General features: G+C 44.3%; 4 protein-coding genes across 7 annotated transcripts; 2 read left to right on the plus strand and 2 right to left on the minus strand.

Annotated features, from left to right (window-relative positions):
* Positions 1-2,120: 2,120 nt before the first annotated feature.
* On the minus strand, positions 2,121-25,971 carry fis1 (fission, mitochondrial 1). Its single transcript, XM_063073975.1, has 5 exons — positions 25,892-25,971; positions 21,480-21,612; positions 20,752-20,828; positions 20,560-20,665; positions 2,121-2,472 (listed from the first exon to the last, which is right to left on the minus strand). The coding sequence occupies exons 1-5, from the start codon at positions 25,934-25,936 to the stop codon at positions 2,375-2,377; spliced, it is 459 nt and encodes a 152-aa protein (XP_062930045.1). The 5' UTR covers positions 25,937-25,971; the 3' UTR covers positions 2,121-2,374.
* Positions 25,972-37,509: 11,538 nt separating this feature from the next.
* On the plus strand, positions 37,510-147,008 carry LOC134360004 (cohesin subunit SA-2-like). Of its 4 annotated transcripts, none has more exons than XM_063073977.1 (37): positions 37,510-37,692; positions 39,166-39,338; positions 40,094-40,193; positions 45,363-45,488; positions 51,645-51,770; positions 59,708-59,845; positions 62,628-62,738; positions 64,049-64,145; positions 68,900-68,976; positions 74,683-74,887; positions 75,161-75,312; positions 76,234-76,307; positions 76,486-76,609; positions 80,096-80,194; positions 80,349-80,428; positions 83,138-83,245; positions 83,776-83,890; positions 98,221-98,338; positions 102,086-102,189; positions 102,675-102,767; positions 102,992-103,081; positions 103,948-104,151; positions 110,407-110,477; positions 116,790-116,877; positions 118,769-118,849; positions 123,115-123,207; positions 123,512-123,680; positions 124,078-124,202; positions 127,395-127,496; positions 132,367-132,512; positions 133,056-133,184; positions 133,401-133,600; positions 137,943-138,123; positions 141,157-141,264; positions 141,909-142,008; positions 145,971-146,045; positions 146,715-147,008. In XM_063073977.1, the coding sequence occupies exons 2-37, from the start codon at positions 39,175-39,177 to the stop codon at positions 146,721-146,723; spliced, it is 4,182 nt and encodes a 1,393-aa protein (XP_062930047.1). In that variant the 5' UTR covers positions 37,510-37,692; positions 39,166-39,174; the 3' UTR covers positions 146,724-147,008. The 4 variants fall into 4 exon arrangements, with proteins under 4 accessions (XP_062930047.1, XP_062930046.1, XP_062930049.1 ...); XM_063073976.1 differs by having other exon boundaries at positions 37,510-37,653; XM_063073979.1 differs by having other exon boundaries at positions 37,510-37,653; positions 145,974-146,045.
* A 768-nt stretch (positions 147,009-147,776) lies between these two features.
* Positions 147,777-176,572, minus strand: ap4m1 (adaptor related protein complex 4 subunit mu 1). Its single transcript, XM_063073980.1, has 15 exons — positions 176,475-176,572; positions 174,403-174,488; positions 172,171-172,277; positions 171,638-171,734; positions 168,453-168,563; positions 167,796-167,873; positions 167,263-167,325; positions 166,848-166,914; positions 162,319-162,372; positions 159,794-159,900; positions 159,440-159,531; positions 156,322-156,369; positions 150,966-151,016; positions 149,532-149,649; positions 147,777-149,279 (listed from the first exon to the last, which is right to left on the minus strand). The coding sequence occupies exons 1-15, from the start codon at positions 176,530-176,532 to the stop codon at positions 149,088-149,090; spliced, it is 1,329 nt and encodes a 442-aa protein (XP_062930050.1). The 5' UTR covers positions 176,533-176,572; the 3' UTR covers positions 147,777-149,087.
* Positions 176,573-188,214: 11,642 nt separating this feature from the next.
* On the plus strand, positions 188,215-215,551 carry mcm7 (minichromosome maintenance complex component 7). Its single transcript, XM_063073981.1, has 16 exons — positions 188,215-188,532; positions 189,859-189,938; positions 190,602-190,766; positions 191,241-191,365; positions 194,070-194,250; positions 195,153-195,290; positions 195,380-195,529; positions 199,585-199,699; positions 199,857-199,988; positions 200,668-200,751; positions 202,003-202,214; positions 204,881-205,062; positions 205,640-205,723; positions 205,811-205,979; positions 213,347-213,456; positions 215,166-215,551. Exons 1-16 carry the CDS (start codon positions 188,502-188,504, stop codon positions 215,371-215,373), a joined length of 2,166 nt encoding a protein of 721 aa, XP_062930051.1. The 5' UTR covers positions 188,215-188,501; the 3' UTR covers positions 215,374-215,551.
* The last annotated feature ends 38,281 nt before the right edge of the window (positions 215,552-253,832 follow it).

Genomic DNA, 253,832 nt, shown 5'->3' on the forward strand with positions numbered 1-253,832 from the left:
TGAGCACACTGATGATGGTGTGTTAGACTAAGTCGTCGCAGGTTGGGATGGTGCAGTGGTCCCCACCCTCCGGGCCGCCAACCTGATCCATTGCCGCGAAGAACACAGCGGTAGCTGGGAGGCACACAGCACATCTTTAATAAAAAAGCCGAACATGGGTGCCGCCTGGCAGGTAAATGTCGGCGCAGATCAGAGGCGATTGCCAATTGCATCGCCTCTAATCTGGGCCGACAATTACGTGCTAGGTGGCACCTAATTAATTAGCATGTTTATTTCGGCTTTTTTCTTAAAGATATGCTGTGTGCCTCCCGGCTACCGCTGCATTCTCCGCAAATCGGTACAGTATCTGTCTGGGGCCCAGGTGTTGGTGGTGGGACACGGGGGTGTCATCTCATCATCTATCAGGGCAGGCAGCTCATCTTCTCCTATGACTGCCCACCTCGATGTCAAAGGTCGAGGTTCGTCATCTGCTGTGGCTGATGTGGAAGGCTTGCTTGACTGCTGAGCCTCGCGCATTTCTCTATCATACAGTCGTTTGTAAACACTCAAACCATCCTGCAAATTATCTCCTAAACCTACGTACCCTTTCAAAATTAAAGTCGTACTTTATCATTGCAGCGAAAATCTCACGTAGTTGCTTCACTTTTGCTAACGCATTCGGTTTCGATTGTTATCCTTTCCTCTTCCAACTGCATCAGCTCTTCAGCTATCAGTTCTTAGTCATGGGATGCCAAAACCTCTTCAACATCATCTTCGTCAGCTTCCACAAGCCAATCTCACTTTGTCCTTACTTCGTTCACCACGATCGAAACGCTTAATTATGTCTAGTTTTACGCTAAATCTAACATCCTTACTCTTTCAGGCTTTTCTGACACCTTAGAACTCATCTTGCTAACCAGTGCTCAATGCAATGTGTTTAAGCAATGCCGTTCTGAATCTGGGGAGAGCGGCTGCTCGGGGCGCGCGCTGCCTTTTATTGCGCGCTGATTTTTTCACGCTCTGATATTTTATCGTGCGCTGCCTTTCTTCGTAACAGTGAAAACACCTTCTGAAAGCGAAAACAGGGTACTAATGTAGGTCTTTCGTAACAGTGAGGTTTCGTAAAGTGAACGTTCGAAAAGTGGGGGACACCTGTATACAAAATTATGATGTCTATAGATTGGGTAAACGTAAATAGCATTTTTTTAAACTAAGGTTGGATGAGACTAGAACTAGAGGTCTTGGATTAAGGGTGAAAAGTGAAATGTTTAAGAGGAACATGAGGGGGAACTTCTTCACTCAGAGCATGGAGAAAGTGTGGAATGAGCTGCTAGTGGAAATGGTAGTTGTGGGTCCAATTTCAACATCCAAGAGAAATTTGGGTAGGTATATGGATGGGAGGGGTATGGAGGGCTATGGACCGGGTGTAGTTCAATGGGATTAAGCAGATGGAGAGTCTGTTTCTTTGCTGTAGTGTTCTACAACTACGACTTTACATCTGTTGTTGAAAAGATGCTGGAATATCTAATTAAGGAAGAAAGAGCTAATGTAGCAACCAAAGCAAAATGGTTTTATAAAACACAAAAAAAATTGACAAATGTGCTGGGGTTCTTCAAGGATGCAGCAAGCAGTGTCAAAAGAGCAGAACATAGAGATGGACCGAATTTGGATTTCCAGATAGCAGTGCTCCTCTAACAAATGCATAGCATTACAGACAGATGCATAAGTAATGATCTTACAACACTTCAGAAAGCATACCAATGTGGACTCAAGAATAGTCATCACATACAGAAGCTCAGCCTCACCTTCTCCCCATAAATCTCCAAACTATTTCTCTACATCTCATTCATCTCACGACAATAACACCCTACTTATCCACCATACTCTAACTCCTCCGATTATTCCCAACTACACACTCCAGACTCCACAACTTGTTCCCCCCTCCTCACAAATTCACTGCACCACAAAATTCCACACACAAAACATCTCAGGGCAACAGATACTGCCCCTCACACAGGAATGTTTAATGGGGCAACGGGAGCTGCACATTGCCTCCTCCATATCCTGGGAGCATTTGAAGGGAGTGTGAAGAATGAGACTCTCTGAATTTCTGACATAGCGTGGCTCTGGCTGACACACAGTTAAATTGGCTGGTTTATTCAGTTTACAAAGTTGTTATTTATAACATTTACACCAGTGTTTTCCCAAAGGGATAACTGAACAATTGTTCCAAGAACAGTCACTGATACAATATTAGAAAGTAATTAAATATTTTACATTAAACAATGTTCAGTGTAAAGCATTGATGCAGAAAAATTAGTCAAGCCAAGGCTCAGTGTTAAAGAGAGGATCATTAAATTAAAGGAAGCACTTGCACCATCTTCAGGCACATAGGTCAGGATTTGCCCTTGCTCACAGCCAGTCCGATCAGTCCCGCCATTCCGGCCAGTCCAACGATTGCACCCCCAACGATTGCCATGCCAAGCAGGCCATCTGTGAAGAACAGTGGGAAGGTCAGGATGGTGAACAACACAGAGGAAGAGCTATTGAATGGAGAGGCACAGAAAGATCAGCGTGATGAGCAGCACTCCAGCCAGTGGCCAGAGGGGAAACTCCTGAGTTCAGTCTTGCAGAAGTTAGAGGGATCTCGTTCTATCCCATTCCTGTATGCAAGTTAAGAAGCTAGACTACAGAATGCAATGCCTTTCACTACAGGGTTTCTAAACAACAATGTGGGCTACTCACTCCATTGCCACTTTCTAAAATAAAGCTACATAGTAACTTGTTCTTAAGTATTTCATGGTGCTGAATCACCTGGTAACATTTATTTGATTGTACAACTTAAACCTGAGAATTTAAGCCCAACGGTATCACAAAACATCCTAGTTAGGTAAAGTGGTGTTTCTAGAGCAAACTGCATACAATTGCCATTTTCTACGATAAAATGATGTAGGAGCTTAAACTATTATGTATTTCATGGAGCTGAATTGTTTGGTAGCATTTATTTGATTGTGTAACTGAACCCTGAGAAGTTAAGCCCAATGGTATCACAAAACTTCTTCCAAACTGGTTAAATCCTCCCTTTGCTGAGGAACTTGTATAAGATGTTCACTTAGTGCCAGGCTCACATAATGGAGAGATAAAATAATACAACATGAAACAGTCCCTTCACCAAGTCTGCATCAAACACAGGTTTAAACTAATCCAATTTTATCCTCGCCACAGTCCTTTCAACTCCTCCCACATTTTCCCCTCTCCTGCAAACTAGGGGCAACTTACAGCAGCCAGTAAACCCACAATCTACACATCATTGGGACGTGGAAGGAAACTGCAGCACCTGGAGAAACACACTTGATCACAGCGAGAACATTCAAACTCCACACAGAAACACTGGAGGTCAGGGCTGAACCAGGATCTCTAACTTGACCAGCTGCATTACTGTCCTGTCCTATTACTGTCAGAGGTTACAAGAGCACTGTTCTTTCAGAAGCACATTAAGAACATGGTTTTGAAATTTATATATGGTACTATATATGGAGGAGGAGAAGATGGCGGCGCAACGGCAGTGCGCGCGGCCTCTCCGGTGATGAGTATCTGTTATCTGTCAAATAGGGGACCGTGCACAATCCTGATTTGGTGGAGACAGACGTGAGAGTACAGAGGAACATCTGGAAAACCTCTGAAATGCCCGCTTCGCTGTCACTGCTACTGGGTGATAACTGGAATCTCTGGAGCAGAAATCCTCGGCTTTGCGTGTTTCAGCGGCCGGGGCAAGGTCCAAGGCGCTCGGCAGAGGATGGCGCTTGGGAGGCTGTATCGGAGAGGCTGGTCGGAAGCTCGAAGTTTTCGGACGGATGGACTCAGTGTCGGCTGTGGTCGGGTGCTTCCAATGCATCGGCAAGTTGACGGCACCTGGAGGTTTATGGCAGGGAGTTTCTCCCTTTTGCCGCCTGCTATCGGGGACTCGGGGACTTTTGAGACTTTATTTACCATGCCCATGGTTTGTTCTTCAACAAATTATGGTATTGCTTTGAACTGTTGTAACTATATGTTATAACTATGTGGTTCTGTCAGTGTTAGTCTTTGGTTTATCGGTGATATCACTCCGTGTTTTAATGTATGTACGCATTTCTAAATGACAATAAAAGAGGACTGAGTGTTCTCATAATCTGATCTGACACGTTGCTGTCAGAGAGCAGAATGTGCAGTGGGTCCACCTATGGGAGATTGCTTTCTATACAATGCAGCATGGTGGGAGAGAGATGATAAAGTCATAAATGTACAATTTTAAAAAGGTGGGAAGAAGGCCTGAGGACATTTATTAGACAAGATTTGTTCACATTCAACACCAGATTCAGCAACCTTCAGACAAACTATACTGAAGGAATAAAGCAAGTACAACATGGCGAATATGATGCAGTACATTATTGAGATACAGAGGTGTATTGGTTAGTACAACACTGTACAGTACCAGCAACTTGGGTTCAATTCCTGCCACTGTCTGTAAAGGGTTTGTACATTCTCCATGTGACCGTGTGGTTTTCCTCCAGGTGCTCCAGTTTCCTCCCAGAGGTGTACTGGTTGGTGGACTAACTGGTCATTGTAAATTGTCCTGTGACTAGGCTAGGGTTAAAACCGGGGGTTGCTAGTCAGCACAGCTGTATCTCAATGAATACATAAATACAGAATAGACAGGAACTAGAGTGGAAGGAAACGGAAGTGTGCAGAAAAGAAATAGGTTTGGTGATCAGGATAAAATCATAACAAAAGGCAAGATGGTAATGGAGACACAAGAGATTGCAGATGGTAGTAGAGATGTGAAACTAGAATTAGCAAAGGATCACAGGTCAACTGGGCACCGACTTTACCACTAGATAAATACTTAAAAATGGCAGGAAGTATTAATGCTTAAAATAGAGCATTCAGCATAAACAAGGGTGAATTAACAGGGTATTATAACTTCTTATGTAGTTAGGAATAAACAGACCAGCTCATGCCTAAGAGGCTGTAAGTTAGAGAGTGTACACAATACACACCAGGTGGAACCAGATGTCCAAAAAAACTGTAACACCGGTCAGATCAAGAGTCAAGCAGCAGCTGGATTTATCACCAGCACTATGGTGTGACCTCCAAGAGGACCACAATCCTTGTCATGGTTTGAAAGCTTGCGTGCTTTAATGACCCAGACAGCTACGTTGGCTGGAGTCAGGGCTTTATCCTTTGGCTCTTGGTAGGGTCACCCATGCCAAACTGGTCTACAGGTAGAGGTCAGTCTAAGAGTGGTCCACCAGTTCTCCAGGTTCGGGGGTTCAGCTCAGGGCTAGCAACCCTGACTGGTAAAACTAAACTGTTATGGAGACAGCAATGAAGAATCCTTCTACATCTGAGTGTGATGGCATTCCTGAGCCTCCACCCGGGACTTGCATGACTGACAGCGGTGAAAACTGAGCTACTGACACGATGAACACTGCCAGAGATGGAGGACCTTCATTGCTGCCCTAAAGGCCACGGTATAACAGGCAGGAGAGACTATGGTGTGAACTTCTGTCATATATCGATTAGATTATGATGAGTTCAGAGAAATGCTCAAAAGAGAAAACCATTCAACAGTTACTAAGCTTCTAGCTTGGGCAAGGCCTTTCATTTGATGAGACAGACTGTGGATACACAGAGCATTGGGTGAAACAAAAACAGGTTCAAGAGGCTAAACAGGTTTCTACTCAATGGGTGCACATACATCAATAGAGCCTTTATAACCCTAGACTTCATTATCAATCAACGCTGGAACTATGTAAAGAACAAGTCTGCCCTCAGCTGGAGGATTGTGTGCAATGCTTAAAATACTGAACAGATTTATAGTAAAGGGTCCTTCCTGGCACATACTCATTAGCTCTCCTCGTATGCAGATGGAATAGAAAAACAGATTATTCTGGCCAAAATGACCAGCAGCAATTTGACTGAGCTGTTTCAAGGGTTTAAACACTGCAAAGAATGAGAAATTTTCTAGTGCTCATGTTTGTACAAAGTTTACAGCCTCAGGATATCCAAAAGCACTCTGAAGTGCAAATGACTAACAGTCTTAAGTACCAGCAAGCTCTCAAGAGCAGCAAACATTGTTGGGATCAAATAATCAGCTGAATCTTCTGCCCTATAACCACCCACTATTTGATCACATTTCCCAGTCAGTACTGGTGAGGTTCAAGCAGCACCTATCTACTTGCACCACAATCTCATATGGCAATTCCAATAGGCAGGAATACATGAAGCTGCAGAGTACAGGACTCTGCCCAATAAATCACAGGCACATCCCTCCCCACCATCAGGAGGAACCTCAAGGAGGCAACATCTAACAAAGGTCCACACTTTCTGGGCCAGGCAGGAGGTACAGAAGTCTGAAGTCTCTCGTCACCAGCTTCAAGATCAGCTACTTCCCTTCAACCATTCGGTTCTTAAATCAACCTGCAAAACTCCGATATCTAATTTAGTATAGCTACATTATGCACAACAATGCACATTTTGTCCTAATTCCATTCTTTTTTGTAACAATTGTTTATAATTACTGGGAGACGGCAGGAGAATGGGATAATGAATCAGCCATAATGGAATGGCAGAGCAGACGCTATTGGCTAAATGGCCTAATTCAGCTCTAATGTCTAATTCATGCTTATTTATGTCTTTCTTGTGAATGTTACTTATGTGATACTACATGCCTGTAATACTACTGTAAGTTTTCATTGCACTTGTACATATGACAATAAACCCAACTTTGATTCTGAAGTTTTGGTCATGATCTCTGAAATACTCTCTCACCAACACTTGCCCAGCTATATTTCCAAAATTTAGGTCCAGTACCACCCCTTCTCTAGGATCATCTACATATTGGATGTATGATAAAAACTTCAAGCCTTGAAACATTTCAAAACTTAGTATTCAGGACACTGAAGTCCCCACTACCTGAACCAAAGGCCACAGAACATAGGCAGAATTAGGCCACTCAGCCCACCAAGTGCTCCGCCACCCCATCATGGATGATTTATTGTCCCTCTCATGGCATTCTCCTGCCTTCTCCCCGCAACCTTTAACACCCTTAATAATCAAGAACCTACCAGCCTCCACTTTAAACCTACTCAATGACTTGGCCTCCACGCCTGCCCATGGCAATGAATTCCAGACACACCACGCTTTGGCTAAAGAAATTCATTCTCATCTATATGCTAAATGGACGTCCCTCTATTCTGAGACTGTGTTCTCCCATTCTAGACTCACCCATTATAGGAAACATCCTCTCCGCATCCACTATCTAAGCCATTCAATATTCAAAGCAACACTAACAAAAAGTCAGCAGGTCAGGCAGCTTCTGTGGAAATAAAGTCGGCATTTCAGGCCGAGACCTTCTTCAGGATGGAAACAGAATGGGGAAGACGCCAGAATAAAAAGGTAGAGGGAGGGGAAGGAGGCTAGCTAGTATGTGATAGGTGAAGCCAAGTGGGTGGGAAAGGTAAAGAGCTGGAGAAGAAGGAATCTGATAGGACAGGAGAGTGGACCATAGGAGAAAAGGAAAGAGAGGGATCCAGGTGGAAGTGATTGGCAGGTGAGAAGAGGTAAGAGGCCACAGTGGGGAAAAGAAGAGGGGAGGGGGGGATATTCACCAGAAGGAGAAACCAACATTCATGCCATCAGGTTGGAGGCTACCTGGGGAATACAAGGTGCTGCTCCTCCACCCTGAGGGTGGCCTCATCTTGGCACAAAAGAAGCCATGGATCAACAAGTCAGAATAGAAATGGGAATTAAAATGTTTGGCCACTGGGAATTTCTGTTATTGGTGGATGGAGCAAAGGTGCTCAATGAAGCACCTTTACGATGGGTCTCAACAATGTTCAGGAGGCCGCATCGGGAGCACTGAACACAACAGACAACCCCAGCAGATCTGCAAGTGAAGTGTTGCCTCACCTGGAAAGACTGTTCTGAGCCCCAAATGGAGGTGAGAGAGGAAGTGAATGGGTAGGAGTAACACTTGGGCCGCTTGCAGGGAAAAGTGCCGAGACGGAGGGACGAACGGACATGGGATACAAGGGAATCACGGAGGGAGAGATCCCTGCAGAAACTGGGGGGGGGGGGGGTAAAGATGTGTTTAGTGATAGGATCCTCCGGAGAGGATGATGTGTTGGATGTGGAGGTTCATGGGGTTGTAGGTAAGGACAAGAGGAACTCCATAACTGTTAAGTCGGAGGGAAGATCGGGTGAGTGCAAATATTTGGGAAATAGAGGAGATGTAGGTGAGGGCAGCGTCCACAATGGAGGAAGGGAAATCCCATTCTTTGAAGGAGGGGGACATCACTGATTTTTCAGAAAGGAAGGCCGCATCCCAGGAACAGATGCAGCGGAGGTAAAGGAACTGAAAAAAGGGAATAGCATTTTTACAGGAGACAGGGAGGGAAGAGGTATAGTCAAGATAATCATGGGAATTGGTAGGTTTATAAAATAAGTCAGTTGACAGTTTGTCTCCAGAGATGGAGACAGATAGAGAAAGGGGAGGGAGGTGTCAGAAATGGACCAGGTGAATTTAAGAGCAGGGTGGAAGTTGGAGACAAAGTTGATGAAATGATGAGCTAATCCTGGGTCCATGAAGCAGCACCAATGCACTCTTCTATATAGCAGAGGAAGAATTGAGGAATATTACCAGGGAAGGCTTCGAGCACGGACTGTTCTATGTAACCAACAACAAAAAAAAATCAGGCCTAGCCAGCATCCATGGCTACTTCTCAAGTCTAGAGATAGTGGGACAAGCCAAAGGAAAAATTGTTGAGGGTGAGGACCAGTTCAGCCAGATGGAAGAGGGTGTTGGTAGAAGGTAATTGGTTGGTTCTTTTGTTAAGATAGAAGCATAAAGGGACTGAACATCCATGACGAAAATGAGGCAGTCAACATCAGGGAATTGTAAGTTACTGAGGAGATCTAGAGCATGAGAAGTGTCGCAGATGTAGGTGGGAAGAGACTGAATCAAGGGGGATAGAATGGAATCAAGGTACAAGGACTCGAGTTAAATGGGACAGGAGCCGGCAGAGACAACAGGCCTACTCGGACAGTTGGATTTATGGATCTTGGGTAGGAGGTAGAAGCGGGCAGTGCGGGATGAGGGAACTATGAATTTGGTGGCAGTGGATGGGAGTTCTCGGAGTGGATGAGATCAGTGATGGTGTCGGAGACAGTTTTCTGATGGTCCGGAGTGAGGTCCTCTTCAAAAGTAGATGTGAGGAGGTGTCTGAGAGTTGCTGCCCGGCCTCAGCAAGGTAGAGGTTGGTGTGCCACACTGACCTCTATTCAATAGGTTTCAATGAGATTTCCCCCACCCCCATTCTTCTAAACTCCAATGAGTACAGGCCCAGAGCCATCAAATGCTCCTCGTACATTAAACCTTTCATTCCCAGAAACATTCTCAGGAACCTCCTCTGATATACTTCCAACTTCAACATGTAACTCTTTCAACATTCGATAGGTTACAATGAGATCTTCCCTCATTCTTCTAAATTCCCAGTGAGTACAGGCCCCGAGCCATCAAACCTGTTCAATCCTGGAATCATTTTCATGGACTTCCTTTGAACCCTCTTCAATGTCAACACATCTTTTCTTAGATAAGGGGCCACAATACTCCAAGTGTGGTCTGATCAATGTCGTATAAAGCCTCAGCATCACATCCTAGTTCTTATATTCAAGTTCTCTTGAAATGAATGCTAACATTGCATTTACCTTCCTCACCACAGACTTCCTTACTATTGCCTCAACCTGCAAGTTAACCTTTAGGGAATTCTGCACAAGGACTTCCTAGTCCCTTTGCACCTCTGATTTTTGAATTTTCTCCCTGTACAGAAAATATTCCTTCTACCAAAGTGCATGACCGTACACTTCCCTACACTATATTCTATCTGCCAATTCTTTGCCCATTCTTTCATCTGTCCAAGTCCTTCTGCAGACTCCCTGCTTCAACACTACTTCCCCTTCCACATATCTTCAAATTGTCTGTAAAATTGGCTAGAAAGCCATCAACTTTGTCATTCACATATAACTTGAAAAGAAGCAGGCTTAATACCAGCCTCTGCAGAACATTACTAGTAACTGTCAGCCTACTAGAAAAGGCCCCCCATTATTCCCGTTCTTTTACTACTGTCAGTTTATTTTCTATCCATACCAGTATCTTTCCTGTAATACCATGGGCTCTGATCTTGTTAGGCAGCCTCACGTATGGCATCTTTTCAACGGCCTTCTGAAAGTACAAGTAAACATCCACTGACTCTCCTTTGTCTATCCTGCCTGTTAGTTCCTCAAAGAATTCCAACAGATTCCTTAAGGAAACCGTGCTGACCTTGGCCTACTAAATCATGCGCCTTCAAGTACCCTGCAACCTCACCCTTAATAATGCAGTCCAACATCGTACCAACCACTTAAGTCAGGCTAAATGGCTTATAATTTCCTTTCCTCTGCCCTGTCCCTTTTTGAAGAGTAGGGTGACATTTGCAATGCCCTTTTCTCACTGTTACCATCAGGTAGGAGATATAGAAGCTAAAGGCACACACTCAGCGATTCAGGAACAGCTTCTTCCCCTCTGCATTCCAATTCCTCAAATGGACATTGAACCCGTGAACACTACCTCACATTTTCAGTATATATTATTTCTGGGTTTTTGCACAATTTTTAATCTATTCAGTATACACATACTGTAATTGATATACTTATCTTTTTCTTCTTCTATATTATGTATTGCATTGAACTGCTGCTGCTAAGTTAACAAATTTCACAACACATGCCGGTGATAATAAACCTGATTCTTTTTTTCCAGTCCTCCAGAAGCATGCTGGAATCTATTAATTCTTGAAAGATCATTACTAATGCCACCACAATCTCTTCAGCTACCTCTTTGAGAATCCTGGGGTGTAGCCCATCCGGTCCAAAGTTCAAAAAATTTCCAAGTGAATTTATTATCAAAGTACATATATGTCACGATATACAACCCTGAGAATCATCACTTCTGCCCTGACACACTCAAATTTCTAGCATATTGCTAGTGTCTTCCACAGTGAAGACTGACAAAAATTCTTATTAAATTCATCTGCCATTTCCTTATCCCACATTACTTCCTCTGCAGCTTCATTTTCCAGTGGTCCAATAACCATTTTTGCCTCTCTTTTACTCTTTATATATCTGAAAAAAGCTGTTGTTATCCTTTGATATTTTTAGCTAACTTACCTTCAGGAGAGCTATTCTTATGGATTTTTTTTAAGTTGCCTTCTGTTGGTTTTTGAAAGCTTCCCAAACCCACTATTTTTGGCTACATTATGTGCCCTCCCCTTTGCTTTTGTCATCCTTTAGAGGATGAGAGCATCCTCCATTCTTCACCTTTGGGGATGCATCTATCCAGTGCCTTCTGAATTGTCCCAGTAAGGCCAGCTGTTGCTGTTCTTCCATCATCTTGGGTAGTGTCCCCTTCCCATCAACTTTGGCCAGCTCCTCTCTCATGCAGAGCAAGGGTTCTACATCTTCCAACCTATGTCACCTATTTCTAAGGATTTGATTTAATTCTTTTACCAACAGAGCCACCTCAATTCCTCTGCCTTCCTTTCGATACATGATATCAATGCACATTAAGCTCCCCAACTATGATCTTTTCAACCATGACTCAGTGATACCCACCAATCTCTACTCTGCTACAAGATCATCTACCTTATTCAGTATACTGTGTGCATTCAAATGCAACACCTTAAGACCTAAATCTATCACCCCATATTACACTGACTCATCCTACTGACAATAATTTTGCCCCATCATCTGCCTGTTCTTCCTCACTACACACTGCATCAATTTATATACCGACAGCTCCATCCTTAAGCCTATCACTACGATTACCATCCCCCTGCCAAATTAGTTTAAATCCCCTCCAACAGCCCCAGCAAACCTACTTGCAAGGATATTGGTCCCCCTCTAGTTCAGGTGTAAGCCATCCTTTTTGTACAGGTCATACCTTCCCCAGAAGAGATCCCAATGATCTAGAAATTTGAAACCTGGCTCCCTGCACCACTTCTTCAGCCACTCATTCATCTGTACCATCATCCTATTCCTGTCCTGACTAGCACATGGTACTGGGAGTAATCCAGAGACTACTACCCTGGAGGTCCTCTTCTTCAGTCTCCTGACTAATTCATACTTATTGTGCATGACCTCTTCCCCCTTTCTACCCATGTCATTGGTGCCAATGTGCACCACGACCTCTGGCTGCTCACTCTCCCTCTTCAGAATCTTCTACAGCTGCTGAAACATCCTGGACCCTAGCAGCACAGCATCTTGGCTTCTTTCGTGGCCACAGAATCTGTTGTCCATCCACTGAACTATCAAGTCTCCTGTCACTATCAGTTTGCCTGACTTTATCCTTCCTCTGAGGCTGAGGCTGAGCCTCAGAGTCACCAGAGTTCCACTGGCCTGGCCTGCCTGCTCCTGTGCCCTGATAAGTCATTTTCAACTCCCCACCCCCCCCCCCCCACTAGCAGTATACTTATCGCTGAGGGGCATGGCCTCCAGGGAACCCTGCACAAGCTGCTTACTCCCCTTACTTCTCATGGTGGTCACCCATCTACTATCTGTGTGTGTGACCACCTCAGTAAAAGTCTTTCAGCTTCCCAGCTGGTCCTGAGTGCATCCAGCTCCAGCTCCGGTTCCTTGACCTTGTCAGTCAGGAGCTGAAGTTGGGTGCACTTTCTGCAACTATAGTCATCAAGGAGATTGTTATGCACCCCGAAATCCCACATTTCACAGAAGGAGCATTCTACTTCCTGAACTACCATCCTGCCTACACTTGTTATACCTTTAACTTCTCAAACTTAAGTTCAAGCCCGCAACCATTCTTGTCGAAGGCAGTTGAACTAAAGCTTGACCACTCTAAACACTGCCCACTCCAACAATGGTTTAAACCTCGCCCCTTTTTATTGGCCCTTGCTAAGTTACTTTTAACCCAAGCAACACTGGCTCTGCAAACAAGCCCTGACAGGTCCCACTCACTTCTGAAAACTGGTGCGCAAAGTCCACAAGGAAGTGAGTGGGACCTGTCAGTGATCTCTGGCTCCGTAGACAAGTCCCAACAGGCCACGGTCACTTTTTAAATCTGGTGCATAAAGTCCAAAAGGAACTACCTCCAACTCACTCCTTGATCTCGCACTCTGCAGACAAGTCCTGATAGGCTCTTTTCCTCTTACACCTATGATCTGTCTATATATCTTCTCCTGGTTGTTAGACCTGCAAAGTGACTGTCCTCCTTTCTGATCCACCTATGTAGCCTCACTTGAAAACCTTTCTATGAGATCTGTCCATTACTACAGGATTGGACTCCAAAGACACCTTTTTTAAAATCCCTCCCTACCCCGCTCCCATTATACCTGATGATTCTCTTTCCTGGAATCTTGAATTATTAACTCCAGGCACCTTTCAAAAACAACACCACCCACAAAATACTGGAGGAGTTCAGCAGAAATGTCACCTGTCCACCGCCCTTCATAGATGCCGCCTAACCTGCTGAGTTCCTCCTACGTTGTGTGTTGCTTCTTTCAAGCACACTTCTACGACAACAAAACACAAGGCAATGTTAACAGGATACAGCCAGAAACCTGAAATCCAGGAGCTCAGAGGTTGAAGTTTTTGAACACACTGTTGATGAAGGTTAAGGGTGTTGGGAAAGTAAGAAATGATTCTCTGATTCTGGGTAATAGCTGGTTAAAATTAGGTGCAAGCTTATGTATGCTCTGTTCTGTGAAAAGTTGGAGAGACTGTCCTTGACTGAAAAAAAAACCGCCTTCAGTGTTTTTTTTAAACAACTCACAGCTGTCCCTTTGAGGACGATCTGTGGGCTGTATTCACACATGCTGCATACATCATGTCTTATGAGTTCACATATTGATCTATGGTCCCACCTTGTGTCTATTCAAGTTTTACTGATAAGGCAAGAATTTGTCTGTATTTAAAACCCATGATTTAGTGTACTCTCTTATCCAATTAAGTTTGATCTGACTTGGCAGGAATACCCTGGTAACTAAGTGTTCTTTGTCTGTTAGTCCTATAAACTGTAGCATGCCTGCTTGTTAAATCAGAAGCTCCTTTGAGCCGCCAGAGAAACAGGTAGAAACTCTGTCTCTTTGATGTCCGGTTTCGAGTTTTCTCGCCGGCTGAGCACGAACAATAAAACAGTGAAAAGGTTAAAGTAAAGACTTGTGTGTGGTATGATAATTTGGTCTGGCAAAATTTAAGTTTACACTGTGACTATTGTCTTCGTCAACTGTTGCTTCTTTAATTTAATAAGTTGATTGTAGTTTTAACCAATACATCAGTACCCAGTGTCCTGAACTGTAGCTTCCCTTATACCACTGTTAACAAAGCCCTAAGTGGAATCTCATCCACTTGGTCCGCCTCTTGTCTCTTCCCTGGAACAGAAGGATAGAATTTTCCCCAGTCCTCGCCACCATCCACACGAGAAAGATCATTGCTTTGTCTCTGTTTGCCCTTTTTAACTGCTCCCATTCATTCAGTAACCAGAGAACTGCTTAACCCACAGTCACCCTGGTTTCACCTGATCTTTACAACGCCCCACTCCCTGCAGCTCTGAGTTTTCGCTGGACAACTGTCACATGCCTGGTGAACCTCCTTTAGATCAACTCCAGTATTAAGGCACAACCTACCCCAGCAGCTAGGACATTTTCAAAAGGAGGTGAATCCCAAGAAGTTGACAATAGACAATAGGTACGGGAGTAGGCCATTCAGCCCTTTGAGCCAGCACCATTATTCACTGTGATCATGGCTGATTATCCACAATCAGTACCCTTTTCCTGCCTTCTTCCCATATCCCTTCACACCGCTATCTTTAAGAGCTCTATCTAACTCTTTCTTGAAAGAATCCAGAGAATTGGCCTCCACTGCCTTGTGAGGCAGAGCATTCCACAGAATTACAATCCTCTGTGTGAAAAAGTTTTTCCTCAACTCCGTTCTAAATGGTCTACCCCTTATGCTTAAACTGTGGCCTCTGGTTCTGGACTCCCCCAACATCCGGAACATGTTTCCTGCCTCTAACGCGTCCTTTCTCTTAATAATCTTATATGTTTCAATCAGATCCCCTCTCATCCTTCTAAATTCCAGTGTATACAACCCCAGTCGCTCCACATATGACATTCCCGCCATCCCTGGAATTAACCTCGTGAACCTACGCCGCACTCCCTCAATAGCTAGAATGTCCTTCCTTAAATTTGGAGACCAAAACTGTACACAATATTCCAGGTGTGGTCTCACCAGGGCCCTGTACAATTGCAGAAGGACCTCTTCGCTCCTATACTCAATTCCCCTTGTTATGAAGGCCAGCATGCCATTAGCTTTCTTCACTGCCTGCTGTACCTGCGTGCTTACTTTCAGTGACTGATGAACAAGGACAACTAGATCTCATTGTACTTCCCCTTTTCCTAACTTGACACCATTCTGCCTTCCTGTTCTTGCCACCAAAGTGGATAACCTCACATTTATCCACATTAAACTGCATCTGCCATGCATCTGCCCACTCACCCAACCTGTCCAAGTCACCCTGCATTCTCATAACATCCTCCTCACATTTCACACTGCCACCCAGCTTTGTGTCATCTGCAAATTTGCTAATGTTACTTTTAATCCCTTCATCTAAATCATTAATGTATATTGTAAATAGCTGCGGTCCCAGCACCGAGCCTTGCGGTACCCCACTAGTCACTGCCTGCCATTCTGAAAAGGACCCATTAATCTCTACTCTTTGTTTCCTGTCTGCCAACCAATTTTTTTTATCCATGTCAGTACCCTACCCCCAATACCATTTGCCCTAATTTTGCCCACTAATCTCCTATGTGGGACCTTATCAAAGGCTTTCTGAAAGTCCAGGTACACCACATCCACTGGCTTTCCCATGTCCATTTTCATAGTTACATTCTCAAAAATTCCAGAAGATTAGTCAAGCATGATTTCCCCTTTGTAAATCCATGCTGACTCGGACCTATCCTGCCACTGCTATCCAAATATGCTGCTATTACATCTTTTATAATTGATTCCAGCATCTTCCCCACCACTGATATCAACACTAACTGGTCTATAATTGCCTGTTTTCTCTCTCCCTCCTTTCTTAAAAAGTGGGATAACATTAGCTACCCTCCAATCTGCAGGAACTGATCCTGAATCTATAGAACATTGGAAAATGATTACCAATGTGTCCACGATTTCTCGAGCCACCTTCTTAAGTACCCTGGGATGCAGAGCATCAGGCCCTGGGGATTTATCAACCTTCAGTCCCATCAGTTTACACAACACCATTTCGTGCCTGATGCGAATTTCCTCCAGTTCCTCTGTTACCCGAGGTACTCTGGCCACTATTACATCTGGGAGATTGTTTGTGTCTTCCCTAGTTAAGACAGATCCAAAGTACCTGTTCAGCTCCTCTGCCATTTCCTTGTTCCCCATAATAATTTCACCCATTTCTGTCTTCAAGGGCCATACTTTGGTCTTAACTAATTTTTCCCTCTTTACATACCTCACTATCTATCTTTTGCACTATTCATTAATTTTTATTGGAACATGATGTTTTTTTTTACATCTTGTACTACACAGCTGCTGTAAAACAACAAATTTTGTAATCTATGTCAGGGATAATAAACCTCATTCAGAATGGTGTGCAGTTCTCGAGATCTGGTTATGAGGGAAATACAATGGGATTAGTTGAAAGGGCTGGGTGATGGCAAGCACACTATGGCTAATGGGCCAGTTCCCATGCTGAAAGAGTTTGTGAGAAGGCTCAGCAAGAAACTAGATAATAAACAGAGAGAAAGTTACAGGAATACAAGGTCGCAACAACAAAGTGCACTGCTCTTCAAAAGAGCTACTGCAGGGCTGATGAGGCCAACTTCCTATGGTGTCCTGTAAGAACTTATTCTTTAAACTAGAATGGTTGGGGGGTGGGAATCAAATTAAAGAGGCTAGGCGTGAGGAGGTTAGTTCACAACAGAGGGATGGGAACCAGTGCAGAGAGACAGAGGGGTGTAAAGTGAGCGTAGAAGCAAAAAGTACTAAGGAGAAAAGTAAAAGTGGCAGGCCGACAAATCCAGGGCAAGCATTAAAAAGGGCCACTTTTCAACATAATTGTACAAGGGCTAAGAGAGTTGTAAAAGAGCGCCTGAAGGCTTTATGTGTCAATGCAAGGAGCATTCGTAATAAGGTGGATGAATTGAAAGTGCAGATTGTTATTAATGATTATGATATAGTTGGGATCACAGAGACATGGCTCCAGGGTGACCAGGGATGGGAGCTCAACGTTCAGGGATATTCAATATTCAGGAGGGATAGACATGAAGGAAGGGGAGGTGGGGTGGCGTTGCTGGTTAAAGAAGAGATTAACGCAATAGAAACGAAGGACATAAGCCGGGAAGATGTGGAATCGATATGGGTAGAGCTGCGTAACACTAAGGGGCAGAAGACGCTGGTGGGAGTTGTGTACAGGCCACCTAACAGTAGTAGTGAGGTCGGAGATGGTAGTAAACAGGAAATTAGAAATGTGTGCAATAAAGGAACAGCAGTTATAATGGGTAACTTCAATCTACATGTAGATTGGGTGAACCAAATTGGTAAAGGTGCTGAGGAAGAGGATATCTTGGAATGTATGCGGGATGGTTTTTTGAACCAACGTGTCGAGGAACCAACTAGAGAGCAGGCTATTCTGGACTGGGTTTTGAGCAATGAGGAAGGGTTAATTAGCGATCTTGTCGTGAGAGGCCCCTTGGGTAAGAGTGACCATAATATGGTGGAATTCTTCATTAATATGGAGAGTGAGATAGTTAATTCAGAAACAAAGGTTCTGAACTTAAAGAGGGGTAACTTTGAAGGTATGAGACGTAAATTAGCTAAGATAGACTGGCAAATGACACTTAAAGGATTGACGGTGGATATGCAATGGCAAGCATTTAAAGGTTGCATGGATGAACTACAACAATTGTTCATCCCAGTTTGGCAAAAGAATAAATCAAGGAAGGTAGTGCACCCGTGGCTGACAAGAGAAATTAGGGATAGTATCAATTCCAAAGAAGTAGCATACAAATTAGCCAGAGAAAGTGGCTCACCTGAGGACTGGGAGAAATTCAGAGTTCAGCAGAGGAGGACAAAGGGCTTAATTAGGAAGGGGAAAAAACATTATGAGAGAAAACTGGCAGAGAACATAAAAACAGACTGTAAAAGCTTTTATAGATATGTAAAAAGGAAAAGACTGGTAAAGACAAATGTAGATCCCCTGCAGACAGAAACAGGTGAATTGATTATGGGGAGCAAGGACATGGCAGACCAATTGAATAATTACTTTGGTTCTGTCTTCACTAAGGAGGACATAAATAATCTTCCAGAAATAGTAAGGGACAGAGGGTCCAGTGAGATGGAGGAACTGAGTGAAATACATGTTAGTAGGGAAGTGGTGTTAGGTAAATTGAAGGGATTGAAGGCAGATAAATCCCCAGGGCCAGATGGCCTGCATCCAAGAGTGCTTAAGGAAGTAGCCCAAGAAATAGTGGATGCATTAGTGATAATTTTTCAAAACTCGTTAGATTCTGGACTAGTTCCTGAGGATTGGAGGGTGGCTAATGTAACCCCACTTTTTAAAAAAGGAGGGAGAGAGAAACCAGGGAATTATAGACCGGTTAGCCTAACGTCGGTGGTGGGGAAACTGCTGGAGTCAGTTATCAAGGATGTGATAACAGCACATTTGGAAAGCGGTGAAATGATCGGACAAAGTCAGCATGGATTTGTGAAAGGAAAATCATGTCTGACGAATCTCATAGAATTTTTTGAGGATGTAACTAGTAGAGTGGATAGGGGAGAACCAGTGGATGTGGTATATTTGGATTTTCAAAAGGCTTTTGACAAGGTCCCACACAGGAGATTAGTGTGCAAACTTAAAGCACACGGTATTGGGGGTAAGTTATTGGTGTGGGTGGAGCATTGGTTAGCAGACAGGAAGCAAAGAGTGGGAATAAACGGGACCTTTTCAGAATGGCAGGCTGTGACTAGTGGGGTACCGCAAGGCTCAGTGCTGGGACCCCAGTTGTTTACAATATATATTAATGACTTGGATGAGGGAATTAAATGCAGCATCTCCAAGTTTGCGGATGACACGAAGCTGGGCGGCAGTGTTAGCAGTGAGGAGGATGCTAAGAGGATGCAGGGTGACTTGGATAGGTTGGGTGAGTGGGCAAACTCATGGCAGATGCAATTTAATGTGGATAAATGTGAAGTTATCCACTTTGGTGGCAAAAATAGGAAAACAGATTATTATCTGAATGGTGGCCGATTAGGAAAAGGGGAGGTGCAACGAGACCTGGGTGTCATTATACACCAGTCATTGAAAGTGGGCATGCAGGTACAGCAGGCGGTGAAAAAGGCGAATGGTATGCTGCCATTTATAGCGAGAGGATTCGAGTACAGGAGCAGGGAGATACTACTGCAGTTGTACAAGGCCTTGGTGAGACCACACCTGGAGTATTGTGTGCAGTTTTGGTCCCCTAATCTGAGGAAAGACATCTTTGCCATAGAAGGAGTACAAAGAAGGTTCACCAGATTGATTCCTGGGATGGCAGGACTTTCATATGAAGAAAGACTGGATGAACTGGGCTTGTACTCGTTGGAATTTAGAAGATTGAGGGGGGATCTGATTGAAACGTATAAGATCCTAAAGGGATTGGACAGGCTAGATGCAGGAAGATTGTTCCCGATGTTGGGGAAGTCCAGAACGAGGGGTCACAGTTTGAGGATAGAGGGGAAGCCTTTTAGGACCGAGATTAGGAAAAACTTCTTCACACAGAGAGTGGTGAATCTGTGGAATTCTCTGCCACAGCAAACTGTTGAGGCCAGTTCATTGGCTATGTTTAAGAGGGAGTTAGATATGGCCCTTGTGGCTACAGGGGTCAGGGAGTATGGAGGGAAGGCTGGGGCGGGGTTCTGAGTTGGATGATCAGCCATGATCATAATAAATGGCGGTGCAGGCTCGAAGGGCCGAATGGCCTACTCCTGCACTTATTTTCTATGTTTCTATGTTTAAACTGACAACCACGTGAGGTGTGCCAGTCCTTGTAGGTCAAAGTCCATTTGAAATAGAAGGAAATACAATGTGTAGTGCAGAACCCAGGCAGATTCTAAAGGTATATCGATCTCATTTCTATGCATACCTTCAGTGTCACAACACTGCAGTTGTACTGGGCAGATGACCACAGTATAGTCCAAGAGATGGGTTTCAAAGGAGAGTAGAGTACAAAGTTAGAAAATAAGAGTACAAAATCAGAGACTGAAGGAAGGATTTCCAGAATTCAGAGCCTTGGTATTTGGAGGCAACGGAGCAATTACACTCAAACAGGATTGGAAGATCAGAAATTGAGAAACCCATATATCTGATTTATGAGGCCATGGTGCAAAATACTGAGATGGACGCAAAAACAAAGAAAATTGAGACAGCTTATATTGTGTGGCAGGCTCCCAGTTTATGGACTCCCTCAGCATTCCACATCTCACCTCTCTGCATCTTTTTGTTGATGAGTTTTTCCAACTCCAGGCACTGTTGGTTGTGTGGCTCATTTTTCAACATTGAGCGAATGAATTTCAGAGCTTTCTCGTATTCCTGAAAGACAGAACAGTTTTCTCACACTTTAGAAACACAAGGCACATCCAGTCAAAGCTAGAAGCTAATGAGCTGTAGACATTCACCTTCAACCGATAATTCCCAACGGCCAGGTAGAAAATGTAATCTCTCTGCTCCTCTTTGGATGAATCAGGATACAACTCTGAATAGAAAAAGAGGGGAAAACAGTGTGAGAGAAAGACAATGGGAGAGAAGACAGCAACTGAAAGTTAACTGAGGACCCACAAATTCACATACTACTCTCGCCAAAAGTGGTCAAAGTCTTCCCCAAGCAGAGAGCCTGACCTGGAACTACCTTACTTTCTGAACACTATCATCGTGTAAGCAGGGTCTGAGAATTGAACCTCTGCCTCATCCCCTACCCTCAGAAGTGCAAATGCTCTCCTTCATTAACAACTTTTCACGTGCCACATCTCAAATGCCATCATGGCACAGATAATGTGAATGGTCAGTCTGTTTGCCAGGGGATGGAGTCCAAAACTAGATGACATATGTTAAGGTGAGAGAGGGAATACTTAAAGGGGACCCAAGAAGCACGTTTATCACATAGAGGGCGGTATATATGGAACAATCTACCAGTGGAAGTGATAGAGGCAGATAGCATTACAACAATTAAATGATATTTGGACACGTACATAGATAAGAAACCTTTGGAGGAATGTGGGCCAAATGCAGGTAAATAGGACTAGCAGTTTCAATGGCCTGTTCTGTGCTGTATTATGCCTTGACCCTAAGTTAGCCCTGCCACCTGAACAAGTCAGTGGGACAGAAGTGTGTTCATGGTGTGGCTCACCCTCCAAAATGGCAACTCCTTTAACGACGTCACTAGAGTATTTGCTCCGGATTAGGCACCAGGCATATTCAAACTGTGTGGCTCTGGAGAGCGAGCCCTGCCTCAATTCTGCATTGTACTTCTTCTCAAACTTCTGCAAAACAGGCAACACAAATGTGGTGATGGAGCAGTATCTACCACACGGTCAGTGTATCTACCTACTGCTGGATTCAGAACTGCCTCGCACTCTTCTCTCTAACACTGCAGCACGTCCCTCAATACCCCACAAACCTCAACCAATTTCCCACAACTCCATGTACTCTCCTGCTCACCACTCATGCAAAGGCACCAACCCAGCCCTGCTCCCACCCATCAATCCCCCTTCCAGCCCCACAATCACCCTACTCCCTACATCCCTCTGGGATCCACCCGTACACTCCTATCAACCAACTCCCAGCCTTCCTCTCTCCCATTCCCCCCTCTGCAGAGCCATTCTCCTGTTGCCACACAACCATGGGCATGCCCCCCGGCATACAGTGCCCAGGTGCTCCTGGCCCCCGCCATCCTACACTCAATCCTTAGGTGCCCCACGCACAATCCCCAAGCATCCCACCCATAGCAGCCCCACACACAATCCCCATGCATCTCCCCCCTCCCACCACTGCTCCCATGCAATCCCCAGGACCCCCCCCCCACACAACTCCTCCATGTAAAATATTAATAACTTCTGGTCTTTTATCCCGAGTTTAATATAATGTTTTCTTCCGTCCCACCTCTAATTTGTGCTATACCAATCTGCCATGAAAGTAACAAATTTTAATTTATCAACAATCAACAAATCCTTTGTTATAAAATCATATACTTTATATATTGACTTAAATCTATCAGAATTGTGGATATAATGTGTCCTATTGACATTGTCTTCTCTACTTTCCGAAGAGCTTTTGCATATGATGTGCCCATTTCTTCCCAAACATCCTGCACTTCCACAGCTTTCTTATTCACAGGACACCATGCCTAAACAGTGTTATGTTCCCCTCAACAAACACTACATTTTGGCCTACTGTATTCTCCACAATTACCATAATCATGTTCTCCACCACACCTGCAACACCATTTTTTACCCCTACATACGGCTGCTACATGGCCAAACTTTGGGCATCAAGAACATCTCAAATGGAGTGGCACATAGACTCGAAATATATAACTCATATAACCTAAATTAACCCAATCTAGTAACTTTTTATCATCAAATTTAATCAACACCAATAAGTTACAGTACTGTGCAAAAGTCTTAGGCACCATAAATTTGTATATAAATTTTATATTCAGATGTTTACCTTTTCTCTTCTGAATTGGTGTCAGCAGAAAAGCCCAAATTTTAGATTTCCAAACACTCATTTTCCAAAAACATTAAATGTTTGAGAATTCTTTGTATTTTTTTAAAGAAACATTAAATTATAGATCACTTTTCAAATAAAATCTTGATTACTTCGTAGGTATATAGCCAAGTGCATGATTAAAAAAAAGATAACAAAGAGGATGCTAATGATCAATGACATAATGAGCTGAATGAACTAAACTAATTAACTGAAACAGAAACGGACGTAGAAGGGATCAAACTGGGCAAAGGACAAGCAAATTAAAAAGGTGAGGCTGTGGCAGATGTGACAGTTTAACCTTCAAAGTCATCAAATCAAAGCAACAAATCAAAGCAACAAGACACAAGTAATCATCCTGTGTCAGCAAGGTCTCCCCCAGCAGAAATTTTGCAGTAGCAGGAGGTTCAAGTGTGCTATCCAAGCTCTTTTAAAGAAACATAAAGAAAAGGGCAAGGTTGAACACCAGAAATGCAGCGGTCGGCCACAGAAACTGAGTGCAGAAGAGATACTTCAAGCTGAAGTCCCTTCTAAATTGGAAGCCGTCCAGCATTGCTATCAGCTCTGAACTCTCTGAAACCACTGGAACCCAAGTACACCCCTCTACAGTTTGGAGAAGTCCTGTCAGAAGCAGTCTTCATGGAAGAGTTGCTGCCAAAAAGCCATTCATCCATGCTGGAAACAAAGCCAAGAGACTCACCAACACACAAAAACACAAGGACTGAGGTGCTGAACAATGGCAGCAAGTGCTGTGGACTGATGAGTGAAAATTTGAAATTTTTGACTCCAAGAGGAGGTAGTTTGTCTGTAGAAAGAGCTAGAAGAGTGCTACATGGCATGAGTGTCTGTAGCCAACAGCGAAGCAGGCGGGGCGGGGTTCACTGCTGGTTTGGGCTGCGAATGAAACCAGTGATCTCGTCAGAATTAATGGAATCCTCAATGCTCAGAAGTACAACCAGATTCTCATCCATCACAGAATACATCAGGGAGGTGTCTGATCAGTACAAACTTTATTCTGCAGGACAGTAATGCCAAACACATGGCCAAGGTCATAAAGAACTATCTCCAGCGGGAAAAAAAACAAAGAGATCTGCACAATATTAGATTAGATTAGATTCAACTTTATTGTCATTGTGCAGAGTACAGATACAACGCCAATGAAATGCAGTTAGCATCTGACCAGAAATGCAAAGAATAGTGTTATTTACAAAATAACTGCGAATAAAAAGTAAGTGCTACAGCACACAAATATAAAAGTACTGAGACAGTACAATATGGGTGCAATACTGCTTAGCGCTGTGATGTGAGGTTCAGCAGGGTCACAGCCTCGGGGAAGAAGCTCTTCCTGTGCCTGCTGGTGTGGGAGCGGAGGCTCCTGTAGTGCCTACTGGATGGGAGGAGAGTAAAAAGTCCATGGTTAAGGTGAGATGCATCCTTGATAGTGCTTTTAGCCCTGCCCAGGCAGCGTTTATAGTAGATGTTCTCATGGTGGGCAAATGGGTGCCGATAATCCACTGGGCAGTTTTCACCACACGCTGGAGTGCTTTGCGGTCCGATACGGGACAATTGCCATACCACACTGAGATGCTGTTGGTGAGTATGCTCTCAATGGTACAGCGGTCAGTATCCTGGGACAGAGGTGAGCTTTTCTCATGCTCCGCAGGAAATAAATGGTGCTGTTGCACCTTTTTGATCAGGATGGAGGAGTTCAGGGACCAGGTGAGATCCTCGGAAATGTGGACACCAAGGAATTTGAAGGTTGATACATGCTCCAGTACAGCTCCATAGATGTAGATGGGGATGTGAGTGTAGCTCCTAGCATGCCTGAAGTCCACAATGATCTCCTTGGTCTTCTGGGTGTTAAGGGCCAGGATGTTGTCGGCACACCACGCGGCCAGGTGCTGGACCTCGTCCCTGTATGGCCTCCACAGAGCCCCGATCTCAATATTATTGAAGCTATCTGAGATTACCTGGAAAGTCAGAAACAAGCCAGACAGCCAAAGTCTGCAGAAGAACTGTAAGTTCTCCAGGATGTTTGGAACAACCTTACAGCTGATTTTCTTATAAAACTGCACAGCAGTGTACCCAAGAGAATTGATGCAGTTTTAAAGGAAAAGTGTCACACCAAATATTGATTTGGTTTAGTTCTTTTTACTGTTTACTGCTCTTTATGTTTTTTTTTGATATTTAGAAACTTTTCATTATTTTTGAAAGCATTTTTGCTTAACAGAATTTTTTAAGTGCCAAAAACTTTTGCACAGTACTGCATCTGCTCTTACTCCACCACAAAACCTTTTTAAACGTTTAGCATCTGTAACTTCTCCACCAGCTAAATTATTTTAACCTTGTCCATGGATACATCTAGGCACTCCTGTAATTACTCCCCCAAAGCCACTATCATTCAATACATTAAACAACAGGAATTCTGCAGATGCTGGAAATTCAAGCAACACACATCAAAGTTGCTGGTGAACGCAGCAGGCCAGGCAGCATCTATAGGAAGAGGCGCAGTCGATGTTTCAGGCCGAGACCCTTCGTCAGGACTAACTATTTGGTATTACTTTCATTCCTTCCATAGCTTTTAAATCTAAAATTTTCTCACGTCTTTACAAAGCACTAAAAGAGCCCCATCTCTTACAGAATCTTGCGCGAACTATATCTAACGTTTTACTTAAATTCTTGATCAATTTGGATCACTATCAGAAACAGATCTACATTCAAACCTCAGTAATATCTTAAACTCTTCCTTCTTTTATTTAAAATATGTCTAGTGCCTTCATCACTCAACTCGCCGCTTATTTTTTTCGTTTCCCAGAAACTTGCCATTCGCCTTCCTCCGTACAACTCCTATGACCCAACACTATCTCCCGTTAACTACCCCCGTCTGTTTCTTGGCATCTCCACCCCCTTCCTGTCTGAGTGTACCTCCCAACAACAAGCTCAGTCAACAACTCCAGCGGACAGTAAAAATCTTTTCTTTTCCCTCACCCTCCGCCTATTTTCGTCCGCTCCCTCTCCCTCTCCTTCCTCCTCTCCCCCTCCCCGCTCTTTTACCAGCAGGTCATCCGACGACACGGTCTCGTTCACAATCGCCTCCATTGTTCCGGAAGTTTACTGTTACGTCAGTCACCGCCCTTCGTACGCATGCGTGTTGTTGCTGGATCCTCCGAAGGTTCAGCAGGCAGCAGGGCCCCGCCATGTTTGTTGCTGGCAGCCGTTGCCCGTCAAGGCGGGGCTCAAGACGGTGAATAACTAGTTAGTGATCATTGAGAGTAATAAGTGAATCACCGGTGAGAGTGGTCAGCGAGTGACTGTTGAGAATGATCAAAGCGTTTGAACAGGGTGGATGGAATTACAACGAAATCAGCCATAGTCCACCCCCTTCCTGTCTGAGAGTAACAGACGGGTGGAACAGAGGCTGATCCTTGTCCCTCGGTTTATGTCGAGACTCAGACAACGTACCGGAACATGGTTAAATGTTACAAATGGGAATGCACTCACAAATAAACGACAAGCACGTAATTATTTACTTTTACTGTTACATTTATAAAATGTGCACGTACTCATTGGTAAATAAATAGAGACACACAGTTGCACAGCACCGAGAAAGCCCTTAATTTCATATGTGTGCATGCGAAACAAGAAGCATACTCAAGCTACTCTCAGCACCTGGCTCGGTTTCCTGTAAACGCTTCATCCACGTACTAAGAATATACCTAATAAATCTGCCTTGACCAATTCCATACCACATACTCTGTGTGGGGGTGGGGGAGTCACCCCTCAGGTTATTACTTAACCTTCACCTCTCCGTCCTCTGGAGGTAGTGATACTTGTAAAGGGACAGAACGATCTCGGAGTACAGTTACTATTGATAATTTGGGAGATCAGATCAGGACATGGTCGGGTCCTGGGGAGTGTCATAGAACAGAGGGGCCCAGAGGTGCATACTTCTCTGAAAGCAAGGTCACAAATAGGATTCTGAAGAAGGCATTTGGCAGACTGGTCTTGTCAGGCCGTTGAGTATAGAAGTTGGAAAGTCTTGGTACAGTTATGTAAGAAATTGGCAAGGCTGAATTTGGAGTACAGTACACGGATTTAGGCACCCTGTTGTGGAAACCTGAAAGATTTACCAGGATGTTACCTGGACTTGGGCAACCTCAGTCACAAGGAGCGGTTGTGTACACTAGGACCTAGTTCCCCAGAATGTAGGAGATTGAGAGTGTCCTGACAGAGGTACAGTATACAAGATCATGAGGGACGCAGATGGGTCAAAGCGCACAGTCCCTCTCCCAGGGAGCGGGTGCTGAAAACAAGAAAGCAGACATTTCAGATCAGAGACTAGAGATTTAAAGGGGACACAACGGCAGCTTCTTCACACAAAAAGTGGTGTGTATTTAGAATGAGCTCCAGAAATAGCAGTTAAAAGCCATGTACTTATCAGGACATGGTCGGGTCCTGGGGAGTGTCATAGAACAGAGGGGCCGAGAGGTGCATACTTCTCTGAAAGCGAGGTCACAAATAGGATAAGTACATGGATAAGGAGAGTTTTAGAGAGCTGTGGGCAGAATGGACAAGCTCAGTGGGCAACACAGTCTGCATGGATGAGCAGGGCCAAAGGATCTGTTAACAGGCTGTATGACTCCCTTAGAACATAACTTCCCAACTTCTATACTTATTTGCCTGACCGGTGAAGGCCTGTGTGTCAAATGTCTTCTTCACTACCTTACCTACCACAATCAGAATCAGGTTTAATATCACCGGCATATGTTGTGAAATCTGCTACTTTATGGCAGCCGTACAATGAAATACATGAAAAACAAATATGGGGGGGAAATGAGTTGCATTATATATAATAGTTAAATTAAATAAGTAGTGCAAAAAACTACTTATTTAACTTAACTATTATATATAACGCAACTTGAAATATAAAAGTGGTGCGGTAGTGTTTGTGGGTTCAATGTCCATTCAGAAATCAGATGGCAGGGGGGAAGAAGCTGTTCCTGAATCACTGAGTGTGTGCTTTTAGGCTCCTGTACCTCTTTCCCAAGGGTAAAAGTGTGAAGAGGGCATACCCTGGGCAGTGGGGATCCTTACTGATGGACACCTCCTTCCTAAGGCACCAGTCCTCTCCTCGAAGATGTCTTGGATACAGTAGAGGCTGATACCCATGATGGAGCTGACTTATTTTACAAGTTTCTGCAACTTATTTCGATCTTGTGAAGTAGCCCCCCCCCCAGTACCAGAAGGTGTTGCAGCCACTCATAATGCTCTCCATAGTACATTCATAGAAGTTTTCAAGAGTTTTAGTTGACAAACCAAATCTCCTCAAACTCCTAATGAAATATAGCTGTTGTCTTGCCTTCTTTATAGGGGCATAGGATGTATGGGGTGTCAGGGAGGGGTAGCACCTCTGGTGGGGGAACATGTCGCGTCCTTTTCAAGGTGGTTAGTCCACCTTTGGTCCCCACCTGGCACTCAGCTCTCATCTGTGGCTCCCCGTAGCTGTTTGCATGCGACAGCGGCCACACCCCGGGCAACGGCTCCAACAAGCCGGCTAAACCAGGTGAGGGTAGCCGACTGGTTTCAAACTCTTGGTGAGATAGGAAGTTGTCTATCCCAGCATGTGAAGGCAGACTCTGGCGGATTGAGCGGACGAGACCAATGGAAGGTCCAACTGTCAAGAAGGCGGTCTCTGCAAGCGTCATGGAACTTGTAGAGCACGACAAGACACAGAAGACGTCCCGGTCATCCACTGCACCTAGTCCCATCTCCAGCCATCTAGACTCTGTCTTGCCACTGGATCCAGATGGGAATTGGGAAGAGAGAGTGAGGCTGACGCTGCGCAACTCTCCCTCACTTAAATCCAAATCACGCGCTAGTCTCGACACCATCTTAATGGTGTCGAGGTCCTCATCGACGTCAATGATGGACGAACAACAATAGGGGCATCAATATGCAATATGTTGCATCCTCAGAAATATTGACACCCAGGATCTTGAAATTACTCACAAGCAGAGAAAATCTGCAAATGTCACGCTTTACAATTTTGTCTACCTTTTACGTTGTAACTCATCTTGTCGAATGAAATTTTGCCCTATCAACAGTCAGTCCTCACTGCACATTGCCTCTGTTTGTAAATCTCCCTCCTATATGCTGATTCACCACCACCCTTGATTCAGCCTACAACAGTGAACTTCAGCAAATTTAAATATGGTAAACAGAGCAGGGGGCTATGCACACAGCCTTAGGTGCACCTGTGCTGAGGGGATGATAGTATTGAATGCTGGGCCATAGTCAATGACGAGCGTCGTGATGTATGCATCTTCAGAATCAGGTTTAATATCACTAGCATATATTGTGAAACTTGTTAACCTTACAGCAGCAGTACAATGAAATGCATGATTAATAAATATAGAGAGAAAACACTGAATTACAGTAAGTATATGTGTATGTATATATGTGTGTGTGTGTGTGTGTGTGTGTGTGTAGTGCAAAAAATAACAAATAAAAATGCAGTGAGGTAGTGTTCATGGGTTCAATGTCCATTCGGAAATCAGATGACAGAGGGGAAGAAGCTGTTCCTGAATCACTGAGTGTGTGTCTTCAGGCTTCTGTACCTCCTACCTGATGGTAACAATGAGAAGAGAGCATGTCCTGGGTCAGGGGTAGGCAACCTAAAGCACAAATGATTTTCTAGCATGTGTTATTCATTAATTTGAAGCAAAACGTAACTAGATGTATGTAAATGGATAATTCCCATATTTCAAGTTTCTTATGGCATTTATCTGGCCCACCGTCCGCTCATTAATACGCGATCTGGCCCACAGAGGCAAAAAGGTTGCCGACCCCTGTCCTGGGTGATAAGGATCTCTCGTGATGGAGGCCACCTTCCTAAGGCTCCCTGAAGATGTCTTGGATACTACACTGTTCAGATGTTCTAGGGTTGACTGGAGAGTCCATACTGTTGACCTGGTGTGACTCGGACAGTTTCAAGTTGCTTCTCAGGTGGGAGTTGATATGTTTCATCATCAACCTCTCAAAGCACTTCATCACAGTGGATGTCAGTAACTGGAATGGTCTTACCCGTAGCTGCTGAAACATAGTCTTTCTCCATGGATTGTCACCTTGTCGCGGTGGAGAAGCTTGTGTGGTCCTGAGATCCCGAGAGCAATGCCATCTGGAGCTATGCTCCTGGTAGGATCACCCATGGTGGTAAGGTCGAGGGTGAGGTCCCTGACAAAGAACAATCCAACCAAGACCTCAACGGTGGAACAAGCAGATTAAGTTACTTCAAACTCAACAGTTGTGAAGGTGAATGAAGGCTGCAACAAATCCATCAGCTCCAATCGTCGTGGTTTCCGTGCCATTGGAATCAGTTGATTGATTTGTGAAGTATCATGTGCTTCTTGGAGTGCAACATCAAGTACACGTTAAACAAATACACACACTGGCGTTTCTGCTCTGTGGGCCACTTCTTCAGAATGAAGACCATCATCCTCGACCTTGAGGGATAGCCACGACGATGATGGAAGATAGTCATGGAGGCAGGTTACCACATTTTTCCAAGAGAGCGATATACCTGAAGCCTGCTTGAACCAGGTGGGTATCTCAGACTGTGGAAGTAAGAGGTTAAAGATCTCAGGGAACACTCCAGCCAGTTGATTAGCACATGTCTTTAGTACTTGGCCAGGTATCCCGTCTGGGTCAGATGCTTTCTGTGGGTTCACCCTCCCAGAAGAATGCTCTCACATCGGCCTCAGAGGCTGAAATCACGAGCTCATCTGGACTTTGGGAGTCTGCAAATGTGCCTCTATGCTTTGATGGTCAAAGCAAGCATAAAAAGCATTGGGCTCATCTGGGAGTGAAGACCTGCGGTCACCTATGTTGCTTGGTTTCACTTTGTAGGAGGTGATAGCATTCAAGCCCTGCCGCAGCTGTCGAGCATCCTTCAAGTTTGGTCCAGATCTGGCCCTAGGGCTTCTGGGTGAGAAAGAATAAGATCATAAGACAAAGGAGCAGAAGTTGGCCATTCAGCCCATTGAGTATGCTCCGCCGTTTTATCATGAACTGATCCATTCTCCCATTTAATCCCACTCCCCCATCTTCCCACCATAACCTTTGATGCCCTGGCTACTCAGATACCTATCAATCTCTGCCTTAAATACACCCAATGACTTGGCTTCCACTGCCGCCCATGGCAACAAATTCCACAGATTCACCACCCTCTGGCTAAAAAAATTTCTTCGCATCTCTGTTCTGAATGGGCGTCCTTCAATCCTTAAGTCATGCCCTCTCGTACTAGACTCCCCCATCATGGGAAACGACTTTGCCACATCCACTCTGTCCATGCCATTCAACATTTGAAATGTTTCTATGAGGTCCCCCCGCATTCTTCTAAACTCCAAGGAATACAGTCCAAGAGCGGACAAACATTTCTCATATGTTAACCCTCTCATTCCCAGAATCATTCTAGTGAATTTTCTCTGTACCCTTTCCAAAATCAGCACATCCTTTCTTAAATGAGCCCAAAACTGCCCACAGTAGTCCAAGTGAGGTCTTACTAGCACCTTATAGAGCCTCAACATCACACCCCTGCTCCTATACTCTATTCCTCTAGAAATGAATGTCAACATTGCATTCGCCTTCTTCACCACCAACTCAACTTGGAGGTTAACCTTAAGGGTATCCTGCATGAGGACTCCCAAGTCCTGTTGCATCTCAGAACTTTGAATTCTCTCCCCATTTAAATAATAGTCTGCCCATTTATTTCTTCTGCCAAAGTGCATAACCATACACTTTCCAACATTGTATTTCAGCATGGAGTATATGAGGTGCTCGAGGAATATAAAGAATGTAAAAAGAATCTTAAGAAAGAAATTAGAAAAGCTAAAAGAAGATATAAGGTTTGGCAAGTGAGGCGAAAATAAATCCCAAGGGTTTCTACCATTATATTAATAGCAAAAGGATAGTGAGGGATAAAATTGGTCCCTTAGAGAATCAGAGTGGACAGCTATGTGTGGAGCCAAAAGAGATGGGGGAGATTCTGAACAATTTCTTTTCTTCGGTATTCACTAAGGAGAAGGATATTGAATTGGATAAGTTAAGGGAAACAGGTAGGGAAGTTATGAAAACTATGATGATTAAAGAAGAGGAAGTACTGGAGCTTTTAAGGAATATAAAAGTGGATAAGTCTCCGGGTCCTGAGAGGATATTCCCTAGGACCTTGAGGGAAGTTAGTGTGGAAATAGCAGGGGCTCTGACAGAAATATTTCAAATGTCATTAGAAACGGGGATGGTGCCGGAGGATTGGCGTATTGCTCATGTGGTTCCATTGTTTAAAAAGTGTTCTAAGAGTAAACCTAGCAATTATAGGTCTGTGAGTTTGATGTCAGTGGTGGGTAAATTGATGGAAAGTATTCTTAGGGATGGTATATATAATTATCTGGATAGACAGGGTCTGATTAGAGACAGTCAACGTGGATTTGTGCATGAAGGTCATGGTTGACAAATCTTATTGAATTTTTTGAAGAGGTTACTAGGAAAGTTGATGAGGGTAAAGTGGTGGATGTTGTCTATATGTACTTTGGTAAGGCCTTTGATAAGGTCTCACACGGAGGGTTGGTTAGGAAGGTTCAATCGATAGGTATTAGTATTGAAGTAATAAAATGGATTCAGCAGTGGCTGGATAGGAGATGCCAGAGAGTGGGGGTGGATAACTGTTTGTCAGATTGGAGGCCAGTGACTAGTGGTGTGCCTCAGGGATCTGCACTGCGTCCAATGTTATTTGTCATATACATTAATGATCTGGATGATGGGGTGGTAAATTGGATGAGTAAGTATGCAGATGATACTAAGATAGGTGGAGTTGTGGATAATGAAGTAGGTTTTCAAAGCTTGCAGAGAGATTTAGGCCGGTTAGAAGAGTGGGCTGAAAGATGGCAGATGGAGTTTAATGCTGATAAATCTGAGGTGCTACATTTTGGTAGGACTAATCAAAATAGGGCATACATAGTAAATGGTAGGGCATTGAAGAATGCAGTAGAACAGAGGGATTTAGGAATAATGGTGCATAGTTCCCTGAAGGTGGAATCTCATGTGGATAGGGTGGTGAAGAAAGCTTTTGGTATGCTGGCCTTTATATATCAGAGCATTGAGTATAGGAGTTGGGATGTAATGTTGAAATTGTACAAGGCATTGGTGAGGTCAAATTTGGAGTATTGTGTACAGTTTTGGTCACTGAATTATAGGAAAGATGTCATCAAAATAGAGAGAACAGAGAAGATTTATGAGAATGTTACCTGGGTTTCATCACCTAAGTTACAGAGAAAGGTTGAACAAGTTGGGTCTTTATTCTTTGGAGCGTAGAAGGTTGAGGGGGGACTTGATAGAGGTATTTAAAATTATGAGGGGGATAGATAGAGTTGACGTAGATAGGCTTTTTCCATTGAGAGTGGGAGAGACTCAAACAAGAGGACATGAGTTAAGAGTTAAAGGGCAAAAGTTTAGGGGTAACATGAGGGGGAATTTCTTTACTCAGAGAGTGGTAGCTGTGTGGAACGAGCTTCCAGCAGAAGTGGTTGAGGCAGGTTCAATGTTGTCGTTTAAGGTTAAATTGGACAGCTATATGGACAGGAAAGGAATGGAGGGTTATGGGCTGAGTGCAGGTCAGTGGGACTAGGTGAGAGTAATTGTTCAGCATGGACTAGAAGGCCCAAGATGGCCTGTTTCTGTGCTGTAATTGTTATATGGTTTATATGGTTATTTGCCACTTCTTTTCCCATTCTTCCAATCTATCCAAGTCTCTCTGCAGACTCTCTGTTTCCTCAGCACTACTGGCCCCTCCACCTATCTTTGTATTATCAGCAAATTTAGCCACAAAGCCATCTATTCCATAATCCAAATTGTTGATGTACAACGTAAAAAGAAGCGGCCCCAACACAGACCCCTGTGGAACACCACTGGTAAACTGGCAGCCAACCAGAATAGGATCTCTTTATTCCCACTCTCTGTTTCCTGCCAATCAGCCAATGCCCTATCCACGTACGTAACTTTCCTATAATTCCATGGGCTCTTATCTTGTTAAGCAGCCTCATGTGTGGCACCTTGTCAAAGGCCTTCTGAAAATCCAAATATACAACATCCACTACATCTCCCTTGTCCAGCCTCAAAAAATTGTAATAGGTTTGTCAGGCAGGATTTTCTTTTAAGGAAACCCGGCTGAGTTCTGCCTATCTCGTCATATGCCTCCAGGTACTCCATAACCTCATCCTTGACAATCAGCTCCAAAATGACAAGCACAAGAAAATCTGCAGATGCTGAATTCCAAAGCAACACACACAAAATGCTGGAGAAACTCAGCAGGCCAGGCAGCATCTGTGGAAAAGAGTCAAGGGTCGACATCTCGGGCTGAGGCCCTTCATCAGATTGAATTATTTTGTTGGGACACACTCATCCATGACTGTTTTTATAAAGTTCATGACCATGATGTGCATGTTCAGTTCCTCTGAGCAGCCCTTGAACAAGGCCCAGTCCACTGAGTCAAAACAATCCTGTAGCTGCTCCTCCATCTCCCACAACCACCTTTTCATTGTCCTTACCTCTAGAGTCTTGTTCTTTTGCCCTGAGTGTATGCAGATAGATGGTGGACAGCCAAACGACCAAATTTCCCAAAAATGCTGTCTAGGGACGTTAGACATTTCTAATCATAGTATGATAGTGGTCAAGTATGTTGGGACCCCCTTGTGCTGCAGGTGATATGTTGATTATAATGACAGAGAGATTTCTTCAAACAAGCCTGACTGAAGTTTCCAGTAATGATGTGAAAGGTGTTGGGTTTGTCTGTTTCTTGTTTGCTGATCATGGCATCAATATCTTGAGTGCTGCTTAACATCAGCCTTTGTAGTATGTAAATAGGAACATGGAGGAGAAATCTGTTGGTAAGTAGAATGGTCAGCACTTAATCATTCATTGTTCCAGTATTGGAGAACAAGAGTGCAACAAGATAACTACATCCCAGCACCACAAAGAGTTTATTTTGGAATACAGACCCCCATCTTTTGCCTTCTCAGAATCAGCAGTCTGGTCCATCTGGTGTATCGAGAAGCCCTCAGGTCCAGTCGATGTATCTGTTGTGTCTGCAATTAGCCATGTGTTTGTGAAACACAGAATGCAGCAATCCCTCATTACCCTCTGATACAGCCATCTTACCCATAGGTCCTCACTCTTGTTCTCCAGCAACTGTACATCTGCGACCAAGATACTAGGTAAAGGAAGTTTCCTACCCTGATGTTTTAATCTAGCTTGGAGTTCTCCCCTCCTCCTTCTCATCTGGCCATGGCAATGTACCTGCATTCTGAAGAGTTAAGTCCGCCGAGTTCTTCAGATGATTGTGAAATTGCAAGTTTGTTAAAACAGTTCAAAAGTACATTAATTAAAGGGAAATTACAGGCTGCAGATTGCTGTGAGAGTAGTTCAGAAGTATATTGAGAAGTTTTGCAAGCTGCCCACAAAGTGTTGCTGTTTTTCACCAGTGCCATCTTGAGCAATATAATTTATTGAACAAGTATAATATGAAAAAGGATTTATTTTTTCATATTATACGAGAGCTTCTGTTACGAGAGAGAGGGAGAGAGGGAGGGGGTGAGGGAGGGGTTGGGGAGGGGGAGAGGGAGGGAGGGGTGGGGGAGGTGGAGGAGAAGATGGAGAGACAGAAGGGAGGAGAGAGAGAAAGAGGGTGAAAGAGAGAGAGAAAGAGTATAAAAATAAAAGTAATTTGGCATGTCCTCATCAATTCATGCCATTTTTAAAATCAATAGACCATACAAAATATCTTACCTGGATGCATGACCACTTGTTATGGCAGCAGCTGTGTCCATGACTGAAAGAAGCTGTAGAGAATTGTGGACACAGCTCAGCACATTGTGCAAACGAGCCTCCGCCCATGTCTATACTTCTCGCTGCTTTAGTAAAGCTACTGGCATAATCTAAGACCCCATCCACCATGGATATTCTCACTTCCCCTCTCCCTATCAGGCCTGAAAGTACCTACCAGCAGGCTCAAGACAACTTCTACACCTTTGTTATGTCCATTAAATAGTTCCCTAGTACAATAAATTCTTCACCTCACAATCTAGCTTGTTATGATCTTGCACTGTATTGTTTACCCTCTCTGGAGCTATTACACTATTCTGATTTGTCATTGTCTATCTTAGTGTATTGTGGAATGATCTAACCTGTATGAACAGTATGCTTTTCACTGCTTTTCTCAGTAAGCTGCATATTAGACCTAAGACTGGCTTGGCATGAGGAGGCAGGAGTAGATGTTGTCTCTGATGGATTGTTTCTGTGATTGGAAGCCTGTGATCAGTGGTCTAACACAAAGATCAGTATGAGGACTATTACTATTAGCTGGATATGAATGTAGGCAGTTTGATTTGTAAGTTTGCAGATAACATGTTAATATTGAGGAGGTTAGTTATCCTCAGAGAAATAATATTGATCATTTGGTAAGATGGGCCGATGGAATACAATCCAGATAAATGTGAGGAGATAGCCTTTGGGAGGATGAATTCGATGTAAAGGACTCACACAATAAATGGAAGAAAAGTCCGAGGCAGTATTGGGGAACGGAGAGACTGGTGTATAAGACCAAGTGACAGAACAGGCAGGTGGAATAATGAAGAAGACATTGAGGATATCTGTTGGAACAACTTTATAAAGCTTTGTCAGGCCACAGCTGAAGTTCAGGCAGCCATGCTATAGGAAGGACAGGACTGCACTGGAAAGTGTATACAGTAGATACATCAGGATATTGCCAGGAATGGTGTGACTCAGTTATGAAGAGCGATTGGGTTTGTTTTTCTTACAGACTAGTGTGGGTGGAGTTTCTTTATATAGTATACACATTTATACTTTATACTTTATACTTTGTTGTCACCAAACAATTGGTACTAGAACGTACAATCATCGCAGCGATATTTGATTCTGCGCTTCCCGCTCCCTGGATTACAAATATTAAAAATAGTTAAAATTAGTAAATATTAAAAATTTAAATTATAGATCATAAATAGAAAATAGAAAAATGGGAAGTAAGGTAGTGCAAAAAAAAACAAGAGGCAGATCCGGATAATTGGAGGGTACCGCCCATTTATGAGGCTCACGGCCAGCAGGAAATCTTTTATTTTGGTAGAGGAACCTTTAAGTAGAGGGTTAAAGGGAAGAAGTTGTGAGGTGATCTGAGGAAGAACGTAGGTGTGGTTGGAATCTGGCTGCACTGCCTGAGGAGGAGATGCAGGTACATAATCCATCAATAGTTAGGAAGAATACAGATGAATACTTTGAATAACCGAGCTACAATGGGCTGGTTAAAAGTTAATTATAGATCGACGCTTGATGGTCAAGTCAGCGTGGACACAGCTGAGCTGTACGACCACTGGCTGTGGGGAAAGTTCAGAGTTTGGGGTGAGCAGGACAGTGGGCTGGGGTGCTGACGATTCAGCGTGTGTGTGTGGTACAGAAGTCATGGAACATACGACTTCTTTACCCAGAAGATGGAGGGGAGACAGGAGAGAGCATGTCTCTGTCCGGCACTGGGACCTGCTTGTCACTTAGCCCTTTGATTCCGCCGGCGGTGCCTGTTACAAACATGGCGCTGGGGAACACAACAGCAATACCTTGCCAGTCACAATGATGGCGGGATAAGCAATGGGCAGTTCGCCAGCTCGTTAACCACGCGATGACGTCACACGTTTTAGCGCCAGTTTTGGGCGCGCGGGAGAAACAGTTTGGAGCCGCGTCTGTGAGTAGGAGCGGGAGAGGTGAGTGACAGGGGAGGGGGAGGCAAGAGTAAGCATGAGGTGAGTGACGGAGCAGGTGGGGGGGTAATAAAATTAAGTAAATGTAAAATGGGGTGAGTAAATAAGGAGGAAAGGTGAGGGTGACGGGAGGGGTGGTGGGGTAGGTAGGGGTGAGTGGAGAGGGTGAGGTGACGGGGATGAGGGTGAAGGTGTGGGTGAGGAGAGGGGTTGAGGGTGGGTGAGGTGGATGACGGTGAAGGGGTAGGTGGGGAAGGGGAGGTTTGAGAGTGTGAGAGTTGAGGTGAGGGTGAAGGGGTTGAGGGTGGGTGAGGGGACGGGTTGAGGGCGAAGGGGAGGTTTGAGGGTGGGTGAGTGGTGAGGGTGAAGGGGTGGGTGAGGGTATTGGTGAAGGGGTGGATGTGGAGAAGGGGAGGTTTGAGGGTGGATGAGGGGAGGGGTTGAGGGTGTGAGAGTTGAGGTGAGCGGAGGGGAAGTGAATGTGAAAGGAACTTGAGGGAAGAGGGGTGTGAGGCAGTGAGAGTGAGTAGAGGAGTGGTAGTTGTGTGTGGGGATTGGGGAAGGGTGAGGAGGGGTGTTGGGTGGGCTGACCAGTGTGTAAGAGTTAGATAGGGGGAGGGTTTGAGGGAGGAGGGGTGGGAAGCGGAGTGATCATGAGAGAGGGAAGGGACTCCTGTGTGGTGAGGGGGGTGGTGCGGCTTGGCAAGAAGGAAGGACGGGGTAGAGTTGAGGGAATTGAGAGAGCGAATGAGGGAGTGGAGGGGAGGTAGTGAGTATGGGAGGAGGGAGGGGTGGGAGAAAGGGAGAGAGGAAGGAGGAGGTAGTAGAGTTGAGTGGGAAATGGTGAGTGATGGAGAGGTGTGAGGAGGGGTAGCAAGTTAAAATGAGGAAGGAGAGAGGTGGAGTGACATTGGAAGGGGAGAGTAGATGGAATTTAGGTGAAGTGTGAGAGTGGAGGGGAGCGCAGGTACGTGGAGAGAACAATTTGGGGGAGATTTCATGACAGATATGGGTGGGGTTGTGCAGGAGGCTGAGTGGGGAGGGGTGAATGGCAGAAGAGCTTGGTGGGGTAGGGAGAGGGTGCAAATCAGGTAATTGGTGAGGAAAGAGACAGGTGGGAGGGAGGTGTTAATGGGGAGAAATGTGTTGGTCTGTGGGATGGATGGGGTCTGAGATGTGTGGGGTGGCCAGATGGGACAGATGTAGGGGAGGGTTGAATAGGGAAGTTGCAACGGGAACAGTATAGTCAGGTGGCAGAATGGAGGAAGGCTAGTAATGAGAGAGAGAGTGACCAGGGAGGGTGGCAGTGAAGATGGGCTGTGGGGGAAGGAAGTGATGAGGTAAGAGTCTTATTGTGGGTGGAGGGAGGGTGAAGCCTGCTAAGAAGTGGAGGCAGGGCAGAGACTGAGAGCAGGTGCTCAGTCAGATGGAATGGGATGCTGATTTGTGTGGGGAGGTGGTTTGGAGCAATAGATCTTCAAGAACCATTTTGATTTCAGTCTATTTGGTTTACAGGTTGTAGTCATGCCGATACTAAGATCAAAAAAGGTTTCTCAGAGCTCTGAGAGCCTGCCATCCTCTTCTCCGGGTGTTCGTGGGAGACGAGCAGGATCACAGTATTCCAGCCCCACCTATTTCCGCGGAGAGCAAGTTGCTGAGCTGCTGGTTGGACAGGATGCTGACTCTGAGTATGCAGCCATTGTGGGAGGGCAAACCACCATCCTGCATACAAGAATTGTGATTTCTTAAATCATGCAGTATAGAAGCAGATCCTTTGGCTCGCCCTATTCATAATAGCTAATCAGACATCCCAGATCAGCATTTGGTCTGTAGCTTTGTTTGCTTGTGCTCTTACAGACCTATCTTAAAGTTGCCACCATTCAAATTCCATGCACCCTCTGGATGAAAAAGAATTTTTTGTGTATCCACTTCAAGCTTTTTGTTTTTTAAAGCCTTTGTCATAACTACCGTTTTATATTCTATGGCCTGGCTTATGCAGGCTGGCATTCTGCATGTTTTACTTACTACTTTTTTTTTACCTTGAGGGTTCTGTACAGTACCAATGTCCTTCTGTTCCTCAATACTCCTGAGGACCTTTAGTGCAACCTGATGCATTTTGAGAGTACTTGCTATGTTTCACTGAATCTTAGCTTCATTAGTACTTCCAAAATTCATCATGTTGCACTAAAAAGGATTGAATTCTGCCATTACTCTGTTTAACTTGCCGGTGAACCATTTCATCATTTCACTAATCAAATATCAAGAGGTAGGAAGTAGTTAGGTACAAGCATAGGTCAAACCTGGGAGGTTGTAAGAGCAAGGGGTCAGATCCTTGTGTGGGGAGAAGGAGGAGGTGCAGAGGACCAATTAGCAATAAGATACCCCACTCCCCATCAATGTCAGGAACTATTTCTATATCTAACATTTCCTTTCTTTCTCCCAGTGATATATCAAGTGAATCAGAGTCGGACACAGGGAGTGACTTTGAGGAGACGTTAAAGAAAGGGAAGAAGCAATTGCCTTCCATTACACAGCAGGCACCGGTAAGTGAACCAGGCCGGTCATTGTTTGTTTACAGAGTTTCAGCAAAGCCAAACCTGTTTCCATCTTTGAAAAAGTGACCATTGGACTGAAAGCAATTTTTTCTCACGAGCCAGGATATTGTGCAAGTTAAAGTACACTCCATTTTCATAAACGCACATGAGATGATAGTCTCTTTTATGCCATTTTGATCTCTCACACATGGCTGGTATTTATTTCATTTTCAATGTTATGGTCTCTGTCAAAAAACAGACATGGCTCAGGGCAGCAAGAATTACATCTGGCTGCACTTCAGTAAGTTAGCTAACTTAAAACTTTTCTCTGTGGTCCTCCCCTCAAACTGGATTTTGTTGCCATGCTTTTATGTGTAGCTTCATGTGTTCCCTTTTCTCCCCATCATAGCTAGTCCATTCCCCAGTTTTCATCTATCAATATCTCATCATGCAGTTCTTCTCTTTATCTTCAGAATTGCTTCATTCTTTCTACTTGTCCATTAGATCGCCTACTGCCCTTTCAACCACCTGCATGTTTAATTTGGCTATGTAAATTCAACACTTCCTCCCATTGCTGCTAAAATTGTAGATGTTCTGTGCCTAGAGGAGATGCTAATAAGTGATCAAAGTCTTGGTCACGTTGGGTTTTTCAGAAGCAGCGTGATTTAGGGACAAAACTCAAAGTTAGTATCTAATTCAGAGGAGGCATGCATGTCATTGGTGGATTATTGTCAGAGTGGTACAAATGCTTAAATCTTAAAGATTATAAATGGAGGTGGATGCAGATGCAAATGTATGTCGACGGTTGGGTCAGTAATGGAAGTGATGTGAATACATGAGAAAGGATTTTAAACTGGATGTTTTGGTGAAGTGAGAATCAGGTTTAATATAACAGGCATACGTCATGAAATTTGTACTAATTGTTGAGCCAATGTACTAATTCTTGCCACTATGAGTAATTATCCAACTAGACTAGATACTTTTGAGAAGATTTCATTGCCACTGTAGAAGGCAGATATGAAGCTAATGGAAGAAAAGCAGGAGATAATCAGTATGATTGAAAAGATGATGCGAGTGAATTATAAACAACAATTACTGGGTGTTTCTCATGAAAGTTAGAGGCAAAATAAATGGTAGTTTGAGGATTTCAACAATGTGGGTAATGTTGACATGGTAAGCTGTTTTAGTTTGTGCAGGTAGTAGAATAAAACTTGCTTTTGAAGAGGAATTTAATGAGCAGTGGGGACAGTAAGTTCATTGCTGAACTGTTATTTATGTGATTCAAGATTGTTTTATATCATTTCCTGTAGACAAGTAAGGAGAGAAAAGTAATTGTTGCTCCAGATCTGCTGAGCGCCAAAAAAAGCAAGATAAGGAAGACAATAAATATAGGTAAACAACAGGAATTCTGCAGATGCTGGAAATTCAAGCAACACACATCAAAGTTGCTGGTGAATACAGCAGGCCAGGCAGCATCTCTAGGAAGAGGTACAGTCGACATTTCAGGCCGAGACCCTTCGTCAGGACTAACTGAAGGAAGAGTGAGTAAGAGATTTGAAAGTTGGAGGGGGAGGGGGGGATCCAAAATGATAGGAGAAGACAGGAGGGGGAGGGATGGAGCTAAGAGCTGGACAGGTGATTGACAAAAGGGATAAGCGGCGAGAGGTAGAGTCAATAAAATGTGAGTACCTGGGATCCTCAGAAGGTCCAAATTGAGAGGCTCGGAAACGAATCCTAAAGCCAACTGGAGTAAGTTGGCGACGGAGGCACGTTCAAAGAAAGGATATATGGCTGTGATAGCGAGTCTGAGTCAAAATGTGGTCGAAAAGTTGAAGAGCCGAAGAAATTACAGATGGGGAGCAGTGAGAGATGGTTTCACTGAACTCCCGTCAAAGAGAGGATCTAAACTTCTTTGGTGTAGGTGTCACTGGAAGAGGCTTCACAGTAGTGAATTTAAAAACGCAAACAACAGGAATTCTGCAGATGCTGGAAATTCAAGCAACAGGAATTCTGCAGATGCTGGAAATTCAAGCAACAGGAACACTGTCCAGCTCTTGGCTCCATCCCTCCCCCTCCTGTCTTCTCCTATCATTTTGGATCTCCCCCCCCCCCAACTTTCAAATCTCTTGCTCACTCTTCCTTCAGTTAGTCCTGACGAAGGGTCTCGGCCTGAAACGTTGACTGTACCTCTTCATAAATATAGGTACATAGGATAGCTTGTATATGCCCATTAGAAGATGGTAGGCTGTACAAAAGGTGACTGACAGAAAATAATAAAGTAATTATGGAGTTTGGAGATGTTGATCAGTCTTACCACTTGGAGAAAGTAATTTTTGGTAGTCCTGGAGTGGATACCATGTAGCTTCCTCCCTCACGGGAGTGGAACAAACAGTCTTATGAGCTGTGTGTGTGGGATCCTTCTATGATGTTACTAGCCCTTTTCTGGCACCCTTCTGTATACATGTCCTTGATGGTGGGCAGGCTGGTGCCGGTGATGCATGGGCATTTTTGACAACCTGTTGTAGAGCCTGCCTGTCCACTGCAGTTCAGTTTCCATACCAAGCAGTAAAGCGGCTTGTTAGAATGCTCTCTACTGCATATCTACGTTTGTAGAATGATGTGAGTATGGATGTGCGAAGTCCACCTGTCTTCAGCCTCCTCAGAAAGAGGAAGCATTGGCAAGCTTTCTTGACTGTAGGATGCGTTCTGGGACTGAGAAGTTGTGTGTGATGTGTGTTCCCAGAAGTTTAGAAACTGCTCACGGTTTCCACTGCAGTGCTGCTGACATAGAGAGGGATGTGAGTGTTGCAAGTTCTCCTGAAGTTGATAAGCATCTCTTTTGTCTTGTTGAAATCAAGGAAGATACCTGCGTCTGCCGCTTCTTTGACTGAACTGTTTAGGCCAAGTTGCTGTCGTCAGATCTGGTGTCCGTAGAATCTCTTTCATTGACCACCACTATTTATTCTGCCGCTGACAGATTAAATATAATTTTGTTTTATGAGTTCCATGGTGTTGTATTCACGGAGCTTTGGACAACTGAAATCCATGACTAGAAACTTTGTAACACTATCTTAAGGTCTTAAAGTTAGCATCATTATTGGGAGCTGGAGTTCTCGCTGTGTCCCTGAAAGTTGCTGTCTTTAGGTGAGGTGATTGATCTGGTTTCCAAGGGTTGTCTTGAATCGTAAAACCATAGGGTTTTGCAATGTGCAACATTAATGCAAACGTAAATTGATACAATTTTGAATGGATTAAGGGTTTTTGAAAGACGTGGCATATTTTTTTAAGAATCAGGTTAGCTGCTTGGAATGACTGCTCATCCTTTTGCTAGCATACAGTGCAACAGTACAGCACAGGAACAGACCCTTTGGCCCACTATGCTGTCCTGAGTAATCAAATGCCCAGCTGAACTAATCCCTTCTGTTTACACAATGTCTATAATCCTCACATTTCCTGCACATGATAAGGCCTTTCCTGGTACAAATTTATTATGTCCAGGATGGCCAAGAGAAGGGATATAGAAAACCTGCAGCACAATACAGGCCCTTCGGCCTGAACATGTACTTAGAAATTACTGAGGGTTACCCATAGCCCTCTATTTTTCTAAGCCCCATGTACCTATCCAGGACCCTCTTAAAAGAGCCTATCGTATCCGCCTTCACCACCGTTGCCAGCTGTTAGGGCTTTTTTGGGGTTAGGACATAAAGCGAATATTGACTTCAGTGACTAACCATCAGATCTGAATATACATTGAAGATTAAATTTAAAATACAACTCTGAACAAGGAGTAGACAATGCAGATTTTAATTTGCCCTTTTTTGTTGCATTTGGGTGTCTATAGTATGGGTGCGAAGGAGGGAGGTGTGAAAGGTGTGAATTTCAAAGGAAGCATGGCAAATGTGGATACGAGGAATTCTGCAGATGCTGGAAATTCAAGCAACACACATCAAAGTTGCTGGTAAACGCAGCAGGCCAGGCAGCATCTCTAGGAAGAGGTACAGTTGACGTTTCGGGCCGAGACCCTTCGTCAGGACTAGACGAAGGGTCTCGGCCCGAAATGTCGACTGTACCTCTTCCTAGAGATGCTGCCTGGCCTGCTGCGTTCACCAGCAACTTTGATGTGTGTTGATTGCAAATGTGGATTTCTTTGAATTGTCCTGAAGTTTTCTTTGATTTTTAAAATGATGTGTCGGGCTGGGCCAGGCAGACCTTTTCCAGAAAGGGTCTCAACATGATTCCTGCTGTATCTTGTTTTGTTGAATAAAGAGGCTGCTTTGTATCTGAGTACTTTTCTCCAGTGACTTCAATTCATGCAACAACATTGCTTTAAAAAAAACCCTACTTCAATATATTTTAAATTTAGAAAATGAGAGTAAAATGTGAAATTTGTGGGGGCTGAGTACATTTTCACACTTCTAAGCTTTCACTTACTCATATTGTTAATGTGATCCGTGATGTTGTAAGGAAGATGGATTTTAAAATTGCATGTTCCATTCTTTCTCTTATTGATAAGTGATTTACTTTGAACTGATCCCTTTCTTCTCCTACAATGCCTCTCAGTACACAGTCATATATTTACCTTTGTATTGGAAACTTCAAGTTTTACTCAAACGCACTCTGACCTAGTGAAACTGACTTCCCAAATGAGGATCTTTTTTATTCCCGAGGGAATACTTGTCCATTTCCCTAATGATAAATTGAAAAGAATTATGAATGTCATCAAAATGCAATTAACAGCCATAGCCTCATTCTCTAAATTTAAATTGACATGTGTTTTCCCTAATTTATTGATAACTTTTGGAATCTACACTTTTGCAGCATTTCTGCCTCCATTAACTTGAATGAGTTTTTAAATTGTTTTGTTATTACTGACCCCTTTTTTATGCACTTCTCAAATCCATCTATAGATTTTTTCATTTCTCCTTGTTGTTTAGGACCAGAGGTGTAATTTTTTTCCTTAGTTTTTATTCCACATTTTAACTCGTATGATATCTTACTAATATTTGTAGCATGCCAATTTCTCTTGGCTGCAATTGTTCTTGCCAAAAAATTTCAACCTTAGTCATTTTTTATCTTGCTAATAATCTGATGATGTTGAATTGGAATTCCTGATGTAAATATTTATTAGAAAAAATGTTAAATGCTTAGCTTCTCTTTGTCACACTGATGTCTTTGCAGTCACCTAAGAGACCAAGGCAGGGAGCAACTGGGAAGAAATTAGTTGCGAAGAAATTAAAGTCTAACAGGCAGCGAAAAGTTAGCCCCGTGCCTCAGTCAGAAAATCTGCCAAAAAGTGCCCCACAGGTGAGTATTCAAAACATAGCAGTTGATGGCCTTTGAAAAATTAATCTTTCATAGTATCTGACAGAAATTGGGTATTTTGCATATGTAATTGCTGCTGTGGAAATGTAGCTGTAATTTCCATATGATTAAACTGATCAGCAATTTGATAACCACATTATCAAGAAAGTGAGCATGAAACAAAGTGCTGGAAGAACTCAGCAGGTCAAGCATCATCTATGGACGGAAACTGATGGCTTACATTTTGAGTAGAAATGCTGCCTCAGGGCTCTAGCAACAGGATTTATTCCTGACCTCTGGTGCTATGTATATGGAATTTGCATGTACTTCTGATGACAATATGCATTTTCTCTGGATGTTTTGGCTTCTTCCTGTTCTTTAAAGATGTGCTGGGTTAGTGGCCCCTTCTGATTCGTAGAATTAGTAGGGTGTGAATGACCATAAGACAAAGGAGCAGAAGTTGGCCATTCAGCCCATCGAGTCTGCTCCGCCATTTTATCATGAGTTGATCCATTCTCCCATTTAGTCCCACTGCCCCGCCTTCTCATCATAACCTTTGATGCCCTGGCTACTCAGATACCTATCAATCTCTGCCTTAAATACACCCAATGACTTGGCCTCCACTGCCGCCCATGGCAACAAGTTCCATAGATTCACCACTCTCTGGCGAAAAAAATTTCTTCGCATCTGTTCTGAATGGGCGCCCTTCAATCCTTAAGTCATGCCCTCTCGTACTAGACTCCCCCATCATGGGAAACAACTTTGCCACATCCACTCTGTCCATGCCTTTCAACATTTGAAATGTTTCTATGAGGTCTCCCCTCATTCTTCTAAACTCCAAGGAATACAGTCCAAGAGCAGACAAACGTTCCTCATATGTTAACCTGCTCATTCCTGGAATCATTCTAGTGAATCTTCTCTGTACCCTCTCCAACGTCAGCACATCCTTTCTTAAATAAGGAGACCAAAACTGCCCACAGCACTCCAAGTGAGGTCTCACCAGCGCCTTATAGAGCCTCAACATCACATCCCTGCTCCTATACTCTATTCCTCTAGAAATGAATGTGAACATTGCATTCTCCTTCTTCACCACCGACTCTACCTGGAGGTAAACCTTAAGGGTATCCTGTACGAGGACTCCCAAGTCCCGTTGCATCTCAGAACTTTGAATTCTCTTCCCATTTAAATAATAGTCTGCCCAATTATTTCTTCTGCCAAAGTGCATAACCATATACTTTCCAACACTGTATTTCATTTGCCACTTCTTTGCCCATTCTTCCAATCTATCCAAGTCTCCCTGCAGACTCGGTTTCCTCAGCACTCCCGGCCCCTCCACCTATCTTTGTATCGTCAGCAAACTTAGCCACAAAGCCATCTATTCCATAATCCAAATCGTTGATGTACAATGTAAAAAGAAGTGGCCCCAACACGGACCCCTATGGAACACCACTGGTAACTGGCAGCCAACCAAAATAGGATCCCTTTATTCCCACTCTGTTTCCTGCCAATCAGCCAACTCTGTATCCATGTATGTAACTTTCCTGTAATTCCAAGTAGCCTAGTGTGGCACCTTGTCAAAGGCCTTCTGAAAATCCAAATATACAACATCCACTGCATCTCCCTTGTCTAGCCTACTTGTAATTTCCTCAAAAAGTTGTAATAGGTTTGTCAGGCAGGATTTTCCTTTAAGGAATCCATGCTGAGTTCTGCCTATCTTGTCATATGCCTCCAGGTACTCTGTAACCTCATCCTTGACAATGGACTCCAACAACTTCCCAACCACCGATGTCAAGCCAACAGGCCTATAATTTCCTTTTTGCTTCCTTGCCCCCTTAAATAGCGGAGTGACATTTGCAATCTTCCAGTCCTCCGGAACCATGCCAGTATCTATTGAGTTTTGAAAGATCATCGCCAATGCCTCCGCAATCTCTACAGCTACTTCCTTTAGAACACGAGGGTGCATTCCATCTGGTCCGGGAGATTTATCTACCTTTAGACTATTCAGCTTCCTGAGTACTTTCTCTGTCGTAATTGTAACTGCGCACACTTCTCTTCCCTGCCACCCTTGAGTGTCCGGTATACTGCTGATGTCTTCCTCAGTGAAGACTGATGCAAAATACTCGTTCAGTTCCTCCGCCATCTCCTTATCTCCCATTACAATTTCTCCAGCATCATTTTCTATCGGTCCTATATCTACTCTCACCTGTCTTTTACTCTTTATATACTTGAAAAAGCTTTTAGTATCCTCTTTGATATTATTTGCTAGCTTCCTTTCATAGTTAATCATTTTCCTCTTAATGACCTTCTTAGTTTCCTTTTGTAAACTTTTAAAAACTTCCCAATCCTCTGTCTTCCCACTAATTTTTGCTTCCTTGTATGCCCTCTCCTTTGCTTTAACTTTGGCTTTGACTTCTCTTGTCAACCATGGTTGCATCCTTTTTCCATTTGAAAATTTCTTCTTTTTTGGAATATGCCTGTCTTGCACCTTCCTCACTTCTCGCATAAACTCCAGCCACTGCTCTGCCGTCCTTCCCGCCAGTGTCCCTTTCCAGTCAACTTCGGCCAGTTCCTCTCTCATGCCACTATAATTTCCTTTACTCCACTGAAATACCGACACATCAGAATTTGGCTTCTCTTTTTCAAATTTCACAGTGAACTCAATCATGTTATGATCACTGCCTTCTAAGGGTTCCTTCACCTCAATCTCTCTAATCACCTCTGGTTCATTACAACATACCCAATCCAGTATAGCTGATGCCCTAGTGGGCTCAACAGCAAGCTGTTCTAAAAAGCCATCTTGTAGGCATTCTACAAATTCTCTCTCTTGAGATCCAGTGCCGACCTGATTTTCCCAATCCACTCTCATGTTAAAATCCCCCACAATTATCATAACACTGCCCTTCTGACAAGCCTTTTCTATTTCCTGTTGTAATTTGTAGTCCACATCACTGCAGCTGTTTGGAGGCCTGTATATAACTGCCATCAGGGTCCTTTTACCACTGCGATTTCTTAGCTCAGCCCATAAAGATTCTGCACCTTCCGATCCTATATCACCTCTTTCTAATGATTTAATATCATTTCTTACCAATAAAGCCACGCCTCCCCCTCTGCCTACCTTCCTATCCTTCCGATACACCGTGTATCCTTGGATGTTCAGCTCCCAGAGACATGCCTCCTTTAGCCATGTCTCAGTGATGGCCACAATATCATACCTGCCAATCTGTAGCTGTACGACAAGATCATCCACCTTATTCCTTATGCTGCGTGCATTTTAAGTATAACACCTTAAGACCAGTATTTGTTACTTTTTGCTTTGATTTCACTGCAACTCATCCCAATGGCTACAAATTTGCCCCCTCACCTGCCTGTCTTTCCTGACATCTTTACTGCTCACTATCTTAGATTTATTTCTGTTTTCCCCTTCCTCCGCTCTATCATTCTGTTTCCCATCCGCCTGCCAAATTAGTTTAAACCCTCCCTAACAGCTCTATTAAACCTTCCTGCCAGGATATTGGTCCCCTTCGGGTTCAGGTGTAACCTGTCCATTTTGAACAGGTCATACTTCCCCCAAGAGGAAATCCCAATGATCCAAGAATCTGAAGCCCTGCCCCCTGCACCAGTTTCTCAGCCACGCATTCATCTACCTGATCCTACTATTCTTGCCCTTGCTAGCACGTGGCACAGGTAGCAATCCCCAGATAATAAAATGGATTTAGTCTCAGATGAGTAAGTGGACACTGCACTGTTACAGTGAAGCCCAAAGCAAGTTTGAGGAAAGTAACCTTTCTCCTCTGTCCCCCTTGTCTTTCCTCCTGATCCGCCTGGCTCCTGTCACTCTTTCCCCTCCACTATCCTCTTTATCTGCCCATCACTTACACACTCCTATTGGTTCTTCACCTGCCTCTTTTTTCATTTTTTATCAGATTACATCATCTTCAACACTTTGTTACACTAGTACCTATCACCTTCTAGCTTCTGACAGCATTCCTTCTCTCGCCCCTGCTCTGCCTATCCACTCTGTAACCTGCCAGCTCCGACTTCATTCCTTTCCTTTGCATTTTATACTAGCTATCTCCCTTTTGGTTCAGGTGAAGGGTTTTCCTGTTTTCCTCATTGATTTCCACCTATTATCCACCTGCCTTACTTCCTTTCCCTTCTACCGAAGCTGTTTGAACCCCCCCCCCCCCCCCGAAGTCCCTCTGGTAGTTTGCTGCTTTTTTTTTATATCTTAGGTTCATGTTTGTGGTCACCCTTTACCCTTCTATGCTCTGAGGATTACAGGCCCAAACTCATTTGGTGGGGCAACATTTTCATACCAGAAATTAGCCTGGATAATCTCCTTTGTACTGTCTCCAGTATCTTGTTGTAGGTGAGCAAAGCAGAACTGTATTCATACTGGCAGTATCTCAGGTGAAGCCTTATACCCAGCTACAAAACTACCCTGTTTTTAAATTCCACTGCCTTTGCAATGAAAACCAAAAAATACTCTCTGCCATGTTGGACCTGCCTGCTGAAATTTTGTAATCCACACATTGGAACTGCTAGGTACCTCTGTGTTCACTTCTTGTCTCTTCTCTGGTTTCAGATGGCACTGGTGAGACAGAGCAACGCTTCACTGGCAGTGAAAAAAAATCTACTAACCACTCTATTAATCACAATTTTTATGGACAATGATCCCTGCAATCAATAGCCTGTAACTTCCCTTTCAGAGTTGTGCTTTTGAACCTCCTGTAAGACCTAGGATTTTTGCAGTGTTCTGGGGGATCTGGTAAACTGACCCTGGGCCTGACAGTGAGGAATCAGCTGATATTTGACCATTGCTGCAGCAGACTGGGATAGAATCGAAACGGCAGGTCCAGATTGAAAAAGCTGGTTGCGGGTTAAGTGGAAGTGGCGGCCCATGCCAGAGATTAAGGAATGAGCCGATGTTTGGCTTTGCTGGAATGGACAGGGCAGAATCAAAGTGGCAAGGCCAGATTTAAAAGGTTGGGCTGTCGGGGCCGAAGGTGAAGAAGGGCTAAGCCTTTGTTCAGCTCACTGTTCTGCAAGGTTTACTTGTCGCGCTGAACTGAGGCTGTGGCCTGCAACTAACGTGCTCTTGAATGTGGACTCACTTTTGTTCTGAGTGTTACTTGTTTACTTTTTATTGTTTGCCCGATTTGTTCTCTTTTTTTCACACGTTAGATTTTTAACTGTTTTTAAATAGGTTCTATTGGGTTTCTTTGTTTTCGTGATTGTAAGAAGACAAATTTCAAGGTTGTATATGGTATACATACTTTGAACTTTGTACTTGGGATAATTTTCCATTAGATTTCTTAGCAAAGCATGATCTCACACTTCCACATGTTAAATTCAAGTTGCCAGTCTTTTGCCCACTCCTCGATCTATGTGTATCTGGTGCAGAATCAGAATATCCTTTTCACAATATATCTGTTTTTATATCATTGGCAAATTTGGAAGCCTTGCATTCTTCCAGATCATTAGTGCAAATAGTGAACAATTACAGACCAAAAACTAATACCCAATTCTGACAGTACTGGGAATTACCCCGGTTACCTCCATTTCCTTTGAAAGAACTCGGTTATTTCAACTCTGTTTATCGTGAGACAGAGTTTGTAATGTTCTGACACTCTCTGGTACCATGGGCTTTTAATTTGTGCAGTACCCTCTTATGTGGCATCTTGTGAAGTGCTTTCTAGACATCCAAGCGTACTACATTTACATATTCTCTTCTATCAGATCTCCCTGTTACATCATCAAAGACCAAGCGAATTTTCCTAAACTGATGTTGACGTTTTATTACATTCATCTTTCCTAAATGAGCTATTACCTTTGGTTAATGACTAATTTGATTGGGGGGGGTGGAGGTTGGAGCAAAAGGACTGACTGGTTTGCTCTGCAAAAAGCTGGCACAGACTTGATTGGCTGACATGTATTCTTAGCTGTAATAAGTGAGCAGTAATATATTACTGAGAGAAAAATGCTCACCTAACAGAACTATGGGAGCACATGCTTTAAGGGAATGGTGTGTCAGAGCTTTTGGAATGCAATTTTAGACAAAGAAATGTTAGTCTGCTGGTGATTATCACGTTCCTATGATAAATAACACTGCTCTGCTCTGTTAGTCTATGTAATCTCGTCTTCCTATTTTGTTGTCAGCTGTCTAGGAGACCAAGGCGAGTACTTGCAGAGTCTAACCAGTCAGTGGGAAAAGAAAATGTTGACCGTGATCAAGATGCCAGTAAGATGTCTGGGATCATCAAACTCCCAAAATCTGATACACAGGTAAGTATTGGAACCAACTGATAATTAGATCTAAACCATTCTGGTCAATATGTCATATAGGGATGTGGCCATTTCTAATCCAGGGTATTGATGTTCCTCACTGTCACTTATAAACCAGAGTAACTTCTGGCAGTACTATTGTTCTCATTCCTGGGTCATTAACATTGTTCCCTCTAAGCTATGCAGGTGCATGGCCACGGAGTAACTGAAAACTTCTGTGCACATAGCCTTTGTTGCCATGCAACTAGAATTTTCTTTTATATACTGTTTTAGTAAAGGGCCACGCAGTTTCCAAAAAAAATTCCTCCTCAGAGTAGAATTAAAAGCCAAATTTAAATGCTAAATTAATTATTTCTACCATCACAATGTCTTTACCTCTCCATTCTGCCTTTTTATGTATCTATATAAGAGCCTCTTGAACATTTCGGTGATATCTGTCTTCACTACTACCCAAGGCAGCACATTCCAGACACCCACCACATTTTTAAGAAATGTGCCATTCATCTTTGAACTTGTTCCTCTCACTTTAAATGTATACTGTCTAGTATTAGGCATTGCAATCTTGGATTAAAGTTTCAGACTATGCAATCCATGTCTCTCATCTTATAAACTTCTATCAGGCCTCCCCTCAGCCTTTGGTGCTCCAGAGAAAGCAATCCAAAGAGCAAATGCTAGCAGCATTTTGGTAAACCTCTTCTGTGCACCTTCCAAAACCTTAACATCTATTGCTCTACCTTCATCAATCACTTTCATTGCCTCCTTGGAGAACTCAAGTCAAATTAATAAGAAAGAACTTGTACCTAATTAGGCTGTAGCTCTTGGAATATTCATAAATCCTACTCTTAAGAATCCTCTCCAAAAGCTTCCCTACCACTGGCATGTTATGTACTGGTCTACAGTTTCTAAGAATATCTCTATTTTCCTACTTGAACAACGGAACAACAATAGGTACTTGCCTGTCCTCTAGGATTTGCCCATGGCTGGACAGGACACAAAGATCTTGGTCAAGACCACAGCAATCTCATTTCTTGTTTTTCAGTAACCTGGGGTACATCGAGTCAGGCCCAGGGAACTTATCCTCGTAGAACATATAACAATACAGCACAATACAGGCCCTTTAGCCCACAGCCCTCCATATTACTTTCAACTGTGTGTCTAAGAGTCTCTTAAATGTCCCTAATATATCTGCTTCTACCACCACTCCTGGCAGCATGTTGCTGTTTTAATTTTAAAAAAAACTATCTCTGGCATCATCCCTATAATTTTCTCCAATGACCTTAGAATTATACTCCCTTGTATTAGCCATTTCCACCCTGGTAAAAAGGGACCGTCCTTTTTTACCAGGGGAGTTTACCACTGGCTTTCTATACCTCTTATATACACCATATAATTTTCCTTAGCTCTAAAGAGAAATGCTCTAACTTGCTCCACCTTACTCCGTAGACCATGCTCTCTAATCCAGGTAGAATCCTCATAAATCAAGTCAAAGTGTAAAGTATTTGTTAGCGAAGTACATATGGCATTGTACATAACTCTGAGATTCATTTTCTTGTAGGCATACTCAATAAATCCATAATAGAATAATAACTAATAGAATCAATGAAAGACCACACCAAAAGAAGGAAATAATAACAAATAAATGGACATTAAATATAAAGAACATGAGGTGAAGAGTCCTTGAAAGTCAGTTCATAGGTTGTGGGAACATTTCAGAGATGGGCAAGGGAAGTTTTCCCCTTTAAAGAGCCTGATGGTTGAGGGGTAATAATTTTGTGAACCTGATGTGGGCCCTGAGACACCTGTACCTTTGTGATGGCAACAGTGAGAAGAGAGGATGACCTGGGAGGTGAGGGTTTCCCATGATGGATGTTGCTTTCCTGTGACAATGCTTCGCATGGATGTGCTCAGTGGTGGGGAGGGTGTTACATGATGGATGTAATGTAGGATTTTATTTGAAGGGCATTGGTGCTTCCATACCAGGCTATGATGCAGCCAGTAAATATCTCAACCACACAGCTATAGAAGTTTGTCAAAGCTTTAGGTGTCATGCCAAGTCATCACAAATTCCTAAGGATGTAGAGCTGCTGCTGCCGTGTTTTTTTTCCAAATTGCACTTGCATGCTGGCCCAAGGAAAGATCCTCTGAAATGCTAACACCAAGGAATTTAAAGTTGCTGACCCTCTCCATCTCTGATCCTCCAATGAGGACTGGCTCATGGACCTCTGGGTTCCTCCTCCTGAAGTCAACAATCAGCGAGGTCTTATTGAGATTGAGTAAGAGGTTGTTGCTGTGGCAGCACTCAGCCAAATGTTTCAATCTTCCTCTAATATGCTGATTTATCACCACCTTTGACTCAGCAGACAGCTGTGGTGTCATCAGGAATCTTGCATATGGCATGGAGCTGTGCTGAGCCACACAGTCATAAGGGTAAAGTGAGTGATACAAGGGGTGAAGCACACAGCCTCTTGGTGCACCTGTGCTGATGGAGATTGTGTTGGAGATTTACTGCTAATCCAAACAGGCTGGGGTCTGCAAGTGAGAAAATTGAGGATCCATTTGCGCAAGGAGGTATTGAGGCCAAGGCCTTGAAGTTACTAAGTAATTTTGAGGGGATGATGGTATTGAATGCTGAGCTGTAGTTGATACAGAACATCCTGATATTTTCACTTTTGCTGTCCAGATGTTCCAGGGTTCAGTATAGAGCCAATGACATGGCACCTGTTGCTCTGGTAGGTAAATTGAGAAGTGACTTGGATACACTCCAGACAGAAGTTAGTATGTTTTATCACCAACCTCAAAACACGTCATCGCTGGATGTAAGTGCTGCTTGGATGATAGTCATTGAGGCAGGTTATGATGTTGTTCTTGGGCACTGGTATAAGTGAAATTTGCTTGAAGCAGGTAGGTATCTCACACTGCAAAAACAAGAGGTTAAAGATCTCAATGAACTCTCCAGCCAAATGATCAGCACAAGTTTTAGTACTTGGCCAGTACCCCGTTTGGGCTGATGCTTTTTGTGGGTTCACCCTCCTGAAGGCTACTTGCACATTGGGCCCAGAGACTGAAATCAGAGGCTGTGGGAGTTTGTGATGATTCCTCTATGTTTTGACACTCATAGTGAGCATAGAAGGCATTTGGCTCATCTGGAAGCAAAGTCCTGTTGTTGCCTATGTCACTAGATTGTATGTTTTAGGAGGTATTAACATGCAAGCCATGACACAACTGTTGAGCATTCTTCATTGATTCAAGTTTAGTCTGGAATTGCTACTTTGCCTGTGAGATAGCTTTCTGGAGATAATTCCTAGATTCCCTGCAACTTTCTTGGTCATTTAACTTGAAAGCCTCTGACCTGGCCCTCAAGCAGATTGCGGATCTCATGGTTCATCCAGAGCGTCTGGTTGGGGAAGGCTCTGAATTATTTTGTTGAGCACACTCATCAACAACTATTTTAATAAAGTCTGTGACTAACATGGTGTATTCATTCAGATCCACAAATGAGTCCTTGAATATGGCCTCGTCCACCAACTTGAGGGAATTCCGTAGCCACTGCTCAGCCTCTTGCGACCATCTCTTTGTCCTTGTCTCTGGAACTTGCTCTTTAGCCTCAGCCTGTATGCAGGTAGGAGAAGGACAGCTAAGTGATCAAGTGGAGCAGTAGGCATTCCTTATCTTGGATAACAGTATGATCTCTGGTGCTACAGGCTATATGCAGATAGTAACTGGGCAGGGTTTTCTTCAAGCAAGCCTGGTTGAAGTTCCCAACCATGATTTGAAATGTTTTGGGATGGACTGTTTTTTGTTTGAAGACAACATTGTGCAGTATCTCAAGTGCTTAATTATAGTTGGCCATTGGTCAGGATTATGGAGGAGAACTCCCTAGACAAATAGAATGGATGGCATTTGACCATTAGGTGTTCATCGTGAAACATACATGACACCTTTTGCCTTTTCTGAATCAGCAGTTCAGTCTATCCCGTGAATCAAGAAGTCTTCGGATCTGATCATTGTATCTGGCATGCTGGGAGTAAGCCATGTCCAGACTAGAACACAGCAATTGCTCATTTCCCTCTGTAGCAATTTTGCCTTCAGAGCCTCAGTTTTTTTTTTTCTCTCCAGTAACTACATTTGCAGACAAGGTGCTTGGTAGAGTGGGTCTCATTACTGTGTTTCAGCCTGGTTTGGAGTCCGCCACCCCCAACCACTCATCAATTTGTATGGCAACTTTGAGGGATCTATGGATATGGACTCCAAGATCCCTCTGTTCTTCACAGAGCTAAGAATCCTGTCATTAACCCTGTACTTTGCCTTCTAGTTCAACCTTCCAAAGTGTATCACTTCACACTTTTCTGTGTTGAACTTGACCTGCCATTTCTCAGCCCAATTCTGTATCCTATTAATGTTCTGTTGTAACCTATAACAACTTTTTATACTACTTAACAACAACCTTTGTGTCATCTATAAACTCACTAACTCATCCTTCTACTTCTTCGTCCAAGTCATTTGTTGCCTTAACTCATCCAGTCGGGCCGAGGGAACTTAACCATCTTAACAATCTTCAGGAGACTGGACAGTACCTTTTTAAAATCTGAAATGCCCTAGTGCATTAGCATGCTTCACAGTGATCTCTCTATCCTCTATTCTCTAGTAAATGATGATGTAAAATACCCATTTAGGACCCCTCCCACATCCTCCATGTTCCCTCCTTGAGTGTTCCTACCCCCTCCCCCACCCCCACCCTCACCCTCACCCCTACCAGTTATCCACTTGCTCTTGTATGTATGTTTTCCTGCTAGAAAAGAACTTTACATGGTCCCTCCCTGGCATTCCTAATTCCCTTGAGTTACTTTCTGGCTTTATAATCCTCCATAGGGTTTTTATTATTTTAGCATGCTAAAACTTGTATTGCTTCCTTTTTTATTCTTGACTAAATTCACCACTTCTCACATAATTCCAGGGTCCTGTATTATGAGAGTATATCTGTCATGCCTTGGTTTTAAACAGCCTCCATTTGTCGGATGTGGACTTTTCCACAGCAGTTGCTCCTAATTCACTCCTCCTAATTCCTGCCTAATACTCTTGTAATTTGTCATGCCCCAATAATACTCTCCTGCAAGGTCCATAATTGTCCTTATTTGTAGTTATTTGAACATTTAAGAAGTTGAGATCACTTCTCTGACCTCTCCTCTCACTGAAATGTCAGCCCATGTTCATTTCCCAACACAAGGTCCTGTATGGCCCTCCTCTGGTTGACCTATCTACATACTGATTTAAGAAATCTCTTGGATGCATTCAATAAATTCTGCTCCATCTAAACCTCTTGAAGTAAAGAAGTCCAGGTCTATAGTGGGAAGGTTGTAGTCACCCACATGAACACCCTGTTGCTTTTGTACTCTCCCTAATCTGTTGGCATAATTGTTCCTCAGTGTCACAATAACTATCAGGGTGGGTGGTGTCATTTTGAAATGTAATCCCATCCAAGTGATTTATCTTTTTATGCTTGCATTCTATCCATATGGACTCAGTGGATGAGTCCCATCTGGGTACAGCTGTTATATTGTTCCTGCTATGTAACAGAGCCCACCCCACCCAACTTCTTTCTCTACCTTTTCTAAAAAATCAATGTGCTGAAAAATTAGGTATCCAGTCCTGTCTCGACCAAGTGTCTGTAATGGCCCAAACATTGAGCACACAATTTAGTTATCTGGGTGTAATTGGGTGGCAGGCACTCACCTGGTTGGAAGGACCTGTTACTATGCTGTATTTCTAAAAAGTAATTATAAAAAAAAAAATCCACATTCCAGGGAATGAAGTCTTAGCCTGCTCACGCTCTCCCTTTAACCATTCTTCTAAACTCCAAGAAATATGGACCCAATCTGATAGTCCAGAAGATCTAGGAGTAGAAATTAGGCCATTCAGCCCATCAAGGCTGCTGCTATTTGATCATGTCTGATTTATTTTCCCTCTCAACCTGATTCTCTTGCCTTATCCCTGTAACCTTTGACATCCTCACTAATCAAGAACCTATTAAACGCAGCTTCAAATATACCCAATGACTTGCCTCCATGGTTGCCAGTGGCAATGAATTCCACAGATTCATCACCCTCAGGCTGAAGAAGTTCCTCCTCATCTCTGCTCTGAAGTGCCATTCTATTCTGAGGCAGTGTCCTCTGGTCTCACAATTAGAAACATTCTCTCCATGTCCATTCTATCTAGGTCTTTCATTATTTGGACGCTTTCAATGAAATCCTCCCCTCATTCTTCTAAATTCTAGTGAGCATCAACAAATACCTCATATTAACCCTTTAATTCCTGGTATGAATCCCGTAAGACCTCCCGATCCACTCCAATGCCAGCACATCCTTTTTTGTGGTTCAAAACTGTTCACAATACTCCAAATGTGGTCTGACCAATGCCTTATAAGGTCTCAGTGTTACACTTTTTGACATCTAGTCCTTTTGAAATGAATGCTAATATTGCATTTGCCTTCCTTACAAATGACTCAATCTGCAAGTTAACCTTTAGAGAATATCCACTAGGACACCAAAGTCCCTTTGCACCTCTGGAACCATACCAGAATCTAGTGATTCTTGAAGGATCACAACTAATGCCTCTACAATCTCTTCAGCCACCTCTTTTTGGTCCCTCAGGTGTATTCCATATGATCCAGGTGAAAAATACTTAAGTTCATCAAACATTTCTTTGTCTGCCTCTCTGGCATAATTTTTCAGTGGCCCAATATCCACTGTTGCCACTCTTTCATTCTTTATATATCTGAAAAAAAACTTTGGGTATTTCCTCTTATTGACTAGCTTACCTTTACATTTCACCTTTTCTCTCCTGATTGCTTTTTAGTTGCCTTCTGTTGGTTTTTAAAAGCTTCCCACTAATTTTTACTATATAGTATGTCCTCTCTTGCTTTTATACTGTCTTTGACTTATCTTGTTAGTCATGATTGGAGTAGGGCTAATTTTTATGTTCCTACTATTAAACAGGATCTCACAAAGTTTGATTGAGAGAAGTTTTTAGCAGATAAAGTAAAGCCAGCAAGAGGATGGCTTTTGTAAGTGAGATAGGGAGAGTTCAGAGGCTGCATGCTGCTGCTTTAGTGAAGGGCGAGCTGACAGGATTAGGGACCCCTGGTTGATGAGGGATGATGAGGCAGGAAAAAGGAGGCATGTCGGGTATGGGCAGCTTGGATTGGGGAGTACAAGGGATGGAGGAATACCGAAGAAGGAACTCGGGATGGCAGAAATGAACATCCTTGGCAAATAAGGTAAAGGAGAATCCTAAAAGGACATCTGAAAGTATATTAAGAGAAAATTGTTTGCTAGGGAAAGAGTGTATCATCTACGTGTAGAGCCATGGAAGATGGATGAGATCTTAAATGAATACTTCTCATCAGTATGTATTGTGTAAAAGGTCATGGATGCTCAGCAAAAGAGGAGGCATTGGTGCTCTTGAGGCATATAAAGGTGGATAAATCTACAGGTCCTAACAAAATACATCCTTGGACATTGTGGGAAGTAGGGAAAGAAATTGCTGGGACTGTGATATTTGTATTATTGCAAAGTGATTAATGTGCCAGAAACGGAAGGCTGGTGAATCTAATATCAGTACTGGGTACTTTTTGAAGGGGATTCTGAGATGCAGGATCTATGTGTATCGAGAAAGGCAAGAACAATGACAGTGCAAAGTAGAACCGGCCACTATAGAACAGTTGTGGTGAATACCGTGGATATACTTACCGTAGAAGTTAGTCAAGGACACGCTGATAGTATTAGATGAAAAGGAATGGAATGGGGGGGGAGGTTTCTGAGCATTAAATCAATATAGACAAGTCAGACCATTTACCTTCCTCCTGTACAGTAATGCTTTGTGTTTCATTAAATCACTTGCAATACCCATTGTATCTTACCATCCTCACAACCTATTGGCAGCTTTCAAAAAGACCGAAACAAGTGTTGGCAGAAAGTAACCAGACAACAGGGAAAAAAAGTCGGCGGATGTGGCAGGATAGTGACCAAGAAGTCAGCGACCTGTCTGTGACAATTAAACAGCCTAAAGCTGCCTTACAGGTGAGTGCTGGATTGAGAGGTGATTCCTGGCATTTGGGAGTAGACTTCATTGGCTTGATTGTTACTGATTTATATATATTGCTTTTAATAACAAGATGGCATGCCATTTGAGAACTAGAGGAGTGGTTGGAGGCAGATAGTGGAAAGATTGAAGAATACATTGTGAAATGAGAAAGGGGCAGAGCTATACTAATAAGGGCTTTTATATGGGATGTTGTGGTGATGTCTATATTTTGATGGAAGTGTTCTGATAGCTGATACCTGTGAGGGGAAGAAATGTAAATGTATCTGGAAATTGAAAGTGTTATGCTGAGCAAAAAAAAAAATTAATAAACTATATAGAATCTTTTATTTGCAAGCTGATATTTGGAACTTAATAGATTCATGTTGTGGAGGCTGATGAGGATTAAGCAACAGTGGAAGCAATGAGGGCTGGGCCTGTGAGACAGTTTTTGAGAAGCTGAGACTGTCTCCATTGTACTGTAAAAGGTGATAAGGCAACAGGTAAAGTTTGGCAGCCTCAAAAGGGGGAAGGTGGTGTTAGCAGCAGAAAGAGAAGATTTGTGGTTTAGATGACTTTTTCATTTCTCAGTTCAGGTACAGAATATGAGTGAAATGCTGGAACTGCACAAAACACTGGTTTTGATCAGCACCCTGGTTCCGCTGGTTGAGCTATTGCCTCAAAGGTCAGAATTGAACCCAGATCACTGGACCTCTGGTGCTGTCTGTGGAGTTTGCACGTTCTCCCTGTGACTGGGTGGGTTTTCTGTGGGCATTGCAGATTTCTCCCATGTTCTAATGGCTGCTAGATTGCATCTAATGAATAGGAAATTGTCAAATTTATGGGGAATGATGGGTAAATGAGAATAAATCAGGAATAATGTTGGATTGGAGTAAATCAGTTCTTGAAAGACAGTTTTTGTGCTCTATGATTCTGTGCTGTTGCTTGAGGGATGTGACACCCTGAGAATATACAAAGGGAATTTGAAAGGACATTTTTCGAATTGGAGATTTTCAAGTATGCAGATAGATTGTGTGGACTGAGGACAGATATTGCAGGTGTGATACATTTAATCTAAGTTGAAGAACTAAGAGTTGTGATACAGCTGGTGCAGCTGCTATCTCAATTCCGGTGTCAGGAGGTTGGATCCTGTCCTCTGGTTCTTTGTGTGAGGATGTTGCATGTCCTGCCTTTTTCCTCTGACTTCCCTACAGGTACTTGGGCTTCCTCCTACATTCACCATGTGCTGATTGTTAGGTTAATTTGTCACTAAATATCCCCAAGTGTAGAGGTGCTGCAGTGTCTATGAAAAGTATTCACCACCCCTTGGAAGTTTTCATGTTTTATTGTTTTGCAACATTGAATCACAGTGGATTTAATTTGGCTTCTTTGACACTGATCAACAGAAAAAGACTTGTCAGAGTGAAAACAGATTTCTACAAAGTATTCCAAATTAATTACAAATGTAAAACACAATAATTGATTGCTTAAGTATTTACCTCTATCGTAAATCATCACTGGTGCAGCCAATTACATAATTGAATGGAGATCTGTTTTTGGAGACTAGTGTACAGTCAAGCTGTTATAATTTGATTGTAGGAAAAATACATTTGTATCTGGAAGGTCCAACTACCGGTGAGTCAGTATCCTGGCAAAAACTACACCATGAAGGCTCTATGGTCTGATAAAACCAAAATTGAGCTGTTTGACTATCAGCCTAAATGCTATGTTTGGCGTAAGCCAAACACCACACATCATCAAAAACACACCATCCCAACCGTGAAGCATGGTGGCGGCAGCAACACTCTCAGGGCCTGCTTCACTGCAGCAGGTCCAGGAAGGCTTATGAGGGTAGAGGATAAAATGAATGCAGCAAAATACAGAGAAAACTTGGAGGAAAACCTCATGCAGTCTGCAAGTGAACTGTGACTGGGAGAAGATGTGTATTCCAGCAGGACAATGACCCCAAGCATTAAGCCAAAGCTACACAGGAATGGCTTAAAAACAACAAATTTAATGTCCTGGAGTGGCAAGTCAGAGTCCAGACCCCTATCCAATTGAGAATATGTGGCTGAACTTGAAAAGGGCTGTTCACTCACAATTCATGTGTAATGTGACAGAGGTTGAGTAGTTTTGTAAAGAATGGGGAAAAACTATAGTGTCTGGATGTGCAAAGTTGAGAAGACCTATCCACGTAGACTCAAGGCTGTAATTGCTACCAAATGTGCATCTACTAAATACTGACTTGAAGAGGGTGAGTAATTATGCATTTAATTATTTGGTGTTTAATAATTGTAAAAAATTTAAACCAATTTGTATAAATTTGTTTTCACTTTGACACAAAAGAGTCTCTTTCTGTTGATCAGTGTCAGAAAAGCCAAATTAAATCCACCGTGATTCAATTTTGTAAAACAATAAAACATGAAAACTTCTGTGGGGAGCTGAATACTTTTTATAGGTACTGCATTTACAGAGGACAATTAACCTATAAATCAGCATAAGACGTATGAGGGGAGAATAAAGTAGGTTTAGTATTTGTAAGTGCTTGATCAGTTTGCATGATGGGCTTGCTGGGTCTGTTTTAGTGCTGTATGATCTAGAGAAGAAGAGAATTATCCATTCAAAACATATGTTGCAGGGTATATGAAACTCGCTGAGAAGAGCTTTAACCACATTTTAAAAATGTACCTGCTTCTGACCTAGGAGGCTATAAATTAAGTGTGGGATAAAGTAGATTATTTTCAACTAGCATTTTCAACTAAATGTTTATTGCATTTTCAGTCATCTAGGAAACCAACACAGTCATTAATGTTAAAAAGTTCCATTCAAAGACAACAAAAAGAAGTCAACAACTTATTCGAAGCAGTAAAGTTGGCAAAGAGTGCCATGCAGGTCAGTGCATGAAGTGGATTCCATCCCTTTTGTTTGTGGGAGTGGAAGGTATTGAAGTGAACCATCTGAACTTGGTTTCGTTGTGAGGAAATGTAGTGTGAGAAAAGATGGTTTCTTGGGGATGTGGAAGGGGGAAAAGATGGCACAGAAATCCTGTTAAGATACGTGTCAGCCAGCATTGAAAAGAAAGGTTCTTGAAGATGTGACTGGCAAGTGAGAATACCAACATTAAAGATAGAAAATGCTGGAAATGCCAGAAGCACTTGTGAAAAGAGAAACAAACCACATTTCAGGTCAAAGACCCTATGTGTTAAAACTGGAAATGTGAGAAAACAAATTGAAGTTACAGAGGGCGGGAGGGGATAGAGGAAATATTTGTTAATTTGAAACCAGACCAGAGAAGCCCCTTTGCACACATACATGTACGTGCACACACAGACAGACTCACACAACCCCAGGACAGCTACCTCTGGGCCTCCAACCTCTAGTCTCTGTCTCAGACTTGCAGACATCAGCCCTTGACTTCCGTACTCACTGACTTTGGTCTTCGACCTTTGACTTGAATTCTGGGCCTCAAAATCCGGACTTATGTGGGCTGTCTCACCAGGACTAACCAACCTGTGTGGTTGCCCCTAGTCCAGACTCTCAGACATCAGGCTCCAACATGTGGGCACACAGACCCAGGGACTTCAACCATTTGGCTTCCAGACTTATTGACTTTGGCTTTGAATTCTGGGTCCCGAACTCTGGATTTACATAGGCCTCTAAACCCACAACTCACCAACCTGGAGGGTCACCAATCTTTGTGTGTGCATGCATGGACCTCTGATCCTGTGATTTCTTGATCTTGTGGGTCATCAGCCTTTGTCCATGGGTCCTAATGACCTCCAACATTGACCACAGGGATTGCTGGTCTATATTTCAATGCTTGATGACCTGACATCCAACCATTGGGGAAACGCTGGCCTTCTACCACAGATCATTCCAATGTAAGCTCCGGTTCCTGGCCTGACTCTCCATTTACTGCCTCTTCTATCTTCCCCCTCATCCATGTCCCTAAATTCTAATCTGTCCCCAACTCCCCACGCTACCCCAAAACCAACCCTAAAAACCCCAAAAAAAACACAACCAAGTTTGGAGCCACGATGGTACAACACAGCAGTGAAATTGTTGCGCTGATAATCCAGAGTTCATTAATGTGGAATTTAAGGAAGAATATAATTATGGTAAAGAAAATAGTGAATATAACTGTTAGCTGGGAGTAAAATGTATGTACTAAAACTGCTTGTGTTTAACTGTCACACCCACAGACACTAGTTGATGAATGGTTGGAACTTTACAAGCAGGACAGGGAGGCTGCTTTGCTGGAACTGCTCAACTTCTTTATCCACTGCTGTGGTTGTAAAGGTAAATGCTATATGTGATGCTTGAGAACAGGATTAACTGTTCATTGCTGATAATGCATTCTGCTGACTTAGGCCCAGATCCTGAATCTTTCCAGAACTGAGTGGCAAGCAGGTAGTAGTGGAGTGAAATGGGCAGTGCAAATGCTGCTTTGCGATTTGAGGAGAAAATGCTTGCTCTCAACTACTCTCCTGACTTCCAATTCAGAGACCAAATGTGATTTATTTGATATGGTAATTGAACATCACTTGCTCAATGCTTCAAGTACTCCTCTCAAGGGAATCAAAAATCAACCAATCCATAATAGACACTTGATGGTTATCTCTTCATATGTGAAGTGGCTCAAGAAACTCCAGTTTGATTGAAATCATCAGATTGTAAGACATGGAAGCAGAATTAGGCCATTCAGCCTATTGAGTCTGCTCTGCCATTCCATCATGGTTGATCCTGGATCCCACTCAACTTTATACACCTGCCTTCTTGCCGTAACCTTTGATGTCCTGCCGGATCAGGAAACAATCAACTTGTGCCTTAAATATACACACGGACTTGGCCTCCACTGCAGTCTGTGGCAGAGCATTCCACAGATTCATTACTCTCTGGCTAAAAAAAAAATTCCTCCTTAGCTCTGTTCTAAAAGTTCGCCCCTCAATTCTAAGGCTGTGCCCTCTAGTTCTAAATACCCCCTCTCCACATCCATCCTATTTAGTCCTTTCAACATTTGGTAGGTTTCAATGAGATCCCCACACATTCTTCTAAATTCCAGTGAGTACAGGCCCAAAGCTGCCAAACACTCCTCGTATGTTAAACCCTTCATGGAATCATCCTCATGAACCTCCTCTGGACTCTCCAATGATAACTCTCCAATACTTCATCCTTTCTGAAACATGGGACCTAAAACTGTTGACAATACTCCCAAGTGCAGCCTGACTAGTGTCTAATAATGGCTCAGCATTATCTTGCTTTTATATTCTATTCCCCTTGAAATAAATGCCAACATTGCATTTGCCTTCTTTACCATAGACTTGACCTGTAAATTAATCTTCTGGGAGTCCTTGCATGAAAACTCTTGTCCCTCTGCACCTCTGATGTTTGAACCTTCTCCCCATTTAGATAATAATCTGCACTATCGTTCCTTTTAAAAGTGCATTATCGTACATTTCCCAACACTGTACTCCATCTGCCACTTTTTTGTCCATTCTCCCAGTTTAAGTCCTGCTGCAATTGCATTGCTTCCTTAGTGCTACCTACCCCCCCCATCTATCTTCATATTATCATCAAACTTTGCCACAAAGCCATCAAATCAATTATCCAAATCACTGTCAAACAATATGAAAAGTAGCGGTTCCAATACTGACCCCTGAGGAAAGCCACTAGTCACCGGCAGCCAACCAGAAAAGGCCCCTTTTATTCCCACTTGCTGCCTCCTGCCTGTCAGCCATTACTCTATCCATGTCACTATCACAAGATTTTATCTTGTTAAGCAACCTCGTGTGGCACCTTATCATATGCATTCTGAAAATCCAAGTGAATGACATCCACTGCCACTCCTTTGTTCACCCTGCTTGTTACCTCCTCCAAGAACTCTAATGGATTTGTCAGGCAAGATTTCCCTTTACAGAAACCATGCTGACCTTGACTTATTTTATCATTAGTCTCCAAGTACCCCAATAATAGACTCCAACACTTTCCCAACCACTGAGGTTGGGCTAACTGGCATATAATTACCTTTCTTTTGCCTTCCTCCCTTCTTAAGAGTAGAGTGACATTTGCAATCTTCCAGTCCTGCGGGACCATGGCAGAATCAAACGATTTTTGAAAGGTCATGACCAATGCATTTGTTAATCTCTTCAGCAATCTCTCTCAGGACTTTGGGATGTGATCCAGCTGACTTATCCATCTTAGACCTTTGTAATAGCAATGGCACTCTGTCTTGTTCCCTGACACTCACGGACCTCTGGCACTCTGCTAGTGTTTTCCACAGTGAAGACAGATGCAAAGCATCATTTATCAGTGGCCCAATAACAACTCTCACCTCCCTTTAATCTTTATATAACTGGAAAAAAAACCTTTCGGTATTCTGCTTTATATTATTGCCTAGGTTTCCCACATAGTTAATCTTTTCCCTTATAGCTTTTTTAGTTGCCTTTTGTTGGATTTTAAAAGCTTCCCAATCATCCAATTTCCTGCTCGCTTTTGCTACCTTATATGCCCTTCCTTTGGCTTTTATGCAGTCCTTAACTTCCCTTGTTAGCCACAGTTGCCTACTCCTGCCATTTGAGAACTACTTTTTCTGTAGGACATATCTATCCTGTGCTTTGTGAACTATTCCCAAAAATTTCAGCCATCTCTGCTCTGCCATCATCCCCGCCTGTATCCTCCTCCAATCCACTGGGCAAACTCCTCTCTCATGCCTCTAATTTCCTTTTTTCCATTGTGATACTGATACTTGTGAGTTGTGCTTCTTTCTCGCAAATTACAGGATTAATTCAATCATATGATCATTTCCTTCCTAGGATTCCTTTACATTAAGTTCCCTAATAAGATCTAGGTTATTTCACAAGTTGGCATTTTCCCGAGTAGGCATTCAACAAATTCCTTCTCTTGCGATCCAACACTAACCTGGTTTTCCCAATCCTCTTGCATATTGAAGTCCCACATTACAGTTGTGTCATTACCCTTGCATGCCTTTTCCAGCTCCCTTGGCAATTTCAATCCCACATCTTGGCTCCTATTTGGAGGCCTATGTATGATTCCCATAATGTTTTTTTTAACCCTTGCAGTTTCTTAACTCCACCCACAAAGATTTAACATTCTCTGACCCTATGTCACCTCTTTCTAAAAGATGTAATTCCATCTCTTACCAACAGAATCACACTACTGCCTCTGACTTCCTGCATGTCTTTTCGATACAAAGAATATCCTTCGATGTTAAGCTTCCAACCTTGGCCGCCTTTTAGCCATGACTCAGTAATGTCCCCAACTTCATACTGACCAATCTCTAATTTGCACCACGAGTTTGTCCACCTTCTTCCAAATGCTAGGTGCATTTAAATACAGACTTTCAGTCCTACATTCTTTGCCTTTTTAAATTTTGCCTCTATGGTACAATTTGACTCTTGGCTCTGTCTGCATTTGTACCCTATCATTAGCTTGTCCTTCCTTACATTCATGTTACATCTATCATCTACTTGTAAACCTGCTAGCTCATTCTAAGCTCTATCATGCTGGTTTCCATTCCCCTGCCATGTTAGTTTAAACCATTCCCAACAGCTGCCCGCTGGTCCCCTGAGATTCAGATGCAACCCGTCTCTTTGTACAGGTCATACCTGCCCCAGAAGAGGTCACCATGATCCAGGAATCTGAATCCCTGCCTTCTGCTCTAATCCTTCAGCCATGCATTTATCTGCCACCTCATTCTAGTCCTATCCTTACTGTCGCGTGGCATAAGCAGTGATCCTGAGATTACTACCCTTGAGGTCCTGCTTCTCAGCTTCCTTCCTAACTCCCTGTATTCTTTTTTCAGGACCTCCTCCATTTTTCTACCTGTGTCATTGGTACCAATATGTACTACGTCTTCTGTCTGCTTACCCTCCTTTTTCAGGATATTGTGGACACATTAGGAAACATCGTGGATCCTGGCAAACTACTGTCCATGTTTCCTTTGCGCATCCACAGAATTGTCTGTCTGACCCCTCACTGTAGAGCCCCCTATTATTGCTGCCATCCTCTTCAGTTCCCTACACTTCTGAGCAACAGGGCCAGACTCAGTGCTGTTGCCTCCCCTAGGTAGCTCGTTCCGTGGTGCGTCTCCTTCCCCCACCCCCCCAAACTGTACTCAAAGTTAAGTACTTATTGTTGAGAGGGACGGCCACAGGGATGCTCTCCACTATCTGATGTTCTCCCTTCCCTCTCCTGATGGTCACCCATTTATCTGTCTCCTGTAGCTTTGGGGTGACTACCTCCCCGTAGCTCCTTTCTATCACCTCTTTACTTTCCCTAACAAGCTGAAGGTCCTTGAGCTGCTGCTCCGGTTCCTTAACTCTGGCGCTAAGGAGCTGCGCCTTGATGCACCTGGTGCAGATGTGGCTTTCGAGGAGGCTGGAAGTCTCCTGGAAATCCCATATCCAACACCCAGAGCAGAACACTGGCTCTGTATACATACCCGCTATTCTCTCAGATTTAAATAAGGAATGAACTTACCTACTTACCTTGCGTCTGCCTGTTCCCACCAAAACCCTGTTAAGCCAAAGCTTTAGGAGGGAAGAGTGGAGAGTGTGACTGAATGGGCTGTAAGTGGAAGGTAAGATGTGGAGGCAGAGGAATGGAACTCCAGACTACTCCAATGATAACTACTGCCACGATGACTGCTCTGCTAGGCAGTACTCCTCTTTTATAGAGACACGGTTTTTAAAGCTCTTTGCTGGACTCTGGGAACGCTTCTGTTATGTCTGTGCAGTACTCCAATAAAGAACCCCCATCGGAAAAACTTAATGCTTTTTAGAGCTCTTCGCCGGATCTGCGCGGGAATGCTCCTAATGCGTTTGCGCAGTACTCCAAATTGTGCAAGAGGAGCTCCTTTCTGCAAAAGTAAGCATAAGGGAGGGGTAAAAGCTACTTTCCTGTAGTACTTTGCCTTTTGTTTGTCTGGAATCAAACTTGAACAGAGTGGTCTGCTTCTGTTAAGGAGTCAGTCTTGGAGATGATGAATATGATTGAGCGGGTAGGAATTATATATTACTTTTCTGTCACTTCAGGTGTCATTACTTCAGAGATGTTCCAAAAGCTTCAGAATGCAGAGATAATTCGGAAGATGACGGAGGAGTTTGATGAGGTATATAGTGAGATATAAGACATTGGAGCAGAATTAGGCTGTTTGGCCCATCCAGTCTGCTCCACCACTCAGTCATGGCTGATCCTTTTATCCGTTCCTCAGCCCCACTCCCTGGCCTTCTCCCCGTAACCTTTGATGCAGTGTCCAACCAAAAACCCATCAAGCTCTGCCTTAAATACACCCAACGACCTCCTTCCACAGCTGCCTGTGGTAACATTCCTCAAATTCACCACCCTCTGTCTAAAGAAATTTCTCCCTGTCTTTCTTTTAAATGGAATCCCTACCATCCTGAGGCTGTGCCCTCTTGTCCTAGACTCCCTCACTATGGGGAAACATCCTTTCCACATCGACTCAGTCTAGGCCTTTCAACATTCAAATGTTTCAATAAGATCACCCCTCATCCTTCTAAATTCCTGTGAGTGCAGATCCAGAGCTATCAAACGTTCCTCATAGGATAACCCTTTTGTTCCTGGAATCATCCTTGTGAACCTCCTCTGAACCCTTTCCAATGCCAGCACATCTTTTGGGTGAGGCCTCAGTGCCTTATAACGCCTCAGCATCACATCCCTGCTCTTGTACTCAAGACCACTTGAAATGAATGCTAACTTTGCATTTGATTTCCTCACCTGCTTGCCAGTTAACCTTGAGGGTGTTCTGCACAGCAACTCCGAAGTCCCTTTGCGTCTCAGATTTTTGGATTTCCTCCCCATTTAGAAAATAGTCTGCACATTTATTTCCACTACCAAAGTGCACGACCATGCATTTTCCAACATTATATTTAAATTGCCACTCTATTGCCCATTCTCCTAATCTAAATCCTTCTGCATCCTCTTTCCACAATGCCACCTGCCCCTCCACCAATCCTCATAATCAGCTGCAAACTTGGCAACAAAGCTAAATCATTGATATACAGCATAAAAAGTAGTCCCAACACTGACCCCTGTGGAACACCACTAGTCACTGGCAGCCAACCAGAAAAGAGTACTTTTATTCCCATTTGCTGCTTCCTACCAGTCTGCCAATGCTCTAATGCCAGTAACTTCCCTATAATACCATGGGCTCTCAACTTGGTAAGCAGCCTCATGTGACACTTTGATGCCTTTTAAAAGTTCAAATGTACAACATCCGCTGTTTCCCCTTTATCTACCTTGCATGCAATCTCCTCAAAGACTTCCACCTGGTCCATCAGGCAGGGTATTCCCTTAAGGAAACCATGCTGACTTTGTCCTACCTTGTTCTCTGTCACCAAGTACTCCATAGCCTTATCCTCAACAATTGACTCCACCATCTTCCCAACCTCGGAGGTCAGGTTAACTGGTCTATTGCCTTTCTGCTGCCTTCCTCCTTAATGAATGGAGAGACATTTGCAATTTTCCAGTCCTCTGGCACCATGCCAGAGGCCAATGACTTTTGAAAGATCATTGCTAATGCCCCCACAATCTCTACCGCTACTTTCAGAACCCTAGGGTGCAGTTGATCTGGTCTGGGTGACTCGTGTAATCCTGGGTCTTTCAGCTTTTTGAGCACCCCTCCCTTGTAATAGTAACTGCACTCACTCCTCTTCCCTTGCATCCTTCAACATCTGGTACACTGCTAGTGTCTTCCACAGTGAAGACTGATGCCAAATTTAGACTCATTTAGTTCATTTGCCATCTCCTTGTCCCCCATTATTATTCCTCCAGCATTTTCTCGTGGTCCTATATCCACTCTCATCTCTTTTATTTTTTATGTACTTGAAAAAGTTTTTACTATCCACTTTGATATTGTTTGCTAGCTTGCTTTCGTATTTCATCTTTTCCCTCCTAATGATTCTTCCAGTTGCTCTCCATAGGGTTTTAAAAGCTTCCCAATCCTGTCTTCCCACTAACTTTTGCTTTGTTTTATGCTCTCTTTTGCTTTTATTTTAGCTTTGACATATTAGCAATTGTTAGTCATAGTTGTAATATTTTGCTATTTGTGTATTTCTTCATTTTTGGAATTCATCTATCCTGCACCACCTTCATTTTTCCCAGGAACTCATGCCATTGCTGCTTTGCTGTCATCCATGCCAGCATCTCCTTCCAATTTACTTCAGCCAACTCCCTTCTCATGCCACTGTAATTTCCTTTTATTCCACTGAAATACTGCTATGTCAGACTTTACTTTCTCCCTATCAAATTTCAAGTTGAACTCACTCATATTGTGATCACTGTCTCCTAAGGGTTCTTTCACCTTAAGCTCCCTAATCATCCCTGGTTCATTACATAACACTCAATCCAGTATAGCTGATCCCCTAGCAGGCTCAACAACAAACTGCTCTAAGAAGCCACCTTCAACAAATTCACTCTCTTGAGATCCATTTCCAACCTGATTTTCCCAATCGACCTGCATGTTGAAACCTTCCATGACTATAATAACATTGCCCTTTGACACACCTTTTTTATTTCCTGTTGTAATCTGTAGTCCAAATCCAGCTGTTTCTGGGAGGCCTGTGTATAACTGCCATCAGGGTCCATTTACCCTTGCAGTTTGGAACTCAACCCACAAGGATTAAACATCTTCCAATCCGATGTCATATCTTTCCACTGATTTAATGCCATTCTTTACTAGCAGAGCCACACCACTGCTTCTGTCTACCTTCCTACCCCTCTGTTACAATGTGTAACCATGGACATTTAGCTCCCAGCTACAACCATCCTTCAGCCACAGATCAGTGATGGACACAACATCATACCAGACAATCTGTAATAGTGCAATAAGGTCATCCAGCTTATTTCTTCTACTCCGTGCATTGAGATCTAACACTTTGAGTACTGTATTTGCTACCCTTTTTGATTCTGTATCCCTAATACACTGATACTTGCCCTGCTGGCTGCAATTATGTCCTATCAGCTGCCTGCCCTTCCTGACAGTCTAACTGTACACTATATTTGCTATCTTACCAGCTGTCCTATCCTGAGTCCCTTAACGCTGGTGCCTACCCACCTGCCAAATTAATTTAAACCCACCCCAACAGCTCTAACAAACCTGCCAGTGAGAATGTTGGTTCCCCTCGGGTTCAGGTGCAACCTGTCACTTTTGAACAAAAGAGATCCCAATTATCCAAGAACCTGAAGCCCTGCCCACCTGCACCATCTTCTGAGCCACGCATTAATCTGCCAAATCACCCTGTTTCTGTGCATGTGGCACAGGCAGCAATCCAGAAATTACTACCCGGGAGGTCCTGCTACTCAGCTTTCTACCTGGCTCTATAAATTCTCTTTCCAGGACCTGTTTGCTTTTCCCTCCTATGTCATTGGTATCAATATGTACCAAGACATCTAGCTGCTCTCCCTCCCTTTTCATGATCTTAATATACAAGATTGCATTTTACTTATGATACAACAAATAGACTTTTATATAGAATTATAGAGGAAATGGTGTGTGAAGGGCAAGAATGTTGATGACGTAGTTAATCAGTGTGCAGATGACACAAAGACTGGCGGTAGAGTGAAGGAGGTTACCCAAGGTACCATGGGGTCTTTATTAACTGGGCCAGTGAGGCAAGGAGTAGCAGATGGAGTTAATTAAGACATATGCGAGGTGAATCTTTTTGCATTTGTATTTACTCAGGAGATGAACAGTCTATAGAAGTGAAGCAAAGCGTCAGCTACATGGACCCTATACAGATTACAGAGGAGGTGTTTGCTGTCTTGAGGCAAATTAGGTTGGATAAATCCCCAGGGCTTGACAAAGATGTTCTCTCAGACCCTGTAGGAGGTGCAGAAATTTCTGGGGCCCTTGCACCGATATTTAAATCATCCTCAGCAGGTGAGGTACTAGCAGATTGGAGGATAGTCAATGTTGTTCTGCTGTTTAAGAAAAGCTCAAAAAGAAACAGGAAACCATAGGCCAGTGAGCCTGACATCAGTAGTGGGGAAAGATATTGGCAGGTGTTCTAAGGGATTAGATATACGAGTGTTTGGACCGATGTGGACTGATTAGAGGTAGTCAGCATGGCTTTGTGCATGGTAGGTCATGTCTAACCAACTTTAGAGTTTTTTGAACAAGTTACCAGGAAAGTTGATGAAGGCAAGGCAGTGGATATTGTCTATATGAACTTTAGCTAGGCATTTGACAAGGTACGGTGTGGAAGGTTGGTCAAGAAGGTTCAGTTGCTCGGCATTCAAGATGAGGTAGTAAATTGGATTTGCTTTGTGGGAGAATGCAGAGTGGTAGTAGATGGTGGCCTCTCTGACTTGGAGGCCTGTGTCCAGTGGAGTGCCGCAGGTATCGGTGCTAGGTTCATTGGTGTTTGAAATCTATATTAATGAACTGGATGAGAACGTGATTAGCTGGATCAGCAAAATTGCAGATGACACCAAGATTGGAGGTGTAGTGGACAGTGAGGAAGACTATCAGAGCTTGCAGTGGGATCTGGATCAACTGGAAAATTGGCCTGATGAAAGGGCAGATTGAATTTAATGCAGACAAGTGTGAGGTGTTGCACTTTGGTAGGTTTAACTAGGGTAGTCTTACCCAGTGAATGGTAGGGTACTGAGGGGTGTGGTAGGACAAAGGGATCTGAGAACACAGGTCCATAATTTGTTGGAAGTGCCGTAACAGGTAGATAGGTTTAAGCACATTGGTCTTCATAAATTGAAGTACAGGAGATGGGATGTTATGTTTAAATTGTATAAGATGTTGCTGAGGCCTAATTTGGAATATTGTGTGAAGTTTTGGTCATCTACCTACAGGAAAGATGTAAACAAGGTTGAAAGTACTGAGAAAATTCATAAAGATGTTGCTGGGTCTGGAGGATGTGAGTTACAAGGAAAGATTGAATAGATTAGGAACTTATTCCTTGAGATGTAAATATGGAGAGGAGATTTGATAGAGGTATACAAAATTGAGGGATATAGATGGGTAAATGGACTGAGGGTGGGTGGAACTACAGCTAGAGATCATGGGTTAAGGATGAAAGGTGAAAAGTAAAATGAGGGGAAACATCTTCACTCAGTGGGTCATGAGTGTGGTACGAGCTGCCAGTGACTCCATGTTGCATTTTGTTACACAAACCAGGCTGGGACTTGTGCAATAAGAGTCTGGGGAGTATAGGAAGACTTAGTTCGTGGGTACATAGTGGCTTGAAAGTGGTGGCACAAATAGACTGAGTGGCCATGAAGTCATTGGTCAGGTATGAGTACAGGAGTTGATATGTCTTGTTGCAAGTGTACAAGTCCTTGTTAAGAGCACACTTTGGAGTACACTTTTGGTCACCCTGCTATAGGAATGCCATTTAATTGGAGAGTGCAGAAGGTTTTCAGGGATGTTGCTAGAACTGGAGCCCTTTGGTTTTCAGCAGAGGCTGCAGAGGCTTGGAGCCTAGGAAGTTGAGGGGTGAGCTCAAAGATAATAAATCATGGGGATCATATAAAAGGTGAATAGCCTTTTTCCCCGGGGTTGGGGTAGTCCAGAAGTAAAGAACCACAAGACATGGGAGCAGAGTTAGGCCATTCAGCCCATCATTGCTAATCCTGGCTCCCACTCAACCCCATACACCTACGTTCTTGCCATATCTTTTGATGCCCTGACTGAGCATTATCTTCCAGCCTCATTACATCTATGCAGTCCGCCTCCACAATTTGTACAATTGTAAGCAGCATCTGGGATGTGTTTGCAAGCTTCTCCTTGCTACTGTTTATACTGTATAGCTTTTGTAGGACATGTAATATTATTACATTGCAGGACAGTGCTGATTACCCTCTGTCAATGGCTGGTCCTGTATGGAAGAAGTTCCGGCAAAATTTCTGTGAATTCATCGCTGTGCTGGTGCGTCAGTGTCAGTACAATGTCATTTACGATGAGTATATGGTGGACACGGTGATTTCCCTCTTGACCGGACTCTCTGATTCACAGGTCCGTGCCTTCAGGCACACCAGCACACTAGCCGGTTAGTATAACATGGTCTACCTGTAGCATTGTTAAATACTGCTCCATTCTCATTGACATTTGGTTTTCTCATAAGGGCGTGGCCATTTGTGGTCAGGTTGGGCGTGTGTGGAGTGCTGCCTGGCATTTGAGGTCAAATGGTGGGGGAAGGGGGAGGGTGGATGAAGGACAGCCCCAGGGTTTCAGGAGTGTAGATGGCTATATGGTGTTTCTGGCTGGGGGCAAATGGTGCTTTCCTGCTATTTGCCACTAATAATTATTTCTGGTGTGACAGCAATGAAGTTGATGACAGCTCTGGTGGATGTGGCCTTGAATCTGAAAGTTCACCAAGAAAACAATCAGCGTCAGTATGACACTGAGCGGAACAAGGCAGCAGGCAAGAGGGCCAATGACCGCCTGGAGATGTTGCTACAGAAACGCAAAGAGGTGAGTAGCAAGTAGTGAGCAAAGGCAGCACTTTTGCATGGGTGTGTGTCTGAGTGCGTGAATGACCACTGCAGGGTGGGAAATAACAGAAGAAATGATGCACTTAGCATGTCAGGTAGTATCTGTTAACATTTCAGGTCATAGACCCTCATCAGTGGTGAGAAGGTGGAAGGATGGATGGACTTAAGTAAATGGACAATTAGGACATGGTCACAGTGGAATTTGTTGTCGTGTACAGGTGCAATGGAAAACCTTGCAGCAGTATCACAGGCACATAACATCATACACATAAGCATTATTCAGAAGAAATCATAAATTGTACATAGTTTTAATAAGAAATAACACAATTACACCAAAGTCTATTTTAGTGCAAAGTGATCAAAGTAGTCATCGTGTTGCTGAACTGCTGTAATTATGCATCTTTACCTGTTATGTTACTAATATCAAAGCTGTGTGACATGCCAAGCAGGCCAATGGGGAGAGGGGAAAATGAGCTGAAATGACTGGATAACTTGCAACAGAAATTATTTGTTTGATACAGACAGAAAGGGGTAATATTGGAGTATTTATTATTGAGTCTGGAAAACTGCAGATGTGTTGTTTCTCAAGCTTGTGTTGGTCCTCATTCCGTCACTGTAGAATGTCGGATGGGTTAAAGTCAGTGTGACATAGAGAAGTAAAGTGCGAGGCAATCAGAAATGCGCTTGCTACCTGCGTATAGAATGCTCAGTCGACACTTTCTTTCCACAGATGCCATCTGATCTGAATGTTTCCAGCAGTTTTTGTTTCTATTTCGATTTTGACATTTGTCAGTTTTTCAAGAAAATTCATTTACCTGTGATTGAATGCATGTGTAGTGCTGCTCTCTATAACCACAACTCGTATTCCACAGAGTACAGTGGCTCTCATCTTGTTTTGCAGTTGCTGCAGAATCAGGAAGAGATTGAAAACATGATGAATGCCATCTTTAAGGGAGTGTTTGTCCATAGGTATCGGTAAGTTGCAGCTACTTAAATACAAAACCCTTCCTTTTGTGATCTAGTTGTCATCCTGAGGCACATTTGTGCTGAATGTGTGCCAGTGATTAAGTGCTGAATATGTTTACTGAAGTATTGGTGATGAGTATTGTGCTATGTAGCCATGTATTGTTGATCTTTTGCACTCACTTGGCAGGGATTTGATCGCTGAGATGCGTGCCATCTGTATGGAGGAAATTGGTATATGGATGAAGCGCTACAGTGACTCATTTCTTAATGACAGCTATCTGAAGTACGTCGGCTGGATGCTACATGACAAGGTATCGGTGTTTTTGTTGTGTTTGGGGGAAGAAATGAATGGGGACAGCAAAATAGTGCAGCAATAGAGCTGCTGCCTCAAGGCTCCAGTGACTCAGGTTCAACCTGCGTTCGAGAGTTTGCACACTCTTCCTGTGTAGGTTGATAGGTTTTGGTGAGAGTAAGTTGCCCTCTTGTGAGTTGCAGAATTTCAGTAGCTCGGGGGAAAAAACTTGCCTGTGATGCGGCTGCGGTTCTGTTTTTCATTATGTCTGTTGTTCAATAAACAACTTTGAATGTGAGGAGGAATAAAATGGAATTAATGTAAAGGGTATTTGATAGGATTCAGTTGGCAGATGAGCCTGTTTTTCTCCTGTATGACTGAGAAAGTGCATTTTCTAAGAAACTGCAGGCTCAGTATTGTTCATAGGACTGTGCAAAAGAAACCACAACCATTATAATAGAAATTTAGAATGAATGAATGAAGATTATAAGGCTAGCTGGAAGGAGCTTAAGAATGAAATTAGGAGAGTCAGAAGGGGTCATGAGAAGGCCTTGGCGGACAGGTTTAAGGAAAACCCCGAGGCATTCTACAAGTATGTGAAGAGCAAGAGGATAAGACGTGAGAGAATAGGACCAATCAAGTGTGGCAGTGGAAAAGTGTGTATGGAACCAGAGGAAATAGCAGAGGTACTTAATGAATACTTCAGTATTTACTATGGAAAAGGAACTTGGTGATTGTAGTGATGACTTGCAGCAGACTGAAAAGCTTGAGCATGTAGATATTAAGAAAGAGGATGTGCTGGAGCTTTTGGAAAGCATCAAGTTGGAAAAGTCGCCGGGACTGGATGAGATGTACCCCAGGTTACTGTGGGAGGCGAGGGAGGAGATTGCTGAGCCTCTGACGATGATCTTTGCGTCATCAATGGGGTTGGGAGAGGTTCCGGAGGGTTGGAGGGTTGCAGATGTTGTTCCTTTATTCAGGAAAGGGAGTAGAGATAGCCCAGCAAATTATAGACCAGTGAGTCTTACTTTAGTGGTTGATAAGTTGATGGAGAAGATCCTGAGAGGCAGGATTTATGAACATTTGGAGAGGTATAATATGATTAGGAATAGTCAGCATGGCTTTGTCAAGGGCAGGTTGTGCTTTACGAGCCTGATTGAATTTTTTGAGGATGTGACTGAACACATTGAAGGAAGAGCAGTAGATGTAGTGTATATGGATTTCAGCAAGGCATTTGATAAGGTATCCCATGCAAGGAGGCATGGGATCCAAGGGGACATTGCTTTGTGGATCCAGAACTGGCTTGCCCACAGAAGGGAAAGAGTGGTTGTAGACGGGTCATATTCTGCATGGAGGTCGGTGACCAGTGGTGTGCCTCATGGATCTGTTCTGGGACCCTTACTCTTCGTGATTTTTATAAATAACTTGGATGAGGAAGTGGAGGATGGGTTAGTAAGTTTGCTGATGACACAAAGGTTGGAGATGTTGTGAATAGTGTGGAGGGCTGTCAGAGGTTACAGCGGGTCATTGATAGGATGCAAAACTGGGCTGAGAAGTGGCAGATGGAGTTCAACCCAGATAAGTGTGAAGTGGTTCATTTTGGTAGGTCAAATACAATGGCAGAATATGGTATTAATGGTAAGACTCTTGGCAGTGTGGAAGATCAGATGGACCTTGGGGTCCGAGTCCATAGGACGCTCAAAGCAGCTGTGCAGGTTGACTCTGTGGTTAAGAAGGCATATGGTACATTGGCCTTCATCAATCGTGGAATTGAATTTAGGAGCCGAGAGGTAATGTTGCAGCTATATAGGATTTGGTCAGACCCCACTTGGAGTACTATGCTCAGTTCTGGTTGCCTCACTGAAGGAAGAATCTGGAACCCATAGAAAGGGTGCAGAGGAGATTTACAAGGATGCTGCCTGGACTGGGGAGCATGCCTTATGAAAACAGGTTGAGTGAACTTGACCTTTTCTCCTTGGAGCGACGGAGGATGAGAGGCATTGATCGTGTGGATAGTCAGAGGCTTTTTCCCAGGGCTGAAATGGTTGCCACAAGAGGACCCAGGTTTAAGGTGCTGGGGAGTAGGTACAGAGGAGATGTCAGGGGTAAGTTTTTTTTTACTCAGAGAGTGGTGAGTGCATGGAATGGGCTGCCGGCAACGGTGGTGGAGGCTGATACGATAGGGTCTTTTAATAGGGTCTTTTGATCGAAGGATAGATTTTGGCTGAAGGTGTTATGTTTTGTAATTCCAGAACCTAATCTAAAGAAAAATATAGGAGCAGGGATACTTGTCGACTTAATTTTTCTTACCCTTTTTTTGTGAGGCCCTCTCATATGACATGATGTTGTAATGACATGTGCCATTCACATACTTTTTCCCTATAACACATTATTATGTAAACAAGCAATATATTTACAATATTACTCATAGTAAATGCACTACACTCTTGCCTGCTTAGCTATAAGCTCCTACTCAATATAGAATGCATCGCAATTCAACTATGTAACATACAGTATATTTCTCTAGTTATTTTATATATCTGACGATGATAGGAGATCTGTGTGGGAGGGTTTTTAAAGTGAAAAAGCCGTCGCACTGAGGTAGTTCCACTCTCTCGACCTCAGAAGCCCAGGTTCACTAGTACGAATGAGCGTAACAAACTGGGGTCTTGCTTAGTTGCAGTGGATGACTGTCTTCCATGCCTTGTCATGTCCTTTGCTCTCCACGGAGCATTGCAGTACTGCATTCTGAGCTGTTGGATTTTACTGTAGATCTCATTCGCCCAGTCCGCCCTGTCTCACCTGTATGAGACTGCTGTCCACCCTCACCTGGCTTAGCCTGTCTGGTGAAGCAGTGTAGTGGGGTGTGGCTGCTGTCACATGCAGACAGCTACTAGGAGCCACAAGTGAGAGCTCTGCCCAGTGGGGACCAAAACTGCCCCAGAATTCAACACCACTTTATTATGTATACCTGTACCTCTGCTCATTAATGCAAATATCTAATCAGTCATTTATGTGACAGCAACTCAATCCATAAAAGCATGCAGACATGGTCAAGGGTATCAATTGTTATTCAGACCAAACATCAGAATGGGAAAAAATGTGATCTAAAATAATGCAAACATGAGGAAATCTGCAGATGCTTGAAATTCAAGCAACACATACAAAAAATGCTGGTGAACACAGCAGGCCAGGCAGCATCTGTAGGAGGAGGTACAGTCGACATTTTGGGCCGAGACGTTGGACGAAGGGTCCTATATCCTATAGATGCTGCCTGGCCTGCTGCATTCAGCAGCATTTTTTGTGTGTGTTGATCTAAAATGAGTTTGTGGGATAATCATTGGTGCCAGACAGGGTGGTTTGAGTATCTCAAACTGTTGATCTCCATGGACAACAGTCTCTAGAGTTAGATGATTTAGATGGGCCAGAGTACTTCCAGTTTGGTGTTAATATTATGAGTGATTTCTTGGTTCTAAACCCACTGTTTCCTGTTACATTGTTTCAGCAACGAGAGGTGAGACTGAAATGTTTAAAGGCACTCCAGCATCTGTATGAAAACAAGGAAATCAGCCAGAAATTGGAACTCTTCACCAACCGCTTCAAGGTAAAGACCTCTTCTACTGTGCCCATAAACAAGATCTGTGAGACAGAGGCAAATTCCCTTCACTAATTAAGATAGCTCCAGCCCCTGCATCAGCTCAAGCCTTGCTGATAGTTTGCTGTTGAACTGAGCTCTTTGGCATTTGATTTCTCTGCAGGACAGAATGGTGTCCATGGTCCTCGACATGGATTCCGATGTTGCAGTAGAAGCAATCAGTCTGTTGACACTTATTCTCCAGTAAGTATTTTCCAGTTTTGTTTATTCATCCATGTGTCATATATGTTGTTAGCATGAACAAGATTTCTTTATTCTTGACTAGCCAAACTGGTAGTCCTATTATGAAAGTATTCCTGCAGTGCTGTCACTTGGGGGCTTGTAGAATTTACCAGAAAATGGTAAAATCAAAACATTGATTATACTGAAGGACTGAGTATCTTTTAGGAATAAAAATTCCAAAGCTTCACAACATTAAGTAAGCAATTTCTAGTCCCCTCTTGTCTACATTTCCTAGACAGGAAACAATCTCATAATGATGGAGAAAGTAATATAGATAAAATGCAATGTTTAAAAGGCATTTAGATGGGTACAAGTAGGAAGGACATAGAGGGCTGTGGACCTAATCCAGGCAAATGTATTAGTGTTAGTAGGTATCATGGTTGATGTAGACAAGGTGGGCTAAAAGGGCCTGTTTCTGCACTGTATTGTTCTGTGAGGAGACAATAAGGCCATTTGCCTTTGAAACCACACTGGCTGTACACAAGAGCAACTAGCTTGTCTTAGTTTTTCTATTCCTGAAAATTCTTTCAATTTGGATTCTCATCCAGCTCTCTTTGAACGTGATAATTCAATCTGCCTTCAATACCAGCAGCACACACCAGGCCTTAATCCTTTGCAGTATATTGAAAATGGCCCTTGTCCTGTCATGTTTTATTCTTTTAGCAATCACCTTTTTATGCCCCATAGTTTTGTAATACCACTGCCAATAGGAATAAGATTTCCCTAACTTTCACTGCATTTACAACTAAGATCTGTGAGCGAGAGGAATATTAGTTTCACTCATCAAGTAATTTTAAGTAATTGTGTCTGGTATCCATCAGTCCACCTAATCTTTCTTTAAGTATCATGTCTTTAAGTATCTCTAAGATTCCCTTGCAGTTGTCTCAGTTACAAGGAAAATGACTCCAGTTGAATCACATAACAAGAGCTACATACCTGTATTTTTTTATGTATCTCTTGCGCACCTTCTCTAAATCCTTACTTGTATCCTAAAATGTGGGGCACGTAATTGTATGCTATATTCTATTGTGCCTCAACCAGTGTGTATGAAGTTAATCAGTGGGATAGTTGTTTCTACTTGTCAAGGTTTGCAGAGCGGCACAGTCTTAAAAGTTTATTGAGCCTCAGCAAATACCATAAATAAAATCATGTAAGAAGTATGACTGCAAGTAATAGGATGCGTGAATTAATAGATTATATGACAAGTACAACAAGCTATTTTATGTTAATATGACTGCTATATTCTGTATCTTACATGGAATAAACAGGTCATTGTACCTGTGGCATCCAGTCCTATGTTGTCTCATAATCCATGTAATTCCAGCAGTTACTTAGAGTGGCCTTTTTCCTGTTCTGTGTGAATTATTGTCAGTTTTATTCTTCTGCATTATCCTTTAACTATAAATGCACTTTGCTTTAATGTCAGATAATTTTGAACCTATTTTATCATTCAATAATCACACCTGCAACCATTTTATGGACCTCTCTTTGATGTACTATCTTGATTATGTTTTTCTCCTCTAAGAATGATCTTTTGACATAGAAATGTTTTATATTAGATCATTAGCATAGTAAAAATAAAAGCTGATTGGAAAGAGTCTAAGCTTTGAACCATTATTTAAAAAACGGTGAATGGGCTTGACTATTGTAATCATTCTGATATTCGCCACTTTTATAGGCAGCTAGAGGAGAACCAGGTGCAGTGGTACCATCTTCATTACTTGTGTGTTGACCTGTAAATCTCTGACAGCCACTGCAGAGGTTCAAGATAGCTTGTTTGTTTTGTATCAGCAGTTTATTCATGATTTTCTCTTAGCTTGCCAGGCTGTTTGAAAAGTTCCGCGCAGGCTCTTTGTTCTTCACAGAATGTTAGGATAGAACCTCTGGATAGTTTCTACTCCATATTGGTTTATGAACCACTTGCTCAACGTATTGTACTGCCCTGATTTGCATGTTGTGTAGACAGCGAGGATACAATATCTGCGGTTGACCACAAATAATGGAGGGCCTTGTGGTTTATTAAGAGAACTTATTGAGAATTGTTCCTTTACCCATTTTTTAAAAAAACCATGATCCCATAAGGATTTTTTGCAACCTGCTATTTTGTTTTCAATGAACTATATACACGTTTTATCTTTTTTAGAGTTAAACCCTCTAATTGTATTTCTACTTCCTATCAAAATGGAACAGTTCACCTACATGGTATTAATTTTTGTTCCACTATCCTATCAACATATCTATCATGCCTGTCACAAGTTTTGCTTAATGGTGTTTGAGATGTAACCCATTTTCTGTTCTTCTGACTCTTCTGTCAATACATCGTGGATTTAAATTCATTTGAGTGTATAATCCTGGTCGACACAAGGAAGGGATATGTGAAAAAAGATGCTGAACAGGTTTTCTGTCTTCCTCCTTAGATGAATATGAAAGATTCTGTGGACTAATCAAAATGAAGCAGGAATATTCTCTTTGCTGATCCTAGCATTGTCACCCTTGACTACTTCATCTAGTCTTTGACTTACTGCAATGAGTGGAATCTTGCATACAGATTGGCTACAGGGTTTCCTACCATCACAGGATTGTACCTCTGATTGTAATGGGTGATTCATGATATATAATTACAAGTCCTTCTTTGTTGATATATAATTACAAGTCCTTCTTTGTTTCCAGGAACACTGAGGATGTATTGAGCAATGACGAATGTGAGTGTGTATACCCCTTGGTGTATGCCTCTCACCGCCCGACTGCAGTAGCTGCGGGAAATTTCGTATATGTTAAGTAAGTTGAATTTCAGCTCTTCATTAGCTGCTGATTTTATTAATATGTGTTCACAGGTTTAATATTGAAGGCTAGCATTGCCACTCACTTTCTTATTAAGTGATTACTCTGCAAAACACATGTTGGAGCAATTGGTTGTGACTGGGTTCACAGCCTTCTTGCTGTTACAATGCATGTTCGAAATGAGTGCCATAAAGGATCATGATAGTAAGGGTATCAAACTGTGTGGTCAACTGAAAGAAATGAAGTTTCAATGATCCTGAAGCAACTTCCCATGTGATAATTGAGTTAATGCAAAGATTTGGCAAAAGCAGTGGGAGCAGCTACTGTGTTTGGGCTAGCTAAAGTGGGCATAAGAAGTCTGTGTATTGCCAGCCCCAGCCCATCATACTCTTCTCCTCTCGGGACTGGGATAGTAAATTCCCAGGACCAGCTAACTCCGGTCATGTATGTCTCCTATGTTATGTTAACTTAAGACCTGATTCTGCCCTTTCGGTTCAGACCTGTCATAAAATACCACCTTGTTTCAGGCTGTGGCAACATTACACTGAAGCTCGAGAGGAGACTATAGCTAACCAGCGAGGCAAACGCAATACAAATGGAGAATTCATTAAGCTGCTGCTCACATTTTTCTTGGAAAGTGAGGTGGGTCATGATCTTTGGATTTACTGATGGTCGATAACCCCATTAGTGAGATTCCAAAATTTCATATCTGTGTAATGTATTTAAATGATCAAAATGCTTAAAGGAAATTCAAGTTGTTTTTGATACTATCCTGTATATTTTTGACCCAAAGCTAAAAAAGGAATTTCCCCCCTTCCCCCCTCCATTTTTAATATGCGTTGTCTCTCACTGAGGACAGTATTTCAGTAACGACACTTGCAATTTCTTTATCCCCATATTCCTACTTTTACTATGCCTAGATTTATTTTTAGCCATCTTCCTGTTTGCATAATTATACAAACTTTTACGAATTTTTCTTGTTGGATCATGCTTGGTCTTTATACATGTTCTCAATTTTAGTTGGTTTCTAAAATTTTTCCAATCCCTATGCCAACCTTAGTAAACCATTTCTTATGATTCAATATTATGGTTAACTTTGAGTTTTTGTCACTCTCAAATTGTGAGATTCTGCTTTATTATGATAACCAAAGTATCTTTGCTGCAAACAAAAAGTTACCGATCGAGATAGAAGAATATTCCAACTTTATCAGGTTCAGGATGACAAAGCAGTTCCTTGACTGCACAGTTGCTACGGGTGCCACCACTAGGGGAGAGCTTGACTCTACTGCTCTATGTTCAGAGGCTGCTCGAGCCAAGCCAACCAAGCCCTAGATTCAACTGGAAGTTAGGCACAAAGCATCAGGCAGCTGAACTCCCTGCTTAACAGTTGTAGGAAGGTGTAAGTGCTGCACTTCTCCACATTCATAACAAGAAGTCCAACTACAGAATGGATTCAATGTCTTAAAACAAGCAATAATTTTCCCCGCTGACCAACTTGTCTTATCCTCCATCTTCTGGGGTACTAGGGATTCAGTTACATGTGACGAGAAGCTGCCCATTGGCAGCTACACACCACTTCAGGCTGTACCATAGGCGGGGTAGTTTTTGGGCTATCTCCTGGGCTGCAATACAACCACAGATTCCATTGTCTTCTCCCCTGCCTCCGACAATGCTGGTAATCGGTAACTATCATCAGGAGCGTCAAGTCAAAGCTAAAGTCTCCCAGCGCGAAAGTCTGATATAAAATGCAAACTCCCTTACCTGCTATCTGACTGCCCTGCTGTAAAAAGAATAGTTGTCCAATTGGCACAAATTACATTGTTCAGTAACAATCTGAGCTGCTGAAATCTGACTTTAGTAGTCTCTTTGAATTTCTAAAAATCAATGGTAAAGACATTTAAGACATTTTTATCTCTGGACCAATTCTCATGCTGGGTCGTGGCTGGGGGCGTATTAGCAGGTTCCCCAGTCACATTGAATTTTGACTTCTATGAAATTTTTAATCTATTTTGGGAACGCACCACTTTTTTCAAATGCCCAGTGCCTGAGGTGGTAGGCTTGCCGCCATATTCAATAAACACAGTGGCCCCACTTAGGGTTAAAAATAAATCACTGAGTAAAACGTCATCCTGTTAAACAAATCTGTCCACAAGTTCAAGCGATCATGCAGGGTATTTGAGATAGAAATGGGAAGACTGGGCTAGAAGTCAACCGTGATATTTTCAAGGAAAAACTAGCCTCTAACGCTGCTGTACGCTCTGCAAGAAGCACCAATTGTTAAACCTGCTCAGAGCTGTAAGTCCTGAGTCGAGCATCTGCCCCAAAATGAGAGGAATTCACAATATTTTTTAATCAACAAAATTAGGGAGGTTATAGCTACAGGTACTGGTAACCTCTATTTGCCCACCTCATAAAAAGATGGCAGCCATGTTAAAATTTACAAGTGTTTCAGATTCATAAGACCATAAGATATCGGAGCAGAATTAAGCCATTTGACCCATTGAGTCTGCTCTGCCATTTCATTATGACTGATCCAGTTTTCCTCTAAGCCTCCATCTACTTACTTCTCCCCATATCCCTTCATGCCCTGACCAATCAAGAATCTGTCAACTTCTGCCTTAAATATACATGAAGACCTGGCCTCCACAGCTGCCTGTGGCAAAGAATTCTACAGATTCAACATTCCCTGGCTGAAGAAATTACTCATCTCCATTCTATAAGGAGATTCATCTATTCTGAGGCTGTGTCCTCTGGTCTTAGACTCTCGCATCATAGGAAACATCCTCTCCACATCCACCATATCAAGGCTTTTCAACCTTGATAGGTTTCAATGGTGTCACCTCTCATTCCTCTAAATTCCAGTGAGTACAGGTGCAAAGTCATCAAATGCTCGTCATTTGTCAAGCCATTCAATCCAGGAGTCATTTTCATAAACCACCTTTGAACCCTCTCCAGTTTCAGCACATCCTTTCTAAGATAATTGACCCAAAACTGCTCATAATACTCCAAGTGAGGTCTTATCAGTGCTTTATAAAGTCAACATTACATCCTTGCTTTTATATCCAAGTCCTCTTGAAATGAATGCTAACATTGCATTTGCCTTCCTCACCACAGACTCAAAAACTGCAAATTAGCCTTCAGGGAATCCTGCACAAGGACTTCCAAGTCCCTTTGTATCTCAGTGTTTTTGTTTTCTCTCCATTTAAAAAAAAAACTTGTCAACCCTTTCATTTCTTCTACCGCCGTGCATGACCATGCACTCCCCACCACTGTGTTCCATCTGCCATTTCTTTGCCATTCTCCTAATCGATCTGTCTTTCTGTAGCTTCTCTACTTCCTATATTCATATCGTCTGCAAACTTTGCAACAGAGTGGCCAATTCCATCATCCAAATCATTGACAGATAAACACAGACCCCTGTGGAACACCACTAGTTACTGGCAGCCAGACAGAAAAGGCTTCCTTTATTCCCACTCTTTCCCTCCTACCAATCAACCAATACTCTATCCGTGCTAGAATCTTTCCTTTAATACCTTGTTATGCAGCTTCATGTGTGACACTTTGTCAAAGGTCTTCTGAAAATCCAAGTTTGCAACGTCAACCAATTCTTTGTCTATTCTGCTTGTTATTTCTTCAAAGAATTCCAACAGATTTGTCAAGCAATATTTTCCCTATGGCCTATTTTATCATGTGCTTTCAAGTATCCTGAGACCTCATCCTTAATCGATTCCCAACATCTTCCCAACCACAGAGGTCAGACTAACTGGTCTATAGTTTCCTTTCTTCCTTTCTTGAAGAGTGGAGTGACATTTTCAATTTTCCAGTCTTCTGGAACCATTTTAAAATCTGGTGATCTTGAAAGATTATTACTAATGCCCTCACAGTCTCTTCAGCCACCTCTTTCTGAACTCAGGTGTGTACAATCTAGTCCAGGTGACTCACTATATCAACCTTCAGACCTTTCAGTTTCCCAAGAACTTTCTCCCTAGCTGTAGTAACTTCTCACATTTCATGACCCCTGACACCTGGAACTTCCACCATACTGTTAGAGTCTTCTGCAGTGAATACTGATACAAAATACTCATTCAGTTCATCCACAATTTTGTTAACCACCATTACTACCTCCAGCATTGTTTTCCAGCATTCCGATATCCACTCTGGCCTCTTGTGTATTTGAAGGAACTTTTGGTAATATTACTGGCTAGCTTACTTTCGTATTCTGTCTTTACCTTCTTTATGACTTTTTTAGTTGTCTTTTGTTGGTTTTTAAAAGCTTCCCAATCCTCCAACTTCCCACTAATTGTTGCTCTGTTATTTGCCCTCTGTTTGGCTTTTTAATGTTGGCTTTGACTTCTCTTGTTAGCCATGGTTGTGTTATCTTTCCTTTAAAATATTTCTACCTCTTTGGGATGTGTATGTCCTGTACCGTCCAAATTTTTTCCAGAAATTCCAGCCAATGCTGCTCTGTTGTCATCTCTGCCAGTATTCTTTTTCAATCAATACCGGCCATCTCGTCTCTTATGCCTCTGTAATTCCCTTTATTCCACTGTAATACTGATACATCTGACTTTAGCTTCTCTTTCTCAAATTTCAGGGTGAATTTGATCATATTATGATTACTTGTCTCTAAAGGTTCTTTTACGTTAAGCTCTAATCAATTCTGATTCATTGCACAATGCCCAATTCAGAATAACTGATCCCCTCGTGGGCTCAACCACGAAATGTTCTATAAAGCCATCTCATAGGCACTCTAGAAATTCCCCCTCCTGTAATCCAGTACGAACCTGATTTTTCCTTGCATCATAGACCAGGGTACTCGCTTCAGTTCCTGATGAGGTAACTGTAACCTTTGGCCAAGAGCAGATTTCATGAGGTGGTGCCTAACCTTCATAAAGTGTTTCGACCCTTAACCACTAAACTGTCCAGCTGGCGGATTAGCAGTGGTGGTCAACTCACTGCCCATCTGCTCCTGACTTTCGGCTCAACTCCTCTCGGCTGCTCCATATCCAGCAAGAGGTTCTCTCTGCTCCCTCCCCCATCCTGCAAGCTGCTTGGTTTTTGCTCTTTTCATCAAGGCCCAGTGCAAACATCAGTCTCCATGCTGACCCTCTATAATTGCTCTCTACAGGGAATAGCCATGCCTGCCATCCTTTGTCCCTGCACTCCTGGGCCTTCCTCTCATGAACCTCCTTGCATCCTTCTTTCTATGGTACTATGAGGTCCACTGGGATGATTTTCTTGTCTGCAGTGGACCATGGTATGATGTCTGGTTGAAGTGTGGTTTACACCAACTCTAGGAACTGCATCTTCCTCCACAATCAACCTTCATCTCCTATGATTTCACAGTTTGCAACAGATTGGATTTAGGCCTCTTTGAAATGACTGGGTTGGACCTCTCCTTGATGAAAGTGACCGCCTGTTTGCCCCTCTGTCGGCTGGTCTCTTTTTACATCTCTGCAGCTCTGGTCTGTCAGCAAGGGACAGCAGGACCTTTTCGTGTCACCACCTGTACCGTCTTTGTGTTAGAACTGTTTTGCATTCTGACAGTATGTGCCAGTGAACCTCGCTGACGACAAAGCTTGCAGTTTGAGGTCCTTCCTCAGCCCCCATGTGTGCGGCTGTGATGATGTAGGGACAGTGTCATGCTTGGACTGCAGGAGGAAAGAAATGGGGAAGGTCTCCAGTCTCCAGTGCTCTGCCCAAGTGATGTGCTTGGGAAGATCCCATTTCGTCCAGGTGCCCTGTGACCCCAACTCCACTGCCTTCCATACCTGCCTTTCAAACTTACGGTTCCATACCTGTGCCTGGACCATGTCACACTTGCACTTGTACTGTCCCATCATTGGAAGTGTGTAGAGCCAAGGCCTTGCAGTCCCAGACATGGGTTGCCGATGATGTTTCTCAATTCAGGGAGCTCACTACCTGGTCTGTGGCTGAGTTGGCAGCCTACTTTCGGCTTGATTTTGTTATTAGCTTGTCATCAGAGTCCCTCAGTGTTAACACAACTCAACATTTTGCCATCTTGAACTTCTCTACTTTAGATGATAATAGCCGGCCTGAACTTATGTAGAGCCCACTGCATATTGAAGTCCCCCAGGACTATTGTAATATTGTCCTTTTGGCGTGCATTTTCTACCTCCCATTGTAAATTGTTGGCCACATCCATACTACTGTTTGGGGGTCTGTATTCAACTTCCATCAGGGTCTTTTTACCCTTACAGTTCCTTAGCTCTATCCACAATGATTTGACACCTTCTGACCCTATGTCACCTCTTTCTAATGATTTGATTTCATTTTTTAACAATAGCAACGCTGTCCCCTCTTATTTCCTGCCTATCCTTTCAATACAATGTGTATCCTTGAGCATTAAGCTTCCAGCTATAATTGTTCAGCCATGATTCAGTGATGCCTACAACATCATACCTGCCAATCTGCAACTGTACTGTAAATTCATCTACCTTATTCCGTATACTGCACACATTCACAATAAACACCTTCAGTCCTGTATTTATCCTTTTCAATTTAGTTTGCCTTTTTATGTAGCAACTTATTCTGTTGTCTGGAATTCTGCCCTATCGACAGCTGTTCCTCACTACATATCGTCTCTGTGTGTAAACTAGCTACCTCGTCTTCAGCACTATGATCCACCTTTCCTACAATACTTGCATTGAAATATATGCATCTCAGGATACTAGTTGCACTATGCTCAACCTTTTGGTTCCTAACTTTGTCTGTGGTCTTAAACAAAGTCTGTCTCAACAAACTCTCCAGTAACTGTTCCCACTTTGGTTCCCCTCCCAATGCAACTTTAGGTTAAATGCCACCATGCAGCATTAACAAACCTTCCCACGAGAACATTCATTCCCCTCCAGTTCAGGTGCAGCTAGTGCCTTCTGTTCAGGTCCCATCTTCCTGGGAAGAGAGCCCAATGATCCAAAACCTTATGCCCTCCCTCCAACACCTTAGCCACGTTTTAAGCTGTATAATATATTGCTAATTCTAGCCTCCCTAGCCTGTGGCACGGGTTAACAATCCTGAGATCACAATTCTGGAGGTCCTGGCTTTTAACTTCACACCTAACTCATGAACTCCTGATGCAGAACCTCATCACTTGAGCTACCCATGTCATTGGTACCTACGTGGACCGTGACTTCTCTCACTGAAGAATGCCGAGGACTCAATCTGAAATATCCCAGATCCTGGTACCCAGGAGGCAACATACCATCTGGGAATCTCATTCTTGCCCTGTCTGTTCCCCTAACTTAAGAATATCATAGCGTGCCTTCCCTTCTGAGTTTCAGAGGCAGACTCTGCCCACGACCTGACCATTGTGACTTTCCTCTGTTAGGTCATCCCCTTGACAGAATCCAAAGTGATATACCTGTTGAGGGGGGTGGGCATGCGTTTACTCCGCACTGGCTCCTTAACCCCTTTCCTCTTTCTGACTGTCACCCAGTTTTTTGTGTCCTGCACCTTGGGTGTAACTACTTCTCTACATGTCCTATCTATCACCCACTCAGCTTCCTAAGTGATCCAGAGTTCACCCAGTTCCAGCTCCAACTCCTTAACACGGTTTGTTAGAAGCTGCAGCTGGATGCACTGGAGATCTCCCTGCCTTCCCACATCCCGCAAGAGGTGCATTTAACTATCCTGCCTGGCATCTCTACTGTCCTAGCTGAGCAGATATAAAGAAGGGAGGGGGGAAAAAAACTTGAGCTTTTCTTTTCTTTGCTTTCTCGGAGTGAAGCCCCAAAGAGCTAAAGCCTTAGGATCACCATTCTGTCCACACTGGCCTCTGCGCTTGCCCCTGCTTTCCTTTAATTTGCTAGCTAAACTACAGGCGGTATCAACTCTTCCATTCCTACGCAAGATTCTTGAGAGTCATTTTCAACCAACTTAACTTTCTGAATGAGAAAGTTAACTTTTCTGAATTCTAGAAAAAATTTGGTCAGGTTTTAGAGCAAACCACAGCATGGAAACGTCCCTTATTACCAAAATTGTTAGCAATCTTAGGCTCGGCACTGATGCCAGTAGGGTCTTAATTCTAATTCTCCTTTAAGTCATGCTTTCGACATAATTGATTACAACATTCTAGATTACATTGAGAACTGGACTGGCATCTCTGGTAGTGCCCTTAGTTTGTTCCATACATATATCCTGGAGAGTTTTTTTTTCCATTGTGGAGATCAGTTTTCTAAAAGAAACAATGTAGCTTTTGGTGTAACTCAGAGAAGATGACATGGTCCTCGATCTTCTTGGACAGATGTCATTAGAGTGCATAAACCTGATTTCCATAGCTAGGCAGGTGACACAATTGTAAATCGATTCAGCCTGATGATAACACCCTATCTTCTCTGGCTTGTTGTATGGCTACAATGAACAAATGGATCAATAATAATTTCCTAAAACTAAATGCAGATTAGCCGGCTGGTGGCGTAGTGGCATCAGCTGGACTTCGGAGTGAAGGCTCCTGAGTTCGAATCCAGCCGGCTCCTTTGCACGCTTTCCATCTGTGCTGGGTTGAGCGTCAAGCTAGCAACTCGGCCTCGTAAAAATAAGAAAGCCTGCTAAAAAAAAAAATGCCGTCATGACAGCGTCCCAATGACTCCACTTGGAGTTGAGGGCTTTCTTCTTAATGAAGATAAAACTGAAATACTTTTGGTTGGTTCCAAAACCAAAAAGTTAAACTTTTTGATAAACTTGGGAACTTAAGTTCCCCTTGTTAAAATTGGAAGTAACAACCTTGGGCATTATTGTTGATTCAGATTTGAATTTTAAATTCCATATAAAGAAAATGAATGAAGCAGCATTTCTACACTTGTGTATCGCAAAGGTACATCTGTTTCTATTACGTTATGATGCCGAAAAAGTAATTTGTACCTTTAAATCGAATAGACTAGATTACTGTAATGCACTTTTAATTGCCTTGCAAAGCAATTTATCAACAGACTTCAACTTCTTTAGCTGGCTGCTAGACTTCTAACTAAAATTAGAATGAGGGAGTATATCACTCTTATCCTAGCTACTCTGCATTGGTTTCCTGTATCTTTTAGAACTGATTTTAAAGTTCCCTTGTTTACAAAGGTCTCAATAGTCTGGGATCTGAGTTATTTTCATTTTATTCTGCTGGAGCTGTCAGGATGACTTCTGCCAGTCTCTTGAATTTAGACAATTGCCCTCAAAAGATAATTAGATCAGTTTTTTTTTAAAAAAGCAGCTTCTAACTGGTGGAACTCAATACCTAAAACTATAAGGGTTGCAGACTCAGTTGACACTTCTAAACACAAGCTCAAAGCCTATTTAGTTAACCTTGAGGAAAGGTCCCTGTGTTCGAATGTCTTTCTCTCTGGATACTGTCGAAAGATGGTACTGAAGTTCTGGGTGTGCGATTTGGGGATTGGATTGTAGTTCAATTGGACTCTTTCGAGTTTGTTTTTAATTTTGTGTTTTCGCTCGTTCCTTGTTGCGTTAGCACGATTTGTTTTGTGCGTAGAGGGGTGAATGATGTTTTTCTTTGAAAGGGTTCCATGGTTTTCTTTGTTTCATGGCTCTCTGGAAAGACAGATCTCAGGGTTGTGTACACTGCATACATACTTTGATAATAAATGTACTTTGAACTTTGAATATTCCTGTTCCCATTCCTCATTTGGCTTATTTAGGAATCTATGCTTCAGGGCTTTTATTAGCAATTGATTTGCTCAGGGTAAAGGAAAATTAAACTTCTCCATGATTGTCTTAACTTTTCTATTACCTCCCCACATTAAATTCTGATAATAACTGTGTGATTGCTGCCTTCACGTCAGTTCTAGATATGACTGACAACAGTCAGGGTTTCTAACTGGTTAAAATTTGGACAGTTTCCTGATTTTTTTTTAACCTGTAAATCCAGGTATTGTTGGTATTTCCTAGGAATAGGTCTTGTATTTTTTGCCTCGGGGGAGGGGGATGGGGAGGGAGTTCAACTCCTTCTCAAATATTATCAAGTATCATCACTTATCTTCTTAATGTGAATAGACCATATACCATGAGATGTAGGAACCGAAGTAGGCCATCCAGCCCATTAAGTCTGCTACGCCATTCAATCAGGGGCTGATCCAATTCTTCCAGTTATCCCCACTCCCCCACCTTCTCCCCATACTCTTTGATGCCCTGGCTAATCAAGAACCTATCTATCTCTGCCCTAAATGCACCCAATGACTTGGACTCCACAGCCGCTCGTGAATTCCACAGATTTACCACCCTCTGACTAAAGTAATTTCTCCACATCTCTGTTCTAAATGGACGTCCTTCAATCCTGAAACTGTGCCTCTTGTCTTGGACTCCCCTACCATGGGAAATAACTTTGCCATATCTAATCTGTTCAGGCCTTTTAACATTCAGAATGTTTCTATGAGATACCCCCTCATTCTCCTGAACTCCAGGGAATACAGCCCAAGAGCTGCCAAGCGTTTCTCATACGGTAACCCTTTAATTCCTGGAATAAATCTCGGGAATCTTCTCTGAACCTTCTCCAATGTCAGTATATCCTTTCTTTAAAAAAGTCCAAAACTGCACACAGTACTCCAGTGTGGTCTCACGAGTGCCTTATATAGCCACAACATCACATCCCTGCTCCTATATTCTATACCTCTAGAAATGAATGCCAACATTGCATTTGCCGCCTTCACCACCGACTCAACCTGGAGGTTAACCTTTAGGGTATCCTGCACAAGGACTCCCAAGTCCCTTTGCATCTCTGCATTTTGAATTCTCTCATCTAAATAATAGTCTGCCTGTTTATTTCTTCTGCCAAAGTGAATACACTTTCCAACATTGTATTTCATTTGCCACTTTGCCCATTCCCCTAAACTATCCAAGTCTCTCTACAGGCTCTCTGCTTCCTCAACATTACCCGCTCCTCCACCTGTCTTTGTATCATCACCAAATTTGTCCACAAATCCACTAATCTCATAGTCCAAATCATTGACATACATCATAAAAAGCAGTGGTCCCAATACTGACCCCTGTGGAACTCCAGCCAAAATAGAATCCTTTTATTCCCACTCTGTTTTCTGCCGAACAGCCAATGTTCCACCCATGCTAGTAACTTCCCTGTAATTCCATAGGATCTTATCTTGCTAAGCAGCCTCATGTGCGGCACCTTGTCAAAAGCCTGAAAATCCAAGTACACTACATCTATTGCATCTCCTTTGACTACCTGCCTGTAATTTCCTCAAAAAATTGCAGTAGGTTAGTCAGGCAAGATTTTCCTTTCAGGAAATCATGCTGGCTTTGGCCTGTCTTGTCATGTGCCTCCAGGTACTACGTAATCTCATCCCTAACAATCGATTCCAACAACTTCCCAACCACTGTAAGGCTAACAGGTCTATAGCTTCCTTTCTGCTGCCTCCCACCCTTCTTAAATAGCAGAGTAACATTTGCAATTTTCCGGTCAGCCAGTACAATGCCAGAATCTATCAATTCTTGAAAGATCATTGTCAATGCCTTCGCAATCTCTCCAGCTACTTTCTTCAGACCCAAGGGTGCATTCCATCAGGTCCAGGAGATTTATTAACCCTCAGACCATTAAGCTTCCTGAGCACCTTCTCAGTCGTAATTTTCACTACACATACTTCATTTCCCTGACACTTTTGAATGTCCAGTATACTGCAGATGTCTTTCACTGTGGAGACTGATGCAAAATACGCATTCAGTTCTTCTGCCATCTCTGCATCTCTCATCACAATATCTACAGCGTCATTTTCTATTGGTTCTATATCTACCGTCAATTCTCTTTTACCCTTTATATACTTTAAAAAACCTTTTAGTATCTTCTTTGATATTAGTCATGAGCTTCCTTTCATAATTCATGTTTTCCTTCCTAATGACCTTCTTAGTTGCCTTCTGCAAGTTTTTAAAAGCTTACCAATCCTCTACCTTCTCATTAGCTTTGGCTTCCTTGTATGCCCTCTCTTTTTACTTTGGCTCTGACTCAGCCACAGTAGTGTCCTCCTTCCATTCGAAAATTTCTTTTTATTTGGAATATATGTCTTGCACTTCCCCCATTTTTTTTTTTCAGAAACTCCAGCCATTGCTGCTCTGCTGTCCTTCCTGCTCGTGTCTCTTTCCAGTCAACCTTGGCCAGTTCCCCTCTCATGCCATTGTAATTTCCTTTGTTCCACTGAAATACCGACACAATGGAATTTAGCTTCTCCTTCTCAAATTTCAAAGTGAACTTGATCATATTGTGATCACTGTTCCCTAAAGGTTCCTTAACCTTAAGCTCTCTTATCACCTCCGGATCATTGCACGACACCCAATCCAGCACAGCCGATCCCCTAGTGGGCTCAACAACGAGCTGTTCTAAAAAGCCATCCCTGAGACATTCTGCAAATTCTCTCTCTTGAGGTCCAGTACTGGCCCAGTTTTCCCAATCCACTTTCATGTTAAAATCCCCAATCATGACATTGTCCTTCTGACACGCCTTTTCTATCTCCTGCTGTAATTTGTAATCCCCATCCTGGCTGTTGTTTGGAAGCCTGTATACCACTGCCATTAGGGTCCTTTTACACTGGTCTTTTCTTAACACAACCCTTTGAAAATCTACACCTTCAGATCCTATGTCATCCCTTTCTCATGTCTTAATATTATTTTTTATACACAGGGCCACACCACCCCCTCTTCCAACTTACCTATCTTTCCGATACACTGTATATCCTTGGACTTCCTGCTCCTAATAGCAGCCATCCATTAGCCAAGTTTCAGAGATAGCCTCAACGTCATACTTGCCAATCTGCAGCTGCATTTCAAGATCATCTGTTTTATTTCTTCTGCTGCCTTCATTCAAATATAACATTTTCAGTCCAGTATTTGTTGCGTTCTGTTTTAACTGCACCGCACCTCTTTTGCCCTGTAACTCATCCCACTGGCTGTAATTATGCCTCATCTCCTGCCTGTCCTTTCTATCATCTGTTGCACGCTATCTTTGATTTATTTATGGTTTTCCCCTTCCTCAGCCCTATCACTCCAGTTCCCATCCCCCTGCCAAATTAGTTTAAACCCTCCCGAACAGCTCTATTAAACTTGCTGCTAGGACAGGGGTCCCCAACCTTTTTTGCACCGTGGACCGGTTTAATATTGACAATATTCTTGCGGTCCGGGAGGGGGGCGGGGGTGGTGTTCAAGTAGGGTTAAACTCACCTTAACATGTCTTTTACAGTTAGGGTTGCCTACTTTCTCACTCTCAAATAAGGGACAAAAGTAGCAGTCAAATATGGGACACTTGTGTTTACCCCGAGAAAGACTACCATGACCATGAAGCCTTGCGCGGGCACCTGTGTGCGCATGCGCGTATGTGCTGAATTTTTTTTTCCACAAATCGGTTTTGGCTTAATCTTCCCGACTGCACTGTACATACATTATTTCTACTTTATATAGGCTGTGTATTTGTCATATCATTCCTGCTTTTACTATATGTTGGTGTTATTTTAGGTTTTGTGTTATTTGGCAGGTTATTTTTTGGGTCTGGGAACGCTCAGAAATTTTTTCCCATATAAACTAATGGTAACTGCTGCTTCGCTTTATGCCATTTCGGCATGAAAGGTTTCATAGGAGTGCTGTACCTTAGTGGGGGAAATAGGGGACAAGGGCGGTCCCGTATGGGACAAGCCAATTTAGCCCAATATACGGGATGTCCCGGCAAATATGTGACAGTTGGCAACCCTATGTTCAAGTTCAACAGTGCGTGATAGTGAATGAGGAAAGGTGCAGCTGACTCATATCATTTCCTTGCGGCCCGGTAGCACATGCTTTGGGACCACCGATATTGGGATATTGGACCCCTTTAGGTTCATGTGTAACCCGTCCTTTTTGTACAGGTCGTACCTCCCCCAGAAGTGGCCCCAGTGATCCAGGAACCCAAAGCCCTCCCCCCTACACCAGTCTCTCAGCCACGCATTAATATACCTGATCATGCTATTCATGTGCTTGTTTGCACGTGACACAGGCAGTAATCCTGAGATTACTACCCTGGAAGTCCTGCTTTTCAGCTTTCTATCCAGCTCCCTGAATTCTCTCTTCAGGATCTCCTCCCTTTTTCTACCTATGTCATTGGTACCAATGTGTACCAAGACTTTTGGCTGTTCACCCTCTCCCCTCAGAATGCGCTACACCCAGTCTGAGACATCCCGTACCCTGGCACCTGGGAGGCAACACACCATGCGGTTATCTCTATCAGCTGATAGAACCCTCACTATGGAATCCCCTATGACTACCGCATTCCTCATCTTCTCTCCCTTCTGCACCACGGAATCAGGCTCACTGCCAGAGACCCGATTGCTGTGGTCGTCTGTCAGGTCACTCCCCTCAACAACATCCAAAATGAGATAATGATTACTGAGGGGATGACCACAGGGGTACTCTCTACTATCTGAGCTCTTCCCATTCCTCCCCTGACAGTTACTCACTTATCTAACTCCTGCAACGTCAGGATGACTAACTCCTTGTAGCTCCTATCTATCTCCTGCTCACTTTCCCTAATAAGCTGTAGGTCATCAAGCCGCAGCTTCAGATCCCTAACACGGTCCCTCAGAAGCTGCATCTCGGTGCACCTGGCGCAGGTTTGGCCATCTGGGAGATGGGAAGATTCCCAGGATTCCCACATCTGACTAACCCTACAGACATGCTCTCTTCCTCCAACAAAAAATGCCAGGAGAAAAACCAAAGTTCACTTGCCCACTTACCTTGCCAAAGCCCTACCACTCTGCCTCAGACCACTCGTCAAAGACCGCTCTGCTTGGCAGTCTCTCCCTTTTGTGCCTGAACCTTCCCTGCTCTCCAACTCACAATTGGTGCTCTGGTTATAGCTGAGTTCCTGTGAAGTTTTCCCCCTTTAAACTTCGCTCTCCTGTGCCCCACCTCCTTTCTTGGAACTCTCCAACTCACGATTGGTGCGCTGGTTATACTGATCAATGTTTATTTGTTTCTTTCCTAAGCTCCATGAACACTGTGCATATTTGGTGGATAGTCTTTGGGACCATGCTGGATATGTGCTGAAAGACTGGGAGGGGATGACCGAGCTGTTACTGGAAGAGATTGAAGACGACGAAGTGGGTGAGCTTGCAACGCTAGCCCTTTGTGTGTGTGGAAATTCTTGTGCAAAAATGCAATGGTGTAATAAGATTACTGTGGTTCCAGGTATAGTTGGAGTGTGAAGTACAGCAACTTTTTGGTGTGGTGCACAAAACTTGAGCTGAAATTAGGAGATTGTTCACAAATAATGGTTGTACTGTGGAATAATGAAATGGAGCTAATTGGCCTTTTAATCTGACTTTATATAAGAACATGAAAATAAATATTTTTTAAAAACCAGAAAATACTTGAAACACAGCAAGTCGGTGGCACATGGAAAGATAAACGATTGATATTTATGTTGAGAATATTTTGGAAGAACTAGGGAGGGGGTAAAAGTATTAAGGTGACAAAGGAAAGAGTATTTGTGAAAGGGTGGCACCAGGGTTGCAGTGAGATACAGGAACTAAAGTCAAATGGGTTAATGAGACAGTGGATGATAAACAAGTGTTGTAAATAATGGGAGCAGGACATGTCAGCACATCAGGGAATGGTACTGGAGAGAGTTAAAACCGAGTTGATATTGAATAGTTGACTTGCAGCAATAATGGCCAGTTGTAACACAAAGAAAAGGGTAGAATTAAAATGCTAGCTATCAGTTTTTCCACAAATGTTACCTGACTGAATGTTTAATTTTCTGTTTTGATTTTAAGAACAATCTGGTTGGTCACATTCCCCTGCCCCTTTCAAATAAACCATTCTTAGATACAAGTTTCCTTTTGAATGCTACAATTTATCTGCCTCCCTGGTGGTATATTCTGGATAATTTTAGTCTCTGATTCTATTGTCACCTTCATTCTAATCTCCCCTGATTTTTTTTTTAATACCCTTTCACTAACAAGAGTTTCTCTCTTTCTCTCCTGTTGACGTACTTCATAATTTCAGATACCCTGTAAGAAAATCCCCATTTTTCCACAGTATTAATACAACTAAAATCTCTAGTTCCTGGAATCATTTTAGTAATATTACACCTATATCAGAATCAGATTTAATATCACTGGCGTGAAATTTGTTGTTTTGTGGCATAATAATAAAACTATAAATTACAATAACTATATTTAAGATAAATAAATAGTGCAAAAGAGAGGGAGAAAATACTGTGCAAGTATTCATAGGTTCATTGCTCAACTCCTGAAATGTTGAGTTTGTGTCTTAAGGCTCTATCCCACCACCTTGATGGTAGCAAAGTAAAAAAAGGGTGTCAGAGGCCCTTAATTACCCATGATGGAGCTGGTTGAATTTATAATTGTCTCAACCATTTCTAATCCTGTGCAGTGGTCCATGGTAAATTTGTGAGCGTCTTGAGTGACGTACCAACTCTCCTCAAACTCCTAATGAAATATATCCGGCTTCTTAGTAATTGCATCAGTATTTTGGGCCCAGGGTAGATCCACAGATGTTGACACCCAGGAACTTGAAACTGCTCACCCTTTCCACTTCTGGTCCCTTGATGAGAACTTGTGGGTGTTCACGAGACTTGTCCTTTCTGAAGCCCACAATCAATTCCTTGGTCTTTCTGACATTGAGTGCAAGGTTGTCGCTGTGACGCCGCTCATCCAGCTGATTTATCTCACTCCTGTACGCCACCTCATCAATATCTGAAATTCAGACAGCATGATTGTGTTGTTGGTAAGTTTATGGATAGTGTGTAAACTGTGTCTAGCCTTGCAATCATGGGTGTAGAGAAAGTAGAGCAGTGCGCTAAGCATGCATCCTTGGGGTGTGCTAGTGTTGATTGTCAATGAGAAGGAGATGATTTTTCTGATCTGCACAAACTGGTCTCCCGGTGGTCAAGAATCCAGTTGCAGTGGGAAGTTCATGTTGGAGCTTGTTGATTAGAACAGAGCATTTGATTGTGTTGAGTTGTAGGCAATAAACAGCAGCCTGGCATAGATATTATTATCGTCCTGGTGAGGTTGCATCCGCTGTAAACTTCTGTGGTGATAGACAAATTGCAGTGGTCCTTCTTAGGCAAGAGTTGATTCTAGTCATGACCAACCCGTTGAAGCACTTCATCACAGTAGATGTGAATGCCACTGGGCAGCTTATCGTGCTCTTCTCGGACACTGGTATAATTGTTGCCCTGTTGAAGCAGGTGAGAACCTCAAAGTGCAGCAGTGAAAGATTGAAGATTTCCTCAGAACATTCCCACCAGTTGGCACAGGTTTTCAGAGCCCTACCAGGTACACCATCAGTGCGTTGTGCCTTGTGAGGGTTCACCCTCTTGAAAGATGTTCCTCCTTAGGCCTCTGAGACAGATCAGAGTCAGCAGATGTTTCAGGGATTCGCATAGACGTAGTTTTATTCTCCTTTTCAAAGTGTGCATGCAAACTGTTGAAGCATTACAGCCATTCATGAGAGGTTTCACTTCGTAGGAAGTAATGACTTGGAAACCCTGCCACCCTAATGTGCATCTGAGTCCCTTTTCAACCTCAATTGGAATTACTTTTTTTGCCCTTAAAATAGCCTTCCATAGGTAGTAGCTGGACTTCAAGAAGTTCTGGATCACCAGACTTGAATGCCACAGATCTAACCCTCAGCAGACTACAAATCTCCTGATTTGTCCATGGCTTGTGGTTTGTTCACAAAGGCACATACTCATCCATACAGGTCTTGAAGTTGTTGACAACTGTGGGGTATTCATTCGGACTCGAAGATGAATTGCTGCACATTCTTCAGTCCACCAACTCAAAGGAGCTTTGTAAGCACTCCTACGCCTCCCTTGACCATATCTTCTTGGTCTCAACACTGGTGCTGCAGTCTTTATTCTGCTTGTACACTGAAGAGGGAGGAGAAGATGGCGACACAACGCAGCGCGCGTGGCCGCTCCGAATTGATATCGTATTTGTGAAGTAGGATGCTGTGCACAATCCTGATTTGATGGAGACGGCCGTGAGAAGCACGGAGGAACATCTGGAGAAACTGATGAAATGCCTGCTTTGCTGCCGCTGCTACTGTGCAATCCAGAATCTCCGGAGGGGAAGGCCCCAAATCCTCAGCTTTGCCTATTGCCTGTTGCCGGGGCTGGGGTCGAAGTGCTTGGCAGAGATGGTGCTCGGTGTTGTAGAGCTGGTCGGAGGCTTGAAGTTTTCGGACGAACTCGGAGTCGAACTGTGGTCAGGTGCTTCCAGAATGCTGCATTGGCAAGTTTGTGGCTCTGGAAGCTCGTGGCAGGAAGAGTTTTCTTCCTTCAGCCGTCTGTGTGAGATGATGGGACCTTCGAGAGACTTTGAGACTTCTTTACCGTGTCCATGGTCTGTTTTTCTATCAAATTACGGTATTGCTTGCACTGTTGTAACTAAATATGTTATAATTATGTGTTTTTTGTCAGTTTTTTTAGTCTTGGTTTGTCTTGTGTTTCTGTGATATCATTCTGGAGGAACAAATTGTATCATTTCTTAATGCATGCATTACTAAATGACAATAAAAGAGGACTGCGTGTCCTCATAATCTGGAACACTGGGAGTAGAAGTACAGCCAGATGATTGGACTTTCCAAAGTGTAGGTATGGGATAGCACAGTAAGCATTCTTGATGGTGGTATAACATGGTCGAGTGTGGCTGCTCTGGTTCTACAGGTGATGTGTTGGTAGTTGTTCAGAAACTTAGTCAAGCTGGCCTGTTTGAAATCTCCTGCAGTGATTATTTATTAATATTTATTAAAATGTTGGCAGAGTTGGGTTAAATTGCTGAATTAGCTGAAATAAATTAATGTGAGCTTGCTTTCTAGGTCTCAGTGATCAAGAGGAGGCTGCTTTGATTGAACTAATGGTTTGCTCAATGCGACAAGCTGTGGAGGTTCACCCTCCCGTTGGCAGACTTTCAGGAAAGAAGGTGAGACTGCTTCCAGGATGTCTTGAGGATAACCTCTAACAGCAGTAAGATGACCCTCCTCCATGTCCTTGGTGGTTTTGGGTCCTGGAGAACTGGGGACCAGTGAGATGTGATCAGTTATTCATATCTATGCAGCTTGCTTTGTCTTTCACTGCTCCGTGTTATCTCAAAGCATCAGTTGTCATGAAGTTTACCTGCAGTCTGCTGCATGAAAGCTTCCCCATCCTACTGTTAGGGAGTATGTCTTGTGTGCCAGTATTACACCTGTTCTTCTAGGACCCTTGGGAAAAGGATTGAAGATATTAATCTAATGGGTGGAGGCGATCAGGATACCGGGGTAGAGAGGAGGTTATAATGAATTTGAATGATCAGTTGAATTTATGGTATTAAATGAGGCAGCCAGGTATTTGGGGTCAGCAGAGTGTTTATTTGTTGGGCTCTTCTGTCTATATCACATTAACCGGAATGTTTACAACATATTTTAGTTGCTGACTGCGAAGGAGAAGAAACAACAGATGGATGACCGTGCTAAACTGACAGAACATCTAATCGTCATTATCCCACAGCTCTTGGCCAAGGTGAGAGAGAGGGTGTTGATTCACAGCTTTTGGTAAATCAGGGCAGAGAAGGGTTGGGTGGGTTACCAAAATTACCACTGGCCCTGGTGAAATATGGGTACAGGAGCGATAAATTAAAGTAATTATTTTACATCCTGAGATGGATGGGTGGTGAAGACAAATGTTTACGGAAAGCAGACTACACACTGAAAATGCTCCTTTTTATTCCCCACCCCTCACCCCAGTACTCTGCTGATGCTGAAAAAGTGGCAAATCTTCTGCAGATTCCAAGTTTCTTTGATCTGGATCTATACAGCAGCAAACGACAGGAGAAGGTGAGAATGCAAGTGGGATAGAACAGGTACTGTGAAAATACTTGCCCTCTGATGGCGCCACCTATGCTCTCCCTCCTTTCCTGCCAAATTTTTCAATACTGCTGTGTTTGTTTTACCTCCTATTCCCATGGCCTCCCCAACCCGCTCTCACTCCATACCCTTGAGATCGAGTTTATTGCTGTATGTTCAAGTACATGCATATACAGATGCAATCAAAAACTTGCAGCAGCCTTATCATTCAATGCGTTTGGCCAGTCTTGTGCCTCAATCCAATGTTTCTGTCCTGTTCCCAGCAACCAGAGCCTTCTGAGATAGAATATACATAATGTTTGCTCTGAATAAATTGTAAAATGAAATCTTTTCTGTGTCCATATGATCATAACTCTTCATTCCCTGTATATTTGTATGTCTATGTAAAAGCCTCCATCTTATCTGCCTCTACCACTATTCCTGGCAGCCCACTCCAGGCACCTATTGCTCTGTTTATTTAAAAAATAAATAAATAAATAAATTTGCCCAGCATTGAGAGTATTTCTAAGGTTTAAGTGAAGAAATTTCTCCTCTTTCTCCTCTACTTGTTTGCTGGTCTTGTGCAACTTTTATACTGTAGATTCATTTAAGGACCGTGGATTTTGCCAGTTGAGCCCATTCTTAGTTGTCCTTGAGAAGATGGTGATGAACTGCATTGAATAGCTGTAATCTTTGAGGTACACCCACAACGCAGTTAGGGAGAGTGTTCCGGGCTGATGAAGAAATGAAAGGGGTGGCGTTCACATGTTTTTGCTGCTCTTGTTCTTTAGCTGGGATAAATCTTTTATTTCCCCTCCTATCTCCCCTTCTTATCTTCTTCCTCTTACCATTTGCAGTATCTGGACCTTTTGCTGAAGCAGATCCGAGACATTGTTCAAAAACACACAGAAATGGAAGTACTCGAGGCTTGTAGTCGGGCCTTTTACACTCTGTCTAACGAAGACTACACCATCCGTAACCGTGTAGACATTGCCCGCAGCCAGATAATCGACAGTCTCGTTGGGATATTCACTCACTCTGCTGAGGACCTGCTGCATGAGGTAGGCTTGGATATGTCTTTAGCGTGCAGACTGTTAAAATCAGGGTTACCAAACTGGCATGAACAGCAGAGGAAACAACAGATGCTGGAAATTCAAGCAACACACATAAAAGTTGCTGGTGAACGCAGCAGGCCAGGCAGCATCTGTAGGAAGAGGTGCAGTCGACGTTTCAGGCTGAGACCCTTCATCAGGACTAACTGAAGGAAGAGTGAGTAAGGGATTTGAGAGGGGGAGGGGGAGATCCAAAATGATAGGAGAAGACAGGAGGGGGAGGGATGGAGCCAAGAGCTGGACAGGTGATAGGCAAAAGGGATACGAGAGGATCATGGGACAGGAGGTCCGGGAAGAAAGACAAGGGCGGGGGGACCCAGAGGATGGGCAACGGGTATATTCAGAGGGAGAAAAAGGAGAGTGAGAGAAAGAATGTGTGTATAAAAATAAGTAACAGATGGGGTACGAGGGGGAGGTGGGGCATTAGCGGAAGTTAGAGAAGTCAATGTTCATGCCATCAGGTTGGAGGCTACCCAGACGGAATATAAGGTGTTGTTCCTCCAACCTGAGTGTGGCTTCATCTTTACAGTAGAGGAGGCCGTGGATAGACATGTCAGAATGGGAATGGGATGTGGAATTAAAATGTGTGGCCACTGGGAGATCCTGCTTTCTCTGGCGGACAGAGCGTAGATGTTCAGCAAAGCGGTCTCCCAGTCTGCGTCAGGTCTCGCCGATATATAAAAGGCCACATCGGGAGCACCGGACGCAGTATATCATCCCAGTCGACTCACAGGTGAAGTGTTGCCTCACCTGGAAGGACTGTTTGGGGCCCTGAATAGTGGATCTCCCCCTCCCCCTCCAACTTTCAAATCTCTTACTCACTCTTCCTTCAGTTAGTCCTGACGAAGGGTCTCGGCCTGAAACGTCGACTGTACCTCTTCCTAGAGATGCTGCCTGGCTTGCTGCATTCACCAGCAACTTTTATGTGAACAGCAGAGGACTGGGAAACAGTTGTGCAAATGTAAGTAATAGAATGGGTTGACTGTTTTAAGAACATCAGCAGCTAAGGAATGGAATTTTTTGAGAATCAACTGTTAAGGATGAGGTTATGGATTACTTGGAGACACAGGACAAGATGGGACAAAATCAGCATGGTTTCCTTAAGAGAAAATCTTGCCTGACGAACCTGTTGGAATTCTTTGAGGAGATAGATAAAGGGGATGCAGTGGATGTTGTACATTTGGACTTTCAGAAGGCCTTTGACAAGGTGCCACACATGAGGCTGCTTATCAAGTTAGGATCCCATAGTATTACAGGAAAGTTACTGGCATGATCAAAGCATTGACTGATTGGTAGGAGACAGCATGTGGGAATAAAAGGATCCTTTTCCGGTTGGCTGCCAGTGAGAAGTGGTATTCCACAGGGGACAGTGTTGGGACCGCTTCTTTTTGTGCTGTATAATCAATGGTTTAGATGATGGAATAGATCAGGGGTCCCCAACCTTTTTTGCACTGTGGACCGGTTTCATATTGACAATATTCTTGTGGACCAGCCGACCCGCAGGGGCGGTGGGGTGGTGGGTACGGTTGCCAACGGACAAGAGTAGAGCCAAATACGTTGTTTACACAGACTACAATGACCATGAAGCCTTGCGCGGGCACCAGTGCGCTTGCGTGCTTTGCGTATGCGTGTACGTGCCGATGTTTTCTACAAATCGTTTTTGGCAATTCTGTTGGGGGGGGGGGGGTGTTAATCACGACCAGAATATAGGTGATAAGTGGCTAATACACTCAATTTTGTTTCTAAAAGGGTTTATCTAACAAATTTAATATTAAAAACACAGCGCATATTTTCCTCGCATGAATATAGTGATAAGTCAATTATCAGGGAAGGACAGGGGAGCTTGAAGTAAGTGTTGAACGAACTTCCAGTAGAAGTGGTAGAGGCAGGTTCGATATTATTTAAAGAAAAATTGGATAGGTATATGGACAGGAAAGGAATGGAGGGTTATGGGCTGAGTGCAGGTCGGTGGGACTAGGTGAGAGTAGTGTTCGGCACGGACTAGAAGGGCAGAGATGGCCTGTTTCTGTGCTGTAATTGTTATATGATTATATAAGTAAGTCAATAGCATCATAACATTTTAAGTAAAGTTTGGATATTAAACACAGCACATATTTTCCCCGTATGAACATATAAAATCATTGCAACACACCAATATCGCTGAATCAGTGGGAGCCCTGGGCTGAATGTTTGTTTCCCTGCAACAAGACGGTCCTATCGAGGGGTGATGAGAGACAGCGATACTCAAAGTGGGTTCCTTATGTCCAGTCTATTACGCAATTTGGTTTTTGTTCCATTCATTGCAGAGATATGTTGGAAATGGAAGCAACGTTTTCAGTGCTTTCGTGGCTATCTCGGGATATTTAGCCTTGACTTTGAGATCCAGAATGCCGGCAGAGATGTTATGTCAAACATACTTTTCAGCCCATCGTTATTTACAAGCTCGAGGAGTTGATCTTCTTCCTGCGCTGACATGGATGACGCACGAGTAATGACCTCGCATGCGTAATGGCTCAACAGTGGGCATGACAAGCAATGAGGAAGGGTGCGGCTGACTCCTATCGCCAAATCATATCGTTTCCTCACGGCCCAGTAGCGCATGCTTTGCATGCGGCCCGGTGGTTGGGGACCACTGGAATAGATGGCTTTGTTACCATGTTTGCAGATGATACAAGGATTAGGGGAGGGGCAGGTCATGTTTAGGAAATGGGTTGGCTGCAGAAGGACTTGGATTAGAAGAATGGGCGAGAGAGTGGCAAAGACTAAAGTAAATGGAATACAATGTTGGAAAATGCATGGTCATGCACTTTGGTAGTAGAAATAAATGTGCAGACTATTTTCTAAATGGAAAAAATCCAAAAATCTAAGATGCATGGGGACTTGGGAGTCCTTGTGCAGAACATCCTAAAGATTAATTTGCAGGTTGAGTTGGTGGTGAGGAAGGCGAATGCAATGTTAGCATTCATTTTGGGCACCTCATCTAAGAAAAGATGTGCTCGTATTGGAGAGGGTTCAGAGGAGGTTCACAAGGATGATTCCAGGAATTATAGGGTTATCATACGAGGAATGTTACTCTGGGTCTGTACTCGCTGGAATTTAAAAGGATAGATTAGATTATGAGAACACTCTGTCCTCTTTTATTGTCATTTAGAAATGAATACATGCATTAAAAAAATGATACAATGTTTCACCGGAGTGATATCCCAGAAAACAGGACAAACCAAAGACTAACACTGACAGAACCACATATTTATAACATATAGTTACAGCGGTGCAAAACAATACCATAATTTGATGAAGAACAGACCATGGGCACAGTTTAAAAAAAAAGTTTGAGAAGTCCCCGAGTCGATTGACTCCCGAGTCCCTGATAGCAGGAGGCAAAAGGGAGAAACTCCCTGCCATAAACCTCCAGGCACCGTCAACCTGCTGATGCCTTGGAAACAGCCGACACTGTGTCCATCCGTCTGAAAACTTTGAGCCTCCAATACAGCCTCCCGAGTGCCTTCGACCTCGCCCCGGCCACTGAAACAAGCAAAACTGAGGATTTCGGGGCCTACTGCTCCAGAGATTCCAGTTACCACACAGTAGCGGCGGCAGCAAAGCGGGCATTTCAGAAGTTTTCCATATGTTTCTCCGTACTCTCACGTCCGTCCCCATCAAATCAAAATTGTGCACGGTCCCCTACTTGACATAACAGATATTCTTCACCAGAGAGGCCGCACACGCTGCCGTCGCACCGCCATCTTCTCCAACTTTGGGATGAGGGGTGATCTCATTGAAACCTTTTGAATGTTGAAAGGCCTGGACTGAGTAGGCGTGGAAAGGATGTTTCCTATAGTGAGAAAGTCAAGGACAAGAGGGCACAGCTTCAGGATAGAGGGGTATCCATTTAAAGCAGTGATGCGGAGAAATTTCTTTTAGTCAGAGGGTGGTGTATTTGTGGAATTTATTACCACAGGCAACTCTGGAAACCAGGTTCTTGGGTGTATTTAAGGCACAGCTTGCTAGGTTCTTGATTGGACACAGCAGCAAAGGTTACGGGGAAAAGGCTGGGCAGTGGGGCAGAGGGGGGGGGAAATGGATGAGCCATGATTGAATAGTGGAGCAGACTCAATGGACCAAATGGCTTAATTCTGCTCCAATGTCTTATGGAGATGGGAATTGCAGCAACAAAAGTCTGATACCTTGATGCTGGAATGTTAGCAGTGGTGTTGGTTTATTCTAACTGAAGTAAGCAGTGCAGGAGGAAAATCACAGGTGAACCCCATGTTACAGTTTGGGTTACAGAATTCATTAAATCACTATCCAAAATTTAGAGATCCAGAAAAAAAATGCACTCAGTGAGTCTGTGGGAGAAATAAAATTAAGTAGATCAACATAAGATTTGGGTTTTTTTTTTCAATTCGTGCTTCTTGCAGCATACACAGATGATGCAGCTTTGTGTTACTTAAAATCGTGATGGGCTATTTTCTGAGAACGCAACCCAACCCCGTCCTGTAAGATGGTGATTGCCATTATTTGGATCTACACTAATCATAGATCCACCTTCAGTTCTAGAATTGAAGGATGGGAAGCAGAGGTGCTGTGTGGGCAGGAGTTGGTGTTAACCTGTACAAGGCTAGTTTTGCGGTGGGATGTTCTATGTGGCGTGTAATTAGCTAAGAAAGTTGGTGCAGGGGTCAGACTGAGTTGATAGTGCTGATAAAGAGATCATAGATGGTTTGGCAGGTGCAGCTCAGAGGGTTCTTGGTAAAGCTGGATCTGTCCACAGAGATGCAGGGCAACAGGATTAAATATGGGAGAAGGATCTGGAAAAGATTGGGTGTGGTCCTTGCTGTGAGGGGACCCTGATTGTGTTATCTGGAGTGTGAGTGGACAAGGTAGTTAACCAAGGCAGAAGGTGTGGAATCCATGATTGGGTTGTGTTGAATTTGATATGCACTCTAGCAGGTTGTTTATGCTCCGTAGAAATTTTCCATTCCCTTTCATCTCATCAACATAGTGAAAATCAAATTTGATAAAAACATGCTGATGTTGGTAATGTGATATAAAAACAAAATCCAGGATATGGTCAATGTCAGATAGCATCAGGGGAAAGAGTCTTCAATTTCAAACATTGGAACTGGGAGAGAAACAATAAGTTGGTCTTAAGTTCCAGAGGATGGGATGGAATGGATAAAGGAAATACTTCTCTGGATGATGAGACCAGGGTTGCCAGGTGATTCCAATCTTTATGAAACTTGTTAATGGATTCATGAAGGCAGTTAGAGAAAATGAAGTCCTGTTAAAGTTTTGAAATGCAAGTCAGCTGAAACCAAAAAGATTGCAGATTGTCTGGAAATTCCAAGCACATCAGGCAGTGTCTATGTAAATTAGTATTAATGTTACAAATGGTCAACAACTGCAGAAATTGTCATTTCTGATTCAGACAGAAACAGTCAAATTGTGCTTTCCATTTTTTAACACTAAGTTTTATTACTTCTGTGCTTTTTTTTTTTTACCCTGTTCTATTTCACAGGGTACTCCTCCAACTTGTCTCCTTTCCTTTCTGGATTTCTGTCTTCCATCCCAGGAGTGGGTTAGTAACCAATATCTATTGTAAGTCCACTGCCTTTCACAACTATCTTAATAATGTTTCTTTCTACCCAGCTCCCTGTTAGAGCTTCGGTATGCTCTCTGTTTCTGTCTTACCTGCTCTGATGGTGGAACTTGCAGCCTAGGTACCTCCTGAAATGCCATATTTTCCTTTTCAGTAACCCTCAACTACATCACATCTATTTCCTGTGCCACCTCCTTCCTAAACACCAATAGGGTTCCAAGAAGTTGTGGTTGCAAGTTCATGGGATATTGAAAGAGGAGGTAGATATCTTTTAAAAAGATTTGGAAAATTCAGGGTTGTGAAGAATTGGCAAAGGAGAGGAGTTTTAAGCTTGGAGTAGATCAACCATCAGCATGCTGAATGGCAGTGCAGGCTTGAAGGATGAGGTGACCTACTTCTGTTCATATTTTTTGTGATCCTGTGTTTTAGTCATTGTCATATGTAATTGTGTAGCTCACCGCTAAATTTGTTTCCAAACACTTACCTGAAGTACTTTTAAAATTTTACTGTATTGAATATGCCATGTTGAGAGAGTATTGTGGAGTGCATGACATCGAGAAATACAATAAGATAGGTGTGACTGATATTGGTCCAATTTTCAGGTCGGAGAAGCTGATGAAGATAACCTGTATATGGTGGCCACATCCCTGAAGAGAATTGCTGTTCTGTACAAGTAAGTGAGGCATTTTGTTAGTATGCAAGTTACTTGTACAGTAACTGCATTAGTTGTACATTACTTTTGTAAAAATAAATGAATTGCGACCTAACTGGTTAGTAAAAGAAGTTGAGGATAATATTGGGTCCAAAAGGAGTAATTAAGTTGCAGAATGTATTGCATGTTGGCAGCATGTTAGAACGGGGCAAAAAGGACCAGGTATTGATAGTATGGAAATGGAGTATGGCAGTAAATTTGTAGAGAATATAAATTATATGTAAATCCTTTCTCACATACGTAAAATATTAAAGATAAAGATCTGTTGAAGTCAGAAACAGGAATATTTGCAATTGGGAACAAAACTCACAGAGCAATTAAACTAATACTTTGTTTATCTTGATGGAAGAGAACACAAATACCACTCCCGCCCCCCAAAAGAAAATCCCAAGGCAGTCTATTACGCATGTTTAACGCAAGAAACTAGGGAGAGAGTAGGCCATTCAAGGTCAAGGGAGGGAGTTTATCCTTGGAACCAGAGGAAGTGGCGGGAAGGCAGTGTAGCAGTTAGTGCATTGTTTTACAGTATTCGTGATTACAGATTCACGTCATTGCCTATAAGGAGTTTGTATATTTTATATGTAATTAAGTGGGTTTCCTCTGGGTGCTCAGATTTCCTCATACAATCCAAAGATGTATGATTAGGATTACTGAGTTGTGGGTGTGCTATGGAAACGAAGCGTGGTGAAACTCATAGGTTGGCCATCACAATCCTCGCTGATTTGATTCAATACAAACAATGCATTTCACCGAGCAAATCTTTATCCTTTGTCAGGTGGGCAAGGTTCTAAGTAGATATATTGTATCAGTATTGACCTTAGAGAAGAACATGGAGAACAGGGGTGCTGTAAGGGCATGTTAATATCGAGGAGAAGGCACTGCTGGGTTTCTTGAAGAATATTGATGTAAATAAGTCCCCAGGTCTTAATAGGATCGAAAGGACAAGAGAAAAGGATGCTGGTCCTTGACAGGTCTTTGTATTCTCTTTAGCCACTGGTGAAGAGCTGGAAAATAGCAAATGTTGTTCCTTTAAGAAGGGCAGTAAGGATAATCCAGTAAATTACAGGCTGAGTTTTACATCAGTCAAAGGAGAATTATTAGGGAAAGTAAGAATAGGTTCCTCAGCATTTTGTGTGTGTTGCTCTAGATTTCTAGCATCTACAGATGTATCTATAATGTATCACTTTTCACTTCTCTGGATTGAACTCCATTTGTCACTTGTCTGCTCATTTCTGCATTCTGTCTATCCCAACAACTTTCTCCAATGTCCTCAATACCACCAACCTTTGTAAAGCTACCAGTTCACCTTTCCACTTCTTCATTTGAGTCTTTTATATATTTTTTAAAAATCCACAGGGAATGGCTCCTGCTGGTTAAAGGGGGTGTGTCTAACACTAATATGGGGGGAGAAAAGGGGGAGAGCAAATGAGACTTCAACCTGTTAGTCTTAAAGGAGACTAACATCTGTTATAAAAGATATAACAAAGCACTTAAAATGAAACTCTGATTAGGCAAGGTCAACATGGATATATGAAAGATAAATCTTATTCACACTTTGGGAAGACAAATGAAGGTAGGACTTTCAGAGTGAAATGTAAGGCCCTGTTGCAGAATAGAGACTTGGGATACGTGGTTCCTTGAAAGTGACGTTGCAGATAGATGGTGGTGAAAAAGGATTTTAACATACTGGCTTTTGTCAGGGTACTGAGTATAGAAGCTGGGATGTTACATTGCAGTTGTACAAGATGTTGGTAAGCTCACATCAGGAGTACTGTGTTCAGTTTTAGTCTCCCTGCTGTAGGAAAGATTCCAATAAGCTGAAAACAGTGCAGAGGAGATTGAGAATCTTGACAGGAGTTGGAACTGAATTATGGAGAGACATTGACCATGTTGGGACTTCTTATTTACTTGAAAAGAATGAGGAATGATCTTAGAGATGTATAAAATTATTAGGGGCATAAATAGGCACAGTCTGTTTTTCCAGTGCTGGAGAATCAATAACTAAAGGGCGTGGGTTTTAGGTGAGAGGGGAAAGGCTTGATAGGAAACTGAGGGGCAATTTTTTCACACAGAATGTCAAAGGATTCAAAGTACATTTATTATCAAAGGAAGTATGAATTATGCAACCTTGAGATTCGTCTACTTACAGGCAGCCCCAAAGAAAGAAATCGGAAAGAACCCTATTTTTTAAAAAAAAAGACCAACACCCAGTGCATAGAGAAAGAGGGGGGAAACGCATCACACAAACAATAAAAGCAAGCAACAGCATTCCAAACCATATTGAGTCCATAGACCTGGAGTAGGCCCATGGTCTCAGTTCATCACAGTGGGGCAAATTGCCATGAAGCTCGCAGACACAAAGCATGTAGCAGTCGGGGCAGTCTCGCCGCCTCAGCACCGTGGAGAGAGGAGTGAACATCACGGAAGAGTGAGCGGAATGAGCCCAACCCTCTCCTCCAGTCTTGACACCTTGCCTTTTCAGTCTTTCTTGGCCATTGTTTAGATCATTCTAACTCTGGATTGTGCACTAGGACCCGGGCCCTGGAGCAGCAATACACTCTGGGCCCAGACCTCACCGCCCAGTCCAAGGCTGTTCTCAAACTGTCCAAATCAGCTCAGTGCTTAGATCTATCCAACCTCGCTCACGGTCTAGGTGGACAGGCTCTGGAACTCCTGCATCAACTCCTTTCTGATTCGCTCGCTCCAACTCCATCTCTGACAGACACCATCTTGACCATGTATTGATCCCGCATCTCCTTGATGATACCACGCTCTGACTTTGTACCAGATCCGCAGGGCACAACGCTCGAGTCAGCTTCGCTTTCACTGGTCTTTCCATTGTTTGTGGTGATAGTTTACTATAATTTGCCACAGAAAAAGTTTTGTTAACAAAGAATTTAGTCATATTTCTTTCCTTTTGAATTACCAGTAAGCTGTCATCCAACTTCAGTAGTGCCATCTTAAACCAGAAGAATATGCTGCCAGAGGAGGTGGTTGAGGGAGGTGCAGTTAAAAAGTATTTTGGGTACATGGGTAGGAAAAGGTTAGAAGGACATGGGCCAAATGTGGGCAATGGGACTAGATAGATGGGAATCTTGGTCAGTACAGCCCAGTTAGGCCATAGGGCCTTTTTGCCACGCTGTATGACTAACAATTTAATTGGAGTTTTGCAATAATAACTGGTAGAAGAAATAAAAGAAAGAGTGGTTGTGGTGTATTTGGATTGGAAAAACACCTTTGTTATAGTCGTGCATAAGAGATTAGAATGCAAAATAGGACCATATGGTGTTAGGTTAATACCATAAGACCATGAGATAAGGCAGGATTCGGTCTTTAGACCAAATGAGTCTGCTCCGCCATTTCACCATGGCTGATTCAATTTTCCTCTCAACCCCAGTCTCTTGCTTTCTACCCATATCCCTTCATGCCCTGAACAATCAAGAATCTATCAACTGCTGCCTTTAAGTATAAAGACTTGGCCTCAAGGAATACACAGCAATTCCACAGATCTTACCACTCTCTGGCTAAAGAAATTCCTCTTCACCTCTGTTCTAAAGAACACCCCTCTATTCTGAGGCTGGGTCCTGTGGTCTTAGACCACGTCATTTATTACCCATACCTTTTTCATCCTGGACATCGTAAGGATAAAGCTTCCATGTTCCTCACTTTCTACCCTACCAGTCTCCAGCCAATAGCTCACCCTTCATATTTTATGCCAGGTCTACAAGATTCCACCACGGGAACACATCTTCACTTCTCCTTCAGCATTTCAGAGCTGAAAGTTGAAGAGTGTCATCCCTTGTCTGGTGTTCCATCCCTATTAAACACCTGGTAGGTTTCCTTGCAGCCACGAGAGATGCAGTATCTGTTCTTGTGCATCTTCCCTTCTCACCATCCATTGAGCCAAACTGTCCTTCCAGGTAGAACAGCCATTCATTTCTAATCTAGTTAAGTGCATTACTGTGGTCTCTATTATGAAGAAACCAATCGCTTTGCACAGCATCAGCGTTCAGACTGCAGGGGTGACCCTGAACTTCCCACCACTTTAATTTTCCATTGCACTTCCACTCTGACTTGACTGTCTGTAGCCTCCCACACTGGTATAATGAAGTCTGTTACAAGCTTGAGCAACAGCACACCCCCTTTTGTATGGACAGATCACTCCTTTATCCCATTAACTGATGATCCCTAGTACTTATCTTCTTGTCTTGACCAAGCACCCCAACCATAGCCTGGCTTTTACAAAAGATTCTAGATTCCCTTAAATATGAAACAAAGTTATATACCAAAAAAAACCCTCCAAAATATCGGTGGTGTTCAAGCAAAAATTTGTGAATCTAGGTCCTTGATCACAATTTGTGGAAGATTTTGCATTCAGGCTTGTGTTAAGTTTTACAGAAACATCAGTGAAAATGATGCATTCTGGGGATTGTTTATTGACACAATCTCAGTACAAAACCCCATCCCAATATTAATTGCAAAATAGTAAGCCACAATTATTGACTAATCTGACAGTGGAGGAATTTATTGCAATCAATGTAGTTTTTCATTGTCCGAGCAAATTTTCAGTATCAATATTGGATAAATATTAGTTGATCGGTAAGAGCCTGGGGTTTAGATTTATTAATGGATGATTCGGGTTGACTGAGCCACTTAGCGGTTAATGTCAGAATCAAGTTTGTTATCACCGGCATGTAATGTGAAATTTGTTAACTTAGCAGCAGCAGTACATAATCTAGCAGAAAAAAATAATAATAAATGAAATAAAACAATAAATAAACAAGTAGATCAATTACATATTAAATAGGTTTTTTTAATTGTGCAAAAACAGAAATACTGTACAGTAAAAAAATGAGATAGTGTCCAAAGCTTTAATGTCCATTTAGGAATTGGATGGCATAGGGGAAGAAGCTGTTCCTGAATTGCTGAGTGTGTGCCTTCAGGCTTCTGTATCTCCTCTTTGATGGTAACTGTGAGAAAAGGGCATGCTCTGGGTGCTGGAGGTCCTTAATAATGGACGCTGCCTTTCTGAAACACCGCTCCCTAAAGATGTCCTGGGTACTTTGTAGGCTAGTGCCCAAGATGGAGCTGACTAGATTTAATGAAGCTTCCTTGTATATTCTTTACATTAAACGTCAGAAGGTATTTGGCAAGGTTCCATATAAGAGGCATTGATCATGTGGATAGTCAGAGGCTTTTTCCCAGGGCTGAAATGGCTAGCATGAGAGGGCATATTTTAAGGTGCTGGAAGTATGTACAGAGGAGATGTCAGGGGTAAGTTTTTTTTTATGCAGAGAGTGGTGAGTGCATGGAATGGGCTGTCGGTGGTGGAGGTGGAAACGATAGGGTCTTTTTTAAAACTTTATTGTTTTGCCAATAACAGAACAAACTGGATAAAAACATATAGATAGACAGGGTCATCATATGTGAAGTAAAATCGGTATTTTAGAATAGAAAAAATGAATAGCGAAATGGGTTAGGAAACGATAGGGTCTTTTAAGAGACTCCTGGATGGATACATGGAGCTTAGAAAAATAGAGGGCTATGGGTAAGCCAAGGTAGTTCTAAGGTAAGAATATGATCGGCACAGCTTTGTGAGCTAAATGTAATTCTACAAATAGAATCCAACGATAGCTACGAACCTATGAAATAAATCAGTTTTTTTCTTCACAGATGACGCTTCTGAGTATTTCTAGCATTCTCTTATGCCATGTCTCATTGTCTTTTTAATGTCACATTTTATATTTTTTTGCAAAGCTTTCAGTACCCCCTAAGTCACTATTCTTTGGGGGTCACTTATTTACCAGAACAATATTGAGGTTAAAGATAGATTTCCATGACTGGCCTTGTGTTTGCTGGAGAATAGAAATTGGACTAGTGATCTGGCTGAGGTGTTAAAGATAATTAAAGGAGTTGACAGATTGAGTAGCATCTTTAAGTATGAAAAATGAAGAAATGCAACTTTAAATTTAGAGCCAGGCTTTACAGGAGCAATGTCAGAAAACACTTTACAGAAGATCTATTGTCATTTGATGTTGTATTTGTTCCCGGCTTTAATTTTTAAACCTGTTTGTGATCAAGGCCTTATCTCCGCTTGGTAAGATCTTCAAAAGTTCAAAAGAAAAGGTTCAAAGGTTCATTTATTATCAAAGTATACATCTCTGAAATTCTTCAATTCTCTGGGTAGCCATGAAAGCAAGAAAGAAAAGAAAGCATCAACCCCCAAATCCCACCTTCCTTCACTGTTGATGTGTTACTTATCTGTCATCGCAGTGCACACGACCTTAGCAAATGGGAACTATTTGACAACTGCTGCCAAATCCTGGAGCGAGGGATTGACACAGGGGAGATACCAGAGCAGGTAAAGCAATCTTCCGGTCAACTAACTTATGAAAGAAAAAGTCTGCTATTTTATTTCTGTGTTGCTCCTCTGACAAGACCCTTCAGCCTGTCCACTCCAGAGAAAACAAATGCAGCCTGTGTAGTCTGACTTTTAACTGAAACATCATAGTAGGCAACATCCTAGTGAAACTATTCTGCACCTTCTCATTGCATTAAAAAAAATACTTCGGGCACTTAAAATGCACGATTGAATTGGCTAACAGGGATGTGGAATTAAATTGGATTGCTCTTTGATGTCAAGTTTTGATGGATTCAATAGACTGTGTGCCATGAATATTTATAATTCTTACCAATTCAGTGCAGGATCATCCTTCCGTATGAACAGAGTTAGAATGCTTCACAGTACGAAATCATGAACATGGGTTGTGGATTTAACAGGCAAAAGAAAAGACGAGATTAAGGGGTCATTTTCAAGCTTTAAGATATACAGTAATTGAATCAATTTAGAAACTACATTAAATGACTTGGATGACAACTGAGTTCTCTGACAGAAAACTAGGTAGGAAAATAAGTTGCGAGAACAAAAACACACACTGGTTAGATTTTGAACAAAAGCATGGCACGTGGAATATAATATGGAGTATTGCTATTTTGTTTCAATCGATCATTGACTGGGAGATCTTAATATGCCTTGACATAAGGCCAAGAAATAAATTACAGAATGGTGATCTAAAATAACGTGAAAACCTTTTCAATTAATTGAGTAGTTGGATTTTGGGAAGCAATTCCACTATTGTCCCTGGCAATAAGGTTACAATCAGACCAGCCATGATCTCATTGAATAGCGAAGTAGGTTGGTGGAATTGAGTGGCTTATTCCTCATTCATCTGTTTGTATATATTGTAGTATGGTGGATGGTGAAGAAGGTTGTTTAAGGTTACAACAGAATCTAGATCAACTGTGAGAGTTGGCAGAAAGGCAAGGCAGATGCAAATTAACTCAGACAACTGCATAGTGATGCATTTTGGGAAGTTAAACCAGATACAGTGAATGGCAGGAGCCTGAAGAGTGTTACAGAACAGAAACCTGGGGGTACAAGTGCATAGTTCCTCAACTATGACAGGGTGTTGAAGGTGTATGGTATGCTTGCCTAAATGGATAGGGTACTGCGTTGAATGTCATATGCAAGATGTTGTTGAGATTGCTCCCAAAATATCGTGCAGTTCTGGTCACCATACTTTTAGAAAGTATGTCATTAAGTAAGAGGTGCAGAAGAGGTTCACTGGGTTCATAGAATGGGTAAGCTGAAATTGGTTTCCTTGGAGCAAGGAAGCTGAGAGAGGACCTGATGGAGGTAGGTTCACAAAATCATAGCGGCTAACAGTCCCGTGTCTCGTTCTCTTTTCTGTTTCTACCCCCCCCCACCCCATAGAGGAATTTAAAACTAGAGGGCAGAAGTTTAAGGTGAGAGGGAAAATTTTAAAGGTGCTCGAAGGGGCAAGGTGAAGGTGATGGGTATCTGGAAAGCGCTAAAAGTGGAGGAGACAGATACAATTGCAATCACAAGATGTAGACAGGAAAGGTTTAGACTGATATGGACAAATAGGACTAGTTCAGAGATGCACCTTGGTTGGCATGGACAAGTTTGGCTGAAAGGCCTGTTTCTGTGCTACACTACTGTATGATTGAGAGGTCTATTCCTCAGTGTGTTATCTACTCTTACACAGCAGTTTGGTGGTGTTGGAGTTGTATATTTAGGTTATTGACTAAGGCTTGCTCCATTTAAGTCCCTCACAAAACAACTTGCAAACCACAAACAATGTAGACAAGACTGTATCTGTATATTAACTAAATCTTATTAAACCATTAATGTTTCTTTCACCTTCCCTTGCATGCAACCCCTCTTTCAGATCATCATTCAAGCTCTGCTATGTGCTCACTTTCATGTCCTCTGGCGACTGGCTGTCATCTCAGAGTATCCGGTAACCAAGGTAATAAATTGTGCTAGAACCCATCAGTTGGCAAAAGAGTTCATCAAATTGGAGGCTGAAGGCTCGGTTAAGCTTGTATTGCACCACAGATCAAACAATCAGAACCGGGATGGATTAGGATGATTTGTTCTCGAGAGTCAAGGCAGAGCAGTTATGAAGGGGAGTTTGGTTGAATAATATAAAGGAATCTTTACTCTGCATCTTGTCCATTCTGTACCTGCACTTGGAATGTTCAATTCTATATTGCATAGCTGAACTTGGAAGGTATTCCATAAGAGATGGGGATAGAATTGGGCCATTCAGCCCATTAGCTCTATTCCTCCATTTCATTGTGATGGATCCGTTTTCCCTTTCAACCCCATTCTCCTGCTTGCTCTCTGTAAACATTCACGCCCTGACTAATCAAGAACCCATCAACCTCTGCATTAAATACACCCAATGATATCACCTCCACAGCCATCTGTGGAAACAAATTCCACAGATTCAGCATCATCCAGTCTAAATGGACATCTTTCTAATAAGAGGCTGTGCCCTCTGGTCCTAGACTACCCTACTAGAGAAAACATCCTCTCCACTTTCACTCTATCTGGGTCTTTCAACATTTAACAGATTTTCCCCCCAACAGCTCTTCTAAATTCCAGCAAGTACAGGACAAGAGCCATTAAATGTTCCTCATATGATAACCCTTCATTCCTGGAATCATTCCCGTGAACCCTCTTCAATGTCAGCATATCCATTCTTAGATAAGGGACCCAAAACTGCTCACAACTCTCCCAAGTAAGGCCTCATCAGTGCTTGCATGAGATCAGGCTAAATGGCCTATAATTTCATTCTTCTGCTTCCCTCCCTTGAAGAGTGGAGTGGTTTTTCAGTCCTCTAGAACAATGCCAGAAGCTAGTGATTCTTGAAATATCATTACCAATTCTTCCGCAATCTCTCCAACCACCTCTTTCAGAACCCTGAGGTGTAGGCCATCAGGTCCAGGTGACTTACAATATCTACCTTCAGACCTTTTGGTTTCCCAAGCACCTTCTCCCTAGTAATAGCAAATTAACTCATCTCTGCCCCCTGACACTCTTGAACATCCAGCATACTGCTAGTGTCTTCCACAGTGAAGGTGGATGCATAATACTTATTTAGTTTATCCATCATTTCCTTGTCCCCCATTACTACCTTTCCAGCCATCTAATATCCACTCTCACCTCTCTTTTAATCTTTACACATCTGGTATCCTCTTTGAGAAATCTTATTGCCTAGCTTAGCTTCATATTTTATCTTTTCCCTCCTTATGTCTTTTTTCAGTTGCCTTCTGTTGGTTTTTAAAATATTCCCAATCCTCTAACTTTCCACTAAGATTTGTTCTGTCATGTGCCCTCTCTTTTGCTTTCATGTTGTTTTTGACTTCCCTCTCAGCTACAATTAGGTCATCCTGCCTTTAGAATAGTACTACTTTGGGATGTATCTATTCCACACCTTCTGAATTTTTCTCAGAACCTCTAGCTATTGCTGTTCTGCTGTCATCCCTGCTAGTGTCCTTTCAACTTTGGCCAGCAACACTCCCATGCTTCTGTAATTCCCTTTACTCCACTGTAATACATCTGTCTTTAGTTTCTCCCTCTCAAGTTGTTGGGTGAAGTCTATCATATTATGATCACTGTCTCGTAAGATTCCTTTACCTTAAGCTCCCTAATCATATCCAGTTCATTACACAACACCCAATCCAGAATAGACTTTCCCCTAGTGGACTAAAGGGGGAACAACTTTAGTCCACAAGGTGCTCTAAAAAGCCATTCTACATAGGCATTTTACAAATTCTCTTTTGAGATCTAGCACCACCTGATTTTCCATCTCCTGTTGTAATTTGTTGCCCACCTCCTGGCTACTGTTTGGGGATCTTTTTACCATTGCAGTTTCCTGATGTTGAGCCCACATGGATTCTACATCTTCTGATCCTATGTCACCTCTTTCAGAGGATTTGATTTCATTTTTTACTAACAGAACCACCACTGCCTACCTGCCCTCCCTTCGATACAATGTGAATCCTTGGATGCTAAGCTGCCAACTATGATCTTCTTTCAGCTGTGACTCAGTGATGCCCACAATGTCATTCCTACCAATCTGGAACTGGGCTACAATATAGCCTACTCTATCCTGTATACTGTGTGCATTCAAATATAACACTTTCAGTCCTGTATTCATCGCCTTTTTTTTATTTTTGTCCCCATTTTACACTGCAACTCATCCCACTAACAGTAGTTTTGGCCTATCTCATTCCATTATAAGCATTTGTTTCCAATTCAGTGAAAACCTTTCATGTGATCAGGTTAGAGTTAATTAATATTTTTTGCTCTGCTGCTATCATTGTATATCAACTACTGTATTAAATTGTCCTATTGTATTATTGTCTGCCTCCATAACACCATTTCTATTTTTCTAACATGTTGTTTACCTACCTCTACCTAATTGACAACTGTTTTCAACTAATTGAGTCACTCACAAAGACTATTTTCTAGCAAACTGTTTCAATATCACCATTTCTGGCATGTGCACCTCTGCTGATTGTACCTTTCCTCTGTGATTGAAATCGTGTAGCTTCAAATCACGTAACTTCAATGAACAGACCACTGAAAACTAAATTAAATTCCTTCATTTCCACTCCCATCCTCCTCCCTCCATCTTTGCTAATCCTGTCAAAATCAATTCAGTGTAATGAAAACAGTACTGAATCTTCAACTACTTGAAACTTGGAAATGTGAGGAATAATGTAGGTTTATTGAACAATATTTGATGAATTTTTATGCTTATATTTTTGTCTGCCTCTGCTAATACTCTGAATCTTCCTTTTTGCATATCACAGCAAGCCACCTGGCCGTACTATCCGAAAGCAAAATTGTTTTTGGGTGAGCTTTAGAGTAAATAAAGTTCATTTGTATCTAGGCTATCAATACCATGAAAATTAGCTGTGTGCAGCAACAATGCAGTACAAAATGAGGATAAACATAAGTTTATATGAACTTTAACATAATTTATACATAGAAGAATATAGCAAGGACACCGTCTTGTGGTTATCCTCATCTTGTAGTGTCACTGCAGCAAAAAGCTAATACTTTGTATGTGTACAAAATAAGCAATGATGCCAGTGGCAACATTTTGCAGGCATTTCCCAAGGGAATACTTACTATTCATTTTGATTCATCCCTGAAACATGTTGCAGGGAAGTAGGGTCAGTGTGGCTGGCTGTGACTGACAACAATGAGGAAGGTCCAATAGGGAATTCTCAACATGGCTTGCCTGAAGTGATAGATCATGCAGCCAATTAATTTGTCTATCTTCTTTCAACGGACAGCATGGAGAAAATTTTATTGCCAGAATCATTCCCAAAGACCACTTTCTGAAATGGTCTTTGTGAATGCTAAAGATCGCACCGACACCTTTGCTCATATCATTCCCACATGATTAGAATCCACACAAATATATAACTTCTGCCCCACCCCTCCTTGTGATTACTGGCTTTCATCAAGATCATCTGTATTAGTGACGGGATCAATAAAATGGTATGATCGCAAAATTCCCTTAGTGTGTTGATATCTTTTGATCTTTGATTTGAAGGAAATTAATTAGTTGAGACTCTGGCATTGAGAATTCCCAAGATTCACTGCCGTCTGCATGAAGAAAATTTTCCATCAAAGTCCTAAACAGTCTATTCTACAATTATGGCTCAAGTTCTAGACTCCTGGGTCAGGAAAAACATCTCGGCTGTATCTGTCCTGTAAAGTTCTTGCTTTTTTGTGTTTTGCTGCAATCTCCTTTTCTTCTAAATATAGTACTTGACCTCAACCATACCTAAAATCAGTCCACCAAATCTTTTTTGTATCTCCTTTTTTTGCAAGTCACCGGGGAAAGCTTTGTGTATTCTTAAATGGGTGACTTCCAATTTTGGATTCTCCCATAATTAGAGGAAACCTCCCGATGTCCATATGATCAAGATTCTCATGGGATCTTGAGTTTTGATAAAGTCAGCAGATGTAAGCCTAATCAGTCCAATCTTTCTTCATAAAACAACTTGCCCATCTCCAATATCAGTCCAGCCCTCCTTTGCAGTAAACAGTGCTCGGGTATTGTCTGGAATTGGCTCATCAGCTGATCAAGGATTGAAGGAAGTGCTGTCTAGGATTGTTGTGGTGAGGTGGGAGTTTGGAAGTGTACGCCACGGTGGAAAGAAATTGGGTTATTGTCACTTAATGTGCACTTGATGATCTCCCCAGGAGCAACTCATCAGACTCCGGAAGCAACGGAACACAGTATTCACAGCGTGTCAGCACGGCCTGTCCAACGTCAGCTCAAAAGTGAGAGAACAGGTTAGTGAGTACCAAGGAGAATGTACACTGAAACATCCCCACAACCAATCAACATACTAATCCTGAAAACCCAGTGTGTACTGGTTGCGAATTTGGGAGGTGGTTAGGTGTGTGGAAAGAGAAAGGTACAGGTGCTGCCTGGCTTACAGAATGTTTCCATGTCTCTTCAGTTGGCTCATTCAGAAAGAATAAACTTTGGGGATAGAGCTAGACAGCCCATCTTTCCTGTGTAAATGATTGTCATGTGCCGTTTGCATCTGTAACAGAGATCCAAGTTTATTATTAATTCTTTCAATTGCCACAGTCCTTCACCCTGCTGTGTGACCTCCTGGTGATCTTCAGTGCTCAGATGACAAAGGATGGTAATGAAGAACTACAGCCCCTGGTGTTCACAGCAGACATGTCATTGGTGTCTGAGCTGCTGAGCTTCGTCATGGACCATGTGTTTGTGGAATCAGAGGAGGATGGAGATGGTGAGGAGCAATTTCAATTACTCTTCACTACAGAATACTACTTGCCCGTCTGATCTCTCTGGTCCTCTCCACTCTCTGCCCTTGTCCCACTCTATTGATTTTTCCCAATTACACCCAACGTCAGATCTCTTCTCCTTGTTTGCTTCTGTAATGTTCACCTGTGCTTCCTCTATACTGGTTGTACACAACACCTAAAACTGAGCACAGGCCCAAAATATTTTTCAGTTCTTTTTGCTCTCCCCTGCACACACAGAGGCATAAATATTATTTGCCTTATAACTGTTCACGTGGTTTCCCTGGATTTCTCAGAGCTTTGAGTGCAACTGTGTTTTTATCTTGTGTTGTCACAGGGTTGCCCTGAGGTCATAATGCCATGTTTGTTTTTTGTTTGTTTTAGATGAGACAGTAAAGATTGAGATGCTGCATAAGAGGAGAAATTTCCTAGCAGGATTCTGTAAGCTCATTATCTACAACATGGTGGATCTTAGGACTGCAGCTGACATCTTCAAACACTACATGAAGGTAGGGAATTGATAACATCAGGTAAGTGGAAAGAATTTAATATATGAGATACTAAGAGTTCAAAGACAGCATGTTACCACAAGGTTAAGAGGAAAAGATGTTAAGATTTGAGATCTTTGATTGCTTGATCAAACCTTCAGAACATTTTGTTAGCCAAAGGAAACGTATCAGGTATAGGAAATTGGTATTAGGTGAGTGTTTTGAGGTTTATAGGAAAGAATTTAAGAAAGGAATTGGGGGGGGGGGCCATAAAATAATTAGAGGCAAGAGGATTAGATCCTGAATGGATACTTCTCATTGATATTCACTAGGGAGAAGGATGGGTAAGCTCAATAGTTAAGCAATAGGTATGCTGGTATTCTGAAGGGAGGAAGTGTCAGGAACCTTAATGTTATTTGTTCATTTATTTTGAGATACAGTGCAGATTAGGCCCTTCCAGACCTTTGAGCCCACAACCCCCAATTTAACCCTAAACTAATCATGAGACAATTTATAATAACCAATTAACCTACTAACTGGTACATCTTTGGATTGTGGGAGGAACCCGGAGCACCTGGAGAAAACCCACACATTTCACAGAGAGGATGCCAGGATTGAGCTCCGAACTCCATCATCCTGAGCTATAATTTTGTCGAGCTAACCACCACACTATGGTGGTGCCTATTACTGGACCATATTTCAATGGATAAATCCCCGAGGCCTGACTATATCTGGAGGTTTTTGCATCAGACAAGGTGACAGAAGACTGAAGGATAGCTAATGTCATTAGCTGACTGCATGGTAAACTGGTCTGTTAAGTTAAGCCACAAGGGCCTGAGGCCTGTTGGCAAACAAAAACCACAATCGGCTTGATGATAGGAGGTAGAGGATAATTGCAGAGGTGTGCTTATTTAAATTTCTTGGATGCTGTTGTAGATGGTCTGAACAGTAAGTTATTAGATCAGATTTATTTATCACTTACAGTATAGAAACACATGGTGAAATGTCATTTGCATTTACAACCAACACAACCTAAATGTGTGCTGGGGGTAGCCTGCAGGTTTGCAGACAACATGAAAATCAGTGGAGTTGTAGATAACAGAGGCAGTTGTATCAAGATAGAGTGAGCATGGATAAAATGGAGAATTGTGCAGTTGTAGCAAATGGAGTTTATCCAGATAATTGTGAGGTAATGCACTTTGGAGGGTAAATTTCTGGTAGAAAGGAGAGACAACGGCAAGGACCTTTGGACCTGTGATTTACAGGAGGGGCTTAAAGGTACAAATCATAGCTTATTGAAAGTGGTAACACAGTTAGGTAGAGTAGTCAAGACGGTATTGGTCTGCTTGCCTTCATACATCGCCAGTATTGAGTACATAAGTTGGGGGGACATGTTGCAGCTGCATGAACATTGTTAGTCTGCATTTAGAGTACTGCACACAGCTTTGGTCACTAGACTACAATGATGAAGCCATAGAGTTACACAACTTGTCCATACCAACCAAGGTGCCTACCTGAGTTGGTTCCAGTGGTCTGCATTTGGCCCATATCCCTCTAAATCTTTCCTACACAAGTACATGTTGAAATGTCTTAAGTGTAATTGTACCTGCCGCTACATCTTCTGGCTGCTTATTCCATATATCCACCTTTTGTGTGTGTGTGGGGGGGGGGGGTGGATATGTCTCTTTGGACTCCTTTAAATCTTTCTCCTCTCACCTTAAACTTATGCCCTTTACATTTAGACTCTCCTACTCTGCGAATAAGATTGTGACCACACACCATATTCTATGCCAATAATAACAATGGGGTTTAAGATGTCCTTGGAAAAAATGGTACAAGCTTTTTTTTTCCTGATGAGAAAGAGGAGAAGAAAGAGACTGCAGGCACCCAGACATTGATTGTGCTGGGCATAGAAGTAGCATGGCGGTTAGTGTGACACTACAGTATTACAGCTTAGGGCATCGGAGTTTAATCCCGGCATCTTCTGTAAAAGTCTCTATACATCCTCTCCATAGGTTTTCTCTGGGCCCTCCAGTTTCCTCCTATAGTCTAAAGATGTACTGGGTGGGTTAATTAGTAATTATCAATTGTCCCGTGATTTGGTTAGGGTTAAATCAGGTTGTCAGGGTTGCTGGGCAGTGCAGCTCAAAGGGTCAGAAGGGCCTATTCTGTTCTATATCTCTAAATAAAATAAAGGAGATGAGCAGGAAAAGTTGTTTGTTTTTTTTACATAGGTAATGGTGACTGGAATTTGCTGCCAGGAGTGGAAATGGAGGCAAATACAGTAGAAGCATTAAAGAAGCTCTCAGACAAGCACATAAATGAGCAGAGAATGGAGGGATATAGATCGTGTGCAGACAGAGGGATTAGATTAATTAGGTGTCTTTAGCTTTATTACATTGGCACAACATCCTTCGAAGGGCCTTTCCTGTGCCCATAGGTCAATGCTAAAGGGCATTTAGACAAGTACTTGGTATAGGAAGAGCGTAGAGGGATGTGGGCCTAATGCCAGCCAATGGGATAAAGAGTAGATAAGCATAAAAGTCAGCATTCCCAAAGTGGTTTTATGCAGTACTCTGCTATGACTTCCTATTGCTGAACCATAGTGTTGTGGCAGTGAGGCCCACAGTGAGCCTTAGTGTTGTTTGGGTGAAATCTGAATGAACCAAGGCTCGCATTCTTTAGTAAGCTTGGACTGTACTTATTCACTAGCTGGAAACAAAATTTGTGGACCACCTGTGCTTATGGAGTCATGGTAGGAGGGGTTGCTCATATTTTGGTAGGGGTGAGGATGTAGGGAGGTAGCTAGGATTAAGAGACTAGATCTGCATGGGAAGTTGGTGAACAAGGGTACAAGTTGTCCAGGATAATTGGCAGATAGGTTAAAAGTGGGTGAGGGGAAATGCAACAAATGGATTTGAAGAGAAAAAGGCTAAAAATTTCCATTTATTGGTAGGGAATGTAGTGTTGGGTGGATGGAGAGGTGGATTTGGGAGGGGTGGAAGACTGCACTGGGCAGCAGGTGGAGATCTTGAATGTAGTGGAAGATGTTAAGTAGAAAGATTTGCAGATCCTGGTGGGGGGGGGGCCAGTGGTGGAGGGAGAGCATGGCCAGCTTGTGAATGTGAAGCAAGGAAGCTGGGCAGCTCTGAGCCACTGTACATGTAAAAGCACTACTTTGGTAAGGCTACTGAACTCTGCTCTTCATTTCAGTACTACAGTGATTATGGAGACATCATCAAGGAGATGTTGAGCAAGGCCCGTCAGATTGATAAGGTGGAATGTGCCAAGACACTGCTGCTTAGCTTACAGCAGGTGAGTGGATCAGCACAATTACCATGTTATAGTTCAATAAACAGCTATACACTCCACTGAGCAAACCAACCTAATTCTAATCCCATCTCCTTGTACCCTATGTGCCAGAGAATAGACTTGTCGCTGAAAATCACACTATCGTGCAGAGCTCAACCTTTTAAATATATGCAGTACTGTCCAAAAGTCTAAGGCAAGATTTAGACTATTGGACAGTACTGTACTTGTTAAAGTGGAGCGGAGAGCAAGTTTGTAAATCTGGCTGGAGCAAAGGACGTTGGGAATGGTGAAGGTGGAGCGCCAGGGGAGGGGTGTGGGACAGGTGGCAGTGGACAAGTGCCAGGGTGGCGTGTGTGCAGACATACCCAGCCCTGAGACACCAGGCAAGATCATTTGATAACAAACAATTGGTTTATTAATCATTACAGAATGCCTCTCTGGTGCTTCCGGCTCCCTCCCCTCTCCCTTCCCCTTTTCCTAATCATGATTCTCTCCCTGACCCTTTCCCACTCTCAGTCCACAATCGAGACACATCAGAATTGGGTTTATCATCACTTGCATGTCATGAAATTTGTTTTTGTGGTAGCAGGACTGTGCACAAGTCTTAGGCACCCCAGATGTGTATGTATATGTGTGTGTGTGTATGTGTATATATATATATGTGTGTGTGTGTCTATATATATATATTTTTTATGTGTGTGTGTATATATGTATGTATATATTTATGTGTATGTGCACTGAAACAGGTCCTTCAACTGATCACGTCCATGCTGACTTTTTTGTCCATCTGTACTAATCCCATTTCCCAGCATTGGAACCATATCCTTGTATGCCTTGCCCATTTAAGTGTCTGCTGAATGCCTCTTAAAAAAAATAATTTTATCTATTTCACTACCTTCTCTTGTAACATGCCTAGATATCCACCACTTAAATTTACCCCTCAGATCCCCTTTAAAACTTCTCATCTTAAACCCATGCCTTTTTTTAAAATCCTACCACGGAAAGAAGGTTTGTACACTCCAGCTGTCGAATCAGAAACAAGAAAATCTGCAGCTGGAAATCAGTGATAGACACAAAATGCTGGAGTAACTCAGCAGGCCAGGCAGCATCTATAGAAAAGGGTAAGCAGTCGACATTTCGGGCTGAGACCTGATGAATCTCTTCACATAATTAAAGTTGTCCAATCCAAGTGAATCTTCTCTGCACTTCAAGTGTGGTCTAACCAGTGTTTTGTAAAATTGCAGTATAACATCCCAACCATTTATATCATAGAAACATAGAAAATAGGTGCAGGAGTAGGCCATTCGGCCCTTCGAGCCTGCACCGCCATTTATTATGATCATGGCTGATCATCCAACTCAGAACCCTGTACCAGCCTTCCCTCCATACCCCCTGACCCCCGTAGCCACAAGGGCCATATCTAACTCCCTCTTAAATATAGCCAATGAACTGGCCTCAACAGTTTCCTGTGGCAGAGAATTCCACAGATTCACCACTCTCTGTGTGAAGAAGTTTTTCCTAATCTCGGTCCTAAAAGGCTTCCCCTCTATCCTCAAACTGTGACCCCTCGTTCTGGACTTCCCCAACATCGGGAACAATCTTCCTGCATTTAGCCTGTCCAATCCCTTTAGGATCTTATACGTTTCAATCAGATCCCCCCCTCAATCTTCTAAATTCCAACGAGTACAAGCCCAATTCATCCAGTCTTTCTTCATATGAAAGTCCCGCCATCCCAGGAATCAATCTGGTGAACCTTCTTTGTACTCCCTCTGTGGCAAAGATGTCTTTCCTCAGATTAGGGGACCAAAACTGCACACAATACTCCAGGTGTGGTCTCACCAAGGCCTTGTACAACTGCAGTAGTACCTCCCTGCTCCTGTACTCGAATCCTCTTGCTATAAATGCCAGCATACCATTCGCATATCTTAAGCCCTGATCCATGAAGGCAACTGTGGACTTGGACTCTAAGTTCATCTACATTCCTTAGCACCACATCATATATGTATAATTCTACTCTTACCTGACTTCCCAGAATGCGTTACTTGCACTTGCCAGGATTGATGTTGGGACCGCTGCTTCTCATGCTATATGCCAATGATTTGGGTGACTGAATTAATGGCTTTGTGGCCATGTTTGCAGATGATACAAAGATAGGTGAAGGGGCAGGTACTGTTAAGGAAACAGGTAGTCTGCAGAAGATTTAGACACATTAAGAGAATGGACAAAGAAATGGCAAATGAAACATAGTGTAGGGAAGTGTATGATCATGCACTTTGGTAGAAGGAGTAAAGGCATAACCTATTTTCTAAATGGGGGAAAAATCCAAAAATCAGAGGTGCAAAGGGACTTCGAGTCCTCATGCAGGATTCCCTAAAGGTTACTTGCAGGTTGAGTCAGTGGTACGTAAGGCAAATGCAATATTAGCATTAATTTCAAGAAGACTAGAATAGAATGCTGAGGCAATGGTGAGGCCTCACTTGTTGTATTACAAGCAGTTTTGGGCCTCTTATCTGAAAAAAGATTTGCTGGCATTGAAGAGTCCAGAGGAGGTTCATGAGAATGATTCTGGGAATGAAAAGGTTAACATATGAGGAGCATTTGAAGCTCTGGGCCTGTACTCGCTGGGATTTAGAAGAATGATGAAAGTTCTCATTAAAACAGAGATTAGGGGGAATTTCTTTAGCCAGATGGTGGTGAATCTGGAATTCATTGGCTCAGATGGCTGTGGAAGCCAAGTCATTGGGTATGTTTAAAGTAGAAAAAAAGTTCTTGGTTAGTCAAGGTGTCGAAGGTTATTGGGAGAAGGCAGGAAAATGGGGTTGAGATAATAAATCTGCTATGATTAAGTGGCAGAGCAGACTTGATGGGCTGGATGGCATAATTCTACTCCAATGTCTTATGGTCTAACTAAAAACAGGACAGGCCCATCAAGAAAAGTATATGGTGACACTTGAAAAGCAGATTAGGAGGGAAAGTGGTGAAAAGATATCACTAGCAAACAGGAATAGGGTAAATCTGAAGCTTTTACTTTCGACAAAGGAATGAAAGACGAGCCCACTGGGAACAGTGGGCATTGTAGAGCAAGAAGCCAAGGTGAGGTCTTCAATGAACACTTTTCATCAGTATTCTCAAAGGAAACTGACTTTTTTGTTGTATTCAGCAAAAAGTAAGTTGAAATTCTCGTGCAAGTCACTGTAAATAGAGGTACTCGGTAGCTTAGGCATCTTAAAGATAGAGGGTTAAAATAGATGTGGGAGTGGCATTGCTAATCAGGGATAGTGACACAGCTGCAGAATGGGAAGATGTCGTGGGGGTGGATCAGTGTGAGTGGAAGTCAGAAACAGCAATCACACTATTGGGACTATTCTATTGAATCCCCCAGTAGCAACCTTTGGAGGCAGATTTTGGAAAGATACAAAAAATAGAAGGGTCAATGTCATAGGTCATTTCAACTTCTCCAATTTTGATTGGCATCTCTGTAGTGAAAAGGGTTTAAATGGGATGAAATTTGGTGTCTGGAAAGAATTACTGACACGATACGTAGACAGGCTGACTTGAGGAGAGCCCATGCTGGATCTGATGCTTGGCAATGAAACAGATCTGGTGTCAGATCTCACAATTGGTGAGCATTTTGGAGACAGTGCCCACAATTCCCTGACCCTTCCCATAGCCTTGGAGAGGGAGCAGGCAGTATGGGAAAGTCTTTAATTGGGGAAGAGAAAATTATAATGCTGTTACGCAGGAACTAGGGAGCATAAATTGGGAACGCTGTACTCAGAAATGTGAAGGTTGTTTAGGGAGCAGTTGCATTGGGTTCTGGATATGTTTGTCCCATTGAGACAGGAAAAGGGGGGTAGGGTGAAGGAACCATGGTTGACAAGTGATATGAACCATCTCTTGTCAAGAGAAGGAAAGAAGCTTAAGGTTTAGGAACACAGCATATTAGGAACATAAGTTAAAGTTAGCAAGTCCAGTAGACAGGGCAGGGAGTGAGGAGGGTTTTTAATGCACTAAACTGCAATTAAATTTAATGAATGAAGCTCAACTGTAAAACAGATGAGCCCTGGGCATGGATCAGCACATGGGCCTGAAGTATTGTAGCTGTTACACAAATATGGTTGATGGGCAGGACTGGTAGGTAGCTCAAAGTTCCGGGATACAAATACTTTTGGTGTGATAAAAGTGGAGATTAGTCAAGAGATGGAGCTGCATTATTGATTAGGGAGAAGATCATGACAATACTAGTTCTCAGGTTTCAACAGATTCTCATGGTGAATTTCATTGGATTAAAATCACTAGATGGTAAAGTTATGGCAGAATGTCTAATATTTCTTGAACTGGGAAATGTTTTGATTGGTGAAATGGATTGTAGCTTTTGATGTAAACTTCTGCAAACATTTAAAGGAAAAATGCAGAACAGCAGTTTGGGAGCGGTACAGGGTTATGAGACCAGCAAGGAAGTTGATTTGTGATTTGATTTGGAGCTCTGAGTTGAGCTGGAAATGAATATGACTTCAAAGCGCTAATTATGGGGAGAAGGATTAGCCTGAGTAGGTGTTTCTGTGAATGGGCCTTTCTGTGCTTGGCAGTTCAAAATATGGGATGTTGCTGTTTAAAAATGGCATCTGCTCTGACACTGATACAGCCCGCAATAACTCTTACTTTGGACCACATTGCAGGGACCGCTAGAATAATCTCTGAATTACAGTTCCACATGCTCTTTAGCCATACATTCATTCCACATGATGAAATGATTGCATGGCAAAGGAGGGGTACCAGGTTTGGGGAGGGAGAGATTCACTCCTCAAATAAAGGAATTATTTTGCTTACTGCATTTTTATGTTGACTGTGTTATGTTCTTATTCTCCTCCAGTTATTTAATGAACTTCTACAAGATCAAGAATACGCTAATCGTTCTTCCGTGGCTTTCAGTGCCATTAAAGACCTGGGTAGGAGGTTTGCCCTAACATTCGGCATGGACCTGATGAAGAGCAGACAATCAGTTGTATCTCTACACTTGTAAGTAATGGAGTTTGCCTCTGAATCACCCGATGGAAGTGGTGGGGAGGCGGTTGAACCAGCAACAGAATCTGTGAATGTAGGGGAGTTGGTTAAATATGGAGTGTTGGAGATTTTTGGGTAAGGATTGGATTCTAGTGGTGGGGCCGGGGTAGGTAGTTTTTATGTTTGTTTTTTGGAAAGTGGGAAGTTGTGAAGGGTAATCCTTTTGGGTACCAAGTGTTTTTTAGGTACAAGATACTTCTGAAGCTCTCAAGCAGTTGCCCAGCTTCACCCAAATTAGAAACAATGGGAAAATGTTGCTTCACAGGCCACAGGCTTTTAATGTATAAAAGAAAGAATAACTTTATGAATATCTTTGCGTCTTCAGTTTTTATATCATTTTGTATTTTTAGATTTCTGATTTATTTCATTAGGTATTTTAGTATTAATGTATTTAATGCTTTGTTCTTTGGGTCCAGTTTATTTTTTATCTTGTGTGACTTGCATGTTTTTGAGTGCTGTATAATGATCAATTCCTTTGATCTTAATCTGCTTCTCCAGGGATGGAATAAAGTTCGCCTTTCGGCAGCATCAACATAGTGGTTTGGAATCTTCCCCATTAAACCTGCCGTTTCTTGAAATTCTAAGTGAATTCTCGTGCAAGCTTTTGCGACAGGACAAAAAAGCTGTGTGAGTGAGCGTGGGGCTGACTGGCTGGGGAATGGGATGGTGATTAATGCTCTTGGGGCTGGGGTTTGGTCTTCTGTCTGTGCATTAATAATGTGGAACTGGTTCTAACATTGTCCTACTGAGTTGCTGTTGTAAGTCTCAGAGGCCTTTGTTGTGTTAAATTTGTGTTAGCGTGTCCTGATGGAGCTGCTGTTGAATCTGTCATTGGTTTTGCAGGCTTGCCTACCTGGACAAGAACTTCCCAGCTCCTCTCAATACTGCCTCAGAAGTGTGGCTCCCACTGGTGATGTACCGCAAGTCATTGCTTGCACGAGGTGATGATGACACCATGTCCATTATTAGTGGTAAGACAGGGAGCATACGCAACAAAAGAGCACCTACAACTTCAGCCAAGAGAAGACGAATGGACGGTACAGGTGAGAGGATCATTGGCATTGAAGGGACACTGCATTCAGAACTGGTGGTCATTGGAGATGGGTGGAAATTACCAGCTTGGGTAGGATGTGGTTGGTATAGGGTGTGTGGAACAAGAGGCTGGGATGTGATTGGTCAGTGCAATCAGTGGTTTCCTTCGTTCTGCATCACTTCCTGATCTGTGCTGCTGTGTAGGAAAACAGAATGTTGGCAATAATCAGCACATTGCGCAGCACCTGTTGTAGAAAGACAAACTAGGTTAAAATTTTAGTAACAATCAGGCGAAGAGTGGTGAAAACAAGGCAAATGTCTGTGGAGGGATAGAATATAATTCTCTCTTCCATTCTAGGCTTGTCAATCATAGCCTATCTGTCTGAAAATTTAAAAAGGTACGGAGAAGAGAAAGGAAAGGTAATGCAAATGCTAGAAATCTAAAATGTTATGGAAACTAATCTGTGTGTTTGACCTCTACCACTGCTGCAATGAAGGCCAACATTTGACACAATAGCATCTCATTCTGACTCGGGTCATTGCCACCCTCAGGATGCAACCTTTCCAATTGTTTCAAAACTAGCCTCTTCTCATGAGAAATCGTCAACCCATAGGGTTTATGGTGTTTTTTTTTTATCAGCAGGTGCTGCCTGAACTGCTGAACGTCGCCAACATTTATGGTATTTTGCATCTTGGTTGCAGCATTTTCTTTTGGCCTTTACGCTGCATAAACCAAACTCTGATAGGGTGACCAATTTGCAGAGTTCCTGTGTTCAGTCAAGGGAACAGTCCTGTGCTTCCCATTGCCTGTCACTTCAATTCTCCATCTCATGCCCAGTCTGACCCATCAGTCTGTGATCTGCAGTGTTACAGTGAGATCTATCAAAGCTTGAACAACACCACCTAATCTTCCATCTGGGCATGTTATAGTCTTCTGAATCTATTACTGAACTCTCCATCTTAAGGGAATTTGATTTATCTGTCTGCATCAGTCGTCTAACTGTGACATTGGCTCAGTTTGTTTTTATTTTCCCAGTCTATCTTATTGCTCTGTATTTTACATTTTGCACTTCTCCATGTTCTTACTCACTAACTGCTCCCATTCACTCACTGACCAGATAACCTCAAGCACACTTATTCCCATGGTCAGCCTAGTTTTACCCCTTTGGAGTCAACACCCCTTCACCACCCTCCCTTGCAGATTAACAACCTTCTGTTCTGATGAAGGGTCTTTGACCTGAAACTTTAGTTCTGTTTCTCTTCCCACAAAAGCAGTCTTTGTGGTATTTCATCTTTGCTTAGATTTTCACCATCTGCAGTTCTTTACTTTCCATCATTTTCTTTATTTCTCGTATTCCGCTTCATCTATTTATCACCTCCAGATCATGTAATTTAAGGTGTTCATAAGATCACAAGACATGGGAGCAGAATTAGGCCATTTGGCCCATCAAGTCTGCTCTGTCATTCAATCATGACTGAAACTTTTTTTCTCCTCCTCAACCCCATTCCCCGGCCTTCTCCCCATAACCTTTGATGCCGTGTCTAATCAAGAACCTAACAATCTCTGGCTTAAATACACCCAACAACCTGGCTTCCACAGCTGTCTGTGGTAACAAATTCAACAAATTCACTGCCCTCTGGCTAAAGAAATTTCTTCGCATCTCTGTTTTAACTGGACGTCTCTCTATCCTGAAACTTTTTTGAATGTTAAAAGGCCTAGACAGAGTAGATGTGGAAATGTTGTTTCCCATGGTGGGGGAGTCTAGGACAAGAGAACATTGTCTCTATCGTGACTCTCTGTCTAGGCCTTTGAACATTTAAAATGTTTCAATGATATCCCCCCCTCATTCTTCTAAATTCCAGCGAGTATAGACCCAGGGCCATCAAATGTTTCTCATATGATGACCTTTTCATTCCCAGAATCATCCTTGTGAATCGCCTCTGGACTCTCTCCAATGCCAGCACATCTTTTCTTAGATGAGGAGCCCAAAACTATTCACATTACTCAAGGTGTGGCCTCAGTAGTGCCTTATAAAGCCTTAGCATCATATCCCTGCTCTTGTATTCAAGACCTCTTCTACTACCAAAGTGCATGACCATGCGTTTTCCAACATTGTATTTCATTTGCCACTCTTTTACCCATTCTCCTAATCTGTTTTAAGTCCTCCTGGAGCCTACCTGTTGCCTCAATACTACCTGCCCCTCCACCAGTCTTTGTGTCATCTACAAACTTGGTGACAAAGCCCATCTATTCCATCATCTAAATCATTGCTATATAGCATTAAAAGCAGTGCTAACACCGACCCCTGCGCAACACCAGTAGTCACTGGCAGCCAACCAGACAAGGATCTTTTTCTTCCCACTTGCTGCCTCCTACCAATCAGCCAATGCTCCCTAACCATGTTAGTAACTTTCCTGTAATACCATGGGCTGTTAACTTGGTAAGCAGCCTCATGTGTGGCACCTTGTCAAAGGCCTTCTGAAAGTCCAAATATACAACATTCACTGCATCCCCTTTAGCTATCCAACTTGTGATCTCCTCAAAGAATTCAAATAGGTTCCTCAGGCAAGATTTGCCCTTCAGGAAACTATGCTGACTTTGCCCTATCTTGTCCTGTGTCACCAAGTACTCTATAACCTCATCCTTAACAATTGACGCTAACATCTTCCAACTACTGAGGTCAGGCTAATTGGTCTATAATTTTCTTACTGCTGCCTTCCTCCTTTCTTAAAGAGCGGAGTGACATTTGCAATTCTTCAGTCCTCTGGCACCATGACAAGAGTCCAATGATTTTTGAAAGATCATTGCTAATGCCTCCACAATCTCTACTGCTACCTCTTTCAGAACCTTAGGGTGTGGTTTATCTGGTCTGGGTGACTTACAATACCCATAGGTCTTTCAGCTTTTTGAGTATCTTCTCCCATGTGATAGTAACTGCACTCACTTCTCTTCCTTTACACACTACAACATCTGGTACACTGCTAGTGTCTTCCACAGTGAAAACTGATGCAAAATACTCATTTAGTTCATCTGTCATCTCCTTGTCCCCCGTTATTATTTCTCTGGCCTCATCTTCTAGCGGTCCTATATCCACTCTCGTCTGTTTTTTAACATTCACCGCTCTCGCAAATGAGCACTTGTTAAATCATTTTATTTTTATTTCAGTCTTTTTTTACTCTCTGTCACAAATATTTCCCCTTCATTGCAATTGCAAACTTAGATCAGGAGAATGGGCAAAGAAGTGGCAGATGGAATACAGTGCTGAGGAAGTGTATGGTAATGCATTTGTAGGAGAAATTAAAGGCTGACTATTGTCTAAATGGAGGGAAAATACAAAAAAACCGAGGCACAAAGGAGCTTCAAAGTCCTTGTGCAGGATTCCCTAAAGGTTAATTTGCAGGTTGAGTCTGGCAAGGCAGGCAAATGCAATGTTGGCTTTAATTTAAGAAGACTAGAATATAAAAGCGAGGATGTAATGTTAAGACTTTATAAAGCACTGGTGAGACCTCACTTGAAGTGTTGTGAATAGTTTTGGACCCCTCAGAAAGGATGTGCTGAAACTGAAGAGGGTTCAAAGAAGGATCATGAAAATGATTCCAGGATTGAATGGCTTGTCGTATGAAGAGCGCTTGATGGCTCTGGGCCTGTATTCACCAGAATTCAGAAGAATGAGCAGTGACTTCGTTAAAAACCTATCATGGTGAAAGGTCTTGATATGGTGGATGTGGAGAAGATGTTTCCTATGGTGGGAGATTCAAAGACCAGAGTACACAGCCAGAGAGTGGTGAATCTGTGGAAGTCATTGCCACAGGCAGTTGTGGAAGCCAAGTCTTTATGTATATTTAAGGCAGAGGTTGATAGATTCTTGATTGGTCAGGGCGTGAAGGGGATATGGGGAGAAGGCAGGAGATTGAGGCTGAGAGGAAAATTAGATCAGCCACAAAGTGGTGGAGCAGACTCGATGGGCCAGATAGCCTAATTCTGCTCCTATATTTTAAGGTCTTTTAATACATTTCTAGTTTTACCCCCACTGATGGAAGGCCTACAGACAGATGTTTCCTGACCTGTTGATTTCTTCTAGTTTTTCTACTTTTCAGTTGATATCAATTTTCCTTGACGGATGTCTCGATACATCCCACAGGGAGGATAATGAGCTTCACTTGCACTGAACCTTTTGTGCTAGTTTCTTGCTTCTAGCCAAGCCTGATTTATAACTGTAGAATCTGTCAGTCAGAGAATTGGGGGTAGGAAACGGTTGGAGTCAAAATGGGAGAGTGTAGGGAAGAATCTGGAATCCATTTTATATTGGAGAAAAAAATATATTTTAAGCTGCTCAAAAATTTATTTTCCAGTGTCTGACCTGAGTTCGGATGGGACATGGCTGCATAGTGGAGACAGTCTGCAAATGAGCAATAAGCTGACAACACCAATACTCACCTCCACAATCCTGCGACCAGCCCAGTGGGACTCCGGCAGTCTGCAAGGCTCCGATCAGGATTCTGAAAAGGGCTCTGAATCTGAATTTACCCACAGGTTAGTTGGCTTGTGGTCTGCATTTACTGATCATAGAAAAGCATTGGTACTTCATGACACTTCAGCACAATGGTTTAGTAACCTATCAAAGGAGGCGCCCTGCCCTGCCTCGGTCCTGTGTGTTATTGCTGATGACAGTAGTTAGGTTGTCATTGCCTTTCACTGTAGGACATTTGACTTCCAAGGTAGTCAGCAGGTTTCTGATCACTTCTGATGTTTAGTAGCTCCTCCTTGTACATTCACCAACATTCAGTTTATTGTTGTATCATCCCAAAACCAGATTTCTTATTCTTCACAACTGCATTCAAACATTTCTCGTGTAGTATAAAAAGAGCCTTGTGCTGTAGGAGGGATCAAGTATTGCAATAGTACAGAGTTACTTCTTTCTGGATGAGAAGTTGAATAGCGGCTCATTGTCTACTCTGGATGGAGATAGTGATCAAATAGTAGTGTTCCCTGGTGATTCTTCCACCAAAATTATGAGCAGACTGGTACAGGTCTGCTGTTTGCCAGTGGTGTATGTAAATTCACTGTTTGGCTGCTCAGTATTGCAACAACAGCAGTGCTTATTGGATATAGAGAACTGTGAAGAAGCCCTGAAGCCCTGAACAGGGGTATAGTTAGATTATGAGTACACTTAGTCCTCTTTCATTGTCAGTTAGAAATGCATACATGCATTAAAAAATGATACAAATGTTTCTCCGGAGTGATATCACAGAAAACAGGACAGACCAAAGACTAACACTGACAGAACCACTTATTTATAACATATAGTTACAGCAGTGGAAAACAATACCATAATTTGATGAAGAACAGATCATAGGCACAGTAAAAAAAAAAGTCTCAAAGTCCCAAGTCTATTGACTCCCGGGTCCCCGATAGCAGCAGCAAAAGGGAGAAACTCCCTGCCATAAGCCTCCAGGCACTGTCAACTTGCCGATACCTTGGAAGCAGCCGACCCTGAGTCCATCCATCCGAAAACTCTGAGATTCCGACCAACCTCTCCAATACAGCCTCCCGAGCGCCTTCAACCTCTCCCCACCCGCTGAAACACGCAAAGCCAAGGGTTTTGAGGCCTTCAGTTCCGGAGATTCCGGTTACCACACAGTAGCTGCCGCAGCGAAGCAGGCATTTCAGAAATTTTCCAGATGTTCCTCCGTGCTCTTGCGTCTATCTCCATTAAATCAGAATTGTGCATGGTCCCCTACTTGACAGATAACAGATATTCATCACCAGAGAGGCCGCGCACGCTGCTGTCACGCAGCCATCTTCTTCTCCCCTCCTGGGAGGTAATTCACATAAACTTTCCTGGGCATAAACCCCAAAAGGTGCTCTTTGGCCTTGCATGTATGAATGGGTACTTAGTGGTCAGTATGTACAAGTCTTATTCATCAGCATTTGGTCTTTTGTACCTTGTCAATTCAAATGAGAGTGCCTCTGCCTCCTCCAGTCTTGGATAACGCCTTCCTTTGGGTTTTTCCACAGGTCTCTTAACTTCTTATCCCTTACCTTAAACCTCTGGCTTTGAGTTTTAGATATCCTAATATGGAGAAAGGTTTTCCTAAGATCTTCCCAATCTATGCCTTTCATAATTTTATGTACCTCTGTCAGGTCCCCTCCTGCATCCTCTGCTGCAAAGGAACCAAACCCAGGCTATCCAGTCTTCTGATAGCTGAAATGTTCCATCCCAGTGAATTGACTCTGCATTCTCCCCAGTACATTCTGATAGTGTGGCAACCAGAATTGTACCACCTGGGATCTAACCTGTGATTTATAAAGTTTTACCTAACTTTTCTGTCCTTGGTGCCTTTGCACCACTGAACAAGTATCCAAAATGCCTTCTGCATTTATCTACCTATCCTTTACCTTTGGACTTGTGCAAAGGTTTCTGTTTTCCTCAGTGCTTCCTGGATCTTCCCTTTCATTGTGTATATCCTATTTCCAAGTTCTGCCCAGGAAGCCAGTGCAAAAATTATTTTGTATCTCCTGTGCCTCCCTCCCACGTATATTATTCTCTCAATTACATTCTGTCTACTCTTGTTTTCACGGTTACGTAACCGGCAACAATGAATATTAATCGTGACAGGTTATATAAAAACAACTAAACATTTATTAAACACTTATAAACGATAAGGAAAAAAAGAAAAAGCAAAGGAAAACTTTCACCGGAGGTTAACAGGTATGCAGCTGTTCACCAACTCCACTCAGCGATGGTTCTTAAAGCGTTAATTGCGAAAACAGTTCTTAAAGCGATACAGTCAGATATAGTTCTTAGAGCGATAACTTCAAAAGTCCAACAATTTTACACATTCAATTGGGAGAGACTTCTCTGGAGAAAGATTTCTTCACAGATGCACCTTTACTACTGATTCTGTCCACAGGATTCACGATGCCAAAAATAAACAGTTTAAATCGACTGACCTTAAATTCCTTTAGAGAAAGAGAGCACCTTTTTGCATGAACTCATTGCACTTTTCCAAGAGTTATCTCGATGCAGGTTCTCTCCAACGAAGACTCAATAAGGTCGATTCTTTATTAAACTGCCAAACGATGCTGACTTCTCTCGATCCTTCACTTTGATGAATTCTTCACTCTCCCTTCAAAACTGTCGGAATTGAGTAAATTGGCACTTCCAGCCACAAATTTCCAGTCCAATAATACAATATCTTGTAAGAGAATGCACCTTCCGTTTTAAAAATGAAACTGCGACACAAGAACAAACGCAACAGAAACGGATGCACAACGCGTTCTACCTGGAAATCTACAAACTCAAAAACTAACTGCGTCACCTGGGTCGACCCTTATATAGTCACGGGGCACATGTCATCACGTGACCTCACATTGGCGGGAAAATCACATCAGGTGACCTCCAAAAGACCATTACATCATTCTCACAAAAAAAAAGATCTCCTTGAGCATGTAACATCACAATTTCTTGTAATATTCGTCAATCTTCTGAAACCCTGTGCAAGATAAGCAGCCCTTTTGGAACAGTTCTCCCCATCACACCTAATTGTTCTTTGTTTTGTATAGCAGGTCTTGGCTTGACTCTCAAAATCGTAATAAGCGGCAAAATAATCGGGTTCAGAAGAACAGAGTACAAAAGGACCGGTCCCGACAAAAAGTTCGCAAGCAGCAGTTGTAAGTGATGGATTGTATGTCATTTGTACACATTTCCTGCATACTGGCATTTTAGTCTGGATCCTGCAATGGTACTGTTAAGATCTATTTTAGATTGTTGGTTTTGTTAATTGAAGTTATTCTGGGTTTTAAGGGTAAGATTAAACATCAAATAGTGCATGTTCCAGGATGACACCCACTGCTGCAAGGTGGAAAGTTCTGTGTGTATGGTTAGAGGTGTAGTTCAGAGGGGGCGTACAGTACACTCTGCTGTCCTGCAAGTTTTTTCCAGCAATACCCTCAAAGCTGCAGCCTCCAGTTCCAAAATGTAAATGACTAACTGCTGTTATACAGAGTTAGCAGGAATCATGGGTCTGGCAGGAATCATGGGTGGGCAATAAACTCACTTGGCCACAGGCGGTGAGGAACATGGGAGAGGAGATGCACAGGCTTGAAGAACCAGTTGGTCCTATGTGCAGTTCCAGAACCAATGTGGTTGACCCATAGTCAGTCAAAGTTAGATTAGGGATGGACTATTGATGTAGCCACTATTATGACCATTGTTTAATAAGAATTGGGACCACTGTTGTATCTGGGGGTAATTGGCCCAGGTGTGTTGCTGTTCACAAATGCCTGTGAATGATTGAGTTTGTTTTCTGTTTCAGGCTGAGTCTAATGGAAGAAGAAGGAGAAGACACTGAAGCAGGAGAAATTATGTCTGATGCCACCAGCGAGCATTCGGATGCAAATAGCGAGATCATTCTGGTCAGTAACTGAACTCTCATATAGGTTGAATAGGATCTGGAATGTTGGGAGATGTCAGACATGTGAAATGCAGGAAGAGCTAGGTGAGCTGAAGTGGGACACGTGGACACTGGGCACAAAGGAGGTCAATGGGTGCACACAATTCCATGTGGAGTGGGAGCAGCCAACACTGTGGTCAACTTAATCTGCACTTCTGGCCAAACCACTATGTACCACCTTCCCAGGAACCAATCAGATGAACCTTTATTGCCTTCTGTCTATCATAAATCTGTCTGTTTGGTTAGAGAAGTCAAACCTGCATATTATTTCAGAAGCAGGCTCGCCAGCATGCTTTGTGTTGTCCTGCTTACTTAATAGCATGTGATTCATGCACCAGACACTCTGTTAGCTCCAATACCTCAGTTTCTTTTTTAAAAAAGCTCTCCATATTTTTTTTTTGTGGATTACTTCATTATCCCCATGTATCCTTGCCCATTTACCTCATCCTGCAGATACCTTCCACAAAGCCTCTCTGTGTCCTCTTCATAGCTCTCACAGACACCCAGCTTTATCATCAGTAAACCTGGATCTACGCAATTTGCCTCATCCAAGTCACTGCGACAGATTGGTCAGCTGAGACACCATCATAGTCTCTTTGGCCCCTACCAGTGACAGCCTCCTAAATGAGCTTTTATTCCCAGTTTATTTTCTGTTCATTAACCAATTCTCATTGCATGTTAAGTATTACCCTCAGTGTCATCAGCTTGTAATTTTGTTTAATTTCACACTGCCTGCAAGATGAGCTGCCTCAACAACTATTGCCCAATGGGACTCTCGTCCACTCTGATGAAATGCTTTGAGAAGTTGGTCATGGCTTGAACCAACTTCTGCCAAAGCAAGGACATGGACCCTATGCAATTTGCCTATCGCCACAATAGGACTGCAGGGGATACAGTCTGACTGGCTCTTCACTTGGCCTTGGATCACCTGGACAATAGTAATATTTGCGTTGTGCTGCTGTTTGTTGACTACAGCTCAGTGTTCAACGCGATCGTACCCTTAGATCTAATCAACAAGCTCTAAAACCTGGGTCTCTGTGCCTCCCTTTGCAACTGCATCCTTGACTTTCTCAATGGGAAAACAGTTTGTGCAGATCGGAAATAACCTGAATATCAATTTTGGCGTACCTCAAAGATGTATGCTTAGCCCACTGCTCTACTCCCTCTATGTCCATGACTGTGCTGCTAGGCATCGCTTAAACACCATCTATAAATTTGCTGACAACACAACTATTGTTGGCAGAATTTCAGGTGGTGACAAGAGGCATACAGAAGCGGGATAGATCAACCAGTTGAGTGTGTCGCAGCAACAACCTTGCACTTAATGTCAGTAAAACCAATGAATTGATTGTGGACTTGAGGAAGGGTACTCATCAAGTAATCAGAAGAGAAAAGGGTGAGCAGTTTCAAGTTCGTAGGTATTAACATCTCTGAAGATCTATCTTAGCTCAACATATTGATGCAATTACAAAGAGACTATTTCATCAGGGGTTTGAAGAGAATTGGTAAGTCACCACTCAATTAATATGTCAAGACTGTCAAATTTTCTAAGGTGTACCATGGAGAGCATTTCTAACTGGTTGCATCACCATCTAGTATGAAGGGGCCACTGCACAGGATTGAAAAAAGCTGCATTAAGTTGTAAACTTGGCCATCTCCATCATGGGTACTTGCCTCCTCAGCATCCAGGACACCTTCAAAAGATGATGCCTCAAAAGGGCAGCGTCCATCATTAAAGACCCCATCAGTGCTGCCATCAAGGAGGAGATACAGGAGCCTGAAGACACACTCAACATTTCTGCAACAGCTTCTAATCCTCAGCCATCAAATTTTTAAATGGACAGTGAACTCAAGAACACTTCCCCAGTATTTCCCCCTCTCTTTTTGCAATACTTATTTAATTTGTATATATTTGCAGTAATTTATCATTTTATTACTGTGTATTGCAATAGACTGCTGCTCCCAGACCGGACCTCCAGCACCCAGGGCATGCCCTTTTCTCACTGTGCCATCAGATAGGACGTGCAGAAGCCTGAAGGCACACACTCAGCATTTCAGTAACAGCTTCTGCCCCTCTGCCATCCAATTCCTAAATGGACATTGAATCTTTGAACACTACCTCACTTTTTATTTAATATACAGTATTTCTGTTTTTGCATGTTTTTTAACATCTATTCAATGTATGTAACTGATCTACTTGTTTGTTTATTTTATCTATTATTTTTTCTCTCTGCTAGATTATGTATTGAACTGCTGCTGCTAAGTTAACAAATTTCATGTCACATGCCAGTGATAGACCTGATTCTGATTCTGTAAAACAGCAAATTTCAGTATGCCAGTGAAATCGTACCTGATTCTGATGGTATTTGATAATTCTACCCTGTGGGGGGGGGGGAGATAAAAAAAAGATGGTAACCCTATCTATAACTCTCATTTTATAAACTTCTATCAGATCTCCCCTCAGCCTTCAGTGCTCCAGAGAAAACAAACATGGTTTGTCTAATGTCTCCTCATAGTACATGCCCTCTAAAGCAGGCAGCATACTTGTAAATATCTTCTGTACTTTCTCCAAAACTTCTACATCTTTCCTGTGATGGATGACCAGAAATATGCACAATACTCTTAAGTACAACCTTACTGAAGCTTTATACACCTGATCACTGCCTCATGCCTCTTCCTGACAACTTCACATTTTTGATTTCACCACCACAGCCTTTTGTGGTTGAGAATTAATTTCACCATCTCTCTCCAAATATTCTAAACTGACCTCAGATTCTTTTTTTTTGTGTGTGTGTGTCCGTGATGTCTTTTTCATGGCTTTTTTACAAGGCGCAGAACGAGAGAGAGACTGTGTGGTGCGCCATTCTCCACACAGACATTTTTGCAGCATTTTCCCTTTATTTTACGAGGTCGAGTTGCTATCTCGACACTTAACCCGGCACGGATGGGAAGCATACTCGGGAGCGGACCCAACTGGTTGCGAACCCCGGAATCCCCGCTCCCGGGTCTGGCGCCGATGTCATAGTGCCACCAGCCGGCCCCTGACCTCAGATTCTAGACCCCACTCCCTCTACCAAGCAGAAGAAACATCTCCTTTCATTCAGCCTCTCAGCCACTTGAGAAATTTCTTTATTTATTTATTAATGGGGTTACGTTTTCTGTCTAATCGGTGGGACTGTTCGATAATCCCTTGGAAGATTTGGAAATTATAAAATTATAGAGTTGAGAATTATAGATAGGGTAAACAATCTTTTATTCCCCCAGGGTAGAATTGTAAAATACTATCAGAATCAAGCACATCCGCTATTATCAGAGCCACTTCCTTCGCAGATCTAGTGTTCTGCTCTTGAGGATTTGTTACTTTTCAGTCCCATTAATTTCTCTAGTACTAGTTTTACACTAATGTTAATTTCTTTGGGCTTCTTGTTCACTCAAGATCTACAGTTCTCCATTTGAGAGGCTACAAAGTACAGTAGGTAGACAGTGCTGCCAGTTTTTGTTTCTAAATTCACTGATGTTTCCTGGCGAGTATGTTTTCTCCCGTCTGTGAGGGGCTCCATTAATCAGCTTGTCTTCCTACTGCATAGGAATGGGAGCTCTTACAATCTGTTTGTAGGTTTCCACTCCAGTATTCCATCTTCCCTATCAAAGTTTGGCCCTCTTGCTTAAATCTGAAGTGCTCCTAGTCATCGAGTTTATTGCTTTTGTTCTCAGTATTGCCGCCATCAGTGTGGTGTGCCCTCAACTCTTTACCCAGATGCTATGCTGACTTCTTGGTTAAGGCCAGATTAATTTGATATGAGTATTAGTAACGCAGCTGAACATTTGTCAACTCTCAGCCACTTTATCTGTGTGCTTGAGTAAAAGCTCATTTGCCTATGAATTTTGTAATTTTACTAATTTGATTCTTTCTGTAACTTTCAGCAGGGAGCCCTCGGCAGACAAGGAAGAGCTGGGCTGTTGCAGGATCTCTTTGACTCAAGTATTCTCGACATTGATGTAAGTGACTTCTAGTAATGAGGTTGGAGTCATGTGATAGTCTAATTTATTATCTTTGCCACAAAACTATTCAGCTGCCATTGTTTTAAATCCCTTGATTCACTTACCTAAAAATCCTATCGGCCTTGATCTTGAAAGCTGTGATTATCCCAGTAACATTTGGAGTGTGCTTTATACTTCCACATTGTGTGAAGTGGTTCTGGAATTGCTTTACACTCTACTGTGTAATATTTGTGGTCATTTCATATAAAGTACCCTTTTGTAGCACCTGTTTTCTTTTTTGTTTGATAACGCTCTCATTAAGGTTCTAAGCACATTTCTGCATTAAAGGTCTAATATACATAGATCTATTAGTCTAGATGTCTTCCCTGAAGATCCCTCGCTCTGGACTTTGCAATTTGCAAAGTATTTTCATTTTAAACAACTCAGTTAGCTGAGGCAACAGCTCCACCTGCTGTGCTATGCTTTTGTCCTTGAATGTATCCTCAGTTTTTGGTGCCCTTTTGGAATCATTCATTGCCCTCGCCCACTCTCTGATCTGAGTTATTGAGTGGTGGTGGGGGGGAGGGTTGGAAGGTATGTACTTATCACTGTGATTGTGCACTCTGTGGATGTCTGTATAATGTTGACCATGCACATTGTCTTCAATTCTGCCTTTTCTGTCTTTAGGATTTCTGAAGCTGCTGGAGACTTGTCTTTTATTTTGATTGCTGTACATTAATTTGGGATTTACATTTGAAACGAGTCTCTGCTGGGCCACTGGTTTAATTGTACTTGCTGACCTGCAACTGTAGTTCATGAAATCACAAGGCAGGAGTAATGGATTAAGGCTTCTCAGACCTAGGGTATGAGTTGTCTTTGCTTTTGTATAGTTTAACTTGTGTTTGTAAATTTGTTGTAAAAAGATGTTTCTGCAGTTTACCTTACATTTTGTTAATAAAGGCAATTTGAAGTTACCCCTTCACTTGTGTACTTTAAGTGCAGGATTTGAATTTTTCTTTCAGGCGAAAGCCTGCATTTCTGTGACTCAATGCCCCTTCTGTGCTAAAGGACATGATTAATATCTGTCCTGGCATCAGGAAAAAGTGCTAAACTTTAACAAGTCACTTACTTTAAAGAAGGGTCATCAGGGAAGGGAGTCTGAATGCCTGGTCTAAAATGTTCAAAGGGGACTGAAGTAGTAAAGTACATTAGTTATTTACTGGGACTACCACAGGTATTTGACAGAATCCGAGGGATTGTTGCTGAATTGAGAATCTGGTGTAAAAGGTGAAGACACAATGTGAAATTGTATGGTTTGCCCCCTGGATTGCAGGAAGAATTGAGGTGCATTTACCTGTGTCTGAGAATAGGTGGATAAATACTTCTGATTGTGGTCTGGGAGTTTTTCTTTGTCTGGATCTATTCGTCATCAAGATTACACACAATGACACTACAAACGTTTCAAACTTTAAACTGACACCACCTGGTGTTAATCATTTACTCTAAAATGTCAACCATGCATGAATTATAGTATTAAATACAGAGTAGTGACTTTCTGCAACTAAATATTGGGAAGAACAATTGCATTCTGTTCTAACCACAAGCTTTCTACTCACTCCCAGTTCATCCATCTTCCTGCAAGATGTTACTGAACCAGATGGTTATAAATTTTTGTTCTGGATTTGATATGTCCATGGTTGATTAAGTGCTAAAGGAGGTGTATAGCATGTTACATTTATTAGTAAAGACACTGAGTACAAGAGTCAATAAGTTATGTTGCAGCTTTGTAAAATTCTGGTTACTCTACATTGTGGTCAACCTGTTACAGAAAAGATGTGGAGACTTTGGTCAGGGTGCAGAAGTTTAACAGGATTACAGGATATCTGCTACAAGGAAAGGTTGGACAAAAATATAGACGAGGGGAGAACTGAGAAGTCTATAAACCTGCGAGGTATCGATAGACTTGTGGTATCTTTTTCCCAGGGTCGAAATGTCTAATACTAGAGGACACACAATGAGAGGGATAGGTTCAAAGACAATGCGTGGACCAGTTTTTGTTTTATATAGTGGTTGGTGTCAAAACTGCACTGCCAAGCAAAGAATCAGCATGTAGACCATGTGCAGAACGAAAGGATTAGTTTTAATTAAACATCATCAGCTTAATTAGTTAAGGTTTTCCTTTTTGTTCAAAGTTTTGGTTCTGTTTCATTCTGACACCAAGTTGAACTTTCAGAACATACACCTAACCTGTTACTGCCCCTCTTCAGCTGCTCAAACCTTTACCTGTAACATGGTCACTCTTAAATTTGATCATTCCAAATCTCAACGATCTTCTCTCTAACCGCTTTCCCCTGCCCCATGCTCATCCAACCCCCTCTGCCACCTGTACATGATCATCCAACTCAAACGTGCTTGCTGAGTGATATTTGCTGCAGTTAAGGAACAGCTCAGTTCTGACCCTTGTTTGAAAACCCCTCCATGTCCTTTCCCTTCATTCCTTCTGTAACTCTTCTTTGCCGTACAATTGTAAGGTCACTCTTCATTTTCATTTCTGGCCTCTTGCACATCTGTAACTTTAATTGCTTCAATATTTATTGTCTTATCTGCCAATCCCTAAGATGTCACGTTCCTCCCTCAAACCACTCCTTATAAACTCACCAGCTCACAAATACATTTCTTCCCGATCACAGCTACCCCTCTAACACTTCCCTTCCTCTCCTGATCTGTTGCAGAGATCCTTATGCCTGTGACATCGCACATGCTTCAATGCCATCTTGATTGGACTCCAGTTTCCATCCTCCATAAATTATACTAAAAGCACACACTCAAAGATTCTTATTTACATCAAATGTACATTTGTTCTGAAAGCATAGCAATGATGGAATCATTGCCTCTGTCCCAGTAACTCATCAGGATGACTCTGTGATCACTACCCAGGTAATTTTCACTGCCCCAATAACCTGATTAAGTGGCCTCCTTACATTGATGGGGCTCAATTCTTGGGCATCCCTGGGTAGTTGCACCCCTCCGCAAACCTATTCTCATCAGTACATTAGTACTTCAAATGCGGATAACATAGGAGTTGCTGTGTGTGACGTAGCGGACCCAGCGATGAGGTAGCGGAGCCTGCGAGGCAGTCACACGCAAGAATCGGACCTGTAGCCCTGAGCAGGTGGTCATGGGCAGCTCAAACTGCATGCAGACGGGACCAAGCTCCAGCAACGATGAGGCACTCAGTCCAGGGACCTCTAGCTGCACAAAAGGAATATGAACACGGTTACTTTTTGCCATGAATCTCACCCCACCCCACATTGAGACCAGGGGAATAGGTCTGCCTGTCCAAGTGTCCCTGCTCAGCGAAGGGACTGACAGCATCATCGCTCCTTCCCAAGTAGAGAATAGACCAAATTTCTTTTTTGTTTAACCTCAGAACACTTTGAGCCTGTAGTTTTAACCTGTCTGTTCCCAACAGTGTGGCACAGCTCCTTGCCCCAGCACTCTCACCTTGAACAGTGCAGTGAACTGTGAGCCTCCAGGAAAGGTGGGGATCTGCCAGTGCACAGACCTAGTGTTAACATCCAGCTCAGCAGACTGATCAGGACTGCTCAGTTCCTGGGAGAGACTGAAACATAGGCCAGAATTAGTCACCATTCACATTAGAACAGACAGTAACACACTGCAAGATGAAACCCTGTTGCAGGCTGAAGAACAAGATCCAGACCCTACCCTGACCACAGCATGTTACAGGACCAAACTATGGAATGATAAACCCCAATGACCTGATCACCTTCAGTGAAACCTTTGACAGCAGTGACTACAGAGATAATGGATATTTGTGGGTGTATTCAAGAACAATTCCTGCAGATTAAACCAAAGAAAATGAATCAGAATCAGGTTTAATATCACTGGCATATGTCATGAAATTTGTTGTCTTTGTAGTAGCAGCACAATACATAATGCAAAAAAAAACCTGAACTATAGTAAGTAACTTAAAGAAGTAGTGAGGGTAGTGTTCATTGTCCATTCAGAAATCATGGCAGAGGGGAAGAAGCTCTTCCTGAAAACAGGCCGACCAAGCCACCAGGGAAAATGCTGGGATCTACGACAAAAAGTATGAAGGGGAAATCATATCCCAAAAACCTTTGAGGATGGAGGGGAGAGTCAGTGAAAATGCCATACTTGGATTTTCAGAGGGTGCTTGATAAGGTCCCCATGTAGGTGGTCAGAGAATGAGATGGAATTGGGGTAACATGTTAATATGGAATAAACAGACCCTCTCTGGTAACAGGGTGGGTGAGCAGTGGGTACCATGGGGGTCAGTGCCTGAATCCTGATGATTCAAAACCTATGTTTGACTGGGAGGAGCAAACGTAATCTGAGTTTACTGATGATATAAAACAAGTGAGAGAATGGGCAAAAAGAGTAGAGAAACTCAAGTGGGACAAAGAAATATTGAGCCTTGTTCTAAATGGCAAAAGACCCAGTATTGATTTTCACAAGTCACTGAAAATCTTGGACAGCAGCAAGTGGAGAATGGCTTTTGATCTCAAGAGGAAGTGACTACAAATTAAAGATGTTTCAAAACATACTACAACTATGCTGGGCCTTGGAGAGAGCACTGTGGGCATTCTTGTTCTGCTAAAGGGGGAGACTGCTGAACCACTGCACATTACCAAATAGAGCCCCACCCCATAAACACACTGTTACACAGACCACAGCACATTATATAATGCCATTCCTTTTATAGATCATTGCTCATTACGGGATCACACCACATTGCCAGATATTTCATTCTTGCCTCTTCACCATCACTTGTCCTACTGCTGACTTGACAGTAAATAACAGCTTGAGGTGACCCACTCTGTGCCTGGATCCCTCACTATTGCTGTGGGAATGGAGGGGAATGTAATGCAGTGAACTGTGATTTAAAGCTCTAACCTTGCTGTTCCCTTGGGCACTGGAAGATGCACAGTAACGTTCAGAGCCTGACTGCAATGAAAAACAGGATCGTTAGTAGTAGTGCAAATGTCAGGTCGTCTCACGCAGTAAAGAGGAGGAGATCAACGTCGCGTGGAACCTAAGGATATGGAAAAGGACACCGAGAATGAAGCAAACAAAGTCAGTGCGGGGGTGGGGGGGGGAGGCAGGAGAGTAGTTAACACGTAGCAAAAATGGTTGGGTAAGGGGGTTTCGTCTCATGTCACTGTGTAGGCTAATTAAAATGGCTTCTTTGTTATGTTAAACGCTGAGAAGTTTTGCGTTAGCAGCTTGTTGTGGGTTAGGGGTTGATGAGAGGATACTATTAACCAATTGGGATAGTTGTTATGATTTTGGTGTATCTGGGAGATTTGTATGCGCGGGGTTTTGGGGCAGAAGGCGGGAGAGCGAGACAGAGGATGGACCAGGTGCTGTGATGTCTGCTAACAGGGTCGGACCCCAAAGAGGGCGTTCAGCGAGGACAGGAAACGGACTCATGTGGAGCGTCTGGTTGACCACCGTTGTTGGTCCCAGGCAGCCGGTCGAGGTGGTCCGAGGGGTCGCAGGGTGAAGGAGAAGAGCTCCAACTGTTTTGTGCACGAAGAGATTGAACTTTGATAAGTGTGGCGCCTTTTATTTTCCTTTTATATTTTATTCTCTATTAATTATATAGTTTCAGTAATATCTATAAACTGTAAATCATTTAATCGTATCTGGTGTATTGTCTGTTATTTGGGTGGGGTGGGGTACATCACACAGCATCCACACAAACGAATTACCCAGTTTGGTGGGGCCGTGGGTGTTTCCCTAGACGACAGCGAGCCGAGCGACCCTGATGGTGGCCAGGGGGGCTACAGTTGGGTACAGTGACAAAAATTGTCAGCAGAGAGAGGTGCATAAAGGGAGGGGTCAGAGAGGAAAGAAGGTTGGGGCGAGACATCGGAATAAATAAAAAGGCATTTTAGAAAGCGATAAGAATTTAACTTCCAGTAACATGAAGACAAATTTAAAAAGTGAATACAGGACTGAAAGCTTGTATGTACACAGTATATGGATTATTGTAGATGATCATGTAGCACAGTTAGAGATGGGCAGGTATGACACGGGCTTCACTGAGTCGTGGCTGAAAGATGGTAGTTGAATGCTTAACATCCAAGGATGTGGGGTAGTTCTTTTGGTAGAAATGATATGAAATTCTTAGAAATCCTTGGAAACAGCTGACATAGGATCAGAAGATTCTACATCTTGTGGCTAGAGTTAAGAAACCATAACAGTAAAAAGATCCTGATGGGAGTTATATACAGGCCTCCGAACAATAGGCGGAATGTAGGATACAAATTTAAAAAGGGAGATAGAAAAGGCATGTAAAAAGGGCAATGCTACAATAGTCATGGGGGATTTCAATGTGCAGGTAGTTTGGGAAAATCAGGTTGGTGTGGATCCCAAGAGAAGGGATTTTCAAAGTAAAATTTATTAGCAAACTGTAAATGCAGATATACATAGCAATAAATAACATTAAAAAGAGTCCTTAAAAGTGAGGCGATCAGTTGTGGGAACACCGAAAGTAGAGCGAGTGTAGTTATCCCCTTTTGTTCAAGAGCCTGATGGTTGAGGGGTAGTTAACTGTTCTTGAAACTGGTGGTTTACGTCCTAAGGCACCTGTAACTTCTACCTGATGGCAGCAGCAAGCAAAGAGCATAACCTGGGTAGTAAGGGTCTCTGATGGATGCTGTTTATCTACGGCAATGTTTCATGTCGATGTGCTCAATGGTTGGGAGGGTTTTGCCCATGATGTACTGGGCCAAATCCACTTCCTTTTGCAGGATTTTTCACTCAAAAGCATTGGTGTTCTCATACCGGGATGTAAGGCAGTCAGTCAGCCAGCACACTTCGATAGAGGTTTGCCATGGTTTCTGATGACATGTTGAATCTCTGCAGAGTCCTGAGGAAGTAGAGGTGCTGTCATGCTTTCTTCACAATTATATTTATATAATGGGTCCAGGACAGGTCCTCTGAGACAGTGACACCCAGGAAAATAAAGTTACTGACCTTCTCCACCTCTGATCCTCCGATAATTACTGGCTCATGGATTTCTGGTTTCCCTCTCCTGAAGTCTACAATCAATTCCTTGGTGGTCTTGACAGTGAGTGAGAGGTTGTTGTTATGATACCACTCAATCAAATTTTCAATCTCCCTCCTGTGTGCTTATTTACCACCACCTTTGATACAGCCCACAAGTGGTGTTTGGTGTTGTCAGCGGACTTATATATGGTATTGGAGCTGTGCTTAGCCACACAGGATCCCAACCCCAGTAGAGTCGGGGGGGGGGGGGTGCACACATCTCAGTGGCACTCCCATGCTGATGGAAATTGTGGAGATGTTTTACCCAATCCAGACTGACTGGAACCTACAAGTGAGGAAATCCAGGATCCAACTGCACAAGGGGGTTTTGAGGCCCAAGTTTTGGAGTTTATTGATTAGTTTTGAGAGGATGATGGTATTAAATGCTGAGCTGTAATTTATAAAGAGCATCTTGATGTTTCATCTTTGCTGTCCAGATGTTCTGAAGTTGTGTGAAGAGCCAATGAGATGACACTGCTGTAGACCTGTTGCTTCGGTAGGTGAATTAGAACAGATTCAAGTCACTTCATCACGGTGGATGTAAGGGCCACTGGTGATAGTCGAGACAGGATACCTTCAGTACAAGCCTGCTTGAAGCAGCTGGGTACCACACACTACTGGAGCAAGAGGTTGAAGATCTTCGTGAATACACCAACCAGTTGGTCAGCACAGATCTTCAGTACTCATCTGGGTCCTCCATCTGGACCGGATACTTTTCTTGGATTCACTCTCGAAGGCAGCCTGCATGTCATCTTCAGTTACTGAGACCAAAGGATCAGGGGAGACATGGAGGTGCGTAATGGTTCCCCCCTGTTCTGATGGTCAAAGCAAGCGTAGAAGGTATTGAGCTCATCTGGAAGCAAAGCTCCGTTGTCCCTGCGTCACCAGATTTAACTTTGTAGGAGGTTATGGCATTTAAACCCTGCCACAGCTGTTGAGCATCCCCTTTGATTCCAGTCTAGTCCGGAATCTTCACTTCATAAGTATTTGTAGAATGCTTACGAGATGGCTTTTTGGAGCACCTTGTGACTGAGCCCACTAGGGAAAAAGCAATTCTGGATCGGATATTGTGTAATGAACCAGATTTATTAGGGGGCTTATGTGAAGGTACCCTAGGAGGCTGTGATCATCATATGATAGAATTCACCCTGCAGTTTGAGAGGAAGAAACAAAGATCTGATATATCAGGCAACACACATCAAAGTTGCTGGTGAACGCAGCAGGCCAGGCAGCATCTGTAGGAAGAGGTGCAGTCGACGTTTCAGGCCGAGACCCTTCGTCAGGACTAACTGAAGGAAGAGTGAGTAAGAGATTTGAAATATATCAGTATCACAGTGGAGTAAAGGGAATTACAAAGGCATGAGAGAGGAGGCAGCTGACAAGGTTAGTTAAAATCAGTATAAAAGCAAAAGAGAAGAATACAATATAGCAAAAATAACCGGGAAAATAAAGTATTGGGAAGCTTTTAAAACCTAACAGAAGTCAACAAAAAAGCATTAAGGAGAGAAAAGCTGTAATATGAAGGGAAGCTAGCCTATAATATAAAACATGATACCAAAAGTTTTGTTCCACATATACAAAGAGTAATAAAAGAGAGGTGAGACTCTATATAGGACTGCTAGAAAATGACACTGGAGAGGTAGTAATGGTGGACAAACTAAGTATTTTGCATCACTCTTCAATGTGGAAGACCACCAGTACACAAGAAATTCAAGTGTCAGGGGGCAGAAGTGAGTGTAGTTGCTATTACTAAGGAGAAGGTGATTGGGAAGTCGAAAGGTCTGAAGATCGGTAAATCACTTGAACAAGATCGACTGCACCCCAAGGTTCTTAAAGAGGTATCTGGAGAGATTGTAAAGGCATTTGTAGTTATCTACAGAATTGCTAGATTCTGGTATGGTTCCTGAGAACTGGAAAATTGCAAATATCACTCCACTCTTTAAGAAGGGAGGGGGGGATAAAGGCAGGAAATCATAGGCCAGTTAGCTTGACTTCAGCGGTGGTAAGATATTTGAAACCATTATTAAGGCTGAGGTTTCAGGGCACTTGGAGACACTTGATAAAATAGGCAAAAGTCAGCATCGTTTTCTTAAGGGGAAATCTTGCCTGACAAATCTGTTGGAATTCTTTGAGGAATTAACAGGCAGGATAGACAAAGGAGAGATGTTGTGTACTTGAATTTTCAGACGACCTTTGACAAGGTGCCACACATGAGGCCACTGAACAAGGTAAGAGCCCGTGGTATTACAGGAAAGATACCACCATTGACAGAAGATCGGCTGACTGGCAGGAGTCAAAGAATAATGAGAGCCTTTTGTGTTTGTCTTCTGGTGACTAGGGATCAGTGTTGGGATTGCTTCTTTTCAGTTACACAGTATGTCAATGATTTGGATGACAAAACTGATGGCTTTGCCCAAGTTTGTGGATGATACAAAGATAGGTAAAGGGGCAGGTAGTGTTGAGGAAGAAGGGGAGTCTGCAGGTCTTAGATTAGGAGTGGTCAAAGGAGTAGCAGATGGAATACAGTGTAGGGAATGTATGATCATACACTTTAGTAGAAGGAATAAAAGTATAGAGTATTTTCTAAATGGGGAGTAAATTCAGAAGTCAGAGGTACAAAGATTCTTGGGGTTAACTTTCAGGTTGAGTCAGTGCTAAGAAAGGCAAAAGCAATGTTAGCATTCATTTCAAGAGAGCTAGAATATAAAAGCAAGGATGTATTTCTGAGGCATTGTAAAGGAATGGTAAGGCCACACTTGGAGTATTGCCAGTAGTTTCGGGTCCCTTATCTAAGAAAGGGTATGCTAGCATTGGAAAGGGTCCAGTGGAGCCTCTGAAAATGATTTGAAAAAGAAAGGGTATCTCTTTGAAACCTTTGAAAGGCCTCGATAGAGTGGTCATGGACAGATGTTTCCTACGGTGAGAGAATAGAACGTTGCCCCTTTAGAACAGAGATAGAGGAATTTCTTCAGCCTGAGGGTGGTGAATCTGTGAAATTTATTAGTTTGATAGTTTCTTGATTAGTAAGAGCCTACTTTTGTAGCTCTGTCTTGTAGGTCAGGAGTTGTGGGAGTTGAGATGGGAAGGGGGATAAGGGCAGAAAGGACGGACAGAGGGAGGGCTGATGGTCTACAGGAACCCTACAGACACCCCCACCCCCTTCAGCAGCCGAACCACATGCGAACCAGCTCCTCACCTTTTTGGGGGAAGATCAGAGCGGAGTTTCAGGAACACGGTCAGTACCCTGGGGAAGGAAGAGAACAGACATGAATGGAGACGAAGGAAAGAAGGTTGGATGACTGAAAACCCTCACCAAGTCCCAGGAAATTATTTCATGCAGTGACTACGTCAGCTTGTAACGCCTGCAGAGTGAGAGGGAGAGAGGGGGACAGCAGGGACCACAGCAACCTGTCCCAACCTAGTCACCTATATTGGGTGTGTCAGTAATTGGTAAATGGTTTATTATTGTCAGATTACCAAGGTACAGTGAAAAGCTTTGTTTTGCAAGCAATGTGTACAGATCGTTTTGTCATAATCACTACATCAAGATAGTAAAAGGTAAAACAATAACAATATGCAGAATAAAGTGTTGTAGTTACAAAGGGAATGCAGTGCAGTCAGACAACAAGGTCCAAGCCATAATGAAGTAATAAGAGTTCTTATTTTACAAGGGAACAATTCAACAGTCTTATAACAGCAGGATAGAAGCTGTCTTTGAGCATGGGGGAAGGCACTTCCAGGTTTTTGCAGGCTACTGGTTAATCTTCAAGACACTGAGCAAAGAGTTGGTGAATTGAAACTAAGACTGACCTACCAAAGGAACCTGAATGACTGCTATATGCTGTCTCACTGAGGCGCGGCTCATTCCTGCTTCATCTGACAGCACCACTCAACCCGTAGAACTTCTCAGTTCACCAGAGAAACCGTATGGTGTCCTCGGACAAAGCAAGTGGAGGAGGTGTTTGCTTTCTAATCAACTCCTCACAGTGCTCAGGTAAGCTCCCGCTCACCTCTTCTGGAATACTGAATAGTGAAGTGCTGGCTGTACTACCTGCCACAGAAGTTCACTGCAACTACTGTGATGGCAGTCTCCCAACTCAGATGGACTTGACACCTCACTCAGTTAACTATATTCTGTCAACAACAGCCTGAAAATGAAATGTATGGTGACTCTGGTGGGCTACACCAGCACATCCTTGGGTATGCTGGTTGTTAAAACAAATGACACATTTCATTGTATGTTTTGAGGTACATGTAATAAATAAATCTAAATCTAATCTAAATATCCGAAAGTCCTCTTCATCATTGCCAGTGACTTCAATCATACTAACTTCAAGAATGTGTTACCAAATACATCTCCTCTCCCACCAAGGACCCACACACCCTTGACTACTGGTAAAGATTTGTCAAAGGTGCCTACTAGTTCACGCCCCACACCCACTTTGGAAAATCAGACCACCAGAATGTGCCCTTGCCCGTTTACAAACAGAAGTTGAAACATGGAGCTCCGATACAGAAAGTCATACAGTTTGCTCCAAGTAATCAGATGAGCTTCTGTGCTGCAAGGTGCTACAAAATAAAGTCAGGCAGCACCATCAACAACGGCTCATTCCTTCCTGTTGAGCTTAACGCATTCTACACATTTTGTTAAACATAAGTGGATTGGCACAAGACCACCCACTCTCCAAAAATGCACTTGAATCCACTGTCACCACTGCAAACGTCAGGTCAGTCTTGTAGAGCAGAGGTCCCCAACTTCCGGGCCGCGGACCGATACATTGCCGCAAAGAATGCAGCGGTGGCCAGGACGCACCCAGCATATCTTTAAGAAAAAAGCCGAAATAAACAAGCTAATTAACTAGGTGCCGCCCAGCACGTAAATGTCAGCCCAGATCAGAGGTGACACAATCGGCAAAAGCCTGTTTATTTCGGCTTTTTTCTTGAAGATGTGCTGGCTGCGTTCCGGCCACCGCTGCACCCCCCCATGCTTCGCGGCAACATATCGGTCCGCGGCCCGGAGGTTGGGGACCACGGTTGTAGAGTGTGAACCCTTGGAAAGGAATGGGTGTGGACGGTGTCAGCCATGTCCTAAGACCCTGCACAAATCAGCTGGTAGGCAGGGGTATCTGCATACATTTCTAACCTCTCCTTTACTTCAGTCTGAGGTTCCCACCTGCTTTAAAATGAGCACTATCATCCTAGTGCTTAAGAAAAATAAGGTTGTGTACCTTACTGCTTACCACCTGGTGGCTCTGACATCCTCCATCATGAAGTGCTTAGAGGTTGGTCATGGCACATGTTTACTCCAGCCTCCCAGGCAACCTGAACCCACTAATTTATCCACTACCAAGATGGGTCTGTGGTGGTCACCATCACTCTAGCCCTACACTCATCTCTGGAGCATCTAAACAGTACAGTCACCTTCATTTAACTATTGTTTAATGTCTACAGCTCCATCTTCAATACACAATTCCAATCAAACATCTCCAATCTCTGAAACCTGGGATCCAACAATTCCCTCTCCAACTGGATTCTTGACTTCGTGACCAACTTACTGCAAACAATAAGGATAGCAATACGTCCACCAGGATTATCCTCAACATTGGTGCCCCACGAAGCTGCATCCTCAGCTCCCTACTGCACTCCCTTGTACATTCTTGAATGTGTGGCTGGGTTTTGCTCTCACTCCATCTACAAGGTTGTAGGTGACATGACGTTAGTGGGCCAAATCTCACAAAATCACGAGTCAGAGTATAGGAAGGAAATTGTGTCATGACAACAATATTTTCCTCAATGTCAGCAAATCAAAAGAGCTGGTCTTTGACTTCAGAAAGGAAGGTGGTGCACGTGCTTGACTTCCATCTACAGCACCAAGGTAGAGAGGGTTAAGAGCTTCAGGTTCCCAGGGTTGAATATAATCAATAGAACCAATATTCTGCTCCAATCATGTAAGCATAAAGACCAAGAAAGCTCACCAATGTCTTTACTTGCTCAGGTGGCTGAAGAAAGTTTGCATGCCCCAGTTTTATTGATGCATCATAGAAAGTGTTCTATCTGTATGTATTACAACTTGGTATGGTAACTGCTCTGTGAAAAACAGCAAGAAACTGCAGAGTTGTGGACACAGCTCAGCACATTACAAAAGCAACCTCCTGTCCACAAACTGTTTCTACACTTCCCACTAGCTCGGTAAAACAGCCTACATAATCAAAGACCTCCCCCCCCACACCCTGAACATTCTCTCCTCCCTCAATTACTGGATTGAGAGGGCTGGTGGGCCATTGAAAGATTTGGGATGGAATCCCGTTCCTTACTTGCTGTTCATGTCTCTATCCACAGTGGGAAAAAGTTGGAATGGGAGGGAGGCAGGAAGGTCATCGGACAGCTGGTACTGCATCAGGGTCATCTGCAGGGGAAGAACACACAGCGTCAGTGGGGTGAGGTGTCACACTGACTACCCTCCCCTTGGGGTGCGAGTATGTGTCACACTGATCACCTTCCCCAGGCAGGAGTGTGCAGCATGCTGTTTACCTTCCCCCTGGGGTGGGAGTTTATTTCATATTACCTTCCCCCAGCATAGGTGTCACCCTCATTACCTTCCCTCTGAGGAGGGAATGCATGCCACAGTGATTGCCTCCCCGGGGGTGGGAGTTTGTTACACTGATTACCTCCCCCTGGGGTGGGACGACTCTCAGGATCTGGTTAGTCTCGAACTCTTCAAGTTTCACCGACTGATGAAAGCTGCACTCGTCAACCTTGACAGCAGTGCCGTACCCTGAAACAACACAGACCCCTGTGAGGAATGGTAAACAATCCTAAACCCCAAACCCCACAGGCTCCCCGTTACTGTCACAACCCGCTTCAGACCAAACACTGGGGTTCTTGCAGACACCGCCAGGCATTTTAAACAGATGGAACACTGAGCTTCACTACACATAGGGTGGAATTTAAAGCTGGGAAATCCTGCCACAATTCATAGGTTGACACATTGAAAACAGATATACCTGCAATGAAGACATGATTTAAAATGAGAGCAAAAATTGGAAACAGCTAAGACAGCGCTTGTAGATAAAGAAACAGTTAACCTTGCAGGTCTGGAACACTTGATCAGAACTGGGAAAGGGAGAAGATGAGACAGTTCTCAGTGGCAAAGAAAATGGAGAACAGATGTGTAGAACTGAAAGAATATATCTCAGTTCTGAATAAATGAAGGATGTGGAAGCTATGGAGAGGGTGCAGAGGAGATTCACCAGGATGTTGCCTGGATTGGAAAACAAGTCTTATGAGGCAAGGTTAGCAGAGCTGGGACTTTTCTCTTTGGAGCGTAGAATAGAGATCTACAAGATTATGAGAGGCATAGATAGGGTGGATAGCCAGTACCTGTTTCCCAAGGCACGAATAGCAAACACCAGAGGGCATATGTACAAAGTTAAGGGAGGGAAGGTTAGGGGAGACATCAAGGGTAAGTTTATTTGTTTGTTTGTTTTTACACAAACAGTTGTGGGTGCCTGGAATGACTTGCCAGGGATGGTGGTGGAGGCCAAAACATTAGGGGTATTTCTTGGACAGGCACATGGATGAAAGAAAAATAGAGGGTTACGGGGTAGTGTGGGTTTAGTACTTTTTTTTTATTTGAAGGAATGTATGGGTCGGCACAACATTGAGTCCGAAGGGCCTGTACTGTGCTGTAGTATTCTGGTGTTTAGTATCTGGTAGGGTGCGACCACATGAATACAGCTGGTAGAATCAGAGTGAGTCTACGAACAGAAGGATGAAAACTGAACCAGGTACAGATTCCATCCCTACTAATCACACCTTGTCATATTGCACTTTCGCATGGAACTGCAGGAGGAATAAAACCTGTCTATTCACGTCTCCCATCCCACCATCCAGGGACCCAAACCATCTTTCCAGGTGAAGCACTTACACTTCTTCCACTCTAGTGCCCAACATTCAGTATTTACAGTGTGGTCTCCCCTACATTGGAGAAGCCAAATGCAGACTGGATGACCGCTTTTTGAGCATCTGCAGTCAGTCCACGGGGGTGGTCCTGTGCGTCCTGTTCCCTGTCCGTTTAATTTCCCCCATCCCACCCCTCAGTCTGACTCTTTGGTCTGTAACCTACCATTACAGCAAGGACCGAGATCACTGAAGAACAATCTCCCACCAGACCTCCTGTACTATTAACAGAGAGAACCAAGGTCAATGTACTGAACATCTTTCGGGACTTAGTATCAAATTCTCTAACCTGCGTCTGTACCAGAACTGGTTACTCTGGTTGTTCTAGTTTCAACTCAATTATTTGGTCTCATCCCACCAGAGATATCTCACCCATTTTACCCAGCCCTCCCCCTCCCCAACAATCTCTGCCGCTAGTTTTCCTCACTCCTGTTTGTAGACCAAACTGTTACTCTACCAACAGATGCTGCCTGACTTGCTGAGTGTTTCCAGCATCTGCTGTGACACTTTCAGATTGTCGGTAATTGTGGTTTTCAGAGACAGTTCAGGATAGAAACGCCAGGTGGACTCCTGGAATGGAGTAAGTGAAGGAAAAGCCATTACTCACTGAAGCAGAGATGCTCCAGGATACATTTCCTAATTGGGGGGTGAATCCAGAGAGGCATTCCCAACCTAGGAGTCCACAGACCACATGCTAGGGGTCCATGGCTTAGAAAAGGTTACAAACCCTTCATCTAGAAGAAAGGGAGATGATTTCAGAATGGAGGGGTCACCTGCGTGGAATGACCGGGGAGCGGCGTTTGTTCCAGTGGATGGGGCGTGCGGAACGGTGGGAACCCAGGAGACTGGGAGGGAAGAGGGTATTTCTGCAGTATCTGTTTGTGTTATAGAGATGAGGAAGGGTGGGGGAAAACATGGTTCCAGCTGTGGGGCTGAGTCACTGGACATTTCCAGTGCTACCATAGGTCTGGGGGAATCAAGGGCTTGGGGAGGTGGGCAATGAGGGAAGCATCAACCTTGGGTCTAGAGTCAACACATCGACTCGTGCTGATCTCTCAGTGTTCCTTAAGCCATTCCAAATCATGCACCGTCCCATAAATTCCACCCATTCCCCCACCCCAACCCTCAAACACCTGGTCTTCCTTCAGTTCCCTCCTCCCACGACCATTTCTGAGGACTAACACCTCAAAAATCCACCCACAGCCCCATATTCCCAGAACCCCAAATCTCTCACCTCGGATCTCGGCTTTCCCCACACTGAACTCTTCATTTAACCCAATCCTGATCTCTGCAACACGAAACAGAGGCATGTCAGGAATTTTTTATCTCCCAATCTACCTTCTCATGGTCTGTGTCCAGCTGCTCCAGCCAGAGGGGGACAATTGCCTTGACACACACAGATAAAACACCAGCTCAAAGAAGGTTCCTTCAATCAGTACGCAGATAGTCCAATGAGACGAAGGACCACTCTGCACCCAGTGTTTGGAAATGAGCCTGGGGTGATTGTTGATCTTTCAGCAGGGAAACACTGACCACTACTCCTTGAGTTTTAAGAAAACTATATTTAAGTATGGATCTTGCAGGAAAGTATTGAATTGGAGCAGGCCAAAATACAAGAGTATTAGACAGGAACTAGGGAGAACTGTTTTTGGGCAAGTCCACATCTAAGAGGTGAGGATGTAAGGGCAAAGTCCACAGAGTACAGGGCAGGTATGATCGGTAAGGAAGGACAAGAATGGCAAAGGTAAAGGGTCATTGAATGTCAAGAGAAGTGATGAATTGAGTCAAGAGGGAAAAAGAAGCGCATGTAAGGATTAGCTAGCTAAATCAAATGGAGTCTTTGAGAATAATAAAGCTAGGGGAAAAGAAACTCAAATGGGAATTTGAGAGCTGGGCAGAGCCATGAAATGTCTTTGGAAAGTAGGGTTAAAGAGAACCCCAAAGTAGTCTGTACATACGTCATAAGCAAGGGGATAACTAGGAAGAGGGAAGAACCATTCAAGAATAAAAGAACATCTGCTTAGAGGCGGAGGTTGTGTTTGTGGTTTTAAATGAGTATTTATATTGTATTCACCACAGCAAAGAACATGCAGGATAGTGAGAACAATGTGTAGCGTGCTATTATACCCAGGCATTTTGAGATTAAGAAAGACGTGATGGATGTCTCAAAGAACATTAAGGTGGATAAGTCCCCAGGGCATGATGGGATATACCCCAGGATATTGAGAGAGGCAAGAGATGCGATTGTTGGAGCCTTGACTAAGATCTCTGCTGTCTATTCTAGCCACAGACAAGGTTCCGGAGGATGGAGGAGTCTATGTTCCAAGCCTACTCTGGTATCACTTCCCAACTTTTCCTATGCTACATCGACAATGGCACAGGGCTGCTTCCTGCACCCATGCTGAGCTCAAACACTTCATCAACTTTGCCTCCAACTTCCACCCTGCCCTCAAATTTACCTGGGCATTTCCAACACCCTGCTCCACTTTCTCTATCTGTCTCTATCTCTGGAGTTAGTTTATGCTGATATCTTTTACAAACATATAAACCCACCGATTCTCACAGCTACCTGAACTATATCTCTTCCCACCCTGTCACTTGTAAAAATGCCATCCCCTTCTCTCAGTTCCTCCATCTTCGCCACATCTGCTCTCAGGGCGAGGCTTTTCATTTCAGAATTTATGAGATATCCTCCTTCAAAGAAATGGGCTTTCCTTCCCCCATCATCAATGCTGCCCTCAACCGCATCTCTTCCATTTCATGCACCTCTGCCTTCGCCCCATCCTCCCACCACCCTACCAGGGATAGGGTTCCTCGAGCTCACCTACCACTACAGTACCCTCTACATCCAGCACATAATTCTCCGTAACTTCTGCCATCTCCAACGAGATTCCATCACCAAGCACACCTTTCCATTCCCCCCCACCTTCCACAGAGATCGCTCGCTACGTGACTCCCTTGTCCATTCATCTCTCCCCATTGATCTCCCTCCTTGCAAGCGGAACAAGTGCCATACCCACCATACACTTCCTCCCTCACTATCCTCCAGGGCCCAAGCAGTCCTTCCAGGTGAGGTGACACTTCACCTGTGAGTCTGTTAGGGGTCATCTACTCTACCTCGTACTTCCGGTGTGACCTCCTGTATATTGGTGAGACCCACGTAGATTGGGAGACTGCCTCACCAGAAAAAGCAGGATCTCCCGGTGGACACCCACATCAATTCTACTTCCTATTCCCATTCTGACATGCCAGTCCATGCCCTCCTTTACAGTGGCGATTGGAGGAGCAACAGCTTATATTCCGTCTGGGTAGCCTCCAAACTGAAGGCATGAACATCGTTTGCTCAAACACCTGGTAATGCCTCCCCCCACCCTTCACCATTTCCCCCTCTCACCTCATTTCCTTACCTGCCCATGCCAGTTTCCCCTATCACCTACTACTTTGTACTTCTTCCTCCCCTCCCCACACCTTTTTGCTCTAACTTCTCATCTTTCTTTGCAGCCCTAGCCCAAAACGTCAACTGTTGACTCTTGTCCATAGATGCTGCCTGACCTGCGGCGTTCCACCAGCACCTTGTGTGTGTCAGCTGGATTTCCAATGTCAGCAGATTTTCAACACTGTGGCTGGAGGGCCCTGACCACTGGTGCTCCACAGGGATCTGTACTGGGACCTCTGCTGTCCACGATACATACAAATGACCCCGATGAAAATGTGGATGGGTGGTTTAGAGAGCTTGCAGGTGACACAAAGAGTGATGGCATTGTGGATAGTGTTGCAGATTGCCAAAGGATACGGCAGGACATAGATCAGTTGCAGAAACAAGCAGAGAAGTCATAGATCAGAGTTCAAAGTAAATTTATTGCCAGAGTATATGCTACCATATACTACCTTGAGATTCGTTTTATTGAGATAGTTTCAGGAAAAATAAAGAATATGAAAGAATCTACAAAAAATCTGAATACGTACAAACAAGGACTGACAAATAACCAATGCGTAAAAGACAAACAGCAAATAAAAAAAATTTATTGAGAATCCTAGAAAGTGAGTGTAGGTCATAAAATCAAGCTCAGAGTAGTGGTGATTGCAGTCATCGCCATCTGATGGTTGTAGGGTAATAACTGGTAGTGTGGGACCTCCTACCCAATGGTAGCAGTGCGAAGAGCACGGCCAGGATTAATGGTGGATGCTGCTTTCTCAGACATCCCACCTCTCCCGGAAGTTCCGGGAGTCTCCCGCATATTAACAGTGGCACCCTGATGCCCGCAAATTATATGCAATATCACGGAAATTGATTTTTTTTGAGAGAGAAAGAAAGCAAGCGAGAGAGAGAGAGAGAGAGAGAGAGAGAGAGAGCGAGCGAGCGCAAGAGTGACAAGAGAGCGCGCACGCGCAAGAGCGGCCACGAGAGAGAGAGCGCAAGAAAGCAAGCCAGAGTGCACGAGCGAGAGACAGAGCGCAAGTGAGAGAGCGAGAGCGCGCCATGGCAGAGGGTTCCAAAAAAATATATAAAACCTACTTCACCTGAGACTACCCTAAAGTGTACCCCTGCCTAATAGGGTCAAAATAATGACAGTGTTGCTCGCTGCACTGTTTGTAACAGTGACTTTTCTATTGCCCATGGTGGGTTAAGACTGTAACATGTTGAGGTGAGTTTAACAGGTGTCATTCGTTCATTAGCATAGCTAACGTTATTTAAACTAGCTGGCCAGCTGCTGAGGAGCTACTCTATTGCAGACATCCCACCTCTCCTGGAAGTTCCGGGAGTCTCCCGCAAATTGATGGTGCTACCTCCCTGAAATGAGTTTTTGCAGGGTGGGATGTCTGCTTTCTTGCGACAGTGTTCCATATACATGTACTCAGTGGTGGGGAGTGGAGTTTAACCAGCCAAACGCGTTCCACAGGTTGACAGGGCATGCCTGGCTTTAGTAGTCGAGTCTTTGAGTTCAAGTGTCAGTTAGTAATGTTGCAGCTTTCCGGGTGACACTGTATATGGAATATTGTATTCATTTGATTGCCTCATTACAGGAAGGACGTGCAGGCTTTGGGGAGGGTGCAAAAGAGATGTACAAGGATTTACCTGGATTAGAGGGATCGGATGAACTTAGATTGTTCCTTTGGGGTACAGGCTGAGGGGAGACCTGGAAGTTTAAAAGATTCTGCGGGGGAGGGCCAAAATGTCTCATTCAGGAGGGCATGCATTTAAAGGTGAATGGGGGAAAAGTTCAAAGGAGCTGTGCAGGCCAAGTTTTTGTTTCGGGTGCCTGGAATGTGCGAATCCCTTTCAAATAGAGATATGAATGATCAGAGAATGTAGGGATAAGGAACATGTGCAAGCAGAAAGGATCAGCTGTTGTTAGTTTAATTAGTTTGAACAATATCACTGGCTGTTTATCCCGTTCCTGTGCTGTACCACTCTATTTTCTATGTCAATAGTGACAACAAACATTAGACCCCAGTAGAAGCACTGAGCAATGAAGGGTAACAGAACGGAGAATGCGGTGAACGGGCAAAATGTGGCTGTAGCTGAGTGGTGGGGTGAAGGAGAGATGGACCAGGATGGAGAGCTGGCATCACAGGTGTGGGACAGCCATGTGAGCAGGCGGGAGATCAGCGTAGAGCAGCCGGAACGGGCGCTGGAGGCCAGGAAGAGCCAAGTGAATAGGCACAGGACAGGGTTGACTATGGTTAATATGGCGTGTGCGGGTGAACAGCATCAACCCGCTCCTCAGCACCCAATTACGGTATCTCCAATGCGGCACTCACCTGTACTGCTGGGCAGGAAGCACTTCAGGCGCACCTCTCCCTGGACGTGTGCTTTTAGGAGACTCCCCTGCAAAACAGGGAGAGAAGAAATACCCAGAGGACAGGCCGTTCGTTCCTGCTCCAGCACCCACCACAGCAGGACTGATCTGTCACTCCATCACACTGTCCCACATTATCCAAATGACACTAACTCCCTTAAAAAAAAGCCTACTGAACCTATTGTAACTGCACCCCAACAGGGCAGACCACAGTAACAATTCAGAACTCTAGGTGAAGAGATATTCTCAGGGAGGGGGAATGGATGGAGGAGGAGAGGGGATGAAGGAGGGAGCTCGGAGGCAGAGAGACAGACACCTGGTCGGACCATCGGCACCTTGCTGGGAGCCCCCCCCCCAGCACTGCAGCACAGACTTACATTGGCTCCAATCACCACCGTCAGACGCTCGATGACGTCAACAAAGATTTCCGTTTTCGACCCCTGAGACAGAAACAAAAGAGTTCACCACGCTGATGTTCAGCAGCAGGTCACAACTGCTCCGAGGCAGTGGGTTGGGGGGGAGAAAGGAGTACAGAGAGAATACCTGCCCCAGCCCAGTCAGTGCTCAACATTCCTGCATCCTGGACTCCAAAGCCCAGTCCCAGCCACTGGCTCCTCCGCCAACAACCATCTGCCCTAGGGACACAGATGGGATCAATATCCAATGCAGCGTGACCCAGTTCCCTCCAACAACCCCTGCGTGCGAAACCTGGATCATAGTGACAGTGTGTGCTCAGAGGAGAAGGCAGCCAGCAACAAGCAGCAGTCCAGTAACTGGCAGGGGGCAGAATCTGTACCCCAGTAACTGCAAGCGGCTGGGGGAGGGGGGAAGGATTCAGGTGTCCCAGTGAGGTGGCCCCATGTCCAACAACGTCATCCCCTGAATTCAGGAAACCCCGCTCCCCACTCACCTGCTCACTCATGGCCAGCACAGGTCGGCTCGCTGCATTGCTGGGCGCCACTTTACTCTGCTGAGTATCTGCTCCGAACTGCAAGGCAACGAGGGTCAGCAAACAGCAAACTTCACGGCTCAGTGTCCCAAGTGACCCTCACGCACTGCTCCAGCCCAAAGCCCCCTCCCCCTATCAACCAACACCCCACCGACGTGACCAAGCCCATCTCCCCCTCCCAACACACTGTACCTGCAGAACCACTACCCACAAGGTCATTCAGCTCATCGAATTTACTCTGCCATTTTAGCATATTGATTTATTTTCCTCTCAACCCCAGCCTTTGAACATAACTCTTGATACCCTTACTAATCAATCTCTGCTTTAAACATAGCTCGCATGCACACGCAGCGCCATCCGTTCTCGCTCACTCACACGTATGCACAGAGTCAGTCACGTTCATTCATGCAGAGAGACAGTACCACTCCCACATCCCCAGCGTTTCTCAATACAGTTCCATTCCCACTGCCCACAGTACCATCACCAACACCAACAGCCTCCCACTCAAATCCTCTTCACACATCACTCCAAGTGCTTCCTCAGACTCCCTCCAAAAGCTAGTTTGAAAAGGAAAGAGAAGATGGAGAAGGTAGAGGATAAAAGGGAGCAGATACTCACCAGTCCAATGTTACTGAGTTCAAAGAGACTGAAGGGTTTGGCTATCACCGGCTGGGTCTGGATAAAGTTCTTCAAGATGTCAGTGGAGGTGCTTTGAATGTATCCATAATCCTGTGCAGCAAAACGGGCTCAATACAGTCTCAGAGTTACCCAGTCAACACACCCACCCACCAACCTGCACTTCAGCAACTTCCCACTGGGCACAGCACGTCCTCCACTTCAACCACCTCACACATCATCAACTTTCATTATTTTCCTAAATCAGGCACCAATTTTTGTTCTATATGCAGTTATCTACTCTGCTAGTCTGCAGTCTGTACTGCCCCGTTCTCTCCCCACAGCCGAGTCAGTCCCCAAACTAATCCCACTGCCCCACTCTCTCCCCACGGCCCTGTCAGTCCCCAAACTAATCCCACTGCCTCACTCTCTCCCCACGGCCCTGTCAGTCCCCAAGCTAATCCCACTGCCTCACTCTCTCCCCACGGCCCTGTCAGTCCCCAAACTAATCCCACTGCCCCACTCTCTCCCCACAGTCCTGCATCAGTCTACAAACTAATCCCACGGCCCTGTCAGTCCCCAAACTAATCCCACAGCCCTGTCAGTCCCCAAACTAATCCCACTGCCCTACTCTCTCCCCACAGCCCTGCATCAGTCTACAAACTAATCCCACGGCCCGACTCTCTCCCCACGGCCCTGTCAGTCCCCAAACTAATCCCACGGCCCCACTCTCTTCCCACAGCCCTGCATCAGTCTACAAACTAATCCCACTGCCCAAATCTCTCCCCATGGCCCTGCATCATTCTCCAAGCTAACCCCACTGCCCTGCTCCCTCCACACAGCCATAAAGTAATTGCAAATGGGTCTTTAGGATAACTTAGAGGAGGTATCTGTGGGTGTGGGCACATTGGTCAGGTTTATTAGTGAAGCTGACATTCTATGAGAGGTCACGTTGTTCTTACTTGAGGGCTCTATGAAATGTTGGATGGAGGGACACAGTAAAAAGGAAGTATTGAGGGGTGTAAAATATTTGGAAGTGGTTCATTTGCCAGGCCTGATTGAAATACTGACAGGCTAACGAAAGAAATGACTTGTGGAGGCCCTGACAGTTTTCTCATCAGCCCTACTCAGAGCAGTGAGGGCAGCCAATGTTTGAAGTGACAAGTAGAGGTAAAGTAAAGAGACAGGCCAGTTGATTCACTCTGGTGTCCAGAGAATTACGGGAATAGATGGAGAGAAAGATGCAAATTATTTCAGGGAAGACTGCATCGATATAAAGGAAGGTAGTGCCTGACTAACCTGACTGAACATTGTGTGAAGGTGACAAAAGTGCCATTCATTTAGCAACACTTCCAATGAAGTCAGCTTGCCCACAGCAAACAACAGCATAAAACCGGATCTGAAATCAGCTCTGTGACAGATGACCGTCGTTTTATTGTGACCGGAAGGTTGTTACCAGCGAGATTCTGCAGGGCTCAGGGCCTGGTCTTTCGTTTTATATGGAATTTTATGTATCTGAAAAGCAAGAAAGTACCCAGGGAAAGAATGGAGTTCCTCAGAAACCACTGAGACAACACATATGAAGCCAGGCGGGGGTCACAGGTCAGTACTTCTCAACTTACAGGAAATTGTTATGGAGTGAGTACTTTGAAATTTGTTGGCCAGACAGAACTATAATCTATAAATCCGTGAACAAGAATGAGGCAAGGATGGTGTAAACAAAGTCTTTGTTCTTGCCGTGTGATGGCAGAAACGGAAGTGGCCATTTTGTGAGGCTATCTTTGCAGCTGCTATTTTGTGAACCGTTTGGTGAATTGACTCTTGTTTCGGGATAATTAGAGCAGTTGAACGTGGACAGAAGGACTTTCTGCTTAGGATCTGCTAAACCCGAGACCTTTCTCAGATAAGAAGCTGCTTATTATAGAAAATGGCAGGTTTGCAGAAGGAACAGCCCATGATCTGGTCAGCTGGGCCCTGTGTTTGGGTGACCTGGTTAGACTGGTTTGAAATGCTGCTTGTAGCCCTGGCTATATCCATTGGGAATTTGACACAGGTCAGTCAGGTGACCTGAGCCAATGATATTCAAGCTTCATCGATTGATCTAATTAGGGAAGGAATAAGATGGAAAGACTTTGGGAGCACAGACAGCGACAACTCAGGAGACCAGCCATCGCGGACGCAGATGACCCCACATCAGACACGTGGAAATTAGATTGGCACCACAAGGAACACATGGTTCTTTTTCCTGGGTATCACCTTTTCTATGGCTGTTCATGCAGGGTCAGGGAAACCTGGCAGGTGTGCACACAGTTCATTTGTAAATTTACGTGCTGGTTAGTTGAGACAATAAAGGTACTTATCAGTAAATTCAGATCCTCTCTGTGGCTAACCGATCATCATTATTGAGGGATAATCCTGCTCACAGAATATATAGGAGAGATCTTTGAGAAAGCAATGAGGAGGGCAAAGACAGGACTTGAAAAGGCCCTGGTTAACAGAATTAAAGAGAGGGATCAAAAAGTCAGGAGTCATAAACTTAAAAATTTGGGTCGAAAAATTAGCAGCGAGATTCGGACAAACTTTCTGATTGCTACACTGTGCTCTCATAGAAGAGGTGCCAGAGTTAGAGGCTTTGGCTACTCTCACAGAATACCTGAACATGAACTTGAAATGCAGAGCCATGGATCTGGTAAAGGTGGTATCAGCTCTTCCTCCACCAGTTCGGAGTAATGAGCTACATCACTATCATCGTCCCTCAGTCCCAGTGCTCTCCCGGTAACCCTCTGTTAATCCCACAGCTCTGCTCACTTCCCACAGGAGGACGAGAAAGACCGTGTCAAGGGAGACAGATGGTGGGATTGCCAGGCTGACCGGCATGGGGCTGGAATTGGGGAACAGTCAAGCTGTTCAAGAACCAGAGATCAGGGTGCGGGTTGGGGTAAGGAGTCAAGAGGCTGGGTCAAAGCCAGGGGAGTGGGAGGTGGAGTTGGACCCAGCTAGGGCCAGGGGTTGGGGAGGGGTCCGGTTGAGGCTGGGGAAGGGGGAGGTCAAGGGTGGGGAGCTGGGCCAAGGCCAGGGTCGGGGCTGGGCTGACAGTGAATTTGAGTCGAGGCAAGTTGGAGCCAGCAGGTGAGAGCTTGGGTGGGGGTGTGACTCTCTCCCTCAGTAACAGCCTCCTGAGCACTCACCAACATTTCATCCAGCATCTCATAGACCAGGGCGAAGTTTAACCGCAGCGTTTTCTCACTCAGAGTCCCGCAGTGATCCTTGATGAGACCAACGAACCTAATGACACGAGCCAGGGTCAGCCGCCAGCACAGCACAGTGACAGTAACCCCCCCCCCCCATACTGACCAGACCATACACACTCGATCAGGCCATCCTCCTGAGACTGTGAGGGTTTCCTGAGCTCCCCCATTGGGGTCGAGAGGGACAATAAATTAGCCATGTTCACATGCAGACTTGATGGGCCAAATGGCTGAATTCTGCTTTTGTTCACTCTCTGTCCTGCAGTGAGAGCGAAGCCGGGATCACCCAATCACACCAGTCAGGGTCAAAATACACTTGATGGACCTGAGACCTTTGTGCTGGGTTGGCAGAGGTGTCCCCGGTGACCCAGCAGCTGGGAGTGAGTCAAGGCTTCAAATGCACTGCTACGGGAAGTACACACAGCCCCAAGTAACATATCCCCACATCCCACTACAACAGAGCAGCAAGTTACCTGCTGAGGAACTGGATGATGGTGAACGGAGAAGGGCTAGAGCGAGTGGTGGCCACGAAGTAGAGCGTGTTCTGTCGGAGGTGAATGTACTGTAGGCCTTGGTGATGCTGATTAAAGAATGATTAGCACAGTCAACAATCAGTGCAAAGCATCATCTAAGCAGATGATTCTCATGCTGTGGTTCCTGGCAAGACCAAAATTTATCACATCACAGTCTGGTACAACAACTCAAATAGGAATATAAAAGCTGGAGTGGACTCTGCCCACTAGATCACAGGCAACATCTCTCCCCACCACTGGTGGTATCAACAGGAAGTGCTGCCTCAGGGCAATATCCACCATCTTCTCACAAGTAAAGAAGCCACCACCAGGTTCAAGAACAGCTATCTCCCTTCAACCACTGGGTTCTTGAACTGATCTGCACTGACCCTAATCACTACCTCAGCATAGAAACACTAAGAGCACTTTGATCACAGTACTACAATGAACTTTTCCAAGTTTTTCATTGCACCTGTGCAAACATGGACTTATGATAATAAGCTTCATTTTGACATTGAAGGCAAGGGGAGCCCTGTTCTGTACTGCTGTAACCTGAGGATATTTTCATTATACAGTAGGCTCCTTACCTGATTAGTAACAAAGCAAATGATGCAATGAACAATTTGCTGGATTGTCAGGGTTGAGTGGCACCTGTGGAGGGAGGAGGAACTGTTGACATTTTTAGTTGTGACCATGCATCAGGACCAAGAAATGGTGTACAGCTGGACAACAAACACTGTTCCTGTGCCTACCAACCTTGTCCTTTGAGATGGCGCAGCTACAGATTCGGGAGGTACTGCTGAAGTTGGTGGTGAGCTAATGGAGTGAATTTTATAACTAAGTGCAAACTGTCACAACAGTGCACTGTGTGTGTAGATGGTGTGAATATTCAGGTCTTCTGGGACCAGATCCTTGAGTAAAGCTGTGGCCTCATTACACCAGGCAATTAGAGAGCCAGATGATCCTGGACTATAATTCATATTCAATTTAATTGATACGCTGTGACTTTGTATAAGTGAGGCCAGACTATGCACGTGTCAGTCCACTTACATTTTTCTAAAGGTAATCAATATTTAATACATCATATTCGATCTGACAACTCCACCACCATCCACAGTAGAGTGATCCCATCAGTCTTTTCCCACTCCTTTATTTCACTGTAGCCCTTCCATACAGTCTCCCACATGTCACTCAACTCCTCTTGACATTTTTCGTCTATAGTTCACATTTTAATATGTATTTAAGGGATATTATGCAGCAGCAGGTCGTTGGAGCGTGGGAGAGAACCCAGGCATCCAGCGAACACCAGTGCAACCACAGATGTACAAACCCCACCCTACAGCCAACAAGACTCAGCAGGAACTGCTGCCCTTTGGTGCTGGTCTCTGGTCAACGGTGACCTCCCCAGGGAAGGTCGACAGTATTGTTATTAGTTTATCATCACATGTGCCAGGATAACTGAAAAGCTTGTCTTGCGTACCGTTCACACAGATCAAATCCTTACATAATGCATAACAGAACAAGGTAAAACGATAACAATGTAGAGAAAGTACAGTGCGGGTAAAGTGCAAGATCATAACGAGGTAGATCATGAGGTCAAAAGTGCAGTTTTATCATACAAGGTCCATTCAAGAGTCTGATAACGGTGAGATGGAAACTGTTCTTGAGACTGGTGTTATGTGCTTTCATGCTTTGTATCTTCGGCTTGATGGGAGGGGGGAGAAGAGACAATGTCTGGGGTGGGTGGTGGCTGCTGCTTTCTGAGGCAACAAGAAGTACAGCCAGAATCCGTGGAGCAGATCATGGTCGAGTAGCAGGTAACACGAATACTACCCACCACTTGATCAGCCTGATTGCAGTTGGGTGCAGACAGGGAATCTTCTAACCCCTTAAGTTACAGAGTCACAAAACACTCCAGTGCAGAAACAGGTCCTTCTGCCCCTCCAGTCTGTGCTGACCTGTTTTTCTGCCTGGTCCCATCTACCTGTACCTGAGGTTGTCACCAGAACCAAACGTTTGATTACGCACTGCAAGTATTCCCACATCTTAGAATGGATAAGCTAACCGCCACGTGATGACCAGTGGGTCAGTGGGAGTGGGGAGTGATCGTGTAGGAGAGGCTCGGATCATGTCTCCCAACACAGGATGAAACCAGAAACGTTCAGCTTCTGAGGAATTATATAGATCACTCACCATGACAACAGGGGCCTGGTCTCTGGGTAAACATGTCACCTTCTGGTAGAAAACATCGATGACGTCCTTCTGATCCTCACCACGAACTGAACGGCTCAGTCAAGAAAAAGTCATTGTCAGAGTGGACCCCCTGTGGAGAACTTGTGCCTCCATCTACGTTCAGTTAGCACTAAATGCACACACAGAGTGTCGTACACACACAGCATCACTCTCGCTCACAGTCACTTGAGTGCACACACACCTCTCGAGCTCGCTCACATGCACGCAGTCACACTCAAGTGAACACACATCACTCTCAGACTTGCTCACAGTCACTCTTTTGCACACGCACTCAAGTGCACACACATTCTCGAGCTCGCTCACAGTCACTCTCTTTTCCACACTGTCAAGCTCTCACACAGAACTCTCGAGCTCACTCACACACACAGTCACTCTCACTCAAACGCAGACAGTCACATACACATGGTCACTCTTGCTCTCTCACACAGTCACTCTCATTCTCACTCTCTCTCTCTCTCACACAGTCACTCTCATTCTCACTCTCTGTCACTCATTCTCACTGTCACTCATTCTCACTCTCACAGTCACTCTCATTGTCTCACACACAGTCACTCTCATTCTCACTCTCTCTCTCTGTCACTCATTCTCACTGTCACTCATTCTCACTCTCACACAGTCACTCTCATTCTGTCTCAGACAGTCACTCTCATTCTCACTCTCACACAGTCACTCTCATTCTGTCTCTCACACAGTCACTCTCATTCTCACTCTCTCACAGTCACTCATTCTCTCTCACAGTCACTCTCATTCTCACTCTCACTCTCTCTCACAGTCACTCTCATTCTCTCTCTCACACAGTCACTCTCATTCTCACTCTCTCACACACTCTCATTCTCAGTCACTCTCATTCTCTCAGTCACTCTCATTCTCACTCTCTCACACACACTCTCATTCTCACTCTCTCACACACTCTCATTCTCACTCACACACTCATTTTCACACACAGTCACTCTCATTCTCTCACACAGTCACTCTCTCTCACACACACAGTCACTCTCATTCTCACTCTCACACACAGTCACTCTCATTCTCACTCTCACACACAGTCACTCTCATACACAGTCACTCTCATTCTCACTCTCTCACACAGTCACTCTCATTCTCACTCTCTCACACAGTCACTCTCATTCTCACTCTCACACACTCATTCTCACAGTCACTCTCATTCTCACTCTCTCTCACAGTCACTCTCATTCTCACTCTCACACAGTCACTCTCATTCTCACTCTCTCACAGTCACTCTCACTCTCACACACACAGTCACTCTCATTCTGTCTCACACATAGTCACTCTCATTCTCACTCTCTCACACAGTCACTCATTCTCTCTCAGTCACTCTCATTCTCACTCTCTCACCGTCACTCATTCTCACTCTCTCTCACACACAGTCACTCTCATTCTCACTCTTTCACACACAGTCACTCTCATTCTCACTCTTTCACACACAGTCACTCTCATTCTGTCTCACACACAGTCACTCTCATTCTGTCTCACAGTCACTCTCATTCTGTCTCACACAGTCACTCTCATTCTCACTCTCTCACACACACACACTCTCTCTCTCACACACACAGTCACTCTCATTCTCACTCTCACAGTCACTCTCATTCTCACACAGTCACTCTCATTCTCACAGTCACTCTTTCTCACTCTCTCATACACACTCATTCTCACACACACAGTCACTCTCATTCTCACACACTCTCATTCTCTCACACACACAGTCACTCTCTCTCACACACTCACAGTCACTCTTGCTGGCAACCACAGGGCATACACAAGAGTGGGTGCAGCAAGGAGGATGGAGGATGCACAGACCGCCAGCTCCGCACGGGAGCGCGATACAAACCCCGATCCTCTCACCACCCTCGCTCCGCAGAGCCCGAGGTGTTCCCTCCCTGTCGGCACCAGGAACTGGCCTAACCCATTGCTGTTGTTTATACACCTGCGTCTCCGGGCCCACTGCAAACACATCTCTGTCCCGGTTCCCCTCATCCACAGCCCCGGGATACGGTCTTTGTAGATGAGGTGGTCGCCGCGGGACGACAGAATAAACACCTGAGAAATCATCGCCCCCGCCCACCGCCAGGCCGCGTCGTGACGCTTTGGAAGCGACGTCCGTCGGCGTGCGTCACCAGAGCGACGGGAACCAAGGAGCCAATCGGCTGCGGTCCTGATACGACTTCCCCGCCTTCTCACCCGCTCTGCCCACAGTGGTTGTGACGGAGGGTTAGCGCTCGTTAACTCAGGGTTAGCTCTGGTTAACTCAGGGTTAGCTCTAATTAACTCAGGGTTAGCTCTGGTTAACTCAGGGTTAGCGCTCGTTAACTCAGGGTTAGCCCTAATTAACTCAGGGTTAGCTCTGATTAACTCAGGGTTAGCGCTCGTTAACTCAGGGTTAGCTCTGGTTAACTCAGGGTTAGCTCTAATTAACTCAGGGTTAGCGCTCGTTAACTCAGGGTTAGCCCTAATTAACTCAGGGTTAGCTCTGATTAACTCAGGGTTAGCGCTCGTTAACTCAGGGTTAGCTCTGGTTAACTCAGGGTTAGCTCTAATTAACTCAGGGTTAGCTCTGATTAACTCAGGGTTAGCGCTCGTTAACTCAGGGTTAGCTCTGGTTAACTCAGGGTCAGCGCTGGTTAACTCAGGGTTAGCTCTGATTAACTCAGGGTCAGCGCTCGTTAACTCAGGGTTAGCCCTAATTAACTCAGGGTTAGCTCTGATTAACTCAGGGTTAGCGCTCGTTAACTCAGGGTTAGCTCTGGTTAACTCAGGGTTAGCTCTAATTAACTCAGGGTTAGCTCTGATTAACTCAGGGTTAGCGCTCGTTAACTCAGGGTTAGCTCTGGTTAACTCAGGGTCAGCGCTGGTTAACTCAGGGTTAGCTCTGATTAACTCAGGGTCAGCGCTGGTTAACTCAGGGTTAGCTCTGATTAACTCAGGGTCAGCGCTGGTTAACTCAGGGTTAGCTCTGATTAACTAAGGGTTAGCTCTAATTAACTCAGGGTTAGCGCTGGTTAACTCAGGGTTAGTGTTGGTTAACTGGGAGAGCTGGTAATGTTAGGGCTTGTTCTGATTTACCCTGGGTTAGTGCCAGTTACAAATGATTACTGCAGGTTACCCCAGGGTTAATGCTGGATATCTCACGGATAGCTCTGGTTATCCCTATGATTTTGCTGGTTATCCATTGGTTAGAGCTGGTTCCCCAGAGTTAGTGATGGTTCAGCCCAAGATTTATGGCAGTTGAACAACAAAAGCAGAGAGTTTCGATAACCGCAGTCTGTGGCAGAGCATTCCACAGATTTGCTATTCTCTCACTAAAAAAAAATTCGTCCTTACCTCTGTTCTAAAAGGGCCACCTCTCAATTTTGAGGTTGTGCCTTCTAGTTCTGGATACCCCCACCATAGGAAACATCCTCTCCACCCTATCTAGTCCTTTCAACATTCAGTGGGTTTCTGTAAAGATGAAGCCACATAATTCCACATCCCATTCCCATTCTGACATGTCTATCCATGGCCTCCTCTACTGTAAAGATGAAGCCACACTCAGGTTGGAGGAACAACACCTTATATTCCGTCTGGGTAGCCTCCAACCTGATGGTATGAACATCGACTTCTCTAACTTCCACTAAGGCCCCACCTCCCCCTCGTACCCCATCTGTTACTTATTTTTATGCACACATTCTTTCTCTCACTCTCTTTTTTCTCCCTCTGTCCCTCTGAATATACCTCTTGCCCATCCTCTGGGTGCCCCCCCCCCCGTCTTTCTTCCCGGACCTCCTGTCCCATGATCCTCTCGTATCCCCTTTTGCCTATCACCTGTCCAGCTCTTGGCTCTATCCCTCCCCCTCCTGTCTTCTCCTATCATTTTGGATCTCCCCCTCCCCCTCCAACTTTCAAATCCCTTACTCACTCTTCCTTCAGTTAGTCCTGACGAAGGGTCTCGGCCTGAAACGTCGACTGCACCTCTTCCTACAGATGCTGCTTGGCCTGCTGCGTTCACCAGCAACTTTGATGTGTGTTGCTTGAATTTCCAGCATCTGCAGAATTCCTGTTGTTTTTGTTTTTCAGTGGGTTTCATTGAGATCGCCCTGCATTCTTCTAAATTCCAATGAGCAGAGACCCAAAGCTGCCAAACACTCCTCAATGTCAACCCCTTCATTCCCAGAATCATCCTCATGATCCTCAAATAGCACGATGCTATCAGGGTGCTTCAGAGTTCAATTTTGGCCCCGTTCTGTAAGGAGGTTCTACACATCCTCCCCATGGAATGCGTGGGTTTCCTCTGACTCCTCCACTTTCCTCCCACAGTCCAAGGATGTACCTGATAGGTTGATTGGTCATTACAAATTGTCCTGTGATTAGGTTGGGTTAATTGGGTTTGTCAGGGTTTCTGGGGCTCGAAAGGCTGAAATAGCCTACTCCATGCTGTATCACTAAATAAAATAAAATAAAAAATGACCTGGTATGGAAACACAAGTGCCCGTAAACAGAAAAGCCTCCAAAGAGTAGTGGATACATTCTAGTCCATCACAGCAAAACCCCTCCCCACCACTGAGCACATCTACACTGAACACTGCCGCAAGAAAGCAGCATCTGTCTTCAAGGACCCCACCGTCCAGGCCATGATCTCTTCTTGCTGCTGCCATCGGGAACGAGGTTCAGGAGCCTAAGGTCCCACAACAATAGTTATCACCCTGCAACCATTAGGCTCCTGAACCAGCATGGAGAACTTTCAATGAAGAAGTGATTCCACAACCTATGGACTCACTTTCAAGGACTCTGCATCTCATGTTTCAATATTATTTTATTATTTATCTATTTATTATTATTGTTTATTAGCATTATCTGTATTTGCAGTTTGTGTTCTTTTGCACACTGGTTTTCTGTCAGTGCTTGTGTGTAGTTTTTCATTGGTTCTATTGTTTCTTGCGAGTGTCTGCAAGAAAATGAATCTCAGAGTAGCATATGGAGACATATATGTACTTAGAAAATAAGTTTACTTTGAACTTTTACCATCTATGGAGAAACATAAACTGCTTTTGGTTTGAGTCGAGACCCTTCATCAGAAGGATAGGGATGTTGACTCTAAGAGTAAGAGGAAGTATAAACTCAGTGGCCACTTTATTTTGTACAGGAGGTGTTTCTGCATGTGCATTGTCTTCTGCTGCTGTAGCCCATCCACTTCAAGGTTTGATGCGCTGTACGTCCAGGGATGTTCTTCTGGACTTCACTTTTCTAACATGCGGTTATTTGAGATACCATCGACAGTCTGGCCACTCTCCTCCAATCTCTACCCCTAACACGGCATTTTCACCCACAGAACTGCCCCTCTCTGGATGTATTTTGTTTTCCACAATGTTCTCGCTAAACTGTAGAGACTGTTGGGTGCTTAAAATCCCAGGAGACCAGCAGTTTCTGAGGTACTCTAACCACCCCATCTGGCACCAACAGTCATTCCATGGTCAAAATCACTTCGATCACATTTCTTCCCCATTTCCATGTTTGGTCATTCCCACAGTCCTGATCGATCAGCTACAGAACCTGGGCCTCTGTACCTCCCTCTGCAATTGGATGCTCATCTTCCTTACCGGAAGATCACGATCTGTGTAAATTCATGATAATATCTCCTTCTCACTGACAATCAAATTAGCAGGATATTGGCACGCCACTGTGGGCCAAGTGGCTTGACAAGTACTCTGCTGTGTCCATACACTCCCTACTGCCTCAGGAAAGCAGAAAAATAATCAAGGGCCCCTCTGATCTGGCTGTTCTCCCCACTCCCATGGGGGAGAAGATACAAAAACTTGAGAGCATAAACCACCCAGGCGCAAGAACAGCTTCTATCCTGCTGTAATCAGAGTTCCCAATGGACCTTTAATATACGAACCATGAACCCTTGGTCCACCAGTCTACCATGCCATGGCCCTTGCACCTTGTTGTCTGCCTGCACTGCACTTGTTTGTAACTGTAACATTATATTCAGCATTTTGTTTTGTATTTCCTTTTATGCTACCTGGATGTACTTAATCTTGTATGCAAGATGGCACCGGGCAAATCATGGTGATGTGTTGCAGGCTACTTACAAAACTTACTAATTTACCTCTTTTGAATTACTCTCACTGCAATCTGCAGCCTGTAATTTCCCTAGAAGCAACATACTTTGAACCAGCAATTTCTCAGTCTCCTGAAGAACTCTGGGCTTAACTGTCATGCATGCAGGGACAGCATCTTGAAGTGGACAGAGAACCATTGCCATGGCTGGAAGAAAGGAAAGAGGGGAGGACCCCAGCCTAACTGAGACTCAGAGGAATGAAACTCCCTCTGCCCAGCATCTTGTTAGCAAATACCGAGTTGCAGAACAAGATTGAAAATCTTTAAGGTCAAGATTGCTGTATTGGAGGGAAATGGGGAATTGAGTTCTGTGTTTCATGGAGACATGGCTCACTCCAGACATGACAGATGTATTGGTATGAGTGAAGGTTTCTCGATACACAGGATACACCAAGCTGCCGATTCAGTGAAGCAGAAGGCGGGAGTGCGTGTTTCATGATAAACGCTTAGTGAGGCTCGAATGAGATGGTTTTATCATACTCTTGTTCCCCCAACCTGGAACATCTAATGATTAAGTACTGACCATTCTACTTATTGAGAGAGTTCTCCTCCATGATCCTGGATGCTCTTTACATAATTGTAACTCTCGTTTTGGCTACTGCCTTATATAGGGGATGATAGCTCCCCACCCCCCCCGGCCCAGCCAAACATAACCATCAAAAGTTGACATTAAGCAGACACTTGAGATATAGAATGATGTGGTCACCAAACAAGAAACAACCCACTCCAATGCATTTTGAATCACAGTTGTGGACCTCTTGTTAAAGGGTAAAGCTAGGGCTTTACTCTTTGGAGAGAAGGAGGATGAGAGGGGACATGATAGAGGTGTACAAGATAATAAGAGGAATAGATAAAGTGGATAGCCAGCGCCTCTTCCCCAGGGCACCACTGCTCAATACAAGAGGACATGGCTGTAAGGTAAGGGGTGGGAAGTTCAAGGGGGATATTAGAAGAAGGTTTTTTACTCAGAGAGTGGTTGGTGCGTGGAATGCACTGCCTGAGTCAGTGATGGAGGCAGATACACTAGTGAAGTTTAAGAGACTGCTAGACAGATGTATGGAGGAATCTAAGGTGGGGGCTTATATGGGAGGCAGGGTTTAGGGTCGGCACAACATTGTGGGCCGAAGGGCCTGTACTGTGCTGTACTATTCAATGTTCTATGTTCTATCACCAGCATATAACCTGCAGCACCAGGGATCCCGACACACTAGACACACTGCTAAACTATGAAAAGGAATACCTACAACATGCTCAGACCACATCTCAGGAAATTTGATCACTTACCTGCATAGAGGCTAAAGAGCAAGGCTCCAGAGATTAGGACAACAAAGAGGTGGTTGTAGGAGGCAGATGAGTGGCTATGGGATTGCTTCGAATTGGTGGACTGGGGATGTTCAAGGACTCATAGGAGGATCTTAATGAGTACATTGAAGTTGTCACAAACTTTATAAAAACAGACATAGAAGAGTGTGTCTGTACAACATCATTCAGTCTTCCTCAACCAGAAGCCCTGGATGAACTATGGGATCCACTATCTGCTGAGGTCCAGATCTGTGGTATTCAGGTCTGACAACCCAGGTACAATCTCTGGAAAGCCATCTCATGTGAAAGTGGCAATTCTGGACCGACTTTGAATCACTGAAGGACAGTTGACAGCGGTAGCAGGCCTACAATGCTATTACTCTTACAAAGGGAAACAAAGCAACAGAGGTGACAACAAGGCTTCACTCCCAGGTGAGCTCAATGCCTTCAGTGCTCACTGACAGTCAAAACATAGAGGAACCTTCACGAACTCTGACAGCCCCCAAAGACTCTGTGACTTCTGTCTCTGAGGCTGATGTGAGAGCATCCTTCAGGAAGATGAACCTACAGAAAGCATCCAGCCCAGATGGGGTATCTGGCCGAGTACTGAAGACCTGTGCTGATCAGCTGGCTGGAGTGCTCACCGATATCTTTAAAGACTCACTTCGGTCGTCTGAGGTACCCAACTGCTTCAAGCAGGCTTCAATTATACTGGGGCCTAAGAAGAACATGGTAACATGCCCCAATGACCATCATCCAGTAGCGCTTATGTCCACTGTGATGAATTGCTTTGAGAGGTTGCTGATGAGACGTATCAACTCCAGTCTGAGAGACTTGGATCTCAGAGGAGGAGGAGAAGATGGTGGCGCGATGCAGCGTGCGCGGCCACTTTGGTGGTGATGTCTGTTATTTGTCAAGTAGGGGACTGGGCACAATTCTGATTTGATGGAGACGGATGTGAGAGTACAGAGGAACATCTGGAGAAACTTCTGAAATGCCCACTTCGCTGCCGCTGCTACTGTGTGATAACCGGAATCTCCGGAGGAGAAGGCCCCGAATCCTCAGCTTTGCTTGTTTCGGCAGCTGGGATGAGGTTGAAGGTGCTCGGGAGGCTGTATCGGAGGGGCTGGTCGGAGGCTTGAAGTTCTCGGACGGATGGACTCAGTGTCGGCTGTGGTCAGGTGCTTCCAATGCATCGACAGTTGTCGGTGCCTGGAGGTTTATGGCAGGGAGTTTCTCCCTTTACCGCCTGCTATCGGGGACTCGGGAGTCGATCGACTCGGGACTTTGAGACTTTGAGACTTTTTTTACCATGCCCATGGTCTGTTCTTTAGCAAATTATGGTATTGCTTTGCACTGCTGTAACTATATGTTATAATTATGTGGTCCTGTCAGTGTTAGTCTTTGGTCTGTCCTGTTTTCTGTGATATCACTCTGGAGAAACATTGTATCATTTCTTAATGCATGCATACATTTCTAAATGACAATAAACGAGGACTGAGTGTTCTCATAATCTAAAATGCCAATGGGCACAACAGGTCCATCATAGCAGATGCCATTTCATTCACTCAACCCTGAAACGTCTGGACAGCAAAGATACATATATAAGATGCTCTTTATCAACTACAGCTTGGCATTCAATACCATTATCCCTTCAAAACTAATCAATAAGCTTCAAGATCTTGGCCCCAATACCTTCCTGTGGAATTGGATCCTCAATTTTCTCACTTGCAGACCCCAGTCAGTTTGGATTGGCAAGAACATCTCTTCCATGATCTCCATCAGATCAGCACAGGTGCTTAGCCCCCTGCTCTACTCACTTTACACTTCACAACTCACTCCGATGCCATATTTATGTTTGCTGACGACACCACTGTCATCAGCCGAAACAAAAGTGATGATAATTCAGCATATAGGAGGGAGATTGAAGATCTGGTTGAGTGGTGCCACAGCAAAAACCTCTCACTCAATGTCAGCAAGACCAAGGAGCTGATCATTGATTTCCAGAAGAAGAAACCAGTGGTGCATGAGCTAATCCTTATCAGATGTGGAGAGGGTCAGCAGCTTGAAATTCCTCAGTGTTATCATTTCAGAAGATTTGTCCTGAGCGTAGCGCTCAGGTGCAATTAGGAATAAGGCATGGTAGCACCCCTAACTCCTTAGAAGTTTGTGAAAATTCAGGATGACATCTAAAATTTTGACAAACTTTCTATGGATGAGTAGTGGAGAGTATATTGACTGGTTGCATCATAGCCTGGTATGGAAACACCAATGCCCTTGAACAGAAAATCCTCAAAAAGTAGTGGATACAGCCCAGTGTAAGTCCTCCCCACCACTGAGCACATCTACATGAAGGGTAGTCACGGAAAAGCTGCATCTGTCATCAAGGATTCCCACCACCCAGCTCATGCTCTTTTCTTGCTGCTGCCATCAGGAAGAAGGTACAGGAGCCTCAGGCCCTACACCACAACGTTGAGGAATAGTTATTACCTCTCAATACACACAAAATGCTGGAGGATCTCAGCAGGCTAGGCAGCATCTATGGAAATGAGTAAACAGTCAACATTTCAGGCTGAGACCCTTCATCAGGACTGGAAAAAAAAGATGAGAAGTCAGACTAAGAAAGTGAGGGGAGGGGAGAAGGAAGTACAAGGTGATAAGTGAGACTGGGAGAGGGTGAAGTAAAAAGTTGTGAAGTTGACTGGTGAAAGAAATAAAGGGCTGGAGAAGGGGAAATCTGATAGGAGAGGACAGAAGGCCATGGAAGAGAAGGAAAGGGGAGGAGTACCAGAGGGGGGTGGTGGGCAGGTAAGGAGATAAAAGAGCAGACAACCCACCTCTCCCGGAAGTTCCGGGAGTCTCCCGCAAATTAATAGTGGCTCCCTGATGCCCGCAAATTATATACAATGTCCCGGAAATTGATTTTTTGAGAGCGAGCGTGAGAGAATGCATGAAAGAGAGCGAAAGAGCGAGCGCAAGAGCAAGAAAGCAAGCGCGAGAGAGTGAGAGCGACCACGAGAGATAGAGCGCGCGAGAGAGCGAGACAGCAAGCACGAGAGAGAGCAAGAGCGAGCGCAAGTGAGAGTGACCACGAGCGAGAGAGTGCGTGATAGAGAGAGAGAGAGAGAGAGAGCGAGAGCAAGAGCAAGAGAGTTCCAAAAAAGTCAGAGTAGCAGTGTTCCAAAGAAAATATAAGACGTACGTCACCCCAGACTACACTAAAGTGTACTCCTGCCCAATAGGGGTCAAAAATAATGACAGTGTTGCTCGCTGCACAGTTTGTAACAGTGACTTTTCTATTGCCCATGGTGGGTTAAGACTGTAAAAGACATGTTGAGGTGAGTTTAACAGGTGTCATTTGTTCATTAGCATAGCTAACATTATTTAAACTAGCTGGCTAGCTGCTAAGGAGCTACTCTATTGCAGACATCCCACCTCTCCCGGAAGTTCCGGGAGTCTCCTGCAAATTGATGGTGCTACCTCCCTGAAATGAGTTTTTGCAGGGTGGGATGTCTGAAAGTGAGAGAGCGAAATAGGAATGGGGAATGGTGAAGGGGGGCATAACTGGAGGTTCGAGAAGTCGAAGTTCATACCATCAGGTTGGAAGTGAGGTTGAAAGAGCACAGAGAAAATGTACAAGCATGTTGCTGGAAGTGGAGGTCCTGTTATAAGGAAAGACAGAATAGGTTAGGACTTTATTCCTTGGAACGCAGAAGATTGATGGGAGATTCAATAGAGGTATACAACATTATTAGGGGTATAGATAGGTTAAATGCAAGCAGGCTTTTTCCACTGTTTAGGTGGGAATACAATTACAAGTCATGGGTTAAGGGTGAGAGGTGAAAAGTTTAAGGGGAACATGACGGGAAACTTTATCATTAGGGGGTCATGAGTGGTGCATGCAGATTGATTTCAATGTTTATGAGAAGTTTAGATAGGTACATGGATGGCAAGGGGATAGAGAGCTATGTTCTAGGTGCAGCTGTATGGGACTAGGCAGTTTAAATGGTTCAGCACAAATAAGCACAGATAAGCTGAGGGGCATGTTTCTATGTTGTACTTTTCTAAGACCTTATGACTTCCGCTGCACTCCACTTTGCTCACCAACATCCAGTTCCTGTATTCATTTTAAATTCATTTTTTTTCTCCAGCACTCCCTTTAAATTTAACAAATCTACTGGAAATTGTGATAGTCTATTACATAACATTTAAACAATAAAGTTGTTCAAATAAAGTAAGAACCAATAGTTCAGCAAACCTAAAATCCCCATGTAGGGTCTCAACTTTTGCTTCCATAGATACTGCCAGGCCTGTTGGGTTCCCCAGTTCCGTGATTCGTTCCTTAAAACCTACAGGCTGCTGCCACCAAAGCACAGGTGCGCCGGGTTATCAACAGTCGGTTTTTCAGGCCGAGAACCTTCATCAGGACTCCAGTGTCCTCGGCCCGAAACGTCGACTGCTTACTCATTTCCATGGACACTGCCTGGCCTCCAGCATTCTGTGTGTGTGTTGCTTGGCTTTCTAGTATCTGCAGGTTTTCTCTCATCTCTGCGGGGGTTGTCAATTTATTTAAGACCGCAGAGTGCCGAACCACATTGAACATTCTGGTCCACAGAACACAAAAACTGTCACACCGTTCTGACAGGAGTTCGGGGGAGTTTTTATAGCCAGTGCTACTGGGGTCACGGCGACTATGGAACCCCACGTCCGGGGGTGGGTGCTCCCGGGGTCAGTGGTCACTGGGTTATACCGTGGAGTCAGAGTGAGTCACCCTGGGGTCGGGCAGTGCCATCGGGGTCACGGTGACTATGGAACCCCATGTCCGGGGGTGGGTGCTCCCGGGGTCAGTGGTCACTGGGTTATACCGTGGAGTCACCCTGGGGTCGGGCAGTGCCATTGGGGTCACGGTGACTATGGAACACCACGTCCGGGGGTGGGTGCTCCCAGGGTCAGTGGTCACTGGGTTATACCGTGGAGTCACCCTGGGGTCGGGCAGTGCCATTGGGGTCACGGTGACTATGGAACCCCACGTCCGGGGGTGGGTGCTCCCAGGGTTAGTGGTCACTGGGTTATACCGTGGAGTCAGGGTGAGTCACCCTGGGGTCGGGCAGTGCCATTGGGGTCACGGTGACTATGGAACCCCACGTCCGGGGGTGGGTGCTCCCGGGGTCAGTGGTCACTGGGTTATACCGTGGAGTCACCCTGGGGTTGGGCAGTGCCATTGGGGTCACTGTGACTATGGAACCCCACGTCCGGGGGTGGGTGCTCCCGGGGTCAGTGGTCACTGGGTTATACCGTGGAGTCACCCTGGGGTCGGGCAGTGCCATTGGGGTCACGGTGACTATGGAACCCCACGTCCGGGGGTGGGTGCTCCTGGGGTCAGTGGTCACTGGGTTATACTGTGGAGTCACCCTGGGGTCGGGCAGTGCCATCGGGGTCACGGTGACTATGGAACCCCACGTCCGGGGGTGGGTGCTCCCGGGGTCAGTGGTCACTGGGTTATACCGTGGAGTCACCCTGGGGTCGGGCAGTGCCATTGGGGTCACGATGACTATGGAACCCCATGTCCGGGGGTGGGTGCTCCCGGGGTCAGTGGTCACCGTGGAGTCACCCTGGGGTCGGGCAGTGCCATCGGGGTCACGGTGACTATGGAACCCCATGTCCGGGGGTGGGTGCTCCCGGGGTCAGTGGTCACTGGGTTATACCGTGGAGTCACCCTGGGGTCGGGCAGTGCCATTGGGGTCACGGTGACTATGGAACCCCACGTCCGGGGGTGGGTACTCCCGGGGTCAGTGGTCACTGGGTTATACCGTGGAGTCACCCTGGGGTCGGGCAGTGCCATCGGGGTCACGGTGACTATGGAACCCCACGTCCGGGGGTGGGTGCTCCCGGGGTCAGTGGTCACTGGGTTATACCGTGGAGTCACCCTGGGGTCGGGCAGTGCCATTGGGGTCACGATGACTATGGAACCCCATGTCCGGGGGTGGGTGCTCCCGGGGTCAGTGGTCACCGTGGAGTCACCCTGGGGTCGGGCAGTGCCATCGGGGTCACGGTGACTATGGAACCCCATGTCCGGGGGTGGGTGCTCCCGGGGTCAGTGGTCACTGGGTTATACCGTGGAGTCACCCTGGCGTCGGGTCCAGACCGGAGCCGCACTCCGCGCCTTTGTTATTCTGTACAAGCCGCTCTATGACGTTCAGGGTGAAAGGTGAGGGTGCCGTTGCGGCCAATGAGATTGCCGGGTGCTTTGGCGCCATTGAGCCGCGGCACCTTCGGGCCGGTGGGGAGTGACTGGAGGAGAGCACTGACGTCCTGGCGCCCTCGTGAAAGCGGCCGTGAGTCCGGCGTCGTTTTCTGCGTTAATATCCGCTGGACAGTGCCGCCCGATTGGGCCTGTGTGCGGACGATCAGCCGGGGAGTTTCTGTGTGTAGTCCGACAAGAGAGCAACCCCCCCCCCACACCTCACCGAGTGGAGCCGTCTGCCCCGGCGGTCACGTGGGCCGCGGATTCGCGCCAGTTTCAGTCTGAGGTCCGCGCGGGAGGGAGCGCCTGGACACGGAGCGGCCAGAGGAGGGATCGCCCGGACACAGAGCGGCCAGAGGAGGGAGCGCCAGCGGTGAACATGCCCCCGAGAGACTATCAGAGCGAGAAAGGTGGCTGGGGTTATCCGGAGCATTGGTTAGAGTGGGCTCGGTTCGGGGGTGGTTAGTGATGGGGCTCGGGGCTCTGGCCTCGGCTGTACCGGGACTTGCAGAGCCGGCGAATGGGAAAGGGTAACGAACAGGGGGCTGGAGGAAGTCGTGGGTCGGGGGAGGGGCGTGGACGGACAGTTGGTGTTTTGGGTATAGAGGCTTCATGCATCTGGACCGGTCACACTGCCGGAATGGGACAGAGGCGGTTCTCAGGATGAGATACTGGTGGGGAGTGTCTGCTGGTTATGTGAATATCGTAAATATTAATTCAAACAAGAACCAGTCTGCAGTTCTTAATGTAAATTGCAAGCAGTTAATTTAAGTTAAAAACACAACTTCGCAAATAAACGATATTGTTTGTGAAGCACAGTCCAAGAGATGTGGTTTGCAAAATGGTGACCGTGAGACGTCTGTATATGCGTCAGTTAAGGCAATGAGGTTGTGTTAATTGCTCTGCATTAACTATGAAGTTAAGACATCTGCACTATTGTAACATTGTGTAAGTTCAGGGAAGTTTAAAAGTAGTTTGTCCTAGCCAAGGAAGGTATTGGAACATTCGCCTGGATGCATTTCTGAAGGAAGCATTGTCAACCCAAAGTACTGAAGTAAACGATGTCATTGTAACTATTGAAATTATGTTGAGTCACCTGTTGTTATCATTGATCTTAAAAGTAAAGCAATGAGTCTACCAGATGTTGCTGCCTGGCCTGCTGCGTTCACCAGCAACTTTTGTGTGTGTTGCAATGAGTTTGCCAGAGTGTCTCCAAGCGAATGTCTCTTTATCCTGACTTTAATATCCGTAAGTTCTCCAGTGACTTGGTCATAACGTTGAGGTATACTGGTGATGGTGGGGGGTGGGGTGTTGATCTAGGCTAGGTATAGGAAACTCAGGAAGCAGTATTGGGGTGAAGTCTAATGGGTCTATTTGGGAAATGATCTGCACAAGGCTACTGTGATTGGTCAAAGGCCAACACACAAAATGCTGGAGAAAACCACTATCCTTGTCCTTCCACATTCCATGAGCTCCTGATTCTGAATCTCACCTATCTACCAGGGCAAAATTACATCCATCAAATAACCCAGAAACCTGCATGTCTTTGGCATCTGGGAGGAAACCAGCAGAGTCATGGGGGAGCATGCAGGCTCCACACAGACAGAACCTAGTTGCTAATTATTTTTGCTGGACCAGGTGTTACAATGCCAGGCTCACCTTTGGAGTGGGGTATTTTTGAAGCATTACTGTATAATGGAGATGGGAGCAAAACTAAAGACTGCTGTTTCTTGCAGAGAAGTGCATCAAGTTCCTGCAGGAGTTCTACACAGATAATGAATTAGGGAAGAAGCATTTCAAGTATGTCGAGCAATTGGTAAGAACCTTGTGTCTGAAGCATTTCTTACTTTCCTGCATATGGTGCACATACATCTAGGCTCAAGGGAGCTTCATTCCTGCTGCGTAAGATTTATAAATTAAAGATGCATTCTTGATATCTGTCTACTTTGCACTTGATTTGTCAATCTGCACTCTCTAACCGTAAGACTATATTTGGTATTATTCTGCCTCAGCTCAAGTATGGAATGGTTGGTCTGGAGGGTATGCATACGGAGGTTTTTCACTGTATCTTGGTTGATGTAATAATAGCCAAGTTACCTACTATAACTGCCAGGCTTCTGTTCTTCTCGATTCTTGTAGTAACGGATTACTATACGGAAACAACAGGAATTCTGCAGATGCTGGAAATTCAAGCAACACACATCAAAGTTGCTAGTGAACGCAGCAGGCCAGGCAGCATCTATAGGAAGAGGTACAGTCGGCGTTTCAGGCCGAGACCCTTCGTCAGGTCTAACTGAAGTCCTGATGCAGGGTCTCGGCCTGAAATGTCGACTGTATCTCTTCCTATAGATGCTGCCTGGCCTGCTGCGTTCACTAGCAACTTTGATGTGTGTTGATTACTATACGGAATTAGTTTTTAATTAAATTGAATGTGCGGCCATCATGGCAAAGCCTTATCCTAATTCTTGGCCTTTTTAAGGTGCAACTTGCTCACCGTGAGCAGGTGGCTCTCTACGTCGACCTGGATGACATTGCAGAGGAGGACCCAGAGTTGGTGGACTCGATCTGTGAGAACACGCGCCGATATGTGAACCTTTTCGCTGATGCCATTCAGGAAGTGCTGCCGCAGTACAAGGAAAGGGAGGTGAGCTGGGGCTGGTGGGAAGGAAGACGCAGTGGGAGTTACATGGGTGATTTTCTCTCTGAATGTCTGTGCCTCCATTCTGTTTCCTCCTCTTGCAGCCAGCTTTTAGTGGTTTACACCAGTGTGCTCTCTGGGGCTGGGATGTTTCCTCTCTCCAGGAATGACTTGAGTTTCTTTCCAAAACCACTGGGTGTCTGATTTCCGGCTTTTGTGCTTGTATCCTTCACAGGCATTTATATTGAATCCGAATGAATAAAACACTCTAGTCATAAATCTCTGGAACCCTTAATCATAGCAACCCCTGAACTTGAGAATGTTTCCTGTGTAAACCAAGCTGGAGACGTGCAAAGCTTTTAAGGCGATCCTTTTTCTGTCGTGGGCTAGGTTATGACTGTGTTGCCTTGTTGGTGCTGGTAACTATCAGAGCAGAATGTTCGATCTACACTGAGGACTTTGGTTCTGCTTTCCACTTAGGTGGTGAGTAAGGATGCACTGGATGTTTACATCGAACACAGGCTGATGATGGAGCAGCGTACGCGTGATCCCAACGAAATCCACGACTCTCACAACCAGTACCCGGCCGAGCTCCTGCGGAGATTGTGAGTACCAGCAGGAACTGATGTAGTGCTGCATTTGTGCCTTGAATGGGCAGGTTCAGGCACACTGGGGGTGTGGTTTGTAGAGGAGCACTGGTGTGGGTGGTGAGTGTGGAAATTAGTTCAATATGAGAGCTTCCTTCTGCCCCAGTTCCCCAATTTCAGAAAAACAGGATCATGGTTTACCACCTCTCTGGCTCTGCCAGTTCTTTGGAAGTGCCTTCTATCGGACAGGCGAGAGGGACGCCATGGGCAGTAGGAGTGTTTCCTTTGGCCTTGGAAAGCTCTTCACCCCGATGACATTCCTTTGTCTTCTTCCCAAGTTGGCTAAACTGCTGTCACTGTCGTATCTCAAGATTCCGTTGCCTTCAGGTGGGCATTTATTACAAGGGGAGACTCCTTGGTGCTGTGGGCAATATCCTTTGGCATGTTCCTGTTTATGAGAGCCTGCTGCATGCCATAGAGTCACAGAAAAGTACAACACAGAACCAGGCCCTTCGGTCCATCTAGTCCGTGCCAAACCATTTAAACTGCTCCTCCCATTGACCTACACTGAGCCCGTAGCCCTCCATACCGCTGTTATGCATGTACCTGTACAAACTTCTCTTGGATGTTGAAATCAAGCTCGCGTGCTCCACTTGCACCGACAGCTTGTTCCACACACGCGTGACCCTCTGAGCGAAGAAGTTTCCTCTCGTTCCCCTTAAACCTTTCGCCTTTCACCCTTAACTCATAACCTCCAGTTGTAGACCCAGCCAGCCTCAGTGGAAAAAGTCCGCTTGCATTTACCCTATCCATACCCCTCATAATTTTGTATACCTCTATCAAATCTCTCAATGTTCTACATTCCAAGGAATAAAGTCCTAACCTGTTAAATTTTTACTTGTAATTCAGGTCCTCCAGACCTGGCAGCATTCTTGTAAATTTTCTCTCTATCCTCTTTTCAACCTTATTTACATCTTTCCTGCAGGTTGGTGACCAAAACTGCACACAATACTCCAAATTAGACCTCGCCAACATAACCCATCTCCTGTATTGAAAACTTTGATATATGAAGGCCAATGTGCCAAAAGCTTTCTTTATCTACCTGGGCCCCCACTTACAATGAATTCCGAGATCCCTTTGTTCTGCACACTCCTCAATGCCCTACCATAAGACCTACTCTGCGAGTGCAACAGCTCGCAGTTGTCTTCATTAAATTCCATCTGCCATTTTTCCAGCTGCCTTCCTTGCTGTTCACTACACCTCCAGTCTTGATGTCCACTACACCCCCAATCTTGATGTCATCTGCAAATTTACTGATATAGATGCCAAACAACAGACTCAGCAATGATCCCTGTGGCAAACCATTACTTACAGGCTTCCAATCAGAGAAGCAACCATCTTCTACCACTCTGGCTTTTCCCATGCAGCCAATCTCCAATCCAATCTCGAATGCTGAGCAACTGAACTTTCTTGACCAACCTCCTATGCAGGACCTTGTCGAATACCTTCCTAAAGTTCTTGTAGGCAACATCCACTGCCTTGCCTTCATCAACTTTCATGGTAACTTCCTTGAAAACCTCCATTAAGATTGGTTAAGCATGATCTACCATGCATGAAGCAATGCTAACGATCCTTAATCAGTCCATCCCTACCCAAATACTCATATCAGGTCCCTTGAAATGCCTCCCAATAACTTTCCCACTCGTAATGTCAGGCTCACCGACCTAAAGTTTTCTGGTTTGTTTTTGGAGCCTTTCTTAAACAGTGGAACAACATTGGCTATCCTCCAATTCTGTGGTACCTTACCTGTTGCGAAGAATGATTTAAATTTCTCTGCTAGGGCCCCTGCAGTTTCTGCACTTGCCTCCCACAGGGTCTGAGGGAACACCTTGTCAGGTCCTGGGGATTTATCCACCCTAATTTGCATCAGGACAGTACACAGCTCCACCTCTGTAATCAAGTCCATGTTCATTAAGCTGATGCTGCTTTGCCTCACTTCTACCGACTGACTGTCTCCTGAGTAAATACAGTTGTAAAAAAAATCCATTTAAGATCACCTCTTCTCTTTTGGCTCCAAGCATGGATTACTATTGAGCTTCCAGAGGACTGATTTAGATTCTCCTTCACCTTGTCTGCTGGGTCATCCTGTCTTCCTTTGGCCCTCCAAATTTCTTTTGAGTGCTGTATTTCTTGTACTTCATCAGCACCACACTTGTTCCTACCTGCTGTGCATCTCTTTTTGTTTTTTCCCTTCTTTCTTAACCAGGGCCTCAACATCTCTTGGAAAAACAAGGTTCCCTAAAACTTTTTTTTACCTCTAAATCTGACAGGCACATACAAGCTTTGTACTCTGAAAGCTTCATTTTTGAAGGCCTCCCATTTACCAAGTACACCTTTGCCAGAAGACAGTCTGTCTCAATCCAAACCTGCCAGCTCCTTTCTGAAAGCATCAAAATTGACCCTTCTCCAATTTGCAATCTCAACTAATGGACCAGACCTACAGTATCTTTTTTCATATTTACTTTGAAACTAATGCCATTTGATTGTCTATTGGGGAAAAAAACAGCTTTGAATTATTTTCAGCTGTGTTGCTGGTGTAAGCAGCTGGGTTTTTGAGCACTGGTTTAGGAGTATGTAGAATTGAAGTTGGGAGACAGGGTTGATCACTTGGAGATGGAATTCTTAATCGTTGGATTTATGGCTTTTCTCCTTCCTCCACCAGTGAGGTTTATTTCAAGCATCCGAGTACAATGAAGCCAAAGGTGATAAGGGATGTGAAGGCGGACAGTATCGGAAAGCTCGTGACTGTCCGAGGTATTGTTACCAGAGTAACAGAAGTCAAGCCCATGATGGTGGTGGCTACGTATACTTGTGATCAGTGTGGGGCAGAGACCTACCAGCCGGTAAGTACAGTGCAGAGCATCTAGCAAACTGATGCTGGTTTAGTCTGTTAATCAGTGAAGTCAATGTTAAAGGCTCCCATGAGAAATTATCATTTGTTTCTTTCACAAAATTCCCCTAACATTGATAATCAACCAAAACCAGTGTGGCGAATCTGGTTATCAGATTTTTTAAAAAAAAAGTCATTCTGTAAAGTTATACGATGTAGATCAGAATGCTTCTCCTCATTCTTTGTACCGTACTTCCTACCATTCACACTTCTCCCTACTTACTCCACTTTGAAGCTTATCTGGAGACTTTGATACTCTCTTCAGTGAACCCAAGTTCCAGTGATTCCCGAAGCTGTGATAAAGCAGAGTTGCATCTGATGGCACGTGTACACCCACACTGCAAATGAAAATTTCAGGTAGTGAAGCATGGGCGTTATCTGACAAAGGGCATATAACTCAGCTGGTGCCTTAATGACAAATATTCGACTAATGTGCCCTCGTGTGGTGTGCTACGGTGTGACATGAAGTGTCAATGGACTGAGATAGGCTGGAGGATCCCAGTTCAGATTTAAACAAAATCATTCCTTAAAATTGTACCATTTAGTTCATTTCTACTCTGAATTTATGCTTGTCCCTCCTGACTATGAAGCTTGTAATGGGCCAGGGAGGGGCCTGTGTGTACAGCTGGCGGTTACATTGAGGTGGTGTGAACTCGCTTTCTGGTGTTAGACAGGAGCCTGGCAGGGGAGTCCCAGTGGGTAAAAGGCACCACTTTGAGTAATGTTTGGGCATGAGGTGCGGGGTTACAGAGCATTATATAAAAGCCTAGAGGTTTCCTATTACTTTGTACTGGTTTATAGTTTGATAGTGAACAGGTCGTAGTGGAAAGCAGTTAATTTTTTTTCTTGTTTCAGATCCAGTCTCCTACATTCATGCCCCTGATAATGTGCCCCAGCCGTGAATGTCAAACCAATAAATCCGGAGGAAGGCTTTACCTGCAGTCGCGGGGGTCGAAGTTCATAAAGTTCCAGGAGATTAAGATCCAGGAACATGTGAGTGGTTAAAACTTTGTTTGGGGGATAGGGTGGGGGAAGGTGGTCTTTGGAAAACTGGGGTCAGTACTGACGGTTTGTTTCTTCAGAGTGACCAAGTGCCGGTGGGAAATATTCCCCGCAGTATGACTGTGTACAGCAGAGGTGAGAACACCAGGGAAGCTCAGCCCGGGGACCACGTTAGCATCACCGGCATCTTCCTGCCCATGATGAGGACGGGCTTCAGACAGGTGGTCCAGGTAAGAATGCTGCTGTTGATTACATTCTCAGAGTTCCCTGCAGGGGAAAACCTTGACTCTCAAAACTGTTAGAACTCTTTGAAGAAGTAACAAACAGGATATAGACAAAAGAGAATCGATGGGTGTTTGTACTTGGATTTTAAGAAGGCCTTTGACAAGGTGCTGAGAATGACGCTGCTTAACAAGATAAAAGCCCATGGGATTACAGGACAGATAATAGCATGTATAGAGTATTGGCTGATTGGCAGGAGGCAAAGAGTAGGAATAAAGGGAGCCTTTTCGGACTGGCTGCCAGTGACTGGTGATGTTTCACATGGGTCGATGTCGGGACCGATACTTTTTAAGTTATCTCGGTGATTTAGATGATGGGTGATGGCTTTGTGCAGACAATATGAAGTTTGGTGCAGGGGCAGTAGTGTTGAGGAAGCAAGGAGGCTGCAGAGGACTTGTCTATTAGAAGAATAGGCAAAGAAGTGGCAAGTGGAATGCAGTGCCAAGCAGTGTACGGTCGTGTACTTTAGTAGAAGGAATAAAAGAATACACGATTTTCGAAACGGAGAGAAAATTCAGAACCCGAGGGCTCCAAAGGGACTCTAAGGGTTGATTTGAAGGTTGAGTAAATGTTGAGAAAGGCAATTGCAATATTAACATTCACTTGGAGAGGACTAGAATATAAAACAAGGATGTAATGGTGAGGCTTTATATGGCAAACAACAGGAATTCTGCAGATGCTGGAAATTCAAGCAACACTTTATATGGCATTGGTGAGGCCTCGCTTGGAGTATTGTGAGAGATTTTGGGCCCTTATTTAAGAAAGGATGTGCTGACATTGGAGAGGCTTCAGAGGTTCACAACAGTGATTCTGGGAATGAAAGGCTTATTGTGAGAGGACTGATTGATGGCTCTGGGCCTTTACTTGCTAGAATTTAGAAGTACGAGTACGAGGAGGCCTATGAAGACTATTGAATGTTGAAAGGCCTAGACTGTGCATATGGAGAGGACGTTCTCCATGGTCTAAGACCAGAGGACACAGCTTCAGAATAGTGGTATTCCAATTAGAATGGGGATGAGGAGGAATTTCTTTAGACAAAGGGTGGCGAATCTGGAATTGGTTGCCACAGGTGGCTGTGGAGGCCAGGTCACCGCGTGTACTTGAGGTGGAGGTTGATAGGTCAGTGCCTGAAAGGTTTTGGGAGAAGGCAGGAGAATGAGGTTGAGGGGGAAGTGGGTCAGCCATGGTGAAGTGTTAGAGCATCTTGGGCTGAAAGGTCTTCTTCTGCTCCTATGTCCTGTGGTCTTAGAAGTTATTAGTCTGTTGATAAGTTACTGCTCTTCAATTTGCTCTGATCTTTGTCAGTGTAACTAACAGTTCCTGCCACATTGTGGGAAGTGTCACAATCATAAATTCATCCAGTACCGAATCCTTGTCTGTCCTGCTGACCCACCTACAATAATCCCGTTTACCAGCACTTAGTGTGTAGCCTTCCCAGGGTTCAGGCATAAGGTTTCTACTATTAGTTTGAACTTTGTAAGGAAAGACATAATTAGCCTTTCTGTACTTTTGCTGTTACTTAAGTACTGACACAGTGGTAAAGGTCCACATTGTGTAGTGTTCTGTTTCTCCGGTCGATCTCCCATTTTTTTGGTAGTGTGTCATACTTCAGATGTTTCCACTTTGGGCCTTGATGTCAGCTGGAAAGGCTGACTCCAGTGTTTGGAACTGGTCACAGATTCTGAAGTAACAAGGTTCTTTTGCACACAATTTTTCTTTTCTCCCTCACCCATCCATCTCACCAGCCTACAAAATTAGAGATGGCGCACAAAGCGTCACTCAAACTTGTGAACCACCCTGGTCTGTTGACTATATTCAATTTTAAACTGATCTTAGCTATCTCTCTTGCAGAATGTTAGCTAGCTTAATCACATCTTGCAGCTGGAGAAGCCAAGCAGTACAGTTAGCTAAATTTTGTACTCAGTTTTTTAGTGGTCCTTGGAAGCACTTGATCTGTTTATTAGCGAAAAGGTAAGGACATCCATGGTCTGTAGGTGTGACGCAATGCATCAGCAAGATCAGGGGCACTGTACAGAACACAGAGAAGCTGTTTGTTGTCTTGAGGTAAATCAAGGTGGATGAATCCCCAGGGTCTGTCAGTGTGTTTCCTCAAGGCTAGTGCAAAAATTGTCACTCTAGCAGAGAGATATTTAAAACATACTTGGCCACAGGTGAGGTGCTGGAGGATTGGAGGATAGCTAATGTTCTTTTGTTTAAGAAAGGCTCTAAAACATGGACCCCTGCTCTAAGAATAAGCTAGGCCAGTGAGCCGACATCAGTAGTGTGAAAGTTACTGGAAGGTATTCTAATGGACAGGATAGACGGGGACCAAACAGTGGTGGTCAGTGTGGTTTTGTGCGTGATAGGTCATGTCTAACCAATCTTTTAGAGTTTGAGGAAATTACCAGGAAAGTTGATGAAGGCAAAGCGGTGGGCATTGTCTACATGGACTTTCACCATCATTATGTGCCTTGTTGTATGACGTCGGGGATCATGGTCTATCCATGACCATAATTGTTCTTTTTACAGAAGTGATTTGCAATTGTCTCCTTCTGGACAGTGTCTTTACGAGTCGGGTGACCCCAGCCATTCTCGATACGCTTCAGAAATTGTGTGCCTGGCATCAGTGGTCACATAACCAGAACCTGTGATATGTCCAGCTGCTCATACAACCATCCATCACTTTCTCCTATGGCTCCGTTTGACCCTGATTGGGTAGGTGCTATAACTTGCCCAAGGTTAACCTGCAGCCTAAAGGAGGGAAGGAGCACCTTCGCCTCCTATAGTAAAGATGTATCTCCACCCCACCATTCATATGGATTTTAATAAGGCATTTGGTAAGGTACCGCATGGGAGGTTGGTCAGGAAGGTTCAGTTGCTTGACGTTCAAGATGAGGTAGTAAATTGGATTAGACAGTGGCTTTGCAGGAGAAGCCAGAGTGTCTGTCTTGACAAGAGGCCTGTGAATAGTGGTATGCTCCAGGGATCGGTGCTGGGTCCGTTGTTATTTGCCGTATATCAACGATATGGATGATAATGTGGTAAATTATTAAGGGGGGAATGGTAGTGTAGTGGTTAGCATAACGCTATGTGGAATCAGCTTCAATTCCCGCCACTGTCTGCATGGAATTTGTACGTTCACCCTGTGACCACGTGGGTTTCCTCCGTGTGCTCCATTTTCTTCCCACAGTCCAAAGACGTACCGGTTGGTAGGTTAATTAATCATTGTAAATGATCCCATGATTAGGCTAGGGTTAAAATGGTTGTTGGGCGGCACGGCTCGAAGCAGCTATTCTGTGTTGCATCTCGTCAATAAATTCATAAAATTGGAGCAGCAGATTTGCAGGTGGCACCAAGATTGGGGATGTAGTGGACGGCGAGGAAGACTACCTTTTGGTCACCTACCTACAGGAAGGTTGTAAATAAGATTGGAAGAGGACAGAGAAAATTTTCAAGGATGTCACCGGGACTTGAGGATCTGAGTTATAAGGAAAGATTGAATAAGTTAGGACTTTATTCCTTAGAATGTAGAAGACTGAGGGGAGATTTGATAGAAGTTTTCAAAATTATGAGGGGTATAGATAGGATAAGTACAAGTAGGCTTTTTCCACAGATTGGGTGGGACTACAATTAGATGAAAAGCTTAATGGGAGCATGAGGGGGAACTTCTTCACTTAAGGTGCCAGCGCAAGTGGTGAGTGTGGAGCCAATTTCAACATTGAAGAGAAACTTAGTGACATGAATGGGAAGGGGTATGGAGGCTATGATCCAGGTGAGATCAGTAGGATTAGTCAGATTAATAGTTTCTCACAGACTAGATAGACTGTAGGGCCTGTTTCGGTGCTTAGTGTTCTATGAATTTATTTTCCCTGAGACGCGGGAGTTGAGACTCAATGCTTACAGGCCACATTTTCTGTCAGGGTGCTCAGCTCCGGCGGCCAGGACTGGACGTATTGGTACAGTTGACTCGTAATTCCAGACTAATCTCTTGCACTGATTCTAGGGTCTGCTCTCAGAGACGTACTTGGATGCTCACAGGATCAGTCAGATGAATAAATCTGAGGACGATGAGTTAGGGGCAGAGGAATTGAGCGAAGAGGAGCTGAGGCAAATCACAGGTAAATTGGTGAAGTGCTGAACATGTAACATTGAAGTGGTCTGTGTAGTACGTTCTCTCGGAGTGAGTTATGGCTATCTGCAAGGAACAAGTTGGTGGGACCTTTGTGGGATGGGGAAGACCCCTTTGCTGCTAATGGTGATGTGGACTTTTTGCAGAGGATGACTTCTATGAGAAGTTGGCTGCCTCGATTGCCCCGGAGATCTATGGGCATGAGGATGTGAAGAAGGCACTGTTGCTGCTGCTTGTTGGAGGCGTGAATCAGTCTCCTAAAGGAATGAAGATCAGAGGTGAGAGCTGTGCCAAGGATGGTTTACTGTGTACTCCTGACTCTGTGACTCTTCCTTGTATACCCATCCTGACTGGAAGCCCATCTTTTGTAATAGGATGCATTCAAGTGTTCCTGTGGGTGGGTGATGTTCCTTTTTGATGTTAGTGGAAGAAACCCTTATTGAACTGGGTGCCCCTACCCTCCCAATGGATAAAGGAACTAATTACTTCTGGATTGCTATTGTTAAAGAGCCAGTTACATCTAACTTGCTGATCAGCCGATGTCATTTAACTTTAACCCCTCTGTGATCGGGAAATGAGTACCTTCTAAGCCAGTCTGGTCCCATTCTCCCAGTTGCTTGTGTTATTTTCAAGCACTTGTCGTAAGTTAATGATTGTGGGTAGAAATTTGACAGTAATTCTTTCAGATTAATCGTGCTTTGCTCCACAAAATTCTCCATTGAGTTTCTTGCTACCTAGAGTTGTGTCTTCACCAAAGTCACAATCCTTTTACTGGAATTAGTGGGTTCTGGAATGGATGCCACAAAGTGGTGAACAATATCTGCCAGTCTCGTGCACAGTGAGCAGCAAACTCTGCGTTTCCTTGTCTGGCCTTGATTCTACCGCATCCAGAGGTAATGTAACATCTCTCACTGAATATACTCATTTCAGTGGAATCTCCTCGCTCCTTATTTTTAGGAAACATCAACATCTGTCTGATGGGAGATCCAGGTGTGGCCAAGTCCCAGCTGCTCTGCTACATTGACAGACTGGCACCAAGGAGTAAGTGCCCAGTCCTCACTTTCGTAGCTGAACTGTGTTGTGTCAATTTCAGGTGTGCCGGGTATTGTTCCTGATCACCAGTTGATATGGTAGGGGCATTCTTGCAGAAGGCTGGCTTTCTATAGAACGGTTCAGAGATTAGTACTGCTTAAATCTGAAGAGTTTGAATGGACCAGGTTTGTACTTTCGTGCTGAGTGTATTTAGAACATATAATAGTGCAGCCCAGGCCCTTCGAACCACTGCATCTGCACTAAATGCAATGCCTTAGCTAATTCTCTTCTGTCTCCACGTGATCCATATCTTTTCTAACACTAGCCAGTGCTTCAGTCTAATTGCAATGGATGGCTCAGTGATGAGGAAGTGGTGAAAGGATAAGCCCTTTTGTTTGTTCTAGTTGGCAGAATCAAAAATAGTGGTGGTCTCTTTAATTGCCTAAATCTGATGCTGCTTCAGTTATGGGAAGCTTACGTTGGTGATGAGTTATAGATACAACACCACGACAGGCCCCTCAGCTCACCACGTACATGCCAATCCCATTGCCCATCTACACTTCCTATTCAGGCGCATTAGGTCACATTCCTTCTCTGCCATGTCTATTTAAATAGATGTCTAAATGCCTTTTAAATGAAACAATTGCATCTGATTCAACCAGCGCCTCTGGCATGGTGTTCCAGAGCTCAAACACTCCTTCTGAAACAAAATGCCCTTTTAAATTTCCTTCCTCACCGTAAACCTACACCCTCTTGTTTTTGATATTCCTGCAATGGGAAAAAATTGTGACCATTTACCCTATCCCCCTCATTCTGATATGCTTCCAGGTTACCCCTTGGCCTCCTTCACTTCAATAAGTAAAGTCGTCCAACCCAGGCAGCACCCCAGTGGATATCCTCTATAGTGTCTCTGGTGCAATCACTTCTACAGCCTGGTAACCAGAACTGTATCTAGTTTTCCAAGACCACCCTAACCAGCATTTTGTAAAGTTGCAGGAGGAGAGTTAATGTTGTAATGGTCTTGAGTGGAACAAACTTTTGTGAGGCCTTGGTTGGGAGCTACAGAGAAGACCATTAGTTTGGGCTGGGGTGTAGTTGGAGGGTTGCATGGGAGTGAAGTAAGCATTATAGGGAGGTTAGATGCTGCTTAATGTGGTGGGATGATTAATGAGATTAGCAAAGTGTTTCCTTCACCAACTATTTGGTAGCCCAGCTCACCATGCATGTAACTCATTTGACATTGGTGTGTGCTGCCTGCAGGTCAGTACACCACAGGCCGGGGTTCTTCAGGTGTAGGCTTGACAGCTGCAGTTATGAAGGACACGGTCACTGGGGAGATGATCCTGGAAGGAGGAGCTCTAGTGCTGGCTGACCAGGGGATCTGCTGCATTGATGAGTTTGATAAGATGATGGACTCTGACAGGACTGCCATTCATGAAGTCATGGAGCAGCAGACCATCTCAATTGCTAAGGTAAGTATAATCAAGTAAGCTTCTGGAGTTGGGAGTGTGTTTTTTCCATTTTCAAAGTTATTGAGTTGAGTATAGATAAGGATCTCCCTCCTCATCATTTCTTGTCAAATAAATATTTCAGAGCTTCACCATTTCTCCATGATCAACCTGTCCAAATTTATGGTCACTCATGTCCTCTTCACTTATCTCTGCTGTTGCTGGCCTGCTTTCAAAGCTTCATTCAGAATCAGAATCATGTTTATGATCACTGACTTGTATGATGTGAAATTTGTTTTGAGGCAACAGTACTGTGAAACATAAAAATAACTATTAAGTGGCACAAAAAAGGAAGAACGAGGTCTTATTCATGTAATTGTGGACTGTTCTGAAATCCAAAGTCAGAGGGGAATAAGCTGTCCTGAAAACATTGAGTGTGGGTCTTCAGGTTCCTCCTCCCTGATGGTAGTAATGTGAAGAAGACGTGTCATGGATGATGAGGGTCTCTAGTGAGGGTATTCTTGAAGCATCTCCTTTTAAAGATGTTCTTGGTCTTGTGCAAGTGATGGAACTGGCTTGGTCTCTAATCTGGTGTATCGGGCTGTGATGCGATCCTCCGCCTGCCCCGTCAATACTCCTTCCCTATGACAGCTGCCCTGTACTCTTCTGTCTCCTCCCCGTGCCTCACTTCCAGTTGCTTGAGTATCTCGGGTTTGAAGGAGTCTGCACTTAGTCATTTTAAGAAGTCTCTATTGAGCGTATGAATCTTTCAGACATACAATGGTACAGGTCAAGTCCTGGGAGATGGGATTAGTATGGATGGGTCCCCACTGCTTACCACTCGATGTGGTGGCTGATTGTCTTGTTCCCATACTGTCTGTCCCTCAAGATGTGCAGACCTGTAAAGCTGCCAGAGGTGGATCAATTAAGAAACTGGACACTCTGTGACAAGCGAATGAGAGATGAGGGCAGTTTTCAGTCTGCTGTTTTGTAGGATGTGATAGTTTATATTGGGGCCATCCCTCACTTAACTCCACCATGGACGGTCCCAATCCTGTCTGCGAAAGGATGAGGGTTGGGAATGGGGCTAGCAACCTCATCCAGTTTTAAAAATGCAGTGCTACAGAAACACCAATAGAAACTTTAAAGACCTCATCCCTGGGAGATGAAAGATATATCAAGAAGATGGGCTGTAACTGGAGTAATGTGAAAGGCTGGGCTGAGGCAGAGGACTCCAGCGAGCTACTACACCCAGTGGGTGACGATAGCCTTCTGTGATTTCCATTTAGCTGATCATCTAAGTCCTGGTCTTGTTTCTTTGTGAGCTCAGATTGCTTCCCCTTCACAACAAATCCTGGAAAACTGAATGAAATTAATATTAAGAAAGCAACCACTTTTGAGTTCTGGAGTTAGGTTTTGGTACTGAGATGGCCAAAAATTGCGGTCATTTCATGTGAAATTCAGCAGGCCAGACGGCATCTATAGAAAAGAGTAAACAGTTGACGAGTTGGCTGAGACTCTTCGCCAGTCCTGATGAAAGGTCTCGGCCTGAAACATCAACTGTTTTTTCCATAGATTGTGCCTGGCTTCCAATATTCTGTGTGTGTTGCCTTGGATTTCCAGCATCTGCAGATTTTCTTGTTTGTGGATTATTTCTTGTTGCACTTGACTGCGTCCAGTGGAGAGTTTTCCCAAGCTGAGCAGTTTATTGACATTTTGAGGTATTTAACTCAGTGAATTTGAGTACTTATACACAAAATATTTAAGTACAGAGGTACTTGAACAGTAATTTAGTAGGTTTCTCTTAAAATGATTGTTAACTTTGAACTGAAGCTTGGGAAAGGATAGCTCATAATTGGGAAGGCTACTGAGGCTACAACCGGGTGATGAAACCCACTCGATTTCAATCGTGAGTGTAGTTGGTGAGGAGGAGGTACATACCAGGCTGTCCTGTGGTACAAACCTGGGGGGCCACTTGGGCATGTTTTATCACGAGACTAAATAGAGACCAGGTCCACTGCCTGTGTGTTGTCAGCGCCTGTCATCACTTTGGATGCGGAGTGTAAACCTTCAGGTAATGTCAACAAGGCAGGGATATTTAAATTGGGAAGATAAAGTGGAGAGGAGGTTGGTAATGAGTCATTATTAAGACCATAAGATTAGGAGCAGAAATAACCCATTTGGCTCACTCGCCATTTGATCATGGCTGATCCAATTCTGCCCTCTGCCCCATTCTCCCCGTATCCCTTCATGCCCTGACCAATCAAGAATCTGTCGACCTCTGCCTTAAATATACATGAAGACTCGACCTCCACAGCTGCCTGTAGCAAAGAATTCCACAGATTCACCACTCTCTGGCTAAGGAAATTCCTCCTCATCTCCGTTCTAAAAGGACCCCCTCTCTTCTGAGGCTGTCTCTTCTGGTCTTAGACTCTCCCACCGTAGGAAACATCCTCTCCTCATCCACTCTATCAAGGCCTTTCACCATTCAATTGGTTTGAAGATAACTGTGTAGGGATCTTTGCACGGGTAAAAGAAGGTAATTGGGAAAAGGAATGGTGGCAGAATATTGACAACCAACATTTAAAAATCATTTTGGAATATATCCAGGTCCTTCATGTTGTCAGGGTGATTTTTGTTTTTATGTGAACATGCTGCTCAAGGTGATCAGTTGTTGGATTTTATTTCAGGCTGGTATTATGACAACATTGAACGCCCGTTGTTCAATTCTAGCAGCAGCAAACCCTGCATATGGCCGATACAACCCCAAGAAATCAGTTGAACAGAACATCCAGCTCCCAGCGGCATTGCTCTCCCGATTTGACCTCCTGTGGCTTATTCAGGATAAACCCAACCGAGATAATGACCTGAGGTTTGTGTGTGGGCTCATGCAACATAGATGTGTGTAAGCGTGGAACCTCTATAACGGAGGAGTTACACAGATAGGAATATCCTGTGGATAGATGCCAGCTGACTGACTTTACGTGGAACATCAAAGGGGATATCGGTAGTAAATGGTAGTGGAGGAGCAGAGGGAGTCAGAAACCTCCTCCTTAATGGGGAATGGCTTGGAGTGTGTTGTTCGAAATATATTTATGTTTAAATTTGGTCTTTAAGTTTGAAACAGAAATTGAACATCTGTACAACAGGATTTGGTTGGAATATTTTGTCCAGTTTTGGGAAGAATGCAAGGCAATGCCATGGCAAAAGATCTCCAGACGACGTAGCCTTGTTTTTGGGGGTAGAGGCATATGTTTTTTGTTACAACAGTGCAGTTTGAAGTTATTTGCAGAAGGCAAAGGTGAGGTCGTGTGTTGAGATATATGATTGCTGATCATTGGGCTCAGTAAAACCTGTGGTCTGGTCCAAGTTATCACTGGGGCTCCTGGAAAGTAGTGCCTGAGTTGTTATATTAGTACTGTATTTAACGTGTTGCTATTAATTCTCAGGCTCGCCCAGCACATCACCTACGTACATCAGCACTGCAAGCAGCCACCCTCACAGTTCCAGCCACTGGACATGAAGCTCATGAGGTACCGTGTCCTTTGCAGCATTGGGTGAGTGTTGGCGGAAAGTGGGCAGAACATACATCACGTGTTTCTCTTCTCTCTCCGGTTTAGGCGTTACATCAATCTCTGTAAGAAGAAGGAGCCAGTGATCCCTGAGTCGTTGGCTGATTACATCACTGCTGCTTATGTGGAGATGAGGAAAGAGTCGAGAATCAACAAAGATACTACCTTTACCTCTGCCAGGACATTGCTGTCAATTCTGCGTATCTCTATTGCCCTGGTGTGTACCTCTAAATACAGAGCTTCCCACTATCCCGACTCCCCTCCATTTCAAGTTTGACTGATGAATCATCTAGCTCTGGAAAAGATTCAGAGTCTCAGTTGTAAACATGTGGAAATTTGTGTACAGCTTGCCTGTTGCCCTCTCAGTTTCACCTGGCATTCACCAGACAAGCGGCTCCTCCACCTGTCCATGTTTTGGATCTTTGGCTTCTTATCACATAGGGCAAGAATAGGATGATTTGACAAAGTGTGCAGGGGACAAGGTTTCAGATTTCAGGACTACTGGAATCCCTTTCCGGGGAAAGTATGTCCAGGTTACACCTGAAGTCAAGGGGAACCAAGATCCTTGATGGGCATATTTGTTAGAGCTGTTGGGGAGGATTTAAATTAATTTGCAAGGATGTGAAGTGTAGTGAAAGGGCAAAATTGCAAACAGTGGGATGTTAAAGTGTAACATGGGAGCAAAATCAAAAAGTGTGATGAAAACAGGACTGAAGGCACTATATTTGAACGTATAGTATACGCAATGAGGTAGACGACTTGCAGCGCAGCAGTAAGGAGTCTGGAATGAGAGGAGCTGGGCAAAGCTGATTGGAAATGGCTACAAGCAAGGATGGCAGCAGAACACCAATGGCTGGAGTTTCTCGGTGCAATTCAGATTGCACAAGATAGACACACCCCAAAGATGAAGTATTCTAAAGGCAGGATGTTGCAACTGTGGCTAAGAAGTACTGCTATGTCAGACTTTACTTTCCCCCCCTATCAATTTTCAAGTTGAACTCAATCTTATTGTGATCACTGCCTCCTAATTCTTTTACCTCAAGCTCCCTAATTGCCCCAGTTCATTACATAACACCCAATCCAGTATGGCTGATTCCCTAGTAGGCTCAAAGACAAACTGCTCTAAAAAACCATCTTGTACGCATTCAACAAACTCGCTTTCTTGAGGTCCATTACCAACCAGATTTTCCCAATCGACTTGCATTTTAAAATCTCCTATGACTATCAAGGCATTGCCCTTTTGACAAGCCTTTTCTATTTCCTGTTGTAATCTGTGGTCCACATCCCAGCTGCTGTTGGGAGGCTTGTCATCAGGGTCCTTTTACCCTTGCAGTTTCTTAACTCAACCCACAAAGATTCAACATCATCTGATTCTATGTCACATCTTTCTACTGATTTGATACCTTTCTTTACCAGCAGAGCCGCTCCACCCCTTCTGCCTACCTTCCTATCCCCCCAATACAACATGTAACCTTGGACATTCAGCTCCCAGCTACAACCATCCTTCAGCCATGATTCAGTGATGGCCACAACATCATTCCAGACAATCTGTAATAGTGCAACAAGATCTTCCTCCTTAGTTCTTATACTCTGTGCATTGAGATACAACACTTCGAGTTCTCTATTTGCAACCCTTCTTGATTTTGCAACCCTTTTTGATTGCATTCCTAATGCACTGATACTTGCCCTGCTAGGTGCAATTTTGTCCTATCAACTGCCTGCCCTTCCTGCTTTTTTACCATTTGTCCTATCCCGAGTCCCTTCACTCCGGTTTGTATCCCCCCCCCCGCTGCAAAATTCATTTAAACAGTTCTAACAAATCTGCTGGCGAGAATATTTGTCCCCTCAGGTTCAGGTGCAACCCGTCATACCTCTTCCAGAAGAGATTCTAATGATCCAAGAACCTGAAGCTCTGCCCCCTGCATTAGCTTCTCAGCCGTGCATTTATCTACTAAATCATCTTGTTTCTACCCTCACTGGTGCATGGCACAGGTAACAAAGCAGAAATTACTACCCTGAAGGTCCTGCTTCTCTGCTTTCTGCCTAGCTGTCTAAATTCTCTCTTCAAGACCTCTTTGCTTTTCCTTCCTGTGTCATTGGTACCAATATGCACCAAGACATCTAGCAGCTCTCCCTCCCCTCCAAAATACTTTGGACACGATTCAAGACATCCCTGACCCCGGCATCGGGAAGTCAACATACCATCTGGGTTTCACGTTCACAGAATCTCCTGTCTGTTCCTATTGAGTCCCCTATCACTACTGCTTGCCTCTTTTCCTGCACCGTGGACCCATGCTCAGTGCCAGGAACCTGGTCTCCCTGGGAGGTCATCCCCCACAATAGTATCCAAAATGGTATACTTGCTATTGAGGGAAATGGCCACAGGGGTGCTCTGCAATAATTGCCTATTCACGTTTCCATTTCTCTTGACAGCCACCCAGTTACCTGCCTCTTGCAACTTAGAGGTGATTGCTTCCCTATAACTCTGATCAATTATCTTCTCACTCTCCTGGGCAAGACCTTGGTGAGGTGCTTAATTTGGAGTATTGTGTCCAGTTGTGGTCACCTACCTACAGGAAAGATGTAAATTAGATTGAAAGAGTGCAGTGAAAATTTCCAAGGATGTTGCTGGGACTTGAGGACCTGAACTATATGAAGGGACTTTTATTCCTTAAAGAGTAGAAAATTGAGGGGAGATCTGACAGAGGTGTGCAAAATTGAGGGGTATAGATAGGAGAACTGCAGGCAGGGTTTTTCCAGTGAGGTTGGTTGAGACTGCAACTAGAGGTCATGCATTAAAGCTGAAAGGTGAAATGCTTAAAGGGAAGATGAGGAGAAACTTCACTCAGAGGGTGGTGAGAGTGTGGAATGAGCTGCCAGCATATGTCGGACGTAGGGTTGATCTCAATATTTTAAGAGCAAATTGGATAGGTACATGGATTTGTAGAGCAATGGTCTGGATGCAGGGTGATGGGACTAATGTCTCAGCAAGAACTAGGTGGGCCGAATGGCCTGTTCCTGTGATGTAGTGTTCGACGAGCAATTAGGTAGTATCTGGGTGAATGCTTGAAATAAGGAACTGAAAGCTGCATGCCAAACACTGGTAAATGGAATTAATATTGATCCTATAGAGTTGTAGAAAACTGCTTACACTTACCTCATCTACGCCCTTCATAATTCTGTATACCTCCATTAAATCTCTCATTCTCCTGTGCTTCAGGGAATGAAATTCTTAACATGTTCAACATTTCCCTATAGTTCAGGTCCCCAAGTCTTTTGATCTTCTTAATATCTTTCCTGTAGGTAGGAGATCAGAACTGAACACAAACTTCCCCTCAATCTTCTAAGTTTAAAGTAATAAAGTCCTAACCTATTCAACTTTTCGCAGAGCCCTCGCACCGTGCAGCAGCTCGTACTTATCAGGATTAATCTATCTGCCCCGGCTTTACCCAGCTTACTTACAGTGCTACACCATAGTCTATGAATATTCTGTCAAGAACATCAATTTTTTTTCCAAGTCAGTTGCAAACTTATGAACATATGTCCCATGTTCATAATCAGATCTTTATTTATAACAGTATATGTTACAGCACGGGTCGACAGGGTCTCTTTAAAGTTACTGAAGGATTTAACAGGAACCAAATCGAGAATAAGGAAGTTTCACACTAAAGATAAGGGCAGGGCACTTGGGTGTATAAACATCAGTGGTTATCATGGACCCAGACTTCCCGTACCAGTGTTAGTTCCGAAAACCAGACACTGTACTTGGACTGTCACTGTTAGATGAGTCCTGGCTCTATGGCTGATATGATCCAAGAGGTTGGAAGACTGGACAGCCACCTCTGTGGGCTGTGCCAGTGCTAAAGTGCTGACAGTGCAGATAGTAAGGCAGTACCTACTGCACTGTGGGCATTTGTAGCACCACGCAGCCAATTCCTGCACGGGTGGCCATCGCCTGGCTGCCTGGTTTCAGTGCTTTTGTTTGTTTTCCTGACTCCGCCTCGGCAATTCAGCCCTGCTCCTGAGCCTCTCCTGGACGATGGTTTGCAGCCTCCTGAGCTGTTGTCAACGTTTCACTCACTAGCTACAGAACTTTGTGGCAGAGCCCAGGTACGACAGGTCTGTGGCTGGTCGTGTTGCAGTTTCTGGCATGGTAACCTGCAGCCAGCTTCTGACCCTCAGCATTCTGCCTGTGTATGTATCTACTAGTGGATGTGACCGCTGTGGTTCTGTTGCAGCTCCTGAGGTGGATTTCTGGATGTCCATCTTTCTGATGGTGTGCTTTCCCGTTGTTTGTGTTGCTGTGTACATGACGTTGTGTCTTGCTGAGTGCACGTGATTGATAGCTTCTGCTGCTGGGGGGGGATAGGGAAAGGGCATCTGGGGTGGCCTGAGCTTGGATGCTGACTGGTGGGTGATGATTGCGTCTCCTCGGGCACTGTGAGCCATACTCACGTGCTGTACCCACTGGTGATCACAAAATTACAAATGGTTCTTTCTGGTGGGAGGGCTGATGGTACTGTAGGGTCTGCTTCCTGGAGTTCCAAAGTGCTGTTAGTGCAGGTAGTACTGCTGAAATCTACTGCAGTATAAGCACTTCCAGAACTCCAGGGGCAAGGGCAACACGCTAGAGCAACCCTCCTGGCGGCATGTACAAGGCACACAGCCGTAATTGCCCAGTCTGGATGAAAACCAAAGGAGGATGGCAACGGTTAAGTTGGAAACTGACTGGTGTGCAGTGAGGCACTGTGAAACTTGTCTGCTGGACATCTCCCCGTTGACAGGGATTGTTGGGGTCAACTGTGCCATGATTCTTCACGAGGGACCGAGTAGTTCAGTTCCACAGTAGAGCTGGAAAGGGCTTGGACCTAGGTCCATGTGTGATTGGAGGTGGAGATCCTGGGACCAACTGTGCTCCGTGCACTTGGTCCAAAGAGGCATCAAAGGGCTACATTGTAGCCCTGGTGGGCAGCAGCTTGTACTGGCACGCTTCATGGGTGCAGAGGCAGGCGCATGGAGGAGAAGTTGGTTTAAACTGAGCTGTAGGTTTGCTGGGTGTATACCATCGCTTTACTATTATTTTACCCTTTATTTTTATTTTGACCCAACTACTCAGTTGCTATCCCATCACAGGCTGGGTTACCAGAAGCGGTTGTAGTCAATTCCTCGTGCCTTCTATGTGGCTATTGTGGCAATTGCTATTCCTGGGCGTGGCACATCTGCCCTGGATGTGCTGCAAAGTGTCTTGTGGCTTCGCATGGGGCTACAGTGTGCTTTGCAGTGTTGCACTGTCTGTCCTGCTGTGCAAACTCATGCAAAACTGATAGTGGCTCTGGCTGGTTCTGTGGCTATTTATTATCCAGGAATAGAACCCTTCTCTGCTTCACCTTGCCTCTTGCTTCCACGGTGTAACCTTGCACATTATGGCATTGGGAGGGAGTTGCAGGACTGTTCTGACTTGGCACTGGTTGATCTTAAGTGGGATCTGAAGATGTACGGACATGGGTTTAGGTCACATCATCCACTTATCTCACTGAGCTCTTTCCCATTTCAGTGATCTCTTCCTGTGCAACAGCACTGAGTGAATTGGCTGGATGGTTAGTGCAGGAACTGGGGGGAGGACGTGGGGCAGCACCGGGTACAGCTGTGCTCTGTCATTCACCCTTTCTCATGTGCCCCCGAGCACTACCACCAAACTGTCCTCATCACGGATGAGGAAACTGCCTTTGGATCTGTAAACACTTCTGTTCATGGAGATACAGCGCAGAAGCAAGCGCTTTGGCCTATTGAAGTAACTCGTTGCCGATAATAAAACAAAATAAGTGGGCCCAGAACACACACACTCTTAGGACTCAAACATTCTTTTTTTATTTTACGTGCACGAGGAGAACAGCACGGACCCCGACCACCCACACTGTTTTGAAACCTGAACAGAAAACTGCTCTTTTTTATATAGAATTGGCTTATCAGTTACAGATACTGATTATTGCAAACTTGCCTGCCAAATCTGTTAGAATTTGTTTCTAGGGTTCCCTAAAGATTAGATTGAGTTACTAGTGAGGCAGGCAAATGCAGTGTTAGCATTCATTTTGAGAGCATTAGAATATAAAAGCAAGAATATAATGCTGAGCCTTTATGAGGTGCTGGTCGTACCCCACATTTGGAGTATTGTGAGCAGTTTTGGGTCCCATATGTAAGGACGGATGTATTGGCATTGGAGAGGTTTTCAAGAATGTTCCTAGGAGTTTTATAAGTATGATCCTAGGAATTAAAGGTTTAATCAATGAGGAGTGTTTGATGGATTTGGGTCTGTACTCACTGGAGTTTAGAAGAATGAGGGTGGGCGGGGGGGGGGGAATCTTACTGAAAACTTGCCAAGTATTGAAAAGCCTGGATATTCCGAGTCGACGTGGAAAGGATGATTTCCATAGTGGGAGAGTCGAGGACCAGAGAGCACAGCCTCAGAATAGAAGAATGTTCCTTTAGAACAGAGATGAAGACAAATTTCTTTAGCTAGAGGATGGTGAATCTGGCATTCATTGGCACAGACTGCTGTGGAGATCAAGTCATTGGGTATATTTAAAGCTGATTGTTTCTTGATTAGTAAGGGTGTTAAAGGTGACAGGGAGAATGCAAGTGAATGTTCAGAGGTAAAATAAATTAGCCATGATCAAATGACAGAGGGATTCTATGTTTTATGGTCTTATGATTATTATTGGCTAGCCTAGATTTCCCAGGCTGAGTTTGTGTGCTATTTAAGCACTGGGGACTGTGCTTTGTCAAAGTAGGACCACGAGCTGAACATAGGTAGTTCTGCTAAATGTGAGAATTACCTGGTCTTTGGCCTGAGCTCCCACCCCAGCCTGTTGTCCTGCAGCCCATCTTTCAGAGTGGTCAGTGTTGGGAGGTGGAGACTTGGGCAATTGCTGGGTATCCCAGGGGCATTGCACTTGTCTCTGTCTGACAGTGCTGGCGTGAGACTGCAGCGAGCCCCTGGAGGTTTATTCTAGTACCACAACAGGCACTCCAGAGCTTGTGGCTAGATTGCCATGGTCCTATTTGTAGGAAGCATGTGGATCCCACTCTTATCAGTGCTGCCATTTTAGAGGGATTACTGGACTGCTGTTTTGTGGCTACTGCTGTTTAGAGATGGTTGAATGTGTGGCATAATGTTGATCAAAGAGGATTTGCTTGAGATCTCTGAGACGATGCACTATAGTGCCTGGCAAAACAATCAGCTGGTTGGGATTATCCTGTTAATACAGAACTCGTGGGCTCTCTTACTTTCCCTCTTCTGCATGACGAAACATTCCATGGATTCATGCCCAGAACATGGAGAGCTGGAACTGGAGGACGAGATCTCTGCAGGCGGGTAGAGGGTTTACTTGTATGGCCACTGTGGGGCTCAATTACCCTCTCCTGATGCAGCCCCTTCCACTTCTCTCCTCCAGCTCCTCCTGAGCTGCTCTGTCTTTGCAGTCCTCCTCCTGCCTGTTCCTGATCACCTTTCACTCCTGAATCTCCCCTGGTTCCAAGCTCTTGCTCTCTTGTAATCTGGTGCTGATGGTGTTCCTGTCTTCAAAGGCTCGGCTTCGCATGGTTGACAGTGTGGAGAAGGAAGATGTTAACGAAGCGATGAGGCTGATGGAGATGTCCAAGGACTCTCTACTTGGAGACCGTGATCAAGCCACTAGGTGAGAATTGCACCTGTCATTGAGTATCTGCTCGTATCTCTTCCTGCTTTCTGCTCCCACCAGCCCTTGTGTTTATCTTGTTCTGTGGGCTCCTTCTCATCCGGTTCCATATTTTTGGGATCAGCTCTTGCATGTGTGTATAATTTCTTTTGAAGTATTCAGCCCCAAGATTGGGTGACTATGGGGTTGGGCACATATCGTCACAAGAGGTTCTGGAGATGCTGGACATCTTGAGCAACTCTCACAAAATGCTGGAGGAACTTGGCAGGTCAGGCAGCATTTATGGAAGGGAATAAACCATAGGTGCTGACTGACCTGAGTTTCTCCAGCATTTTGTGTGTGTGCCCAGGCCCAGTCTGATTCTTGGAGTCATAGATTCTTCTAGCATGGTCCTTTAGCCCAACTCATCCCTGCTGACTTAGCCTAGTGCTCATGTTTGGCCCATAGCCCTCTTAACCTATCCCTGTATTTACCTAGATGGTTGGTAAACATTGCTAAAGTGCCTGCCTCAACCATTATTTCTGGCAGCTCATTCTAATTAAGTGTAGCTCCCCTGGCCAACCTCAGGGTCGCTCGGCTCGCTGTCATCTAGGGAAACAGCCCTCGGCCCCGCCAAACTGGGTAATAGTTTGTGTGGATGCTGTGTGATGTACCCCACCCATCCAAATAACAGACAATACACCAGATACGATTAAATGATTTACAGTTTATAGATATTACTGGAACTATATAATTAATAGAGAATAAAATATAAAAGGAAAATCAAAGGCGCCACACTTATCAAAGTTCAATCTTTTCGTGCACAAAAAGGTTGGAGCTCAATCGATTCCTGATAACCACCCGGATCCTGTCGACTTACGGCTCGGGACCACCCGAAGTGATCGACCGGAGCCTTTCCGCACGTCCGCCGTCCTCCCCATCTCCCCTCCTCGCCGAACGCCCCGCTCGGGGTCCCACCCCATTAGCGGACCTCACAGCACCTGGTCCATTCTCTGTCCCTCTCTCCCGCCTTCTGCCCCAAAATCCCGCGCATACAGTATCTTCAAATACACCAAAAACATAACAATTATCCCAGTTGGTTCATTCGTCCTCATATCAATAGATATACAAAACAAACCGCTAGCGGGAAGGACTTTCTCAGTGTTTAACATAACAAAGACGCCATTTTAATTAGCCTCTGCAGTAACATAAAAGACGAAACCCCCTTACATAAGCACCATCCTTTCTGTGAAGAAGCTGCCTCGATGTCCTTAAATCTCTCACCTCTCACCTCTCATCTTAGACCTGTGCTCCACACACAAAATGCTGGAGGAACTCAGCAGGCCAGGCAAATCTGTGGAAAAGAGTAAACAGTTGACGTTTCTGACCAAGACCCATCATCAGGACGACTGAGTTCTTCCAGCATTTTGTGTGCGCTGCTTGGATTTCCTGCATCTGATGATTTTCTCTTGTTTGTGATTAAACCTGTGCCCTCTTTTTTTTTCCACGCTTCCTGGGAAATGTGTTTTTATCCTGTATGTGTTCCTCATGATTTCCTCATGAGGGGTAAATTGGCTCTGTGCCCCAGCATGTGCTCCCTGCTCTTTCTGGATACTCGGATATAAGGGAGGTTCATGGGTGTTGGTCGGGTTGACCCTTGTCTGAGCCTGCTTTTTGCATTGTTCCTTGTTCCTTGTCCAATGTGATTGACACAGATTGTGTGGTTTCAGAGCCCAGCGGCCAGCAGATGTAATCTTTGCCACGATTCGGGAGATGGTTGCAGATACCACAGTGCGTACTGTTAAGTACTCTGAGGCAGAGCAAAGGTGCATCTCGAAGGGATTCACACCGGCACAGGTAGAAGCTGCACTGGAGGAATACGAGGAACTCAATATTTGGCAAGTGAATCAAGCCCGAACTAAGATCACCTTTGTTTGAGCAAAGTTCCAGTGACACTGGGTGGAGACTGACGCTGTTTTAGATTGGCCTCGCTTGGCTTGGCAGCCATTCTGTGCTTGAGCTCTTGCCGCCAACAGTCCAATCAGAGGACTGTATTCTTGCTTATTTTTGTTAGGTAGGGGAGGTGAATTGAAGAAATTGGTTAATAAAAACTCTTTGTAACTTTTTCTTTGGTATTTATTTCTTTGACATGACTGACGTACTCTACAAAAGTTGTCATCCTGCTGACAGAAGTTTTAGGTCAAGTTATCCAGTTTTGAGATGAGGCTGTGGTAGGAAGTTCCGAGTCTCCCTCTGCAGTGGTGCAGCAAGAGGGAGATTTCAGGGATGGTGCACTTGGCCTCAGTGTGCTCCTGATTTGCAAAGCCCTTGTCCCATTCTGAACGCTCCTCCAGTCAGACTTGTCGTAGATCTGGGAGCTGCTGCTGTTGGTGGGATGCTGCATATTTTCTTAAAATGATCCTTGTGTAACGTTCACCCACTCATCTCTTCCAGTTTCACAGTGAGTAATAGCATTTTGTGTGTGCTGCTTGGATGTTTCTGGGAGTCCGGTGTCAGGCATACGTACATGGCGTGCTCACAGGATCTGGGTGAGTGTAATTGGGAGCTGACCTCTCAGGGTGTAGCCCTGGGGAAGGGCGCTGATGTCAGTTGGGTTATCCCACTATGGATCAGCAGGATTTTACAGAGACACAGTGGGCAGGCAGAAGTCACTGCTGATAGAGGAAGCCAGTAGCTGTAACCTGGCTGTGTTGTTGTTCTGGTTCCTACCTTACCCTTGGAGTAAGTTTCCTGCTGGAGTGGAGTGAACCTACCAGTCCCTTCCTGAACCAAGGACGTCTCAGACTCGATCGCTGACGGCAGTACATAGGTTCTGCATAAGTCCGCGATTTGGAGAGCAAGCTCAGGTCATCGGCTTGTTTACTGAAGTGAAGAGGATGAGCCTTGCATTCGACATTCACAGCACAACAGGTGGCTTTCCATTTACCACTTGCCAGCTAGCGTACATAAGCTTGCTTGGGGTCTTGGCCTTATCTCCCAATGGGTTGGTTACTCAGTTAAAATCATGCAACATGTAAATATCTGACAGTCCAAACTAACATCAGGCACCAAGTAATCCCATTTCCCAATGGCCACACATTTTAATTCCATGTCCCATTCCCAGTCTGAAATGTCTATCCACGGCCTCCTCTACTGTCAAGATGAAGCCACACTCAGGTTGGAGGAACAACACCTTATATTCCGTCTGGGTAGCCTCCAACCTGATGGCATGAACATTGACTTCTCAAACTTCCACTAATGCCCCACCTCCTCCCATACCCCATAGGTTATTTATTTATATACACACATTCTTTCTCTCTGTCCCTCTCACTATACCCCTTGCCCATCCTCTTGGGTTTCCCCCCTCCCCCTTTTCTCCCTGGGCCTCCCGTCCCATGATCCTCTCATACCCCTTTTGCCAATCAACTGTCCAGCTCTTGGCTCCATCCCTCCCCCTCCTGTCTTCTATCATTTTGGATCTCTCCCTTCCCCTCCCACTTTCAAATCTCTTACTAGCTCTTCTTTCAGTTAGTCCTGACGAAGGGTCTCAGCCTGAAACGTCGACTGTACCTCTTCCTACAGATGCTGCCTGGCCTGCTGCGTTCACCAGCAACTTTTATGTGTGTTGCTTGAAATTCCAGCATCTGCAGATTTCCTAGTGTTTGCGTTTTTAAAATCCCTTTTCCTGTTTCACTTCTGCCACACAGAGAAAGTTAACCTACCAATCTTTGTGATGTGGGAGGAAACCAGCACCAGAGGGAAGCCCCCACTGTTACAGGGAGAACGTGAAGACTCCCAAGCAGACAGCGCCAACTTTTCTACCACTGTGTCCGAGAAACAGGCTGTTGAAGTGGCTGGGTGTGATGCTGTGGAATCCATGTCTGGAGGTCTCAGAAATTAGTGGTGCTTCTGGAAGGGGGGATTTGTTGTTCCCAAATGTTCCTTTGGTGTGGATTAGAAAGTCTTGATGCCAATTCATGACCAGTGTTTTCTCCATGGTTTTATGCTTCCTTTGGCCTGATCAGGTGTCATACTGGGCTTTTCTTTGGCATTGTTTTCCCGATCAGAATCACGGTCATTATCACAGACTCTGTAGTGAAATCTGTGTCAGCAAGTCACAGAACATTACCACAAATTAAAATAAATGGTGTGAACGGAGTAACAAGGAAGTGTTCCAACGTGGCCATTCAGAAATCTGGGAGAGTGGAAGATCTTGCACCCTCCTTTGGAGTTGTCCCGAAAACCTCCATTGTTAGTGTTTTGAACTAATGCCCATTGCTGTACTACGGAGTTATTGCAATTTTCAGAGTCTATTATTGAGTTTGGGGGCCTATCTAATGTATCAGAACACCAGGGCCAACTAGATGAACATTAGACAGGACGCATTACCCAAAGAGTTGAACATTCCTCGGTTACTGTGAATGTCACCATCTCATATGGGCGCCATGCTTGAATAAATGGGCAGTTGTTCTGGCGCAGAGCAGTGATCCGGGTCCTTCCACAGGGATAGGTTAGTGTTACATAGAAATAGTTCAGGATCTGTATCATTAACAGACCAGAGAGGGCCTCTCTGTTGGTTGCTGCAAGAAGCAGCAGAGGACCAGGGTGGCAAAGAAATCTCTTGCCAAACGTTGTGATGTAATCCCATTACAGTGAACATCAATTAACCAGGAACAAAGGGAAATCGTGAAAGGATTGGCCATTGGTTATAAGATCAAAGACCTGCCAGCATGTCCAGCAGTGGTCTGAATGAAGCCAGCTGTATGGTGGATTTGCTCATGTCATTATGTATTGAGGTAGATCATTGACGGTTACAGGGCCTGAATCAATGGTATGGCTGAGGGAACAAATGAGGGTTTTCAACATCTGATTGCACAAATCTCAGTGGGAATGTGACTGGTGTCTTTGAAAGAACAGCGACAGGGCATAAAGCTTGGTATGCTGTGAGAATAGCAGGAATGCTGAGGTCTTTAAATATCGATAGACTGCAATGTTGATATTCAAAGGAGCCTGATTACCTTGTGCATGAGTTGACAAATACTAATAAGCAGGATGCAGTTAGATTTGAAAACAAGAATAAATGTCTTTTACAATTATATAGGGTGAAGTAGGGCAACAGTGTTGGTGTCTATGGAAATATATTCTTGCTGTAGAATGTGGAGTAAAGATCAACAGGTGGTGAATCTTGTACCAGGAAACGTTGCATAGATTGGACTATCAGAGTAAATCTTTGAAACTTGCACCGTTCTTACAGAGCTTGACAGGCTGAATGCAGGGGTCTAGAACTAGGTGTAGGGCATTGATGCAGTGAATCTTTACATCTCTACTCCATTGGCTTGTGAAGACTGTGACAGTAATGTATTTCAAATGGGGATGAATGAATTTCTGCGCGTTGAGGGAATGAGAAGGTAAGTGGATTGTATGGGAGAGTTGATGTTGAGTGACTGAGAGGGTTAAAGGGGCTGACGTGCTGCCTGTTTTATACCGTAGCTGCATGTGTAGTGGCCAGCAGGGGGCAGTAGATGCCACCTCCTGGTCATCACACAGGAATGGTTCATGAATTCCCATCTGCCAGACAAGGTTACTGAAATTTGAGCCCAAGGACAGCTGGTTAAAAGTTGGTTCTCCAATTGTGTCTGATAGATTACCTTACAGAATTATAAATAGTCATAAACATCAGCAGTACTCAAGTCAAGCACCTGATATTGGCAATCAAGCCTGCAGAGCAATGGGAACAGTAAACGAACAGGTGTTTGGACAAGTTGAGTTGGCTGACAGTACACATCTTTACACCGACAACCATGATCACAGTGCGGTAAAGCCAAGGTATGAAGGAAAGTTGGTTGAAATCACCGAAACAAAGTGGATTGTAGGATTTGTTACAGATAAATCATGATTGAAAATCTGAACTAAAGTATTAGGATTCGGGTGACATAAATCATTGTAAAGGATATTGAATAAGGCTGAGAAGCTTGGGGTTGTAGGTTTCACAAATAAAACAAAGTGGCGTTTTGTCTAATGAACTCCCAAACCTACACAAACGTGTGCTAAAGCTCTTTATGTAATGTCATCATGTCAGACCAGCCTCTGAAAGTGAAACCCCAACTCTTTGTTGGCGGTTGTGAATTATGTACATTTGTCCCAGTTACATTACCCTCACAGTTCCCCTTGCGCCCCCCCCCCCCAGAATTCACTAAAACCAGCATTGTGGGTCTGTCTGGAGCTTGGATATGCCTCCTGTCTCAGGTGCTGTGCTCCGAGGGTGGAGGAACAGCAGGTACCACCGGCTTGTCCAGAGGTGTGTTGACCCGCTCATGGTCATGTGGTGATGCCAGGGGCTCGGTAGCAGAATCCTCCAAATCTTGGAGTGCCTGCTTATCTATGATAAAGTCTTCTCCCAGTTCGAAAACACAGATGGGCCATCGTAAGGGGGCCTAAGGGGATGTTGGTGAGCATCATGGAGAACGAAAACAAGTAAGATGGAATGTAAGTCACCAGGAACCCAAGAGTGCTGTACGCCATGATGGGAGGTAGGAGCAGGTAAAAAGGAATTGAATTTACTGAGCAGGGTGGAACACTGTTGAGAGGCAGATCAGGTGGTTGTGGTGTCAGGAATAAAATCACCAGGCACTCATTAACAGCTGCCCATATGCCAGATGACTGTAGGTCCCCTTGGAGCAGTTCTGAGCCCCAGCAGAACTCATGGGAGACGATCATGCCAACATTCGTCCATCAGGGGAGCCCTCAGAGCAGCCTTTAAGGAGTGGTGAAACAGCTGCATAAGCCATTGGACTCTGAGTGATGTGATGTAACTTAATACTAAGGTTCTGGGCCATCACCGATTAGGAAAAGGGGAGGTGCAACGAGACCTGGGTGTCATTATACACCAGTCATTGAAAGTGGGCATGCAGGTACAGCAGGCAGTGAAAAAGGCGAATGGTATGCTGGCATTTATAGCGAGAGGATTCGAGTACAGGAGCAGGGAGGTACTACTGCAGTTGTACAAGGCCTTGGTGAGACCACACCTGGAGTATTGTGTGCAGTTTTGGTCCCCTAATCTGAGGAAAGATATCCTTGCCATAGAGGGAGTACAAAGAAGGTTCACCAGATTGATTCCTGGGATGGCAGGACTTTCATATGAAGAAAGACTGGATGAACTGGGCTTGTACTCGTTGGAATTTAGAAGATTGAGGGGGGATCTAATTGAAACGTATAAAATCCTAAAGGGATTGGACAGGCTAGATGCAGGAAGATTGTTCCCGATGTTGGGGAAGTCCAGAACAAGGGGTCACAGTTTGAGGATAAAGGGGAAGCCTTTTAGGACCGAGATTAGGAAAAACTTCTTCACACAGAGAGTGGTGAATCTGTGGAATTCTCTGCCACAGGAAACAGTTGAGGCCAGTTCATTGGCTATGTTTAAGAGGGAGTTAGATATGGCCCTTGTGGCTATGGGGATCAGGGGGTATGGAGGGAAGGCTGGGGTGGGGTTCTGAGTTGGATGATCAGCCATGATCATAATAAATGGCGGTGCAGGCTCGAAGGGCCGAATGGCCTACTCCTGCACCTATTTTCTATGTTTCTATGTTTCTATCACAGCCCAGAAGTCTGAATGAATTGGGGACCATGGTCAGAGGAAATATCAGGTGGGGTGCCAAACCGAGCAACCTAGGTCCTGATGGATACCTGAGCCATGTCTGCGGCCGTCGTCCATGCTAGAGGGACGACCTCTGGGCACCTGGTGGTACGGTCCACCATGGTAAGAAGGTGTGGCTGGGGTGCGAGAGGCCATGTATGGAGTCAAAAACAGTCACTCTCCAATTTGTGGGCGTGATGGGGTGAGGGTGACTGGTTGAGACATCGCTCAGGAGAGAAACCCCAGCTTCCCCAGACTAAATGTTAACCAACCACAGGCCTGTGACTGCTGTTCGGTAAGCCTGGACCTCTGGGTCAGTAACTTGGTCGGCTGCCATGCCGGTATAGTCAACCCCTATGTGTACGCGTCAACAGCTGGTCTTGAGAGGGATTCAGCTACGGCACTGTTTTACCCCTTGCTATGTGGTATATCCATTGTGAACTCCGATATGTAGGCCAGTTGGTGTCGCTGCCCTTCAGACCAAGGGTTGAATAAATTTTGGCCGTTGCATGCATGGGTTTGTGGTCAACGAACGCTGTGAAATGGTGACCCTCTAGAATAGGATTTCTCAACTGGGCTGTGAACGGTCGCTGGGGGCTCCATGAGAGAATGTGATTTTTTAAAAAAAACATTGTTTTTTGAACTTTGCGCGATGCTAGCACTCACAGTGGTGGGTAATGACTGAGCTGCCCCTTTAGCAATCTCATTAGACGTCTCTCAGCCCAGTGTGGCGGTGTGCAATAGGACCGTGTTTACTTTCTTGAGTCCATTCTCAGCTTTTAATGTAAGATAGAGGAGGCTGTGGATAATTGGTGACTGCTGTATGTCACGGAGGGGACGACGGTAGGCTGATGGTGAGCACTTGCGCGGAGGGGAGGACGGTAGGCTGGTGAGCTTGAAGTGCATTTTCTGACCACTGAATGGACTCACCCAACTGAGGCTGTAATGTCGGCCTCTCCCACCCAAATTACCTCCTCTAACTTCCCCTGATGAGCTGCCGACTGACTTATGGGAGCAAACAAACTAAGGGAGTCGAAGAAAATTGGAGGGAAATTTTCATTCTAAAGATGAACCAGTATGGCGAATTTTGAAGAGGAGGGTTCTAGGCCTAGGCCTACGGACAATTCTGATAAGGTTAATGATGAAGAATTACAAAATTCGGAGTCATTTCACTGCACTAGTGCAACAACAAACAAAAAAAAGACTCAGTCTTTTTACAAAACTACAGAAGTTTATTTACACAAGGAAGTGAATAAATTCAAATCTTGCTCCTGAAAATCCCCCACTGTACCCATTATGTACACATGCTCCCTCTCCAAGGACAGCTGGGCAGGCTGTCAACCCTGGCAGACCCCTCGACTTCCCACTGCCTGGACCTGTGATTGGCCATCTTAGCCAGGCCCAGGAGCAAGCCCACCAGTAGATCCTTCTCGGACCCACCCCCTTTCGCACTGGGTGCCCGTATAATGGAAGTGAAACCAGAACCTAGGCAGGAGCCCCTTCAGGGGCTGCAACCTCTCACACTTCATATATGCGTGATACACTGACCCCTCCCAGACACAGAATTAGCAGGTGGACAGGGTGTCAGTAAGTTATGGTAAAACCTGCCTTAAAGACCTGTTGCACGATACTGTTCTGTGCAACACCTTCCACCCCAGGTCTCCAATGTACAGGGGAAGGACCCCTGCATAAAGAGATTTCCACTGGGGACCTCCTCTGCTGTCAGATGGTAAAACAGACCACTACGGCAAATCTGGTTGGCAGACGGAGGCAAGGAAGTGAAAGGTGCGCAAGAGCAGCCTATACAAGAAAAGCTTTGGAGTGTCACAGAAGGGCACGGTGGGCATCCAAGTGAGATGGCTCATGTTGTGCATGACCCTCTCCCGTGTGGTATCCCGAGGCCTGGATCCAAAGAGTACCTCTGGCCCATCAGGTGGTGGTGCAGCTGGGACCCCTCCACTTCCCTGAGCCCCCTTGACATCCCCATGATAGGATAGGGACCAGTCCCCCTCGCAGCTAGAGCACCAACCCCCCACGGGCACAGGAGCACCCTGTCTGAATGAGACTAGACTTCATACCCTCAACACCTCTCGGAAAAAGCGAGGCAATTCCCTCAAAGCTGTGCAACTGATGCTGTCCACTGGAAGCTGTGTTCCCTCCTGCAGGCAGTGTCCCCGGCAGAGAAAGTGCATTGCCAACACATGCCATCTTGGAGGGTGGTCTCTGTACAGGTATCTCTGCAGGGTCCTGAGGTAGAGAGCCGTCAGCTGGGTGCGCACACACACACCATGACTGACTGGCCGCCCCCCCCCCCTGCCCCCGCCGTGATCTGAAGACTCAGGACCAAAGCAGAGACCCAATGCCTCCTGTTGTCCCAGAAGTAGTCCACCAGCCTCTTCTGGGACCTGGAGATGAAAGCGGTGGGCAGGACTAAAGTAATCAACTGGTACCATATCTTTACAATGAAAGCTACTTTTCAATGGGTTTTATATGGACCAGTGATCCAATTTGTCCTATTCCTTTGTGCCTTGTCTGTGGCAAACTTACAAATGTAGCAATGGCTCCAGCAAAACACTTAACTACAAATCACAGTCATATGACATGTAAAAGTGCTGATTATTTCAAATGGCTATTGGAATCGCAAAACAAACATATTAAAGCTTTTAAAAATAAAGTCACAGTCAGTAAGAGGACCCAGGAAGCAAGTTATTTTCTTAGCTTTAAGACCAGTGCTCTTGAGAATGTTTAAAAAAAACAACTACGAAAACCTGGACAAAAAGCACACCAATCTCCTACTACATACAGAAATCTAGTGGCTTAGCAGAGGAAGAGTTCTCAACAGGGTGTTTGAGCTGAAGGTGAATTGCAGGAGTACTATCAAGAAAATAGTAGACCAGATTTTGCTGAGTGCTTTGAAGATGAAGAATGGCTGCAGAAACTAGCCTACTGAACGGACATTTTTCATCCTATGAACCAGTTGAACAAGTCTCTGCAAGGCCCTGGAGAAAATGTTTTGACTTCAAGTGACAAGATTGGATTTAAAAGGAAACTGAATCTTTTGAAAAATCATGCTGCAAAAGGAAATCTTGATCTGTTTTCGTTGCTGGTTGGGCTTGATGGATATCAGAAAGTATCGTGTCTTACTGAAAACCACCTGGAAGAACTGCAGGACAAAATTGAACAGTATTTTTCCTCCCTTTCAACACAAGTATATGACTGGGTGAGGGACCCTTTCTCTGAATCTTCTGCTCAGCCTGAGAACTTGACTTGGAAAGAAGAGGAGAACTTTGTGAGCTGCACTCTGATCATGCACTCAAGATGAGATTTACTGACCTGCACCTGGACAAGTTCTGGATTTCTGTGAAAGAGGAGTATCCTGCCATTCATAAGGAAGCAATGAACATTTTGGTGCAGTTTTCAACTTCTTACATGTGTGAGCAAGCTTTTTCTTGTTTAACAAGCATCAAGAGCAAGGATAGAAATCATCTCATTTCAGTTGAAGGTGAAATCTGTGTGTGCTTACCACAAGTTCGACCCACAGTTGAGAAATTTATTATGTTTGTCTTCTGAGTTTTCAAAATTGATGAATGAGAAAGAACGAGTAATTTCAAGTAAGGTAAACTAAGCTTAACTGCCTGTTTTCATTTTTCCAAGAAGGGTTGACTAAAAATTCATCCTTTACTCAAAAGGGCATTGATGGTTATTTTTGGATTATTATATCTACAACTTACTGATCACGCCTACGTACCGTGAGCTCCAGATAAAATTATTTTTATGTAGGCGTTCCCTGAGATCTGAAAATTATTTCAAGGATTCCAGGGGCAAAAACATTGAGAAAGGCTGCTCTAGAAGGAAATGGAAAATGGCAGACAGATAGAGACCGAGAAGCTTATGGCCAAATGTGCTGTACTTCCTTTTGTGGGGACGGAGCTGCCATATGTTCCCAACTAACTTCATGCACAGCACCCAACGCATAGTCTGAAGTGTTAGTCATAATGGCTAGGGACGTGCTGGGGAGTGGGTGTGCCAGTAGGGTCATGTTAGAAAGGGCTTGTTGGGTATCATCAAATGCCCTGGTCATGCCTGCTTACCATAATATCCATAATAGTAGCTACTTTTGATGGGAAGAGTTTTGCACCTTCTGCGGAGATGAGATGTCGAGAAAGTCAATGGTTGACAACCCAGACTGGCATTTAGCAAGGTTAATAATCAACTTGTGTCGACTTAAGCACTCAAAGTGTGCGGTAAAGTGTTTGGATTTGGACGGACTAGCGACAGGTATGTCATCCAGGTAAACAAAAAGAAAATCTACATCTTCTAACACAGAGTCCATCAGCTGTTGGAAAGACTGTGCTGCATTTTTCAGTCCAAATGGCATATGCAAAAACTCAAAAAGACCAAATGGGGTTATCACAGCTGCTTTAGGGAATGTCTTCTGCCCACACAGGCACCTAATGGTAGCTCCTAACTAGATCAACTTTGGAAAGAATTAACTTTCCGGCTAAACATGCTGAAAAGTTTTGAATGTGTGGGGCCGGGTTACGATGGGGGGTGGTGGCTTCATTAAGGCATTGGTAATCACTACGTGGGTGGCAACCACCATATGACTTGGGGACCATATGGAGGGGTGTAGCCCAGGGGTTATTTGACTGCTGTACAATACCAAGTCTTTCATGTTGGCAAACTCAGCTTTCGCAGTTGCCAGCTTTTCTGTGTCCAGTCGACGCATGCAGGCATGGACTGGTGGGCCAGTTGTCAAAATGTGGTGCTCAACTCCATTTTTGTGACCGTAGTGGAGAATATGGGCTTGGTGAGGTCTGAGAATTCACCCAGCAGCCGAGTAAACTCGTGTGAAGCAGTGGATATGTATGACAGAGTTGTTGTGGGAAAAATACTGGGAGAGCAACGACCCAAAATCCTGGGCATCCGCAAGGGGGCAGTCCTTGAGGTCAGCTAATAGTCCTTGGGCATACAAGAAATCTGCACTGAGCAGAGGTCTAGACACTTTAGCCAGGATGAAGTTCCATGTGTAACGTCACCCACTGAAGCAGAGTGTCATCTGTCATGTCCATAAGTCTGAATCCTGCCACAGTTGGCGGCCTCCAGCAAGGCTTCATCACTCATTGTCTTCTCATCAATAGGTGATTCTGGCAGGACACTCATGTGAGCACTCGTGTCGCACAGGAAGTGTCGCCCTGAAAGGCTGTCCATAATGAACAGTAGACGGCCCTGGCAGCTGGAACCCATGGTGTTCACAAACCTCTGTCCTGATGGGTTGGCACTACTGAAGCTGCAAGGCAGTTGGCACTTCCTAGTGTTCGTGCCAAAGCGAATGTAGTAAAAGCACAGATCTGGCATTGTTTGCTTTGCAGCCACAGCCATCCTCATGTTGGGGGTCTTGCTGACCAGGTTTATTGAAACATAGAAAATAGGTGCAGGAGTAGGCCATTCGGCCCTTCGAGCCTGCACCGCCATTCAGTACGATCATGGCTGATCATCCAACTCAGAACCCTGCATTAGCCTTCCCTCCATACCCCTTGATCCCTTTAGCCACAAGGGCCATATCTAACTCCCTCTTAAATATAGCCAATGAACTGGGCTCAACTGTTTCCTGTGGCAGAGAATTCCACAGATTCACCACTCTCTGTGTGAAGAAGTTTTTCCTAACCTCGGTCCTAAAAGGCTTCCCCTTTATCCTCAAACTGTGACCCCTCGTTCTGGACTTCCCCAACATCGGGAACAATCTTCCTGCATCTAGCCTGTCCAATCCCTTTAGGATTTTATACGTTTCAATAAGATTCCCCCTCAATCTTCTAAATTCCAACAAGTATAAGCCTAGTTCATCCAGTCTTTCTTCATATGAAAGTCCTGCCATCCCAGGAACCAATCTGGTGAACCTTCTTTGTACTCCCTCTGTGGCAAGGATGTCTTTCCTCAGATTAGGGGACCAAAACTGCACACAATACTCCAGGTGTGGTCTCACCAAGGCCTTGTACAATTGCAGTAGTACCTCCCTGCTCCTGTACTCGAATCCTCTCGCTATAAATGCCAGCATACCATTCGCCTTTTTCACTGCCTGCTGTACCTGCATGCCCACTTTCAATGACTGGTGTATAATGACACCCAGGTCTCGTTGCACCTCCCCTTTTCCTAATCGGCCACCATTCAGATAATAATCTGAGGTAGAGAAAGGAGGAGGAATGATGCACCGCTGCCTGGCTGAGTGTAGACTATCAGCCATTTTAGCAAGCTCCCCATAGTCATTCATGGGTGCATTAGTGAGGGCTATGTGAACCTAGGTTTTTGCAAATAAAACAAAGTGAGGCGTTTTATGTTTAATGAAACCTGTAACACATTTTAACACACAAAAGCGTGCTAAAATTCTTTACATAATAACGTCATCACGAGAGACCAGCCTTTTAAAGTGAAACCCCATCTCAATGTTGGTGGTTGTGAATTATGTACACTTCTCCCAGTTACATTACCTTACAGGGTAATTGAACAACTGTACTTGTACGTTTTATACAATGCAGGTTGAGAGAGAGAGAGAGAGAGAGAGAGGCAAAGAACCTTAGGTGACAGAAATGAATTTAATTATGTTCCGGAGTGGAGAAGTGTGTTGAAAGAGGCGCTGTAGTTGTTGGTGTGGAAGCAAAGTTTAACAGCTTTCAAAGGGGAAATAACAAGTGTTTGCATGCTGTAGGATGGAGGGGAGGGGAGGCAGTGAGCATTGGGTTGACAGATTGGAGCTGTGAAAACCACATGAAGGATTCTTGTTCACTGAAATGAGATCTGAAATGGAAACTTTCAAGGTGAGATGGTGAGGCTGTATCACCATCTGGTATGGGGGGAGGGGGGTACTGCACAGAATCAAAGCAATTTGGTGAGAGTTGTAAAATTAGCTCCATTATGAGTACCAGCCTCTGTAGTATCCAAGACATCAACTAGGAGCAGTGCCTCTGAAAGGCAGAGTCCATCATTAGGGATCCCTATCACCCAGGACATCCCTGTTCTGACTGTTGCTGGTAGGAAGGATGTACAGGAACCTGAGGGCACACACTCAACAACTCAGGAACAGCTACTTTCCCTCTGCCATCCAACTTCTGAATGGACATTGAAGTCAGGAACATAACCTCACTACTTTGTTATTTCTGTTTTTTCACTACTTAATTGAACTAATTGATATGCATATAGTTTTTTCCCCCCTATATTATCATGTATTGCATTACACTGCTGCCACAAGATTGACAAATTTCACAACATATGCTGGTGATATTGAACATGATTCTGATCTTCCTCGGGGGGCTAAAGAAGTTTGGCGTGTCCTCTTTGACACCTACCGATTTTTTATTGCTGCACCTGAGAAAGCAACCTACCTGGATGCATTACTCTTTGTACGGCAGCTGTTCTGTCCAGGGCTGCTAGAAACTGCAGAGTTGTGGACACAGCGCAGAACATCATAGAAACCAGCCCTACCTCCATGGACTTTGTCTACTCTTCCTGCTGCCTCAGTGGAGCAGCCAGCAGAATCAAAGCCCTCTCCCACCCCATCGGGCAGAGGATACACACCACCAAGCTTAAGGACAGCTTCTGTCCCACTGTTATATGACTATTGAATGGATGTCTTGTGCATTAAGGATGAACACATCTTCTCTAACTTGTCTTGTCCATTGTACCTTATTTTCTACCTGCATTACACTTTCCCCATTACTGTAACACCATATTCTGCATTCTATAATTGCTTATACCTAGTATGACTTCAAACTGCATTTATTTTGAAATGATTGATACTGGAGGCTTGCAAAACAGAGGTTTTCACTGTAACTCAGTATATAAGACAGTAATAAATCAATGTCAATAAAGAGATGAGACTTAAGACTTGATTTAGATTGGGGGGATCGCTTTGTTAAGCTCCTTCGCTCTGTCCATTGTACAAGCTGGGATCTCTTGGTGGCCAGCCATTTTAAATCCTCTCATTCGCACAGCAAGACATCTGTCCACAGCCTCCGCTGTATCAGCCAGACACAGGCTAGACCAACAATACCTCCTACTCCATTTCAGTGGTCTCCAACCTAATGGCACAAGCTGTTGATTTCTCTAATTTCTGGTAACCACTGCCCTCTGTCTCCCCTTTCCCCCATACCCATTTCCATTGCCCCAGGTTACCACTTTCTTGCCCTCTTGATCTGCTCACCACCCACACTGGTTCCCCTCCTCAGCTTCCTTTTATTCCACTGTTCGCTATCCTCTTTGATCAGATTCCAAATCCTTTAGCCATTTGTCATTTCCCAGCTTTTTACATCATTCCCACTCCCCCACCTCCTCACATTTTTATACTGACTATCTCCCTTATTTCTTTCTCATTTAGATGTAGGGTCTCGATCCAAAAGGTCCACTGTCCATTTCCCTCTATTGTCACTGACCAGCTGAGTTCCTTGTTTGTCGGTTAGATCACACTTGGCGAATTGTGTGTGTTTCTGATCTCCACACTTCAGGAAGGATATGATTAAGCTGGAGAGGGTGCAGGAAACATTTCTGAGCGTGTGGATGCAACTGGAGGGCTCGAGTTGTAAAGAGAGGCTGGATAGGACATAGAAACAGGCCCTTCGGCCCAAGATGCTGTAATTAAACTAATGACACCTAAATAAATAATGCTCTCTGCTTGCACTTAGAGCATATCTAGAGAAAATAGCCCAACCCCTCCTGAGAGCATATGCCTTCTAATCTAGGCAGCATCCTGGTAACCTCTCCAAAGCCTCGCCATCCTTCCTATAATGGGGCGACCAGAAATGAATGTGATACTCCAGATATGGCCTAATCAGAATCTATATAAAGTTTCAACTGACTCTTGAACTTGATGCCTGGACTAATAAAGACAAGTATGCCACGTGCCTGCATTACTGAGCTCTCAAATTGTACGGCTACTTAGAGTGAACTGTGGATTTGCTTTCCAGTAAGATAGTGGCATGCTTAGACAGCGAAAACTCTGGGACCAGTCAAAGGTGTATTTGTTCATCCTGTATGTCTTGTTTACAATCACAAGTCACTGCTGGATGCTAAGGATATCAAGTACTGCAGGAACTGTCCCATCAGTGAGTTGCTTGATAGCGGTGGAGCTGGACTTATTGTGTACTGTTGTGTTGTTGTTGCTTGGATTTGTGTACTGTTGTGCCAAGGAAGTACAAGAGATCATGGCTGATCCCAGATCCACTCAACCCCATACCCCTTCTTGCCATCTCCTTTGATAGTTTTCTGATCCTTTGATCAGGAAACTATCAACTTCTGCTTTAAATATACCCACGGACTTGGCCTCCACTGCAGTCTGTGGTAGAGCATTCCACAGATTCACTACTCTCTGGCTAAAAGAAATTGCTCCTTACCTTTGTTCTAAAAGGTCACTCCTCAATTTTGATGCTGTGCCCTCTAGTTCTGGATACCCCTACCATAGGAAGCATCCTCTCCACATCCACCCTATCTAGTCTTTTCGACATTGGATAGGATTCAATGATATAGGAGAAGGAAAGCTCTGATCTCAAACCTTCACTGTCTTGCGGCCATACCCACTCATGGGAAGGTTTCAGGAGCAAACCCCGAGGGAAGAATCTGGAATTGGAGTTTCTAAGGGAGTCCTACATTGAGTTTAACGATGACTGGCAACTCCTGCAACGCCGCTGGTGCCAGACCGTATTGGTCTCTGGCATTCCTTTGGATTCATCAACTGCATGGGAAACAGCCTACTCTTCATATACTGCCCTGGCTCGTGCATGACCCTGCACATCAATGTAGACAGATAGAACGTAACATTCATGGTTGACTTCGACCAACAGAAAGTCGCCATTATCTCTGTACATTTGACCTCTCAAAGTGCAACACTTCACGCTTGGCCGGATTAAAGTTCATCTGCCATTTCTGCAACTGTTTTATATCCTGCTGATTACTTTAGCAGTCTTTGACACTATCCATAAATCGTCTGAAAGCTTACTAACGCATCTATCTACATTTTCATTCAAGTCATTTGTATTTATTTATTTTTATGTACAGTGTATATACATGGTAATCAGCAGAGGAGGTCCCAGTACAGATCCCTGTGAAATGCCATTATTCTGGCTGGAGGTCTGTGACTAGGTCGCATCAACCACCACCCTCTGTATTCTATAGGCAGGCCAGTTCTGAATCTAAAGAGCGAAGTCACTGTGGATCCCTTGCATCCAAATCTTCTGGATGAACCTTACATGAGGGACCTTGTCAAATGCCTTGTGTGGAGCTATGCAGATATCCAGAACTCTACCTTCATCACCTCCTCAATGCTCAGTCTAATTAATTAGATGTATCAGTTGATAAGAAGCAAAGCTAGAGCGGACAGCCAATGCCTTTTTTCCCAGGGCATCAATGGCTAATAGTATAGAATGTCCTTTTAAAGTGAGTGAAGGATCATTCAGGGTAGATATTAGAGGTAGTTCTTTTATGCAGAGAGTGGGAGGATCCAATGTCAGCACATCCTTTATCAGTTAAGGGGCCCCAAACTGCTCACAATACTCCAAATGAGGCCTCACCAGTGCCTTATAAAGCCTCAACATTACATCCTTGCTTTAATGTTCTAGTTCTCTGGAAATGAATGCTAACGTCGCTCACTTCTGCCCTCTGGCAGTCTTGAACTTCTGGCACACTGCTAGTGTCTTCCACAGTGAAGACTGACAGTTCATCTGCTATTTCCTTGTCCCCCGTTACTACCTCTCATGTGTCATTTTCTCCCTTTTACATTTCAACTCATCATGTTGACTAAAATTTTGCCCAAATAAGAGCCTGTCCTTTCTAGCAATCTCACTACGCACTGCCTGTGTCTGTAAAACCACTCACCCATCCGCCTGCCAAATTGGTTAAACCCTCCTGAACAGCTCTAGCAAGTCTGCCCGCAAGGATGTTGGCTCCCCCTCTGGTTTAGGTGTAACTCGTCCTTTTATACAAATTGTACCTTCCCCAGAAGAGGTCTGAACCTCTGCCCCCTGCACAATGCATTTATCTACCAACTCATCCTATTGTTACCCTCACTGGGGCATGGCACAGGCAGCAATCCAGAGATTACTACCCTGGAAGTCCTGATTTTCCGCTTTCTACCTAGCTCCTTAAATCTCTCTTCAGGATCTCCACACGTTTCGAAGCTACAGTGTGTCATTGGTGCCAATATGTACCAAGACCCTCCCTCCCCCTTTAGAATGCCATGGATATTGGCACCTGGAAGGCAACATATCATTCTGCTGTCTGCCGCGTCCACAGAATCTCGTCTCTGTTCCTCTAACTAATGTCCTTTCACTACTGCAGTCCAGTTCACCTCTCTTCTCTTCTGAGCCACAGCGCCATAGTCCCTGTTGATCCACGTTAATCAAGATGTTAGTCACGTTTTCCTGTATATCCCTCTAAAACGTTTTCTCTCCATGTACCTCTCCATTTTAAAAGTTGCAATTGTACCTTCCTCTGCCACTTCCACTGGCAGCTGGCTCCAAACACTCACCACCCTCTGTGTGAAAATGTTTCCCTCAGCTCTCCTTTAAATTTGTTCCAGCCACCTGAACTCTATGCCCTTTTTTCCTGTCTCTCGGAAAAAGAATGTGACCACTCAGGTCATCAATACCCCTCTGCGTACAGCTGCTTTAGAAAACAGAGCTGGTAGTTTATAGAGAGAAGGCAGTGTGATCTGACCATCTCTGTCAGTGATGTTGTTTGAAAGATAAACATTGGTCACAAACTCTAGGAGAACTTCCCAGCTCTTTAACTCATGTGACGGGGACTTTGTTTAACACCTGATCTTGAACATCTCTCCTACTATAATGCAACACTGCCACAGGACTGCTGGAGTGCCGGCCTGCACTATTGTGCTCAGGTGTCCAGAGTGGAATCAAGTGAACCGCCTGCTTTGATTGTGCCTTAGTTTTGTCTTGCACTGCAATCTTTTTCTCTGTCTTAAACCCAGATGTGTCAGTGGAATAAAGGGAATTAAAGAGCTACTGTGGGCACGTGGCCAAGTGGTTAAGGCATTGGACTAGCGACCTGAAGGTTGTGAGTTCAAGCCCCACCCGAGGCAGCATGTTGTATCCTTGAGCAAGGCACTTAACCACACATTGCTCTGCGACGACACTGGTGCCAAGCTGTATGGGTCCTAATGCCCTTCCCTTGGACAACATTGGTGTCGTGGAGAGGGGAGACTTGCAGCATGGGCAACTGCTGGTCTTCCCTACAACCTTGCCCAGGCCTGCGCCCTGGAGAGTGAAGACTTTCCAGGCGCAGATCCATGGTCTCGCAAGACTAATGGTTGCCTTTTTTAAAAAAAAGAGCTACTGGAATGGAGCCAGAGCTCGTGGTCCACGTCAGCACCAATGACATGGGTAGGATGGGTGACGAGGTCCTGCAAAGTGAGTTCAGAGAGTTGAAGGACAGGGCCTCCAGGGCCAGTATTCAGGATCGCTACTTGTGCCACATGCCAGTGAGGCCAGAACTAGGAAGATTGTACAGTTTAATAAGTGGCTAAGAAAATGGTGCAGGAGGGAGGGTTTCAGATATTTGGATCATTGGGCTCTCTACTGGGGAAGGTGGGACCTGTTACAGAAGGAATGGTTTACACCTGAACTGGAGGGGGACTAATATCCTAGCAGGAAAGTTTGCTAGAGCTGCATTGCGGGGTGGGGTGGGCGTGGGGTTTCAACTAGAATTGAAGGCTGATGGGAACCAAAGTGCCACAACAGAAAGTGAAGAAAGATATTTTTAAGCCTACATATAGAGTCAGGAATTGCAAGGTGGGTCTAATGTTCTGAGCTGTGTATATTTCAACCCCTGGACTATTGTAGGAAAGGCAGATGAGCTTATCGCATGGATCAGTGGAACTATGACTGTGACCATTAGTGAGACTTGGTTGCAGGAGGGGCAGGACTGGCAGCTCAGTGTTCCGGGGTTCCACTCATAGACGTGACAGAGCGGGCAGAATTAATGGGGGTGAGGTGGCATTACTAGTAAGGAAAATTGTCACAGCAGTGCTCAGTCAGGACAGACTGGAGAGCTCATCTAGTGAGGCAATAAAAAAGGTAAGACAACGTTAATGGGATTGCATTATAGACCACCCAACAGTTTGCAGGATTTAGAGGAGCAAATTTGTAGAGTGATTGCAGACTGTTGCTATTGAGGGAGTGCAGCGTAGGTTCATGAGGTTAATTCATATGTCATATGGCGGGAATGTCATATGTTGAAAGATTGGAGTGACTGGGCTTGTATACACTGGAATTTAGAAGGATTAGAGGGGATCTGATTGAAACGTATAAGATTATTAAGGGATTGGACATGCTAGAGGCAGGAAACATGTTCCCAATGTTGGGGGAGTCCAGAACCAGAGGCCACAGTTTAAGGATAGGGGGTAGGCCATTTAGAACAGAGTTGAGGAAAAACTTTTTCACACAGAAGGTTGTGGATCTGTGGAATGCTCTGCCTCAGAAGGCAGTGGAGGCCAATTCTCTGGATTCTTTCAAGAAAGAGTTAGATAGAGCTCTTAAAGATAGCGGAGTCAAGGGATATGCGGAGAAGGCCTGAACAGGGTACTGATTGTGGATGATCAGCCATGATCACAGTGAATGGTGGTGCTGGCTCGAAGGGCCAAATGGCCTACTCCTGCACCTATTGTCTATTGTCCATTGACATAAAGTTGTGATAGTAGGTGATTTTACCTTGCCACATATTGATTGGGACTCCCATACTGTAAAAGAGTTTTTTCAAATGTGTTCAGGAAGGTTTCCTTCATCAGTAAATAGAAATTCCAACGAGAGAGTATGATACTAGATCTCTAAGGAGTGAGCCGGGGCAGGTGACGGAAGTTTGTATACAGGAACATTTTGCCATTAGTGATTATAATGCCATTAGTTTCAAGATAATTATGGTAAAGAATAGGTCTGGCCCTTGGGTTGAAATTCTAAATTGGCGGAAGGTCAATTTTGATGGTACAGAAAGGATCTGGCAAGTGTGGGTTGGGACAGGTTATTTTGTGGCAAAGGTGTATTTTGTAAGTAGGAGGCCTTCAAAAGTGAAATTTTGAGAGTACAAAGTTTGTCTGTTCCTGTCAGAATAAAAGGCAAGGACAACAAGTTTAGGGAACCTTGTTTCTCAAGAGATATTGGGGCCCTGGTTAAGAAAAAGAAGGAGATGCACAGCAGGTCATGTATGGACAGGTAGGAACAAATGAGGTACTAGAGGAGTATAAGAAATACAAGAGAATTAAGAAAGGATTCAGGAGTGCTCAAAGAAGAGATGAGATTGCTCTAGCAGGCAAGGTGAAGGAAAATCCTTGGGCTTCTTCAGATATATTAACAGCAAAAGGATTGCAATTGATCCTCTGGAAGATTAGATGGTAATCCATGCGGGGAAGACCTTAACTTGATTTTTTTTGTATCTGTATATATATTCAGAAAGACACAGAATCTATAGATGTGAGGCAATGCAGCAATGAGGTCATGGACCCCATATAGATTATAGAGGACGTTGTGTTGCTATTCTGCGAAAAATTAAGCCTGATGTTGTGTTCTTTCAGACCCTGTGGGAGGCTAGTACAGAAATTGCAGGGGCCTAGCAGAGATATTTAAAATATCCTTAGCCACGGAGGATTGGGGATAGCTAATGTTGTTCTGTTGTTTAAGAAAGGCTCCAAGAATAAGCCAGGAAACTATAGGCTGGTGAACCTGATGTCAGCAGTGGGAAAGATATTGGATCGGATATCTAGGTATATGGGTGGACAGGGACTGAATAGGGTAATCACCATTGTCATTTGTGGTAGCTCATGTCTAGCCAATCTTATAGATTTTCCAAGGAAGTTATCAGGAAAGTTGATGAAGGTAAGGCAGTAGATGTTGTCTACATGGACATTAGCAAGGGCTTTGATAAGGTCCCACATGGAGGGTTAGTCAAGATGGTTCAGTCTCTTAGCATTCAAGATGATGTAGCAAATTAGATTAGACATTGGCTTCATGGAACAAGCTAGAATGGTTGTACATGGTTGTTTCTCTGACTGGAGGCCAGTGACTAGAGGTTTGCAGCAAGGATTGGTGCTGGGTCCATTGTTGTTTGTCACCTATATCAATGATCAGGATGACAATGTGGTAAACTGGATCAGCATATTTGCAGATGACACCAAGATTGGGGATGTAGTGGACAGCAAGGAAGACTACCGAAGTTTTCAGTGGGATCTGGGCCAGCTGGAAATATGGACTGAAAAATGGCAGACAGGTGTGAGGTGTTGCACTTCAGTAGGACCAACTAGTGCAGGTTTTACCTGGTGAAAGGTAGGGCACTGAGGATTGTGGTAGAACAAATGGATCTGGGAATACAGGTCCATAATTCCTTGAAAGTGGCATCGCAGGTAGGTAGGGTTATAAAGGAAGCTTTTGGTACATTGGCCTTCATAAATCAATGTACTGAATACAGGAGTTGGGATGTTATGTTGTAATTGTATAAGATGTTGGTGAGGCTTAATATTGAGTATTGTGTCCAGTTTTGGTCACCTACCTACAGGAAAGATGTGAACAAGATTGAAAGAGTGCAGAGAAAACTTACAAAGAGGTTACTGGGACTTGAGGACCCAAGTTATAGGAAAAGCTTGAATAGGTTAGCACTTTACTCCCTAGAATGTAGAAGACTGAGGGGAGATTTGATAGAGGTATACAATATTATGAGGGATATAGACAGGGTAAATGCAAGCAGGCTTTTTCCACTGAGGTTGGGTGGAACAACAACCAGAGATGATTGTTTAAGGCTGCAATATGAAATGTTTAAGAGGAACACGAGAGGGAACTTCTTCCTTCAGAGGGTGGTGATAGTGTAAAACAAGCTGCCGAAGCAAGTGGTGGATGCGGAGTCAATTTCAACATTTGGATAGGTACATGGATGAGAGAGCTATGGTTTGGGTGCAGGTCGATGGGACTGTTTCTGTGTTGTAGTCTCCTATAACTTCAGTGCGCTTCACTGTAGCTTTGTACATGACAACGCACTCGAAGGGACCTGACTTCTTTCTCAAAGACAAGGGAGCTGCCAATGAGCCGAGGGTGACGCTGTCAGATCAGTGAAGTACCCACAGCCCACACATGTCTGAGCAGTCCACAGTCAGCAGAATCCCCTCGGTCCACCCAGTAGTGTCGCTGGATCCATCTCTGCTCAGCATCTGCTGAGTAGTTTCCCACTTCCCCCTCCTCCTCCAGGGACCGCTGCAGGAATGAACGCTGCTTTTCCAATTCCACGCTCTGCAGAGTGGCTGTCTGCTCCAGGCTAGTGGCATTTCTCTGATCCCAGCTGTGCCATTTATTTTTAAATTGTACAAGAACACGTTGAAATTATTAACACATGTTGAAGATAACTGGAGAGGAGTCTGAAACAACACCAGAGGCAGTCTCTCCACCGGGGGTGATGCCGTTCAAAAGCTGCAGTCCAGTTTTGTGCAATGTTGAGTAGAGAGAGAGAGTGAAGTTCATCAACGTGAACTATTAATGAAGCACAGGCCATAGCAGAGGCAAGGGTCTGAGAGCTGGGGGTGAGGAGTGGGTCAGAGGGCAATGGGGGGCTAAGGGGGGCAGGGTTTGAGAGGTGGGTGGGAATGCAACTGTTGGGAGGAGGACTGAAGTTGGAGTGAGACTGTCAGAGGAAGGGGCCAGTGGGGTGGGGAGGATGTGAGAGGCATGAGCAGAATGGGAATTTGAGTTACAATTGTAAGAGGAGGGTAGATGGATGACATGAGCTTCATTCAGGGGTATGTCTGTGTCGGGAGGGTGGCTTGTGTGGGTGATGTCAGACAGGAGAGCGTTGGTGACAGGAGAGGAGGGAGCTGTGGTGTGGAGGTTGTGGAGGGGGTGGTTCTCGTTCCAGGAGAGCAGCTAAATGAGGGGATCTGTGCAGGTGAGGGCTGCCGGTTGGATAGGTATGTTCCCAGTGGGAGAGGAAGTTTCTCACTTGGGAGGGATGTGTTTACGTTGAGGCCTGTGATGGAGGGGTGTGTTTATGTTGGGAGGGTCAATGATGGAGGGGTGTGTTTGTACTGGGAGGGGTATGTTTATAATTGGGAGGGGTGTTTATGTTGGGAGGGTCTATGGTGGAGGGGTATGTCTGTACTGGGAGGGGTATGTTTATAATTGGGAGGGGTGTTTATGTTGGGAGGGTCTATGGTGGAGGGGTATGTCTGTACTGGGAGGGGTATGTTTATAATTGGGAGGGTCTATGATGGGAGGGGTGTTTATGTTGAGAGGGTCTATGATGGGAGGGGTGTTTATGTTGAGAGGGTCTATGATGGAGGGGTGTGTTTGTACTGGGAGGGGTATGTTTATAATTGGGAGGGGTGTCTATGTTGGGAGGGTCTATGATGGAGGGGTATGTCTGTACTGGGAGGGGTATGTTTATAATTGGGAGGGTCTATGATGGAGGGGTGTGTTTGTACTGGGAGGGGTGTGTTTGTAATTGGGAGGGTCTATGATGGAGGGGTGTGTTTGTACTGGGAGGGGTATGTTTATAATTGGGAGGGTCTATGATGGGAGGGGTGTTTATGTTGTAATTGGGAGGGGTGTCATGGAGGGGTGTTTATGTAATTGGGAGGGGTGTCTCTATGATGGAGGGGTATGTCTGTACTGGGAGGGGTATGTTTATAATTGGGAGGGTCTATGATGGAGGGGTGTTTATGTTGAGAGGGTCTATGATGGGAGGGGTGTTTATGTTGAGAGGGTCTATGATGGAGGGGTGTGTTTGTACTGGGAGGGGTATGTTTATAATTGGGAGGGGTGTCTATGTTGGGAGGGTCTATGATGGAGGGGTATGTCTGTACTGGGAGGGGTATGTTTATAATTGGGAGGGTCTATGATGGAGGGGTGTGTTTGTACTGGGAGGGGTGTGTTTGTAATTGGGAGGGGTGTTTATGTTGAGAGGGTCTATGATGGGAGTCCTCCGTCCTTTTCCACTGGGGAAGCGACGGCTGATTCCTTAAACTCCGCTCGGGACATTGTCGAACAGGATTTGAGGAGGAGGTGGTGGAGGGCGGGATGGTGTTCTTTGGGTCTCTTCGTTCCTTCGGAGTTGACCCGGGCTTCAGACAGGATTGGAACCTGGACAACTCTCCTTTTGAGCTGCGGTCTATCCCAGGGGATCGAGATTTTCTCGCTGGTTCCCGAACCTGACCGTCCGCTCTTGGACAAACCCCGAGGTGTTTGTAATGGAACCGGTCTGGAACGAGACGGGGACTCCTGGGCATTGTGGATGGAGGTGGTGCGGGCGGGGCCGTGAGAGCCGGGTCAATTGGTAAATGGTCGGGTTAGTGGTTACTGAAAGCGGGCCGGGACCTTGCTTACTGCGGACTTGGGGTTCCAGACAGCTGGTTACCGGAGAGTCAGGTCACCGCTTGTTAAAATTTCGGTAATTTTTTTCGGGATGATCTGAGGTTAAAAGACCTTCTGTTCCTTTTCCCCACCATCCGTGCGTTGTGTCAGTGCGGAGTTTAGCCGGACATTGGTAAAGGATCAAGAATACACTTTATTCCCCATACACGTTTACTGTTTTGGGAATTTGGTGGGTGTGTTGGTCAGAGCGCGACACGCAGCAACAATAAATAAAGTTAGAGGTAAAAGTACGGATATGGAATAAATTATGCACAAATACGTAAGTGTTAGCAAGTACTTACAATGCAAGCAGCATTATAAAAAGTGGTTAAAGTATTTACAGTCTAGTGAGGGGGCGTGGGGTTAATAGGCAGAGGAGATCAAATGAACTACCGGGGGAAAGAAACTTAAGATGGCGTGAAGTATTTATTTTTAATAGCGGGGTGGAGATACGTTTCTACCAAAGGTATAAGGCTCTCCTTCCTTCCGCTCCCTTGGGCAAAGTGTAGCCCCCCCCCCCCGGATCAGAGTCAGGTGACCATGGGAGCAGGTGGTGACGGTCGTTTGAGCAGCTGGTGCAGATCACAAGTCCTGGTCATGTGACCACTGACACCAGGCAGACAATCTCTGAAGAGTATTGATAATGGCTGCGGTCACCCGTCTTGTAAAGACACTGCCCAGAAAGAGGCAATGGCAAACCACTCCTGTAGAAACATTTGCCAAGGACAATCACAGTGATGGAAAGACCATGTTGACCTACGTCATACAATGATAGTGATAGCGCTTTCCAGAAGGGAGCTTCTGGGAAGGGCAGTTTGCAGGGTGGGTCGTGTCCACAATGATTTTCCTGCATTTCTTATCTCGGACATGCACAAGCCTGGCGGTGATTACAGACAATGACCTTTTCTGCTGACGTGACAGTTTGCTGTGGTTTTCACATATATTGTGAGAGGATGCTGCATCAAACCTGACAGTAATGTCTGATGTGAGGATGCTCTCTACGATGGCAACGTAGAATTGCACCGGTATGTTCTGGGGAAGATGGAATTTTATCAGCTACCGGAAGAAGTACAACCTCTGTCGAGTTTTTTTTGTTAATGAAGGTTCTCCCATATCAGGTCCTGTGAAATAATGTTGCATGGGAACACAAATGTTGAAACAGTGTTAACTGGTTTTGATGATGAGTGGGTGCAGAGGAGACACATTTCTGCTGAAGTCCATATGCATCTCCACAAGCTTGATGGCATTTAGTTTAATCCCCATAGGTGTGAATTGATGCATTTAGGAGGAGCAAGTGAGGGTTGGACAGCCCATGGATGGTGCAGATCCCAGGAGAATGAGGAACAGAGAGATCTTGGTGTACACGTCCAAGAATCCCTGCAAGTAGCAGCACACGAGGAGAGGAGGAGGGGACAGGCATTTGGGGTACTTGCCTTCATTAGCCAGGGCATTAGGAGCAAGGACATCTTGGTACAACTTTACAAAGCATTGTTCAGGCCACAGTTAGAGTTCTGTGTTCAGTTCTGGTCACCATATAAAGAAAGGAGTACACTGTACTGGGGGTGGTGGTGGGGGGGGGTTGCAGAGGAAGTTTCCCAAGATATTGCCCAGGATGGAGGAGCTCAGTTATAAGGACAGGCTGGAGCAGAGGAAACTGACGGAGGGCATGACAGAGGTGAATAACATTATGAGGAGCAGAGATAGGATGGAGAGCAAGAAACTTCTCCCCGTGGCAGGAGGTATCAAAGATCAGAGGGTAGAAGTATAGGATAAGAGGTTCAGAAGGAATTTGAGGAAGAGTTTTCTCACCTGAGGGCTGAGTTGGAATCTGGAAGCCACTGGCTGAGGGGGTGGTGGAGGCAGAGACTTTCACCGTATTGGTGAGGTATCCGGACAAGCATCTGAATCCCATGTCAGACAAGGGTTGGAACCCAGAGCTGAAAAATGTAGTTAGTTTGCATGGGTTGGGCTGAAGTTCTGTATGACATGCAACTCTGAAAGCAGATTGCTATGTACAGCCGATGGTTATATGCACATCCTGATATCATCCCCTATAACACGAGGGAGTTCCCTGCTCTGTGTGCATGAGGCATCTGGTGAAACTAAAAGATTTATCTTAGACTGAGAATGCATGGGACTGATTGTATCATCAACTGCCTGGATCATAGGTTCGGGACTGCCTGTCTATATTGTAAAGGGAAGGCAGAAACTGAGACTTTTCACACAGACACTACAGAGCAATGAAGTTCCACCTTGCTTTCTCGCCTTGAGCTATTTAACGATCACAGGGCATGCCTTGTGTAAAGGAACTACCTGTGGTTTAATGAGCTCCTCATTAGAACAAGAAATACAGATTAAGGAAAATGGATATAAAATATCAGAATTAACAACAGGTGGTCAGAATAAAGCCAACCATCTTAGTTGCATTGATCTTTTCTATGATAAAGCTGCAAAGTTTTCCAGTTGTTTAACTCATAGAATTCCATGTTTCCTGCACCCACCTGACTTATATCAATGAGACACCAATCATAATCAAGATTATTATCACTGACATTAAAAGAATTAAAAGTAACATTAGCAAATTTGCCGATGACACAAAGCTGGGTGGCAGTGTGAAATGTGAGGAGGATGTTATGAGAATGCAGGGTGACTTGGACAGGCTGGGTGAGTGGGCAGATGCATGGCAGATGCAGTTTAATGTGGATAAATGTGAGGTTATCCACTTTGGTGGTAAGAACAGGAAGGCAGATTATTATCTAAACGGAGTCAAGTTAGGAAAAGGGGAAGTACAACAAGATTTAGGTGTTCTTGTACATCAGTCACTGAAAGCAAGCATGCAAGTACAGCAGGCAGTGAAGAAATCTCATGATATTCTGGCCTTCATAACAAGGGGAATTGAGTATAAGAGCAAAGAGGTCCTTCTGCAGCTGTACAGGGCCCTGGTGAGACCACACCTGGAGTACTGTGTGCAGTTTTGGTCTCCAAATTTGAGGAAGGACATTTTTGCGATTGAGGGAGTGCAGCGTAGGTTCACAAGGTTATTTCCCGGGATGGTGGGACTGTCATATGTCGAAAGGTTGGAGTGACTGGGCTTGTATACTCTGGAATTTAGAAGGCTGAGAGGGGACCTTATTGAAACATATAAGATTTGGGATTGGACATGCTGGAGGCAGGAAGCATGTTCCCGCTGATGGGTGAGTCCAGAACCAGAGGCCACAGTTTAAGAATAAGGGGTAGGCCATTTAGAACGGAGTTGAGGAAAAACTTTTTCACCCAGAGAGTGGTGGATATATGGAATGCTCTGCCCCAGAAGGCTGTGGAAGCCAAGTCTCTGGATGCTTTCAAGAAAGAGATGGATAGAGCTCTTAAAGATAGCGGAATCAAAAGTTATGGGGATAAGGCAGGAACTGGATACTGATTGTGGATGATCAGCCATGATCACAGTGAATGGCGGTGCTGGCTCAAAGGGCTGAATGGCCTACTCCTGCACCTATTGTCTATTGTCTAATGACATATGTCATGAAATTTGTCGTTTTGTGGCAGCAGTACAATGCAAGACATAGAGATTACTGTAAATTACAAAGAAATAGAGCAAAAGAGGAATAGTGAGATAGTATTCATGGGTTAATGGACAGTGTAGAAATCTGATAGTGGGGAAGAAGAAGATGTTCCTAAAACATTGAGTGTGGTCTTCAAGCTCCTGTATCTCTTCCCTGATGGCAGTAATGTGAAGAGAGCATATCCCGGATGGTGAAGGTCCTTAATGATGGGTGCCTCCTTCTTGAGCAGCACCTTTTGAAGATGTCCTCTTGATAGAACTGGCATAGTCTACAACCAGGCTCTTGCGATCCTGTGCTTTAGAGCTTCCATACTAGGCTGTGATGCAACCGGTTGGAATGTACTTTCTTCTGAAAACTTCTAGCCCTCATATTCTGTGGGTATAGCTCCTCTGGGCTCTCCTGTACACAGAGCATGTCTTCCCTTTACTGGAACCCACTGGATACATGTTAGATCAGTGGTAGGTGCTGGTTATCTCGGTGGGATCTTTTCTCTTGTACTGGTGCTGGTTCTACTGTTACTGAGGCTGAGAGTGTGAATGAGGGTGTGAGGAGCTTCAGAGAGATGTGGACAGATGGACTACAATTTATGAAAATGTGAAGTCATCTACCTTGATATACATAACAGACATAGGGTATGGGGGTGCCGGGAAGGGCTGACTTATGAAGACTGAACTCCACACAACTTCTCCCAGAATCTGTCTTCGTATACAGTCCTGGAATATCTTTACTGGGACACAATGTTGACTGAGATCACCCATAGAAAAAGCCAGTGCCTTGTCCAAACACTCTTCCAGGAGACATCTGACATTACAGACCTCAAGACATTTTATTAGAGCAGATGATATGAAGGTTGGTAGTGTCATGGATTGTGTAGAGGTTATCATGGGTTATGATATAATATAGACAGGATGCAGAGCTGGTTGGGAAGTGCAGATGGAGTTCAATCCAGGGAAGTGTGAAGTGGTTCTCTTTGAAAGATCAAACTTAAGGGTGAGTACAAGATTAATGGCAGGATTCTTAGTAGTTTGAAGGAACAGGGATCTTCAGATCCAAGACTTTTGATCCCTCAAAGTTGCTGCCAAGTAACCCTATCTATATCCCTCATATTTTGTAAACCTCTTATGCTCCAGGGAATGAAGTCCTAACCTATTACCCTTCCCTGTGACTCAGCTCCTCAAGTCCTGGTAAATTTCTTCTGTGCTCTTTCAATCTTATTGATGCCTTTCCTGTAGGTAAATTACAAGAACTACACATAATATTCCAAATTAGGCCTCACCAATGTCTTATACAATTTAACATAACGTCCCATCTCCTGTACTCAACATATTGATGGCCAGTGTGTCAAAAGCTCTCTTTATGATCCCTATCTACACGTGCCATTACTTTCAAGGAATTATGGACCTGTTGTCCCAGATTCCTCAGTTTTACTGCACTGCTTGGCGCCTTGCTGTTCACGGTATATGCTCTACCCTGGTTTGTCCTCCTAAACTGCAACACCTCACACCTGTGTGCATTAAATTCCATCTGCCATTTTTAGCCTGTTTTCCCAGCTGATCCAGATGCCACTGCAAGCTTTGATAGGCTTCCTAGCTGCCCACTACGCCCCCAATCTTGGAGTCATTCACAAATTTGTTGATCCAGTTTACAACCTTATCATCCAGATCATTGATATAGTGATGAACAGCAACGTAGCAATACTCATCACTAGTCATAGGGCAGAAGCTGAGAACTCAGACTTCAAAGAATAGAACGATTAAAGGCGGGAGGAGAAGATGGCGACGCGCCTGCGCATGCGCAGCCCTGCGGTGAAAAATGATATCGTATCTGTTAAATAGGGACCGTGGACAATTCTGATTTGATGGAGAATGGACGTGAAAGCACAGAGGAACATCTGGAGAAATTTCTGAAACACTCGTGCGCCGCTGTCATTACTGCGTGGTCTGGAATCTTTCGGCGGGTAGGCCTCAAAATCCCCAGCCTTGCCTGCTTTTGGCGACCGAGAAGGAGGTCGAATCGTTCGGACAGAGATGGCGCTCAGTACTTGGTGTCAGAGAGCTGATCAGAGCTCAAAGTTTTCAGATGACTCAGAGTCGGATTGTGGTCGGCATGGCAGGGAGAGTTCTTCCTTCTTCCGTCTGCATGAGATGTGAGACATTTGAGAAACTTTGAACTTTACTGTGCTTTATGGACTTCTTCATCAAGTTATGGTATTGTTACACTGTTTGTAACTATATGTTATAATTATGTGGTTTTGTCAGTTTTTTTAGTCTTGGTCTGTCCTGTGTTTTGTGATATCACACCGGAGGAAATATTGTATCATTTCTTAATGCATGCATTACTAAATGACAATAAAAGAGGACTGCGTGTCCTCATAATCTAAAATGAATGCAATCACTGTCTCTGCTGAAGGCATCTCACAGTGTCACCACATCCCCTCACTATCTTGTATGCAGGAGAGATTGACTAAAATTTCTTAGTTCTGTGGACTGACTAGAGAAGTGGGTTTGTTCTTTTTGAACAGAGGAGCTTGCAGAAAGGGAAGTTGGTGGTGTCTGAATTAGTGCAGGTATGGCCAGAAGAAATGGAGAAAACCTGTTCCCACAGGGGAAGGTGAAGACTGAGGAATATAGAATGAAGGAGCAAAAACAAAGAAACAAGTGACATTGGGGAAACTATTTCTCAACTTTAGGATCATCACACCTCAGTAATTATAGGGTAGTTCAATCACTGAAAACCAAAGTAAAACTGGGAATCCCTCGGATGTGTCGCGGTGAGTCCTGGATTGTTGCTTCAAACATTCAACCTGTGTATTGGCTGCACCAGATCCACTAGTGGGGTTATTGGCGGATAATATTCTCTACATCACATCCCAACACCACCCTTGTCAAATTCAGGATGGTGAAACTGTGGCATTACAGAATATACACAGGGTTTTTATTTGGTTAGATCTTTCCAAGTCCGTAGATCCCTCAAAGTTGCCATGCAAGTTGATGATGAGTTTAAGAAGGTGTGTGTTGTCCTGACCTTTGTTAGTTGGGGGATTGAGATCACAGCTGCAAGATAACGCTGCAGCTCTACAAAACTCTGGTCAGACCACACCTAGTGTACCATGTTCAGTTCTGGTCGCCTCATTACAGGAGGGATGTGGAAACTTTAGAGAGGGTGCGGAGGAGATTTACCAGGATGCTGTCTGGATGAGAGAGCATTTCTTATGAGGAGAGGTTGCGTGATCTAAAGCTTTTCTGTTTGGAGCAAAGGAGATGAGAGGAGACTTGATACAGGTGTATAAGATTATAAGAGACAAAGATAGGATAGAGACCGCCAGCACCTTTTACTGAGGGGGGAACGGCTAATACCAGAAGGCATCCTTTTAGGGAGAATGGAGAAATGTTTAGGGGGAGATGTAAGAGGCAGGTTACATCCATGGAGAGCGGTAGGTGCCTGGAGTGCACTTCCGGGGGGTGGTGGTGGAGGCTGGAACAATAGGGACATTGAAGAGACTCTTAGATAGGCACATCGATGGAAGAAAAATGGAGGGTTATGGGCTGTGTAGGAGGGAAGTGTTAGATTGATTATGGAGTATCTTTATATAAGTTGGCTCCACATCATAGGCTGAAGAGCCTATACTGTTTTATGTTCTATGCCCTATGTTTTATGTTCATCTGACAAGTGGAGTTGTATACTCAAGGTGCAAGATTAGGCAGATGGATGACCACCCTACACCAGGAGAAGCTCCCTCCAGATCTCTCGTCATAATGCCACATGAAGACGCTGCTCCTGAGAGCCAAATCGACTGCAATTCCTTCCTGGTTGTGGAGAGCAGAAGCGAGTGCAGTTGATTCAGACTAGAGCAGACCGAGGTCGGAGGGCATGAAGTTGTGCTGCTCCAAGGTCCTCTACCACCCAGTGGGAGAGCTCTACTACATGGCAGAGGTTGGGAACGTAACCCTTCCAGTTTCTCCTGGGGAATTTCTTACCATTCCTTCACCAGGTATTCCTTGCATACCTGCACTGTGGGACGTCCTTCACCAACATCTTCTCAAGAGGCCTTGTCACAAATGCCCACATCCTTCAATGGAAAAAGATATCCAAAATATCCCCCCCCCCCACCAACCTTCACCCTCCATGTTCAACTGTACAAAACACAGCCAAGGCTGTGCTTGGAGCATTTTGTGCGGATCTTGTCACCCTACAAAGGTTGTGTGGCTTCCAGGCAGGGCACAGAGGAGTTTCATCAGGACGTTGTCTGGATTTGAGTGTTTTAGTTATGAGGAGAGATAGGATAGGCTGGTCTCGTTTTCCCTGGAGTGAAGGAGGCTTCCTCATGGAAGTGCATAAGATTTTGAAAGGCATGAATGAGGTGGTCATGGATGGTCAAAATCACTCAGAGTCAGATTTAATATCTCTGACTTGCATGATGTGGAATTTGTTGTTCTGTGGTAGCAGTACAATTCAAAGGCATAAAATAGCTGTAAATCACAGTTCAGGTATCTGATGGTAGAGGGAAAGAAGCATTTGCTGAATTCTTGAGTGTGTGTCTTCGGGCGTCTGTGCCTCCTCCTCGATGGTGGTAATGAAAAGAGCAGATTTGGGCAAGGCTGGTCTTTTGGGCCACGCAGGCATGGAAGGTGTTGGTGTCAGAGGCCCAACCTCAGCTGCAAATAAAGGAGGGTAGGCTCAAATGGAGCGGCCATTGTTTGAGTGTGCCAGTGATAGAGTGTGAAGGCTTTGACTTGACAGGCTTTGGCGTAACAGGGTGAAGGCACAGTTAAGAAGAGGCAAGCTTTTTTCCTTTTTTGGTGTAGAGTCCCTTCGCTATCCATATATCTGCCCAAGTTCCCTTTAAATTTTGTTAATGTACCCCCCTCAACCAATTCCTCTGGCAGCTCGTTCCATGTAATGACTAATTTCTAACCCTCTGTTCGGTTAGAGTCTAACTGAAAAGTTTGTCCCTCAGGCTCCTATGAAATATCTCACCTCTCACCCCTAACCTGGGATAAAGTCTGAGCATTCACCCTGTCAGTGCCCCTCATGATTTTATACACATCTATAAGGTCAACTCCTCATTCTCTGAAGATCCAGTGAATAAAGTCCAATGCTGTTCAACCTTTTTGCCTTGACTCCTAGCAACATCTTTGTAAATCTCCTTTGCACTCTTTCCAGCTGAAAAGGATCTTTCTTACAGCACGGTTATCAAGCTGAATACAATATTCCAAATGTGACCTCAACAGTTGTTTTAATTGGTTGCGGTCAATAGGTCTCTCAGTTTCTGCAGCGTCACTGGAGTCTCAACTTTCTCTGTACCTGCACACCTTCACATTCTGCTCATACAGACTTTCTCCCTCACAACACCCACCTCTCATCTCTCCCTATGTATTCTCCTCTATGCTGCTTGATAATTCCTCTCTGCTTTGGGTTTTGTGACCAATGGGCTGCCATTCCTGTACCATGCGTTTGTAATTTTGCATGTAATCGTGACGGTTTTCCATCTCTTGCCTGGGCTACTCATCTGGGATGATGAATGGCTGGACCAGCACAGAGCTAAATGGACAATGGATTGAGCAGTTGATAACCCGTTGCCAGCACTTGGCAGGAAGCCTGTTGATGCGTGTGTTTGTGTTTCAGTGTTTGCTTCATGTCCCAGCCTTAATGCAAACGCATGTCCTTCCCTTACAGACTGGGCCCAGGCTGCCAGTCTTCTCGACCTCTTCAAATCAGGTAAGAATCACCCGTGAACCCCAGGGTGTGCAAAGCGGGCAGGAAGGACATGGGGTGAGTGTGACATCCGAGTGTCTGAGATGTGAGTGTGCAGAGGATGCCAGCGGGTGTGCAAGGGACTGGTTGAAAGAGGCATGAATCTGTGTAAAGTGTTAGCATGCAAGGTGCAAAGATAGATAGATAGATGCAGTGGATAGAGGGGAACAAATGGACGTTATTTACTTGGATCTCCAGAATGCGTTCAATAAGGTGCCACATAAAAGACTTATCCATAAGATAAGGATGCATAGAGTTGGGAGTGATGTATTAGCATGGACAGAGGATTGGTTAATCAATAGAAAGCAGAGATTTGGAATACCTGAGTGTTTCTTTGATTGGCAATCAGTGGTGAGTGGAGTGCCACAAAGGTTGGTGCTGAGCCCACAACTGTTCATGATATACATTAACGATCTGGAAGAGAGGACCTTGTGTAGTGTGTCTAAGTTTGCTGATGACACTAAATTAAGTGGAAAAACAAATTGTGCAGAGAATATGGAGAGACTGCAGAGAGATCTAGATAGGTTGAGTGAATGGGCAAGGGTCTGGCAAATGGAGTATCATGTTGGTAAACGCAAGGTCATCCACTTTGGGAGGAAAATGGAAGATCAAATTATTATTTAAATAGTTAAAGATTGCAGCATGCTGCTGTGCAGAAAACTTGGGAGTGCTTGTGCATGAATCGCAAACGGTTGGTTTGCAGGTGCAGCAGGCTATTGAGAAGGTGAATGGAACATTGGCCTTCATTGCTAGAGGGATTGAATTTAAGAGCAGGGAGGTTATGCTGCAACTGTACAGGGTACTGGTGAGGCTGCACCTGGAGTACTGCGTGCAGTTCTGGTCTCCTTACTTGAGGAAGGATATACTGGCTTTGGAGGTGGTGCAGAGGAGGTTCACCAGGTTGATCCCAGAGATGAGGGGGTTAGACTATGAGGAGAGATTGAGTTGCCTGGGACTATATTTGCTGGAATTCGGAAGGATGAGAGGAGATCTTATACCAACATATTAAATTATGAAAGGGATAAATAAGATAGAGGCAGGAAAGTTGTTTCCATTAGTAGGTAAGACTAGAACTAAGGGACATGGCCTCAAGATTTGGGGGAATAAACTTAGGATGGAGATGAGGAGTAACTGCTTTTCCCAGAGAGTGGTGAATCTGTGGAATTCTCTGCCCAGTGAAGCAGTGGAAGCCACCTCAGTAAATATATTTAAGACAAGGTTGGATAGATTTTGTGTATAGTATGGGAATTAAGGGTTATGGGGAAAGGGCAGGTAGGTGGAGCTGAGTCTATGGTTAGATCAGCCATGATCTTATTGAATCGCAGAGCAGGGTCTACGGGCCAGATGGCCAACTCCTGCTCCGCTTTCTTATCTTATGTTCTTGTATCTTATTGACCCTAAAGGAAATTGCAGTGTCACAGTAGCATTACAAGTGCACAGCTATAAGTATTAGAAGAGAAGTAGAAAGAATAAAAAATAAATTACCTCTAACAGTTTTAACGGAAGGGGGCCATCACTTTTCCAGCTATAGGTTGACTCATTATAGAGGGTAAGAATGACCTCATACAGCGCTCTTTGGAGCAGCACAGTTCTCTTAGTCTATTACTAAAAGTGTTCCTCTGTTCAGCCAAGGTGGCATGCAGAGGGTGAGAAACATTGTGCAGAATTGCCAGGATTTTCCACGGGGTCCTTTATTCTACCACAGCCTCCAGTGTGTCCAATTTGACTCCTATAACAGAGCCAGCCTTTCTAATCAGTTTATTGAGCCTGTTGGCAGCACTCGTGTTGATACCATTGCCCCAGCACAACAGCACATAGGAGATATTACTGGTGACAACAGATTGGTAGAACATGTGAAGGAGAGGCCTACATACTCCAAAGAACCTCAGTCTCCTCAGGAAGTAGAAGCGACTCTGACACTTCTTGTACACAGCCTCTGTGTTGGTGCTCCACTCAAATCTGTCACCCAGGTGCGCCCCCAGGTATGTGTAGGTCCTCACCACATCCATGTCCTCACTATTAATAGTAACAGGGAGCAGTGCAGGCTTAGTCTTCCTAAAGTCCATCACCATCTCCTTTGTCTTACTGATGTTGAGCTACAGATGATTCAGCTTGCACCATTTGACAAAGTCCTCCACCAGGTCCTGTATTCATCCCCCCGTCTTCCCTTCATTCACCCAACAGTTACTGAGTCATTAGAGAATTTCTGCAGATGACATGACTCAGTGTTGTATCTAAAGTCCGAGGTATACAGGGTAAACAGGAGGGGAGACAATACAGTCCCCTGTGGGGCTCCAGTGCTGTTTTTGTAGCCATGTCTGACACACAGCTCTGAAGCTGCACAAACTGTGGTCTGCCAGTCAGGTAGTCCATTATCCTGGATACAATGGAAGTGCCAGCCTGCATTGAATGGAGCTTCCCCCCAGTAATGAGGGCTGTATGGTATTGAAGGCACTTGGAAATCAAAAAAACATGGTCCTCACAGGGCTGCCCTGCTCATCCAAATGGGAGTAGGCTCTGTTCAGCAGGTAGATGACAGCATCGTTGTCTCCAATGTGCTCCTGGTAGGCAAACTGCAGGGGATTGAGGGCTGATCTGACTGGGGTCGGATGTGAGCCAGGACCAGTCTCTTTAGGGTTTTCATGATGTGTGAGGTCAGGGCTACTAGACGGAAGTCAATCAAGACTTTCAGTTGGCCCTTCTTGGGTACTGGGATCACACATGATGTTTTCCACACAGTCGGGGCCCTTTCCAGGCCGAGACTCAGATTGAAAATGTGCTGGAGAACTCGACACAGCTGCTCAGTACACTCCTTCAGGACCCTGGGGTTCACACCATCCGGTCCCAGTGCTTTGCCGTGTCTGAGTTGCCCCAGAGCCCCTCTCACCTGCTCAGTAGTGAAGGAGAGTCCGTGATGACTGGGGAGTTGGTGGAAGGCAGAGGAGTTGTGGCTTTGTGCACCTGGTTGTGAGCTATGAGCAGAACCTGCACCTTGTGAGGTTCTGTGAGGTATGGCTGAGTGTGTAAGGTGTGGAGAGGGCAGGGTGCGGCTGTGCCAGGGAGGGTCGGCACTGAGAGGCGATATGGCCCAGTGTACAGGGCAGACACAGGGACGCTGGAAACAAAGGCTGAAAACACTGGGGGATTGACAGAACGGAGAGTCAGATACAGAAACCTTCAGTCACAGAGGGAATGTGACAAAGAAAGTGAACCGAGGGTCAGAATGATCAAAAACATTAACTGGTGGACTAACCACATCACACATGGAGCTAAATCCAGCGTGAAACTTTAGTAGAGATGTGCAGTGGAATGGCATTGTTTGGTGGTTGATGTCTGACACAGTCAGAGCCCAGCAGTCGTGGGGGGTTGTTGGGTGGAGTGCGGGGTTTGGTCTGAGGGACAGACTAACGGTGGGGGGGGGTTGTTGGGTGGAGTGCGGGGTTTGGTCTGAGGGACAGACTGATGGTGGGGGGTTGTTGGGTGGAGTGTGGGGTTTGGTCTGAGGGACAGACTGATGGTGGGGGGTTGTCGGGTGGAGTGCGGGGTTTTGTCTGAGGGACAGACTGATGGTGGAGGGTTGTTGGGTGGAGTGCGGGGTTTGGTCTGAGGGACAGACTGATGGTGGGGGGTTGTTGGGTGGAGTGCGGGGTTTGGTCTGAGGGACAGACTGATGGTGGGGGGTTGTCGGGTGGAGTGCGGGGTTTGGTCTGAGGGACAGACTGATGGTGGGGGGGGTTGTTGGGTGGAGTGCGGGGTTTGGTCTGAGGGACAGACTGGTATTGGGGGGTTGTCGGGTGGAGTGCGGGGTTTTGTCTGAGGGACAGACTGATGGTGGGGGGTTGTTGGGTGGAGTGTGGGGTTTGGTCTGAGGGACAGACTGATGGTGGTGGGGGGTTGTTGGGTGGAGTGCGGGGTTTGGTCTGAGGGACAGACTGGTGGTGGCTCAGCTGCATCTTCAAGAGTGCCGTCACGCTGACCCAGCCCTCCAGTTGAATGTGGTCTCCATGTGACAGACTAGTAATTAGAGCACAAACTACAGCACACCTGGGGGTGGGTGTGTGTGTGCGCGCACGTGCACGTGTCCAGAGGAGGTTCAGTGTGTCAGATGTGAGTATGGCTGGGGTAAAGATGTATGCGGGGTTTGGAAATCTATCAGCTCCCTAAGTGTCATTACCTCTCAGTGTGAACACTGCTCCTGACCCCAGGGGAGAACTCTCCTCTCTGAGAGATGACATAGGTCATAGAATAGTACCGCTCTGGACGTGCCAGTATGTGTGTTGATCTTGATGACACTTTATACCAAATCTCCTCTTCCTGTGCCTCATCCATAATCCCTCCATTTTCTTCATATCCATGTGTCTGTCTAAAAGCCCTTTAACTTCCACCAAACTGCCTGCTTCCACTACCACCCTTGGAAACTCATTGTGGGCACCTACCACTCATTGCACTAAAAAAGACGTCCTTGACATCACTTTTCAACTTTCCCTCTCCAGCCTTAAAAAGATGTCCTCTGCTGTCTGACACCCCTCAGCCCCTGCCTTATCCAGTTGCAATTTTCCCTCCCCCAATTTAGTACCTTTCTGCGAGATCCGGTTTTATATTTATACCCCAGGGATGAACTCTCCCGCTGACCTGTGGAGGAAAACTCACCTGACCCTGACAATGACCTCTCTCTGGCAGCAAAGGGCGATGAGGGGGTGAAGCTCGATCCACGCGATGCCTCGGACTTCCTGCGTCGTCCCTCGGGACGGCTTCGGCCACACGTCAAGTGGTACCAACAAAACCCAGACTTCCAGGCTTGGTACAAGTACTACCAGCAGATCGGCTACCACGAGGAGGTGAGCGTCTCAGAGGGGAAGAAGTGTGGGGGGTTGGGGGGGTGAAGGGTATGTCTCACAGAGACCTTTTGGCCCACTTACTCCATGCTGATCCATTTGCATTTAATTTAATTCTTCCTACACTCCTGCCAACTCCCTGCCGATCCTACCTGAGTAACTCACTGGCCATGCAGGTCCTTGTAATGAGGGGGGTGGTAACTGGAGCAGCTGCAGGAGGGGCAGGGGGAGCTGCAGC

The sequence above is a fragment of the Mobula hypostoma genome, chromosome 21 (assembly GCF_963921235.1).
Source record: "Mobula hypostoma chromosome 21, sMobHyp1.1, whole genome shotgun sequence".
Taxonomy (NCBI): domain Eukaryota; kingdom Metazoa; phylum Chordata; class Chondrichthyes; order Myliobatiformes; family Myliobatidae; genus Mobula; species Mobula hypostoma.

Coding starts and splice junctions, on each gene's coding strand:
- fis1 (XM_063073975.1), bottom strand. CDS start 25,936: ATGGAGGCGATTGTGAACGAGACCGTGTCGTCGGATGACCTGCTG. Junction 21,613..25,891: donor TGTCGTCGGATGACCTGCTG/GTAAAAGAGCGG, acceptor CCTGTTTTGCAG/AAGTTTGAGAAGAAGTACAA. Junction 2,473..20,559: donor CAACAAAAAGATGCAGAGAG/GTGAGATGTGGA, acceptor TGTTCTTCACAG/ATGGCCTGCTTGGCATGGCA.
- mcm7 (XM_063073981.1), top strand. CDS start 188,502: ATGCCCCCGAGAGACTATCAGAGCGAGAAAG. Junction 194,251..195,152: donor GGGCAGAGACCTACCAGCCG/GTAAGTACAGTG, acceptor TTCTTGTTTCAG/ATCCAGTCTCCTACATTCAT. Junction 205,063..205,639: donor AACCGAGATAATGACCTGAG/GTTTGTGTGTGG, acceptor ATTAATTCTCAG/GCTCGCCCAGCACATCACCT.
- ap4m1 (XM_063073980.1), bottom strand. CDS start 176,532: ATGATTTCTCAGGTGTTTATTCTGTCGTCCCGCGGCGACCACCTCATC. Junction 174,489..176,474: donor CCACCTCATCTACAAAGACC/GTATCCCGGGGC, acceptor TGAGCCGTTCAG/TTCGTGGTGAGGATCAGAAG. Junction 151,017..156,321: donor TCTGATCTTCCCCCAAAAAG/GTGAGGAGCTGG, acceptor TTTTCATTGCAG/TCAGGCTCTGAACGTTACTG.
- LOC134360004 (XM_063073977.1), top strand. CDS start 39,175: ATGCCGATACTAAGATCAAAAAAGGTTTCTCAGAGCTCTGAGAGCCTG. Junction 75,313..76,233: donor TGCTACAGAAACGCAAAGAG/GTGAGTAGCAAG, acceptor CTTGTTTTGCAG/TTGCTGCAGAATCAGGAAGA. Junction 132,513..133,055: donor TCAGTTGTATCTCTACACTT/GTAAGTAATGGA, acceptor CTGCTTCTCCAG/GGATGGAATAAAGTTCGCCT.